The sequence below is a fragment of the Mustela putorius genome, unplaced genomic scaffold (assembly GCF_011764305.1).
Source record: "Mustela putorius furo isolate JIRA1106 unplaced genomic scaffold, ASM1176430v1.1 tig00003932_pilon_pilon_pilon:0A:0A, whole genome shotgun sequence".
NCBI lineage: Eukaryota > Metazoa > Chordata > Mammalia > Carnivora > Mustelidae > Mustela > Mustela putorius.
This window is the reverse complement of record NW_025422077.1, coordinates 7,395,158-7,616,963: the sequence shown is the minus strand read 5'-3', so window position 1 is coordinate 7,616,963 and position 221,806 is coordinate 7,395,158. Positions and strand designations below refer to the sequence as shown.

General features: G+C 41.2%; 3 protein-coding genes and 3 long non-coding RNA genes across 14 annotated transcripts; 3 read left to right on the top strand and 3 right to left on the bottom strand.

Annotated features, from left to right (window-relative positions):
- Nucleotides 1-10,602: 10,602 nt before the first annotated feature.
- On the top strand, nucleotides 10,603-45,998 carry CENPU (centromere protein U). 2 transcript variants are annotated; one of them, XM_004757725.3, is made up of 13 exons: nucleotides 10,603-11,075; nucleotides 14,116-14,164; nucleotides 15,906-16,023; nucleotides 19,451-19,556; nucleotides 22,627-22,687; nucleotides 23,149-23,376; nucleotides 28,831-28,894; nucleotides 29,953-30,061; nucleotides 40,330-40,408; nucleotides 40,630-40,677; nucleotides 41,705-41,766; nucleotides 43,607-43,763; nucleotides 45,781-45,998. In XM_004757725.3, exons 1-13 carry the CDS (start codon nucleotides 11,035-11,037, stop codon nucleotides 45,913-45,915), a joined length of 1,257 nt encoding a protein of 418 aa, XP_004757782.1. In that variant the 5' UTR covers nucleotides 10,603-11,034; the 3' UTR covers nucleotides 45,916-45,998. The 2 variants fall into 2 exon arrangements, with proteins under 2 accessions (XP_004757782.1, XP_004757781.1); XM_004757724.3 differs by lacking the exon at nucleotides 10,603-11,075 and adding an exon at nucleotides 13,544-13,799.
- On the bottom strand, nucleotides 40,783-43,612 carry LOC123388969. Of its 2 annotated transcripts, none has more exons than XR_006603482.1 (3): nucleotides 43,173-43,612; nucleotides 41,806-43,052; nucleotides 40,783-41,431 (listed from the first exon to the last, which is right to left on the bottom strand). It is a non-coding gene; the product is annotated as an uncharacterized LOC123388969 (long non-coding RNA). The 2 variants fall into 2 exon arrangements; XR_006603481.1 differs by having other exon boundaries at nucleotides 41,806-42,734.
- Nucleotides 45,999-49,919: 3,921 nt separating the features above from the next.
- On the bottom strand, nucleotides 49,920-101,986 carry PRIMPOL (primase and DNA directed polymerase). Of its 3 annotated transcripts, none has more exons than XM_004757723.3 (16): nucleotides 101,717-101,986; nucleotides 100,717-100,793; nucleotides 100,304-100,372; nucleotides 97,676-97,805; nucleotides 95,537-95,777; nucleotides 87,568-87,665; nucleotides 86,542-86,671; nucleotides 79,873-80,020; nucleotides 71,793-72,080; nucleotides 61,972-62,134; nucleotides 59,806-59,894; nucleotides 57,775-57,861; nucleotides 57,589-57,697; nucleotides 53,107-53,189; nucleotides 52,981-53,027; nucleotides 49,920-50,262 (listed from the first exon to the last, which is right to left on the bottom strand). In XM_004757723.3, exons 5-16 carry the CDS (start codon nucleotides 95,714-95,716, stop codon nucleotides 50,014-50,016), a joined length of 1,671 nt encoding a protein of 556 aa, XP_004757780.1. In that variant the 5' UTR covers nucleotides 95,717-95,777; nucleotides 97,676-97,805; nucleotides 100,304-100,372; nucleotides 100,717-100,793; nucleotides 101,717-101,986; the 3' UTR covers nucleotides 49,920-50,013. The 3 variants fall into 3 exon arrangements, with proteins under 3 accessions (XP_004757780.1, XP_004757779.1, XP_012914436.1); XM_004757722.3 differs by having other exon boundaries at nucleotides 57,775-57,864; nucleotides 101,717-101,985; XM_013058982.2 differs by lacking the exon at nucleotides 71,793-72,080 and having other exon boundaries at nucleotides 57,775-57,864.
- Nucleotides 101,987-102,116: 130 nt separating this feature from the next.
- On the top strand, nucleotides 102,117-125,032 carry CASP3 (caspase 3). The gene is made up of 7 exons (XM_004757721.3): nucleotides 102,117-102,253; nucleotides 114,134-114,198; nucleotides 116,870-116,994; nucleotides 120,208-120,336; nucleotides 120,679-120,854; nucleotides 121,264-121,384; nucleotides 123,135-125,032. Exons 2-7 carry the CDS (start codon nucleotides 114,146-114,148, stop codon nucleotides 123,362-123,364), a joined length of 834 nt encoding a protein of 277 aa, XP_004757778.1. The 5' UTR covers nucleotides 102,117-102,253; nucleotides 114,134-114,145; the 3' UTR covers nucleotides 123,365-125,032.
- LOC106006322 lies at nucleotides 118,081-167,593 on the bottom strand. The gene is made up of 3 exons (XR_001180303.2): nucleotides 167,387-167,593; nucleotides 137,641-137,768; nucleotides 118,081-118,298 (listed from the first exon to the last, which is right to left on the bottom strand). It is a non-coding gene; the product is annotated as an uncharacterized LOC106006322 (long non-coding RNA).
- Nucleotides 167,594-176,740: 9,147 nt separating this feature from the next.
- Nucleotides 176,741-191,366, top strand: LOC101690657. Of its 5 annotated transcripts, none has more exons than XR_001180301.2 (4): nucleotides 176,741-176,839; nucleotides 186,346-186,457; nucleotides 188,972-189,165; nucleotides 189,484-191,366. It is a non-coding gene; the product is annotated as an uncharacterized LOC101690657 (long non-coding RNA). The 5 variants fall into 5 exon arrangements; XR_006603492.1 differs by lacking the exon at nucleotides 176,741-176,839 and adding an exon at nucleotides 176,848-177,011; XR_001180299.2 differs by lacking the exon at nucleotides 176,741-176,839 and adding an exon at nucleotides 176,849-177,060.
- Nucleotides 191,367-221,806: the final 30,440 nt, after the last annotated feature.

Below are 221,806 nucleotides of genomic sequence, written 5' to 3'. Positions count from 1 at the left end.
CCCAGGGGTGTCTCTGCCCTCAGAGCACCTCCGGCCCCTTCCTGCAGCGCTCCCCCCACCCCGGTGACACACCCCCATTCTAGATCTAAACTCAGAAAGGCTGTTTGTTGTCAAGTATATTTAGCATTTGGTAAATATTTTTGCCTCTCATTTCTTCGATTCCTTGGAAAAAGGAAAAACTAAAATGCATCCGATGTTGCCACACGCCAGACGCTATTCTTAGCATTTTACCCAGATGACCCACTTTACGTTACAACCCTTGGAGCCAAATGCTGCCGCTGTCCCCGTTTTCCAATGGGGAAATCTAGGCACACGGGGGACGTGATCAGTGTCACACACCAAGCAGAATGGAAGCTGGAGCTGAGCTTCCAACCTCACGCTGTGGATGTTTCTTCTTGTTCAGCTTCGGCCGTGAACTTCTGACCAAACACGTCGGTAGGTCATTCTCGGCCCTGCCCGTTCTGCGTCCAAGCGTCAGTACGAATGGCTTTGATTCCTATCCTACTATTGCTCTTTGTCGTAGCAGGGCCTGATACCACTCCCTGGAGTTTTGTTCTGGTTTTATGGCTAATCCCAAATTAAATCTGGTTGCTCTTTTCGATGTTGGTCACCCCAGATCTGTCAAGGACTCCAAGTCTGGTAGAGCCAGCCGCTCTGTTTTAGAGGAGAATGTGTGTGAGGCTGTGTCACAGGCATATCGCTGGTTCATGAGATCCCTCAGAAGTTCTAGAAATCCTCACTGATGGGGTCATAGCAGCTGCGGGTTGTACTAGGAAGTACTGTGTGCTACACTCCTGTACGATGCTGTTTCATTCCTAACTTATGTCTCCGTAGAGGACTCTAGGGACCCGTTAGGGGTGAGTCCACAATTAGCCACCAGCTGCGCACCAGGCATGGCTCTGTGCAGTAGGATCACAGCAACGAGAGCAGCAGACTAGACCCTTGCCTGGAACAGGCTCACCTTGTAACACAGAGAGAGGGACAGACCCTCCACAAAAAAGCAATCGAATGAGTTCAGATTGTGATGGGCGCTCGGAGAAGAACTGAGAGTGTATTGGGGAGGGGACCACAGGGCCTGGTTTAAGTGTTGGGTCAAAGTAGGTCCCTTTGAGAAGGTGACACTTACGGTCATGACATGAAGAATGAGGAAGGGGAACTGCCCTTGCAGGGTTTGGGGAAAGAGTGCCCAAAGCAGACTCGTGAGTGCAAAAGTGAGAAAGCATGGGGTGTATCCTAGGATCTGAAAGAAAGGGAGGCCAGAGCATCGTTAAGTGAGGGCAAGTGTCGCATTGGAAACAGTTACAGAAGGCGGCTCAGGTTACCAGAAAGGAATCTGGAAGTGACTCTGGGTTCAGGAGGAGACCACTGAGGGGTTTCAAGGCAAGGAGTAACATTCCCCGAATTACCCTTTTCAAAGGCTGCTCCTGGCTGCCACAGAGGGATCAGAGAAGAAGCAGAGAGACCACCCAAGGACGGCGTGGGGCATGATGGCGCTTGAGCCAGGTTGGTGGCCGCAGAGATAGGAAAGGGGTTGGATGTCGGGGTGTGAGCACAGTTGGGGAGACGCGCATCTGCACTCACTGAACTGGGAAGACTCGATGGGCTTTGGGGGAGGGAATCCAGAGGTTGAATATGGACAGTTTCTACTGAGGGGCCTACAAGACAAGCCGGTGAAGACGGATGGGGGTCGTGGACTCCGAAGACCATCGGGCTGGCGATAACATACTGGCAAGTCAGCAGCAAAAAGAAGGTGTCAGAGACTTCGCCAGGTAACCCCGGGGAACCAGAAAATCTGGATGGGAAATAGAGACTTCCCAAGCCAGAACCAGCCTTGCATGTCGGGAAGGGCATTAAGGAGCCGGCCCTGGGGACGGTGGGAGGTGGGAAGCCAAGCACGTGGTGTCCCGGAAGCCGAGAGAGGAACGTTCCGGGGAACGTTCCGGGGATCGGTGACGTCACATGATGTTGAAAGGTACAGTATGGTGGGGACAGAGGACCATCCGCTGGATTCTGCCACGGTGACAACCCTGGACAGAAGCGTTCCAGCAGAGCAGCGAGGACAGAAGCCTGCCGGGAGCGAGCGTGGGCATGGGCTCCTGGAAAGTCAGGAGCATGAGCGAACGAGTCCTGAATTTTGCCGCTGCACGACTTCTGGGGCCTGGGTCACCTTTTTTTTGTCCCTTCGCCTCCACAGTGTGATGTCATCACCGTGTCGGACAAGCTTCCTTCCTTAGCCAGTCCCCAGGCGCCCCCAGTCTCTCCACTGTAAATGCACCTGTTTGCAGCTATGTCACAGGGTGGAGGTGCTAAATGCTGTGGACTCCGGAATTGTTAGCCCTATTTTTGGCACAAAAGGAAAGCCACATTTTACCTTTTTGACTTTTAATTCCTTTGCCCTGTTGACTTGCTCAAATGGTAGAAGTCTTGCTGGATGAATTCTACTTGTTTCCAAAGGCACAGAGATGGACCGATCTTAGCCAGAAGCAGGGGTTTTCCACAAACACGTGCTGAACGTAAGTTCTTAGCCACTCACTTTTGCTGAGATTTTTAATGAGGGAACGGAGAATGGTTTTGACTGTCAAATTTCCCTTACAGAAATTGTCCTTGCTAACTACTGAGGCTACTGGATTCCCGCCCCCCGCCCCCAGCCCCACCAGGAACTCTAGGCAGACTTCCTGCTTTGCATGTTAAAATGGGAGGGTGAGTCATGAGAGTGACAGCTGGCAGGGGTGCGGGGCAGTGGGGAAGGGGCGGGGGTGGGGGGGCTTCCACAGAGGGCCTAAGCATCAGGCACTGAATGGGACACGTGTGAAGCATGCGTGAAACCGGTTTGCTCACATTCTGCATTAAGCAACAGGGGCAGATGCAGAGGGACTCTCCCTTAAGAGCCCTGTGCTTTCCCACACCCACTGATACGGGCCCCACCCCGCTGAGCTCGGGCCAGCTCCCCCCGCCACACCCAGCCGGGCTGGCGGGCAGTGGGCCCTGCACCCGGCGGGAATTCCGCCCACCACGCAGTCTTTGGTTGTGTTCTTCCACAGCCTCTCAGCGGCGTCCAACCCCCCCCCCCTTCTTCTGTCCCTCGTGCCTGGTCAGGGTGGCACCCGTCTCCTGCTGGGACAACTGGCACCAGCCTCTGAACTGGCCTCCCTATGTCTCTGTGGGTCTCTACTGACTCACCCTCTGTTCCTCCACTCCGCAGCCAGGATGACGTTTCTAAACCCCCAGCCCATCATGTGGTGCCCCTGTGTTCACCTTCAGAAAGCTCCACTTGCTCCCAAGTGGAGCACAGCTTCCTACGCTTAGAGGAGCACTTCTCAGTTGTGCATCAGGTCCCCTGGGGAGCTTAAAATGTCGATCTGGATTTGGATTCAATACATTTGGCATTGGACCTGAAATTGTACATTTTGAATAGGTTTCTCGGGGGATGCCCATGCTGTTGGTCTGTGCACGACACCTTGAAGAGCAAAGAACTGGGGGACCCCTGCTTGGATCTCTAGCTTCATCTTTTGCCACCTCCCCAACTCTGTGCCAGCCACACTGAATGTATTCTAACTCCCAGAATGCATCCCACTCTTGCTCACCACTGGGCCTTTGCACATGCCCTCTCCCTAGAGCACTCTCTTACCCTGGCCTCATAGACTCCTATACCTTTATTCCAATTAGAGTGTCAATGCCACTTCCTCTAGGAAGTCTTCTCCTATTCTCCAAGCCCAGGAAATAAAGAGTCAGGCATGTCTGCGTCCTGGCAGTGGTGTGACGTGGAGGAGTAGGGTAGCTGGTAATGATTTTCTTTATGCTAAGTGACAAGGTTAAATAAAGAGGTGAATAAGTTGGCTTGTGAGACATAGGGCGGCAGCCAAAGGGAGTGTGCTGGGGGGGATCTGTTTACTCCTACAAAAGGTTCCAAAAAGAAGGTTTTTGTGTCACCTGGGGGCTTGAGAGGGAAGCCTGTCGACCTGCCCGGAGGTGGTCTGGCTGATGGCACCTTGATTCTTTTGCTATTTTGTTCTCAGCTGAGCAGAAAAGGACCCCTGAGGTAAGGGCACCAGCTGCCTCCTTGACCTCCCGGGACAAAGTCAGCCACACCACTCTGAGTGCTGTCAGGCTGCCCAAAAGTCATGGCAGAGTGAGCAAGGTCATTACAAGGATGAAAACTGTTTTTAGAAACTTTTTTTTGGACCACAGCTTGAGAGCGAATCATGGAGACAAATCTCTACTGTAGAAATTTTATGTCTCTTATTTTCTTACAAAAATCTCTTCCTGGGGGCGCCTGGGTGGCTCAGTGGGTTAAAGCCTCTGCCTTCGGCTCAGGTCATGATCCCGGGGTCCTGGGATCGAGCCCCCCATCGGGCTCTCTGCTCAGCGGGGAGCCTGCTTCCTCCTCTCTCTCCACCTGCCTCTCTGCCTACTGTGATTTCTGTCTGTCAAATAAATAAATAAAACCTTTAAAAAAAAAAATCTCTTCCTGGCGGGTGTGCTTTTTTTCTCTTTCTCTGCTTAGGTGCTCATGGGTCCCTCTTACAAGTCTGAGTTATAAAATGAATTCCTCTGCAGGTCGGAATCAGTGATGGCTGGGCTGGAGAAACCCTGGATTTTGCCAGAATGCTCCTGCCCCAGACCCAAGCCTGCAGGGAGCCGGGAATGGAATCCGAAACATGTGACATGGCAGGTCCTGATGCAGGGGTCAGAACTACTAGCCATGTGATCTCAGCTGGGCTAGGAGTGGTGCCAGTTCGGTCTGGAAAAAGTAGGACGTTGGTGGCAGAGCAAGTAAGTTCAGCAGTGGGATCAGAGCCAGGGAAATGCCAGAGAGCTTGTGACACACGGAGGGATCTAACGTCATTGCAGTTTGCCACAACGGAAAATCTTTCTGCCTTCCAACTTTAAAATACACCGAATAAAACTTCCTCTCTGAGTTTTATTTCCTCATTTTTCTGAAAGGGAATATCTAAGCAGAGGTCTCCTGCTTCCTTGCCCTCCTGGGACGTTTTCGGTTAGTTTCCAGCATCATAGTCACAGATGTGGAGCAGTTGGTCTGTTTAAAACAGATAACGACTTGAGTTTCTTCCTGAAGAGAACGGCCAAGTGTAGTGGGTTAATCTGTGCACCCAGTCATTCACAGGAAGTTAAAAAACACAGAAGGAAAATTTGAGAAAGAAATTATTTTCCGTGTTTTCTTTTCCATAATAGAAAATCATACCCTTTGCCGTAAGGGAAACTTACGGGAGTGACAGTGGGGCGAGGAAAAAAGGAGTTGAGCAACAGGTAGTAAAGATGTGTAGTCTTGGGGTGCCTGGGTGGCTCAGCTGGTTGAGCATCTGCCATTGGTTCAGGTCATGATCCCAGGGTCCTGAGATCGAATCCTTCCCTTCTCCCAAACTCGTGCTTGCTCACTTTCTCTCTGTCTCAAAAAAAAAAAAAAAGAAAGAAAGAAAGAAAGGAAGAAAGAAAGAAAAAAAATCTATGTAGTCCTCTCACTAATCTTGAACTGACTTATCTTTAATTTTAAAAATTTTTTTAAATTTAAATTCAATTTAGTTAAAATACAGTGTATTATTAGTTTCAGTGGTAGAATTTAGTGATTAATCAGTTGCATATAAGCACATGATGAAATGAGCATTGGGTATATAACACCAATTGGGTGTATATACCTAATGCTCAAACCATCACGTGCCCTCCTTAATGCTCATCCGCCAGGTACCCCATCCCCCACCACCCCTCCAGCAACCCTCAGTTTGTTTTCTAAACTTAAGAGTCTCTTTCAGTGGGGCACCTGGGTGGCTCTGTTGTTAAGCATCTGCCTTTGGCTTGGGTCATGATCCTACATGATTCTGCATGATCCTGGGGTCCTGGGATCGAGCCCAGTATCAGGCTCCTTGCTCTGCCGGAAGCCTGCTTCTCCCTCTCCCACTCCCACTGCTTGTGTTCCCTCTCTTGCTGTCTCTCTCTCTGTGTCAGATAAATAAATAAAATCTTAAAAAATAAAAAGAGAGAGAGAGAGAAGAGTCTCTTATAGTTTGTCCCTGTCTCTGTTTTTATCTTATTCTATTTTTCCTTCCATCCCCTGTGTTTACCTATTTTGTTTCCTACAACATCTGAATACGAGAGCTCAGGTCTCTAATCACATTTTCAAACCTCCCAGCCCAGTTTTTGTCTGCCCTCCGGTGGCCACATCTCTGTACTCGAAGTTCGACAGAAAAGCTAACTTGAAAAAAGAGCAGAGGCCCTATAAGAAAGGGTAGGTTGGAGGTTTTTTGTTTTTGTTTTTTTATTCCAGAAGTGGAATATCCATTTGTAATTTGTTTTGTAAGAGTCCAGATTTTTGCCAGAAGTTTTAGGAATTGCTCCAACATTGCTTTGGTTTTTGCTTTTTTAATTTAAATTCAGCTTAGGTACCATACCTCGAAGCATTCCTGGAAATCTACCTGGAACATTATTAGGTTCCTGGTAGATTTCGATGATTTGTCAGTTGCATAAAACACCCAGTGCTCATTCCATCAAGTGCCCTCCTCAGTGTCGATCACTCAGTTACTCCATCCCCCTCCCCGACCCCCCTCCCCTCCAGCAGCCCTCAGTTTGTTTCCTGAGATTAAGAGTCTCTTATGGTTTGTCTCCCTCTCTGAATTTGTCTTGTTTTATTTTTTCTTCCCTTCCCCTATGGTCATCTGTTTTGTTGCTTAAATTCCACATGTGAGTGAAATCATATGGTATCTGTCTTTCTCTGACTTATTTCACTTAGTATAATACCCTCTAGTTCCACCCACATCATTGCAAACGGCAAGATTTCATTCCTTTAGATGGACAAGTAATATTCCATTGTTCTATATACCACATCATCTTTATCCATTCATCTGTTGATGGACATCCGGGCTCTCTTCATATCATGGATATTGCTGTTATGAACATTGGGGTGCACGGACCCCTTCAAATCAGTATATTTGTATCCTTTGGATAAATACCTAGTAATGCAATTGCTATATATTAACTAACTTGAATTTAAATTAAAAAAACAAAAACAAAAAACCAAAGCTATGTTGGGGCAATTCCTTAAACTCCTGGTGAAAATTTGTATTCTTACAAAACCAATTACAAAATCCATTACAAATGGCTGTTTATATATATCTATATATGTGTATGTATATATATACACATATATATGTATATGTACGTATATATACAGACTTCATTTTTTACTGTATTCTTTAAATATTATCTTTATGACAAACCTGTAAGATAAATAATAATACTTCCATTTATATTCTTGTTTAGAAATCAAACTAATAATCCTAAAACATTAAACTAATACATCCTAAAACATAAAGCTAATATGTATCACCCAAATCCACAGGGAAGATATATGATTTCCACAGGGGGTGTTCATGCCCAGCCGCTCCATTCATCCCGGGGTCCAAGATGTTTTCTACGTCTTCATGTTCTGCATGTATATTATAAAAGCAATACTTGCTGGGCTTTTTTTTTTTTTTTTTCATTTTCCAAACATGCAAGTATGTTCTAGAACCAAGGGCCCCCGCCCACCTGCCCACCCACCCATGAGGATGTCCTCCAGCTTCTCCACCATCACTTTTCCTCCTCTGGTTGCTCACACTGCCCCAGGCTACCTGCACTCTCCACTCCTGCGTGTTCGGGCCCCCTTCCAACCCACCCTATCTTGGCCCCTGGCCCTAATCCTTCGCAACCTCCCTAGGTACATGGAGACAAAGTTGTTGATTTTAACAAACATGCACAAAAGGTTAACGGTGTTGGGGGAGAGCATCCATCGGGGACCATCTGAAAACAGAAAATATAGGCTGTGGCTTCCTTGAAAAGTAATCTGCCATTGTCTGCACAGAGTTTCCCAGGAACCCGATCTGTCCTTGGCTGCAGCTTCTCTGATCTGCTGGGCTTCTCCTCTTCCCTTGACTGACCCTTCTCCCCTCCCCAGCTGCCAGCCTCCAGTCCCCACCCCCATGTTTCACTTACTTTCTTATGAGCCTCCGTGTTTCCCTCCCCCTAGGCTGGGCTCCGCACTTGGCTTTCTATGTTCAGGCACTCGTGCAAGTTCTGATCTTTGCCCCAGCAGTACAAATAACCATGGAGGCTTTGAAATTGTCATTGGACACTAAAGTCTTAGGCACGGCTCCCACCCACCTTTTTTTTTTTTTTTTTTAGATTTTATCTGTCAGATAGAGTATGCACACAAGGAGGGGGAGTGGCAGGCAGAGGGAGAAGCAGGCTCCCCACTGAGCAGGGATCTTGAAGAAGATTCGATTCCAGGACCCTGAGATCGTGACCTGATGGCAAGGCAGACGCTTCGCCGACTGAGCCACCCTGGCGTCCCTCCCACTCACCCTTTGACCAGAACAACTGAGAGTCTTCTTCATGTTACGGTGTTATTGCTTTATCACGCTACACAAGCCTGGGAGATCCGGCAACTGCCCCCTTTCCTCTCACCTTCCCTCACACACTTTGAGAATCACTGCTCTAACCTAACAGTTAGTAACTGAGAAGGCAGCATGTGAATTTGGCTTCAGTACGACCAGGTTGGAATCCTGCCTTCCCTGTGACTGGCTCTGCTGGCCTAGGCAGGTTTCTGCAGAGGATTTCAGTTGTCTGTGTCCACACCATCCATTTTCCACATTCTCAATTTCCAACCCCTGTCAACCACCGCTGTTCTAGCAGGAATCCGTGAGCTTCCTGGACGCTAATGAGTGTATTCCAGTTCTTTGGCTGCAGGAATTGGTTCAGGGGTCATGTGTTTGGCCAAACAGCAGTCTAGATGTTGCTGTGAAGGTATCTTTTAGATGTAATTAATCTTTAAATTAGAAGACTTTGAGTAGGGCAAATTATTCGCCATTCTGCTTTGAGTAGAGCAGAGTGAGGTGGGCCTTGCCCAATCGGTTGAAGTCCTTAAACGCAAAGACTGGGATTTTGTCCATGATAACAAAATATTCTGCCTCAAGATTGTGGCCTAGAAATCCTGCCTGAGTTTCCGGCCTGTTGCCCTGCAGAATTCAGACTTAAGGCTGCAACCTCAACTCTTAACCTGAACTTCTAGGCCGCTGGCCTTCTCATTGCCAACTCGCCAGCCTCCACAATTGAATATGTGAGATAAGTCCTTAAAATGAATCTCTCTGTTGTGTAGATGTATATAAATACACCATCCAGAGTGCTGAACTTCTTCCTGTCTTAACAGTTGGGTATTTTCTTTTCTATATGCATATACATGAAAGAGAGATTTATTTTATCTCTATAAATATACATATACACATTTATAGGAGATATGTGTGTGTTTGGGTACTTCCTATTGGTTCTGTTTCCCTGGAGAACTCTGACTCACCCAGGTAGGTATGTCACCAAAGCTGGATCAATTAGAGTAAAGCGGAGGCCTTTTTCTGGCAATGCTGGGTATAGCCACTCTCTTTCTTTGAATGGTGGACTTGGAACAGCTGCCATGTGCCGGCTCTGGACCCAAATCCCAAGACCTAATGCAGGGACCACCACTTCCCCCCCTATGGGGCTGCTCCTTCATTTTCTTATATGTAAGGTGGGATTATAGTATTTACCACATAGGGTTATTGTGAGGTTCTAGTAAATACTAAACACTTAGAACAATGCTTGGATCATAGTAAATGCTCAATAAATCCAAGCGATGATGATGGTGATGATGATGATGATGGTAGTGGTGGTGATGATGGTGATGATGATATACCCAGCCCAAGGAAAAAGCTGATGTACCAGGAGAGTGAGAAAATGGATTCAGAGCCCTGATGGCTTGTCAGATCTCCAGGTCAAACTGAGCTCGACAGCCAGCCTACCTCTGGACACAAGCTCATAAATTCCTTTTATTTTTTAAACCTACTTGGGTGGAGTTTTTATTTCATCCAGAGCACTCAACAATTTCCTGTCCTGTTATAACTTTTTATTGTGATAAAATATACATAACACGAAACTCAGCATTTTAATCATTTTTAACTCCACACTGTAGCGCTAGTTAAGTACATTCAGGTTAGGCAACCAACGACCACTCTCCGTCTGCAGAATTTGTTCATCATCCCAACTGTGTTTCTGACACGTATCGGAGAAATCATTGCCCAATTCTATGTCATGAAGTTTTTGCTGTGCTTTCTTCTAAGAGGTGTATTGTTTTCAAGTTTAGGTCTTTGATCCATTTTAAGTTCATTTTTATTTACTGTGTGGTAAGGGCCCAACGTTCATTTGCAGGATAATACATTTTTTTAAAAAAGATTTTATTTATTTGACAGAGACCACAGGTATGCAGGCAGAGAGAGAGAGAGAGAGAGAGGAAGCAGGCTCCCCGCCAAGCAGAGAGCCCGATGCGGGGCTCCAACCCCGGACCCTGAGACCATGACCCCAGCCGAAGGCAGAGGCTTTAACCCACTGAGCCACCCAGGCGCCCCAGGATAATACATTTTTAAACGAAGAAAAGAATAGAAGAGAATATTAGCTCCAGAAGGGGCCCTTCCCATTTGCACTGAGGAAACCGAAAAAAAAGTAAAATAATACGCGGAGCTCATACAGCTGGTTGAGGGCAGCAGCGGGGCCATACCCTGCTTTTCAGGCAATGCCGCGCTCTAACTGCCCAGGAGCCTAAGCCCCAGGAGCTCCTGCGGGAAATTGGATCCAGCACCCAGGGCGCGCGCACCACCTCTTTTCCGCTCCGGCTCCTCCCCTTCCCCGCCCCAAGGGCGGGCCCACGAGGCTCAGGAACCGCGGAGCTTTAGAAAACTGGCGCGGCGCACGGGTGGGAGGAAAAGCCCGGCAAACTGGTGTCTTACCAGAGACCATCAGCAATGGGTTGTAAGACGCAGACTCCAGCTTTCCCAGAATTCCAGACCGGGTTTTCCCTCGAGCTCCAGGACGGGGAGGAGCCGCGGGCCCCCGGCTTTTTGGGGTCCGGGGAGTGACGTGGGGGCGGGGCGAGCGTGCGCGGCTGCGATTGGCTGTTCGGAGCGGCGCGGGGTTTGGCGGGAGCCTTCTGGGCCGCGTCTGCGGCGAGCTCGGTGGACTAGGATGGCCCCGTCGCGGCGGATGCGGTACCCGGGGCGGGGCGGGTGAGTTGTGCGGCCCGTGAAGACCCGGACCCAGGGACAGGCTTGATCTCTTTCCTCTGCGGCGGCGTTTGTGCCTCTCGGAGCTGTTCGTGCTGCTTCGCGAGGCTCCATGGCTCTGCCGCCGCGGTGCTCGCTCAGGCCTCGGTTTCCACCCGTGAAACGGGAATGACAATCCCGACTACGCGGGGTTGCCGCCAGACAGAGGAGTTAACCGCTGAGCACTCTGCCTGGAGGGTGCCCAGGGACGTTTGCTAAGGTTCGCTTTGCGTGGGTGGGTGTGGTCTAAAGTAGACTCAAAATATTCTGAAACAAAATACCCAACCATAGCTTGCCGCCGAGTGCCACCTGCTTGCCAGACTTGACCTTCTAGAAACGTTTGCGCTGTGGCTGGTCAGTAAGTCAGGATCTTATTTTCAAGACCCTGGAGGTTTTATAAGAGGCCTTAAAAGCTGAACCTCACCTTCGGCTGGGGGACCAAGCTGCTGCTTGTTATTTTAAAAAGGGCACTGCAAAATGGGTCAAGCAGTTGGTTTTTGTTTGTTTCTCAAAAAGGGCATGCATGTAAATACAGGCTGCCAAACCACTCTCCAAAATATTATTTTTTAGTGGGTTCATTGACAACTATCTGGCTGGCTGTGTCTTGAGAGCATCCAAAGGCCCGGAGTGGCCCTGGCTAAAGGGGTCTCGGCTTGCTGCAGTGGGTACACAAGGTCCTACATAGGGGCAGGAGGTCCTGGGTGGTGGGAGGACTGCCTGGAGAAGGTGGCGTTTGTAGATGCACGTTGACTGTGGAAGGTGAGCGGAGCAGGACAGCAGGCATAAACTGGGATTAAACTCCTGCAGCTGGGGAAGAACCGAGGACTCTCCCAATAGAGGGGAGGATCGGGAAAGAATATGGGCCTTTACATCAGCTGCGGAAAGTTAAACTCATTCTGATAGGCCAGGTAGTTTTTGTTTTTCTCACCCCACTTCCCCTCTTCTCTCTCCGTGTGTGTACATCAAACATTCTTGCCTTTGAGACTCCTGAAATCCACCAGAAATCTCACATATGGTATCACAGACGTTTCCGTCTTTGGGAAACCTCACCTTGCTCCTACCGTAAGGTAAGGAGGAAACCTGACTTTTTTTCTGAAGCACCGAGGAGGCAGGAGCCAGTGGAGCGGAGGATAAGAAGTTAGGCGATCTGGGTTTTAATCCTATTTCTGTTACTTAGTTGTATGAGCATTGATAAGTCACTTTTCTGAATCCTAGAATCATAGATGCCGTAAAATGAATACCGGTTCTACCTTCTTCTTGGGAGCTGAAAATCCAATAAAGTAGAGGTTTTTAAAGTGTGGTTCCTTGCATTTGTTAGAAGTGCAAACTCTCAGATCCCATCCTGGGCTTGCGGAATCCGAAACTCGGGGGTTGGGGCCAAGCAGTCTGTTCAAAACCCTCCAGGTGATTCTGATGCTAGGAAGTTTGAGAGCTGGGAAGTTTGAGAACCACTGCTCTACGGAGTTTAGCCCTTTCGTTTGTGATTCACAGTACTGATATTTTACATCACTGTACATAAATGTGCTCTCCATACATGCAGAACAACAAAGTTTATGAAAATACAATCCCCAATGTAATCTTATATTTTATATTTTTTAATTTCCTTTTTGAAAACGCAGAAAAAATTTTGAAGGATATGATGAAGCAATGGCTGAAATTTGGATAGAGACTGTAGATTATATAATCCTATCAGTGTTTCTTTTCTTAATTTGGAAATTGTACGGTGAGGATGCAGTAGAACACTCTCTTTCTTAGAGACACACTGAATTATTTGGAGGTAAAAGTGCATGCTGTCTCTAGTTTACATATACACACACACAGAAAGCGTAGGAGACAGAATGTAAACCATTGGTGAACCTGGGTGAAGGACAGGAATGTTCTTATACTTGTGATTTTTCTGTAAGTTCGAAATTATATCACATACAACAGTACTCAAATGTGGATTCAGGCACACTAAGCTGATTTTGTGACCCACAGACTGGTGTCTGCGTGGCATGTTGTAAAGTAAGAGACTGGGTATGGAATTTTCCAGAGCAGCCCCGGTGCCCTACTACAGTGCCTGGTGTGCAAAGGATACTTGATACCCATTCACTGGCGGCGGTATTTCCCATGACTCTTATTTTCAGTTCGTGTTTTAGTCCCTGTTTTTCCATCTTGTTTACTTTAAGCTTGAAGATCTCCAGCTGTATCCTTTTATGCTAAAGCCCGGTGGAGGGGCCTGAGGCAGTGGAAGAGGGAAGCTGGATTTGAACCGAGGGAAGCTGGAAAGAATGTTTTTTTTTTTTTTTTTTTTTTTTTTTTTAAAGATTTTGTTTATTTATTTGACAGACAGAGATCACAAGTAGGCAGAGAGGCAGGCAGAGAGAGAGGAGGAAGCAGGCTCTCCGCCGAGCAGAGAGCCCGATGCGGGGCTCAATCCCAGGACCCTGGGACCACGACCTGAGCCGAAGGCAGAGGCTTTAATCCACTGAGCCACCCAGGCGGCCCTGGAAAGAATGTTTTAATGCCGGCTTCTCCTCCTTGGTCCTGTGCTGCTTTGGGCGAAGCTACATCTGCAATGGGATTCACTTCTGCTTTATAGGACTGTTAGAGCCAAATGAGAAAATATATACCCAAGAGCCAGCCGCGGGGTGGAACAGGTGTCAGGTGCTTCGCCGCTGGACCTCCCTTTTTAGTGCTCCAGAAACGGTCAGTCCCTGCTATTGACTTGTCCTCAGGGGCAAGGATAGCAGCAGGATGGAGAATGTCTGTGTCCCTGAGGCAGACGGGTGTGCGACTTTCTATACCAGTGATAGGATTTGACCTGTAAAAAATACCTGTGAGATACGGGTTCTGTTTTCTGGAAGGATTTGGCCATAACCTGACTTTCACTGGGTATGCACTATTTGTGCAACTAGCAAGAAATGTAATTTGGGGAGAAAAAAAATGCTTAGAAAGGGTTGCAAGTTAGGGTGCTTCCCAGTTATTTTAAATATTTCCTGTTTGTGTTTTTGCTGTTTAATAGTGTGAGATCTTCAAAGAACACTGCAGGAAGAACGCATTCTGCAAAAGATGTAAGTTATGTTCCTATTTTAATGTGATTCTCCTGTAACCGATGATATGAAATGACGTGTTTCGAGGGAAGCTTTGACTCTTCTAGATTTCACTGGGTAAACTCAGTTTTATTGTGATAAAAAGCATATTCCTTTTCCTTCCACTTTTACCAGTATATTGGAAGAAATAACCACTGTTAACCTTTTGAATCTTTTTTTCTGAGCCTTGTTTTTTTTTTGTTTTTTTTCCAATTTGGATAATTAATATCCTACAAAAATGTGCTCAACTGTCCGTATTTTGCTTTTTTCACTCAATCACTTCTCCATTTGTTTCCTACAGTTGTTTGTGATTTCCTGCTGTTGATTTAGTCCATATTATAGTTTCTGTTTAGGGTCTTAAAATAAATGTATGTTAAAAGCGGGTACATTTTCTTCAGCACTCTGCAAAGCTCATTTCATATTATTTTCCAATGGCTTATCTACTTGGCAGTAGAAACCCACATCAACGACATTGAGAGTGGCTGCTTTCTGCGTGCAGGGAGTTGGGGGCTTCTCTACTCTCTGCCCTGCTCTCCTGTCTTTTTTTTTTTAGATTTTATTTATTTGACACAGAGAGAGAGAGAGAGAGCGAGATCACAAGTAGGCAGAGAGGCAGGCAGAGAGAGAGGGGGAAGCAGGCTCCCTGCTAGGCAGAGAGCCCCACGCGGGGCTCGATCCCAGGACCCTGAGATCATGACCTGAGCGGAAGGCAGAGGCTTTAACGCACTGAGCCACCCAGGGGCCCCTGTCTTTTGAGCTCTCTCTCCACCTGCTGCCCTAGCCCCAGCCTTCGGGGGTGGCTCTTGTCTGACCTCTTTCTTCCCTCGAAGGCAGCTGTGTGCTGGGAGCCAGTTTGCCGGAAGGAGGATGGAGGGTCTGTAAGTGGGAACGTTGTGTTTGTTGTTGTTGTTGTTGTTGTTTGGTCAGTTTATTCCATCTTCTTTCTGTCTTCCAGAATTTTCTTATGCTTTCTCATCTGTTAATGGCACCTTCCACATTTTCCAGAGTTGAGATGGAAGTTTTTCTCGTTTTCTGTATGTTTTGGTCCATTCATGAGGATTTGGGATAGCAAACTTTGTGGGGCTTGTTAGTATATTGAACCATAAACCCTTGGTTGGCAATTTCCAGCCCTGTGGGTCCTTGTGAACTCTCAGGTATATGGGCATATTTCTGGAGCGGGGGCCCAGAGCTCTGCCAAGATCCAGAGTCGGCAAACTGTGGCCCATGGGCCAAATCTTTGCCTGCTCCCTGTGTTTTGGACAGCCCTATGAGCAGAGAATGATCTTTATATTTTTAAATGGTTGAAATAAAATCAGAAGAAGAACATCTCATGATAGGGGAAAATGACGCGAAATTCAGTTTTCCGCATTCATAAATAAAGTTACTGCAACACAGCCCTGTTTACTCTCTCTGCATTGTCGCCGTCTGCAACACAGCCCTGTTTACTCTCTCTGCATTGTCGCCGTCTGTTTTCAGACCACAGCGGCAGAGCTGAGTAGTTGCAACAGGTGCAGAGCCTAATGTGTTTACCGTCTGGTCCCCTACAGAAAAGTTTGCCAGCCCCTGCCCCTGTTTATAAAAGGGGTCTGTGTCTCTCCCCGCAACAGGTGTTAAGGATCACTCCATTCGGCAGCGTGATAGCAGAATTATCCCCTCTGGATAAATCAGCTCATAATGGTCCTGGTAGAGCTCATTCAATGACTTTGCTTTTGTCTACTTTTAGAAAGCTGTCCCAACGCAGAAGCCCACTGATGTGTTTGATTTCCCCGATAATTCTGTTATCTCCAGCATCGACAGGCTGGGTGAAAATGAGAAAGATGAAGAACCTTACGAAATCTTTGGTCAGTATTTTAAGACTTTATCCTAAAGTTTTATAAAGTAGTGTATCCTCAAACCTTTAGGCCAGTTACTGGTAAAAATATGGGAATATCTTCAGATCTAAAAATCGGCTGTCTGCGTAGGACTGTAGTGTTGGGGGGAGTACTTGATAATTTGAGTTAGTTTTCCTCACTTCTCGGTACGTTGGGACTACGAACTCCATTAAACATTTATCAGGATGGAACTCTCCTGGTAGCATCCGTCAAGCCAGTCCTATTGGGACACCCATCGTAGCATTCTGTAACGAGGAGAATGTGAACTGTTTCTTACTCCATACCACCAACGGAGTCATTCAGAAAGGGGCCTGAATTTAGGGAGGAGGAGAGGGGTAATTTTCCCTTTTCCTTGATACACCGAGGCAGAAGTTTCCTTCAGGAGAGCCAGGGGAGAGCTTCGCCTGTGTTCCCGGGAGTGTGAGGAGAACAGGGCTGTACTGGGTTGACCAGGGGCACGTGAGTTGTCCGGCTGGGACTGCTTCTGGCTGTGCCCTCTGTGGCCACTCCACAGGCCAAAACATGGCAGAAAGTGCCAGGTGCCCCCCCACGGGGATCAGCAGTGATCAGACATTATTGCTGGAAAAAATCTTAAGGGCATTTTGAAAACTTGTACTCTGAGTTATTTTTAATTTGGTCTCTAATATCTTCTAGTCTGTTCTTAATAAAAGAATAGTATATGTTTTATAAGCATTGTCAGAATACATCTTCTGTTATGGCTTGATTGAAGTGTTTTAATTAAGGAAATTGAAATGTAAAATATCCAAATCCAAAGGAAACCACATAAGTTTTTTATTTTTCATTTTTATTATTATTTAGAGAGGGGGCATGGGGAAAGGGCAGAGGGAGAAGGAGAGAGAGAATCGTAAGCAGGCTCCAGCCCAGCACGGAGCTTGATTTCACCACCCTGAGATCTTGACCTGAGCAAAAATCATAAGCCCCGATGCTTAACTGACTAAGCCCGCTGGGGCGCCCTCACAGAATTTTTTAAATTGAGATGTAATTCACTTACCCAGATTCCCCATTTTCAAGTACAATTCAGTGGGACTCTGGTGTAGTTACAGAATTGTACAACCCCTGCCCCTGTGTATTCCAGAACCTTTCATCACCCCAGCAGGAAAGTGTACCCATTCGCAGTCCCTCCCCGCCCCCTTCCCCCGGCCCATAGCAGCCCTCCACCTCCTTCCTGGCTCTGGGTGTGCCTCCTCCTGTAAACGGGGTCCTACCCTGTTCATTTGTGACTGGCTTCCTTCATTCTGCCTAGTATTTTCAGGGTCCCTATGTCCTGTAGCAAGAATCAATACTTTGTTCCTTTTAAAAACATTTTCGTTCAATAATCCATGGCTTGGATACTCCTCACTTCGTTCTCCACCTGGCTGGTTTCCCCTGTGGGGCCACTGAGTTATCCTGCCGGGAACATTCATGCACAGGCTGATGCACGGACCTGTGCTTCCCTTTCTCCCGACTTTCTGATTCTGGCCGTGACTGTCCAGTGCTGTCTCACTGTGTTTTTGTAGTAACCTATACAGACCATAAAACTGACGGTTTTCACCATTTTTAAGGGTATGGTTCTGTGGCATCAGCGCTGTCCTCACCGTCCACCTCCAGAACCTTCCCACTTCCCCCTGAGGGTCCGTGCCCGCTGGACCAGCAGCTCCTGACTGTCCACGCCTCCCAGCCCAACTTGTTGCTTCTAGAAATTCGACTACTCTAGATATGAGAGGATTTCTACAGTATTTTTCCTTTCATTCCTTTTATTTCCCTCCATTTAACAGTATGTCTTCAAGGCCCACCTGTGTTGTAGCATGAGTCTGAATTTCCTTTTTTTTTTAATATATTTTTAAAAGATTTTATTTATTTATTTGACAGAGATCACAAGTAGGCAGAGAGTCAGGCAGAGAGAGAGGAGGAAGCAGGCTCCCTGCTGAGCAGAGAGCCCGATGTGGGGCTCGATCCCAGGACCTTGGGATCATGACCTGAGCCGAAGGCAGCGGCTTAGCCCATTGAGCCACACAGGTGCCCCTTGAATTTCCTTTTGAAAACTGAATCCTGTTCCACTCTCTGTGTACCGCCATTCGGCTGTCTGTGGACACTCGGGTCGCTTTTATGTTGTGATGACTGTGAATCCAACCTCTGTTAGAGTCCCTGCTTTCACTCTGGAGTGTAGACGCCGAAGTAGGGTTGCCAGATCCTGTGGTCACTTTGTTGAGGCCTCGCGCTGCCGTCTTCACGGAGGCAGCAGCATCCCCGGTACACAAACGCCGCGGTCCGCCAGGGCCCCGGTCCCCCGCGGCCTCACTTGGGTTTTGTTTTGGCGGTGGGCGTGAAAGGGACCCCTCGCGGTGGTTTTGATTTGTGTCTCCCCAGTGGCTAATGATCTTGAACATCCTTTTACGTGCTTGTTGGCCATTGGTGTGTCTCTTTTAAGAGTTGTCTCTTCAGATAATTTCTCCATTTTTATTTTTGTTTTTAAAGATTTTTTTTTAAGATTTTTAACGATTTTATTTATTTATTTGACAGAGAGATCACAAGTAGGTTGGGGGGGGAAGCAGCCTCCCCACTGAGCAGGGAGCCCGATGCGGGGCTCTATCCCAGGACCCTGGGGTCATGACCTGATCCGGAGGCAGAGGCTTAACCCACTGAGCCACCCAGGCACCCCCATTTATCAATTTTTAAGCTGGATTATTTATCTTATTAAAATTGGGTTCTCTTTCTCTGTGTGAGAGTCCAGCATGGGTGACTGGCTGCATACGGAGATTCAGGATTGGTTTCTTTCTTTTTTATTCTTTGTTACTTGCAGCATCAGCAAATCCCTTTGTCTGAGGGCAGCGCAGAGCCTATCCCTACCTTTAAAATCATGCATGGATAGTGTTCCTCGCTTGAGCAGCTGTTTGGTGGAACACCTGTCCAGAGTCTACACCACGAGCTAAGATTTGAGCATGGAGCAGTGGTCACTTGGCTCTTACCAGGCACCCTGGGCTACCCCCGGCCGCCTCCCTCCCCCCCCCAAGCCCCCCTGCCTGAGGAGGGAGGAGTGTCCTCCCTTACTCGGAGCCATTGGCTGGCCTTTCCCAGCGTGGGGTCCCACATAGAGCCCTGACGCTCCTCCCAGTGAGGACGGAGGACCCCAGGCTTCCCACTCACATTTCTTTCAGCTCATTGAGAAACTCCCCCAGAGCGTGTCAGTACAGTAACACAGGTGAACACTGATAAACGTCCACGTGTTTGCTAGTGAAACGGTTTAGAATGCTTAGCGTTGAGGTGCGAGCCCAAAGACCTTTGGGGAGTCCGTCGCCTGTGTGGTGGGAATGTTCACACTGAGGTTTGGAACATTGAGAAACGCTGCTCAAGCTGCCAGACTTTTAAAGTTCTGCTTTAAAAAAAAAATCTCTTGTAGACCCTCCTCTACACAGCACTGCGATATATGCTGATGAAGACGAATTCTCCAAGCACTGCGGGTCCTCCGTGCCCTCGACTCCTCAAGGAAAAGAGGCAGAGAAAAGGTAGGATTCTGTTTCAAGTGCTCGTCGAGCCGTGGTCAGTGGGATCTCCCTGAGAAGCTCTCTGAGACAGGCGCTTAATGACTACAGCTTTTCGGAGATCTCTGGAGCCAACTTGGGTTTTTCCTCCAGAGAACCGGTGCACAAAAACTTGTTCTCAGAAATTAACGTGACTTGTAGTAACTAACTGTAGGCACATATTTCCGGTCACAGGAAACAGGCCTGGGGATGTAGTTACAGCAGCGGAACTACAGCTAATACCTTGTACATTGGAAAGTTGCTGGGAGAGTAGATCTTAGCAGTTCTTCTCACAAGAAAAACAAATTCTGTAGCTCTCTGTGGTGACAGATGTTAACTAGAGTTACTGAGAACATTTTGCTGTGTGTACAAGTAGCAAAGCATCGTGTTGTACACCTGAAGCTAATATGTCAATGATACCTCAATTTTAAAAGTCAAATTTATTTTATTTTTATTTCTTATGTTTTTATAAAGATTTTATTTATTTATTCGACAGAGGGAACGATCACAAGCAGGCAGAGAGGCAGGCAGAGAGAGGAGGAAGCAGGCTCCCTGCCGAGCAGAGAGCTCAATACGGGGCTCGATCCCAGGACCCTGGGATCATGACCCAAGCCAAAGGCAGAGACTTTAACCCACTGAGCCACCCAGGCGCCCCTAAAAGTCGGATTTAATGTAAAGAGCCCCATAGTCATTATAATGGACACCGGCCTATCCTACAGAACATGCTTATGAAGGGGGTTTTAGCTTTGAGGTAAAACAAGGAGGGAAGGGGGGAGCCTTTTTTATTTTTTATTTTTTTAAGTTTTTATTTTAGTTCCAGTCGCCAAGTTCTCCTCACAGGGGGGGCACTGCTGATCCCATCACCCATTTCACCCAGCCTGGCACCCTGCTCCCCTCTGGTCACTGTCAGTTTGTTCTCTGTAGTTAACAGTCTGTTTCTTGGTTTGCCTCCTACTCTCTCTTTTTTTTTTCCCTGCGCTCCTTTGTTTCTTAAATTCCGCATGTGGGTGAAATCAGACGGTGTTTGTCTCTCTCTGACTGACTTCACTCAGCACGATACACTCCAGCTCCATCCACGTCCTTGAGAAAGGCAAGATTTTGGTTTTCTGATGGCTGAGTAACATACACTGGATGTGTTTCCCGCTTGATCCATTCACCAGTCGACGGCCCCTTGGGCTGTTTCCACAGTTTAGCTATTGTAAATAACACTGCTATAAGCATCAGGATGCATGTATCCCTTTGAATCCATGTTTTTGTATTTAGGGGGTCAATACCCAGTAGTGCGGTTTGCTGTTTAATTTTTGGGGGAAGCTCCATACTGTTCTGCACAGTGGCTGCTTCTGCATTCCCACCAACGGGGCACAAGGCCCTTTCTCCACAGCCTCGCCAACACCTGTTGTTTCTTACAGCCTCGATTTTAGCTGTTCTGAACCTAGGTGTAAGGTGACAGCTCACTGAGTTTTGATTTGCATGTCCCTGATGGTGAGTGATTTTATCTATTTGACAGAGATCACAAGCAGGCAGAGCAACAGGCAGAGAAAGGGGGAAGCAAGTTCCCCACTGAGCAGAGAGCCCGATGTGGGACTCCATCCCAGGACCCCAGGATCATGACCTGAGCCGAAGGCAGACGCTTAACCCACTGAGCCACCCAGGCGCCCCTTGCAAGTTCCTTACGTACTTAGGATACTAACCCTTTATCATTTGCAAATATCTTCTCCCATTCATTAGGTTGTCTTTTAGTTTGGTTGATTATTTCCCTTGCTGTGCATAAGCTTTTCTCGGCCTGGTGAAGTCCCAGTAGTTTATTTTTGCTTTTGTTTCCCTTCCCTCAGGAGAAGTAGCTAGTAAGAAGTTGCTACTGCCAATGTCAAAGAGGTTGCTACCTCTAGGCTTTCTACGGTTTCCGGTCTCACAGTTAGGTCTTTCATTCATTTATATGGACACGAAGGGGAGTCAGGGCATCACGGACGCACCGGGGAGAGAGTGGCGGTTAGCAGGACTCGTGGAGGCCTCAACCTCTAGGCCCCAGATCCTCACCAGGGACATTTGGGTCTTTGTTCCTTGATCTCTCCCTCGCCTCTTCGTGTGCACGGGTGAGGCTGCTCTCTCCACCCGCCCGCAGTGTTACTCTCCTGGTTTTAGCTACCCAGATGCCACTGCGCTCCTTGTGTCTGTCTGTCTTGCCCAGCCTTTCTCTGGGGCCTGCCATGTCCTGCAGATTGGCCATATGTCCCTAGATGCCCACGGGCACCTTGGATTCAACAAAGGCAAAGCCAAGCTCAGTCCTTTCCTCTCTCACCCAGTGTCAGCAAGCTCCTTTGACATTCTCTAGGTTAATGGTCCTGCTGTCACCTGAGAGTCATCCCGGCAGCCTCTGTTCTCTGACCAGTCTTATTTGTCCTCTCCGTACCCCAGCCCTGGCCTAGGCACTTGGCTCCTCTCGCCAGCGTCCCCTGCCTGCTGTCCCTTGTCTCCAGAACTGCTCTCTCCCCTCCCGTCCACCTGCCCCACAGCTTCCAGTGCCGTCTTTCTGAACGGCCAGTCTTCTCTCCCTGGTATGCCTGCTGGCTCCGGGGGGCCCCCCATGTTCTGTCTGCGTGGCGTGGAAGTTGGCATTAAATGAATGTTGAGTTGAGTGACAAAATGAATTCTCATCTCTCTTTGGAAATTTAGGGTTTTGTTTTGTTTTGTTTTCCTTTTTAAAGGGAAAAAGAAGGTCTTCCCTTTTATATCCCCTATGATGGGCCTGGTGTCTGTGGACTTCGCTTTCAGGCCATCAGATGATGGCCCGTGTAGTTCCCCGGGAGTGGGAACACGGGGAAGGTGCAGTTCTGGGGCATGACCACAAGGTGGTGCAGTTATGGCGCTTACTTGCGCACCCAGAATAAACTGACGGGGCCTGGGCGTGGGACGTCCGGAAGGTGGCAGACCCGCCCAGGACAAGCGGAAATCTCCTCATGGAACTGAGCTTGTTTTAAAATTGGACGAGCAACTTGTACAAGACATGTGAAAAAAAAAGTATAAGATACTACTGATGTTTTGTTCTCTGGTACAGGTCAGACACTTACAGAATCGAAGCAGGTGAAAACATGTCTACAGAGATGAGGGCCAAAAAGGTATGTAGGAGTGTATCTTGCGGCAGATTTCCCATTTCGATGGGATGCAGAGAAAATGTGCTATAACCACATTTTACCTACAGAATGTTACATTGCAGAAGATACTTTTACTGTAAAAAGGGAGTATATTTTCATATATCTTAGATGCTTTTATTTATAGAGGCTCGAATGTCTCTGTCCCTAGTTGATTTTCATAGTGTTCATGTCCTGTGTTTAGATCACGATCCACAAAGGCCGCGTGAATTGTGGGGAGCGTTTCTTGGGACTCTTGGGTCTGGGTCGTCCGCACCCTTCCCTGCCCCCGGCCACCGACCCGGTCATCCCGCTGCCACCTTCCTGTTCTGTTCGAGCTGGAAGGTGGCGAACGAGCAATGTGGACTTGACCAGGGCTGGCCACTATGCCGGAAGGAGGGTAAAGCGTTTGTATTTTCTGAGCCAGTAATGCTGCTTTCTCGCCATAGCCAGGAAGGAGAGTCGGGCCCATTAGCGATGACCCTGAAAGCACTGAAGAAGAGACTGTAAGAAGGAAAGTTCAACCAGCAGAGAAAATAAGGACACAGCCAGATACACCCCATACATCCTCGGAGCTTCCAGAGAAACCGGCTGAGTCGGTCACTCCTAAACACATCAGAGCCCATAGCGCCAAGTCCGCTGTTGAAAAAGAGCCCGGGACAGAACCACGTCATTCGGTAAGAGCGTGTCCGCCATTGCCCTAGAGGGAGGAGGAGGGTTGACGGAAAAATGTTTAGGAGGAAAACAGCATTTCCTCTCTTTTCCTTTGTTTCTTTAAAAAAGATAAGTTTTATGTTTTTGTTATAAAAAAATATTTGAGAACATTCAGAAGGTATGGAAAGGAAGATAAAATCACCCACAGTCCCGTCTCCTGAAAGGGGCCACCCTGCTCCTTGGCCCAGGCTCCTCAGCGCCTTTCCTGCACGTTCCTCAGCCCCGGGTGACCAGCCTCGGGCACCTGTGTTCTAGGCTGTGCTCTTAGCGCTCGCCGTTTCGCTCACGAGTGTGCCGTGGTTAATCTCTTACTAATGAATGGTTGCAGTTAAAAAAAAATTGAAGCGCTTTCATGAATTTCTTTCTAGCTAAATCTTGGTATACGTCCTCCATCATTTCCTTAGGAAAAAAGTGGCTAAGATAAGATGTCTGGGTCATAATCACTCTGTTTTAAATTCTTGACATTTAGTATCTTTTGGTCAAGTTCTCAGTATGTCCTTTTATTCATTTGCCTTAATGTTTTGAATAATTCATCCTCCTGTTCAAAAAAAAAATATTTTTAAAAGATTTTATTTATTTGACAGAGATCACAAGTAGACAGAGAGAGGGGAAGGGAAGCAGGCTCCCTGCAGAGCAGAGGACCCTGGGATCATGACCTGAGCCGAAGGCAGAGGCTTAACCCACTGAGCCACCCAGGCGCCCCTCAAAAAAAAATGTCAAGTTTAATGTGTTCGTGCTGCATCATGGTCCACTTACCGTCTTCCTCACCCAGGAAATATAGATGCAAGTGACATTCTATATAGGTTCTTCTGTGTTCTTCCAGAGTTTCCTTCTGCCCATATAAATAAATATGGATGTATTTTCTTTCAGTTTCCCCTTTCTACACAAATAGAAGCATATTATACATGTTGTTTTGCCTCTGATTGGTCTATCTTGGTCAACATCCCATATAAACTTGAATTTGCAGATGTTTGAGGTATTCTGGGAATGTGCTCTCAGGTCAAAGCGACTGACCTACATTCAGATATTATGTCCCCTTATAGGCCTTTAATGGTGGGGGAATAGTCTCCTTTTGACAAAGCAGGGTGTTTGTTTTTAAGGTTTTATTTGAGAGAGAATGAGCAGGGGGAGGGATGGAGGAAGAGGGGGAAGCAAGCTGGCCACTGAGCAGGACCCTGCGATCATGACCTGAGCTGAAGGCAGACGCTTAACCAGCTGAGCCACCCAGGTGGTTTTTAATACCCCAATTTTGTGGATTCGCTTTAGTTCTCTAGAGTTTTGCATCGTGAATTTTGTAGCTTTGTTGTTTTCTTAATTTTAGACTTAGAAGTTACAGAAATAGTGCAGGAATTTCCCACGTGTTTTTTACCCAAATTCATCTAACTCTTAAAAAAATTTGTAAAACGATTTTATTTATTCATGTGGGAGACAGAGAATGAGCAGTGGGGAGGGGAAGAGGGAGAGAGAGAGAGAAGTAGATTCCCTGCTTGAACAGGGAGCCTGGTGCAGAGCTGGATCCCAGGACCCCAGGACCGTGACCTGAGCCAAAGGCTTAACGACTGAGCTACCCAGGCGCCCTGATTCCGACTTTTTACATGATCAAAGCACAGTGAGTAAAACCAGGACTTTAGGGCACCTGGGTGGCTCAGTCCGTTCATCGTGTTCTGTTTTCGCTTTCTTACGGTTTTGGCGGCTCTGGCATTCCTCAGCTCGTGGTCACATCACCACAGTATCTGCCTTCGGTCTTCACGTCATCTTCTCCTTCGTGTCTCATCTCCCTCTGCCTCTCGAAGGGGCCTTGTGGTGACTCTCACGGGCACGGACGTGTCTTACGGGGCACCGGTCCCTGCATACGGGCTTCGCGAAATGACCGACTTCCCTTCTTCCTTCCGCTTTCCTTCCCTTTCCCCCTCCTTCCCTCTCCCGTTATTTATGGGCGCTGGTGCAGAGGGAGAGAGCGAGAATCCCAAGCACGGTCCACGCCCAGCACGGAGCCCTGCTACTGCGACCTGAGCCCAGATCAAGAATTCGCCAGTGGAGCCACCTGGCCACACCCCCCTTCTCTGCACATTTGAAATGGCAAATTGGTCAGTGACACTGAAAACAAAGCAATAAAAGTTTGTCCAATTTGCAAATCAGAGAGAAAAATTTTGGGGGGAAAATATCAGAGTCACAGAAAACTGTGACAATACCAAAGGATCTACAATATATATAATAAGAGTACCGAAAGAAGAGTCAGAATGGGCTAGCAAAATTAAAAACATGACTGGAATTTTCCAACTTACAGATCCAAGAAGCTCAGTAAACCCTTAAGCAAGATAAAGCCATACGTAAGCATATCAGAGTTAAAATGCCAAAAAAACAAAGAGAGGCAGAAAACCTTGACAGCAGCCGGAGAAAAGAGACAGAATAAATACAGGGGGAGCAAAGACAAGTCTCACAGCAGCTCACAGAAACAAGAGAGACCAGAAAACAACAAGAGCTGAGGGGAAAAAGTCACCCCAGAATTCTACGTCAGTGAATATATCCTTTAAAAAAGGGTGAATAAACATACTTTCAGATAAAGAAAATTTTAGAGAATTTGTTGCCAGCCGATCTTTGTTAAAAGGATGCTACAGGATGTTCTTTAGGCTAAGAAAAAAGGTATCAGAAGGAAATGCAGATCTATAGGAAGGAGAAAAAGACAACTGGAAAAGAAAAGTCAATCAAAGGATTACAAAGTGGGGTGTTTGGAGGGGGTGCCTGCTGGCTCAGTCGGCAGAGCAGGAGACCTCAGGATCGTGAGTTCGAGCCCATGTTGGGCTTGGAGCCTACTTGAAGAGACTAAATTCTAAAAAAATGAGTGGGTAACAGAAACTATTTTTTTTCTTCTCGTAATTTCCTTAAGAAACAGTTGTTTCAAGCAAAAATGACAACACTGTAAGGTTGGGTTACAATGAATGTAGAAGTAAAACCTGTGACCAGAGCAGCACAGAGGGTGACAGATAAAGGGAAGAATGCGGTCATGTCATGAGGTTCATGTGGTGGGAAGTAGTTGACTCTCAGGAAGCAGAATGTATGACGTGTTCACATACTGATTCTAAGTAGCCTTTGTTAACTCAAGGATGCACATTTTTAACCCAGAAGCAACCATTCTTTAAAATTCAGAGGCATAGCTGAGAAGCCAATTGAGCAAGGAAAATGGAAAACCAAAATATGTTCAGTTAATCCAAAATTAGCAACAGAAGGAAAACAAAAGGCCGGAGGATGGTAGACTTGAACCTAATGATACTTAAAATTACATCAAAAGCAAATGGGCTTCTGGAGAGTGTGTAAGAGTGGGGTGAAATAGGTGAACGGAAGACAAAGATCAATATGGCCGACTTACACCCAACCACAGTAACAGTTGTACATCAAAAGGAAGTGCACTAAACATTCCAACTACGGGGCAGAGACTGGCTAACTGTAGGCTGCTCTGCAAGAGACAGCTTTAAAGACAGAAGCAAGAGCGTCATGGCTTAGTGAGACGGCCTTAGTGTCGTCCCCCTGCCCACCACATCAGTGTCAGTGGGGCATCCAGCCTCAGAGAACGGTGTCTGTGTGGGAGCTGTGGGATTCCACACAATACGCCCAGGGACCTAAGTCCCTGGAGGGAACCGTGTCTTGCCAACACCTGTATTTTGGCCCACTGAAGCTGATTTCAGACTTCTGCCCCCCAGAACTGTTGGAGAATTTCTGTTTCTGTTTTAAGCCACTGAGTTGTGGTAACTATAGCAGCCACGGGAAACTGAAACACGACCCAGTGACTCCTCAGTTCTGTGCTCTTTGGTTCTAGAATTTCCATTTAGTTTTGTTTTCTAAATATAGTTTCTCTGCTAAGGTATCCTGGGTTTCTGTAGTCATTTAGACCACCATTTCCTTTTACTTCTTTGGGACATATCTGTGACATCTGCTTCAATGTCTTTGCTCTGGGCTGACTTGGTGTTCATTTCTCTTGAGTATTTTTGTTTTGTTTTGACTGTGGGTCACATTTTTTGTATAACATTATTAATTTAGTACTTTCGGATTGTGTATTGGATACTGTTGACAGGTTGTTGAGACTCTGAATTCTGTCGTTGTCTTAGGAATGTTGACTTTTTATCTTTATCTTTTGTTAGGGTCAATTTGTGGAAGGCCGAACATATTTTCCAAGCAGCTCAAACTTTCTGCGACTCAACCTCTGCTATAATTGTTGCATGATAAATTACCACAAACTTTGTGACTTAAAACGACACAGTTACGACTCACAATTTCTGTAGGTCACAGGTCCAGGCCACCTTAGCCAGATTCTCCACTCAGGGTCCTACGAGTCTGAAATCAAGGTACTGGGTAGAACAGAAATCTTATGTGAGACTCCTGGTCCTCACATCAGATCATTCAGATTGTTGGTAGAATTTAGTTGGTTGCCTTTGCAGTACTGAGGTCCTTGTGTTCTCTCTGGTTGAAGCTGGGGGTCACTGTTAGGTCTTGGTCTCATGACCCTAACATGGCAGCTACCATCTAAAAAAGCCAAAGAATCTCTCCAGTCAGCTACAGCGGAGTCTTCTATACGGTGACCTAAGAGGAAGAATGAGCGCCCCATCTTATTCACAGCAGCCACCCACACGCAAGGGGAGGGAGTTCTACAGATCCCTGGGGGGTCATCGTTGAATTCTGTTTACAACCTCAAGGCTCTTTCTAGTGAATCTGGTCTGAGATTGGTTTTAGGGTTTGTTAGGGTGGGTCTAGGGTAGGCCTTACTCAGGGTAGTGTTTCTCAATCCTGTTGAATTACAGTGCTGCCTAAAAAGCCTTTTTAGTTTATTTCTTAAACATTTTTATTTATTTAAGAGAAAGAGTGCAAGCCAGAGGATAGGGGAGAGGCAGAGGGAGAAGCAGACTCCTCGCTGAGCAGGGAGCCTGAGGCAGGACTGGATCCCAGGACCCCAGGATCATGACCTGAGCCCAAGGCAGACACCTAACCAACTGAGCTACCCAGGTGCCTGCAAGGCAACCGTAGTTAAAAGCCAACTGGAAGTTTTATTTACTTTTTGAGACCATTTAATTTTTCAGTGTCTCTTTGTATTAGATTGTATACATAATAATTTAGAACTAAATGAGGAGGGTTGCTGGGGTGGGGGGAGCATGGGAGGGATGGGGTGGCTGGGTGATGGCCATTGGGGAGGGTATGTGCTATGGTGAGTGCTGTGAAGTGTGTAAACCTGGAGATTCACAGACCTGTACCGGGGCAGGTAATACATTATATGATAATAAAAAAATAATTTAGAACTAAATGAGAGTAACAGCCAGAATTAAGTGATTAAGTGTTTGATAATACTGTTCTCAGAATACTTAAGTTTTAAGAGAAGGAAGACTTTTCTTAAACATCTTTGCAATTTTTTTTTTTTTTTTTTTTTGTAGAAAACTCAGAAAAAGGTGTTTTGTGGCAGAAAGAAGAAATCAAGAAGTGAAGCCAGAGACTCAGGTACAGAATAGTGTTTTATACCTTATCAAGCATTCAAGAATTTTGTTTTAAAAACTTTGTTAAAGTAGTAAATTGTAAGTATATAAAATTGCTACTTTAAAAAGCTAAAAAAATGTGTATTTATAGTAACTGACTTTTTTCTGACATCTGTCATGAAAATTTTCAACCTACAACAAAGTTGAAGGACTCTTACAATATGTATTTATAGTGTTAGATTTTACTGTTACACCTGCTTTATCACCTTAATTTTTCATCACAGTGTTGACCTTGCTGAACACATAACGTGGTTTCACCCTTCTGAATAAGGTTTTTTTTTTTCCACTTGGCATAACTTCTTTGAGATTCATCTGCATTGTTCTGCATTTTTATTGATACAAGTCAAAATTTATTGAAAAATGGGAGGAAAATAAAGCATTTTCTCTCCTTCATTTCTTTTAAAAGATAAGTCATATATGTTTAGAAAATTTGGAAAGTGTAGAAAGGAAGAAAAAATCACCTACAATCCCATCATCCAAAAAGAGCCCCCTTGCTTTCTGGTGTATACTCTTCAATCCTTTTACCTCAACTGCCCACCCCAGATGGGATCTTATCCTTATCATTAAGTATCATACAACCCAATTTTACTCAGTGCTTGACCTTTTGTCCACATTACTAAAACCAGATCAGCGCACTGAGGAATCTCTGTGTGTTCCAGAAGTGATCTATGAGGTAGATTAAAATTACGGAACTGTAATTAACAAAGAAGAGCTCTGTGACCAGTGTGTTGGGTGGCAGCGGACCAAGTAAAGGGGGGACAGGGAGCTCTGAGTCAGCAGTGCGTTAGGCTCTTTTGGCAGAAATGGGAGAACCAAGGAGAGGGCAGTTAGTGACCTCTGGAGAGGCGATTTTTGAGCTTACACTGGCTTAGGGAGAAGTGAGTTGGCTCCTTCCATGTGCCTCTCCAACCGCGGCTCTTTTTGGCAATTTGGTGGGACAGTTTTTGTTGTAGGCTTTCAGAACCCTGGGCCTAGAGCCAAAATATGTTCAGTATGTTAAATGGACTTCTCTTAATATTCCAGATCGTTCCGACTGTGAACCTATTTGGTGTCTGAAAGGAAAGAAAGCCAGTGACATCTCAGAGTTAGATGTCGTTTTGTCTGCCTTTGAGAAGACCATCCTGGAGTATGAGTAAGTCTTCCAATGTGATATACGTGCCCAGTGAACGTTCCTTGAAGAATCACTTTGCTCATCCCATGGCTTCTGATGTGTTTTCATCCCCTAGTTGATGAATTTTTACATTTCCATTATAATTTTTTCTTTAATCCTGAGAATTATTTAGTAGTATGTTTTGGTATGTCCAAATATGTGACTTCTTAATTTATATTTTTATATTAACCTTGTGTCTTAAAACATATCATGATCAAATTTGAGAGACTGGTGATATTTTTTTGTAATTTTGAGGCTTGCTTTATGGCTTAGCACATAATCTATGGGGAATCTAATTATTGGATCTGTGTCGAATCAGTATTGTTTTTCCTGATTCTTTTATCAGTTTATGCTATATATATTTAGAGACTATTCTGTTAGGACATCACATTTAATTGCTCTGTCTTGTAGTCTGAACATTTTATCCTTCTGTAGTACCCTCTCCATTCCTAAAAGTGTTGGGGTCTTAAAATCTGTTTTATCTGATACCAGTATCGTGTCACCAGGTTTCTTTTGCTAAGATTTGCTAGAACTTATATTCTTTTTACTTCCTTTTATTTCCAGCCTTTGTCTGACCTTAAAATAATTTTTATAAGAAATAGTAAAGTTCAGGGGTACCTGGGTGGCTCAGTCAGTTAAGCGTCTGCTTTTGGCTCAGGTCCTGATCTCAGGGTCTTGGGGTCCAGCCCTGCATTGGGCTCCGTGCAGTGGGGAGCCACTTCTTCTCTCCCTCTGCCCCTTTCCCACTGCTCCTGCTCTCTTTCACACATGCACTTGCGTGTACTCTCTCTCAAATAAATAAAATCTTTAAAAAAAACAGTAAAGTTGAAATCCAATGTGTCCATCTTTCTTGACTTCAGTCCATTTACATACAATTACCAATATATTTGGAAGAATGTGTTGATGTGTTGTTTTTACTTTATTTTTTTTGGTTCTCCTTTGATGTTTTTAGTTATAACTTTAAAAAAAAAATAGAATCTATAACTCTCCACTAGTAAGATTAGAACTCTGGCAAGCTCTCTTAACTCTTGGTCACCTCTCCCATTCCCCTGCCCCAGAGATTTTTAATTCTGGGGTAAGATACATTGTTTTCTCTTCTCTATTTTTATGACCGCAGCAAACTTATTAAGGCATTTATTTGCTCACCTTTATTTCATACATTTCTTATGACAACCTTTGGTAATGTCTCTTTTCTTATTTAAGTGTTTATCCCAACATTTTTGAGTGTGGCTCTTTGTGCTGTAAAAATGTCTAAATCCTTTGGATTATTTTAGTCATGACATTGAATTTGAAGGACAGTTTAGCTCAATATAGTATTCTAGGTTCCAAATCATTTCCTTAAATACTTTCGAGTCACTGTTCCTTTGTCTTCTTTTGCATCTAGTGTTGATTTGGAAAATTTGGTGTCTGTCAGTCTTGTTTATATGTAATCTGCTATTTTTCTCTAAGCTTTTAGAATATTTTATGTGTGATATTCTTTAATTTCACTCTGTTGGGTCTCACTTTTCCAGTCGAAGGTGGTTCTTTTTTACTCCAAAATTAAAAATATTTTTGTTCTCTCTAATGCTATATCCTTGTCCTCTGCTTTTTCTAGATTTCCTCAGTCTAGAAACAAGAACTTTGCTAACTTGCTATTTCTCTGGTATTTCCAAAATGCCATTTATCGCATCTACCCAGTCCTGTAATGTAGCCTTAGGACTTTCTGTCTAACATTTCTATTTGGTTCCCTTTATGTCATGTTATATGTTGCTACTGTCCTCCATAGAATATTTATTAGGCTAATTTCAAAATACTGTGTTACCTATTTTGAAATACCTCCTGCTCTTAGAATTTCTGATCTAATAATTTGTTTTCTCTTTTTTTTTTTTTTTAAAGATTTTTATTTATTTGTTAGAGAGAGAGATACAGAGCGCAAGCACAGGCAGACAGAGTGGCAGGCTAGAGGCAGAGGGAGAAGCAGGCTCCCTGCCAAGCAAGGAGCCTGATGTGGGACTCGATCCCAGAACGCTGGGATCATGACCTGAGCCGAAGGCAGCCGCTTAACCAACTGAGCCACCCAGGCGTCCCTGTTTTCTCTTTAATATAGTTGTGTTCCTCTGTTGTTCCTCTAGCCGGTGAGCTTAGGTACCTCAGTCTGTCAGCTTTTCTGTCACACAGACAGTGTATATAAGGGAAGACCAAGCTGTGATTCCTGTCCATTCCCAGGAGTGCCAGGGAGGGGGCTGGCTAAGGCCTAGGGAGGAAAGCCTCACTTACCCCACCTGGTAACCTGTCCGGTCCGGGCTTACGCTTGGCCCTCCGGCTCCAGTAGTGTTAGGAGCTGCTACAATCCTTAGATTATCATTCTCCAGCCCTGGGGGTTTGGCAGGGGAACGGGGAGGAGACAACCGGCCCCAGGTAGTCTCCACGTTGCTTTCCAGGCCCCGTAGTCGCAGCCCAGGTTTGACTCTCGAAGGCACAGGGATAGAGACAGACATTGGCTGTGGCTCTTCGGTGCAGCTTGTGAGAATCATGCTTTGGAAGAAGCGGAGGCCAACCTCGACATCTCCCTTCTGGTGCTGGGCCACAGCCCCTGTCCCTCTCACCGGTTCGCCCATTCTAAATACCTCCTCCTCTCACAGCGTTTTTCACAGCTTCCCCCATTTTGAGGGAGTTTTCCCTCTTTGGTTCTTCTGGGGTTGATCTTGGGGAAAGGAGCCAGCCTCTCATGCTAACTTAGCATCTTTGTGGGAATTGTCTGTTTTATTCTTCCGTAGTGTATGTTCTCTTTGGTACTGTACGCTCTAAAGCCAGTGTGCAGTTACAGTTGGTACAGGTCTCTGACTATAGACCAGCTCTTGACTGTGTCACTCTTCCCACTCATAAATCTCTTCAAAGGAAGAAAAGACTTAAAGATTTCTGATATTTTAACAAAATGGCAATATCTTACCTTTTAGCATAGTGTTCTTGATGTAAGAAATGATTTAGAAGAGTTGTAGTTTTTTTGTTAGCCCTTTTTTTTTTTTTTTAAATAGGCTCCATGCCCAGTGTGGGACTTGAACTCATGACCCTGAGATCAAGAGTCGCATACACTAGCGACTAAGCCAGCCAGGCACTTGATGGACTTTTTTTTTTTACTTGAGTAACATATAATGTATAATTTGTTTCAGGGGTACAGGTCCGTGATTCGTCAGTCTTATACACATACCCTTGTGTTTTTGTCATACCGCATGATTCTGGTAGAATCACTGGTCTTGTTTTATTTTCTTAACCTAAAGTATTCTCAACCACATGAAAAGTTTTATTCAAAATCAAGTTAAATATTTGAGGGTGTACTGTTTTTAATACCCTATATCTGGAACTCACACCTGAATAATTCGCTAAGTTTACAGATTGTAAGCAATTTACCAAAGTATATATAATTAGGGAAATAGGCCATGAAGTGCAGACATGACAAACATAGGCTATTTTATAACTGATTCAATTAGTTATTGTAGGGAAGTGACCAGATTTTTAAGGTACTAGAATTTGAAAAAGTTGGGTCCGGCTATTGTATGTAGACCACCACCATTTCAGTTGGTATAGTCTACTAAATTTATTATCATTGTAAGCCATATGCAGAAAGATCTCACCAGTTTTCCTAATTTTTTATATGTTTTTAACATCTTAAAGTCATGATTTCATATTTATATTAGAAATACCTTTTTTAGGGCGCCTGGGTGGCTCAGTGGGTTAAGCCGCTGCCTTCGGCTCAGGTCATGATCTCAGAGTCCTGGGATCGAGTCCCGCATCGGGCTCTCTGCTCAGCGGAGAGCCTGCTTCCCTCTCTCTCTCTCTGCCTGCCTCTCCATCTACTTGTGATTTCTCTCTGTCAAATAAATAAATAAAATATTAAAAAAAAAAAAAAAAAAAAAAAAAAAATACCTTTTTTAAAGGTAGAGCTGATGAACTTTTTAATTGTGAATTTTTACTTTTAAAAATTTTATTTAGGGGTGCCTGGGTGGCTCAGTGGGTTAAGCCGCTGCCTTCGGCTCAGGTCATGATCTCAGGGTCCTGGGATCGAGTCCCGTATCGGGCTCTCTGCTCAGCGGGGAGCCTGCTTCCTCCTCTCTCTATCTCTCTGCCTACTTGTGATCTCTCTCTGTCAAATAAATAAATAAAATCTTTAAAAAAAAATTTTATTTAAATGTGCATTTATGTACCATAAAATTTACCATCTTAACCGTTTTTAAGTATACAATTCAGTGTATTGTATTCAGTACTACTATTAGTAGTAGTTCAGTAGTATTCAGTACTACTATTCAGTAGTGTTAAGTACTTGGTTTGCTTTCTCAAGATTGTTTTGACTATTTGGTGTCCTTTCAGATTCCATATGAAGTTTAGGATTTTTATTTTCTGTTTCTGCAAAAAAGCCATTGGAAGTTTAGTAGTTACTGTATTGAATCTATGGATTGCTTTGGGTAGTATGAACATTTTAATAGTATTAGGGCTTCCAGTCCATGAGCATGGGATGTTTTTCCTTTTATTTGTATCCCCAATTTCTTTCAACAATGTTTTTATAGTTTTCGGTGTATAAATATTTTACCTCCTTGGTTAAATTTATTTCTAAGTATTTTGTTCTTTTTTTTTTTTTTTTTAAGATTTTATTTATTTATTTGACAGAGATCACAAGTAGGCAGAGAGGCAGGCAGAGAGAGAGAGGGGAGGAAGCAGGCTCCCCGCTGAGCAGAGAGCCCGATACGGGACTCGATCCCAGGACCCTGAGATCATGACCTGAGCCGAAGGCAGCGGCTTAACCCACTGAGCCACCCAGGCGCCCAGTATTTTGTTCTTTTTGATGCTATTGTAAGTGGGATTGTTTTCCTAATTACCTTTTTGGACTATTCATTGTTAGTATATAGAAATGCAACTGTTTTCTGTATGTTCATTTTTGTATCCTGCAATCTTGCTGAATTTGTTTATTCTAACAGTTTCTGTTTGTGTATGGGATCTTCAGGATTTTCTACATATAAAATCATGTCCTCTGTGACAGAGGTAATGTTACTTCTTTTCCAGTTGGATACCAGTTGGTTCTTTTTCTTACTTAATTGCTTTGGCTAATATTCCCAGTACTGTGTTGAATAGTAATGGCAGGTGAGGCATCCCCAATTTGTTCCTGGTCTGAGAGCAATAGCTTTTAACTTTCACCACTGAGTATGATGTTAGCTATAGCCTTTTCATGTATGGCTTTTATATTGATGTAATTTCCTTCTATTCATAGTTTGTTGAGAGTTTTTATTATGAAAGGGTGTTGGATTTTGTCGGGTGTTTTTCCTCTATCAGTTGAAATGCTCATATGGCTTTTGTCCTTCTGTTCTGTTATTGTGTGTTGCATTGATTGTATTTCTTATGTTGAACTATCCTTGCATTCCAGAAATCCACTTCATGATGTATAATCATTTAAATGTGTTGTTGAATTCCCTTTATAAGTATTTTGTTGGGGAGTCTTGCATTAATAAGGATATTGGTCTTTCATTTTTTCTTTTAGTATCTTTGTCTGATTTTGGTGTCAGGGTAATGCCAGGCTCATAAAATAAGTTTGGAAGTGTTTCCTTCCCCCACTTAAATTTCTTGTAAGAGTTTGAGAGGGATTGTTAATTCTTTTTCAAATATGTGGTAGAATTCTCTAGTGAAGCCACCTGGTTTGGGGGTCTTAGATAGGAGGTTTTTGATTAGTGAGCCAGTCTCCTTTACCAGCCATGTTTGAACATATTTTTTATTTCTTCCTGATTCAATCTTAGCAGGTTTTATGTTCTTAGAATTTCTGCATTTCTTCAAGGTTACCCAGTTTGTGGGCTTTTTACGTCTGTGGCATCAGTTGTAATGCCTGCTCTTTCATTTTCTGAGTCTTTTTTTTCTTAGTTTAAGGATTGGTCCGTTCTGTTAATCTCTTCAAAAAACTATTAGGTAAATTATTTTTCCTGTTTTTCATTATATTTATTTCTGCTCTAATTTTTACTGTTCTTCATTATGCTAGTGCTAACTTTGATCTTTTTCTAGTTTCTTGAGGTGTAAAGTTAGGTTGTTGATTTGAAGTATTTCTTCTTTTTAATGTACGTGTTTATTGGTATTAGCTTCTTAGTACTGCTTTTGCTGCATCCCATAAGTGTTGGTAATTGTTTTTGTTCTCATTTGTTCCAAGATATTTTCTGATTTCCCTTGTTATTATTTGAACAATTGGTAGTTCAAGAATGTATTGTTTAATTTCCACATATTTGTGAGTTTTCTGGGTTTCCTTTTGCTGTTGATTTCTAGTTTTGTCCCACTGTGGTCCCATAAGACACTCAGTATGATTTCAGTTGAATTAAATTGGTTAAGACGTATTTTGTCACCTAACATGTGATCTGTCTTGGAGAATGTTCTGTGTGCTTGTCAGAAGAATGTGGATTCTGTTACTGGATGGAATGTTCTATGTAGGGGATTTAGATCCATTTGGTTTATAGTTTTGTTCAAATCTCCTTTTTCTTTATCTTCCTGTTTTATCTTCTGTCTGGTTGATGTATTGTTCAAAGTGAAGTATTGAAATAACGTACTATTCCTGTGTTACTACCTGTTTCCCCCTTCAGTTCTGTTAATTCAGAATTGTTGAATTGCTCCAGTGTTGGGTGCACATGTAGCTTTTATATTTTCCTGGTGAACTGACCCTTTATTCATTACATAATTTTCTTCTTTTGTGACTATTTTTGACTTTGTCTGTTTTGTCCAATGTAAGTATGGTCACCACTGCTGTCTTTTGGTTACCATTTGATGGAGTATTTTTGCCTTTAGCCTATATATTTCCTTACCTAACTAAAAAGTGAGTCTCTTGTAGACAGCATGCAGTTGGATCTTTTTTTTTTTCTTTTTAAAATCTAGTCAGCCACTTGATTTCTTTTGATTGGGGAATTCCTGATAATGACAGACTTACTACTGAATTCTTTTGTTTTCTCTAAGTCTTATAGTTGTTTAGTTCTTTTCTTCTCTCCTCACCTTCCTTTGTGTTTCACTGATTTTTTTTTTTTTTTGTAATGATATGTCTTGATTCACTGTTCTTTTGTGTTTCTGTAGATTTTGTGTGTAAATGTGTGTGCATACATTGGGGGTGACATAAATGATATAAATGATTTTAATAGCAGTCTGCTTCAAAATGATAACCTCAGTCACCTACAAAAGTTCTTTATGTCTCCCTCCTTCACTCTATGGGGATAAATAACACTTTGTTATTGATAGCACAGATTTCACCTTTTTGGTTTTTTACCATTAGACACAGTTTCATAGTTTTTTATGCTTTTATCTTTTAAATTCTATATCAGTATTAAAAGTGATCTGTGCATTACTATCACAGTTTTATGGGGTCTATATCCATCTGTATATTTACCTTTACCAGAGACCTTTATATTTTCATATACTTTTGTGTTATTGTCTGTTGTCCTTTTTTTTCAACTCGAAGAACTTCCTTTAGTAATTCTTAAAAGGCAGGTCTAGTGATGATGAACCCAGCCTTTGCTTATCTGGCAAAGTCTTTATTTCTCCTTGATTTCTGTAGGATAATTCTGCCAGGTATAGTATTCTTAGATGGCACTTTTTTCTTTCCGTGCTTTGTACACGCCATCCCATCCTCTGCTGAGAAATTCACCGACAGTGTTATGGGGGTTCCTTTGTACATGACAGTTTGCTTTTCTCTTGCTACCTTCAGGATTCTATTTTTGCCTTTGAATTTTGACAGTTTGAATATCATGTGTGTCAGTGTGGGCCTCTTTGGGTTCCTCTTAGCTGAGGTCTTTTGAGCTTTCTGAATTTGGGTGTCCATTTCCATCCTCAGATTTGGGAATTTTGGAGCATTTCTTCAAACATGTTCTCTGCTCCTTTCTGTTCCTCCTTTTCGGGGTTACTTGTAACACACATAATGGTGTATTGAATGGTTCCCGTAAATCTCAAAAGTTCTCCACTTCATTCTTCTTTTTGTTCTTCCACCTTGATAGTTTCAAATGACTTGGTAATTTTCAAATGCCATTTCTTTCCTCTGCTTGATCAAATCTACTGTGAACCCATCTCGTGACTTTTTCATTGTATTATTCAGCTCCAGAATTTGATTCTTTTTATAAGTTTTCTTTGTTGACATTCTCATTTTGTTTATGCACCATTTTCCTGATGTATTTTATTCATGTGTTTTCTTATAGCACATTGAGCTTCATTAAGATTACTATTTTTGAGTTATGAATTTGCTTATGAATGTTATGTATTTGTTATGAATTTGCTAATTTCCATTTCTTTATTTAAAGTCTATTTCTCGGGATTTTCCCCCCACTTGATTGGGTTATGTTTTGTTTCTTTTCGTGCCTTGTTATTTTTTGCAGTGTTTTGTACATATAAAAAGCAGCCACCTCTCCCGGTCTTTACGTACTGGATTTGTACAGGGGAAGGCCTTTGCCAGTCAGCCTGGGTGATCCCTTAATCCTTTCTGGGGGTGTATCTTCTTTGGGCTTGGGCATGCAATTTTCCAACTAGAGAGGTTTTGCTTCTTTTTTTAGGGATTTGTAATCTCTGAAGACTAGAGCTCCCTCTGGTGTCTCTCGGTGATACTGTAGGTTCTGTCGTGCTGCAACAAGGTGCTGAGCTCCTTTGTGGTTTCTCCGACCAGAGGCATCCAAAATATTTCAGTTATCACCACTGCTCTACTTCAGGTGACACAGAAACCATTCCAAATGTTGGATAACCTTCTTCTCTTCTCTTTCCCTGCCAAGGGAGAAGGTATGAGCTGGGCCATTTGTCCTGCTATCCTGTGAGTGGCATTGCTGCTTCTCTTACTACAGTAGCCGCTGAGCTCTCTTCTCCACGGCAGCCAGGCATTCCCAAGTATGCTGCTTCCGTTAGCCTCTGGGATTGGGAATGATGGAAGGGAGGCCCTTGGGCAGCCTCCGAAAAGCCAGAACCTTAGACCTACGTTCCATTCTTTTCTTTACCACGCACGGAGCTTCTCGATCGAACCAAGCTGTGCTGGCTTGGAAGGTGGGCTGTCCAAGTTGATATGAAGCCACCTTTCTTACCTGTTTCAGTAGGATTGTTCCTGACTTTGAACTTGCCTGCAACTTCATTGGTTTCTCATAAGGTCTTTTGGGCTATATATAGTTGTTAAATTGGTATCCCTATGTGGGGAATCTGGCCTGGGGCTTTCTATTCCACTATCTTGCTGATGTCACTAGAAACACACTTCTAACACTTTTTTAATGAGACCTTTTACAAAGATCTGTATTTGAAAGTACAGGCCTTCTCTTGTGTCACGCTTTGCTTAGCCCCCTTCTCCTGAGTATCTTTTCCTTCTCATGGATCTCCCCCAAGAGAGAAACCATTTTCTAATCACCTGTCATTTATACAGAATATTTGTTACTTTCGATTCAAAGGATCCTTTCTAGTACCCTACGGGGCTGAGGCAGAGTAGGGGGTTCACGGCTGTCCTGGAAGATGGCTGCCACTGCTGCACACCGGGGATGTGTCATGCAGCTGTGAGCACACCAGACTGGGAGCCTTGGGCCCTCTTCTGAGGACGGGGACCAGAACCAGTTTGTTAGGGTGAGCTCTGCACGGTTTTGAAGAACTGTACGTTCAGCTGTGTCAGTGCCGCTGACTTTTCCCTACTTACTTCTTGGGCAGTCCAGATGTGTCACACAATTATTCCTCCAGTTGTTGGCAGTCAGGGAGGGGCTGAAGTCTCCCGCTCATTGGATCCAGTGCAGGAAAGGACGGGGACTGGCTGTACACCTTTCTGCGTCACTTGCCTTCACCTGTGGACATAGCCAGTATCAGGGAGTGAAGCTAACCACATACTCCAAGGCTTAGGGAAAAAGATTTCCTGTTCCTTCTCTTCTGTTGAGGCTGTTTGTAGTGTTTTGGGTTTTTTTAAGATTTTATTTATTTGAAAGAAACAGCATGAGCTGGGAAGGTGGGGGTGTAGAAGGGGCATTGGGAGTGGTATACTCTATGCTGAGCAGGGAACCCACCACTGGGCTCGATCCAAAGACATCAGGATCATGACCTGAGCCTAAGGCAAACACTTAACCGACTTAGCCACCCAGGAACACCTTTAGTTTTTTTTTTTTTTTTTAAGCCTGAGAAATGTCTCTAGCCATCCCATTTTAGATCTTCAAAATGGAGTACGTCTAATTGTGGTTTGTTGATGTGCTAAGAAAATGAAACACACCTTTCAAAGTCCTTTATATAATACCTAGTCTGATCTTTTTTTTCCCCTGCTATAGACAAAAAGTAGAATCTAAAATTTTTAAGGAAGCCATCAGAAAATTTCATTCTAATATGAAAGAAGAACTCATCAAAACGGTACGTTCGTTGACATCAATTTGTCGGTCTCCGTGTGTATGCTCATCCTGCGGCAGCGGACGGTTGTCCTAGAAAAGATCTCATATGCTGGTGACGTGGTAAAGAGCTCATTAGAACTGTTCCTGTTTCACAGGTTGTTTTTAAACTAAATGCAATAGATCTTAAGTTAATAAACATTTTAATTTTGGAAAATGCACACAAATACTTTTTCTTTTGTGCAGCTTAAAGAAGTCCAGATGTCAAAAACTCTGAAAAGGAAGAACACGAAGGTAAGTCACGTGCGTGTGATTAGCTGCAGACAGTCACGTGGGCCACTGAGCCATGCAGCGCTAAGTAACGCCCTTGACTCTGGCTTTCAGGACCTTTGCTTTGTGGAAGTTTTTTTTTTTTTTTTAAGTCAGGATTTTATCTGGTTGGTCTTGCGGTTGTGTACTATTAATACCAATGCACGCGAAGGGATGGGGATCCCAGCCAGCCTAAGGCAGCCTTCAAGGCCCAAATAACGACTTCCATGGTATTAACTGTTACTAATTATTAAGTAATACATATTTATTGCTTTTGTGGCTGTCAGAGAATAAAACCTTTTAGCATACAAGAACTGTTCCAGTCTCAAGTCAAGGGACAGCCTGGGAAGAATTCTGTGGTAAGGGTTCAGCGACCTCATTTCTTGTCCTGGTTCTTCTACTTCAGTGTTGTCCCACCTTCTTAGAAACTCTACCACGAGGATATTGAGGAGAAACAAGTCAGGGAGCCCCGGGCCTTACTTGCCCATCGGTGTGTGTGTGTGACCAGAGGACCTCTGAGCTCCACGCTTCCATGAATCCAGGATTGGAAGAGTGGCTCCCCCTTCACATTTATAATAGAAATGGAGTTGAAGCGCATATATTTTTGTTTCCACGATTTATAGACCTTTGCTGGGTTTTTCTCCTTCCGTTTCATTGTCCTGCTGGTCAGCTCTGCATTCCTTGCAAGGGAACAGTCCGAGTGTCCAGTGTCCCTAAAAGGGACGGCTGAAATAATAATCTGTAATATATAAATAATCTCTTTAAAACACAGATTGGATTAGGGCAGTCTCCTGCATCAGCATTTTCCTGGTGTACCTACATAAAATCCCAGCTCCTTACTGGATGGCTCGTGGGGTCTGAAAGGTCTGGCCCCTGCTTCCCCTTTAGAGTTGTCTTGGAGTAAATGCCCCTGCGGTCTCTTTCCCCCTCCATCTCTAACACCTGGTACAGGGTCACTAGCAGTGCTGGAATATTTAGGGAGTCATTTTAACAAATTGTTGTCTTGCTTTAGATTATTTCAGATATTGAAAAGAAAAGGCAGCGTTTGCTTGAACTCCAGGATGAACTGCTTCGGTAAGATAATGTCTTATCTAAGCTCCTCTAAGAACTTACCTGAAGGGATGTGATTACAGTACAGTGGGGGTGGGGGGCCCCCACCACTGAGGTCTGTATTGTCCTGCGATCCCAGGTGTTCTTGGGTGTCTGGAAGCTCAGTGAAGGTGGTCGTGCTTCGGAGCTGGAGCTTTTGGCAAAAGAGTCGTGCTGCGGAGCTGGAGCTTTTGGATCTGTCTGCGGTCAGATCTGACCCCAGCCCATGAGGCAGACCATGTAGAGATTTAGTGTGCAGACTCTGGGACTGGATACCTGGGTTCAAACCCAGGTTCAACTATTTACTGGCTGTGCCCCCTTGGGTCAGGCTGCTGACCCTTCCAGGGCTAGTTCCTCTTCAGTAAAGGAGCACGATACCCACCCCTCCCAGGGCGCTGGGAGGGCGAAATGACTAAACATGCAGAGTGCTTCGCGGTGACGCCAGTCAGCTGGTGCCGTGTGTGTTACCGGTTCTTGTTACTGTGATCGCTGGCGTGGTGCTTGTGTGATGTGAACAGGCCCCCGTGTGCGGGGTCTAGGACCCTGGGACCCCGCGGTGGGTTCGCCTGTACGCAGGGCTCAGGAGGCCTTCCGTGCGGCCAGGACAACTGGCTGAATGGGTCCTAGAGCAGCAGAAGGAGCAGCAGTCAGGTCCACTCTGTGCTCCGAAGAGTGTTGCAAAACAGGGCGAGAAAGTGGCACGATCAGAAAAGAACACCTGTAATTCCATTGCTGAGTCTGAGACAGGAATGCCAGAGAGGTTTGGGAGAGGGTCCAGCGTGTTGGCTCCCCTGTCCCGCCTGGGCCGGTGCCGGACTGGGGAAAAGTTTCCAGGGGCTCAGGCCCAAAGGAAACCACATTTGAACAAGCTTCCTTGGTGCGCTGGGCACTGACCTGCAGGCTTCAGATATTTGCTTGTTAACCCATCTCCCAGGATTATGGGGATATGATGTCTGTTTAATAAGAAAAAGACATTTTAGTTAAAGACCAGCCTCTTGGTTCCTTTTTTAGATATACTTTTCAATGTCTAGAATTATATCTTGAAAAGGCCTAGAAAGAAAAACGCAGTGTCTGGTTATTCTGAATTGACAGGTGGAAAGGCTCAGTCCCGCCCGAGGAAGTGGGGGGCCAGGATCTCATGTCGCAGACTGAGTGCCAGCCCTGTGCCCCTGACCACAGCCCTTGTCTTTCCATAATGCTGCATTTGTCAACAGACACAACTGTTAAAAGGACTCTTCTAAAAATTGTATTAGAGGACAGCTGCTTTTTGTCTTTAAGAGAATAAAAAATTGGTAGCCTGTCCCTTTTTTTGTCCATAAAATTCAAGCCATCCCTTTTTATTTTATAGGTAAGAAACTAAGACAGAGAGAAAGTAGTTGAAAGTAGTTTACCTGTGCATTTTTCATCCAGGCACTCGGATAATTTTTCCACGGGTTGTACTTGACCGTGGCAGATGGGCAGAGGGAAGGCCTTTGGTCTGCGCTTTCACTGTTGCCCTGTAGCATGAGAGCCCCTGGCCGAGGCCAGGAGTAAACCACAGCTCCCTCAGAGGGACCGGAGGGGCTGTGGGATGTACAAGGCATCTTCTTCTGTGGGTTTCATTTCCAATTCCTCACTGTGCATCGTATTTCAGGGTTTTGTCTATATTTAAATTGAAACCTAGACCCTGTCACACACAATTTCAGAACTGAAGATTCTTTAAAGACCTAGTCCCCCACCCCTGCGTGGTCCTGCCTCAGTGGACCTGGCCCTCAGCCTCCTACCCCCTTGGCTGATCCACTTGGCCGCGGGCGCTCATTTGGGGGAAACGGTCTCGTTGTCGCAGGTTAGAGCCACAGCGGAAACAACTACAAGTCAGACATGACGAACTTAAGGAGAGAAAATCTTCCCTGAGGAATGCGGCGTGTTTCTTATCTAACCTAAGACAGCTTCATCAAGATTACTCAGATATTCGAGAAAAAGAACCTCATGTAAAAGAAACGGTAACTTCAATTTTTATTTTTCACTGTGATTCAGAAGATCAGGGCACCAGCACAGTGGAGTACTTCAGCAGGAGCTTGGGGGAGAGGGAAATGGGGGTGCATTACAGTCCCCCAAACAGCATCCCTGTGATCATCACCTCTTTGGCTACGTCAGGCTAGAGGAATAGAGAACAATCTAGAAATGCTGATTTCATCAAAGAGAAATGGCTGCACATAAGCCATCATCCCCCATGCATGGTAGGTCTAATTTTAGAAGTCGGGAAACATGAGAGGGACCTAGAGTAGGGAAAGGCGTATGTTATTTTTATAAAACTTGTTGCTTCTGGATTTTTGCTGCAGATGTTGCTGCTGTTACAAGGACAAGCTCAGATCAATAGAAATTTAAATTACAGGGAAAAAAATCCAAATATAATTTTATATAAAATGTAAATACATATCTTATGATCATACTTGTGTTCTTCACTTCCAAGTTCAATTTTAAGTTTTTACACTGATTTAAAAGCCTTCAGTTTGTATATTAGATCTGAAAGTAAAATGCTTTTAATGTTTTCTGTGACAGTACCCAGTAGTCTACAGTTTGCTTGAGTTGGGGATTTGGATACTCACTTGGAGATGATCATAGTGCTGCTTGAATTTGAACATAACTTTGGTGGAAACAGAGACGTGAGGACTTGACTTTGTTCAGAATACCCTAGTCTTTCTAACGTGTCCTTCGCGTGCCCGTAGGCCTTCTGTGCTCACTTGTAGTGTCTCTTTTCCTTTGTGGAAAGAAGGTATTTGGGTATCTGTCTGCTTTCCTAAACTAGACCTCTAACCCCAAATGTCAGTCCTACCCCTCACACCTCCCTGAGAGCGCATGTCCCATGGCAGATTGAATACATTAGACTCTCAAATATCTGTTTGAAATTCATGGTACTAGGGTAGGGTATAGTATAGAAGAATTAATTATGTGGATGGAAGTCACAGTTGCACAGCTTTTCCATGCAAAGCTGTTCTTTTCATGACTAAAGAAAACACCTTGAAAAAATGAAATTAAACAGTTAACCTAAGTATGAGCAAATTCTGTAGGGGGAATGTAGTCCATCATCCCCGGATCTAGTTTATGACATGAAGCTTGGCTTTGTTATTTCAAAATCATGAGTTGGGTTTTGATTTCTATTTTATGTTGGGTTTGTATTCTAATTTTGTCTTTAGTCTTCCCCATACATTTTTCCTCGTGAACTTAGATGGGCCTGGTTTTCGTCTTCCATTAGTTCTTCCGGTAAAAGTTAATCTGCCTTACAGTTTTCTGGGTTTAAAAGAGGCATGAGGTCGGCAGACTTGCCCAAACCAAGTCTCAATCTGTATGAGGAATGATTTTGTTTTAAATAATTTAAATGCCACAGTTCTTGGAACCAACTGGTCGTCTGGGAGGAGATCAGCCTCAGCTTTCTAGAGCAGTTTCCTTGTAACCTTTTTTTTTTTCAAGATTTTATTTATTTATTTGACAGACAGAGATCTCAAGTGGGCAGAGAGGCAGGCAGAGAGAGAGGAGGAAGCAGGCTCCCTGCTGAGCAGAGAGCCTGATGCGGGACTTGATCCCAGGACCCTGAGATCATGACCTGAGCCGAAGGCAGCGGCCTAACCCACTGAGCCACCCACGCGCCCCTCCTTATAACCTTTTTAATTGTGCCCTAAGGAAAAGGGTTAAACCAATTTTTAAAAATGATCCTAATTTAAAAAATGAAAGTTTAGGGGCACCTGGGTGGCTCAGTGGGTTAAGCCTCTGCTTTGGGCTCAGGTCATAATCTCAGGGTCCTGGGATCAAGCCCCGCATCGGGCTCTCTGCTCAGCGGGGAGCCTGCTTCCCCCCCCCCTCTCTGCCTACCTGTGATCTTTCTATCAAATAAATAAAAATCTTTAAAAAAAAAAAAAATGAAAGTTTATGAAAAGCTCCATTTAGCAGTGAGCTGTATAACAGATATGGTTAAAGAAGTTTTTTAGGCATGTTAATCAAAATACGATTTTCCTTCAACAGTATGATTCATCCAGCCTTCCAGCTCTGTTAGTCAAAGCGAGAACCCTTCTGGGAGCTGAAAACCACCTACAAAATATCAACCATCAATTAGAGAAGCTCCTTGACCAGAAAGGTGACCAATCTACTGAAATGTGACTCTGTAAAGACTAGTCCCCTGCGCTTGCCTGTTCCCTTCTGATATTATACTTTTGTAAATAAAAATTCTTTGAGAAGTGAAATTTGTCTACTTGTTCAGGCTGGCGTTTCACCAGAATTTAGTATTACTTTGTTCATAGTTATTTGGTTTGAATGACCATGTTAGGTGGCAAGTTTGAGTGTATAAGTGGTTTTAGAGGCCAGATTCCAGACACCAGCCAATCAGACTCTGACCTAGAGGAGCTCGAACCGGAAGTGGCGGAGGGAGGAGTTCCAAGACGGGACAGAAGGCCCCGAACTCACCGCATCTCCAGACACCCATGGAGCAGTTCCTCCTGAAGAACACCGAGGCCTGACAAACCGCTGCTCACTGATGCTAGGAGCCCGACCCGGCCCCAAGGAGAGAGAGAGGTAAGAGGCAGACACGGGGTGACAATGGGAACCCCAGTCCTGAAGCGCTGGCCCATGAGTCGCCAGCCCTGGGGCACAGCAACTCCCCCGCCCCCGAAACAAAACATCAGTTTGAAGGACAGAGAGACTTGTAAGTGAAGGAAACCCATGCACTAACCTTAGAACATCCACCATGCTGTAGGGAACTGGTGGAACCCTCTGGGGCTCAAGAGGCTGAAGAGCACTGTTGTTCATTTACCCCTCCGCCAAGAGCCTGGCTGGAGCAGGGTCTGGGTCCCCTAACCACTTCTCTAGGCCTGGCCCCTTGAGCCCTGGGCCTCTAGGCCATGGCATCTGCAGGGTGAGAGAGGTCCAGCTGTCCTCCCAGCACTGACACTCCCCAACCCGTGTGCACCCCAGCTCCAGCCATGCCACAGAGCGGTGTTAGTGCAGAGCACAACAGGACCCTCTGGCCTGGGCCCACTGCAGCCGTCTGGCCCCGGCACCCCGTCTCCAGCAGAGAGGGCCCTGGGACTGCCGGGGCCCACGCTAACCCCAGCTATCCCACCAAGGACTAGAAGGGATTATCATTTTAAAATAGACTGTTACATAGGTCAGTACATATGAACCTCGTGATAACCAAAACCCTAAAACAGACAAAGTGAAAGGAACCCAAACACTACAGAAAACCATCAAACCACAAGGGAAGAGACCAAGAGAAGAAAGGTACAGAGAACAACAAAAGCAACCAGAAAATGGTTAACAAAATAGCATTTTGATATGCTTCAATCATATGACACAGCGTAGCTAAATGGATTTAAAAACTGACGCATCTATATGCTGCCTACAACATAGACTTCAGACTAGACACAGTCAGTGAAGAAAGGGGAAAAGATACTCCATGCAAGTGGGATGGAAAAAAAAGCTGGAGTAGCCATACTTAGACTAACAAAGGACAGAGAAGAGCATTACATTATGGTCAGGGGTCACTACAAGAAGAGGACAGAGCATTAGTAAATACCTATGTACCCAACACAGGAACACCTACACACAAAGCAGATATTAACAGACATAAGGGGAGAAACTAACAATACAATAATAACATGGAACTTTAATACCCCCACTAAATCAGTGTTATCCAGACAAAAAATCAGTAAGGGAAACTTGACCTTAAACAACACATTAAACCAGAGGGACTTAACATATACAGACCATTCCATCCCCAACTATAGAATACACATTAATTTCAAGGGCACATGGAGTATTCTCCAAGAAAGAGCACATGTCTGAAATTCAGGCAAACTGGAAAAAATACAAACGTGCAAAAGCAGCAGCACGCTATTGAACAACCAATGGGTCAATGAAGAAACCAAAGATGAAACTGAAAAATACTGAGAGAAAATGGAAACAATTTTCCAGACTCTAGGGGACACCGCAACAACAGTTCTCAGAGGGAAGTTCATAGTGATATAGGCTTACCTCAAGAAGCAAGAAAATAAAAAATCTTTATGCTTAAAGGAGCTGGGAAAAGAAGACTGAACAAAGCCCAAAGTTAGCAGAAGGAAGGAATTAATAAACAGAGGGTAAATGAGTGGAGAATTAAAAAAAAAAAAAAAAAAAACCCTGAAACTAAAAGCTGGTTCTTTGAAAAGACAAAATCGGTAAATCTCTAACCAGATTCATTAAGAAAAAGAGAAGGGCACCAATAAAGTCAGCAATGGCTGACACCACAGAAATTCAAACAACCATGAGATTACTGCGAACAATTATACATTAACAAAATGGTCAACCTAGAAGAAATGGATAAATACATTATACATAGATATGGATAATGGATAAATACAAATATATAGCCTAAGACTGAATCACTAATAGAAAATCTGAATAGACTAATTACGAGTAATGAAAAAGTCCAAGAGCAGGTGGTCTCACAGGTAAATTGTACCCAACATTTAAAGAAGAGGTAGTATCTATTCTCAAATTATTCCAAAATACTGAAGAAGAAAGAATGCTTCCAAATTCATTTTACAAGGCCAGCATAACTGATAACCAACACCAGACAGACATCACAAAATTACAGGGCCGTGAGCATAAGCCCAGTGTTGAGCTCCATGCTGGGCGTGGAGCCTGCTTAAGATTCTCTCTCCCTCTCCCTCAGCCCTTACCCCTGCCCATATATATGCTTTTTTTTTTTTTAAGAGGACCAATCTCTTTAGCAAGGGCAATAAAAGCTGAAGTAAACAAATGGGATTATATCAAATTTAAAATGCTTCAGCACAGTAAAGGAAACAATGAAATGAAAAGGCAACCTATGGAAAGGGAAAAGATATCTGTAAATCATACATCCAATAAGAGGTTAATAACAATATATAAAAACTTATACAATATAAAAAAAAATTTTTAAATGGGCAGAGAGAACTTGAATAGACATTTTTCCAAAGAAGATAAACACAGACAAAAGGCGTATGAAAAGATGGCTCAGGACCACTAGTCACCAGAGAAACGCCAACCAAAACCATAATGAAGGGGCACCTGCCTTCAGCTCAGGTCATGATCCCAGAGTCCTGGGATCGAGCCCTGAGTCTGTTTCTCCCTCTCCCTCTGGCCCTCCACCCCACTCATGTGCATGCTCTCCTTTTCTCTCTCTCAAATAAATAAAATCTTTAAGAAGAAAAAAAGTATCACACCTCACACCCATCAGATTGCTATTATCAAAAAGATAAGAAATAACCAGTGTTGGTGAGGAGAGAGAGAGAAGGCAACCTCGTGCACTGTAAGTTGGTGCAGCCACCATGGAAAACAGTATGGAGGTTCCTCAAAAACTCAGAAACACCCTACGATCCAGTAACTTCACTTCCTCTGAATTTATCTGAAGAAAATGAACACAGTAATTCAAAGGAATGTACCATACCTATGTTTATTGCAGCATTATTATTCCTTGAAGCAGCCAAGATATGGAAGCAACCTAAGTGTCCACTGATAATGAATAAAGAAAATGAGGAGTATTATACAAACACACAGGAATATTTCTTAGCTGTAAAAAAAATTAAAACCTGGCGTCTGTAACCACATGGATGGAACTAGAGTGTATTATGCTGAGTGAAATAAGTCAAAGACAAATGCCGTATGATTATACTTAGATGTGGAATCTAGAAAACCAAACACAGACAGACTCCAAAATATAAGAAATTATTGGTTACCAGAGGGAGAAGCGGTTCAGGGGGGTAAAATAGGTAAAGATGAGTAAGAGGTACAAAGTTCCAGTTATAAATAAATAAATATAGTAAGGATGTAATATACGGTATAGGGAATATGCAGTCAGTAATATGTAATAACTTTGTGTGAGGACAGATGGTAACTAGAGTTATGGGAATCATTTTGTAATGTATAAAGATGCCGAATCAGGATATACACCTGAATAGGATACTGTATGTCAATTACAATTCAGGTAAAAATTTTTAAATAAGATTAAGAGTTTTAACCCATCAACAGACCTGCAAAATGAAGCTGATATGAACATAGACCAACTCTGGTCAATTAGTAAGATTTCTAATTTTGAAGAAAACTGGCTTACTTCAGTAAAAAATAGGAACTGAGAAGCAAAGTGATAAAACTTGGTTTTCATTAACAGGTTTAATAAGGCTTAGGTCACTAAATCGTCACCAGGGCCCATCACGGCCCGTTACCTAAGAGCCCACGGTTAATGAGCTACTCTCGTAATACCTGCACGATGAGCTCATCGGGAATGTCCTCCTCCCCACCGCAGTAACCGAAGAGCCCGCTCTCTGCGGCTTCGGCTAGTTCAGCATCTTCAGTAGCTTCCACAAAGTCAGTCTCGTCAAGGCCATCGTCCCAGTCGGCGTCGGAAACGGCACCTTCTGACGACAGGCCCGATGGTGGCTTCTGAGCACTTCCGGTGTCACTGTTCATTGTTTCAGCTGCTGTGAACTCTTCTTCCTTCAGTTTGAAAGGGGAAGGTAGTGGAGAGTGCGAGAGGGAGAGGACACAGGTCAGTCACGGAGACACTGCGATGCTCTCACTCTACGGCCAGTCTAGGTTAAGCTAAGGTATTAGGCAGAAGACCAGTTCTTGAACGGACTCTAAAATAAATATGCTGGATGACAGTGTCTCCAGTACAGTCGCCGTGGGAATGAGTGAATTCAAATGTAGCTGCCGCTGTAGCTCAGACACTCGAAACTCTAAATTTGGAACCGCTTCCTCCCACCCCCCAGCCTGGTTCCTCTGGTACATTCTTTTCAGTATACACAGATGGGGCTAGAGAGATGGCAGACTGAATTTTTTAACAAGCAGACAGTCCAGCTGAAGGTGAACTGGAAAATCTATCTGCTATCTTAAAAGACTGATTTTCCTATTTATAAAGTATTTTAAGAATTAACATGAATTTAAAAAACTGTTAAAAACAGTTGAAACAAATGTCAAGACAGGAGTATGGATGTGTGTATTAGATAACAGTAGTGTACAACATTAAATTTCCTGAATTTAGGAATTTTACCGCACTCATTTAAGAATATCCTTAACCTAAATATCTCTAGTTACAAGCTTAAACATGAAGAGACGTAGGGTTGATGGCTGCAAATTCCTCTCAAGAGATTTGGTATGGACTGAATGTGTTACCCTCAATTCCTAAGCTGAAATGCTAACCCCCAACGTCATGGTATTAGGAGGGAGGCCTTTGGGAGGTGACTAGGTCTTGAGGATGTGGCCCTCATGACTGGAATTAGTAACCTTATAAAAGGGACCCCAGAGTGCTCCTTCATCCCTGTGACAGGGAGGGCCTGGCAAGAAGATGGCTACGACCCGGAGAGCCGACCAGACGCCCAATCGGCCAGTGCCCTCAGCTCAGACTTCCAGCCTCCAGAACTGTGAGAAAGCACCTTCTTGGTTTACAAGCCGCCCCACCTGCAGTGCTGCGTTATAGCAGCCTGAATGGACTAAGGCAAAAAGTCCTCCAAAATAACAACGTGCGCCCGAACAGCAGAGGGAGAACACAAATGTGGCCAAGTGCTAGTGACGGCAAATCAGGGTGAAGGGGGAGCTCCCTGTCGTTGGGCAACATTGCTACAGGGGGAAAAAAAAGAAATGTTTAAAAAACTGAGAGGATGAATGCAACAGAAAACCAGGTGACTAACACGGATCGGTAATTCATTTTAAAATACTAAAAGCAAAAAAGCCAGGCGAAGCAGAAAGGACAGAATATAAACCGTTAAAATGATGTGATAGGTACTTGGGTATTCAGTAAGCTGTTCTTTTATTAATTAATTATTAATTTTCGATTTCAAATAATAATAAAAAAAATTCTGTCCAAGCAGTGGTAATACGATGTACCAAAGCTACTTTCAACTTGGCATTTTTGAGGTATTACTGGATAAGCAGAAAAGTAATTTTTAAAAATCCACTGAAACCACAAACGTTCCTCAAAATAAGTCTCCGAACATAAGGATGACATACTCCTCCTCCCCTTGGAGGCAAAGTTTATTTTTACAAATTAATTTTCTCTTGGTTATTTCAAGAACACTTTTTAACCTAACAGTTTACCAGGGAATCTGGCTATCAGCTATGTTGGTCCTGCTCCTACCATGTCTATGTTAGTTGTATGAATTTGTGCTGGAGACATTTTTTAGTCAAACTGAATAGGCAGCAGATCATTACTCAGAATGTCAACTGAGCTCACTTAATCTGCGTGTAGCAGGTAACTTTTATTCTAACCAGAACACCAGAAAGGAAAAGGGTGATAGAGGGGGGAAAAGGAACACTAAAATGTTCAATCTGGAAAATAACATGATCAAAGAGTTAATAAAGAGTTCTCATTAGGGGCGCCTGGGTGGCTCAATGGGTTAAGCCTCTGCCTTCGGCTCAGGTCATGATCTCAGGGTCCTGGGATCGAGCCCCGCATCAGGCTCTCTGCTCAACAGAGAGCCTGCTTCCCTCTCCCTCTGCCTGCCTCTCTGCCTACTTGTGATCTCTGTCAAATAAATAAATAAAATCTATAAAAAAAATTTGTGAAGCCTTATGTCCTACCATTTTTATGGATACCAACTGGTAATATGTACTTATGAAAACAAATTAGGAAAAAAGGTCTATAAAGCAGGGTGCATACTGTGACTCTGAAAATATATATGTGCGCATACATCACTAGAAATTCTGGAAGATATCTGCCAAAGCACATCAGTTATCCCTGACTGGTCAAATTCTAGGCAAGGAGGAGTTTATCCCTGTTGGCTTTTCATGTGTCTTCTAATTTTTTCTCACAATGAGTGTGAATGATTTGGGGAAATAAAAGTTTTTAAAAGGACAAAGTCAATTTGGCCATCTGGTCATTTCTACCAAAATTTAAAATATACACACCCTGTCTAGCAATTCTACCTACAGACAAGAGTTGCTGAAATAAACACAAAGATTAGTATATTTGATCTTCCTAAAGCCAAGAGTGAGAGACTGTCCCTGGCTGGGCGCGGTCCAACAGGTGGGTGTGCACACCGAGCGCAGCAGAGGAAGCCCGCGGGCACGCACGAGTGGGTGCGTGCAGACGCCGGCCCAGTCACTGGGGCACACTCCTCTGTGACAACACGTCCTGAGGACATGGCGCACAGCTCAGTTATACTGTCGTACCGAGAACACATTAGGAATGAGAGAGAAACTCAAACCTGTGCTCACCTCTTTGAGAAGATACAGGAGACTCACTTCAGCAGGTAACGGAAAACCTGGACAAGAAAACAGTTTCACTCTTCCATGTAGCTGTCCACTTCCCACTCAGTACATATGTAAAAATTAGTAACTCACAGTCCGATCTGAAGTTTTCTGCTTTACAGACAGGGTCATGACATTTCTGATACCAAACTTCATTTTTCAGATCAACCAAAATCCTTTACGTTGGGGAAAAAGAAAGGGGAGAAAAAGTTATTACTTAATCCCCAGGCTGGATGGACAACAAAGTTCATCTACATGCTGCTTACCAAAGACGTGCCTACGCCTTCAAGATGGAGACCAGGTAAGAAGTAAAAGGATGGAAATAAATACAAACCAACCCAAAGAAAACTCTGGATGTTAAAAATAACACCCCAAGTGGACTTTAGGGCAAAATAACACACATCGACGAAAGTTCTTCCCAAGAAGACCTAGTTCCCAACTTGTTCCCGCCACGTACGACGGCTTCAAAATGAATGAGCAGAACTGACAGGACTCCAAGGATAAACTGTGTACCATAAATCAAGATTTTAAAAAACATTCTTTTAGTAATTGATACAAATAATCACAAAAAATTCAGTAAGGGTACAGAAAATGTGAATGACCTAAAAAGCATTTTTTAATAAAATTAAAAGCAATTAACACGTTTGCTATAATAGGCTTATAGGAACACTGCCTCAGATCATGAGAAGTTCTTTACAATCACATATAAAACAATTATAAAAACTGAGTGTGCTAGGGTACCAGGTCCGTCTCATTAAATTCAAAAGTATTCACACAACACATCTCTGACCACAAAGCAAATTGTTTAGAAATAAGTAACAGTGGGGCACCTGGCTGGCTCAATCAGCTAAGTGTCAGGCTCTTGGTATTAGCCTGGATCATGATCTCAGGGTCCCGGGATCAAGCCCTGCACCGGGCTCCGTTCTGCACAGGTTGCGTGTCCCTCTCCTCTGCCATGTCCCCACCCTCTCGTGCAACCCCTTGTGCACTCACCTTCTCTTTCTCGCAAATAAATAAAATCTTTTTTAAAAAGTAACAAAAATAGCTAGAAAATAGCTAAACCCATAACTTGGAAACTGAAGCATTTCTAAATCATCAATTACTCAAAAATCATGATCGAAATTAGAAAATGAATGGAATTGAAAATACATAGTAAAATATGGGAAACAGAGCTAAAATGAGATTTGGAGAGAAATTTAGAATCCTAAAAGCATGATTCACAAAAAAGAATGGCTAAAGACCAATATGTAACTAATTTGGGAAATGAAAAATAGATCTAATAAAATAAAGGGCGGGAAGTAATAAGCAAGATTTTAAATCAACAAGGCCAAAATGTGAAAACTAATACAATTCTTGCCAAGCTTGATCAAAATTAAATTAGCTAGACACAAATGTTTTCAGAAATTAAGTGCAGATGTAACTACAAATCATAAGATATTAAACATTTAAGAACATTAAGAACAATTTCTGCCAGTAACATTAAAAATTTTGGTAAAATAGACAAAGTACTAGATAAAAAGATACCAAACCAAGCACACCTAACAAGTTTCAGAAAACCTGGACCATCCTCATCAAGACCCCAGGGCTGCAGTCCCCCGGCTGTACACCAGACTGTCTCCAGGCCATGAAGAGTATTTGCATCCTTCTAGGGAAACACAGTGATACTGGACGTCTGTCAGGCACCCCACATTCTGCTTGCCTAGCGTTCCCAGCTTCCATATTGTAACAGCTTTCATGCCTTTCAGTGATGGCCTGTCTTTGCTGAGCTGAGGTTTTTGGTGGTGACTAACGCGCCTGGGTGGCTCAGTCTGTTAAGCATCTGCCTTTGCCTTGGGTCATGATCCCAGAGTCCTGGGATCGAGCTCCGCATCAGGCTCCCTGCTTGGCGAAGAGTCTGCTTCTCCCTCTGTCCCTCCCCCCTGCTTATTCTCTCCCTCTCTTGCTCTCAAATAAATACAATCTTAAAAAAAAAGAAAAAGCAAAAAAAATTCATAGGGCTTTAAGAAAACAAAAAACCAAGGGCCATAACCGTCAATGTGGAATAAGAGAGAACTGGGGTGGCAGCATCCACTAACTCCAAGGTTTGAGAGATTATGCAATGCTCAAAAGGACACACACCCCACTAATAAGTATTTTTATGTAAGAATGAGTTCAAGGACGCAAACCTTACTTACAAACCTTCAGTGATGAGGAAGTCATGGGGATGTGATGGTGACACAGAGCTCATAGCATGGGACCGCCTCTGGATTCCTTGAATCTTACAACGTATTCGTCAGCCCGACCTCGGGTCAGACTGCTGTTTCCTGTGAGTGTGGTTTGATCATCCAATGTCATATTCATTAGGGATCCGGTAAATTCAGATGAAAACCACAGTGTCCTCTTATACAAACAGATCAGCCAAACAGAGATTTTTAAAATATACCTTGGTGAGATTATGGAACAGCAGAAAATATCTGAAAACACTGCTGGCGGGAGAATTAGCTGGCCATTTGGGAAAATTACGTGCGTAGTCATGTGAAATCTGGGCATACTCTATCGCACATCAATTCTGCCTTCAGGCACGGACTTTGAGAAACTCTGGCACATGGGCCACAGGCAGGATGTACCTGAGCACCTGCAGCAGCGTCACTCAAGCCAGTGAGCCAGATGTCCAGAGGAGGGAAACAGACGTGCACGTTCGTATTTCCATAACGGCACACTGCACCACAGTGGAAAAATAAGCAGCGGCCGCACGTTGCTGTATGGACGAACGCCACGAACTCAGTGTTGACCAAAAAGCAATTCTGAGGACGCAGTTTACACAAGATTCAGAAACACGGAAAATAAAACAATCTATTGCTTGGAAATATAAGTATGTATGGGGGGAAAAAACATTTAAAGAAAGCAAGGGCAAGATGAACACAAAACCCAGGACAAGAGTTATTATTATCTCAGGTGGTCGGAGGAAAGCAGGAAACTGGGGTTGGTCCCACAGAGCGCTTCTGAGGTTTGGTCAAGTTCCATTTCTCACGGTGGGTGGCAGACAGGACACGTGATCATTTCAGCGTGCCTTTGAGGCGTACCCACACATGAGAATACATGCTTTTATATGTACGGGGATTTCACAGTTAAGAAAAAGAAGAGATTATGGATACAGAATAGAAGCAGGTAATTTTCCAGAAAGAAATATGTAAAAACCTGAGAATCTCAAAAAGTTAAAGAATGATCATCTTGGGCACCTGGGTGGCTCAGTGGGTTAAAGCCTCTGCCTTCGGCTCAGGTCATGATCCCAGGACCCTGGGATCGAGCCCCACATCGGGCTCTCTGCTCTGCAGGGAGCCTGCTTCCTCCCCTCTCTCTCTTTCTCTCTCTCTCTGCCTGCCTCTCTGCCTACTTGTAATTTCTCTCTCTCTGTCAAATAAATAAAATCTTTAAAAAAAAAAAAAGGATGATCATCTTATGATAATGAATTCCTGGTAAAATACATAGAGTAAAAGACAAAGATACACGAAAACCATAACCACGGTTATCACTGGTTCTGGGCCTACGGGGGAGCTTTTCCTTTGTGTTATTCTAAGTGATAGCTTTTGTGTATTGAGCACATAGTGTTTTTTTTTTTACACTAAGCTAATCTGCATACAGACGTGTGGCACTGAAAGATGCCTCCCACAATGTTTCCAGCTTCTAGCAAAAGCTTTCCGATCTTTCCTCACATCTGGCACACGTGCTGTATACACTTGATATACAGAAGTCTCAGCTTTGATATTAAATACAAAACAGCAAAGTTTCCCATATCATAACTGATACCTACTGGGTTTCTGTCTTATTCCTCTTCTCACCGTATCCTTGAATTATCTAAAATTCCATTTCATCCTTCACTTCCTCTCCTTTTGCCAGGGGGATTTTAAAGAAAACTCCTAACACGGGCCTGGTGTATACAGCAAGCATTCGATAAATACTGGTTCCCTTCAAGATGATTCTCTGTTTTTCTTGTTCATAAGATTTATTTATTTATTTGGGAGAGGCACGGAGAGCACAGAGAGAGCAGCAGACTCCCCGCTGAGAGCCTGACTCAAGCAGCTCCACTCCAGGACCCTGGGATCATGACCTGAGCCGAAGGCAGACGCTTAACTGGGCCGTCCAGTACCATTCTTTGTCTTGACCAAGTTAATGTTAACTCCAACTCTTAACACTGAATAATTTCCTCTTCACCCAAATTTGTTCAATTTCAATTCACACACCACAAAATGTCAAGGACGAGAGAGAGACACTTCCTCGTCCCTTTGCTCACCTGTCTATTGCCTCTAATTTCTTCCTAGCCCTGCTCAGGCCTGTCTTTCTCTTCTCAAGATTATACTACCTAAGGAATTAGACTACCAAATAAAGTACAAATAAAGATGACCTGTGCTATGAAGCAAGGTGATAATTAACATAGCCAAATTCAATATTATAAAACAGAACCCAAATACAATATTTGATACAACTAAATTTGTTGTAGAAACCAAAGTCATTTTTATGTTCAACCGTACAAATTATAAACATTTAAAATAATATTGGTTAAATACACAGAATTCGTTAGTAAACAACATCACTTACATGATATTATTGCTCTTGTGGGCCCTCCCGATGTTTCTGCACCAGCGATATTTACAAATATCATAAACCAGTAATTCCTCTGGGAAAAAGTAGCTCCAGTGTCGAATTCCTAAAATACAAATAATGTTTCTAAAGGTATTAAAGCTCTGTCATATTACAGTGAATACAGAATAAGATTATCTTTACCTCCTTTAATGCCATTTTTATTCACCAAAGAAAGAACAAACTGGTCAATTTCAGGGTAGGGTGAACAATGAAAACCTTCAATGTTTCCTGCTGCAACAGAGAGAAAAATTAATTGTAGTTAGAGCGGCTAAGAGTCAAAGAGTTAAATGTTAAAAGTTGTTCTTTAGGACAATGATAGGTTATGGAGCCCCTGCAACTTTTTTGTTTCTATGATTTCAGGTAGTCATGGGTTCTTGCTCACCCTACAAGCAAGCAGGGGAAAGTCAAACCTGGCAGTTAAGTCAAATGTTAACTACTCCTAAGAAGCACCTGTAATCATTTCAACTGCTTTCTTCATTTTGAGAAAGAGAAAAGCAGCCTACTGCTATCAGCGCAGCCTTCATGTTGCGACACACTAGGCTGGTCCCCGATAGCTCAGCAACGGTGCTTTCCTGCTAATAAGGAATTATCTCACAGAATTTCAACATCAGATAAGGCCGCTCTGTGGCCAAGATGATTCATGAAAAAAATAAGACTACTCACTCCAAAACTGTGTCCGAACACAGACAAAACATGAACATTTTCCAAACCGGAGAAATGACCAACACCTCCCACCTTACCTGATATAAGTAATTGCTTCTTCTTAACCAATTATAGCTTTACACCCACTGTAACCTGCCTTCCTTCTAGATAAAATTTATGAAGATAGTCAGTCATCCAATTGTGTCTTTGAAACAAATCCATGCCTCCTTAGACACTTCTCAAAAGCACCTAACTCAAGCCTGCATCCTGTAATAAATCTTTTCTAATGCCCTTTTCCTGAGATGCCCCACAGGTCCTCAAGGTAGAGCTCTCCACACGGAAGCCAGGACCAAACTCCACTTGTTAGCAATAGGTGTGTTCTCCTATGATCCTCAGCTGTACGATCAGTTCTATTTTGTATCTAAGAATCTACTGGAATAATTTATGATAACTTATTTAAAATGTCATTTAACTTTTAAACACAGAAGTATCTACTTTTCTTAAAATAAAACCTATATTTCACTTAGAGAGGTAATATACATAGTTGGAGAAACTATGGAAAATATACTGAAGTAGAAATGAGAGAAATAAAGTCCAAGGCAATGTCTAGAAATGACTGTTAAACAACCAGAAGAAAATAAACCTAAGAAAATGTTACCCACATTTTTTTCCAAATAATGCTGGAGTCTACTTTTTTCTCTTAATATCATAAATGGAAATTTTCCATTTTATATTAGCTTTACAAATTTAAATTAAATGGCTACAGAGTATGTTATAGTAGTGTCACCAACCCCATTTTGTACATTTAGATTGTTTCCAGTTTTTTGCTCTTGTAAATAATGATGGCCCCAAATATGTGTAAAAATGTTTACTAGAGAGTTAATGTATTGATAGAAAAAGCCCATTTTTCAGTATAAGAATGAAGAACATATGCATTTCATGAAAAAACTCTGTAGCCATTAAAAAAATGAGAGAATACAGGGAAAGCTCCTCTAGGTTCAGTGGAAACACACAGTGGCTGTCCATCGGTGATTGTGGACAGAGGGGAAGAGTACTGTTAGTTTTTCTTTCAATAGGGGTTTCTTTCTACAAACAAAACTACTTTATTTTCTTCTGGGCTTACCCCTAACCCCAAAATCACCATAAAATGAAAATTAGTGAATAAGCTTTAAGAAGTATCTTTTCTTGGGGTGCCTGGGTGGCTCAGTGGGTTAAGCCTTTGCCTTCGGCTCAGGTCATGATCCCAGGGTCCTGGGATTGAGCCCCCAATCAGGCTCTCTGCTCAGCAGAGAACCTGCTTCCCCACCCCTCCTGCCTGCCTCTCTGCCTACTTGTGATCTCTGCCTGTCAAATAAATAAATAAAATCTTAAAAAAAAAAAAAAGTATCTTTTTTTACATTTTCCAATTTGAATACAAACTAAGTTGTTTTAAAGAATCAGTAGATAAGAATCTTGAAGATTTAAGACTTTTAAGGCAAAACAGACTTTGTATCCTTAAATTTTCATAGGAAATTGTTTTCTTAAAATTACCTTTAGTGCTGGTACTGTTAAAATATTCAACTCGCTTCTGTTCATTCTGAGATGTGTCACAGGTCAGAATGCGTAAAGTATCTGAGAATCTGAAGAAAATATTGGAAGAGATAAAGTAAGGTGATCTCAGAATCAAAGAGAGATGGCTACAGAAAGAAAATTGAACTTCACATAGTTCCACGTTAAAATCCTTTATTCAACAGCGGATTCTTCTAGGACAATGAAGTCACACTTGCCTACAAAAACACCAATCCCAACACTAGTCTGGCGATCATTTAAAATACTTTTTTCAACTATAGTGTGAATCAGAGGACTCTAGGAGTGCTGAAGCCACAGAATGAAGTATATAATTCTACTCTTTGAAAGTAGGGCGCCTTTAAAATTTTTTTTTTTATTTTTTAAAGATTTTATTTATTTATTTGACAGAGAGAAATCACAAGTAGATGGAGAGGCAGGCAGAGAGAGAGACAGGGAAGCAGGCTCCCTGCTGAGCAGAGAGCCCGATGCGGGACTCGATCCCAGGACCCTGAGATCATGACCTGAGCCGAAGGCAGCGGCTTAACCCACTGAGCCACCCAGGCGCCCAAGATTTTATTTTATTTATTTGACAGAGAGATCACAAGCAGGCAGAGAGGCAGGCAGAGAGAGAGAGAGAGAGGAGGAAGCAGGCTCCCCGCTGAGCAGAGAGCCCGACGCGGGACTCGATCCCAGGACCCCGAGACCATGACCCGAGCCGAAGGCAGCGGCCCAACCCACTGAGCCACCCAGGCGCCCCCGCCTTTAAAATTTTTGTTACAAGGATTTGAAAAAGTGTGAATAATGTGGGGAGGAGAAGGGAGGAAGGAAGGAGGGGAGAGAGCAAAGGACAAAATAATGAAAATTAACCTAAAGACGCATTTGTAACCCTAAAGAATTTAGCTTTCATTTCAGGAAGAAATGTGCCCAGTATTTACTTGGAACCACAAAAGAAAATTAAGGAAACCCTTATTCAGTAGAAATCCACTTCTGTGGAATTAATGCTGAAACTACAAAGGAAATGGGGTTTAGTAACAGGGAGATGACTTCAGGCAATCTTACAGGCCGCTGTGCTTTTCCCACACAAGACAAAGTAAGAAGCCACTCTTGGGCCAGCAGCAGTGAGCAGCAGCTGTCATACAATTTTTCCAGTGTCTCTACAGTGCTTCCAGAATCGCGGAACTGCTATTGCGAACAACTCACATTTACTGAGAGGCTACCATGTGCCGGGCATGGCTGTCCTTTTGTGTCCAGTTTTAACTCCCTCCATCTTCGCAACTCCCTAAGAGAGGGGGTCACATCATGTCCATTGTAAAGGTAAGGAAACTAAGACTTTGACGTTCCATCTGAAAAATGTTATGAAAGAACCCAAAGTCCAGAAATAATATGAAGAGAAACTGCCCGTCTTCCCACCCTCCCAAGTAACTGCTGGCGAGTGGCTATGCGGACACAACTTCCCCTCCAGCGAAGTATTTTAAGTATTTTATGAACATCCATTTCTACGGGATTTCTCCTGAGAACTACACCTAGAGAAGGTAAAGGAAAAAGAAGTAGAGCAAGTCAACTGAGGAAGGCAATTTAGTTTGATTGTTAAGTGTGGTTTGGACTAACAAAAATTTGCCAACCCAGGTATAGAAATGGAGGCAAACATTTCTGTTGAAAGAGGTCTTTCACACACTTTTTAAAAATGACCAAAAGGTGGTACCTTCAGTGTTCGACAACAAAACTGACAATAAATTAGAGTTCATTAGTATAATGGAAAATTATATAAGCAATAAAAGTTTTAGTTATAACTAACTGTTGCGAGTCATTAACTTGGCAGATAGTCATGATATAACGTTCAGTGGATTAAACAATTGACATAACCACATAAATAATGATCTCAAGAAAATACTCTTTGAATGAAGGAGGTATGTAAATTTTTTACATATGAATGTATATCCATGGAAAGTAGATATTAACAGTAACTCTATTTCCAAATGGAATTCAGTAGTTTTCGTTTTCTTTCTTATAAAAAGAAAGCTAACCTAGAATTTAAGAATTCTTAAGTTAGAATGAATTTACACAATTCACATTTTGGTACTACACAATGTCATTCGCTGTTTAATAAACATTCATGAATGCACAACGGTGTGTTTTGGTACTATATACCTGACATTGCTGACCAAAGAAGACAGGAAATACTGATTTTCTTCAGAAATATTCTTGGACTGTTCAGGAAAAAATCTGTTGTCTTCAGCAATCTCCAAAGCCACCTGCTTCCCTATCTTCGATGACTTATACAGCCGGAAGTTTCTATTTCTTGTATAAACTCCTATTATTAAAAATTAATAAAACAATTATGAATGCATGTTTTCCATGATTTGTTTTTATGGTCAGCAAATATTAATTTTGAATAGCATTATTAGAGAAACAACCGGTTCTGGTTCAAGGTGGTGATATATGAAGAGCTTGAACTCTCCTCCACACGGGAACACACCAAAGCTACACTGGTATTTGGAACGATTTCCTCTGGAAAAAACCTACAACCCGGTAGATTGACTCCTTCACCCAGTGAGACAGAAACCACATGGAAACAGGTGGGAAAGGCCGAGACACAATCTCGCCATAAGCCCCACCCCCAGGGCAACACCCACAACTGGCAGGGAATTCAAAACCTAGAGCTTCTCCCTGAAAGTAAAGGATCATAACTCACATTAGGTACCCCGACTTTTAAGGCCTGCCCCTAAGAGATGAGCTCCAGAAACATCTGGCTTTGAAGACTGGGCTGTGGCTAACTGACGTAGGGCTCTCAAGGGCTCGCCTGCACACTCACTCACCCCAAGGCCTAGTGCGCAAGCAGCCCTTCCGAAAGTGCCCAGACTTTATGTGAAAGGGACTCATTTCCAAACTTGACAGCGCTGGACTGAGGGATACTCTCCAGGGATGGAGGTGGTGGGCACCATCAGCCTCTCCGCCTCTCTAAGCCGGTGGCTGCCATCTTTCTTCTTTTCCTTCCCCCTCCCTTTTCTCAGTGGGGGCCATCTTTGCCTGCCCCCTCAGCCTCACTCCAGCCAGAGGAGCGAGGCTGGCTTTGGCTCCCCCTCTGCTGTGTTCCAGAGCACCAGAAGCTCCTGGAGGAAAGTGTCTATTCCCATCTGGTGCCCAGGTTTTTACACGTGGGAACCCATTTTTCAGACGATCCCTTGATCGCCGGGCTCTGAAGTTCAAGGAGGCTTGGTTCCTGGGTCCCCAGGACTGTACAGCTGGAAGGACAGTGCTTGGGAGACCACCACTCCCAGGGCACCGCACAGAGACACACGGAAACACACCCAGCTTCTGAGCAAGAGGCCTATTTGCTTGATCCACAGCCCCAGCCCAAAGGGCAAGCTTCGGGTCTGGCATACTTATAGGAGCATCCAGAAGGGCCGTCAGGGCATGGAGCTCAGTGGACAAAATTTTCGCACCATTCAGCTCACTGGGATCTTCCAGAACAGGGCTTAGGCCCTTTGTCTGGTGCCCTGATTTTTGCAGTTGCTGCCAGGGGACTCCTCTCCATCACCTGGCTTTGGTGGCCTGTTGGACTGATGCTCACAGGTCCTGCAGAACTAAGACCGACAGAGAAGGAGTTCTTCAACAGCCACAATCCCTAGGGCTCAGCAAGAGGCAACAGGCCCAGGGGCGCATTCTCTCTAAGAAGCCTATTAGCTATCACAATTGGCGCGGCGGATGGGGCTGGTTTCTAATGACATTAACACCCGGTAGGGTCTGCCGGGAAACCTTACCTGAGACCTTGGAGGGCAGGCAGTATTTCTGTCCTCTCTCCTGCTGTGCTTCACAGCACCAGCATCTCTGGGAACTTGAGGGGAACTTGTATAAAGCATCTCGTGCCTCAGTTTTGACATCGGGTACCCTGCATTTTGGAGCTACCTCCTAGGGGATAGCCCTCAGTCACCTGGCTCTGGGGGCTAGGGGGCTTCGGGTCCGGGGGCTCACGAGACTGCATCAGTGAGAGAGAGAGTTCTTAGATGGCTGCCACCCCCTGCGCACTGCACACAGAGAAGACTGGAACATTCTGGGAAAGAGGCCTAACTGCTTGTCCTAAAGCTTTGGCCTGGGGGGCAATCTTCAAGTCTGGCACACATCTAGAAGCTCCAGAGCTGCTCCCAGGGAGCACAGGCCAGGTGATGCTATCTTTGTGTTGTCCCACCTCACCACAGCTCACCAGGACCTCTCAGAAACAAGCTTGTTGCTCAGCAAGTCCTGAGTTTTGCAACTACCACCCACAGGATGCCTCCATGTTCCCCAGCTGGGCGGGTCAGCGGGACTCACATCTGCAGACCCATATGACTGTACATATTTCCATTCTCTTAAAGCTGCTACCTGAGGGTCTAGCTTCCAATCAGCCTGAACCCAGGTGCTGAATGAGATCCTGCCCTTTGGGACATTAACCGGGCCAGGCATATTCTGAAGTCCTGGGAACCATAAAAGCTAAAACAGGCTGCTTGATAATTACAAAAGTTTGGGAAACAACCAAGAGCTAGGACAGGGTTGAAGGAGAAGTTTCATCTCCCACACAAAGGCCAACCCTTCAAGACTGGGAGGAAATGCTCTTTCATCAGGCAAAGAGACTCAAGCAAAATGAAGAACAGAGGACTGCATTCCAAACAAATTAGATGAAACTCTTAAAGGACCTCAACGGAATGGAGAGAAGTAATTTATCTGAAAAAGAGTTCAAAGTAATGGTTCATAAAGATGCTCACCAAACTTGGGAGAGGGACGGATGAACACAGGGAGAACTTCAACAAGGAGACGGAAAACAGAAGGAAGGAGCAAACAGAAATCTCAAAGCTGAAAAAACAACAACTGATCTTGATACACTGTAAGGGTTCAATGGCAAACTAGATGAAGCCGGACCAATGAACCCAAAGACAGGACAGAGGAACTCCCCCAACAGAGCAGCGGAAAGAAAAAAGAAGGAAACAAAGTGAAGATAGCTTAAGGGCCTTCTGAGACAACGCTGGTAAGACTAACATTTACATTATATGAGTCCCAGAAGGAGAAAGGGCCAGAAAACTTATTTGAACAAATAACTGAAAACTTTAATAACCTGGGGAAGGAAAGACGCACAGATCCAGAAGGACAGTGAATTCCAAATGAAATAATGCAGCAGACGGGCCCATGCCAAGACACATTATAATTAAAATGCCATCAGTTTAAAAAAAAGAAAGAGAGAGAGAAGATCTTAAAGGCAGCAAGAAAAAAAAACAAAAAACAACTTGTTACATACAAGGAGACCCCATCGGACTATGAGCACATGTTTTCAGCAGAAATGCTGCAGGCCACAGAGAGTGGCAGAATATATTCCAAGTACTGAAAGAAAAAGACTTCCAACCAAGAATACGCTATTTGGCAAAGTTATCATTCACAACTGAAGGGCAGATAAAGAGCTTTCCAGACAAGCAAGAGATAAAAAAGTTCATTACCACTCAACCGGTCTTACAAGAAATGTTAAACGGACATCTTTAAGCTGGAAAAAAAAACCAAAAGGGGGTGATTGCTAATTAGTAACAAGAAAACGTATAAAAGCATAAATCTCATTGGTAAAGGAAACTATATATTAAAGGAGTATGTGAAACAAGTGTGAAGCTAGTGTAAAGATCTCAAAAAAGGAGTAAAGTAACTGCAACTATAGTAATGAGCTAAGGGACGCACAAGACAAAAAGATATAAAATGTAACCAGCAAAATGTAAAACGGGGAGGGGGGGGAATGGAGTGTAAAAATGTACAGCTTCGAGTGCATTCACACTTAAGTTGTTATAAACCTAAAATAGGTTACTATGAAAGTAAGTCATTATACTTAAGCCTCATGGTAACCACAAAGCAAAAAGCCATAGTAGCTACAAGAGCGATAATGAGAAAGGAAGCATGCCACTAAAGAATTCATCAACCACAAAGGAAGAGAGCAAGAGAAGTAGATAGAAAAAAAAAGAATGAAAAACCAGCCAGAAAATAATGAACAAAATGGCTACAAGTACATACTGATCAATAATTACTATAAATGGATTAAATTCACCAACCAAAAGACACAGAGAAGCTGAAAGGGTAAAAACAAAAGAAGACCCATCTATATGCTCCCAGTAAGAGACCCATTTCAGACATAAGAACACACACAGACTGAAAGTGAAGGGACGGAAAAAAAAGTTCCACACAAATCAAAACCAAAAGAAAGCTGGGGTAGCTCTACTTTCATCAGACAAAATATTTCAACAACAAGACTGCAGTAAGGGACAAAGAAGGCATTGCATAATGACAAAAGGGTCAGTCCAAAAAGAGGATATAGCACTTACAATATTTAGGCACCAACATAGGAGCTCCTAAATATATAAACCAAATATTAAAGAAATAGAAATACGACAGTAGGGGACATCAGTACCCCCAATTACACCAATGGATCGATCATCCAGACAGAAGATTGATAATGAGGAAACATCAACCTTAAACCACACATTGAGCCAGAGGGAAATAACAGACATATACAGAACGTGTGTGTATGTATATGTGTGTGTGTGTGTGTGTGTGTATAAATTCAACATCCACGCATGATCAAAACTCTCAACAAAGTGAGCGCAGAGGAAACACAGCTCAAAATAAAGCTATGTGACACACACATAGCTAACATCATACTCGGTGGTGAAAGCTGAAAGCCTTTCCTCTAAGGTCAGGAACAAGACAAGAACACTGCTGTCATCACTTTTACCAACATGGCACTGGATGTCCTAGCCAAAGCAAGTAGGGAAGAAAAGAAACAAAAGGCATCCAAAATGGAAAGAAGAAGTGAAACTGTCACTATTTGCCGATGTTTATCTACAGAAATTTCTATGTAGAAAACCCCAAAGAGTCCATTCAAAAAACTGTCAGAATAAATGAATTCAGTGAAGTTGCAGGATACAAAATCAACAACACAGAAATCTGTTGCATTTTTCTACAGTAACAAGCCATTAGAAAAAGAAATTAAGAAACAACCCCATTTTTAAAAAGTCCCATTTACAAAGCACTGGAAAGAATAACATACTTATGAATAAACTTAACCAAGGAGGTAAAAGACCTATATATTCAGGAAACTACACAAAACACTGAGGAAAGCAACTGAAGATGACACAAACAAATGGAAAGACAGGCCAACCTCATGGGCTGGAAAAATATTGTTAAAACGTCCATAATACCCAGGGCAAGCTACGATGCAGTGCAATCCCCATCAAAACTCCAGTGGCAAAACATCCAAAGAACAAAGAATTCTAAAATTTATACGAACTACAAAAGATCCAGAATGGCTGAAGCTATCCCAACAAAGAAGGACAAAGCTGGAGGCATCACGGGTCCTGATTTCAAACTACATCACAGCGACGGTAATCGAAACAGTACGGGACTGGCAATGAAAACAGACTCAGATCAACAGAACAGAACAGATGGCAAAGGAATAATTCAAGTCTATATGTTCAACTACTCCGCAACAAAGGAGCCAAGAATATACAATAGGGAAAGAACAGTCTCTTCGGGAGAGTGAGTCAGGAAAACTGGAAAGCCACATGCCAAAGAATAAAACTGCACCACTTTCTCACACCATATACAAAAATTAACTCGAAATGATTCAAAGACCCGAAACCATAAAACTCTTAGAAAACAGGCAATAAGCTCCTTGACCTGGATCTTGGAGATGGGTGTTTTAAATACACCAACAGCAGAGGCAACGAAAGCAAAATAGAGAAGCAGGACATCACTGAAGTCAAAAGCTTCTGCAGAGAATAGAAACCATCAACAAAATGGAAAGGCTGCACGTTGACTGGGAGAAAACATTTGCAAATCATATATCTGATAAGATGTTAATAGCCAAGATATATAAAGAACTCATACAACTCAACAGGAAAAAAAATCTGATTTAAAAATTTGGCAGAGGATCTGAATAGACATTTCTCTGTAGAAGACATGCAGATGGCCAAGAGATGTTCGATATTCCTAATCATCAGGGAAATACAGATCAAAATCACAATGACATCTCACCTCACACCTGTCAGAGTGGATATATCAAAAAGACAAGAAATAACATCGCTGATGAGGATGTGGAGAAAAGGGAACCCTTGTGCACTGTTGGCAGGAAGGCAAATTGGTGCAGTCACCGGGGTAAACAGTATGGAGGGTCCTCAAAAAATTAGAAATAGAACTGCTGCATGACCTAGCAATTCTATTTCTGGGTATTTATCTAAATAAAATAAAAATACTAACTCAAAAAGACAGATGCATCACCATATTCACTGCGGCATTACTTACAATAGCCAAGATATGGAAACAGTCTTGTGGACAGATGAATGAATAAAGAAAATCAAACAAGAAAAAGTATGTATGTATCTCCACAAAATAGAATATCATTTAACCATTAAAAAAAAGAGCGAGAGAAATCCCGCCATTTGTGACAACATAGGTGGACCTTAAGGGCATTATGCTAAGTGAAATAAGACAGGGAAAGACAAATACCATATCACTTATACAAAGAATCTAAAAATTAAAGAAAAAAACAACCCACGCCAATAAATACAGGGAACAGACTGGTGGTTGCTTGAGGTGGGGAGGTGGGGGTGGGCCAATGGGTAAAGGGAGTCAAAAAACACAAACTTCAGTTATAACATAGATAAGTCATGGGGATGTAATGTACAGCATATGACATATAGTTAACGACACTGTATTGCATATTTGAAAGTTGCTAAAAGAGTATTATCTTAGAAATTGTCATCAGAAGAAAAATATTCTGTAACTAAGTACAGAGTTGCTGTGCTGATCATTTTGCAATATATACAAATTCAGATCATTATGTTGACCACCTGAAATTAATGTAATGTGGCATGTCAATTATACCTCAATAAAAAAATGGTGGGAAAAAAACTCATGTTCACATAAACAAAAATAAAAATGAAAAAAATAATTATTTTCTATTAGCTGTAAACAAAAGAAAAGCAATACATAACTTAAGATAAAGTTGAGTTGGTATGGAAGACGCCACACGCAGAAACAGAAAATGAGACAAGATTATGTGGGGGTACCCCTCCTGTTGTAAATAGGAAAGTTTGGCAAATCATTTAGGAAAAAAAGGTTGAGACTATTAAAGAGCTTCCAAGGCAGTGAGTATTTTCGTGTCAAAAATCCCAAAAGGGAGGCATCAAAAAATCAAATATTGTTCTCTCCCCACTATGTGAGCATACAATGAGAAGACCGTGATCTGTAAACCAGGACAGGGATTTCACCAAAACCCACCCATGCTGGCACCCTAACCTTGCAATTCTATCCTCCACAGCTGTGAGAAAGGAATGTTTGTTGTTTAAGCTAAAAAAAACAAAAAACAAAACAAACAAACAAACAAAACAAAAAAACCCTCAAAAACAAAGCTAACAAAAGATGTGTAAGTTCTCTGTTTAGAAAATTATAAAACATTGAGAGAAATTAGAGAACATCTATGTTAATGGAATGACAAAGCATGTTCACAAACTAGAACATTAAATATCATAAAAATGTCAATTCTTCCCAAGTTGATCTCTAGATTCAATGCAAACTAAATCAAAATTCTAGCAACGTGTGTGTGTGTGTAACCTGACAAGTTGATTCTAAAATTTAAATGGAAGTACAAGCGGTCAAGAACAGCCAAGAAATTTCAAAGATCAAAGTATCAAGACTTAAAAAAAAACCTGTATTAAGACAGTAACGGTAATGGCACAAAAACAGATCAATACAACAACGGAATAGAACATAATCCAGAGGGACGCCTGGGTGGCTCAGTTGGTTAAGCGGCTGCCTTCGGCTCAGGTCATGATCCCAGCGTCCTGGGATCGAGTCCCACATCGGGCTCCTTGCTCGGCAGGGAGCCTGCTTCTCCCTCTGCCTCTGCCTGCCTCTCTGTCTGCCTGTGCTTGTTCGCTTTCTCTCCCTCTATCACTGGCAAATAAATAAATAATCTTTAAAAAAAAAAAAAAAAAAAAAAAAAAAAGAACATAATCCAGAAAAAGATAAAACATATATAGACAACTGACTTATGACAAAGATGTCCTTATAGGAAAAGGACTGTTATTTCAATAGTGTTGAGACAAATGGATATATATATATATATATATATGGGAAAAAAATGAATCTTAACTCCTCTTCAAAGAACAGGCAAAAATCCACTCCAAGTGGACTGTAGATCTAAATATAAAAGGTAAAACTAGAAGTCTGATAGATAGGAAAATATCTTCATAATTTGGGAATAATGAAAGATTTAACAAGATACAAGAAACACTAAGAGGAAAATGGACAATCAGACTACTACTATTTAAAGTTACTTTCATTCACCAAAGACACCATTAAGAGAGTAAAAAGGCAAGCTACAAATACATAGGATTCCAAAGATAAAGTTCAGAAATAGGCAAAGACAGTGTTAGAGAATGGATTAGCGGTCACCTGTGGGGAGGAGGAAGAAGACTCACTAGAAGGCACAGGGAGGAGGTTCTGGGGTCCTGGTAATTTCTATTTCTCATCTAGGGTGGCGTGGTGACAAGGGTATGTTCATTTTGTGATAATTCATTGACCTGCACACTCACATATTAGCCACGTTTCTGTTTGAATGTTGTACTTCAATAAAAAGTTTCCTCAAAAAAATTTTCGGGGTGGCTGACTGGCTCAGTCAGTAGAACATGCGACTTTTGATCTCGGGGTTGTGAGTTTGTGCCTCATGCTGGGGATCGAGATAACTTTAAAAAAATAAAGTCTTAAAAAAAAAATGTCAGCATGTACTATTAAATCCCTGTCCTTTTCAAAAGACACCTTAAGGAATGTCCTTTTTGGTGTATAAATAATTCTGGGTATACTCTTGAAATCTTTCTTTCAAGCATATCATGGACATTTCCTTGCTGGTGTGGTAAACTTTTTTTTTTTTTTTTTTAAGATTTTATTTATTTATTCGACAGAGGGAGAGAGATCACAGGAGGCAGAGCAGCAGGCAGAGAGAGGAGGGGAAGCAAGCTCCTTGCCAAGCAGAGAGCCTCATGCAGGGCTTGATCCCAGAAGCCAGAGATCATGACCTGAGCCAAAGGCAGAGGCTTAATCCACTGAGCCACCCAGGTGCCCCAGTAAACTAACTTTTAAGGCTAACCATCATGAATTTCGGGTCTTCAATACAGAGCACAGAGATCAGCTATTTTGCTTCCCCTGAATCACTTCCCATCAGGCCTTCTGCCTAGTTTACTGCATACTCACACAACCTCGAGAGGCTATTCCCCTTAGAGAAAGAACAAAACTGGTCATTTGGAAGAATGCTCCTCTATTCGTAACCCATGCTGGTATACACCCAGACCACTGCACTCCGTGGATCTGACTGTATTTCCAAATTCTGGCACCTGGTTGTCAGGGCAGCTAGCCAGGAAGGTAGAGTGCAGCAGGAACGCTTCCCTACCCTTGGCCTGGCTGGCTGGAGTACCCTGCCTGTAGGTTAAACCTAGCTTTCTCCAGCCTCTAGACTCTGACACCCTCTCAGCTGCTCCAACCCTCAGTGGCAAAATGTGCTCTTAACGGCTTTCAAACCACAAGCTAGAGCCACAGTATAAAAATGAAGTTTAGGGGCGCCTGCATGGCTCTGTCAGTTGGGCGTCCGACTCTTGACTGCAGCTTAGGTCTTGATCTCAAGAGTCGTGAGTTCAAGCCCTGCACTGGGCCCAGCACTGGGCGTGAAGCCTACTTAAAAATTCTTAAAGAATGAGGTTTAGTTGACCAGAATGGAGCCAGTTGAATGAGGGGCCCCGAGTGGCCTATGTGTTACCCAACCAGGCTACATTCTGCTAGTGATTCCATGGTCGCTGTATGGAGCAGTGGTGGCAGCAAGCATCCTCAGCAAAGTGACGGATGGGCACTGATGGGTTGCTCACTCGGGGAGGTACACAAGGACAGTCCAGCAGAGAGCTGGCAATCTCACTTACCGAGGTCTACGAAAAGATGCTTTTCTCCTACGTTATTCTTCACAACTAAAAATGATAGGTCAGGACCTCTCAGCTTAGCTGAGCCCGGGCTCTCCCGTTCCTTTGAATTCCAGGCCCAGCTCTCTCCTCTGTCTGTATCTGAGGACATTTTGCTACAGGAAATTCCTTGTTTAATTGGCGTTTCAGGAAAACGGGAAAATTCATGGCCCGTGGTCTCTGAAGTACTAGCGTCATCTTCCCTGCCAATTAAATGAAAAGCAGGCTGCAAAATTTTTCTCACAAAATTACCTAGAAAAAAAAAATAATATGATTAACCTAATTCTTTTCTACAAACTGTAACTCAAAATCTAGGCACAAATCTACACATGACAATTTTATACAGCAAGGCTTCTTTTTTTGATTTCTGGTTTTAAAACTGAGTTGTTATTACAAACTGTAACATACTTCCGCTGTTACTTCCTTCCTCTTGGGTAATCTTTTACTTTTTCAATTCCCACTGACAGGGTCACTTGGTGTCACTTATAATAAATATCATAAAAGACGTGCCACCAGGGGCCCCTAGGTGGCTCACTCAGTTAAGTGTCCCAACTCCTAATCTCAGCTCAGGTCTTGGTCTCAGAGTTGAGAGTTCAAGCCCCACACTGGGCTCCACACTGGGCATGGAGCCTACTTAAAAAAAAAAAAAAAAAAAGATTCCACCAAAACACTGCTAGAACTAAGACATGAATTCAGCAAAGTCATAGGATATAAAATCAATGTACAAAAATCTGTTGTATTTCTCTACACCAATGAATAAGCAGCAGAAACAGAAATTAAGGAATCCACCCATTTACAATTCCATCAAAGACAGTAAGATACCTAGGAATAAACCTAACTAAAGAGGTAAAAATCTGCATTTTGAAATCTAGGGAATACTTATGAAGGAAATTAAAGAGGACACAAAGAAGTTGAAAAACATTCCATGTTCCTGGATTGGAAGGACAAACATCATTAAAATGTCTGTACTACCCAAAGCAATCTGCACATTTGATGCAATCCCTATCAAAATAACACTAGCATCTTTCACAGAGCTAGAGCAAATAATCCTAAAATTTGCATGGAACCATATAAGACCCCGAATAGCCAAAGTGATCCTGAAAAAGAAAACTAAAGGTGGGGGCTTCATGATTCCAGACTTCCAGCTCTATTACAATGCTGAAATCATCAAGACAGTATGGTCCTGGCACAAAACAGACACGCAGATTAATGGAACAGAACGGAAAACTCAGAAATGGGCCCACAGCTATATGGTCCACTCATCTTTGACAAAGCAGGAAAGATTATCCAATGGAAAAAAGATGGTCTCCTCTACAAATTGTGCTGGGAAAACTGGACAACAACATGCAAAGGAATGAAACCGGACCACTTCCATATGCCATACACAAAAGTTAAGTTCATAAATGAAGGAAGGACCTAATTGTGAGGAAGGAAACCATCCTCGAGGAGAACACAGGCAGCAACCTCTGCGACCTCAGCTGTAGCACATTCTTACTAGACATGTTGCAGGAGGCAAGGAGACAAAAACGAAAATGTTTCTGCACAGTGAAGGAAGTAATCAGCAAAACTAAAGGCAACCTATGGAATGGAAGAAGATATCTGCAAAAGACCTATCTGATAAAGGGTTAGTATCCAAAGTCTATAAAGAACTTATCAAACTCAAATACCCATAAAACAAATAATCCAGGGGCACCTGGATGGCTCAGTTGGTTGAATATCTAGTTCTTGGTTTTTTTATTTTTAAGATTTTTATTTATTTATTTGACAGAGAGAGGTTACAAGTAGGCAGAGAGGCAGGCAGAGAGAGAGAGGAGGAAGCAGGCTCCCTGCTGAGCAGAGAGCCCGATGCGGGACTCGATCCCAGGATCCTGAGATCATGACCTGAGCCGAAGGCAGTGGCTTAACCCACTGAGCCACCCAGGCGCCCATAGTTCTTGGTTTTGACTCAGGTCATGATCTCAGAGTTCTGCGGCTGAGTCCCATGTTGGGCTCTGGGCTCATTGGGGAGTCTGCTTGAGGATTCTCTCCCTCTGCTCCTCCCCCTGATCTCTCTCTCTCATTCTCTCTCAAAACAATAAATAAGTCTTTAAAAAACAAAAAGAAATAATCCACTTAAAACATGGGTAGCAGGGACACCTGGGTGGCTCAGTGGGTTAAAGCCTCTGCCTTCAGCTCAGGTCATGATCCCAGGGTTCTAGGATCGAGCCCCACATCGGGCTCTCTGCTCAGTAGGGAGCCTGCTTCCTCCTCTCCCTGCCTGCCTCTCTGCCTACTTGTGATCTCTGTCTGTGAAATAAATAAATAAAATCTTTAAAAAAAAATGGGTAGCAGACATGAATAGACATTTTGGCAAAGAAGATATCCAGAGGGCTAAAAGATCTATGAAAAGATGCTCCATATGAGTCAGCATGAGGGAAATACAAGTCAAAACTACAGTGAGATACCACCTCACACCATTCGGAATGGCTAAAACTAATAAGGAAAGGAAAGATGCTGGTGAGGATGTGGAGAGAAGGGAACCCTCTTACACTGATGGTGGGAATGCAAACTGGTGTGGTCACTGGGGAAAATAGTATGGAGGTTTCTCAAGTTAAAAATAGAACTATCCTATTGACCCAGCAACTGTACTAGGAAGTTGGGTACAAAAATACAGATTCAAAGGGGCATGTGTACCCCAGTGTTTATAGCAGCATTATCAACAATAGGCAAACTATGGAAAGAGCCCACAACTATGGAAAGAGACAGTGTCCACGGTCTGATGAATGGATAAAGATGTGGCATGTACACACGCGCGCGTACACACACACACACATGTGCGCACGCTGGAATACTACTCAGCCAGTATAAAGAATGAAATCTTGCCATTTGCAATGACTTGGATAGAGCTAGAGTATATTGTGCTAGGCAAAATAAGTCAATCAGAGAAAGACAAATACCATATATTTGACTCATATGTGGAATTTACGAAACAAAATAGATGAACATATGGGAAGGGATTAAAAAAGAGAGAGAGAGAGAGACTAGAAGGAAACCAAACCACAAGAGACTCTTAAAGATAGAGAACAAACTATGAGTTGATGGAGGGAGGTGGGTGGGGGCTGGGCTAAACGGGTGGTGGGTGTTAAAGAGAAGGAGGGGACTAGATGTGACGACACTGGGTATTCTATATGAGTGATGAATCACTAATCTACCCCCTGAAACCAGTGGTACACTATATGGTAACCAACTAGAATTTAAATAAAAATTTAAAAACTGTCCGGTGACCTGACCTGCAAGATTCTCTAATTACTATTATTTTAAAATAAATGTTTTTATTCCAGTGTAGAAGTTAAAAATAAGTAAATAGATCATCTTACAAAGGAAGGTTGGTTTGAGGAGACGTGTCACTGTTACTACCATGAACCTGGGCCTAACATACTGTCACCAAGAGAGCATCACTTTGATTTTTATTTTTAAAGATTTTATTTATTTATTGGAGAGAGAGAGAGAACAGAGCAAGAGAGAGAAAGCACAAGCAGGGGTGGGGTCAAGGGAGAGGGAGAAGCAGACTCCTCCCTGAGCAGGGAGCCCAGCGCCTCAGGGCTTTATCCCAGCACCCTGGGATCATGGTCTGAGTTGAAGGCAGACGCTTAACAACTGAGCCACCCCCCGGGGTGCCCCAAGAGCACCACTTTTATTAATACAAATTGAGTAGACGTGTCTTGACAATTAATGGGTTAAAGAATGAAAGGTGTATATGCATCAACAGTGCTGCCAAGATAACGCACACAAACACCACCATCATCTCCTTGAGTCAGGCTGTCAGATTTCTCAGAGCTGCCTCTCTCTCCTTTTCCTGCCTGGGAACCCCGACATTCCCAGCCATCACTTCCACAACTACTGTTCCTCCTCCTTTTCCTTCTCATTGGCCATGAGATGGGCTGTGGCCCCGTAAATGAAGCCCAGACTGAAAGCAATTAAATATGTGTACGGCATTTCAGCACTTACTCGAAGAGCTCTAACGACTAGCGGGCCTACCTTTACCAAGAAAAGATGGTACGACAATCCAGAACTTGTGGAACTCTCATGTACTATTTATACCACAAATTCAAGTGAGAATTTGGTTAAGTTGCTTCATATATAACAATACTGGAGAAATGCGGTGTGGTAAGAGAAACTTAATTTTAATTTCTAAAACTGCTATTGTCAGGGTTTGTCACTTTATTTAACAGTTTACACTTTTTTTTTTTTTAAGATTTTATTTATTTATTTGACAGAGAGTGAGAGAGCACAAGACGGAGAGGGAGAAGCAGGCTCCCCACTGAGCAGGGAGCCCCACATGGGACTCGAACGCAGGACCCTGAGATCATGACCTGAGCTGAAGGCAGACGCTTAACCAACTGAGCTATCCAGATGCCCACAGCTTAAACTTTTAAATCACAGGTTATACATGCTTTAAATTCAAAATTCTCTTTCTCTAAATTATTCTCTGCTCAACGAAACAAACCCAGTAGTTCATAAAACAGTATACATCAAAATGAAAGCAGAGCATTTGATCCTTGCAATGACATGCAGGCATGATTGTCTCTGGAATGAGGGAACTGAGGGTAAATACTGAGTAAAAATAAATCATGATGTAGCACAAGACAATAAAGCAATACGAACATAAATGGGTAACATTAATGTTCCTGGAAATTACATGTATTTGACGGGAGCAGTGGGAGAAATGAATGCACAGGAAGGGAGCCCTCGCCAGGCAAGCCCTGGCCCTCTGATCTCTGGCAGGGAGCGAAGGTCGCCAGGACACAACAGTGACAGTATCAGCAGCATGAAGGCAGTCCCGCACAGGCTTCCAGGTCTTCCCCAGTCTTATGGCCCTTGCCCTCGCCCTCCTCATCAAGGCAGGGACAGGTGTTTTACTGCTGGGGATAACTCAAAAGAACGTATTCATCCCAGGAATTCCAGATCCTACGGCACGCTGGCAAAAGTGTATTTCAGGCAGAGCAAACTTACAGACTTGGCCAACATTCTCTGATTGCTTATGCTTACTCTAATTCTACTTTCTGGCAGGCTGACAAGGAGAGCTACAAATGTCACCAAGACATACGTGGGGGGACGGGAACTGAAGGGGAAATCTTAGCCTAATTTTATCATCTCTGCATCTCCGGTCTCGGCAGTCCGTAATTCTGGAGGAAAGAAATTTCGGCCCCCCTCTGCCTCCCCACCCCAGGTGAGCCTGAAACTTGTATCTCCATACTTCTGTGTAAGCTGTTCTGCCAGTAAAGCCTTTCTTACTTTGTTTCTCTAAAGAAACCGGATTTCAAGCCAGCTTGAATGTCTTCTGCTTTCAGAAGACATCTGCAGCAGAGACTGCTAATTACCTGACAAATCTCTATTCCCTGCCCTTCCTAGCAACCAGTCTCGATGTTCAGCCTTCCGCTGGGAGCTGCAGAGCAGACTCAAGGAGTGAACAGGATGAAAGACGTGTCTTGCTTAAGACTGTGGCATGGGGATCTCGGAGCTAGAGCCTTCTTGGCAGTCTTCCACTCCCCACATCCTTACCAAATGCCTGCTTGTGTTTCATTGCTGTGGCACTATTATTGATAAAGACATTATTACGCGCTAAGCTCTGGAAATAAAAAGTGAATAAGAAACTGTCCCTGCCCTAAAGAAACATTAAGTGGAACTTAAGTAAAGAATACAAAACAACGACGACAACAGAAAAACTACCTCCGAAGTGCTGAATGCTTGGATGCCGGAAGTCCTGCGCTAGCTACAACCCAGATGAACCACCACCCTGAGTCTTAGGGACGGGACAGAAATGGCTGTTCATCTGATGATCTCCATACTGAGTCTTCACAGACCAGGTAACTGGGGTATGTCTTTTCAGAGAGCAGCACCCAAAAGTCCAAAGGCCCACGGACAATAGAAAATGTGGCCCTGGTGCAAGAAGACCTATTTTGTACCAGGACTGGCCCTTGTGGCTCTCATTTATGACTACAAGAGGCCCTTCAGTAACAATCATCAGGAAATTCTGAAAAACTAAAGGTTTATTACTTATAATACCTGCAAATTACACCGCCTACCTGGGGCCACACAGCACGCTCTCAGGGAGGGAGCGCAAGCACAGGTGGGGGCCTGGGCTCACGTCTTACTGGTGAATTTAAAACATAAGCAGGAATTTAAACCAAGGAAGAGAAAACAAGATGCCCAAAATGTGAGTTACTGAACTCAATCAAGATTTCTGAATCCGGGGTACCTGGGTGGCTCAGTGGGTTAAAGCCTGTGCCTTCAACTTAGGTCATGGTCTCGGGGTCCTGGGATCAAGCCCCGCATCAGCTGAGCCTCTGCTCAGCGGGGATCCTGCTTCCTCCTCTGTCTCTGCCTGCCTCTCTGACTACTTGGGATCTGTGTCTATCAAATAAATACTAAAATCTTTAAAAATATAAATTAAAAAAAAAAAAAAGATTTCTGAATCTGAAGAGCCTCAGTGGGTGGGGTGTGGCAGCCCACGTTTACTGAGACAGCAGTCTTGGAATAGATGCCTCAGCAATCGAAGCTTAAGTCAGGCAGTCGCATTACAACCAAACAAAACACTGGCAGGGTTTACACTACGAGGGTCAGGTGGTGTGAGAGGAGGCTAGCGCACGGCGGGCCTCTGCGCACACTAAGACATCTGGACATTTTCCCGAAGGCGACGAGCAGTCCCGGAAGGCTGTGAGGCACGTCGGCGGCACAATCAGATCTGTCCAGCCAGCTGACTGAATAAGGAGGCTGAGAGAAAACAGAGCTCAGAGAGGACACCAGCATTTCCACTCGGGCAGTTGGGCAGATGATGGATACTACTCACTGATTTACATATCACAGGAGAAAGGGCAAGGTTAGGGAGCAAATGAGGCATGTGGTCTAGGAATGCTGCGTTTGAAGTGTCTGTGTGGGAATGTTTAATAGGCAGTTGGCTGTATGGGTCCAGTACCGCGGACAATCTTGGCTGAAGGTGAAGATTTATGGCTCTGATGACCATCTATGTGTTGACTTGAGAGCGGATGATAATCAAGGTTATGGGGAGAGGGAACAGAGGGACAAGAAGAGATTCTACAATTATCAATATCTAAGGGATGAAAGACGGAAGGAATGTCCAATGATGCAACACAAAATAGGGAGAGAATAGGAGCCCCTCATACATAGCGAACTAGGTCACTGTGACCTAGCATTAGTTTAATTTAGCAATTAGGTTCCTGACTTCTATGCTAGTCCTTTAGTGACTATGTTCATGCCTTTTTCCCTAGGTACCCGCGAAACTATCACACAACTGTAGTTCTGAAATGCATTACCTATCACCTGCACTTTGGTTAGTTATCTGCCATTCAGAGCTAGAAATACTCGCTCTACTGCTGCTCCGATCAATAATCGGGATTGGGGCTTCTATTGAGACCTTGATTTTCAGTGTTTCCCATTCTGCCTACTTGTTCCCCCTCAGACGGACTCCATTTCCACACCGGGGCCTGCATCTCTCCATGTCCAGTACCAGACAAAGACTCTTGGACTTATATATGTGGACATTTTCCCAATCCTGAGGTTCAGTCTGGAGTAATAAACAATAAAAAAGCCTCTCCAGGTGTGGTTTGGAGCCCAAGCCCCAGTCCTCACAGTCTAAAAGCTAAGGCTAAGGCAAGGCTGAAGCGAAGGACAGAAACACGGCTCTGATGCACCACAGATAAGATCTGAACTGGGCCTCTCGTGCATTACCCAGACAACCTCTGCAATGTGTCCAGTTAGAGCAGAAACCCGTACCATGCAATGCGTGACCATCTCACAATCTCTAGCTGTTGGCAATAATGCCAAGGGCATCCTGAGGAGGTTAACAAGTCTAAAATGTGTCTAGAAGAGGAAGGTAGGTCTAGAACTAAAGGCAAATCCTGACGATGTGCAAAATCACATTTCATTACTTAGGATAGGGCAACAAACACAAAACCTGACAAATACTTACAAAACCTTAAGAGGAAAAGGAAAATATGAGGATTTTAACAGAATTCCATGACTTTTTAAAAAACAGTACACTTACCAACATGAATGTTATCTTTAAATGCCACATCACGAAGCTGAAATATTAGATGACGGCTAAATTTTTCATCAGTGCTGGAATCCAAGTTGAAAACATCTTCGGGTGAACAATTAACTCTGTATAGCTCTTGAAGTGCTTTACAAACATGCTAAAGACACAGGTAAAATGTAAGTAATTAGTATTTCAAATGGTTTTAAAATTTTTCCATGAGGAAATTCAAATATCTTGGTACAACTCTAACTCATTATTTATTTATTTATTTTTATTTTTTTTTAAAAAATTTTACTTATTTATTTGACAGACAGAGATCACAAGTAGGCAGAGAGGCAGGCACAGAGAGAGAGAGGGAAGCAGACTTCCTGCTGAGTAGAGAGCCCAATGTGGGGCTCAAACCCATGACACCGAGATCATGACCTGAGCCGAAGGTAGAGGCTTCAACCCACTGAGCCACCCAGGTGCCCCTCATTTTTTAATTTTATTATCTGAATATTTACAATGTAGCAATTTCACCAAATTACTGATACACAGAAATATACATCACATTTAAATTATCCCACATGTTCTGAGAGTCATAGACTCTCAGGAGTAAAGACGTCCTAAAATTCAAACAATTTATCTTATATATTAATCTCTTCCAAAATCACAATAAATATATTCCTTTTTAAGCATAGTAAATATATTTATTTTTAAGCATCATCTCTTCAAATATCATCTACGAGTTAAAAAGTCACTAATTCCATTTTTCATAGTTTTAGTTTTTGGAAGTTTCCTCAGACATACTGAGCCAAAATCTACCTCCAAAAATTCAGCCCTCTGGGGCGAGGTGCTACTGACACTGAAGGCAGTTATGCAGTATAAGAAGGCAGCAAGCCCAGGGGTAAGAGCATAGATTTGGTATCAGAAAGATCTAGGTTTGATTACTGGCTTTGCCACTTACCAGCTCTGTGTGACTTTGGTCAAGTCCAAACCTTACATTCCTTGACCGCAAAATGGGATTATAATCTGACCTAACTTCTGGGATTTAAGGAGTAAAAGACTAGATGAGTGTAAAAAGTTAGCACATTGCTTGGTATACGTCTCTGCTTAAAAGCATTAGCTGTGCAGCCACAAAACAAGTCACTTCTGAAACCTGTTTTCCCACTTGCATAATGAAGTTACTAAGAACTACCGTACATGGTTATCTTGAAATGAGCAAAAGGCTTATAAACTGCCAAGCACTTATACCGAACTTATACTTATTCATGTTATCTTTGTATCATCATAAAAACCCCTCCCACGCTCTCTGTAGTTGTCAATAAATTCTCACTTTCTCAGAAGCCTCCTCAATTTCCCTCTCTACATCCATTCCCCCTTCACACTCTGTCCCGATTATAGTTCTTACAGGGCTACAGTTTTATGTGAATTTGTGTGATTATTTTGACTTGGGTGTTCACTCCATTACAAAGGCCACCCCTCACCATCCATTCTTTACTGCTTCTGTGGAGACAGAATGCCGTCTACCTGGACACAAGGCCACCCAGCATAAAGACTGCACTTCCCAGACTCCCTGGCAGTAAGGTGTGGCCACGCGACCAAGTTCAGGCCAATGGGATATGAACAGAAGGAAAGCAGGTGATTTCCAAGTTAAACTCTTACGGGGGAGAGGCATGCCCGGTGATATGGGGGAAGTCACCATCTTCCACTGACAGGAAAGCAGACATTGTGGTCATGAGCCACTTGGACAGAGTACATAAAGGCAACATCTCAGGAAACAGCAAAGCAACAAGCCTGGTCTCTGGTGTAACGGAGCCATATCCAGATACTACATGAGGGAGAAATTAAGCTCTATCTTGTTTAAGTCCTGTTTTTTTTTTTTTTTAAGATTTTATTTATTTATTTGACAGAGATAACAAGTAGGCAGAGAGACTGGCAGAGAGAGAGGAGGAAGGAGGCTCCCCGCTGAGCAGAGAGCATGATGTGGAGCTTGATCCCAGAACCCTGGGATCATGACCTGAGCTGAAGGCAGAGGCTTTAACCCACTGAACCACCCAAGCGCCCCATAAGCCCCCTTTTTAAATTATGGTAACTAAAGTTACCCTAATTTGTTATTCCCATGAGACTATGAATTCTATGAAGGCAGAAGCTAGGTCTCTGTGGACTAACCCGTGGTCTTCCAAGTGCCTAAACACACTGACACTTACTAGAGGCTGAAACATTTGTGATCGAGGAATAAAGTCTGGTTTTATATTCTGGAGCTATACAGAATAAATGTACTGACTGCCTAGGTTAAACAAACAAACAAAAAGTAATCCTAATCATCTAAGTCAACTTTCCCAAGTTAAACTTTAAATAAAAATGTAGGACTGAGCCTGGGTGGCTCAGTGGGTTAAGCCTCTGCCTTTGGCTCAGGTCATGATCTCAGGGTCCTGGGATCGAGCCCCGCATTAGGTTCTCTGCTCAGCAGGGAGCCGGCTTCCTCCCTCCCTCTCTCTCTGCCTGCCTCTCTGCCTACTTGTGATCTCTCTCTGTCAAAAAGATAAATAAAATCTTAAAAAAAAAAAAAAGTTAGACATTTAAATATTAAAACTATATGATCCACAAGTTAGAAATATGATTATTTGAGCAATGTTACCTGTCAGTATAGTTCTATAAATGCACTAGCATCAGAGTCCATTCCATTTGGCAGAGGGGCTTGTTAAATTTCATCAGTTGTCATTGCCTCAAAGGATGATATGTTACCACTAGCTATTATATATTATCACTAGCTATTATTAGTCAGTTACTTCTTAACCATCTGTTAAGAGTTAATCTAATTTATGCCTCTTCACAGGGGGACTCAAAAGGAAAAGTACTTACTGGATTATACACTTGTTATACAAAGTAACCAATAAATGAAATCAATCTCCATGTAAATATATATGAAGATTATATTACCTAAAATAATCTTGGGGCAGCTGGGTGATACAGTTAATTAAGTGTCCCACTCTTGGTTCAGCTCAGCTCATGATTTCAGGGTCATGGGAAAGAGCACTCAGCTTTGCCTAAGATTCCCTCTCCTTCTGCTCCTCCCCCTGCTCATAGGGGCACACACACTGCTATACCCAGCAGGTAAGCCTAGTTGTGTAGACATTGCTACAAAAGACCACAACTAGATAAAGCAATCTCAAGAAAAAAGAACAGAGCTGGAGGTATCACACTTCCAGATTTCAAACTATACTACAAAGCTACAGTAATCAAAACAGTAAGTACTGACTCAAAAGTACACATATAAATCAAGGAAATAGAATAGAGAGCCCAGAAATAAACCCACAGTTAAATGGTCAGTTATTCTATGACCAAGAAGGAAAGAATATACAATGGATAAAAGACAATGTCTTCAATGAATAGTGCTGGGAAAACTGAACCGCTACATGAAAAACAATTCACTTTCTTACATCACGTACAAAAATAAACTCAAAATGGATTAAAGACCTAAACTGAAGACCTGAAACCATGAAACTCCTTGAAGACAATAAAGACAATAATCTCTTGCACATTTGTCTCAGCATTATTTTTTGGATCTGTCTCCTCAGTAAAGTGTAACAAAAGCAAAAATAAACAACTGGGACTGTATCAAACTAAAAGCTTTTGCACAGTGAAGAAAACCATCAACAAAACAAAAAGACAATCTACTGAGTGGGAAAAGATATTTACAAAAGATTTATCTGATAAGGGGTTGGGATTAATATCCAAAATATATAAAGAACTCCTAAAATTCAACAACAACAACAAAAAAATCTGATTTTTAAAATATGCAGAAAACTTGAATAGACCTTTTCCCAAAGAAGACATACAGATGACCAACAGACACATGAAGAAATGCTTAACATCACTGGTCATCACGGAAATGCAAGTGAAAACCACGACGAGGTATTACCTCACACAAGCCAGAATGGTGAATATCAAAAAGACAAGAAGTAACAAATGTTGGCAAGGATGTAGAGAAAGGGGAATCCTTGTGCGCTGTTGGTGGGAATGCGAGTTGTGTAGCCTCTATGGAAAACAGTCTGGAGATTTCTCAAAAAGTGAAAAACAGAAGTACCAAATGGTCCAACAATTCTATTTCCGGGGATTTACCCAAAGAATAAAACAGCAGTAATTCAAACAGACACATGCATTCCTAGGTTTATTGCAGCATTATTTCCAATAGCCAAGATATGGAAGACACCTGTGTCCACTGACAAATGAATGGAAAAAAAAGATGTGGTATATATACACACACTAAAATTACTCAGCCATGAAAAAGAGTAACATTTTGTCACTTGCCAGCACCGGTATTATGCTAAGTGAAATAAGTCAAACAGGGAAACTCAAATGCCACATGGTTTTACTTACCTGCATAATCTAAACAACAAAATAAACCAAAACAGACTCAAAAATCCAGAGAACAAAATGCAAATGCCAGAGGGGAAGAAGTAGGAGTATGGGCAAAATAGGTGAAGCAGATTAAGAGATACAAACTTGTGGTTATAAAATACATAAGTTACAGGGATGTATGCAAAACAATGTAAGCATTATAGTCATTAATATTATAATTAGCTTATATGGTAGCAAAAGGAAACTAGACTTAACATGATGAATCTTACATAATGTATATTAAGTGTTAAATTACTATGTTATAGCCCTGAAACTAATAAAATATTAAATGTCAACTATACTTCATAGTAAATAAATAAACCTAAGTAAAGGAGGGGGGAAGCCAAGAAAAAGCTAATATTACATGACTTTTTTTTATGTATTTGCATACATTTTTCAAAAAATTTAAAATTTAAAAAAGAGTGATTCAACATAATCAGCAGATACTCTTTATCAAAAACATTTTAAGATATATTCTTAAAGTTATAAAATGTGTCATCTATAGTTAACATCTAAGAGAAAAAAATTCAGGAGCGCCTCAGTGGCTCAGTCATTTGGGCGTCCGACTCTTGATTTTGGCTCAGGTCATGATCCCAGGGATTCTCTCTCTCCCTCTGTCCCTCCCCCAACTCACATGTGCATACACTATCTCTCTAAAAAGAAAAAGAAAAACAAAAATTAAGGGGTGCCTGGGAGGCTCAGTCAGTTAGACATCCAACTTTTGATTTCAGCCCAGGTCGTGATGTCAGAGTCATGGGATCGAGCCCCACATCTGGCTCTGTGCTCAGCGTGGAGTTAACTTGGGATTCTCTCTCTCCCTCTGCCCCTCCCCTGGCTCGCTCATTTTCTCTCTCAAAATAAAAAATAAAATAAAAGAAAAACTTTAATAAGTTTTTAAAAAAGAAAGAAAATAAACTAATCAATAAATGTTAATACTACTTTGAGCCCAAATAATAGCCAATATAAGTTTAATAACACTTAATATAATAAAATCTTAAAAAAGATCTTATAAGAAAACATTAATAGACTTCTGTTGAGCTAGCCCATATTACTCCTTTTGTTAGTAACTTCCCAGTTGACACCGCTAAACCAAAAATACATACTGGAATGACAGTATTTTCTTTTTGTTAAAAACAACAATAACTGTACTTCTAGATCATGTTTTACCAATATTATAGGACCTAGGAGTTTTAAGTTTTTCTAGACCTTAGACTTCTCCTTTATGATGGTGTAAGACAGAATAATTTCCAAAATTCCTCCCAGCACAAAAATTAGGACATAATTTTTAATTCTTGAAAATTCAGCTCAGTAACCAATTTTTACAGTAAAAATTACTTTCCCTAACTTTTATCAGTCAGCTACTTGCAATAGAGATAATATATAATTTAAAAACAAAGTTTCTGAACTGCCACCTTTCTCAAGTGTTTTTTTTTTCTTAAAGATTTTTTAAAAAAATATTTTAATTATTTATTTGACAGAGAGAGACACAGTGAGAGAGGAAACACAAGCAGAGGAGTGGGAGAGGGAGAACAGGTTTCCTCTGAGCAGGGAGCCTGATGCAGGGCTGGATCTCAGGACCCTGGGATCATGACCCAAGCTGAAGGCAGATGCTTAACTGACTGAGCCCCCAGGTGCCCCTCTTTGCTAGGACTTTCTTTTTTTTTCTTTTGTTTTTGTTTTTTTTTTAAAGATTTTATGTATTTATTTGACAGAGAGAGATCATAAGAAGGCAGAGAGGCAGGCAGAGAGCGAGGAGGAAGCAGGCTCCCTGCTGAGCAGAGAGCCCAACTCGGGGTTCGATCTCAGGACTCTGGGATCACGACCTGCGTTGAAGGCAGAGGCTTAACCCACTGAGCCACCCAGATACCCCTTTCTTAAAGATTTTATTTGAAAGAGAGATTGAGAGAGAGAGAGCATGTGAGGGGAGAGGTCAGAGGGAGAAGCAGACGCCCCACAGAACAGGGAGCCTGATGTGGGACTCGATGCCGGGACTCCAGGATCATGACCTGAGCTGAAGGCAGTTGCTTAACCAACTATGCCACCCAGGTGCCCCTCTCAAGTCTATTTTTAATAGATATACTAATATTACAATATATATGGACCTAAATTGAATCTCTGACCATTTTAGAAATTTACTCAGAAAAGTCATATTAAGAAATGAAAATTCAAGAGGAAAAGGAAAAGGAGGTGAAACACAAAACCCAAATATTAAACAGGCTGCATCCACTTAATTAATGAATACGTGAATGAAAAGATATACAGATATAAGGAGAAAAACCTGAGTTTGTAATTTACCTCAATGAGTAATGCAACCATCTTTTTTCCATCAGCTTCTGGATTGGCAAGTTTGTTAAATTCCAAATCAAAATAAAGCTTGCACACAGCATTTTCAGGAATGACTTCATAGCAGTGTAAGAGATTTTTCCTGAATTAAATAGTTCAAGATTGTTAGGTTTCTGTCTTATACCTTTTGAATCATGGTAGTTGATCCTGTATCTCAAGATACTGGACTAACTGTGATTTAATGACAACTATGGCATAATGAAGACATGACAAAATGAACAATTGCTCCCCTGTGGGTTTAAGGATCATCATAATATTAAGAGCTTCTGTCAAAGAAGATGTAACAATCATATTTGGTCACATTATTTGCCTTGAAAATATGGTCAACCTCATGCTGTTATTTATTCACAGATAATTTTGACATTGTATGATCCTTCTTTACTCTTGTGTCATGACAGAACAAATCTTGTCTGAGAAAAAGAACTCTCTTTCTCGAACTGGAATCCCAGGATCACATGTATTCTTGGGATTGGATAAGCTTTTTATGAGAATTCTTAAGTTTTGTATTTTCTTTAGGAAAACAGTATTTGAAAAACTGGCTAGAAACATATTCTGAATCACCTGACTTCAAAAGCTTTCAGTTCTCACATGTGGGTCAAGAGATAGGACTTTAACACAGGTTAATAAAAATAGATACTGCCTCGGTAAATGAATGATGACTTGGGCTAAGTGAAATCCAGATGGCATCCTATGGAAGAAAAAGTTTGTAATTTGAACAAAAAGTGATGGGGGAATTGTGTCATCACATGCACAAGAACTCACAACACACCCACGATTGCCCCTGACTTTTCTCCCAGCACCTGGTAAGATCATTTAGTGCTGCTAGGACACGGAAGCTCCAGGGTTCAATTTTACGGATAAAGGAATAATCAAATGTGGGATGGAGATTCACAACAGTTAATTAAGCCAGCATTAATTTCACCAACATTACTAGATGAAGGAAATGTAACTTTAACATGTTGTCCTTGACAGACTTACCGGGATTTATAATAAAACCAAAGTTGAGCATAGGTTGTCACCAGGTAAATACGCTGTCCATTGCCCACTTTGTATTCCAAAGCAAATACGTGAACATCCTTTATGAGAGCAAAAATAATAGTAGAAAAATTTATAAAAGCAGAAATCGAAAAACAACTGTAGCTAGTCAATATTCATGAATTTTATCAAATTTTGGAAAACTGGAATTTGAGCATCTTTATTTCTAAAAAAAGAAAAATAATTATTGTGACTATGCCAATCAAAATCTAATTATATTTATTTTTATTCACTTAAGTAATACATGTTCAAGGCAGAAACCATTCAAACACCAGACCAAAAAGAGAAAAAAAAAAAGAGAGAAAAATCATTTTTCAATCACTCTAGCTTGACTTCCTATTATAGCTTCACTTTCTAGTTTATGAACTTAAACTTATTTCTTTTAAAGACTTATTTATTGGGGCGCCAGGGTGGCTCTGCCTTCAGATGAGCCTCTGCCTTTGGCTCAGGTTAAGATCTCAGAGTCCTGGGTTCGAGTCCCGCATCAGGCTCTCTGCTCAGCAGGGAGCCTGCTTCTCCCTCTCTCTCTGCCTACCTCTCTACCTACTTGTGATCTCTGTCAAATAAATAAATAAAATCTTAAAAAAAAAAAGACTTATTTATTCATTTTAAAGAGAGAGACAGCACACATGCATTAGGGGGAGAGGCACAGGTAGAGAGAATCTCAAACAGACTCTGTGCTAAGTGAGGTGCCTGACATGGGGCTTGATCTCACAACACCAAGACCTGAGTCAAAACCAAGAGTCTGAGGCTCAGTTGACTGGGCCACACATTTAAAACTTATTTTTTGAAACAACCTAAATGTTACTATAAATGACTAAGGCTAGGGGTACCTGGGTGGCTCAGTTGGTTAAGTAACTGCCTTCAGCTCAGGTCATGATCTTGGAGTCTTGGGATCGAGGCCCACCATCGGGGTCCCTCCTCAGTGGGAAGTCTGCTTCTCCCTCTGACCTCTTCCCTCTCATGTTCCTTCTCTCTCATTCTCTCTCTCTCTCAAATAAATAAATAAAATCCAAAAAAAAATGACTTAGACTAAAATTAATAAGTTCTCTAGTACATATAAAAACATGTGGACAAATTTTTTAAATTTTTAAAATGTTTTAAATACTTGCAAGTTAATATTAAAAGCTTAAGATTTAAAATGTTTACCTTTAACAAGTATAAGACTATAAATAGTCTTTTCTGAGACACTTTTTTTAAGGTTAATGGCTGTGGCACTTGATATAACCATTTGCATTTGTTGCCCCAAAGAGTTTCTTCTATTAAAGGGATACACAAGTTCTTTTCTTTCCACTTAGTTAATGGCAGCTGTTAAGCCTATCAAGGAAATAAAACTTCCATTTTCAGAAATGAGATTTCAATTAGAGACTAAATTACTGACATTAAAACAATCCTCCTGAGATAAATTTTATAGTTGGTAATTGTTAACTTTAGTAATCATACTAGTTCAAATGAACCTGTCAGGATTTTAATTTCCAATACTTGAATTGGGTTTACACAAAATGAATACAAAGGCTGTTATTTCTTAAAACTATTTTTTAACATTTTATTTATTTATCTGAGAGAGGGAAAGAGAGAGAGAAAGAGCATGTTTGTGCATAAGAGCAGGGGGAGGGGCAGAGGGAGTAGACTCCCTGCTGAGCAGGAAGCCTGCCATGGGGTTCAATTCCAGGACCTTGGGATCCAATCACAGAACCCTGCGATCATGACCTGAGCTAAAGGCAGACACTTATCCGACAGAACCACCCAGGTGTCCCTATTTCCTAAACTCTTCTGATGAGATCTGAGTTAGCTTCCCTTTACAAGGGAACAAACGGTCTTCATCCTAAAAAATTTTAAGCACACTGAGTTTTTATATAGTATCAGTGATCAGAATCACAATACATTTATGCTTGACTTCACATATGCACCTTTTCATACTTTATATTCCCCTCAGTGCCAAATAAATGATGTGCAGAACACATTTGTTTATTTCTGAGCATCAGACCATTTGCAAGGGTAGCAACCAGCAACCACTCCTTAATCCCACTTACCTGATAAGTAGGAAATTACTATTATAAATCCACTCTATTATTCCAAAGCACAAAAGGAGAGCATAGAAAGTTAAATACCTGTTTGCTTTGGTGGTATGATTTAAGACCCAGGGTTTATGAACTCTACACTATATTATTTGACACATTTTATTTTCTTATTACTTCAGTTCCATTTTTCTTCCTCATTTCATCCTTCAAATTTTCATACTCCACTCATTCATTTCCTCGCATTTTTGTGGGTATTGTTTTAGTTCTCCACTAAAATCTAGTCATTCTATTATTTTTCAGTCCATGGATGTGGACTCTAAGCATGACTTCTTTTATTCATTCTTTTGTTTTGTTTTTAAATTTATTTATTTGATATATATAGAGATAGTACAAGCAAGGGGAACAGCAGGCAGAGGGAGAGGGAGAAGCAGACTCCCCACTGAGCAGGGAGCCCACCCTGGGCTGGATTCCAGAACCCTGGGATCATGACCTGAGCTAAAGGCAGATGTGTAACTGACTGAGCCACCCAGGCCCCTCAGCATATCTTCTTTTAAATATCATTATGTGGGCGTAGGACAAAAAGGCTGAATAGGAGGATGCTGAGTTCACCTCCCATGGACACACTGAAGTAATTGCCACAAGTAAGGCAACTTGCTCTGAAAGCAGTCAAAGACCAGCAGAATAGATCCTCCACAGCTTAAGACAAAAGACATGAAAACAAGGCCACATCAAGAAAGGTAAGAGGAGGGGCGCCTGGGTGGCACAGTGGATTAAGCTGCTGCCTTCGGCTCAGGTCACGATCTCAGTGTCCTGGGATCGAGCCCCGCATCGGGCTCTTTGCTCAGCGGGAGCCTGCTTCTCTCTCTCTCTCTCTGCCTGACTCTCCGCCGACTTGTGATCTCTCTCTCTGTCAAATAAATAAATAAAATCTTAAAAAAAAAAAAAAAAAGATTTTAAAGAAAGGTAAGAGGAAAAAAAAAAAAAAGAAGGGTAAGAGGAGCTAAAGCAAAAATAGGAATCAAACCTTGGTATGGAGAACCACAAGCAGGACAGTTAGCACAGGCACAGAAGTCCTCCCTGAAGAGAAAAAGGATCAAACCCCACATCAGGCTCCTGCATGGGTGCCTAAAGCAGGAGAACTGAGAACAAGTCCCCATTCCCTATTATGTCTGGTTAAGAAAATCACCAGGTCAAATACACTAGTGTAAACCAGAGCAGATTAGAGGATGCAGATTGTGGAAAGGACCCAAACTGAACACTGAACAGAAAAGGAAATGAATAAAATAACCATAGTTTAAGGAACCTCTGGGACACATCAAGGGCACAAACATTCACATTATAGAAGCCCCAGAAGGAGAAAAGAGAAAGAGGGAGAAAACTTAATTGAAGCAATGATAGCCTAAAACTTCCCTAACCTGGGGAAGGAAAAAAGAAAAAACAGCTCTAAGAAGCAAAGAGAGCCCAAACAAGATGAATCCAAGGAAGTGCACACTCAGAAACATGATAACTAAATGTCAAAATTTAAAGACAGACTATTCAAAGCAGTAAGAGAAAAGCAACCAGGTACATATAAGGGAACACCCACAGATTATAGGCGCATTTTTTTAGCAAAAACTAGGCAGGTCAGAAGAGGATGACATGATTTAAGTACAGAAAGAAACCAACCTATGTCCAAGAATACTTTACCCAATAAGATTACCATTCAGAAATGAAGGAGAGATAGAGTTTCCAGACAAAATTTAAAAGAGTTCATCACCACTAAACTGGCTTTCCAACAACTGTTAAAAGGAATTCTTTATGTGGAAGAGAAAAGAACATAACTAGAAGAAAATTATGACAGGAAAAAAATTTCACTTATCAAAGAAAACATACAGTAAAAGTAGATCAATCACTATAAAGCCAGCATGACGGTCAAAGGACAAAAGTAGTTAAGTATTGACATAAATTAGTTAAGGGATATGTAAAATAAATAGATGTAAAATATAGCATCATATACTTAAACACGGAGGTAGAAAGTAAAAATGTAGCACTTTTATAATGTGTTGGAACATCAGCAACCACCAACTTTATAGACTGCTATATACATAAGATGCTATACATGAACCTCATGGTAACTATACACCAAAAACCTGTAACAGATACACAAAAAATAAAGAGAGAGGAACCCAGATGTAACACTAAAGAAAGTCATCAATCTCTCCCTGATATGAGGAAGTTGATATGAGGAAGGAAAGAATAAATGAAACAAGATGGGATCAGGAGGGAGATAAACCATAAGACTCTTAATCTCACAAAACAAACTGAGGGTTGCTGCGGGGAGAGGGGTAAGGAGAGGGTGGTTGGGTTATGGACATTGGGGAGGGTATGTGCTATGGTGAGTGCTATGAAGTGTGTAAACCTGGCGATTCACAGACCTGTACCCCTGGGGTTAATAATACATTATATGTTAATAATAAATAAATAAATAAATAAAAGAAAGTCATCAATCACAAGGAAAGACAGCAAGAAGGAAAAAAACGAGGACTACACAAACAACCAGAAAACAATAAACAAAATGTCAATAGGTACATATATATCAATAATCACTTTAAATGTAAATGGACTAAACGATCCAATCAAATGACAAAGTGTGACTGAATGGATAAAAAAGCCAACCCCATCTATATGCTGCCCACAAAAGACTTTGGACTGAGACATATAAACTGAAAAAGAAGGGATAGAAAAAGATATTCCATGCAAATGCAAACAAACAACAAAAAAAGGTGGAGTAGCAGTACTTATATCAGATGAAATATATTTAAAATCTGTAAAAAGAGACAAAGAAAGGCATGACATAAGGGCTCCTGGGTGGCTCAATCAGTTGAGCATCAAACACTTGATTTCAGCTCAGGTCATGATCTCAGGGTCCTGGGATCAAGCCCCTTGTTGGACTCTGTACTCAGCAGGAAGTCTGCTTCAGATTCTCTCCCTCTGCCCCTCTCCCACTTTGCATGCTCTCTACTAAATAAATAAATATTTTTTAAAAAAGAAAGAAATAGCATGACATAGTGATGAAGGGATCAATCTAACAAGAGGATAAAACAATTGTAAATGTCTATGTAGCCAACAGAGCAGCACCTAAATATATAAAGCAAGTATTAATAGACAAAGAGGGAGAAAGTGACAGTAATACAATAATAGTAGGGTAATTTAACACCCCACGTACATAAATGGATAGATCCTTCCGACAGAAAATCAATAAAGTGTATTGGCTTTGAAAGACACATTAGACCACATGCATTTAATAGATTATAAAGAACATCTCATCCCCAAACAGAAGAAAATATTCTTTTTCAAGTGCACATGGAAAATTCTCCAAGATAGATCACATGTTAAGCTACCAAACAAGGCTCAATAAATTTAAAAGGACTAAAATCCTATCAAGCATCTGTTCTAACAATATGAAATAAGAAATCAATTACAAGAAAAAAACTGGAAATAACAAACACATGGAGAACAAACAACATGTTACTAACAGTGGGTCAGAGGGGTCAATGGTGTCAATGAGGAAATCAAAGAGGAAGTAAAATACACCTGGACACAAGAGAAAATGGACACGCAATAGCTGGGACACAGCAAAAGCAGTTCTAAGAGGGAAGTTTATAGCAATATAGTCCTACTTCAAGAAACAAGAAAAATCTCCAAAAAAGCAATTTAAACTTCTACGTAAAGGAACTAGCAAAATAAGAACAAACAAAGCCCCAAATTAGAAGGAAGAAAATAGTAAAGATCAGAGTGGAAATAAATGAAATAAAGACTAAAAAGATAATTGAAAAGATCAATGGAATTAGAAGCTGCTTCTTTGAAAAGATAAACAAAATTAATATAGCCAGACTCATCAAGAATAAAAAAGAAAGGGGCACCTGGGTGGCTCAGTGGGTTAACCCTCTGCCTTCGGCTCAGGTAATGGTCCCAGAGTCCTGGGATCGAGCCCTGCATTGGGCTCTCTGCTTGGCAGGGAGCCTGCTTCCTCCTCTCTCTCTGCCTGCCTCTCTGCCTACTTATGATCTTTGTCTGTCAAATAAATAAATAAAATCTTGGGGGGGGGGAAGAATAAAAAAAGGAAGACACAAAAATAAAATCAGAGGGGCACCTGGGTAGCTGAGTGGGTTAAAGCCTCTGCTTTCGGCTCAGGTCATGATCCCAGGGTCCTGGGATCCAGTCCCGCCTCAGGCTCTCTGCTCAGCGGGAAGCCTGCTTCCTCCTCTCTCTCTGCCTGCCTCTGTGCCTACTTGTGATCTCTGTCTGTCAAATAAATAAGTAAAACCCTTAAAAAAAATCAGAAATAAAAGAGAATTTACAACTGACATCCACAAAAATACAAAGATTTATAAGAGACTACTATAAGAAAATATATGCCAACAACTTATACAACCTAGAAGAAATGGATAAAGACTGAATCAGGAAGAAATAGAATGTCTGTACAGATAGATTACTAGTAATGAAAGTGAATCAGTAAACAAAAACTTCCCAAAAAACAAAAGTCCAGGACCAGATGGCTAGACAAATGAATTCTATCAAATATTTAATAAAGAGTTCTCAAACTATTCCAAAATAAGAAGTAGGAACCTTTCCCCCCTACGAATGCTTCTGAATTTGTTTTACAAGGCCACCAGCATTACCCTCAAACCAAAATGGACAAAGACACTACCATTACCCCTGATGAGCACAGATGCAAAAAATCTTCAACAAAATATACGCAAACCTAACACAATACATTAAAAGGATCATTTACCATGATCAAACGGGGTTTATTCCAGGGGTGCAAGAATGGTTCTATATCCACAAATCAGCATCTACAGCACTTTAATAAAATGAAGGATAAAGATCAGATGATCATCTCAATAGATGCAGAAAAAGCATTTGACTCAATTTAACATTCGATAAAACTATCAACAAGGGGAATACAGAGGAAACACGCCTCAACATAGTAAAGACCATGAATGACAAACCCACAGTCAACATCAGACCCCAAAATGGAAAGATGCCCATTCTTCCCACTTTTACTCAATATAGTAGTAGAAATCCTAATCACAGCAATCAGACAAGTAAAAGAAAGAAGAAAAAAAGCCATCCAAATTGGTAAGGAAGAAGTAAAACATACAGATGGCCAACAGACCAACAGACACATCAAGAAATGCTCAACCTTACTAATCATCAGGGAAATGCAAATCAAATCAAATCAAATGATTTTGATGGCTAGTATCACACCAGTCAGAATGGCTAATATCAAAAAAATAAGACATGGGGCACCTAGGTAACTCAGCTGGTTAAGCGTCTGACTCTTGTCAGCTCAGATCATGATCTTGGGGTCCTGGGATCGAGCCTTGTGTCAGACTCAGTGTTCAGTGGGGAGTTGGTTTGAGGATTCTCTCTCTCCCTCTCTCCCTATTCCTCCTCCAGCCCGCTCTCTCTAAAATAAATAAATAAATAAATCTTAAAAAAAGAAAAAAAGAAAAAAATAAGACAGGAAATAACACTGTTGGTAAGGATTTGGAGAAAAGGAAACACTTATGCACCACTGGTGGGAATGTAAGTTGGTATAGCCTTTATGGCAACCAGAATGGAGTTTCCTCAGAAAAAATTAAAAATAGAAACACCCGGGCGCCTGGGTGGCTCAGTGGTTTAAAGCCTCTGCCTTCGGCTCAGGTCATGATCCCAGGGTCCTGGGATTGAGCCCCGAGTCAGGCTCTCTGCTCAGCGGGGAGCCTTCTTCCTCCTCTCTCTCTGCCTGCCTCTCTGCCTGCTTGTGATCTCTGTCTGTCAAATAAATAAATAAAATCTTAAAAAAAAAAATCCTAAGTTATAGTAGCTTCAAAAAAAAAAAAAAGAGGTAGAGATAAGAAAATTACCTCTTTACAGCTTTTAACAAAATTAAAAGCCTGATTTTGCCGATGGAATAGTTTCCAAATGGAGGGTGGTTCTTCTAGCTTGGACAATCTTGGTCTGTATACCGAGGGCAACGGTTTCTTCTCATAACGAGATGCTCGTTCTTCAATTTGCTTCAGTTTTGCTTCCCATTTTCTCTCCATTGGTTTAGAAGTTACAGGGAAATTAAATCCTAACCCATGTAAGATTTCTGTCAATTTAGCACTAAAACAAAGACATAATTTCTTTCTTTAGAATATATTTTTTTGGTAAAATGTCAAAAACCATTTCCTTACACATACACATATACATACACACACACATACATATAGTTATATAGCTATATATAATACACAATTTATATTACATATATTCTATATTATATAGAATATATAATACACAATATATATACTATGTATATAAATGTACTATGTACATATATAGTTTTGCATGAAGTTTTAATGTGAAATAGGAATGGGGCTAGTTACCAGATAGCTTTAGATCTTGGCTCTTCTATCTAATAGTGCTATGATTTTAGAAGTACCCTAAGCCTTAACTGCAAAATGGGGATCAATGTCATCCTGAACACTTTATGTAATTATCATGAGGATAAATGTGACAGGATGTAAGAAAACGTTTTGTAAATTACAAAGCCTCAGGTAAACATAAATGGTTTGTGTATCATTATGGTTTTTATTATAACCAGTTTATTGCATCAAGCATTATCTATCTTGCCCAAGTGGAGCTACTATATTGGCTATCACTTTTGTGCTATTTCTTAGTACAGAGTTTGTTTTCAGACACTACTGTGCAGTTCCCTTTTCTTCTGTTTCTATCCATTGTTCTTCTTTTCTCCCAAAACAGTGGTTAGTTGGGAGAACAATTCAGTGTATAAATGGAACTGCAATATTGGTTAGTCTTGGTTTAGAATGTCCATGTTAATCATAAGCAGGTTTAGAGATAGGACTATACATATTTTTAACCTATGTCTGTTAATTTCATGACTGTATTAAAGTAGCAGTCTTTTAATCCCTGTTTATTAATGACATGTGTTTTTTATTTACACACCATGCTTCCATGTTAGCCATGCCAAGGTAAGGGGGCCAGAAAATACTTTTATGATTTGGGATTATGGTTTACTTACCAAAAAAGGATAGGCTTTTAGAAGGGGGGAAGAGCCTGCATCGTAGGTAAGTAATGGCCACAAAACCTGCCATTCCTCCCTCGAAGAGATGCTATCTAAGCCCACTCACGTACTCTTTACTTGGCCACATGACTTGCTTTGGTCAATGTCACATCAACAAATGTGAAGCAAACTGAGGTATAGTAAGTGCTTGTGCACTGGATTTGTCCTGAGACCAAGACTGTCCTCAGACTGTCATGCTAGAACTCCAGTCTCACAGAAGATAAAAGGACATGTGGACAAGAACCAAGTTACCTCAGCTAACAGCCAACACCAACTACCGATGCATGGAATTCAGACATTCTGGACCATCCAGACATCTGAATTCAATGCCTAAGTAAGCCTGAGTGAGTTCAGGTAAGATCTGCCAAAGACCACCCCAGTCAACCCACAGAACTGAAAGAAAAAATGAATTTTTTTTTAAGATTATTTATTTATTTATTTGACAGGTAGAGATCACAAGTAGGCAGAGAGAGAGAGGAGGAAGCAGGCTCCCCACTGAGCAGAGAGCCCGATGCAGGGCTCGATCCCAGGACCCTGAGATCATGACCTGAGCTAAAGGCAGAGGCTTAACCCACTGAGCCACCCAGGCACCCCAAAATGAACTATTTTTAAGCCAAGAAGTTTTGGTCTGGCTTTTTATACAGAAGTCGGTAACTGTGAGGCACCTGGGTTAAGCCTCTGCCTTCGGCTCAGGTCATGATCTCAGGGCCCTGTCTCTCTCTGCCTGCCTCTCTGCGTACTTGTGATCTCTGTCAAATAAATAAATAAAATCTTAAAAAAAAAAAAAAAAGAAATCGATAACTGAGGTAGTTTCCCTTTTCATTAGTATCATCTTCACTAATAAAATAATTTATCTATGTAGAAAGCACATATATTCATTTTTTAAGGTGAAATAACAACATATACTAAAGCATTCGAGGGAAAAATTCCTATTTACCTCTGGCAATGCCGTTTCAGTACTTGTGCTTATCGAATCAATAAATACTCTCTTGAATTCTTGCAGAAAATTTTGCAACACAAACTCAATGGCAAATGATATATTCCCGGAAAGGAAAAGGAGGTTCATCCTAAAAGATTGAGAGGATACAGTATCATGACACTGTTAGATTTCACATTGGACTTCAAACATGTCAGACCTAAGAAAGATTACTCTCTCAATTATACGTGATCCACATGAAAATTATAAATTATAAACCAAGAAACAAACACAATTCTAAAGGTATCAATATAAACTTCATACCAGACATGCCTAGGAACAGGATATAATTTCACTGGATGGAAGAGCTGGAAAATTTTTAATGAAACGGCTTTTTTCAATGCAAAATGACATAGGACTCCAGACTGCTAGATCCTGAGTATTTGGTTTATTTTAATCTGCTTCGCATACTGATAAAAATCCTCCACATTCTGACAACCTAAGTGAGAAACTGACTTTCTTCTATGAAATGTATTAACTTTTAATAAAGCACAATGATTACTTAATGAAGAAATAAATACGGGGGCACCTGGGTGGTTCAGCGTCTGCCTTCGGCTCAGATCATGACCCCAGGGCCCTGGGATCAAGCCCTACATATTGGGCTCTCTGCTCAGCAGGAAGCCTGCTTCTCCCTCTCCCACTCCCCCTGCTTGTGTTCCCTCTCTCGCTGTCTCTCTCTGTGTCAAATAAATAAAATCTTAAAAAAAAAATTAACACAATGCAATTAGATAGGATTTATAGCTCTAGTATCTTATCAGTATAACTGACAGAATAACCATGTGGATGTTCACACTTAGTGACATGGACATCCAGAAAACTTTTGATTTGGTAAAAATACTGATATACCATGGGAAGGAAGCCATACATGAAAGTCAGGGAGACACAGTGGAAAACCAGTCTGACGCTTCCTGGACCAAAGAAACCACAATGACAACAAAGGAAAAAGAAGAATTCAATATATGTTATGCTCTCATGTTGTCTGAACAGTTCAAAAATGTTAACAGCTGGGGCGCCTGGGTGGCTCAGTGGGTTGGGCCGCTGCCTTCGGCTCGGGTCATGGTCTCGGAATCCTGGGATCGAATCCCACATCGGGCTCTCTGCTCGGCAGGGAGCCTGCTTCCTCCTCTCTCTCTCTGCCTGCCTCTCTGCCTACTTGTGATCTCTGTCAAACAAATAAATAAAATCTTTAAAAAAAAAAAAATGAGAGAGTCCTTCCACTTCTCCCCACTCTCTCCCTTATAAAAAAAAAAAATGTTAACAGCTGGGTTGAGGGTCAGAAGACAGCTGGGGGCTGGACTACTGAAGCAGGAGTGCTGAATGACCTAAGAAAAAGGAAATGGAGACGAGAAAGGCATCTGGCATTCTGGTTTTGGACTATCATATTCCTCATCCCTATCCCTTGGGATGAGAAATATGTCACCATTTTGGAAATGCTTTTAATTCCTGGTGGGGAAGGACTGTTGTCCTTCTTTTATATAACTGTACATCAAAAACCCCTTTGCACACAGGAGCTGTTAACTATTTTTGGTAAATTTCCAAGTTCCAAAGAAAAATATTTGTTGTTAACAAAAAGAAAAGAAAGAAAGAAAAATAGTTGTTGTTTTTTTAAAATAGTAGGTTTAAGAACTCTATTGTTTATTTCTTCACAATGCACCACAATGTTAGTTAATTTCTTTCCTTCCTTTTCTTTTTCTTTTCTCGTTCTTCCTTCCTTACTTTCTTAAATTAAACTCCATGTCCAATGTGGGGCTTGAACTCACACCAAAGGATCAAGAATCATGGGCTCTACCTACTCAGCCAACCAGGTGCCCCCCTTCCCCACCTGCCCACGGTGTTATTTCTTAACACTGCATTCAATCATGGTCCATACTGACTTTACAACTAAAGGTGGTCAGGCTAGAAAAAAGATTGGCTTAGTCCTTTTATAGGAACTGTAGTGGGAGAAGAGGCAGAGAGAAGGAGGTAGAGCGATGACACAGACAGCCAACCTCAGTAGCCCTGGTTTCCCTAGGTTTATGCCTAGATATGCCCAGCTCAGATACCTGATGGCCTGAACCTCAGGAACAGCTGTAGTAGATGGCCCATGCTTCATGATTCCTGGCCTCTAGGGAAAACTTCCTTCCTCTTTTGTCTATCACAAGTCAACCCTTGTTCCCTCTGTCCTGAGAACAGATTTATCAGTATTTTGTGCTTTCTGGAATGTATGTTCCAGTTTCAATATTTAGTTGTGTTCTGGCATTTGACAATAGTTTCTTTTTCTTTTTCTTTTTTTTTTATTTTATTTGAGAGAAAGTGAAAGAGAGGTCACGGAGGAAGAGGGAGAGGCAGACTCTAAGCTGAGCGGAGAGCCAGATGTGGGGCTCGATCCCAGGACCCCAGGATCACAACCTGAGCCGACGGCAGACACTCTACCGACTGAGCCACCCCAGTGCCCCTGGCAATATTTTCTTAACATAATCCTTAATGGCCTCTTGGAATACATTTATACTATTTCTCCCACTGCTGGAATATTCATAATAAAGTATGTGATTAAAATTCACTTATAATAATATTGCTACTTAAGAGTACATTCCAAATTAGTACATTCACCTTTTCCACTTTGGTCATTTTGCCTCTCAATGCTTGAACAGAAGTAACTCATAATTTCCCAAAAATCTCCTGTAAGGGATAAGAAAACATACAATGACCTATTGTTCTTTTCCAGTTCCCCCTTTCTACCATCCCCACAGGATCCCCATCCAAACAGCCTCTCTGCCACACTAGTCACCCTTAAAACCTGACTTGTAACTTTCCATAGCGACCCTAATTAATGATTCAGAAAATCACTCAATTCACACTTCAGTTTACCCCCAAGAAGTCCAAACTCCCTCGAGAATCTAGACCAAATTGTAAGCCACTTTACAGTCTCCCCAGAATCGAAACCACTTAATCATTTTATTTCTTATGGTTCAGCGAGGATCACATCCTGTCCCTGACCCAGTACCACCACCTATTTCTCTTACCTGGAAGGCCTTGCCTGCTTTTCTCAAATTCTTCCTCTTCGAGGCCCAGATCAAAGTCCACCACCTCTGCGACAATTCTGTGAAAAGAAATTACTGACTTCAGTCAGAAGACGCTGCCTCTAGCCAACCCTTTTACTATAATGAAGTCTCAACTAGACTGATTAGTACAATCTACAGGAAAACAGAAAACCGCTGCTGCTGCCTTCACTGAAGTATCGTTTTGGTAAGAGAGCTTAGCACTGGAAGGGGTGTGGGCACCCCAGCGGGGTGACAGGGCGTGTGCGACCACACTCCCTATGAAGAACTGTGCCCGAAACCACTGGTAGGGTTCGGAGAGGGTCCTGGTCTCCAGTTTTACTGCAGCAGAAAAAGCGCCTGCCGAACACTGGTCCTCTCTCAATTTGGGAGGGATGAAGAAAGGCCCAGGTGTTCTCGAGATGCAAATCGAACTCAGGTAATTCTGCTTTCGTTAAGCGCAAATGAGTTAACTCTCTTAAACCCGCGTGGGGATTGGGATTCGGACCTCCAGGAGTTGTTGGAAGGAGAAAAATAAGAAAATGTACTGCGAAAAAGGTACTGAGCACTTCAAAGGGCTGCTGTACATCTATAAGGCATATATATATATATACACACACACACACACGCACACACACGACGTCTATTTATGGGCAGACTACACCCCTGACGTACACCCGGACAGGCAGAAATGCTGGGGGCAGGCTAGCTGCTAACGTGGGGTCCCCGACTTCGAAGGATGTCCTGACCCTCCCGAAGCTGGATGCAGAATTTGGTGCTCGATTGTATTGATAACACTCTGCGAAAACGACGCATTGTTTGCATCAGGGTCTGAACACAGCTCGTGAACCAGAACAGGCGGGGAAATACTGAGCGCAGGGAAGGAGGACTGAGGGGCAGGGAACTGGGGGGTGAGCGAAGGAAAGGCCTCGGCACCACAGGGGAAGTACAGAGGACCAGCGCGGGTCGCGACCTGCTCCCCTACCTCCGGGAGGTCGGAGCGGGCGTCAGGCCCGCCTCTGACTCCCTCCTCTCTGCTCCCTGGGTCTCGCGGAGCGTTCAGGCGTCCCTCCTACTTTCAGAACCCCGCGCCACGAGCGGAAACCCGCCGGTCCTCGGGGGCAGCAGGCGGGACCAGCCTTCAAACCAGGCGCGAGGGCGAGGCCACAGCGCGGGGTGAGCGGGCCGACAGGAAGGAACACTCAGGCCTATGAAGGAGCGGCGTAGGGGCGCCGGGGCCTATGAGGGAGAGGCATATGGCAGGCGGGGGGCCGGGGAGGAGAGTACGCCGGGCCTATGAGGGAGCAGCATGGGTGGGTGGGAGCGGGAGAGCGCAAGGGCTGGAGGAACAAGTCTCCCGAGCGAGAAGGAGGGAGCGGGCCCGGGGCGGGGCCTAGGGGCGGGCCTAGGGGCGGGGCCTCCCAGGAGTACACCTTTTAGGGCTGCGGGCTGAGGCTGCGGTTTAGGAAGCCTAACGAGTGCGAGAGGAATCCGTACGCGGCTGCTGTTTGGAGGCTGTGCGGTGAGTGCTGCCATCGGCCCTTCCCGCCGCGGCCCTTCCCGCCGAGGGAGCCCTGGGCCCGCTCCCTCCATCCTCCCAAGCTCTGCGCCCGCCCCGGCGACTTGCCCCGGCCTGCAGCTGCTCCGGGGAGGAGGACGTGGGCACGGTCGGTGCAGCGGATCCTTTGTTATGGCACCACGACGGGTGCGAGAACGTGCACCGAAGCCTGCTTAGCGAGACACCCGAGGGGGTGGGCGAGGCCAGGGGATGTGGAGGCCGAGAAACGGAGATCTGGCTGGAGATACGGAGCCCGGAGGACTGGAGGATTGAGAGGCCGGGCCGGGAGCGTCGAGGCTGGGTTGCAGAAGAGTCTGGTCCCGGGGGCCTGGGGTGAGGGTGGGGGGCGCCGGGGCCGGGTGGTAGGAGGTTGGAGGTGGAGCCGACGCAGCGGGATGCTTGAGAAGTGAGGGTGGCTGGGACCTTGGGCTGATATTGGGTCGGGAAAAGAGGAGCGGATGACCCGCGCCAAAAAAAACGGAGTCTCGAGAGGGCGGGAGGCGAGCCTGGTGCTGCTGAGAGTCGCGGACTGATCCTCCTATTACTGGAAGAGGGCTTGGTCTCTGCTGCTTTCTCTGTCTCGGGCCTAGATTTTTTCGGGCTGATTGTGTGACTCAGTTTTCCAGAGAAGTAAATTCCAAGCACTGAATTCCATTTCCTTTTCAGACCCGCAGGCTTCCATAATTCCTTGCAGCTCTTCCCTGTGATTATGTATCTGTTGCCAAAGTCACCTGGGAGCTGCTTTAAAGTCCCCTCAGGCCATGTTGAAAAGGCTGCCTTTCCCAACCCTCCTCCCTCTTGATTTCGGTGGGTCTGTTCTAAAGCCATGCAGTCAGTAGTTGCCCCTGTCCCTGTACTCAGTAAGTGGCATCCAAGCCCAAAATGAGCGTTCTCAGCTACCTCTCCCTCCCTGTTCCTTCCCCAATTAGCCATCAAGCCACCAGGACCTCCTAAATATTGATGAGCTCTGTCCACTCTTCTCCATTTTTGAGAACCACCCTAGGCTCTTAGCTAGCTACAGCAGCCTCCTTACTGGCCTCCATAGTTCCAGACCCTTCCCCCTACCCTCCATTCCATTCTTCACAGCGCAAGCTGAATGATCTTTATAAAATAGAATTCTAGAAGGCTGCTCCTTTGGGCATAGGACAAACTCCAACCCTTTAACAAGGCTAACAAAGCCAAGCATAGGTTGGCGCCTTAGTCCCCTCCCTTGTTTTATCTTTCTTTATATCACCATTTCATTTACTGAACAGCCAGGCTGATCTTCAGACCTAGTCTCTGCCTGGAACACTCTGCATTCCCTCTTTCCCTTCATTGCATCACTTTCACTTGAGGAACTCCCACTTATGTTTCTGTTCTCATTAAGTACTTCAAGGTTAAGTCTTCTATTATGAGTTCCTTTTGCATCCTACATTTCATAAAAAGCAAATGGCATGTCCTTTGCAGTTGCTTATCTATTATCTTCCCTAATAGTTTGTAAGCAAATTCCATGAGGGACTATATTTATCTTGTTATCTTGTTGTTTTTCTCCATATATATATATATATATATATATATATGGCCTGGCATAAGTAATACCCACACTACAATATTATGCTTTTTAATAATTATGCCCTATCTAGAAAACATAAACCTATTTTGGGTTTACTTAGCAAATTATAATTAAGAGATGAGAATTAGAAAGAAATGGTAGAAGTGAAATATGGAGTCACTGTGACAATGTGAATTTGCAAGATAGTAACAGGTGCTAAGGAAGGTGGTGCTCAGCCACTTTGTGTTGGAGTTACATGATCTCCAAGAATGACTGTAAAGCTTAAGTCTTCCCTATCACCACCTGATGTTTGAGCTTTGGTTTTGCTTTGCTCTTTTGCAAAAAAAAAAAAAGGCTTTGAAAGTTAGAATGTGTTTTAATGAACAATTACTGGAGTGTGGCAATAAAATCTGTTCACAGTTAAAAGAACCTAATTAAATCAGATTTGCTTTTGCTCTTTAAAAAGGGCCTTGCTTCCTGCCTAAGAAACTGACATGTTACCTGATATAGGCAGTTACAGTATTTCTTTACTGTTTTGCTTTCAAAACCAATTTCACACAATCTACTGCTTCATCCCCCTCCAGAGCTAAAAGGCAGTCTTTATTTTCATGTATGGCTTTAAAACAATTTTGGTGTCTACTATTAGATCTTTAAACTCTGCCTCAAATCGGGGAAGCACTGGTTTTTGCGCCCCAACAAAGAGGTGGGAATTCTTAGACTGTTAGATAATGTTTTGTACACATGTAACAAATGTAGTGGAGGGGAACAGGTAGGTATTTTGTTGTCAGAACACTCAAGGCCAAGTCCCAAGGCTGCCACTTACTAGCTCATTCATAAGTTAGGCATAAATCAGATATACACACCTCACAGGGTTATTGGGATAAAATGAGATGTCTGTTGACTATGCTTTGTAGCTAGATAATGTTACTTCTCTGCCTATTTTGTTCTTGCCTGCATATTGCTTATAGAGCTTCTGAATTAGTGTAGAGTAAGATAAACTTCTCTGATCCCTACTGAGCACTGTCTGGCAGCTGCCTTGTGGAGCTGAATAAGGGAGTCCAGGTGTGAGTCCCACACAGGGACAGGCTCCTTGGCTCCAACCACAACTCCATACACAGGTTTACTGCAGTGCTCTGCACACAGTTCAGTAAATTATGACAGTGCCAGTGACAAATGAATAAATACTACTGACTACCGACTCTGACTTTTCCCAGTTTCAGACCTTCCCTGGCAGGCAGGGTTTCTTTAATCCAGTGGTTGTAAACCGGAATGTGCTTCTGCAGAGGAGTGGTTCTGAGCAGCCAGGGAGGAGACTCTGTAGGTTGTAATTTTTATAAATGGCATCCAAGATCCTTCGTTCTATATTTATTTTATACAATATATGACTTTGAACAGTGGGGAAACAATTCGAGCCTGTCTTCCTGGTCCTGGGGCCCTTCCAGAGAAAAGGAAAGAATGGTTTGATCTGTTTGTCCGGCACAACTGAACTTAGTTTAGTTTACTCTGTTTTATTTTACTTGATGCTCAGTGTGTTTTCACCTTAATTACAAAGTAAATATTAAGAGATTTACTACCAGGTCTAATGGCAATGTCCAATTTGGTGATTCTTAAAATTCCCCAGAGAAATTCAAAGACCAGATGGGAATGAATTTCAATAAAACCTCTAGTACATTACAGCTGAAATCTGTTCTTATCCAAACTATTGTGAGAAGTCCGTTCTTTCTGTTTAAGTTACTAAATCTGGGTATGTTGAGTGCTTTTGAGACTTTGTCCTCTCTAATAGGTCCTTTAAAAAAAAAAAAAGATTTTATTTATTTATTTGACAGACAGAGATCACAAGGAGGCAGAGAGGCAGACAGAGGGAGAGGAGTGATCCTAGGACTCTGGGATCATGACCGGAGCTGAAGGCAGAGGCTTTAACCCACTGAGCCACCCAGGTGCCCCTCTAATAGGTCCCTTCTAATAGGTCATAAATACAATCCTGATGTTTCTCAAACTCTTGGCAAAATTATAGCCTTCCCAGAAGTCATAATGGATAGGCTTCACTTTGACTTTACAGGCATATAGAAAATATCTTAATAACATGAAACCAGATATTTGACTTTTAGAAGATTACCCAATGGTATCAAAAACACCATAACTGTCATTCCTATTTTGTTCATTAATTAGAGTAAGTGCGTTTACTATTTCAGTATCTCTGCTGTCAGTTTCTGTCATGTTCTTTTTGTTCTCTGTCTCATCTTAATGAGAGCTTTTAGGTTATGGATTTTAGTTTCCTTCCTTGAAACTCTGGAGAGGATTACCCTAGTCTTGTGGAAGAGTGGGCGTCTGCCCTCTCAAGGCAGACAGATCCCGGTTTGAGGACTAGCCAGAAAGACCTGAGTAAATAATAAATGTGTACCTAAATAAGTAAAAGTACCTTTTGGCTCAGAGGCTAGCCCAGACGAGCCAGCATCAAGAGGAGCTGTTTGTACATGACACTTGTACACAACCCTCAAATCACATAAGGCATTGTGATTCTTTGGCCATTTCTTTGGCTATGTGTTTTGGTAAATCTTTACTCATAATTTTTTTTTTTTTTTAGATAGTCCCATGATCCATGATAGATGATTCATAAGTGAGCAGTATTCATTCTGATGTCACGTTTGGAGATTTCAAACCAGGCGTTATCCTTTGCCTCAGCTTCCTTTTAGGACTGGCCCTAGGAATAGGCTACTGCTGTGTGACAAGTTAGAAGAGTAGAATCTGGCAAACTTTACTCATCTAAAGTCTTATTTTGAAATCTCTACCATAGGCACACTTTCAAACTGTTCGTTTATAATAACAGGGTTTTGTGGGCTTCTTAATTTTAACACTTTATAACTTGATATCAAAATTTCAGTTTTAGAAATTAATTTTCATTCTGCTGCCTTCACTGTAGATCATTTATCCTGCTTTACTGCATTATTGCAATATACAATGGTCTCTTTAGTCGGCTAACTAGAATATAAATAGGAAAACATGATGACTTTTCACTTGTTTATGAAAACAGCATAAAATGTTTAAATACCTATTTTAGAGTGGCCATACATTTATACCGACAACCTTTTTTTGTTTTTGTTTTTGTTTTTGAAGATCTGACTGTTTGTAGCAGCTTCAGTGGCAAGCATTAAAGGGGTCTAGGAACTAGGAAAGTAAGTCTAAGACCCAAGTTCTAATTGCCATCTAATGCCAGTTGGTCTATTACAATTTCTCCAGGATCTAATATATGTTTGGAAATGTATTTTATTATCAGCAGCATCCTGAGTTGATAGAAAGAATTACATATATCAGTAATGGAGAATCAGTGATAATTTCATTGCTGTGCTAGGATATATTTTTTGGACGCTTTTGGTATGTTTTCCCACTTATGTTTTGTCAAATGAAAGTGTTCTAAGAACTTAAAGTCCTGTGATCACTGAGAGTGTTAAATATTTCCCTTGAGGGATCATTTTTTTATCCTTCTAAGATGAGATCACCATCCCCAGTATAATTTGTATTCAGCCTGGCATTAGCTAATGGAGGTGACGTAATGCTAAGTGTGACAAGTTCTGCAAGAACCAAAGCTCTTTCTCCCAAGAGTGTGGATGTGGTGTTTCCATGTGGAAAAAGCAGATGGTGACAAGAAGAGACTAAATGTGCACATGTCTGATGCAATGGGGATTTTATTTACCACCACGTAAATTTGTGATAATATACGAAGGTCAGCTGGTCCTGTTGCAATATATATGGTTCAGGTACTGATAAAGAAAGCAATGAAATTCATCATAGTGTGTGTTCCTGAGAAGTCCTTATCAAATAGTATAAGACACTTTTTAAATCCCATTCTAAAGAATTCATATTTTTTCCTTCCAGCCACCAACTGCCTTACTGAAACAAAATCGTCCATCTCATGCCTAATATCAAATATCATTAAATTACAATTACTTGTATTAGGCTTGATCTGTATGAAACTTTCTTTAACTATTAAAAGTGACTTGGTTAAAGTTCAGTAAATGTATGAAAAGGAAGTGAGTACTTAAAAATCACCTACTGTTTAGGTGAAATCTTAACATTGATATGAGCCAAAAAGCCAAATATTTTAAAACTCTGGAAAGCAGAGCACTATTTAAATTTAAAGTTTCTATAAGGGTAACATAGTTTCATCCCATAGCTTTATTGTTGGCAAGAGATAAAAGGTTGGTAGAAGTTAGTATTTCCGTCTAAGAATTGTGGCACTGTTTGCAGGAGTGTTTAACGTGAGATCTTAAAGGCCTCAATCATATGTGGGAACCCATCAGCTTTTAGGGGGTCCTGAACACATACTGTGTATCCTAAGTTTGGAAAACCCATTCGCAGGGCCAATTTGAAGCAAACTGGGGCCGGAAAGGACATGGCAGGAGCTCTAGGTTCAGCTGTAGACATTTCCATTTTTATTGTCTTCTTTCCCATTCTGTTTTTTTTTTTTTAAGATTTTATTTTTATTTATTTGATAGAGAGATCACAAGTAGACAGAGAGGCAGGCAGAGAGGGAGGGGGAAGCAGGCTCCCTGCTGAGCAGAGAGCCCAACGTGGGGCTCGATCCCAGGACCCTGAGATCATGACCTGAGCCGAAGGCAGAGGCTTAACCCACTGAGCCACCCATTCCAGATTTACTACAGGCTGGCCATAAAGTCTTGAAACATAGATAATATTATTTTCTTATGGATTGTAATATAATAACAATAAATCACTTACTATGTATTTGCCTCTGGTTTGAAATTGTTAGCCACTCTGTAGCTTTTCTCTCATTTCATCAACTTAACCACAACTTTGTTTTTTCAATCATGGATGGATAATTGTTTTGCATTATAGTCTGCCCAGTTAGAAATGGCATGCATGGGGCAATTGGGCTCTATATTTATGGTTTAAGAATGTTTGAGGTTTCTTGTACTTAATCTATGTTTGTGGTATGTGTGAAACAGAAAAAGAAAGAAAAAGAGGGAGACTAGAACATGGTACAGAGCAGCCAAGAAAAGATTGCTACTTTCATAGTAGTAGCAGTCCCCTGTTTTTGTCATTCTTGAAGCAGGGCTGAAGGTTGAAATTGACCACACAATCCTGGTTGATGCAATCTATCCCTGCCTATAGATATTATTTTATAAGATAAACCTTGTTACTATTTTCTAGGTTAAAAAAAATAGATGTCATAGAAAATACAGGAAAATATCAAGGAGTAAATAATATAGCCAGTAATCCCATCACCCAGAGATAGCCACTGTTGGATGATAGGTTAATGTGTGAAGATGCTGGATAATTACTTTGGGTCTTTTCTTGTATAGAAAATTGAGATTATATTATTTTATAAAACTTTATTTTTTTTTTAAAGATTTATTTATTTGACAGAGAGAAATCACAAGTAGGCAGAGAGGCAGCCAGAGAGAGAGAGGGAAGCAGGCTCCCTGCTGAGCAGAGAGCCCGATTAGGACCCTGAGATATTAACCCACTGAGCATATAAAACTTTATAACCTGCATTTCCTGCATAATTTAGTTCTTTAAAAAAGTTTTCTAGCTGTTTTAACTAATGTATGGATATACCACAACATAATTATTCTCAATTCTCAATGTTCTTCTCTCCCCTCCTTCCCTTGCCCTCCTCTTCCCACTCCCTGGGGTTATTTTTTCTAGGCTATGTTCTTAGAAGTGTAATTTTACCAGATCAAAACTTCTAAGTTTTTTTTGAGGGATAGGAGGACATAGCAAGATGTTCTCAAGAGATAATACCAATGTATGCCCCTTGTAGTAGTGTATGAGAATGCCGATCTCCCACACCCCTGCTAGCATTGTATGTGATTGGTTTTTGGTATTACTTGTTTATAATACATGGGTAAATATACACGAAAGTACACCTTGGACATTTTGGGATTCTTGTCTCAGAGTTTATCTTCTAAATATAGAGAAAATAGAAGCGATCTTATAAGAAGTACCTCATCGTTCTTGCCTCACATTCGCCCTCCTTCCACATGTGCCCCAATACTTTGCCCTCCTTCTGCCTTTGGGGGGATGAACCCTTACTTGTTCTTAGCTGAGACTAAGGCCTCCCCACAGGTGAGAGATCTGCAAATCCTTCACCCCTTCAGGAACTTTCTCTCCTCTTGCCTTATTAATTTCTCACTTTACACAGATCATTCTCATCAGCACGAAAGCAAGCCTTCCATGGCCCGTCTTCAAAACCAAACAAAGCAAGAAATCTCTACCTCTCGTCCCCCTCCAGCTCCTATGCCATTTCTCTTTCCCCCTTCCCTGCACAACTGCTTGCTCACTTGTGTTCTCTTTACTCCTTTTTGTTCTCCCATTTTCTCCCTAACCCAGTGCCAGAACATTGATCCTTTTAAACTATAATGTTTGAAAATTGTGACACTTGGCTGTTGTGTAAATGTAGAATAAATATGTTTCAGGTACTTTATTTAATTAATAATAGAACCAGTAAGAGACTAAGACCAGTTCAAAGGAGAATTAGAAGAGCAAACAGATGGTTAGGTATACTGAGATGAATTTGCTAATAGAGGCAGAACTGGTTAATATCCTACAGGGCAGTGAAACATAATTTGGAAGGGTCATTTTTCTATAGGTCAAAAATCAGTATCATTGAAAGACATAATTCATTTTTGTTGCTATAGGCAAGAACCATTAGCATGGCTATCCATTTTCTATGACTTAATTTCCTACAGAGTTGTAAAATAACCTACTCATTACAAGGTCAGATAAAGAGTTAGTAACCAAAATCTGTAAGGAGCTTATCAAACTCAACAGCCAAAAAACCAAATAATCCACTTAAGAAATGGACCGAAGACATGAATAGACATTTTTCGTAAAAAGACATTCAGATGGCTAACAGACACATGAAAAGATGCTCAACCACAGCCATCAGAGAAATACAAATCAAAACCAAGATGAGGTACCACCTCACACCTGCAGAGTGGCTAAAATTACAATACAGGAAACAACTGGTGTTGACAAGGATTCAGAGAAAGAGGAACCATCTTAACACTGTTGATAGGAATGCAAACTGGTACAGCCACTCTGGAAAACAGTATGGAGGTTCCTCAGAAAGTTAAAAATAGAACTACCCTATGACCCAGCAATTGCACTACTAGATATTTACCCAAAGGATACAAACATACTGATTAGAAGGGGCACCTGCATTATCAACAATAACCAAATTATGGAAAGAGCACAAATGTCCATCAACTGATGAATGGACAAAGAAGATACGCTATGTGTGAACACACACAAACACCCATATATACTCACAATGGAATATTACTCAGCCATCAAAAAGAATAAAATCTTGCCTTTTGCAACGATGTGGATGAGTTACAGTGTATTATGCTAAGCAAAATAAGTCAGAAAGACAAATACCATGATTCCACTCAAACGTGAAATTTAAGAAACAAGATATGGAGGAAGGGTGGAAAAAGAGAGGGAAGCAAATCATAAGAGTCTTAACTATAGAGAACAGAAGGGTTGCTGGTGGGGAGGTGGGGAAGGGGTGGCTAAATGCATATGGGTATTAATGAGGGCACTTGGGATGAGCACAGGGTGTTGTATGTAAGTGATTGATCGCCACATTCTACTGCTGGTACCAATATTACTTTCTATGTTAACTAACTAGAATTTAAATAAGAACTTAAAAAAAAAAAAAGGACAGGCTATAAAGTCAGCGAATCCTCAAGATTCTTCTAGACCATTCCCAGCACCACACTGAAATGCTATACAATAATTACTTTTGCCCATTTCCAGGTGTTAGACAATTTTTTCCTCATAATCCCCACTAAACCCATGACCTTCTTGCCAAAGCCAATGGTCTGTCCTCAACTGACTTGAACTCTTAGCAAAATTTAAAGCATGGAACATTCCTTGAAAGACTTCTGCATGCTTTGGTATACAGCATTCATCTGACTCCTCCCCACTCACCTCCCTCCTCATTTCAGTCATCTTTCTTAGTCTCAGGCTGGCCTTGTAAATAGGAGAGTGCCCTGTGTATCTCCAGTGCTGATCTCTCCCTGAGTTCCAGACTCTTAACTACATATATCCAGTGATCAGCTCTAATCTAAGCCACCATCATCTCTTTCTAGAACTATTCTGTAAGGCTTTCCATTGGCCTGTGTGCCTCTACCCCAATCTTCTACAGTTGATTCTCCACTCAGCAGCCAGAGAGATCTTTTTAAAGCATGCCGTCCCACCTCTGCTTAAAACACACCAATGGTTTTTCCTTGCAACCAGAATAAAACCAAAGCCGCTCTTGGCTCCTGAGGGCCCTATGTGATCTCACCTTCCCTACTTCATCTCTTTTTATGCCTTCCCTTCTTTTACCATGCACTGGTCAAAATGGTCTTTGTTCTGTACCATGAGTACCCCAAACTTTTTCAGGGACTTTGTACTTCTTGGTCCTTCCCAGCAAAGACAACTTCTGTGTCATTTAAGTCTTGATATAAACATTACCCGAGAGATGACTTCCTCAACCAGCTTAGCTAAAGTAGCTTATACTTCCAGTCTCTCCATGAATGGCTCCATTTTCTTTTCTTCATTGTCCCAATTAGTGTCAGAAATCTTACTATGAATCTATAATTATTCTTCCTTTCTAGGATGAAAATTGAAGGTAAGAACTTTGTCTTGTCTTCCACTCTGTCTTGGTGCCTACAGTGATACCTGTTACAAAGCATGTGCTCACTAAGGTTATATTCACCATCCTCCCTTGGTTTTCTAGAAGCCTATAGGAAACAAGATGGTAGAAAAGCAAAGAGTCTTTGTTAGAAAAGCAAAAGAAAGACTGGCTTTGAGAGGAAGTAAAACACTGCTCTCCTCTGTGGTTGAATTGAAATGGTCGCACTTCCTTTCTTCCATATTCTTGTCTCCATCTTTTCTAACCATAGGTTCACACGGTATTTGGGGAGAAGGCAGGAATGAAATTAGCTTTGGAGAACAGAAGAGGTGTCCTTAGCTTTGGGCTTGGAAAAGGGTGGGTTTGGTAGGGATTTTCAGTTTGGGATGATGAAAAAGTAAGTTCTAGAGATGGATGATGGTGATAGCCTACACTAATGTAACTGTACTTAATGTTACTGAGTTATATACTTAAAATAGTTAAGATGGTAGATTTATGTATCATAATTTTTTTTTTTTTTAATTTAAAAGTGGTGAGGAATGCTAGGACTTTCTGTAAAGGCTTTTGTGGTTGGCTGAGACCTATTGATGGGCTTTTATATTATTTTACGATTTCTGATCTTAGTATGCAAGTCAGGTTAAAGTTGTATTTTGATTTGTATTTTTGCGGTTGCCAGGGCTTCTAGAGGCTGGAGAAAGTCAAGAATTTGGGGGTCTGTTTTTCTCTTTTCTTCATTTAGGGAGGCAGATTGCCATGGGAAGTACGTTTACTTCTGGAAGGCCAGAGAAGACATGGGAGAACTCCAGAAGACAAGTAGTAAGGAACTGGCTTCTTCAGAGGCAGCAGAGCAGAGTGGGAAGGAGAGGGCCTGAGTCACTTAGCTCTGTGACTGTGGACAGAGTCATTTAATCACTAGAAATGGGGTTTCCTGACTCTCAGGAGTGGTGGGAAGAGGAAAGATGAGATGCCTAGCACAGTGCCTGCTGTCTAATAAGTCCTCCGTGGGTGCCAGCTGCTCCGATCATAAGGACTCGCTCACCGTGTCAGGTCCACTGGAATTGTCTGATGGAAGATTGAAAGCAGAAACTTTAGTTCTTTATTCTAGGTTTCCCTGGCCATTCTGCCGCCCTAGATGAGTAGGTGGAATTCTCAAGCCCAGTTTCAGAGTAAAGATTACATGGAAGTTTGGACTTCCTGGTGCTGTGTCTTTTGAGAATCTAAAGCTTTGTAGCATAGTAGCATGTGAGCTATATACCATTGTGATGGGAAGTTTCCGGGTTTCGTCTCGACTGTGCTGCCTTGGAAGACTAAATTCTTAGCAATGATTGACCTGATCTGTTGTGAGAGAAACAAATTGCAATCTGTATCTTGATATGGTGGGAGTGGATAAATGTAAATATTTATCAAGCTGTGTGCTTCTTACCTGTGCACTAAATGAAGTTCATAGCTCAGTTTAAAAAAGAGAAGAGAAAGAAATGGACTACATTGCACATACTTTTAGAAAGGATTATAGCCCTCCGGTTTGACCCCCAAAAACCTTTAACAAGAGAGGAGAAGCTGAGCCAGGAGTGGTAATACCAGTGGTAAAATGTCCATATATAGCATTGGAATAATTAATATAATGCCGTGGTCTTCTAATGACAGATTAACTCCTGTCTTTTTTATATTCCAGTTAGAAGTATCCATGGAGAACAGTGAACACACGGTGGATGCAAAATCCATTAAAAATTCAGAAACGTGAGTATTTCTATTGGGTATATTCTATTCTATAATATATTCCTATATATTCTATTATGTTACATATTCGATTATATATTCTATATATACTCTATATTCTATATATATCTATTCTAATCTATTCTATAATATATTTCTAATAGAAAAATATTCTATTTCTATCCTTTATAATGAAGGAAAGATGTGTAGGTGATACAGCAGACTTGAAGGAACGGGGAAGCAGAAAGGGCTTTCAAACTCGAGAGAACCAGCTGACATCTCCCTTGGCAGCTGCGTGGCTTTTGCTCATGTTAACTTATCCTCCATGAATCTCGTCTTTCAAACCAAACTTTCATGATACTGTGGGGAGGGCACAGGGCACGATGAGGTACAGCGCCTGCCCCATAGTCAGAATCCCCAACCTGCAGAAGGATGCCTTAGGAGAGGCAGAGCTTGCAATTCTTCTGTGCCTCCCAAAATCTGTCTATAGGATGACAGCTTTTGTGTTTGGAGGAGATTTTTTGGCTTTCTGTTTATTTATGAGTTGTTCTTTTTCTTTAAAGATTTTATTTATTTATTTGCCAGAGAGAGCCCAAGCAGGGGGAGCAGCAGGCAGAGGGAAAAGCAGGCTCCCTGCTGAGCAAGGAGCCTGACATGGGGCTCGATCCCGGGACCCCAAGATCATGACCTGAGCCGAAGGCAGGCATTTAACCAACTGAGCCACCCAGACATCCCTATTTATGAGTTTTAAAACTAAAATGAAATGCCAGTTCTGAGTCTGGGGAAGAACTGCCTGCTTTTAGATGATCTTGCCCTGTCTGTTTTTCTGTCTTCCTCTTTCTAGTAGTTTGCTTATTAATGCTTCCCATAACCAGAAGATGGAGAAAGGAAAAAGATCAGATGTAAACACCGTTAATGTAATTCATGTCATTATCCACTTGGGATCCCCTGTGGAACTTTGAAATCTGAAAGTTTCTTCTGAGATCCGGTATTATTATTTTGGACAAAAATCACAGGAATTATTTAGTGATCTTCATACTAAACAAAAGTATTACAGAACAATCACCAGGTTACCAATAATGATTTAGCAGTGTCTGCTTAACTGAAGAGATTTATTAGAAACTAAACTTTTTTAAAAATTTTTTTAAAGATTTTATTTATTTGACGACAGAGATCGCAAGTAGGCAGAGAGGCAGGCAGAGAGAGCGAGGAGGAAGCAGGCTCCCCACCAAGCAGAGAGCCCAATGCGGGGATAAATCCCAGGACCCTGAGATCATGAGCTGAGCCGAAGGCAGAGGCTTAACCCACTGAGCCACCCAGGCGCCCCAGAAACTAAACTTTTGAAATACAATCTCATTTTAGAAAGTTTGGGGTCTTTTATTTATTCTTTAAACCTTTTTAAGTGACTTAAAAGGTTTCCTACCTTTTCATATCATACAGAATATAATTTAATAGCAAATTGCACAGGATCCCAAAACAGATTTAGGTCTGTTTCAATCCGATGATAAGTTATGCTCGTGTTCCTCGGCTTTTGAGTCTGCTCTGCGTCAGGCATGTCCCCCTCCCCATGCAGCTATCCTGTTGATGGTAGAGGAGCCCTCCCTCCTAAGGAGGCAGCAGGGGTGGAGGGGAATTACAGTTCTGGGATCCACCATTTATATGATTTTCAACAAGTCACTTGGCTTTCTGAGCATAAATTTTCTCACCCGTAAAATGTGGGGATCTTCACTGTTCGCTAAATATAGTTGTTTCTGACCTCGACTGCTTTAATTTACTATTTTAATCTTTTCCCAACAATGTTTGTAGAAGTGTATATAATCTGAAATACTCTCAGGTTAAATGCATGAGGACGTGGACTTGAGGTGTTGATGTTTGGTGCCCCTAGACCTGATGTGTCCTGATCCTTGGACTAGATCAGAGGTCAGGCCTGCCGTCTATTTTGGTCAAGTTTTATTGGGACATAGCCACACACATTCCTTTACATGTCGTCCTGGGCTACTTTCACCAGTAGAATGGAGTAGCTGCTTCAACAGAGACTGTACGACCTGCAAATCTCAAATACTTAATGTTTGGCTTTTTTGAAAAAAAAGTTTTTTGATCATGGTCTAGATAACAGGTTTTTGGATAAGTGACCTGTAGACAACTATTTCCAATTCTTTACAACAGTGATCTGTGTATTAACTGTTAATTTGTTCAGCTCATAGTGTTTAAAGAACAATTTAGGAATGGTGAAAAATAACATGCTTTGAGATGTATTTGCATTTTTTCAGTTTCTTCTCATTTTCAGGGTATTTTTAAGATCTTACTCTTACCTTGAGACATAAATATCTCACAAGCTATAAGAAATTTAAGAATTTTAAACTATAAAATACATTTGGTGAAATTTTATAAAAATTTAGAGGAAAACTTAAAATGCAGAGAGTAAAAGCCTGAACTCTGAAGTCTGACAGGTGTGCTCACCCTTGGCTCTGACAGTGTCTGTGTCACCGTCAGCACTGAGCCTCGGGGTATGCATTTCCACATCTGTGAAATGGTTTCTCATGAAATTTAAATCAGGAAAGGCCTATAGTACAAAGCCTGACATTCTTTCAACAAATGTGAACTGTTCTTATGTGTTATAAAATTTGTATTACTGTGAACAGCAGCATCGATCATTTCTACCTTTGTTAACTGTTTTTTGATTTCCAAACAGAAAGATCTTACATGGAAGCAAATCAGTGGACTCTGGAATGTCCTTGGACAACAGTTATAAAATGGATTATCCTGAAATGGGTTTATGTATAATAATTAATAATAAGAACTTTCATAGAAGTACTGGTATGTACCCTAACATAATTTTTAGTCCTCTTCAAATATTGTACCATTTACGTTTGGTATAATATAAAAAATAGAACTGATGTTATTCGTTAGTAAATGATAACACAGAATAGCCACAAAGTATACACATAGTCCATCACGAACTCTTGATCTTCCGCCCATTATCAGAATTTCTCCCTCTTCCAACAGCTAGCTTCCCATCTGTATGTTGGCTCTCCTGCCCCAAATTCTGTAGAACTCTTGCTTCTTTATCCTCCTGCTCCCTCTTTCATTCTAACAGAAAGATTGCAACAAATAAGGAGCAGTATATTTTTCTTTCCCAGAACTGTGTGAGGCACCTCATAGGTATTATCTCGTTTAATTTTTGCAACAATTCAGAAAAATAACCACAGTTAGATGCTGAAAGGTTAAAATTCTGACACAGAGTTCACACAGATCGTTTAGTAGCAGAGCTGGGACGTGGCCTTGGTGTGTGCCTGACCACGCCCCAACCCCGCAGTCTGAACTCTGAGTCCACCTCCTTCCAGTGAAGCACTGCTTTACTTCTTTGTATCTTCATTTGCTCTATTGACTTTTTCCTTTCCCCCCACAAAAATGACAGAACCCCATCTTAAAGAGACCTTTCTTTCACCTTGCTTCCTTTTAAGCTATGATCTGATTTTTATCTCTTCTAAATTTTTGAAAATATGGGCTGTAAGCTTGCCATCTTCACTTCTCTCCATCCCTCTTGAATCTCTTTTCTGTTTTCTACCTCTGCAGAAACTGCTTTCTTAAGTTCCCCATGGCCTGATCACTAAATCTCTCTTCTCAGTCTCTCTACTGGGTGTGACTCTACTGATATGGTTCAGAATATATATATATATATATATTTAGAGAATATAAACCATCAAATCTCTTATAATCCCAGAAAGTTCATTAAAATCTGGATGTTGATTCTTTTTTTTCCTGAGAGTTTCTTTCAAAGCTTAATTTGATTCATAATACGTAAGCAGAGTTGTATTCTGCTTGTTCCACTTAATGTAATGTAAGCATTTTTCACGTTGCTATATAATTATCAGATCTTTTAATTATTATATAGTATTCCATTTGCTTAATTTGCATAATTTATCCTATGAATGGACATTTGGGCTGTTTCTCCATTTCTTATTTTTTATATTTATATTGATGCTGTGATAATTCTTTGAATCGGCATATCGATCACATTAGACTTAATTTTTAATTAAAGAAATTGGAAGGACCAGATCCAATTTAGGAGGCCTTCTGTTGGGCTGGTGGTGAAAATGGCCAGAAGAATCCAGGTTGCCCTGGAACGATAAGCAGAACTTGGTGTTAGAATAGTTATGAGGAAGGAGTAGTGGGAAAAGTAGGTGTCTGAATCTGAACGAAAGTCTTTGTATTGCTTTTGGCTGTAAGTTGAGATGCCACCTTCAACCATCAGATACTCTACATCACGTTGCTAGTTATAATGCCCACTTCCTGTAGAATTTTACACTGTGGAGCCTATTCTTTAACAGCCATAACCACAAATTACTTAATCCAGGAGTCTAACTTTAGCAATCGAATGAGCTCTTCTTCTGCTTTGAAATGTGACGGTCAGGTACTCACAGTGCTCTCCTGATAGTCTTGTGTTTTCTGTTCTACTGTTAAATGGCTCATGGGGCGCCTGCGTGGCACAGTGAGTTAAAGCCTCTGCCTTCGACTTGGGTCGTGATCCTAGGGTTCTGGGATCGAGCCCCACGTCAGGTGCTCTGCTCAGCGGGGAGCCTGCTTCCCTTCCTCTCTCTCTGCCTGCCTCTCTGCCTACTTGTGATCTCTTTGTCTGTCAAATAAATAAATAAAATCTTTTAAAATAAACAAACAAACAAATAAATAAATGGCTCACAACCCAGGACCAGAATTCAGTCTCTTTGTCACATAGTTGCATGGTGTCGTCATCCTCTCCAAAGTCAAAAGTTTGATGGGCTTATTTTAATTTTACAAAAATTACCTATGGCCATAATACAAATTTCAGAAACTACAGATTAATAAAAGAAAAAGCATTAAAGTCACTCATAGTCACACTACTCAGAGATGCTCTATCAACAGTATTTTGTGGGCATAGGCATTGACTATTTTTTTTGTATTAATACATGTTATAATTTACTCATTTCTAAGGTGTGTCTTCTCTAACACTTTGCCATTTTTAGATCTGAGCACATTGTATAGTCAGTCTGTCCATTTATGTGGAGAGTACTCTAAAGGAGAACCTGAAGCCCAGAACCCCTGGGTACAGGACTGACGCTAGCCTTATTACTTTCAACAAGTTCCTGAACTTCTCTTTGCTCCCTCTCCCACATCTGTCCAAGTGAAGCTGGTCACAGTCACTGTCACACTGGTGTTTGGAAGGGTTGAAGGAAATTACTCATAGCAGGATGCCTGGTGAATAAGATTAATGTGGTAGTGGTTTGTGGTTTTTTTTTTTTTTTTGTTTGTTTGTTTTTTCTGGAAGCATATTAAAGTAGTAATGGATCTTAAAATTGTTGGGAACCTAAAAAAATGCAGTTCCTCTGAATGTGTGAGATGTGTGTATTGTTATATATAGCATTTTTTCTTACACAAAAGTAGGATCCTGTTTTACAGGGTTTTTTAATACAATGACCATTTCCCATGGCAAATTTTGTCTATGGAAATTTTTTTTTAAAGATTTATTTATTTGAGAGACATAGAGAGAGAGAGAGAGGGAGGGAGAGATCAGGGGAGGGGCAGAAGGAGAGAGAGAATCCCAGGTAGACTCTGGGCTGAGCTTGGAACCCACTGCAGTGCTTGATCCCACATCCCTGAGATCATGACATGAGCCAAAATTGAGAGTCAGACACTCAACCGACTGAGCTGTGTCATGTCTACAGAAATGTTAATGGCAACACAGTAGTCCATTATGTAAGTGAATCATAATTTATTTAACCGAACTTCTCTTGTTAAGCATTTCAGTTGTGTTTTTCACTATCTAAGCAGCTGTGAAAGATATCCTTCTGACCATAGCACTGATTCAGCTTATGTTATGAAGTGTCTTATATGCTAAGAAACTAAAGAGACTGTGTGTTAGATCAAAGTCATTGAATTTTCTTAGCAGTTGAAAAGATTTTATTGTGGATTGTGTGACTTGCTGAATAGTTTATTTCAGAGGAATTATTATTTTTTTTAATGCAGTTATAAGTAATCCTTTCTGTTTTCAAGGAATGGCACCTCGGTCTGGTACAGATGTAGATGCAGCAAACCTCCGGGAAACATTCACGAACTTGAAATATGAAGTCAGGAATAAAAATGATCTCACATGCGAAGAAATTTTGGAATTAATGGACAGTGGTAAGAAATAATTAAAAGAATGATGACCCCCCCTTTATTGTCCAGTTTTATATTATGGGATAGCTATAATTATAATAATAAGGCATGAGAACTGGGGCACCATATTCTGTATAATCACACATTTTATATACATAAAGTAAAAGTTACTCATGCTACCTCCCTAACATGGTTTGAAGTATGTCGACTGCCCCAAGGTGGGTTTTGATGATCTCTCAGTTCTGTCCTCAAGTTTCTTCATCTTCCTCCTATACAGTTTAAATACGATGGTATTTAAACTTGATGGGTGAATGAAGTTGAGTTGTTTTTTATGTTTATTTTCCTTACTTGTAAACATTTTTCCAGTCTCTAAAGAAGATCATAGCAAAAGGAGCAGTTTTGTTTGTGTCCTTCTAAGCCATGGGGATGAAGGAATAATTTTTGGAACCAATGGACCTGTTGACCTGAAAAAACTAACAGGTTTCTTCAGAGGGGATTACTGTCGAAGTCTGACTGGAAAACCCAAACTTTTCATTATTCAGGTAATTTATACCGAAACAACTTAGTTATTGAGGATTAATCAGGGATTAATTTGCTCTTTTGTGGATTTGCCAATGGATTTATTTTTTTCCCCTGAAGCTACTGAACTACTTTAACTTTTTTATTCATTTAAACTATCACTTACAAGATAGAGAATAAATATTCCTTTTAGACTTGAATCAAAAAGATTCCTCATTTAACATCCATGTTTACCCAGCATTTACATTTCTTAGAAATAACAATTATATGTATATACACATAATGGTTTTTAATAAATTTTTTTTAAGTAGTCCACACCCAGCATGGGGGCCTGAACTCACGACCTTGAGGACAAGACCTGAGATCAAGAGTCAAAAGCTTAACCAACTGAGCCATGCAGGCGCCCTTAAATGCTTATTTTCTAACTGCTAGGCCTGCCGAGGCACAGACCTGGACTGCGGTATTGAGACGGACAGTGGCGCCGAGGACGACATGGCCTGTCAGAAAATACCAGTTGAAGCAGACTTCCTGTATGCCTATTCCACGGCCCCTGGTAAGACAGTTACCGATAACAGACGTTACCTGGAGAGTCTAAACACAGAGCAAGTGTTCCAAAGGTTTCCAAGGTTTTCACATTCATAAGCAGCTAAGGGGTCTGTATTTTAAGGTAACAGAAGTGTCAGAAAGTCATCTTTAAGCAAAGTTCGGCTGGAAGGTGTGCACTTATAAGAAAGTGGGAGGATGGGGTAACCGGGTGTTGGGCATGACGGAGGGCACGTATTGTGATGGGCACTGGGTGTTACGTTCAACTAATGGATCGTTGAACACTACATCAAAAACTAATGATGTACTGTATATTGTCTAACTGAACGTATTAAAAATAAAATAAGAGGGGCACCTGGGTGGCCCAGTGGGTTGAAGCCTGTCTTTGGCTCAGGTCATGATCCCAGGGTCATGGGATTGAGCCCCCTCCCCACTTTGCTCAGCCGGGAGCCTGCTTCCCGCCCCCCCGCCCCCCCACCTGCCTCTCTGCCTACTTGTGATCTCTGTCTACCAAATAAATAAATCATCTTAAAAAATAAAAAATTAAAATTAAAAAAATAAGAAAGCATAAATCCACAGTGTCCTCCATGAACTTAATGCCAGATATTATAATATACAATACAATATTGTATATTGTAATATAGGGGATGAATTGTAATCTTATGATACGGTATAGTATGTGCTGTATTGTCACATTTTCCAGGAATTCCTCGGAAGATGGGAAATAATAAAAATAAACCTGAATAGTGTGTGAGAGGGTAGAGTGGAATGGGGAGAAAAGAAATCGGTTACTCCATATTATTGCGGTTGTGTTGTACCTGTCCTCCTATAAATAAGTATCGATTGATTGTGCAATTTATTTATTACACAGCTAACTCGGGGTGACACAAAGTTTGGAAACAGAGGACAAATGTATATTTAAAGAATGTTACATTTTTAAATATGCTCAATATGATTTCTTTTTAACCTCAAGACAGTTCCAGGTAAAGCACTTCCAAACTAGAAGCAATAGATCCGAGAGTTAATCTGAGAAAAAGTACAATGGATACATTGTGTTCTCTTTTTTTTTTTTTTTTTAAAGATTTTATTTATTTATCAGAGAGAGATGGGGAGAGAGCGAGCACAGGCAGACAGAATGGCAGGCAGAGGCAGAGGGAGAAGCAGGCTCCCTGCCGAGCAAGGAGCCCGATGCGGGACTCGATCCCAGGATGCTGGGATCATGACCCGAGCCGAAGGCAGCTGCTTAACCAACTGAGCCACCCAGGCGTCCCCATTGTGTTCTCTTTTTTTGGAGTTTTTGAATATTCTGTAATGTCTTTATCATACTTCGTCTGGATGCCTTGTAGACAAATTTAGGACATGCAAATATGTGCATACATAAGCAGTTGATGTCTGGGGTGAATCAGTAATCTGATGGCAACATCATGCCTCTTAAAATAGTGTCTCTTACACATTTGTCCCTGCATCTTTCACATGTTTCCCTCTTCCTCTCTATGAGAAGGGAAGCCCAAACAAGAGAGCTCGCCATGATTCAGCGGGGAAGGTAGTTCACACTCTTTTTTCCTTACCAAAAGGAGAGGTGTATGCACAACGCCAACCCCACCCCCAGCAGCATCTCCCCTGAAACAAGAGGAGGTGTTTATTTCCTTTTTATGGCTGGTAATGCATGTGGATCTTTGTGCTTGTTTTTACCTTTGTGATTATACATAATCTATAAAATCAGATACTCATGGTACTTGGGTTGTTACTCTGCCTCATAGGTTACTATTCCTGGCGAAACTCAAAGGACGGATCCTGGTTCATCCAGTCACTCTGCACGATGCTGAAACTGTATGCTCACAAGCTTGAGTTTATGCACATTCTTACCCGGGTTAACCGAAAGGTAGCCACAGAATTTGAGTCCTTTTCTCTTGACTCTGCTTTTCATGGAAAGAAACAGATTCCATGTATTGTGTCTATGCTCACAAAAGAACTGTATCTTTACCACTAAAGATGGATGGTGTTTTTGGTTTTTTTATTTTATTTTTTATTTTTTATTTTTTTTAGTTCATATGCCAAGTGAGGAAATGGTTTAACTGATCCTGTATTTTCCTCTCATTTTAATCTAATCGAATACTTCACATGGTACTTTGGAACCTGCTACTTTCATAGCAATAAAACTATGAGGCTACCTCACACTCAGAATCAGGTAGTCGAAATTGAATTTAATTAGGAATAAATAAAAATGGGTAGTAGTACAATCGTGAGAGGAAATGTTTCTAAATCAACTGCCCTGAAAATTAACAAGTTTCAGTGATGCTGTTATGAATTTTTAAGTAATCACGAAAGAGGATAAACACTGTAATTATAAATTTCAATGATCTTAACATGCTCCTATATGAGAGTATGTACTCTGATTTTTGTCAAACTACAGACACGCTAATGGGGAATAATATATCCTAGAATATGGGGCTCCGTGGGCAGGGTCAAAGTCCTAAAGACCTACCTTGATTTTAGAATCAGGATTTGGAGACAAGTCAATTGTATTTTTTGGTAATTTGTCTGAGAGCATGGTTTTGTGATGTTGGGCCTGAGCATGTCTTTATTGCAAAAAGTCATGTTTAGTATTGAAAAGGAAACTAATTATTTTGCCAGAGGAATTGTGAGCAAATCTCGTTGACTCTCGCCAGGAATTAAGCTAAATGCAACATCAAGAGGGGGTAGGCAGAGTTAGAACTGCAAGGTGCAGAGATGCAGCTATCCGCCAGCACCCAAATCCTGTCCTTTGTGCCTGAGCCAAATCTGTTGAGCTTCACATGCCAGCAAAATATGTGAAGAGATGTTACGTAAAAACCTCACACTGTCGATCACGCTGCTAGCAGCGTGAATTGAAGAAACTACAGGAATGCACTAAAATACAACTTACATAGTAACCAGTGAAATGCCACGAAAAACAATAAATCAATCAGCTGGGCACTCTGTCATTAGAAGATGGTCTGAGCCTGAGCAGAGACACTGTGGGCACAGCCTGTGTGATGAGGGCAGAGCCCTGGACCGGCTTTGGGAAAAGGCCCGCTAGCTAGTTTTTCCGTATGGACTAGTGTGCGTGGAAGATACCCCCCAACCCAAGGCAGGAATCTCCAAGAGAGCTAACCAACTCGGAAATTTCTGAGGTGGAAATTTTCCAAAGGTGCTAAGAGTCACAGCAGAAACCATAGCACATTTTATGGTACAGTTTTTAAGCGTGTTATTTTCTGTTGAAGTTTACAGTCAAAGGTACAAAAAATGGTAATTATAATGATGTCCCATTCATTGAATGAAAGGCCCTTGGCACGCAGGACCTTAGAAATTACCAGTCTCCCCTCTCCTCTGGTGCCTGGGGAAGCAGCCCCCACCATGGAGGCCAACCCCGCAGGCGGCCTCCCTCAGGCAGGTCCTGAGCCCTTGCTGCATCCCGAGCCTCAGGGGTTTCGCAGTCGTGACATTTAAGGTGAGCTATCTCTTGCTCAAAGAAAGAAACTGACATTTATAAATGACCACTCTTTGTTTTACCTGTGGAACTTTTTCTAAGTAAATAAGGCATGTCCTGGTATCTTGAGATGTGTTCCTGTGTGACTGTTTTGTAAATTTTTGTTATGCATTTTTATTTCAAAATATAAATTTTAACGTAAATCACCAACATGTTCAAGTTTTTGTTGTTCTCATTTCTGATATGGTGCCGCTAACTCTAGTTTAAAAACAGTTTTAACCAAGATCTGGAGCTTGATTTAGAAAGCATGCAGCAGGATTTTGTCATCAAATATTTTGAGGTGGTGGCGAATTACTGAATAGGATAAGCAGAGCTTTCATCTTCCTAAGATGACCAGGATGCCAGGAAGGACAGCAGGTCTGTAGAGACCACAGTCCCTAAATATGACCATGTTTTTGCTTGTTTCCTTGCTTTGCAGAATAGTAACAGCATAAAGGACATTTTCCACCACATGCATTTTAAGTGGGGCTAATAGAAGGGGAAAAAGAACTTGGGAGACATGTATGTCAAACCACAATGTCCCTAGTGGCCACCCTGGGAAAGTGTTCCCTTAAATAACGTACTTAGAAAAGGAGTATAACAAAGTGCAAACGTGAAGTTTTAAATTCCTTCCAGTGTTTCTATAATGAACATGGAATAGTTTTTAAGTCAGAAAACTAAATTAAGGGCGCCTGGGTGGCTCAGTGGGTTAAGCCGCTGCCTTCGGCTCAGGTCATGATCTCAGGGTCCTGGGATCGAGTCCCACATCCTGGAGCAGGGAGCCTACTTGTTCTCTTGTCAAGTAAATAAAATCTTTAAAAAAAAAAAAAAAAAAGAAAACTAAATTAAATGATCCGAACTGGGAATAGGGGATTCCTGTTTTCAGGGAATAGAGGGTGGCATGAATAACTTTTTAAAGACTCTTTAAAGCTATAGTTCTATAATGGGTTGAGAAAATGAGTCCATTCTAATCTCACTACTATCTAAAGAAGTTTGAGATATTAAAAAGGAAAAAGCCAGCGATTCATTAGAAAAATGGACCAAAGGCATGGACACAGTTCACAGAAAAGGAAAGACCAAATGTCCCTAACACTCAGGTAAAGTGCTTAATTTCCATCGTAATAAGAGAAAAAGCAAATTAAAGTAAGGTGTCATCTGTCCTCTGTCAGATCGACAGAAGCCCTGAAGTTAGATACCATTCTGTGGGCAACACAAGGAGATACCTCCTCCCACTGGTTGGTTTGCAAAATGGTGTAATTCCCTGTGGAGGAGAATCTGGCAATATTTAACCAAATTTTATGTTCTTCATTTCAATCTACTTTTTTTGAAATTCAAGCTACCCATACATCTGTCCATGCACAAAATTTTAGGTACAATTACTCATCACAACATTGTTTTCATGGTTTAAAAAAAAAGGCAGCAACCCATTTATAAAGAAGGCAGGTTAAATAGACTGTGATACGTCCACATAATGGAACATGATTTGCTGTAAAAAGTGGGGAGGAGTCTGCTTAACCAATAGGTGAAGATCTCCCCTATGTATGATTAAGTAGAAATGGGTGAAACCGAACACATAGGTAATATGCTCTATTTTGTGTAAAAAGGGAGGACAGAGTTAAGAATGCATTTGCTGGGGCGCCTGGGTGGCTCAGTGGGTTAAACCTTTGCTTTCGGCTTGGGTCATGATCTCAAGGTCCTGGGATCGAGTCCCACATCGGGCTCTCTACTCAGCAGGGAGCCTGCTTCCCAGCCCTCCCCTGCCTGCCTCTCTGCCTACTTGTGATCTCTGTCTGTCAAATAAATAAATAAAATCTTTAAAAAAAAAAAAAAGAATGCATTTGCATAAAGAAACACCAGGAGGGTTTAAAAGAAGAAGAAGAAGAAACTAATAAAAATGTCAAATGGTGGATGGGGTCGGGGATGGAAGTGAGATTTCACATGTGTTCACTTTCCTATAAGACTTCAACTTTCTGGAACCATGTCAGTGTATTACCTGTGTCAACTGAGAGAAGAAGCAGAACTGAATCAAACAAACACATTTATTTTGGGTCTCAGAATTGCAATTTGGGAGTACACGTTAAGGTAGCAACCCAAATTTTGACCCACTAGGAAACAGAAGTCAGGGTTTATTAAAGAGAAAAGGGAATGCTTGTCTATGTTGGCAAAGAATTTGGTTGATGTTGGCAACAGAAAACCAATCTTGGCTAACCATAATTGCTTGCGAAGGCAATCACTGAGCAAAAGTTCATTCCTATACCAGACTGCAGGTGTTCATGCAAAGTCCTGGGAATATTGGCTGTTTGGCCCAGTGTAAAAGTCCATGTTTCCACTCTGGGAGGAGTGTGCATAAGGCCCACCTTAATGGCCTCCCAGCTCCATGTTAAAACCCACTGATATAAATGACTCCTTTTTATTGTACCTTTCAAGCCTTCAAAAATGAAATTTAATCAAGGGGAGGTGAGAGGGGCACAAAACTTTCTCAATGATGAGAACACGGATTGTACATGAGGAGTACAGAGGGGAGGGGTGGAGAAGGCACCATACATTTCCAAAGCCACATTAGATAATTTTGTTTAGCTCACTAACTTCTTTGTCTCAGCCACGAGGTATTAATTGAGACATCATAACATATTAATATTAGAACTTGAGCCCAAGATCATTCTCGGGATTTTGTTGTTGACGGAACAAACAAGTATTAGTTTCCTGGTTGATTTTTCTACTTGTTCCATCCTTATCCTTTGCAATATGATTATAAGTATCCTTTAAAATATGATTATCATTAATTATCACATGGTAAGCAGGCCAAGAAATATTCACAAGACAATTTTCATGCCCAGAATCTCTACCTTTTACCACCCTGATAATGAAAGACCTAACAAGTACCATATGACTTCACTCAAATGTGAAATGTAAGAAACAAAACAAAGGAACAGAAGTGGGGGAAGACAAACCAAAAAACAGACTCTTAACTGCACAACAGACTGGAGGTTAACAGCGGGGAGGTGGGTGGGGTGTGAGAGAAATGGGTGAAGGGGATTAGAGTACACTTAACGGTGAGCACTGGGTAATGCATATACTTGCTGAATCACTATACTATACGCCTGAAACTAATGCAACACTCTATGTTAGTGATCCTGGAATTAAAATTTTTTTTTAAATAATGAAAAGATGGGGCGCCTGGGTGGCTCAGTGGGTTAAAGCCTCTGCCTTTGGCTCAGGTCATGATCTCAGGGTCCTGGGATAGAGCCCCGAATCAGGTTCTCTGCTCAGCAGGGAGCCTGCTTCCTCCTCTCTCTCTGCCTGCCTCTCTGTCTACTTGTGATCTCTGTCTGTCAAATAAATAAATAAAATCTTTAAAAAATAATAATAATGAAAAGACCTGAAGAACTGAGGTGCTTAGGCATCTTCAGGAAAGGCAAGCATCTCCCTTTCAAGAAAACGTTTTTGCCAAGTTTAAGTTTGGTACAAAAAGCTATTAAGGAGTGTGTCTGGGCTGGAAGAGTCCTTGTCTAATCTGCTCCTTATGCTTTGGTTTTATGTGACTTAAATATAAGCCTGGGGACCCGACAGCCCTCCCTTCGATGGGTCCTGAGTGTTGAGTGCTAATTCACTGATTTTACCAAAGAATTTCCAAAAACCCATTTCTGCCTGGAAGGTTGAAGGAGAGCATTCAGAGGGTCACTGTGGCTGGAGGAGAGTCAACAAGAGAGGTGGGTGGGTGGGGGAAGGATGGGGGGGTGGGGGGGTCAAGGAGATCAAGAGTGGCCTTGTAGTTGCTTTGCCTAGAGATGGCACTGGGGGGGAATGCACACCAGAAGAGGAAGCTCCAACTTTGAACAAGGAAAGGAGAAAAAGGACCATTCAAGTCAAAGACGGGAAAACCGTATGGGCTGAGAAAGCTGTGGGAAGAAACTTTCCAGAGGAAATGTGACAAGCCACTGAGAATTCAGAGAAAAGGAAGATTTTAAATATGCATTGGCTTTGTGAGGGCAGGTTTTATAGGTGATCCTGACAAAGGGAACCCTGCAAATACAGAGACGGAATCCAGCTTTGAGTGGACTGATTCATTAGTGGAAAGCAAAGAAGCAAATAACAAGTATAAGAAACTTGAGAAATTGGCTTTGAAGGACAGGGAGAGAGAGAAGGAGTAGCCAGAGCAGTAAATGAGTGAGGGTAAATCAGAGCATAATTGCGGGGAAGAGGAAAGACTTTTTTTTTTTAACGGGGAAAGTGTGAAGCTGGATGCTAATGAAGCCAGGTGTATCGTTTTTTGTGGCAGGAAGTTCCTTTATAACAGCCTCTGTATGTTCTACAAAGTAGACGACAAGGTCTCTGCTCGGAGTTAGGGAGGTGATCAAGGCATCAAGGAAAGTTTGCAACAATCGTTGTCAAGAGCAGGAGAGTGAGTTGACCAGAGAAGCTCGGTAAGGTCGCTGGGCAGTGCCGAGGGTCCCCTTGGCACCGGTGATTATGAATCAGGTCACAGCGGCACCAGCCTGCCCCGTGGTGTGATTTTACTTGGTTACACTCAGCTGTTTGGGTATTGGTGTGTGTTGGCTTTATCCAACTTTGGGCCTTTGCCCACATTTATATGAAAAAAAAAAAAAAAAAATACAGAGGACTTCAGGATGCTGAAAAATGATTTACTGAATGGATGAACCATGGAATCTAAGCTGGCCGGAGAGGGGAGTGAAAACAGAAGGGTGACAAATGCAGGGGGTAAGAACAGTGGTCCAGAGCCTGATGGTCCTGATAAACTTGGATGAAATGATGAGACATTATGGTCAGAGAGTGAGTGGAAGGTGGGGCAAATCTGATCCTGAAAAAGATATGACTGAGTAGAAGGATGAAGTTGCTTAACCCAGAATTTTGGAAATGAGGTCATGGAACTAAGAGGTGAGAATGTCAGGTGTGTCCCCAGGCACGTGAGCACTGATTTGCTGAAATGAGAGTCAATATGAGAGAACATGGTAATAAGGTAATGTTAGATAGTCTAGTTGTGTTTACAACCTTGGATTTTATGGAATTAAAGATATCCAACTTTTGTTCTTGCCAAGTAAGAACGTTCTCTAGAACACAACCTATTATCACCATTATTTGTTTTTAAAAAAAGATGTTTTAACTCCCCCCAACTTCTCATTTTCCACCTCCCCCTCCAAATAAAGAAGGACACAATCTCAGATTAAAGGACCAATACTTTCCCAAGAAAAGGTGGTATGCTCATTATACACACACATATGCACACGTTCTACTATCTTCACTTTTCTCAGTTGGCCAGGATCAAACTTCCTGCACGTTGAAATGGTCCATGTGATACTGTGATTTATAATAAGAAATAGGTGTTTGGTCTTCATCCCTGTTCTGACACAGAGCTCCTAAAAACCTTGGGATTTCCTAAATGATAAGAGCGATAAAGGTGACTTTTATAATGACAATGAGATAACTTTTGGAAAGCCAGGTAACCTAAGCATGGGGGCTGGTTGCCAGAGGAGCCATGTGATAAGAAGCTTGGAATTTTCATCCTCCCTGTCCTTGGTCTGACCCCTGGGGAGGAGAAGGGAGCTGCAGGTTGAGTTCAGTCACCAGTGGCCAATGACTTAATCAATTACGCCTATGTAATAAAGCCTCCATAAAAACTCACAAGAAATGGGTTCAGACAGTTTCCAGGTTGGTGGACACATGGAGACGTGGGGAGAATGGTGCACCCAGAGAGTACAGAAGCTTTGCACCCTTTCCCCATACCTTGTCCTATGCCTCTCTTGTGTCTCTTTCTGAGTTATATCCTCTTATAATAAATTGGTAATCTAGTAAATAAAATGCTTGTCTGGGTTCTGTGAGGCACCCTAGCTAATTAATGGAACCCATTAGAAGGGTATCCCACCAAAGGCACCCATAAGGGAATCATTGGAACCTCTGATTCATAGACTGTCATCAGAAGCACAGGTGACAATCCGAACCCACAATTGGCATGGGGAGACAGTGGCTATCTTTCAGGACTGAGCCCTTACCCTGTGCCGTAGGACACTCTCTCCAGGTAGATAGTGTCAGAATCAAGCTGCATTGGAAGACACCATGAGAGTGTCCAAGAATTGCTTGATGGTGTGGGGGAGAAACCTATACATGTTGAAACTGGTATCAGATCTGAATCTTTGATGTAGCATTTGAGAAGGGCTACTCTTACTCTAGTCCAATAAAGTTCTACTTGCTACCTGAAATAAATCTGTACTCTTAAAAGTGTCCTTCCATGATGAGACTTCAGCAGTGAGACATGGCAGTGACTAGAAATGGCCCAGAATTGTCTTTTAACAGAAATCTTGTGACCAAAGATCCTCCACGTACACTGTTACTATTTCATCATTGTTAGTGATTTGCCAGAACTTTCCATAGATTAAAATAAAAGATTCCAATTTAAGTCTTCATTTCTTTTCCAATCTATCCAACTTATCAGTTAATCCTGAGCAAGAGAAAAAAGTGAATTTTGCTGTGGGAGGATCTCAATCAGTCCGTTTCTTAGATGCAGGGGAAATAATAAATCACAGATGTAAATCATATATGGCTATTAGGAAGGAAGATATCTGGGTCCCAGTCTTAGTAGGCCACTAATAGTAGAGTGATTGTGGCCAAATTACAACCTGTTTCCTAGTGTCCACAGGCGTAAAGTCAAGGGTTTCTAAAGACTCTCGCAGTACTCACATGGTATGTAAAAGTAAGTGGTGCTTTGGCCATGCCTAGAGAGAGCTCATAACCTTTCAAATTTGGTAGGCCTCACAATCACCATGTGAAAAAGAAAATACCACGGTTCCATGCTTGGAGATCCTGCTTCAAGAGGTCAAGGACAATGGGGTCCAGGAATCTCTGTTCAACAGGCACTTTGGGTGATCCCTGGATCTTTATTGGAGAAACTCTGTTGGGGGCCTATTTAATGATCCTTGGTCTTACCCATGAATTAAATGAGAGGAAAATCTTGGCCAACACCTGTTCTGCTATTTCTTCTTTCAACTCAGATTTGGACTTAAGACTGTCATCTCTCTTTCTCTCTTACTCTCAAGATGCATATGGAAGTTCTGTGACTAAGAACTCATCACAGTACCTGTGGGCAGTGTAGGCGGTGATCATTCTCATTAGCTAAAAATGACTGGCCAGAGCAGAAGCAGCCTGGTGAAGAGGGATGGCCGGCAGAAGAAGCCATGGTAGGAGAGGGGAGAGGTGATCTGGGTTTGGAGGCTCAGAAGATGGTGGCAAGCCAGGGAGGAAACAAAACTTAATATTCTATAACCTATCCATATCTAATAGTCTCTAACAATCTTATAAAGAAATAAGTTTCTTATAGTATTTCCAGATCCTATTGTTCATTTATAGTATTTATTTCCAGGCCTTCAAGGTTTTCAAGACCCTTTCCCATTTTTAACGTTTAAAAAAACCTGATTCTGCTCAAAACCTGAGTGTGTGTGTGTGTGTGTGTGCGCGCGCACACACGCACATTTGTTGTTGTTGTTTGTTTCTAATATTTAATCAGAATGTCATACAGTCAAGAAATTATAGCTCCCTATTTAGGCTACATTTAGCCAATTTAGCCAATGCTGCCATGTCTCTATTTTGAACATTTTGCCTCCAGAGCCATTGTTGTCAGTGTAAATTCAGATGGAAGGGTTGAAAAATAAAATTTGTAAGTGGTGCCTATTGAGAGTTTCTACTATTTAAAAATCTGTAAGAATGAGTTGGACTACCACTAGGGAGATGGGTAGAGGCAGTATATGAACTGAAAGCCTGTTCTGCACCTGTGCATTCTCACCCTACCTTCCCCATCTCTTGCTCCCCCACACCCCCCCATAGCTTCCTGTCTCCTGCTATGAACTTGAGACTTTGGAGTGAGGAAAAAAAAGAAATCAGATTTGCCTGGCTTGTGCATATCAGCTGTGGTCTGATTCAATACTTCCTTGAGCCAACCCAGGCTGATACAAAATTTAAAGACTTTAATTAATTAATATTCCATCCTTCTATTTTATTTTCAGTTCTTTATCCCTCTTGATCGACTTGTTAGCCTTCTGAAAACATTTTTTTCAGAAATCTTTAATGTGAGAAATTGAATATGAACTTTCTAAATATCTCTTTCTGATGTTTGATCCAGTCAAATATCACTTAAATTTCATTTGAATTTCTAATATTAGTATATAATCATACACAATTAGGATCTGACTTATCCCTGCTCTCTCCCTCCCCTATCCTGCATTTCCTCATACACCCTCAAGCATAGAGCAGAATTGGAAGGTTGAGACGGTTGAACCAAAACAGTGGTTTGATTTATCCAATGAGAGCCTAAGAAAAAAAGCTATAATACATTCATATCCTTAAGGTTAACCACTAAAACTTTTAAATTATTTGTTAGAGAGTCTCTTTACAAATTTCTCCTTAAAACTCAAGTCGCTGGTGGAAGCTTATTGTGAAAGTTCATCTGTGAGAGCCTTAAGGTCATCTACATTGTGCTGAAGAACTGATTGATGGACATGTCCCTTTAAGTCACTGCATTGAAAGAGCTACCTTAGTTGGAGTGTGGCATAATTTCAAATTGTGTCAAGCAAATTCCAGGAAATGTTAAGTTGACATGTGCACGATCTCTGGAGGTATTATGGTTGGTGGGCAACCCATTTTTTTTTTCCAGCATATGAAACTTATATTGGAACTATGACTAAGAAATATTTTTCGCAGAACATAGTCACAGTTCATTTCAGTTCAGAATTCCCCATCCCCACTCCACCACCCACATCCACACCTTCTCTGTTGGGTTTCATGTATTTAAGCACTGGTTCTATTGAGCTAACAAGCTACTTCTTCCCCAGTCTGAACTACAGTTTCTCCTTCTCTAACATGGGGGCCATAATATCTCCCTACCAGTAGGAGTGATAGGAGAATTTGTTCAAAGATAATGACAGAGGAGTTCCTTGGTGGCTCAGCTGGTTAAGTGTGACTCTTGATTTCTACTCAGGTCATGATCTCAGGGTCATGGGATGGAGCCCCACATTGAGCTCTGTGCTGGGCATGGAGCCTGCTTGGGATTCTCTCTCTCCCTCTCTCCCCAACCCCCAACTTCCAGGCATGTGTATACATGCTCTCTCTTTCTCTCTAAAAACAAAACAAAACAAAACAAAAAAACAGAACAACAAAAAAGATAACGACAGAGAAGTTGTCTGATAAATTAAAGCACAGTAGAACCATGATAGGTTATTTAGATATCCATGAATTTGCTGCCATTGAATATGTCAATAGAACTGGGAAAACTACTTTATTTACTTGTCAACACATACAGCTCTCAACTTTATGCCCTCACTCTTCTAAGTGGTTTTAAATATTAACTCATGTAGTGCTCTTATCAACCTTACAAGACAGCCCCAATTTACAGAGCAGGAAACTAAAGTAACTTGACCAAAGGCACAAAGAACTAAGGAGCATAGCCAAGATTTTGAACCCAGGAGTCTAGTTGTAGGGTCTACCCACTCAACCATGATGCTGAGCTACCTTGAGAGAGATCCTGCCTGCCTGCCTGACTATGGCAGCCACATTAGCAGGTTCAGTCTTGAATTTGCAGACAGTCCCTGGGGAATTTAACATTTTTATTCAACAAATATTTATTGAGTATTTATAATTTCTTTGCCAGGCACCGTGCTAGGTACTAGGACTATAAAGATAAAAGACTCCCTTGTGGAGTTAGTGGTTGTTGAAAAAAACAGGGAACACCTGATAAGAGGCTATTTCCCTTCCTTTCAAGTCAACAAAAGTAAGCTGAGTCAAAGAAAATTCCAGAGCATGTGAAGTCTAACCTCCGCCCATCCTAAGTAGCCTTTGATTAGCTTCCCAATCTCTACCTATTTATCTGTCAAAAAAAGAAAGCAAAGCAAACCTGGATGACTCAATAGTTTAAAAACTGGGATTGCTTCCAGCTGATCCTAGGGCAGGTCAACTGACTGATCTTGGTATAGCCTCCTTCCCCCAGACTGCAGAGAACCAAGGCCAAGCTAAGTCAGAATAGGTCAGCTTTTGAGGGACTGCTTTTACCACCCATGTGAGGTGCATATGGTACACTAGTTCTAGAAAGAATGTTGATTTCCTCACTGGGTTTTACATGGTGAGTGGGTATGGAGGAGAATGAACATCACAACATCGAAACACGTAAGAAAAGAAGAAAAGAAACCAGCCATTTGTCCTCATTGCTAACAAACCAGTGTATAGATGTACAGAAAAGGAGTATATTACTGACTTCATGTTACTGTTTTAAAGGAAAATAGCCATCAAGGTCAAGATAATACAGGCAACATTTATCATATATCTATTCTCAGGAAGTATATGGAAAAACAGCAAATGAACTAACAAGGGTTTAGAATACAGATGGGTGCTCAGAAAGGCCTACTCAAATAGGCACATTTGAAAACTCCTTGGGTGGGGGCGGGTCACAAATCTCTTCCCACTGACATCCAGTTAGGACTTGGGCTGTGGATAAGAAAGTCAAGCTGAGGGGGGAGGAGTGTGACTCCAGGTCACAACACTTTGCGTGATCTCTCAGGCCCCACATTCGCCAATTACAGAGGCTTTACCTAGTGGACCTCATGGGGGGAAGCTCACCTCCTCATAGCCCACTTCATGCAAAGCCAATGCACTGTGTCTGTGTGCAACGCATGGAGTCTCTGGAGGGATCCTTGGGCCCTCCTGGCTGGTGATGCATAGAAATACCTGCATTCCTAGCCCTATCACCACCATTTGGAGGCTTCCTTATGCAGGGGGCTGGGGGGGGGTGGGTCATGGTTGAGGCATTTTTCAGGCACCTCTGCAGAGAGCACCTTCTAGAGTTGGGGGCAGGGGGACCCTGAGCTCTGAGTCACTCTGACTCAGTATTCAGTATTTTCACTCCTACTCTTCCCCAGCTCTCTCCACCCCCTCCACAAACTGGCAGGAGCCTTTTGTCTGGGCTTCCTGTTTGTGCTGGCCCTGTTCCAGGGTGAAAAATAAAACACTGGGAGAGCTAGTGCTTCCCCAGTCTGCCTCTTCCTCCTCCAACCCAATAAGCATTTAAAGGCTCCATGGTTACTCTCACTTTGGCTTGTCCTAATTGATCACCTCGATGCCTTTGGCTCTCTCCAGCTCAGCTCTGGCCAGGCAGGAGGCTCAAACAAGAGGTTATTTTTCAGTTGTAATTGAAAGGTAAGTATTTGGACCGAGGTGACCCTGATGCTGGGGCAGCCCAGAAAGTAGACCCAAACCTAAGCCAACGATGCCTCTAGGCTAAGAAATTCAAATCTAAGGCCAACCAATCACAAACAGCCAACTTTTCCAAATAAGGCAACTGTTCAAGCTAGACCCAATCAAGCAATTTCCGTGCTTTGCTTCTCTGCCTTTTCTATGCAAGTCTTGCCCCGAGGCCCCAAGGGGCTCCTAACCACTTGTGGTTTTCTGCTGCCTGATTCAAATCCATTTCTACTCAAATAAACTCTTAAAAATGTAATATGCCTCAGTTTATCTTTCACCAGAATATCCTACCAAAAGTAGCCAAACCACCTTCAAGAAAAAAGCCTGGTCAACTGCTGCTGCTTTTCTCTGAACTGTCCTCGTGCCTTTGCCATCCTGATAAATTCATCAGTCACATCAGTTTCCGCTGAACTGCATCACTACTTGTCAACCAGAATGTTCTCGATGACATTCAACTGAGGAAATTTTCTAGTGTACAAATAATCAGTATCAGTAATTTTTTCAAAGCACGACGTGTGAGAAGAGTCGGTGAAATTTTGTACCTCTCAAAGTCAGCTGCACCTGGGACCACAGAGGAAGGTTAGTTGGCTGTTTCCTGAATGCTGTTGGGACAGGTAGGGTGTCCATGAGTCTGCTCTTCCTACAGCTACTCTGATGGGGGAGGTATTGTGGGAGTTTTCTCTTTCAGGGTGCCAAGCAGGAAATGGGGAGCACTCTTAAAAATTAACTTCTCCTGGGGCTCAAATTAGCAGCTGATTAGATAGAAAGGCAAATAACCTAGGTGAAAGAGAAAGCTATACCTTCTGGTTCTTAGATGACTTTGACCTAGAACTGTGTATGTTAAAAAAACTAAGCGGCAGGGGTGCCTGGGTAGCTCAGTCAATTGGGGCACCCGACTCTTGGTTTCTGCTCAGGTCTTGCAGTCATGGGGTCGAGCCCCACGTGGGGCTCTGCACTCAGCACAGAGTCTCTCAGATTCTCTCTCCCTCCCTCTTCCTCAGATAGATAAATGAAATCTCAAAGAAAGAAAGAAAAAAGAAAGAAAGCTTTAATAAATACGGGAGTTTGCTTTAAAGTGTCTTTAATCCCAAGTATGAGAATAGTGAGAAAGTCTAGGGTGGCATGGCCCTTGGCGAAAGAGGATATCACTCCCAGGGGCAAGCAGAGCAAGGAAGGATGCCATGGTGATGTGGGTGTGTTTGTGTGTGTGTATGTGTGTGAGCATGAGCACATGCCCATGTGCATGCACACTGGCTCGGAGGTTCAGTTCACTGGGACAGCCTCCATTCTGTGGGTCTACAAACTAACTTCAGCGCTCTGTTAATAAATTGAGTCACTTGAACCTCAGTACTACTTGGCAGTGGAAAACTCATCAATCTAGGGCACACTTGCTCCAGTCAGTGTTAACTCAGCCAATTGGGGGCTCTCTCCTTGCCTGGGAGTTTGCGAAGCATTGTGTCATGGAGGGAGGAAGAGGTTGGATGGTTGGAGGTAGGTGGTCCTCCATTGTCACAGGGGCCTGTGACAGTCCTGCTGAGACTTACATCATTTTGCTAGGTTGTCCTCATCACTTCTGCTCTCTGGCATCCGTGGAGATATCTGCATTCCCAGTGAGCTTCTGCTTTCGTGGTTTATTCTGCTGCTACTCAATGTCCTTGAATCCCTGAGGCCCCTGCAGGGGAAGAAAGATCATTTTCCCTGTAAGCTTCTGAATGCTTGGCTGAGACCCTTGTGATAAAAATCAGATTAAAAGAAGAAAAAAACAAAAAACAAAAAACAGAAGTTTACTAACATGTATACCTCATGTGTAAATGGAAGCTACCCAGGGAAAAGAAGGTGATAACTCCTTGAGATGGCTTAGCCTCTGGCTTAACTACCATCTTCAGCTAAAGAAAAAAGAAAGAAGAGTGAGGTGGGCTGGTTATGTGGGAGGTTATCAGGAAAAACAAGATAAACAAGAGTAAGGTTGTTACACAGATTTAAGTCTGTGCTCCCTCCATCAGTCAGTCTTTTATGATTAAGAGTCATCCTTCATGGAGTGCTGAGTGTGGTGCATAAACAATGAATTCTGGAACACTGAAAAGAAATTAAAAAAAAAATTTTTTTTTAAAAAGAGTCATCCTTCTCTTTTTGGTACAGAGGGGGAGACATCCTTACAAGTGGAGGTTTCCTTTGTAAATCCAAATTTCTCTTGAAAAAGAGTAACTTCTTCTCCCTTTTCAGAGCTTCTCCTGTGTCTCGAAATAATCCTATGTGACTCAAAATAATCCTATGCCAAAGAGGCCCATTTGGGGATGGCATGTTTTGCACCCCTCAAAGGCAACTGCACCTCAGACCACAGAGGAAGGTTAGTTAGCTGTTTCCTGAGTGCTACTGGGACATGCTACATGGGCGTCTGTGAATCTGCTCTTTCTACAGTTACTCTGGTGGGTGTGGGGGGGTTGTTATTGTGGAAGCTTCTCTTTCAGGGTTCCAAGTAGAAAATGGGCAGAACCCACACCAGTGACTCATTCTGATACTCTCCTTGCTAGGTCTCTTCCCTCCTCCAGCTTGGAGGACTTGGACCTAGTGGCAAGGAGGCAGGGGAGGGAAGAAGCAGATCAGTCCTCTCTTTCTGTGTCAGCTTCAGCCATAGACATCAGGACTCGAGAACATAATGCCCTCTTTCTTCTGCTGCGACAATTCTCCTTGGGGACACAAAGATCTCATGTCTAATAGCCAAAATGGGCAGTATGGGAATAGGGAGCATAAGAGAGTAAAAGCAAGTGGGGATGATGAAGATGGGAATGCATCAGTTAATATTGCCTACTATCATTTTGCCACATGTGCATATAATAGTAGCTAGCACTGTTACACAATTTTTCCACGCCAGAGGCTTTACAAGCATCATCTCCTGTAGTTCTCCTATGAATCTGATGAAGGGGGTATTTTTTTTTTTAAGATTTTTATTTATTTGACAGATCACAAGTAGGCAGAGAGGAAGGCAGAGAGAGAGAGGAGGAGGAGGAGGCAGGCTCCCTGCTGAGCAGAGAGCCCGATGTGAGGCTGGATCCCAGGACCCTGGGATCATGACCTAAGCCGAAGGCAGAGGCTTTAACCACTGAGCCACCCAGGCGCCCCGAAGGGGGTATTCTTTTCCTAATTTTGTAACTGAGGAAATGAAAGCTGGGAGGTTGAACAACTTGCCTAAAGTCACACAGTCCGTTGGTGATGATGCCCAAACACAAACCCAGCTATTTCTGACTCTAGATTCTTGACTCTTTCTACTACTTCTCCAAAAGATACAAATCAAAAATCTAGCAGAGAGGAGAATCTAGCAGAGAGGAGGCATCTGCAAAGCAGATTGTGAGAAACCCCTATCCTGATTCTTAGAGCTCTGGCCTCTTGAGATAGCGAAGCAGCACAAGCAAGGAGAATCCGTCCAGTGGATAGAGGCTCAGGAAGGACCAAGCCCTTCCTTGAGAATGGCTGTAGGAAAGCACAGAAACATAGATGATCTCAGATCCTTAAAAACAGTCTGAACAAGTGGCAGAGACTTATTTTCCAGAAACTGCCTTCAAGAGAACCAAGAACTATACGGCATCATTTTAAAAAGCCAAACTAAAGAAGGGTGAACAAATCCCAGAATAGAGTTGGAATGCTACAGATCTGGGGAGTCTACTCTGGCTACAAATGGGAAGATACCTATTCATAGTTTTCTTTTTTATATCCCTGATTTTCTATCCAACTCTACTCTTCTCTCACCTGTCACCAGAGGCTCCAGAAGGCAAAGGAGCAGTGGCTCCTGGCATTGGAGTATCAAAGCCAGGAGCTTCTGTCCATCATGGCACGTGTGAGGAGCAGCAAACATATATGAGCAAGGGGACCAACGAGGAATGTTTTGTCTACAAGGGTTGCTCTAGGCAAGGAGTAAAACTACATGAGCACACCAGAGTCAAGCACTTGGGAGGTGGGGGACCATGTGGCCCTTGGGAACTCAAAAACAGAGTGGAGGTGAAGAATAGGAAGGAGACTGCAAACGATAGCTCGCTGACTTTGGAGTCATCAAGATCTGGCCATGAAGCCTGACCTTTTGCTCATCAATGACATGACCTTGGGCATCTTGGTTAACCTCCATGGACATCAGCTTTCTTATTCATAAAAGGATTCTAACAAATATTATCATCCTTGCACAGTGGTTGTGAAGCACACAGATTAGGACCTCACAGGTGATGGGTCCTATCCTACATCAAGGGTCATGTACTACCACCTAATACATCCTCCATGGTTTCCATCAGATCCTTAGAGCTCATACCAGGTTGGACTCTCTGCCCTGGCATGTGCAAGGCCCTGTGCTAGGGTTGTAAAGTCAAAGGGCACAAAGCTGGGTGGAGGAGATGAGTGCTGAACGGCTCCTGCTCTATTTGCTTTCTGCTGCCGCAGACCCACTTACTACAAGCTTAGCATCTTTAAACAATATGCATTTATTCTCTCAGCTTCTGTGGCCTACAGTCTGAGCACGGTTGAGCTAGATCTATGTTTGGGATCCCACCAGGCTGAAGGCAAAATGTTAGCTGGGCCCCGTATCCCTGCCCGGGCACTTGACTAGGAAATAAACCATCTCCAAGCTCATAAAAGTTATTGGTGGACTTGGTTCCTTATGGCTATAGTACAAAAGTCCCTGTTTGCCTGCTAGCCATTGACCAGAAACCACTCTCCATAGGTACAAGCCTTGGGTCCTTGCCACTTGGCTCCCTCCACAGACAGTTTCTAACATGCTTCAAGGCCAGTAGGAGGATCTCTCTCACTTCAAACAATTCTTCTCTTCAGAGAAGGCCCAGATCCATTTTTGAGGTGTTCACCTGCTCAGGTCAGTCTCACCCCAAATAATCTCCCTCTTGGTGTTGTTACATCTGTAGGATCCCTCCCCATTAGCAGGTAACCCAACCTTATCACAGGATGAAATCCCATTGTATTTCCAGATCTCACCTACACTCAAGGGGAAGAGAATCACATGGAGCGTGGACACCAGGGGGCAGAAACCAGGAGAACATAATAATTCTGCCAGCTAGACCTGCTCAGTCACACTCCACTCCAAAGGAGGACTGAGGGCTGAGTCTTCCCATGGGATGAGTAACACCTCATGGACACGCCTGTGAATCAGCAGTTGATTCACTTGGAAAATTCACAAGGTGATTTTTCTCCCTGTTAGATGGTATATAGAATCACGGCAAACATTTCAGAGATCACACCCTGGAATAATATTGTTCTTCTGGGAAATGTTTCGCCCGGGAAGCATTTCTTACCATCTCAGGTACTCTCCATTCTATCTGTCCTGCAGATAGATATCTTAAGGCTAGAGTGGGGATCCATCTATAAAATGGGCTTCGGATTACAGGTCCTGCGGCCTGAGATCTAATTTTAAAAAATACTCTCAATCTAAATATGGAGAAACTAAGGCTCAGATAGGACCAAACACTTCTGGCCCCCTGCTCTGGGCCTCTTGCAGTACTGTCCTGATCAAAATGTCGAAATGTCCACAGATCGGTCTGCCGTGGCTGTCTGTCCAAGGAGAGAAGTATCCACTAAGTAAGATTTTAGCAAGTTGTTTAATGAGTAGGTAACAATTAGAGAATTAACAAAATACTAGCCCATTTTGGGTGGGTTGAGGGATTTTTCAAGTAAAATTTAATCTCCTGCATGATTATTACTATAAAGAGAAAGAGATTGGTAAAATTTATTTTTTAATTAATTGAAATTGAATTAATGGAATTAATTGGGGAATATTTCTTTTGCATAAAGCCTTTTTTTCCTCATTTTCAATGAAAAAATTATTTTGTATTAATATTAATACGTTCCATGAGACAAGCCCACATTTTGAAAGTAAGTAACCTATAAATCTTCCAAGGTCTATCAGGATTAAAACAACTACAAAAGGATCTTGCTCATTATCTCCTATCAGTTTACTGATTGCTAACTGATCTACTGGGTGTCACCACCCTTGCCTTTCCAGATGGTTTCTTCTCTCTCTCTTTCAGGCTAGGCTTCTTTTTTTTTTTTTTTTTAAGATTTTATTTATTTATTTGACAGACAGAAATCACAAGTAGTCAGAGAGGCAGGCAGAGAGAGAGAGAGAAGGAAGCAGGCTCCCTGCTGAGCAGAGAGCCCGATGCAGGACTCGATCCCAGGACCCTGAGATCATGACCTGAGCTGAAGGCAGCGGCTTAACCCACTGAGCCACCCAGGCACCCTCAGGCTAGGCTTCTTAAGAACCCTGGGCAGTGTGTCAATAAAGAAGTATCAGCTATGCTGACAAATAGTGGGGTTAGGCTTGAGAAAGACTTGCTGGATTTAAAATCCAGAATTCCAAAGTCAAATGGAGATTGTGGTTCTGTGCTTGTATATGAGGGGAAGACCCCAGAATCTGACCTCACTCAACCCTTCAGCTCCAGGGAATTTAAAGAGCTGGCATGGTGGGAGTACCAGTTAGATTTAGTAAGAAGTGCCACTGGCTGAGCCTAGCAATGAAAACACACTGGCTCTGGAGGGATCTTCATCAGTGTTGGTGGCAAGGACCGAAGCCAGAGCCCAAGGAAGTGAAGTAACCAGAATTCTCACGTACTGCTGTTGGTAATGCAAAATTGGACAGCCACTTGTGAAATCAGTTTGGCAGTTGCTTATAGAGTTAAATGTACGTTTACTGAATGAGCCACTCATTCCACTCCCAGGTGTTTATTCAAGAGGAATGAAAATAGATGCCCACGGAAGACTTGCACATGAATGCTCGCAGCACCTTGATGTATAGTGATCTAAATGGAAACAGTAGAAATGTCCATCAAGAGATGAATGGATACACAAATTGAGGGACAGTTGTACCACAGAAGAGTCGTTATTAAGAGTCTCATGCTCTACTGACTGAGCTAGCCGAGAGCTAAAAGAGTTGTTATTAATAAGAAGAAACAAATACCAGTACAGACAACATGGATAAATCTTAGCAGCATCTTGCTGAGTAAAAGAAGCCAAACAAAAGAGTACATATGATGTGATTCCAATTTTCACTTAAATTTTTTTTTTTTTTTTTTTTTTTTAGTGAGGGAAAGAGTAGGGGAAGGGGTAGAGAGAGAATCTTAGGCAGGTTCCTCACAGAGGAACATGATGTGGGGCTCGATCTCACAACACTGAGGTCACGACCTGCATGGAAATCAAGAGTCCGATGTCTAACTGACTGAGCCACCCAGAAGTCCCTATGATTCCATTTAAATAAAGAATTAAAGCAGGCAAAATCAAAGCTGTCTTGAGAGAAATCATATCAATTCTTGCCTGAGACAGGGATTAGGGCTCTGTCAACTGCAAAGGGGGCACAAGGGAGATCTGGGGGGTAAATGAGAATACATCTTAATGGTGGTAATGGCTACACAAGTGTATGTATTTGTCAAACTCAACAAGCTGTAGTCTTAAAATTAGTGCATTCAATTGTATGTAACATTCATTATTGTATGAATATTAACCCAGATAAAGTTGATTTTTTAAACATGACCCAGACCTAGGGTTTCCACTGGAAAAAACTCTGATCTAGATCACTCTGCGTATCTCTAGAGACATCTGAAATTCATGCTATGTTTCTTAATTCCAATGTAATATCTATTTCATTGATACAAAAACACCATAGGGACCAAGATGGAGTAGACGCACTTCTCCCTACTTCTCCTGATAAGTATAGCTTAGAATGCCTAGACATTATAAAGCAAATGTAAGACTTTGACGGTGGACAGAAAAAGGAAGTCTGGGGAACAACCTCAGAACTCAGGGAATGATGTGACAGTGAATTTCCCGTGTTTTGTTTTTGTCTCATGTATCTTGGATCAACTAAGGAGGAAACTAGCCACTCATAAACACCAATGAGTACACACCAAAGAAAGAAAAAAGCTTCCAAAGAAGTCTGCTCTTTCTAGCCAAGGGACCGGGAAAGCATATGCCTAGCAATACAGAAAACTTTTAGACAATAACCACCCTACTCAAGCCAAACACCACAGAGACAACTGAGCCCCCACCCCTACCTGGCCAAAAAAGTCACCCCCCAAGCAGCAGAATTTGATGTTCTTCCTTAAGTGAGTACTGTATCTTCTAAAAACAACAACAAACAAAAAACACAAAACACAAAAAGCTGGTAACATTTTCAGTGGCTTTGGGATAACTATGGCTAATGGTGGTTGTAATACCATAAGGGTGCTTCAATTCTGAAGGAGCTAAGATATCCAGATGGCCCCAGCATCAATGTCTTCTGTGACTATTATACTGTCAGATATCTAATACAAATACGTTATTCCTCATTCTCAAACTGGAACCTTGGTGTACAAGACATAACCAGTGTTCTCTGACAACCTTACATTCCAACTGTCAGGGTGACTTGGTAACCAAATCATCTTTGGCACTTCCTAGACGGCCACTTGGTATTGCCAAAGTATTTACTTCTGCTTCCCACTACTTTGACTTCCCACTGGCACCCATGAACAAAGAAGGAATTCCAACAGTAGTTAGATGGTAGTTACACTCTCCATAATTTTGCCAGTGTAACCTCACTAGTGTCATAAGAATTCCCCATTTTTCAGGCCCACGGTATAAGAAGAACTCTAAAGACAAAGAAGGCAACTTACCCTTTTCCTTGAAGGATCTTCCTAATTATTCATACTTAACCTATTCAAATAAAATGTTATCGTTATAAATGTATGCTTCAGTATTTGTATATTTTCAGGATGGAAATATCTGTCAGCCAATGTTGGAAAAGACCTTATTCCAATGTTTGAAATGCCTTGTTCATTAAGACCTAGTGAGCATTTTTCAGGACACTGTAAACAGTTTGTAAAGCTTTATAACACCAACACTGTCTCACTACCCACATTGTCCAGATCCAGCAGGAACAGTAAAAATCTGAAAATTGCATTTGGAAAAGAAACTTGCCATAATATATGTTTAAAAATGGCCCCGCCCATAGCATGAACATGAAACCTGTAGTTTATAAAAGACTGACAATCTCCTCATAGGAAGTATTAATTTGTAGGACTTTGGGTCTTCCTAGCACTTCTGGCAGACTTTACATTAGTTAAATGGCGCTAGATTGGATTATAACAATATATACAAGATGCAACATTTCATTTGCAAGTAGGAAAGGCTCTACCAATTGATCCAGCTGTTTTCACATTTGGGTTCATCCATTTTCACACTGCTTAAGCCTCACTGGAAGAGGTTTTACCAAGCCCCAGTAACTAATTTGGCTGTCAAGTTCTAAGTTCTTATATCTGAAACTCCTACCTCTCACAATAAGCAAGTATTAGTCCCCCTCATTTTATAGCTGTATGCTATTAATATCTCTTTTTCTCCCTAGACACGGATTAGCAACCTATTCTCCACCATGTTCTAAATTAGTAGTGGCACCATCGTGTTCCCTAGGGTGACCTAAGGCCACAAGGACCAAAGACAGACCCGCTCCTCTAGCCTACACCTGCCAAGGAATAAATTCCAACCTGTGTTCCTGTGGACACTAAGTTCATCCCAATACAATTGGAAAGACTGAAGAAAATGTCCAAGGAAATATTTTTCAACCTACCTGTCATCAACGAGATGATAGGTCTAGTGTCCATTGAAAGTATCAGCAGCACACTACGGTGATCACACACCATGATGTTTGCTATTTTGCTGTATTGTTCCATCTGAACTTTCTGGTTTGGTCAATGAGTCATGACTAAGTGGTAAGGGGGATTCACTCTCAAAGACCAAGACAAACTCTCTCTGCTACCATGCCTTGACCTACTTTACTGTCACTGTGGTCTTCTGTTTAGGAGCTAAAAGATACAATAACATTTTGTTCCTTGAATTTTCAAATTAATATACAAGCTATTTAAATGTTTCTCAATGGTGGGTCTGTTCTCATGTGCCACAAGGCACTAAGGAAGAATCCCTATAGGAAAAGTGTCTTTCATATGACATAGGAAGTGTGACAGTTAGGCAGCAAAAGTTAAAAGACAAAACAAAACAAAACCAAACTCCCTAAATGTTATGAGTAACACAACTAGGCTAACTTCACAGAGTCTGTATTTTCCTTTTCCAACTTAGTGGAAAAACACAAAGATAACTAGCAACTAATAGATTAGTGTGCTAGGTCATTAATGAATCTGTGTTGTTAGAAGCCAGCATCTTGGGGCATCTGGGTGGCTCAGTGGGTTGAGCCTCTGCCTTCAGCTCAGGTCTTGATCTCAGGGTCCTAGGATCAAGCCCCGCACTGGGCTCTCTGCTTGATGGGGAGCCTGCTTCCCCCCCCCCCGCCTGCCTCTCTGCCTGCTTGTGATCTCTGTCTTTCAAATAAATAAATAAAATCTTAAAAAAAAAAAAAAGAAGAAAGAGAGAAGCCAGTATCTCATCCTATCCTAGGCTACATAAAAAATCAACCCCAAGACCTATAGAGTATAATGCCATCTTCTTTCTAGGTGACAATTACAATTAGAAGGGAAATCATGACTTATACTTACAACATGTTGCAGAAGCTGAACCCCTTGAAAAGAATGTATTCTAAATGTTCTCACCTGGATACTAACAGACAGTGAACACTACATATTTAAGAGTAGACTTGGAAAATAAATCTTGACAAACCAAATGTAAGAAATTTTTACAAAAAAATCAAATTTAAAATAAAATATTGCTACAGAGGCAACAAAGGAAATTGTAGAATAAGAAAGTGACAAGAAATGCTACAATGCATTTGTTTAAAATTCTGCTGCTTTTTAAAATGACTTAAAGGGGCGCCTGGGTGGCTCAGTGCGTTAAGCCTCTGCCTTTGGCTCAGGTCATGATCCCGGAGTCCTGGGATCGAGTCCTGCATCGGGTTCTCTGCTCAGCAGGGGGCCTGCTTCCCTCTCTCTCTCTCTCTCTCTCTCTCTGCCTCTCTGCCTACTTGTGATCTCTGTCAAATAAATAAATAAAACCTTTAAAAAAATAAATAAAATGACTTAAAATACACAAAATAGATTAATCATAATTCTTGGTTCATAGGACACGTTGGTTCATAGTTCATCCTGGACTGTGCTTGGGCCTCTATATAAATATATTTGAATAATACTTGAATAATACAATGAATTTGAATAACCCTTGATATCTGAATAATACTTGATATTTGAATAATATTTAAATAATACAATGAATTTGAATAATACTGAATAATACAATGAGCATCTGGCACCACAGCACACAACTCAAGAATTAGAAATCTGGGGGGCCCCTGGGTGGCTCAGTGGGTTAAAACCTCTACCTTCAGCTCAGGTAATGATCCCAGGGTCCTGGGATTGAGCCCCACATCGGGCTCTCTGCTCAGCAGGACGCCTGCTTCCCTTTCTCTCTCTCTGCCTGCCTCTCTGCCCACTTGAGATCTCTGTCTGTCAAATAAATAAATAAAATCTTTTTTTAAAAAAGAAAGTCCTATTGATGTCTTTTACCAATTTTCTACCAGGTTGTCATTTTTTTTTTTTTTTAGTGAATTCACAGGAGCTCCTTATACTGCATTGATATGAAATTAATCCTTGGTAGATTTTATGTACCACAAATATCTCCTTCCAATTTAGAGTCTGTCTTTTCATTTTTTGATGAAAGAAGTTCTTTATTTTGCTACAATAAAAACTTCATTCTCCTTTTATGGCTAAATGTCTTTTCACATCTTATTCTTCCATATTTTCTACTAAACATTTTAAAGTTTGGCTTCTGACACTTAAGTTCTTGATCCATCTGGAATTAATTTTTGTAGATAAAGATAAAAATATATTTTTCTTTTTCCCTTCATAGCCATTTTTTTCTTAGTCCTGTTTATTGAGAAGCCCCTCCTTTCCTTGTTGATTGGCCATGCTACCTATATGTCATATATATATATGATATATATATATATATATCATATACATACATATATATATATACGTGTGTGTGTGTGTGTGTGTGTGTGTGTGTATAATAGACTAAATAAGTGGAGGCCTGTTCAGAGACTCTATTCTACTTTATGGGCCAGTTTCTTTGGTCAGCTGGTTTATCTCTATGGCAAAACCAGGCTATCTTAAGTGCCATAGCTTCGTAGAAGTTCTGATATTTGGCAGGGTAAATCTCCCCTCTTTCTTCTTTAATTGTGTCTTGGATCCTTCTGGCTCTTTTCATTTTTTCTATTTCTAGATCTAATCTTGTCAAGGCTGCTTTTTTCTCTTGGTGCTGTTTGGAACTGGTGTACTTCGACTTGATAATGCTGCTGGTAAACATTAATAATCTAAAGAATATAAAAATAAAATAAAATATTCTCTCTTCTTGGGTACCTGGGTGGCTCAGTTGTTAAGTGGCTGCCATTGGCTCAAGTCATGATCCCAGAGTCCTGGAATCGAGCCCCACACCAGGCTTCCAACTTGGCAGGAAGCCTGCTTCACCCTCTCCCACTCCCCCTGCTTGTGTTCCCTCTCTCTTGCTGTCTCCCACTCTGCCAAATAAATAAATAAAATCTTAAAAAAAAATTCTCCCTTCTCTTTGTATTGCAGAAAAGCAGGAACTCTCATGGATCATCTAGTTAGTTCTGAAAAATTGGTACGTTGAAAGTACTCACAGTCGTATTAATGAAAGATGTTTTAATTTCTGCTTAACTGTGGAGTCTCTTAACATACATAGACTTAAATAGTTATTGCTATGGTCTATGAAATGTAACCTATAACCACTACAATTCTGCAATTCTAGCTTGTTGTCTTACTTGATAATCATTTGCTCTGTTTAATAATATGCATGTTGGCATCAATACCAGTGAGGTTTCTTAGGTCATCTAGAAGCAACTTCGCTTTCATTTACCAATGTGACTGAGGCATAAGAGTAATAAATCTTTCAGCTCCTTTTTTTTCTTTTCATCACAGCATGCACAGGAAATAACATCCCTAAAACAGACAGAGATAAATGGACAACAGAGCTTGTGGCCAAGGTGAATTGCTTAGGGTTTCCAGGGCCCACTGAGCCTTCCTGATGGCTGAAAGCATCGGTCATCTCTATGTACCTAGAACACAAGCTGTCCCAGAATATAGTTCAGGATGCTCTACTTTATTCAAATGAAGAGTTGACTCTATCTCATTTTAATTAAATCAATAGATAAGCATTTACATATACTTAAGGTCTGGTTCAATTTTGTCCCTTTACAAAGCAAGTTGCTTAAACTGAAGCACAGCTCAGGCAAATGCACAGTGAACATAGGTTGAGCACATCTGTTTTCTGTGAGATAGTATTTCAAAATCCAATTAAAATATAATTAGAAATGCTAATAAAATGTTCAAACACTGAACTCATTAATTTCTACATTAATTTACCTTAATGTAGCTACCTTTTTTTTTTAAGATTTTATTTATTTATTTGACAGACAAGATCATAAGTAGGCAGAGAGGCATGCAGAGAGAGAGGAGGAAGCAGGCTTCCTGTTGAGCAGAGAGCCCAATGTGGGGCTCAATCCCAGGGTCCTGGAATCATGACCTGAGCCAAAGGCAGAGGCTTTAACCCACTGAGCCACCCAGGCGCCCCAATGTAGCTACTTCTTTTATTACTTTACTTTTTAAAAAAAATGCTCATATTAAAAAATATAGCAGACTAATACAGCAAAAGACAAAGAAGATGGCAAAGAACCACCTCAGCCCCACAACAAAGAAATAACCATCATTAATATAGGAAAATACCACACCATCCACCTCTCTTGGAACATATACAGATAAATAGGAAGATAAAAAGATAGATGATGGAAGCAAGGATAGAGTAAAATAAGTCTGAATAAATGGGATCATTATAATGCTAATTGGAGTAAAAGTTTTATATTTGCCTTTATTTGAAGCTTTATTGTTTGGCATACACACAATCAGTATCTCTATCAGTATCAGTATCACACAATCAGTATCTTGGTTGATTTTTTAAAATAATTACATAATGCACTTCTTTATTCCATTTAATTTTATCTTTGAAATCTACTTGAACTGTTATCCTTATCTACTATCAATATTAATATTAGCATGATATGTCTTTTATTCATCCTTTAATTTTCAACCTACTCATGTTGTGTTGGAAGTGAGTTTCTTGTACACAGTATGTAATTCAATGTTTTCTTTTTTTTATTTTTAAAATCTATTCTGCTAATCTTTGTCCTTTAGTTAGTATTATTAAACCATTTACCTTTAAAGTAATTCTTAAAACATTGGAGCTTAAGTCTGCTATTTTATTGTTTTCTGTTTGTTTCTTCTGTTTCTCTTTTCTTGCCTTCCAGTGGGATGCTTGATAATTTTCTTAGGATTCCACCTTGTTTAACTTATACTGCTTCTGAGTATGTTGCTTTGTATAGTTTTCTTAGTGGTTGCTCTAGGTATTACAATATACATACATAACTTATCACACTTATCACATGACTTATTGGTATCAGTGTTTAATTACTTCAAGTGAAGTACTGAAAACTTACTTCCATTTAGATGCTTTTACCCTCCCTCCTTTTATAATATAATTATTTCAAGTATTTCTTCTACATATTTTGAACACCAAACAGATGGTGTTATAATTTCAGCATCAACCCTCAAAAATGATCTCAGAAACTCATGCGAAGGAGAGTTCATTATATTTACCCCTATTTTTCTCCATTCCACTGTTCTTTTCTTTGTGAAGTTGCAAACCTTCTATTACCATTTTCTTTCTATCTGGAGAACTTGCTTTTATCATTTGTCAAGGGTAGTTTGCTGGTGCCAAATTCTCTTAGTTTTCTTTCATCTGAGGATACTTTTGTTTTCCCTACCCTTCTTTCCTCAGGGTTGGTTTCTCTGGATACGATTCACAGTTTCCTATTCTTTTCTATCAGCCCTTGAAAAATGTGCCACTTTCTGCTGACCTCCATGGTTTCAGATGAGTAATCTGCTGTTTTGAGTTGATGCTCTCAATTATCTTTCTCTGATTACTTTCAGATTTGCTTGTTTTCAAAAGTTGGATTATGGTGTGTCTTGGCACAGATTTCTTTCATTTGAGATTCATTTAGTTTCATGCATCTATAGGTTTATGTATTTCACCAAAGTTGGGAAGTTTTTAGTCATTATTTCTTCGAATATTTTTCTAGCTCTCTATTCTTTCTCCTCTCATTCTGGGACCAATGATACAAATATAACTTTTGTTATTGTTTTGCAGGATCCTGAGGCCCTGTTCATTTTTTTTCCAATCTATTTTCTGGTTGAGTAATTTCTATTCACTGTTCTTAAGTACACTGCTTTTATCTTTTATCATTTCCACTCTATTGTTGAGCTCATCTGGCCAGTTTTTTTTTTTTTCTTCAGTTGTTGTATTTTCCTGAATTTAACAGAAAAATAGATAACTGAAGTAAAAGTGAAACCAATGCTGGGCTTTAGAGAAATTTTTTTTTCACTCCATGATAGGACAAAGCTATTCCCTCAGTTTCTTTCTCTTGGATATGGGGCATATTAGGAGGGTCATTTAGATGTTATGATATTTAGATATTATGATGGGTTCTGAACACTCATTTTTGGAGATACTCTTGTTCTTTATGATATCAAACATATCAGATCATATATTTTGTTGTTAAAATCATTTTCCTGTAAAATATTTTAAAATTAAAAAATAAAACAGCATGAAATTTTCATTAATTTAAATTATTTTCTCATTTTGATACAATAGCCAACATTCTTAGAGATACTTGTGGTCTTGTAGTCCTAGATGCACCTGCACTACCCAGTGGCTCTGGACTCATTTTGTTGGTGAGACTGGGTCTGACATCTGGCAGAGCCTTGCCAAAGTTTTCTTTCTCTTTCATTAGTCAGCATCTCTTTCTGAAGGCTATAGCCTGACATCACACAATGATCAGTTACTTTAGGGGAACTCCGCTGTTTCTCTTCAGGTAGTTTGTATCATTAGGTATTGAGGGAGGTAGATCCTGTGATCTAACTGCATTCAATCATTTTTACCCAAAAGTTTCACATTTTCTTAAAAAGTAGAAATTTCCATTTTTGGTCCTTTCTCAGTGATAGGTGTCCAAACTAAGATATTGTTAGTTTTTGATATTTTAGAATGTGTCTGTCATTTCTTGGTTGTCATTTATTTAGGTAACATTTATCCCATAGACTACTAATTAAATGTAACTAAATCCTAATTAAATTAAATTAATCCTAAATTTTGGTCCAGTTTAGTTTCAATTACTTTCTTTTTAAATGGCTCAAAATTGCTTCCATCCTTTCAGCCAAGGTCGCTCAGATCTAAGTCTAAAATCTAAAGAATTATTCCTTTTGTTCATCTGCTAAGGATAAATATATTTCAGTCTATTTTTTACTGAAATGTGTTAATAAATTCAGATTGATGCATATTGCCTCTTTTCTACCTTCCATTTTGCATGACAAAAACATCCAAAGCTCAGGTTAGTGCATTTATTTTCTTTTCATAATACTGCTTGCTAAGATTTTTGCTGTTTGCTTCATTACCTACCGTTTTCTATTTAATTTGCAATTTGGCATATTTCAAAAGTTCACACTTTCTATTGCTTTATTCTGGCAACCCTATAGTTGCCAAGTTATTTTTTTCTTCCCTGATATCTCTGATGTTTGATGCTTTTAATAATATTAGTGGAAAAAGCCAATTTGTTGCTATAACGGGTCACATCACACTGAATGTGATGATTTGTTGAGTGTTCATTCCGGGGAAAGAACTGTGAGTTCCTTTAGCTAAAGGCCTCATTTTACTGATTTTTGTATTCTAAGGGCCTAAAACGGTGCCTGACTCATGGCTCATTTCAGTGATGTTTGCTGAATAATACCTGGGATATTTAAAACATTTTATGGCCTTGTATCTGGAGGTCAAAATTTTGATTTTTTCCAGTGCTAGTACATAAAAGGTGTTTACTCATAACTATAGTGATGTCGTTTTCATTTCTGAAGAGAAGGATCAAGCCTATAAGGTTATTGTAACGTTGACGATAAGGATGGGCCGCTGTCTATTCTTAGGTCTGTAATGTCTGTCTCCTGGATGCACCAACACCAGTGCCCACTCCTGGGTGTGCCTTCTTACCTCCACCACTGGGGGTCAGCACAGATAATGAAATCAATCCTTTTGCATCTTGCAGGATCCCTCCCCACCAGTTTACAGTACAAAATTACCCCTTAAAACATTATTAAATTGCAAATGGTTGCATTATGCAACCCCTTAAGGTTTTAGGATTAATTTTACCAAATCTACAGAAGAGCCTAATGTATATACCAGAGGCTATAATCCTACGGCAGAGTCTCATCTATTAAGTGAGGGGTTAGTCCTTCCAGCTCTTGAGACTGATGGTTTACAGGGTTATTCCTCTCTCTCATCCATCCTATTTTTGGTTTGTAAATTGGGCAGGTAAATAGTAGATGGCTGGGTTCACTTTTAGGCCACGAGTGACTCCCTGTCACAGGGGCCAAAGTCTGGGCTCTCCGGTGCCTACTCAGAGCCTGGTAGTGAAAGCTGGTACAGAGCAAGGTCGTCCAGAGGCCAGTAGTACACTGGCCCTAGAGGGGCTTTCTGCAATAGGGTCCCCCTAACAGGGTTAGGTTGTGAAAGAAGTGGTGTTTGTTGGTCTTATTGAAAAGCTCTTTCCCTTAAGCTTCCGGGAACTAGGCACTACGTACTATTGTAGGAAGCCGATCCTAAGGCCTGGCTCTGGACAAGGGACCCAAGCAACAGAAAGCAGCTCCTGGCCTGGTCATGGCTGTGGATGGTCTGTGACCTCATTTTCTGAAACTTAAACCTGAACAACAGTATGACTAGAGGATGTGTTTATGAATCTCATGTCAAAACTTTGAAGCAGGGACTGTCCAGGAAATTCTGGTATATGCGAGCCTCGGCCCGTGGCCAGCTGTTTCAAGGGTCTCTTCGCACTTTGTCTTGCTCATTGTCATCTTTGATGTCAAAATTACTAATAGGTTTTTGTTTCTGGTCTGCTTCCCTTCCTTCTTCATTTTCCATAAGCAGCTGCCTCCATCCTGCCTCCCAATAGGCTCTGGTTGATTTGGCAAAATTTAGCCATGGGAGTAAAGCTTCATAAAAGGACTTTAGATATTCTAGTCCTTTGATTTCTTAGATGTGTCTCTTTATTCTGTGGAGTATCCCAAAAAGCAGAGCCTGAGGCACGGACTTGAGTGGGGGGCATTTATTTGGGAAATGATTCCTGGAAGCAAGAGTGAGAGAGTGAGTTAGGGAGTCAGGGAAGGAAGAGAAGCCAAAGCCAAGATAATGGTGTGTTGTGGAGGTGGCTCTCCTGTTTCTACGAGGATCTCAAAAGGGGCTCAGGGAAAGCTCTCCAGATTCGTCTACCCAAAGCAATGGGAAGCTTGAGCCCTTCCCCAACTGGTCCTGTCCTGTATGAGTTGAGATGGAGCCTCAGAGATGGGTAACTCAGAGATATTTCTGGCCTGCTTTCGTGTGTAGGCAAACTCCTACAATGCTGGGAATGGCTATGGGCCAGAAAGTTGAACTTGAGCTTATGCAGGCAACAAAAGGAAAGTCTGTGCTTCTGTGGAACTGTCCACTGGAGCTGAGCCTGAAATGGGAAGCGGGCTGAGAGGACATGACACAGTCATGTGTCAGTTGAGCAGTTGACTTGGGCAAGAAGGGCCCTGCCTGGACCTGTGCTCTAGGAGGTGCCTCTCTGGTCTTCCCTGACTGTACTCCTTCCTACCTGGAGCTTGCACCCTCTCTTCTAGAACACACTCTGGATAGTCAGGCGCCTGTCCCAATGGCCCTGAGCCTGCAGGCCCTCTTCCCTGCATCCCTCTTCAAAAGACAGACTGTGCTTGCCCAAAGGATACCCAGGTACTACTGTGGGAAGGGAGGAAGGATGTGTGGCTGGAGCTGGAATGGGCCTTAAGGAGTCCACATAGGGGGATACAAGGCCCTTACATAAGGAAAAGGGCTGGGGTAAAAGGGAAGGGGATTGGCCCAGGGCTGGGGCCAGCTTTGCCTCTGTCACCAAGGTCCTATACAGAACACCAAGGAACCTGAAAATTCTAAGTTCAACCTTGGCCTTACATGTCATTACCATGGTATGTTTGTTAAGATTTAACATAGGAGGGGCACCTGGGTGGCTCAGTGGGTTAAGCCTCTGCCTTCGGCTCAGGTCATGATCCCAGGGGCCTGGGATCGAGTCCCGCATTGGGCTCTCTGCTCAGCAGGGAGCCTGCTTCTCCTCATCTCTCTCTCTGTCTGTCTCTCTGCCTATTTGTGATCTCTCTCTCTGTCAAATAAATAAATAAAATCTTAAAAAAAAGATTTAACATAGAATAGAATGTGTTCACTTAACAAATTGTTAGCTTGATTTATAACTCATAATTATCTAGACATAAGGCAAATGTGGGCTGGAAGTCAAGTTCCATCATGTTCCAATTCTTGTGGCCTTGAACTAAGAAAAAGGAACCTTGGAAAATAGGCTTTATATGCTTGGATGATTTCATAGAATTCCCAAGTTCATTAGCTTCTGTAATGACTCACGGTTGTTACTAAAATAAACTTTATATTTAAAAAACTGGGGATATTATTTAGGTCAGCAATTAGAAGGCACTAGACTCAACATTTCGGTGAACCAAAGGATATGAATGACTAAGAGCAGGGGAATTATTACCTGAGGGTTGAATCTCAGAATATTTTAATGTGGGAAGTTTTTCTTGTTGACTCAGTGTTGGCTGCAGGGGGTGTAGGGCAGCACCAGAACCAATGCCTGTCTTAGGTAGTAAGGAATGTGGGAAACACACTGGAGAGAAATGGGCTCTGTTTTAGGCAAAGATGAATCTTACACAAAGAGAAGAATTTTAGAAGAAAAATAAAAAGGTGGATTGTGTGTTTGAAGTCAAGGGGATTGCAGAAACTGAATGGCCACAAGAAAGCACCAATTTAGCAATGTAAAACTCCATACCAGAAATTGGACTCATATTTTACAACAAATACAAAAATCAACTCAAAATAGATAAAACTTAAATGCAAGATCTGAAACTGCAGAACTCCCAGAAAAAAACATAGGGGAAAATCTTCATGACATTAGTCTTAACAATGATGTTTTTTGTTTTGTTTTAAAGATTTTATTTATTTGAGAGAGAATGAGAGCAAGAGTGATCACAGAGGGAGAGGGAGAAGCAGACTTGCCACTGAGCAGGAAGCAAAAAGCAGGGCTCGATCCAGGATCCTGGGATCATGACCTCAGCCAAAGGCAGATGCTTAACTGACTGAGTGGCTGTCCCTGTTTGGTATTTTTTAAAAAGCTGAATATGAAGTAACAATCTCTGGGTTTATTATTATCATCATCATCATTAAATAACAGATTACAGTTACCAAGAGCTCACTATGCAACAAACTCTCTTCAAAGGCCTTTACCTGTATTGTCTCCAACCGTAAGTGTTAGGTATTATTATTACCCTCTTTTACAGATGAATGAACTAGGCCTAGAGAGTCTAAGTCATTTGACCATGGTCCAGTAGCAATAAATGATGGCACCCAGATGCAAATCCAGGTAGTTTTCTTCTAATATACAAAATTCAGTATTTTTCTATGTTCACTCTGTTAAAAATATACCTGTTTCCAAAAGGGTTTTGAAGCTACTTGAAAAAAATTTTTTTTAACTTAAAGATTTCAGAGCTTAGCTGTTAAATAAGGGATAAATTTAACACGCACTCGATGAGGACCACTGTCTGTTAGTACCGTGAGATGCTTAAGGGTGACACAACCATGAGTAGGCACAAGTTAATAATTCATACCCGAGTCACTGAGCAGATTATAACGCAAGGCAGAAAATGGCAAATATTCAAAAAGATGTACAAAGTGCTATGTTATCTCTCTGGGTTGTGGAAAGATCAGAGGGTATCTAGGAAGAAGTCTCTTTCTCCTGGGCTGGGCCTTTAAGGATGGGTAAGGTTTTGACAGTTGGAGACTGAATTTTGAGGTCCTGGCCATCTCTGTAGATTGTACTCATATGTATTTTTCTATGTAGCAAGATTTATTCTTAGCACATTTTAAAAAAAGATTTTATTTATTTATTTGACAGACAGAGATCACAAGTAGGCAGAGAGGCAGGCAGAGAGAGAGGAAGAAGCAGGCTCCCTGCTGAGCAGAGAGCCCCATGTGGGGCTCAATCCCAAGACCCTGAGATCATGACCAAAGCCAAAGGCAGAGGCTCAACCCTCTGAGCCACCCAGGCGCTCCTTCTTAGCACATTTTTAAAAAATCACTTATTGAGCACCTACTGTGTGCTCTCTGATTAGCTAGGCATTAGGGGTACAGGGAATGTATGATACAGCCTCTGCCTTCAAGTAACGTATACTATGGAATAGGAAACCGGTATGTATATAAATGTAATAAAATATGATAGACATATGGAGAAAGTAATCATCATTTCTATTCTATTTTATAGATTATAGAAGTATTTCTTCCCTATTCCTAAAAAAACCCCCACTACATAAACTCAGAAGAAATTTCAATCTGTAATCTTCATAAAAAATGCAGTAGTATCTGCTGGTAAAAATATTGTTTTGTAGCTATTAGAATAGGCCAGACTCTAGGGAGAAAATTATACTATTTGAGAATTATAAAAGATACTGTCCACAAATCTCAGAAAAGGAAAGAAAGTTCCATGTTAAAGGAATAAGATGACATCCAAACTGTTCTCTTGAAGCTCTAAAAGTTCTAAAAATATCTTGTGAGCATAAAGCTCCAAGTATATGACAATAAATCCTTGTGACATAAAATTGGCACTTCTCCATCCCCTTTTTAATAAGAAAAGTTTCCAAATCAGTCTCTTCCAAGAATATTCCTTTTTTTTTTTTTTTTTTTAAGATTTTACTTATTTATTTGACAGAGAGAGGGAGAAAGAGCACTTGTAGGGGGAGAGAAAGGGGGAGAGGAGAGGGAGAAGTAGTAGACCCCCTGCTGACCAGGGAGCCGGATTCGGGACTTGATTCCAGGACTCTGAGATCATGACCCAGAACCGAAGGTAGACGCTTAACCTACTGAGCCACCCAAGAGCCCCTTAAGACTATTCCTGATGGCAGCCCATTTCCAACTTTATAGTATAAGCAAAAAATATAGGTGGGAAGGGGACCAATGTTTCTTGAATGCCACCTGCTTTAAGGACCAGACACTGCCCATGGCATCTGCGTTCATCCTCTTTATCCCCACATAAACCATAGATTTCAATTTCCTTTTTGCAGATATAGAAATTCAAATTCTGGGAGAGTACATAACCTACCCAAAGTCATGCAGTTCATATGTATAAGGGCTAGAATTATAATCTGGTCTGTTTGATTCCTAAGTCCTACTCCATCTAAAGTTCCTATTTTATTTTGCAATCAATGTAACTGAGATATTTCTGCTCTAGAATAATAAGTAGGAATACTGGTCTCTATACCTTAACTTAACATCCATGGATCTGCTTTTAGTATTTATAGGTGTCATTACATTATAACAATTTGCATTTATTTGAATAGCAGGCATTGTACTATCCAATCTAGAGATCTGTGATATTCTCATATCAATTGAATGAAAGCTATTAGGTTCTTTTAGGTTAACCTAGTATATTGTTTTAAAGCAACTGCCAAACATTGTCAATTTCACTGAAAAAAGACAAAAAGATTAGCCCGTGTGGTGTCATACAATAGAAATAAGTTGAATTGCTTTGGAGTTACTACTGCTGAATTTAAAACTAGTCAAAATGAAGCAGATGTTCAGTATGGATGTTCCTCAAAAAGTTAAAAATAGAGCTACCCTAGGACCCAGCAATTGCAGTACTAGGTACTTATCCAAAGAATACAAAAATAGTGATTTGAAGGGGCGCCTCACCCAAATGTTTATAGCAGCAATGTCCACAATAGCCAAACTATGGAAAGAGCCCAGATGTCTATTGACAGATGAATGGATAAAGAAGATGTGGTATATATATACATATAGATGTGGTATATATAGATACCACATCTGTATAAGCTGATTATTTTTAAGAACAGATATATATCTATATCTATAGAAGATGTGGTATATATATGTGTGTAGTATATATAAGAAATAAGCTAAGAAATAAGAATAATAATAAGATATAATAAATATCTTTTATTATAATAATTTATTATAATAATAATTTAATTATAAATAATAATAAAATAAGAAGAAGAATAAATAATAGGTGGTGTATATATATATGGGGTGTGTGTGTGTATAAAAATATATAATAGAATATTATGCATCCATCAAAAGGAATGAAATCTTCCCATTTGCAATGACATGGATGGACCTATAGGGTATTATGCTAAGTGAAATAAGTCAGTCAGAGAATGACAAATATCATATGATTTCACTCATATGTGGAATTTAAGAAACAAAACATAAACATAGCTGACGGGAAGGAAAAATAAAATAAGAAGAAAACAGGGAGACAAACTGTAGAAGACTCTTAACTCTAGGGACAAACTGAGGGTTGCTGGAGGGTAGGTGGTGGATGGGGTAACTGGGTGATGGGCATTAAAGAGGGCACGTGATATAATGAGCACTGGGTGTTGTGTGCAATTGATGAATCACCAAACTCTACTGAAACTAATAATACAGTATATGTTAATTAAATTCAATTTAAATAAAATGTTTTTTAATAAAAGGTAAAACAAAGATTAAGCAGATGTTCAAAAAGATCTCTATAATTTTTACTTGAGTAATACATTTTTTGATCAAACAACACATATGTTTACATATGGGCAAATAAAACTGATCTTAAAATGCTAAGGTCATTTCGTCTGCTGTGTTTTGAAGCAAAACCTCCCCCCCCAAAATAAAAAAAAACCAAAACTGATGCTGGACTACTGACTGTTAGCAACAATGTTTCAAGGAAACCAACTGACTTGAGTAAACAAGATTCTCAAAGATGAGTGATCAGAAACCGGCATAGAGCATGGAAACACATTCTTGTGTTCAAACTCCAGAGGCATCAGAATTTTGACATGAAGACTGAGGCATATATTAAAGTAATTATATATTGGGTGCCTCTGATCTGGAAGTCAGCAGACTACTTCTATGAACAGTGTATGTGTTTGTTTATTCTCCACATTCTTCCAAAAATATCTCAAGTCAAACTAATTAGCTTTTAACAGTATGACTTTGAGGAAAAAAAAAAAATATATATATATATGTGTGTGGGGTGTGTGTGTATATATATATATATGTATATATATATATATATATATATTTTCCTAGGGCCATACTTATTTTTTTCTTTTTCCTAAAAAATACTGTAAAAAGCAGCAAAAGTTCTTGGTGGACCCACTTGCATGTAATATTATTATTCTTTTATCTTTTGTTGTTTGCTTTTTGTTGTAACCACAAGGCTAACCATACTATCCCACATTTCTAATAGCTGCTTTCTTATTGCCTTCCTTCCAGGGGGCCTGACTTTCATGACAGGGGCACCTGGGTGGCTCAGTCGGTTGAGTGTCCAACTCTTGACTTTAGCTCAGGTCATGATCTCAGGGTCATGGGATCGAGCCCCATGTTGGGTTCTGTGTTCAGCAGGGAATCTGCTTCTCCCTCTCCCTCTGCTCCTCCCCATTTGTGCTCTCAGTCTCTCTCTCAAATAAATAATTAAAGTCTAGGAAAAAATAAAGTACAAGCAGACATGAATTGAGTTTTCATAAAGCTCCTGGATAATCTGTAAGAAGGACTCAGGCAGAAGAGACACAGAATCGTGGCGTGGGAGACGTGAGAAGACAGGAGGATAGAGATTTTGCTGGTAACACTATAAAAGACCTGCATAGCTAACTGATGGAAATTTGGCTACAACTTCCAACTAGGAACCTGGATGTCACTAGACTGGCATGTAGAGAAACAAAATCTACTGCCCCAAAATATGTCTATTTGGCATGTGGATTATTTTAAGCTGATTTTTTTAAGACCTTCCCGCTAACTGCCTAAAAATTTTTATTTTTTACTTTATTTATTCATTTATTTGTCTTGCCTAAACATTTTTAGATAGAGGGCTGGCTTTAGGAAGGAAGGTACCACCATAGATAACTACAGTATAATATGAACAAGGTATGGTAGATAGCGAGGAACATAGCAAGGCCAGTTTGATCGAAGTCCTCTCTATGTCCCATTCTTTCTGGATGGCCTAACAAGCATTTGTTTACTAAACATTTGCTCCTTCCATTATTTCTGTGAATTTCCTCCTTCTCTCTGAAGCCTCAGACCACTAACCCCTTCTCCTTAATCCAAAACGACATATATACGTCATTTTGCCTGTCCTTGGATATCTCACATTTATGTGGATTGCTCAAATACACGTGATCAAATTTGATTTTCTCCTGTTAATCTCTCTCTGTCAATTTAAATTCTTAGACCAGTCAGAAGAACCTTATAGGGTATAAGAAAAATTTTCCCACCCAAATAGGCACTAACAACCCCAGTCACAATCATACTAGCTACATAGAAGTTTTGTCAGAAGAAAATATAACTATAGGGAATCAATGCTCTACAACCGACTGATTTTAGTAAATTCCCATCATACGTTTTCCCTGATATCCCTTAAATACCAAAGTAAACACCTTTCATATCAAAGGTCCCACATCCTTCCTGCCCACTTTTTGCCTGTATGGTGGATCACTGCTCCCTCATGATTACATAGAGAGTGACATCCTTCCCTGGTGAAGTCAGCTTCCTCCTGGTTCCAGGCTTTCTTGAGTGGACACATGTCTGTGCTCACCAGTAAGAAGGGGGAGTCTGAGCAAAAGTCCCGTGCCGATCAGGCTGGGGACATAACTAGCAAGTAGGTCACGTCAGGCTGGTTATCTTGTCTTCAATGGAAATATATCTCATCTGCCTAGGAGACTGCAAAGTAATAAAGCCCTGGGAGATTCAAAGCATCTAGAGACCTTCAGAGGCAAGTGATAATCACTATTGACTTTCCTGCCATATCCTATTCAGGTAAAGGTCTGTGTTTGTGAAGCAGTAGAAAGTCTACGTCCCCTGGGAGCAGCTTTCAAGTCTCCAGAAGCAGCACAGCGATGGGGTAGTTTGCTCTTAGTAGAAGTGACTGGAAGATAAGCAGTGAAGGAATGAGACCCTAAAGGGAAATGTGTCTTTGACCGAGTGTCTATCCAGAGCGAATGTCTTGAGGAAGGCAAAGAATATGTCCAGGAGGAAAGATGGTTGATTCAACCCAAAAAGGAGGCCTTGCTCCCGACTGGGCGCCTCAGGAGGGAAAGACTTCTGTCAAATCTCCTGAGGAGTTGGGAGGAAGGTGTGAGCTTCTATCCTTAAACTTTCACACCTAGAGCAGCTTGCCCCCAGTGGCACAGGGTAAACAAATTTGCATGTAAGTTTGAATGTCTTAGGAGAGTGGGTTGTGAAGGGCAATAGAAATCCAGAGGCCAAAGTGTCCTAGAGTCTAAAATGAGCCCACAGCATCTTAACGTTCACATTCCTAATACAGAATTGCCGGAAGAGGTTAAACCCTTCTCTCTCTGTCAGAACAAGCCAGGGTCTTCCACCAGAGGGCGCTGACCACCTTGTATCCCTCAGGAAAGCGAAGCCGCCTCCCCCCTTTTTCAATCTTCCAGACAAAAGCCCGCCTCATATTAATAACCCACCTTATCCTATTTAATCTTATCTCATTCTCATCTTCACACCTTGTCTATTTGGTCCTAAGAGGCCTTTGTGTACTGAATCCTACTCCTGCCTTTGGGAATTCGAAAACAGATTTCTAAGACTGATTAGTAAGCTGCTGGCATACCAAACCTTCTCTGCTTGCATCTGGAACATTAATAATTACCTGAGTTTTCCATTCCAATCCTGAAATTATATGTTCTCCACCTCAAAATGCAGTTACCTCTGACCAAATCTTAGCAATTAAAAGGACCTGGTCTGGTGGTACATATGAGGCAAGAGACATGGTATTTTTCAAAAATTAAGAACTAAAAGTTTGGGGCCACCTGGGTGGCTCAGTGGGTTAAGCTTCTGCCTTCGGCTCAGGTCATGATCTTGGGGTCCTAGGATGGAGCCCCACATCTGGCTCTCTGCTCAGTGGGGAGCCTGCTCTCTCTCTGTCAAATGAATAAAAAATAATCCAAAAAAAAAAAAAAAAAGAACTAAAAATTTTCTGACACCCAAAACACAGGCAGCAAAAGAAAATGTAAAAAAAGGATTTTGTTTATTTATTAGAGAGAGAGAGCACACATGAGCAGGGGGAGGGCAGAGGGAGAAGCAGACTCCCCACTGAGCAGGGAGCCCAATGCTTGATCCCAGGACCCTGAGATCATGACCTGAGCCAAAGGCAGCCACTTAACCAACAAAGCCGCCCAAGAGCCCCAAAATAAGAAACTTCTGTGTATCAGGGATCAGTTAAGCATCGACTCTTGATCTTGACTCAGGTCTCAGTCTCAAGGTCATGAACTAAAGCCCCACAATGGGCTCCATGGTGGGCATGGAGCTTACTTAAAACAAAAACAATGATAACAACAACAACAAAACATACAAAAACCTTCTGTGCATCAAAGGACATTATCAACAGAGTGAAAAGAGAGTTCATGGAACTTGAGAAATTATTTGCAAATCACCTCTTGGATTAGGGATTAATATCCAGAACATATAAAGAACTTGAACAACTCAACAACCACCACCAAACAATTAGAAATGGGCAAAACATTGAGTAGACATGTCTCCAAAGAAGATACGCAAATGTCCAAGAAGCACATGAAAAGATGCTTAACATCACTAGCTACTAGGGAAATGCAAATCAAAACCATAATGAGATACAACTTCACACCCATTAGGACAGCTATTATAAAGACACCAAACAAACAGAATATAAGTGTTGGAGAGGGTGTGGTGAAATTGGAACTCATTATACATTGCTGGTAGTGATGTGAATTGGTATAGCCACTGTGGAAAATGATAGGGCAGTCCCTCTAAAAAATGAACGAATGAGGAAGGAAGGAAGGAAGGAAGGAAGGGACATAGAATTATTGTATGAGCCAGCAATTTCACTTCTGAGTATACACATAATGGAACTGAAAGCAAGGACTCAAATGGATGTTTGTCAAACCACATTCATTGCAGCATTATTACTAATAGCCAAAAGGTGGAAACACTGAAGTTTCCATTGACAGATGAATGATTTTTTTTTAAAAAACATGTGGTATCTACATACAATAGAATCTTACTTAGCCTTAAAAAGGAAAAAAGTTTTGATACATGCTATAATATGTATGAACCTGGACATTATGCCAAATGAAAGAAGCCATACACAAAAGGACAAATCTTGTATGATTTATTCCGATGAGATACCTAGAGTAGCCAAATTTAGAGACAGAAAGTGGAATGGTGTCTCAGGCAAGGGGCAGCGGAGGCAGGGTACTAGGAGGTTATTTGATGGGTATAGAGTTTCATTTTGGGAAGATGAAAAAGTTCTGTAGGCGGTTGTTGGTGATGGTTATACAACAATATGAATGTTTTTAATGCCTCTAAACTGTAGACTTCAGAATGGCTAAACTGGTATGTGTTGTATCTACTGTATCACAATAAAAAACTAAAAGATTTTTAAAACTTAAAAGCTTTAAAAAATTAATTAGAACCAAAATTAATTAAAAAAAAATTAAACTTAAAAGTAAAATGAATTCCTCAGGCCCCATATCTATGTGCCAAGTGTGCTATTTCTGCTATTCTGATCATCTCTCTGACTGCAAGTACCCATCTGTGGCCTTTTGGCTGATTCATTAACATCGCCTTGGATGAGCATCCTTTCTTCTCATTCTCTTCCTCTAGCCCACCAGTTGCCTCCTACATCCTGCAGACCACACCTGCCAGCTATTAATTATTGCTCTGCCCCTCCCCCCTTTTCCGCTGGTTCCCGTGTTCTCATACACCACCTCCCGCTGCTCTAGGTTCCATCTCTGTGCAGTTGGATATGTGGATATTGGTACCTACTGACCTGGATAAGCAAGAAACACAATTAAATCGATGTTTTCTTTTTTGCACATGATCCTGGAATAGGAGAACCTTTGGGTGGCCCATCCAAGTCCATTTATTCTTATTAGCATTGCAAGGAATGTTTTTTTGGCTTAGGATTTCAAAGAAAGGGAGTTTTATTAATTTATCCGCTGAGCTAGCATTACAACAGCTTATGAAGAGTTTGCAATTGTTTATGTTTAAAGCACGGACAACACGAAACAGTTAATGAAAAACTTTTGCAAAACTTTGACTATTTCCAGCAGTTTCCATTGTGAGGATAACTTTTATATGATGACACCGCTGAAAATAAAATCAGTCTTTTCTTAAAACAGTTCTTCTAGTTGCTGTTTTAAACTTTATCCCAAGAACAGAAATACTACTCAATAAAATGCAACAGCAGCCTGCTCAACAATAAGGTTCACTAACTGCCATGTTTTCTGGTGATGATTTTTTTTATTTGTGAAAGTAATATATAATAGTATAGTAATATATAGTAGTATAGTAATATACTAGTATTATATATACTAGTATATATACTATATATATACTATACTTATATATATACTATATATATACACTATATATAATACTAGTACATTACTATATAATATATTAATATATAGTAATATACTAAGTATATTAATATTAATATTAATTAATATTAATATTAATATATTATATAGTAATATACTAGTATTATATATAGTATTAATACTATAATACTATAATATAATATATAGTAGTATATAATATACTACTATATTACTATACCTAGTATATTACTATATACTATATAATATATTAGTATATAGTATAATATATAATATAGTATAATATATAATTACTATATAATATATTAGTATATAGTAATATACTAGGTATAGTAATATAGTAGTATATTAATAAAAATCTTTCTATTAGAAAGTAATATATTACTTTCTAATAGAATGATTTTTATCTTTAAGGTTAGTGCTATAATATTTGTTAGTAGAATTTATTCTGTGCTCTGTAGTGAAACCAGTAAACTATATTCTCAGCAACATTTTTCAATGTTTCAGATTATCAACAAAATTATCTGTGTTTTAAAACTAAGGCTTAAAGTACCCTTAATAATACCATTATAATGTTCAGGTCTTTAAAACTTGACCATCTACTAGCTGAGTAGCTCAGGCCAAGTTCTTTACCTTCTGTGAACCGTAGCTTCCTCATTTGCAAAATAAGTGGGATGACAATAATTGCTAATAATAGGTAAAACCGAGTCATTTCTAGAATCAGTAGAAATGAAGCATTTGAAAAAAGACTTGTAAACTGCCAACAGCTTTAGAAATTGGTGGTTTTCATTAAATAGTATTTAAACATTTATGTTAAAGCACTGGGGACACAACAAGAAACTCAAAATCACCTCTAAGTTTGAGAGGCTTATCTCTCCTGGAGAGGAGAAATAGAAATGATTATAATAAAAACTGATAAATGTTACAATGGAGGTAATGACCAAGTATAGCGGAAGCCGGGAAGAAGGTCCTCCTGAGAGGGTCAGGAAGACCATGCAGAAGGGACAGGGCTCCAGGTCTGACTCAAAGGGTGAGTAGATAATGGATGGGAGAGGAAGAGTAGGCCACAGAGTGGGAACAGACTAGAGCAATGAGAGAGGTGAAGGATTAGACTGCCTCCTGGATGGCATAGCATTCCATGGGGCTAGAGGGAGAAGGACGGGAAACAGGAGATGGGACATTAAGTGGGTGAATTGGAGCTTGGTCATTCAGGTCCTGGTATTCCTTCCAAAGGAGTGGACATTTCCCTGAAAATCTGGTGCAGTGCGCAGCTCGGTCTCCCGACCTCCATCTCAGAAGAAGGCTCTGTAAATCTCCCCCGTTTTAAAGCTGACAGTCATACCTTAAGTTATTGGAAAGTGGGTTTCATTTTCTTTGTGACCATTTAATTCTGCCTCACATACTGTCACTAACTGAATGTCATCTTCCTGTCCTGTCAAATTCACCAAGACGTTAAGGACGCTTTGGTGACAATGCCCATCTTCTCTAAAGCCGATCAGGAGGCGCAACTGCACCCTTCCTCACTGTGCGCTGGCGGAAAAAGCATTTTATTACGGAATTCGTGACCAAGGGGACCTCAACTCTGGGTTGGTTCCCTCAAAATGCGTCACGACACACGTTGTGTGTGTCTCAGGACCACAATGTGACAAGTAGCGACATCATCACAACCCAGAATGGAGATGGAGTCAGGTTCTGGGGAGCTGTCTTTGCTGAATATCCAGAAGGCCCTGGGGTCCTACTTGGGGGGCAGACTGACCTTTGAGACGTCTGGCTCTTTCCTCCAGAAGCAAAGGGGCTCTGTGGTGGTCCCGGGCTCCCGGGTGGAGCCTCCCGGAAGCAGATGCTCCTCTGGCCGACAGAGCGTCAGGACGTCAGCAGCAGCCGCGCTGCGTGTCCAGTGCGCATGCGTCACTCACCTGCCGGCCTCTGCACGCGCGGGCCTTTTATCATCTCACCTGGTCACAAGAAGGCCCGGTACAGTTCAACACGGTATTTGGAGACACAGAAAGACCATATCCATATAGCTTTATTACAGCATAGTGTCGTAATAGTTGTGGTTTATTACTACTTAAGGTTAATTAGGAAAACACATCATGTGTATAAGGTTCAGTACCATCCACGGTTTCAGGCATTCTCTCCTGGGTTTCAGGGCCTGCCAAGACAGAGGTCTCCACCGACTTTTTTTTTTTTTTTTTAAGATTTTATTTATTTATTTGACAGAGAGTGATCACAAGTAGGCAGAGAGGCAGGCAGAGAGAGAGAGAGGAGGAAGCAGGCTCCCCGCTGAGCAGAGAGCCCGATGCGGGACTCGATCCCAGTACCCTGAGATCATGACCTGAGCCGAAAGCAGTGGCCCAACCCACTGAGCCACCCAGGCGTCCCTCCACCGACTTTTTAAAGAGATGCCGGCTTGTGCTGGTCTTGATCGTCCACGGTTGTCGCTTCCTCTCAACCGTTTTGGCGAGGAGTGACTAAACCGTGGGTGGATTCAGACCTCAAGAACCTGGGAAGGAGGCAGGCTTCAAACCGAACCGAGAGGGGCAGGTGTTTCCCTAGTTCAAGGCACCCCTGGCCGAGCATGTGGGGCACATGGACCCTCGCTCCCTCCTACGGTGCCGTCAGACCTGATCAACAAGCCTCTGTGGCTCAACTCTGGGAACTGAGCTGCTCGACCTCCTGGATTAAGGACTCCTGCATCAGGGAGTTGCTGCCACAGTTTAATTATTATTTACTCACTGTTTATTATTATTATATACCAGGTGTTGCATTAAATGTTAATCCTCATAATTGACCTCTGCATTAAGTTCTAGTATCACTTTTGAATTAAGTTATACTATTACCATTTTACAGATAAGGAAAGGAAACTGAAGTTTGTAGAAGCTAAAGAGTTTCTTCCAAGCCAAAGAGGCTGTAAGCAGCAGAGCTGGAATTTGAACTCAGGTCTGACCGACTCCAAAGCCCCAGGTCCTCACTGGAGGGATGGGAACAAGAAGAGAGGTTCTGCAGGAAGACTCCAGTGTCCTGACATTCTTGTACGTGTCCAGTATCACTGTGGTTGTGTTTGACTCTCTCCATCCAGGATATCTATCAGTGCTGAGTGGTTTCTAAACTCCTAACTGAAACAGTCAGAATATACACAGGAATTATCTCAACCCAGGAACTTGACCTACATTCCCTCATGTCGTCATTGATATTTGAATGATTATCAGGTACTTTCACATTTCATGACAGCACTTGCTTCTCTAGAACTGATATAGCCTAAGGTGCTTCTTGAAACCAACACAGAGATTTAGAAAAGTTAGACAACATAATACAATGTCCACTAATGATACCTCTGTGCTGAAAGTTCTTGGTCAAACCTCGGACAGATTCTTCTCTGACAAACTTGGAACTCTCTATGGCTTCGAAGTCAGCTCTTTGGGGATGTGCTGGAGCTGGCTTATACTGGCTCATGAGAACCAGCCCTGTACACCCCTTCGAAACTTTGCACTCAATGAAGTTATATCAAATGGCCGTGACAGAAGTACTTATACCTGTCTCTTAGTTTCCTGGGGTTGCCTTAGCAAAGTACCACAAAGTACCATAATTGAGATTTAATTATTACCATGTTATGTATTATTTATTATGCAGCATTATTTTCCTAACCATTGTAATGATGTAACTAATTGTATTATAAAAGTAGTATCAATGATATACCTGTACTGTATTCTCTTATAGTTCTGAAGGTCAGAGGTCAAAGTGCCAACAGGGCTATGCTTCTTCTGACATTCTGTGTAGAACCTTCCTTGCCTTTTTTTAGCTTCTGTTGGTGGCCATCAACCCTTTGCATTCCTTGGCTTATAGGTCCATCCCTCCAAACTCCACCTGTGTGAGCCCTATCCCTCCACTTGTGGGCCCTGACTTTTTCCTGTGTGTCTCTCTGTGTCACTTTTTTTCTTCTTACAAGGCCATCAGTAATATTGGTTTAACTGCACACCCGGCTCCAGTTTGACTTAATTTTAACTAATTACATCTAGAATGACCTTATTTCCAAATAAGGCCACATTTGGAGGTACACAGGGTTAGGACTTGAACATATATTTCTGGGGAGGCCCAATTCAACCCATAACCATGAAATCGGAAAATGCTACAAATCTGGGCTTTTTTTTTTTTTTTTTTCAGTTGGTTTGCAGTGTATCAGTGTGTTGGTCTGTCACATGACATCAGGAGAAGGCCATTCACCACAACTTTTCCATGGGAGTTTTCATCAGAAATGTCCACATACTCCAAATAGACTAAATTACCCTCCCTGGCAGAGTAAGAATTAAAAATGGAAGCATGCTGGGGCACCTGGGTGGCTCAGTGGGTTAAGCCGCTGCCTTCAGCTAGGGTCATGATCTCAGGGTCCTGGGATCGAGTTCTGCATCGGGCTCTCTGCTCAGCAGGGAGCCTGCTTCCCTCTCTCTCTCTCTGCCTGCCTCTCTGTCTACTGTGATCTCTCTCTGTCAAATAAATAAAATCTTTAAAAAAAAAAAAAGTGGAAGCATGCTAGTTGGGATTTACCAGCCATTTCTTAGTCCTTTAAAAATTTCTGGTATATATTTCCATTATTTAAAAAATTGAAAAATAGAGAAAAATAGAAAGAGAAGTTAAAAATAAATCATTCATAGCTTCATCATCCAAAAAGAGCCATCATTAATTCTTGATACATTTTCAAAATATTTTTGGAATTTTTTTTTTTTTTGCTATTGGTATTGGTTTTTTGGTGACTAGCCTGTTTGAATGCCTTGTCCTCTCTTCTGCATGCCTTTTATTTGATAAATTTTGAAGATGTATGAGTAACAATACCTGAAAATGGCATTCCAGTTATAAAAATCACACTATGAGATTAAGCAAAATCCTGTCACCCCCAATCCTAATCCTCTGGAAGAAGTGCACTCTTCCAGAACTTTTTTTTTTTTTAAGATTTATTTGTTTATTTATTTGACAGAGATCACAAGTAGGCGGAGAGGCAGGCAGAGAGAGAGAGAGAGAGAGGAAGGGAAGCAGGCTCCCTGTCGAGCAAAGAGCCTGACGAGGTGCTTGATCCCACGACTCTGGGATCATGACCTGAGCCGAAGGCAGAGGCTTTAACCCACTGAGCCACCCAGGCACCCCTCTTCCTGACCTTTTAAAATGCATTTTTATGCATACATTTCTTGTTCATATACGTGATATATTTTTCTTCACAGACATAGACCATAGCACACTATGTATTTTATCCCACAGCTTACTTCTCCCCTCCCATTCTCCCACAACATTGTCTGTCCTTAAGAATTTCTTTTATGTCAGACTTCACTTGTTCCCTTTGATTGCTGCAATATATTTTTACTCTATAGATGTGCCATAATTTAGTTACTGTCCCAATGCTGATTTTTAGGTTGTTTTCAGTTGTTCATGATCATAACGAAGCAAGGAAAGGAAGCAAGGAGAATCCTTATACCCACCTCTTTGTGCACATACACAAGTATTTCTTTTCTTATATAACACATTTTTAAAATTTAAATTCAATTAATCAACATGGAATGTACTATTGGTTTCAGATGTAGAGGTCGGTGATTCATCAGTCTTATAAAATACCCAGTGCTCATTACATCACGTGCCCTCCTTAATGCCCATAACAACAGACTCTTAATTACAGGAAGTACACTGAAGGTTGCTGGTGGCGGGGGGCATGGATAACTGGGAGATGGACATGTACAAGTGTTTCTTTAGGATAGATAACAAGAAGCAAAATTTCTGAGTTGAAGAATATTTAAAATATTAATATCATGCCAACTTTCATGAAAGCAATGCCAATATACCCTTCCACCAAAAGTGTAGAAGAGGATCCATTTCTCCACATTCTAACCCACAGGGGATAGTCTGTTCTTCTAAAAGCTTGTCTAGGCAACTGGAAACATGATCACAGCTGCTGCTGAGCAGGAGGGATTCATAGTTCTCAGTGATTTGAGAACTACTTCCCGCCCTTGATAAAGATAAGTGTGAGTTTAACTATTACTATTTTACGTATTCAGTAGTTATTTACCATGTTGTATTATTTTTGTAACCCATATAATAATGCAACTAACTGAAATTATATAGACAGCATCAATACTACCAATGATGAACTATTAAATAATTGAAGAAATAAAAATCACAAGTCAGAGGCTCTATGTGGGACTGTATATTTGTTTGTTTATATCTAAATTAAAAAAAAAAAACCCACCCCCAACTTTGTCTTTTCTGAACTTCCTAGGTTTCATCCAGTTTCTCTGAATAACAGTCTTATCCTTTAGCTCCAACTATATATTCTTTGATTGTAGGTTCAAATTCCCAGGTGGTCATCTTACCAGAAATCAGTCATCCCTTTCCCCTGGCAGGAGATTATTAATTAGGTTAAAGCACAGTCCCAATAAGACTAATTTTACTATGAGTCATTTAAGTCTTAAGTAAGTCTTCTGTCTTGTGATATCCTTTTATTAATGTCAAGAAATAAAGACCTTCCTGTCAAAATTCATTAAGATGTTTACATCTACACTGTAATCTTCAACCTCCCAACGGAGGAGAATTGTCTGGAGACATGATGCAAGTTTTTGTAAGAAACTGTACCAGCTTATGAAATGCATGGCTGATATTTTTCTCTGAAGGGGTAAATGGTGACACCAAATATTTTTTTTTTCTTCTTTGTTTTCTTAAAGTTATAAAACTGAGAATGGTTTTTGTTTTTTTGGGATGCATGTTGTGATTGGTTATCTTACTTTTGCAAACAAGTAATGAAACAATTTAAAATAATGTACATTTGGAGGCTGGCTCGCCCGAAATTTGTGGGATGGGCCAGGGCTAGAGACTCACGTAGTCTGCTACCAGAATTCCCTTTTTTCAGGGTGGTTGCTCTTTTTTCTAATAAGGCATTCAACTTATTAGATGAGGCCCAACCACATTGTGGGTCTGTTTATTAAAAGTCTACTCAGTTAAATGTTAGTCTCATCTGAAAAATACCTTTGCAGAAACATCTAGAATAATCTTTGACCAAATATCTTGTTGCCATGGCCTAGTCAAATTGGACAGATAATATTAACTATCAGAGATGGCTTCACTGGTGAAATATAATGCTAGTTCTACACCAAGTTTCTTCGAAAAGGTAGTAAGAGGAGAGAAGAGTCCTAATTCATTTTATAAGAATAACACTGCCCTGATGTCAAAACCAGAACAAGGCTTTACCAAAAAAGAAACCTACAGACCAACATCCCTCATGAACACAAACACAATGATATTCTACAGAATATTAGCAAGTGAAATCCAGCAATTAATAAAAGGAGTAAAACATCATGATCAAATAGAATTTATCCTGAGGATATAAGGCCAGTCTGACATCTGAAAATCAAGCATTGTGATTCACCATAACAAGGAACTGAAGAAGAAAAACCACATGATCATTTCAATAGCTGCAAAACAGCATTTGCTAAAATCTAACACTCATTTATGATAACAATTCTTAGAAGACAATGAATAGACTGGAAGATCCTCAAGCTGATAAAGGCATCTAAAAAATCCTTAACTATCATCTGATTTGATGGTGAAAAACTCAATGCTTTCCCCTAGTAACACAGGAACAAATCAAGGACGTCTGTCTCATCACTCCTATTGAACAATAATACTGATGGCCTTAGCTATTGCAAAAAGGCAGGAAAGATAAAGCACAGGGGTGCCTGGGTGGCTCAGTCTGTTAAGCATCTGCCTTCAGCTCAGGTCATGATCCCAGGGTCCTGGGATCCAGTCCCGCATCGGGTTCCCTGCTCTATAGTGAGATCGAGCTGAGCACAGAGCCTGCTTGAGATTCTTCCTCCTTCCCCCTCTCCCCCCTCAGCTTGTGCATGTGCAGGCTCTTTCTCTCTCTAAAAAGGTAAATAAATAAGTAAACAAAATCTTAAAAAAAAGACAGTTATGAATGGCAAATAAACACAGGAAAAAATGCTTATCATCTTTAGTCATTGGGACAATGCAAATTAAAACCATAATGAGGAATCGGTACACATAGTTAGAGTGGGGGAGGAAAAAGACCACCACCAGGCGCTGTCAAACACAATGGTGGGAATAAAAATAATACAGGCACTTTGGCAACAGTTTGGCAATTTTCATATAAACACTTTTAAATAAGACATACCAAACCCACTCCTTTGTAATTACCTAAGAAAAATGAAAGCGAACCTTCACCCAAAAACCTGTATGCAAATGGTGATAGCAGTTTTGTGTATATTTTCCCCAAACTGGAAAACACCACAAATCTCCTTCAGCTGATGGATCCTGGAACAAATTGCCATACATCTATGTATTGGTATACTACTTGGCAAAAAAAAAAAAAAAAAAAAAAAAACTACTGACACACACAACATGGTTGACTCTTAAATGCATTTTACTCAGCCTCAAAAGGCTATATATGATTTTACTTATACCACTGCTATGAACTGAAACTATGTGTCTCTCACCCCGCTGAGTCCTATGTTGAAGGCCTAACTCCAAATGCAATGGTATTTGCAAATGAGGCCTTTGAGAGGAAATCTAGTTTAAATGAGGTCATAGAGGGGCCCCCCCCCCCCCCCAGTATGAGATTAGTGTCTTTCTAAGAAGAAAGAAGAGGACAAGAAACCAGAACTCTGTGTCCATGTGAGGACATAGTGAGAAGGTAGACAATGTGCAGGCCAGGAGGCAGGCTCTCACCAGGAACAAAATTTGCTGGCGCCTTGGTTCTGGACTTCCCAGCCTCCCGAACTATGAGAAAGAAATGTCTGTTACTGAAACCACCCAGTCCATAATAATTTGTTATAGCAACCAGAACAGACTAACATAATCACAGTCTCAAAAGAACGAAAGCATAGGAACAGAAAATGATATGTGGTTGCCAGGGCATCAGATTGGAAGAGTTGTTTACAAAGGAGCATGAGGGAACATTCTGGGCAGGATGGGTCTGTTCTCTATCTCAATTTTGGTAGTGGATACATCATTACGTATGCTTGTCAAAACTTCTGGAATTGCACACTAAAAAGGGTGAACTGTACTATGTGCCGATTTTATCTCAATACACCTGATTCCTAAAAATGTCTTATGGTTGACAGCAAGATACAGAGTATGCCTGAAAAAAAAAATAGGATAAAGAATGAACTGATTTAGATGGAAATGGGCAAAGCCAAGAGATCAAAGCCAAATAATCAGAAATGCTGAAAGTAAACTGAAATAGGAATAGAAAATTTCTGGTGAAAAGCTTTTCAGGAGAAAAAGGTTGAGGCCTACAGGTTCAATATGTACACATACTCTGAGTACAGAGTACATAATACACAATACTGTTTGTTGCCATACTGGCTAAAAAGTTAAGGCAGCCTTAGACAGAACTCACTAGAAATACAGTGTTCTCTACATAAGCAAGGAAGTGTTGCTTAGTCCTTGACATACATAAAGAAAGATAGCGAAAAGTAGTGTAATAAAATTAAAAATAATTATACAAGTAATGTAAAATAGTACAAAAAACTTACAATACAGAGAAAAAGACACCATTATCAAAATGCAATCTAAATCCAAAATAAATTATTCTATTATATAAATATAAATGTTTCTTGTAGAAAAAAGAGAAAAAAGTCCCGTTTTTAAAATTTAAAAATTCTGACAAAGTCAAGTAAATGTAAGTTAAAATAGTAGATACTATTTTAAGTAAATGAAGTAGTAAGTAAATAGTAGATACTATTTTAAGTAAATGAAGCTAGCAATAATGAGAAAGTTATAGAAACATTCAGTGATGGCAAGAATGTGTGTCACAGGGAATTCACAATCAATTTTGATAGAATGAAAGAGGTTCAGCTACTCTGTAAAGCAACTTGGCAGCAGTTTGTGAAACTGAAAACAGGTATAATCCCAAGACCTGGCAACTCCAGTCACAGGTAATTGCCTTAGAGAAACTCATGCACCTATTTAAAAATGTACATAGCAATATTTTTTTTAGAAGCAAAATATTTAAAAGAGTAAATATTCCTTGCCAGATTAGATAATTAAATGTCATTGTCATAGAATGCAATGATATACAGAAGGAAGTATTACAACTACATGCATTGTGCTTGATAAATCTCAAAAACAGGATGCAGAGTAGTAAAAGCCAATTACAGAAAAAAAAAGCCAATTAAAGAATTATACAACAGTATGACACCATCATCTGAAAAACACATAATACACAAACATTTATATGTATATCCACACACAGACACGTACATACTTTGCAGAATAGATACGTTGTGTACTGTCTGAGTGTGTGCGAACAAGTGTGTGTATTTCTCTGCAGAGGAGAAAGGGCTACATAAAGGACATCTCTATTTGTAAAGTTATTTTTTCTGTAGTTTTTTTCCCTCTTAGAATGAAGGAAAGAAAGAGGGAGGAATGAAGGGAAGAAGGAAGGATACCAAGATGTTTAAAAAATTGCTCTGTATACTTTTTTTTATACTTGAGGTATCTTTTACCAGAAAGGAATACTTAGCCCTTGTAAACAACTCAAAATACACATAAAAGTGTAAAAAAAGGTAATCCCAAAGAAAAATCTTAACGGTTTGCGGCATATTCTTCCAGACTGTGCCATACTTTCATTAGACTGCATGTCATATACGTAATTTTTCTGTATCCTTTTTGAAGAAGCCAAAATTTCTGAAAAAATACTCTGATTCATGAAGTGAATACTGAGGTCGGTCCTTTTTCTGAGTCTCTGGGGCGTCTTCCTTCCCTTACTCCACTGTATCCTCTCGTCGTTCCATAGTCCCGTTTGCAAATTATGGGGTCTGTCCTTCGCCCCACTCTCTCCATTTGGGGGCTATCTCAATTCATCTCAGATTTACAGCCGAACGGAGGACGACCCTCATCGTTCCCAAACCAAGTCTCCCTGACCCACAGGCATCCATTCCGGATCCCTTTACCTTCTGAAATGAAAAGTCTTGGAACCGCGTCTGATTTTCGGACGCCTTTAATGTGCGTAATTCATGAAAAACTACAATCCCCGTGGGGCTCTGCTCCTGGGTGCGCTCCCCTCCGCCCCATCTCCCGCCTCCACGGCTGCGCCTGCGCATTCTGAGCGCGGACCACAACTCCCAGGAGGCATCGTGATGTTGCCCGCGCAGCCTTACTTCCTGCCAGGCCGTTTCCTGGGTAACAGCGGCTCGGCCTGTCTGGGAAGTTTAAGGTAGGAGGAGCTTGTGGGCTGCCTGGAGAGCTTTGGGAGTAGCTTATTTTAACCCGTCGCAAGAACGCGGCAGGGCTGCAGCAGAGAAACCGCTGCCTAGTTGTGCCCAGACTCTGCTTTTCTGAACGGGGAGATGGTTCTTTGCACCTCACTTCAGGCAGGACCAGCACAGGTGCTTCGCGGCTTGCTCTTGTTTATTGTCTTTCGGCCCCTTCTGGAATGTAAGCTCCACCCGGCGGGGGTTTGGTCTGTGTTGTTCACTGATGTGTCCTCAGCACCTAGAACAGTACCCAGCACGCAGTAGGCTCTCAATGCATATGAACACCCAGTACAATATCCGTGGAATGAATGGTGAGATAGGAGCCTGGTGGAAGGGCGGAAGGAGAGCAGATTGTTGGAAAGAAGGGAGGAATTTCAGTCGGATACGTTGAAGGTGGAAGTAGTGCAGAGGCAGCATAGAAAGACTCGGGTGAACATACCCTATATCCTCCTACTTAGCTCTGTGGCTTTGGACAGGTTCTCTAATGGCTCCGAGCCTCAGTTTCTTCATCTATAAACTGAGAATAATCATATTTAATACATAGGCTTGTTCCAGTTACAAAGAGCTGATGTATAACGTAGGTTCAGCCTAGGGCCTGGCATGTAATAAGCATTTCTTGAGAGGTGGCTGTTATCATTCTGATCAGTATTTAGTATCAAAGGTGGGACATTGATAAGAATCACTGAAGTAGGGGGCGCCTGGGTGGCTCAGTCTACTTAAGCGACTGCCTTCAGCTCAGGTCATGATCCTGGCTCCCTGATCAGTGGGGAACCCGCTTCCCCCTTTGGTTCCCCAGTTGTTCCCCCTTCCCGTGCTGGTGCTTGCTGTGTCTCATGATCGCTCTCCTTCTCTCTCTTATAAATAAATAAATATTTAAAAAAAAAATCATTGAAATAGACTAAAAGTAAAACTATTGGAATTGAACAGATAAAAGACTTGTGAGGTTTGGATGCAAAAGTTAGAATTGTTATTAATACAGGAGTTTGGGGGCCATAGGCAGTTTGGTTCAAGGTCTTTTTATTCAGTTGCAAAACAGAATGAAAATCTCTCAGCAGATGCAGCCCAGAGAACATATTGGCAACAAATCTTTCGATTTGCCCCAAGCTGCCATTTTATTTTATTTTAATTTATTTGTTTATTTATTTTTAAAGATTGTATTTATTTGAGAGAGAGAACATGAGCAGGGGGAGAGGAAGAAGCAGACTCCCCACTGAGAAAGGAGCCCAATGCTGGACTTGATCCCTGAGATCATGACCGGAGCTGAAAGCCGAGGTTTAACTGACTGCGCCTCGCAGGTGCCCCCACAAGCTGCCATTTTAAGTGCAGGGGTAGTTGGTTCTAGGTCAGAGGCCCCATTCATTTGCTTTCCACTGATACATGAGAGAAAATGTGCACTCTTTGCTGCTGCTGTTCTACCCACCAGCCTTCTTTTGTTTTCTCCTGAGGTTGTTGATCAGGACAACAAAAGAGATGTTAGTTTTCAACAAAGCTTTATAAATAACCCTGACCCAGCTCCACTATAATTACTACCATAAATAGCTAACAGGCATTTAAGAAAATATCCAAAGGAATGGACCCTCATATTGAACCCCGTCCATGCCTTGTTCCTGACATAGTGATACAAACAAAATTTTTAGTTTTGGTCACCTCTGATAAAACATAATTTTTTTCCGATCTGTGAGTTGTGTGCTTTTCAGCCAAATACTAATTTCAAGAAAGGTTGTGTGGACCTAGCCATTCTATGACATCATGTCTGATTTTACCTTTCTGTAAGGCAACATTTATAGTCATAAAGCAAAGTAGATTTCATGTAGAAGAAGGATAAAGGCCGGATGTCTGAGGTTTTTCTTCTGGCCTTGCTGTTTCCTGTAGTATCTGACTGTAGCTAGTTATAATGTTTCATGTTTATTTAAGGTGTGGGCAGAATGTGAAAAAAAAATAGACAGTTGGCTGCAGCATTTGAGCTATGTTTTTGCTGCTTCATTTCTGCTTTGTTCTGTTGTTATAAGAAATAGATGGGAGAGAAAGCCATGTTTCAGAACAATAAATTCTTGTTTTCACCCAACACCGTTTATTTCTTCACATAGATAGGACTGTAAGTAAAACTTGCAGGGACATATTCTGAGTGTCCTCCAATTCAGGATGGCTGGCCTTTGGTGGGTCACAGTGGTCCCATGGACCTTACTTCAAGATTACAAGATAACTTTGTATCTAAATGCTAGGTGTGGTCATAAAAGGATCACTGTTTTGTGCTCTGTTTCCGAAGTGGAAAGAAAACACACTGATTTAAACAGAGTTACTCTTTGCTCTCCTGTGAATTTTGTTGTAGACATGTTTATAACGAATTAAAACAGTAATAAATAAATAAACTTTCAAGTTTATTATTTTTAAATTAAGGGTAATTGAATGTCAATGTAATTCAATGTCAGATTAAGACTAATTGATGTCCTAGCCAAAACAATAGACTATCTTAATAAATCCTTTCTTAATAAGGATAGCCTAGAATAAAATTGAGTAAGACTCCAGCCCTTGACTTTGTTTTCGCAGTGGGATGGCCCATCTTCATCCTCCCTGATAATGGAAACATTTAACAGAATTGGAAACCTACTTTCTGTTATGGACATTGCTGCGCTGCCTCCCACCTTTCCCTGCAGGACCCCAGGGGGCTCCGTTCACATCAAATTGTTGTTGCTGTTGTTTTCCAAAGAGGACATCTCGATTATTTGTTTCCATCCGTTTCTTAAAAGGTAGAAAGGAGGTTAATGAAGGTTGTATTTATACATTGCTCCTCCCATTCCAGAGATGTGACAGTCTTAGTCACTTTTGAGTAAAACTGGGGTCAAGTTCCCAAGATTCCTGTCACTTTCCAGGGACGGCCTGGCTCTGAGTTCTTGTTATCACCGATCTTCTCTCTCTCTTAACCTCCATGGAGAGACTCTCTGCTTTCTCTCTCCAGTTTCTTACCAGACATCTTACTCTCCAACTCTTTCCTCCTCCCACAACTTTTTCCTCCTCCCCTTATCTTTCCCATTTATGTGGAGCCCCGTTTTTATTTCTTGGGCCTCTCCCTTCAGACTCTCCAAGGAAATAATATTTTTATTCTTTGTTATACAGAGCGGTTTAGCCTTGTGTACCCATCTCAGCTTTAAACTTTACCTTTGCATAAAAAAAATTATATTAATGTGACCTGCTAACCAAGGGTCCTATATTAGGTCATCTACCCCTTAGCACTGACAAGGGTTTTATTTGTTTAGTTTAGATTCAATTAGCCAAAATATAGTACATCATTAGTTTCAGATGTTGCATTCAGTAATTCATCATTTGCGTGTAACACACAGTGCTTGTCACATCACATGCCCTCCTTAATGCCCATCACCCAATTACCCCACCCCCACCTCCCCTCTAGCAACCCTCAGTTTGTTTCCTATAGTTAAGAGACTCTCATTGTTTTTCTCCTTCTCTGATTTCTTCCCTTTCAATTTTCCCTCTATTCCCCATGATCCTCTGTGCTGTTTCTTATATTCTACACAGGAGTCAAACCACATGACAGTTGTCTTTCTCTGATTGACTTATTTCATTCAGCGTAATATCTTCCAGTTCCATTCACATCGATGTAAATGGTAAGTATTCATCCTTTCTGACGGCTGAGTAATATTCCACTGTATACATATACCACATCTTTATCCATTCATCTGTCTATGGACATCTGGGCTCTTTCCATAGTTTGGCTGTTGTGGACATTGCTGCTAGAAACATTCCTGTGCACGTGCCCCTTCAGATCACTACATTTGTATCTTTAGTAAATACCCAGTAGTGCGATTAGGGGGTTTTAGGGTAGCTCTATTTTCAGCTTTTTGAGGAACCTCAATACTGTTTTCCAGAGTGGCTGCACCAGCTTGCATTTCCACCAACAATAGAGGAGGGTTGCCTCTTCTCCCCATCCTTGCCAACACCTGTTTTTTCCCCCGACTTGTTAATTTAGGCCTTCTGACTGGTGTGAGGTGGTATCTCATTGTGGTTTTGATTTGCATTTCCCTGTTGCTGAGTGATGTTGAGCACTTTTTCATGTGTCTGTTGCCCATTTAGATGTCTTCTTTGTAGAAATGTCTGTTTATATCTTCTGCCCATTTCTTGATTGGATTATTTGTTCTTCAGGTGTTGAGTTTAATAAGTTCCTTATAGATTTTAGATACTAGCCCTCTATCTGATATGTCATTTGCAGATATCTTCTCCCTCTCTGTTGTCTTTTAGTTTTGTTGACTATTTCCTTTAATGTGCAAAAGGTTTTTCTTGACGAGGTCCCAATAGTTCATTTTTGCCCTTGCTTCCCTTGCCCTTGGAGATGTGTCTAGCAAGAAGTTGCTGCAGCCAAGGTCACATAGATTTCTGCCTGTGTTCTCTAGGATTTTGATGGATTCCTGTCTCATATTGGGCTTTTTATCCATTTTGAGATTATCTTTGTGTGTGGTATAGGAAAATTGTCCAGTTTCATTCTTCTGCACGTGGCTATCCAATTTTCCCAGCACCATTTGTTGAAGAGATTGTCCTTTTTCCATTGGATATTCTTTCCTGCTATGTAAAGATTAGTTGACCATAGAGTTGAGGGTCCATTTCTGGACTCTCTATTCTGTTCCATTGATCTATGTGTCTGCTTTTGTGCCAGTACTGTACTGTCTTGATGATTATAGATGTCCAATAGAGCTTAAAAAGGAGCTAATTAAAAGGAGCTAATTCTCCTTTTAAAGTCCAGAATTGTGATGCCACCAGCTTTGGTTTTCTTTTTCAACATTCCTCTGACTATTCAGGGTCTTTTCTGCTTCCATACAAATTTTAGGATTATTTATTCTATTTCATTGAAAAAAATTGATGGTATTTTGATAGGGATTCCATTAAATTTGAAGATTGTTGTGGGTAGCATAGACATTTTAACAATATTTATTCTTCTAATCCATAAGCATGGAATGTTTCTCCATTCCTTTCTTTCTTTTTTTTTTTTTTTTTAAATTTGAGAGTGAGAGAGAGAGTACAAATCAGGGGGAGAGGCTGAGGGAGAAGCAAACTCCCTGCCAAGCGTGGAGCCTGACACAGGGCTTGATCCCAGGACCCAGAATCATGACCTGAGCTGAGGGCAGTTGCTTAACTGACTGAGCCCCCCAGGCAACCCTGTTTCTCCATTTCTTTGTGTCTTCCTCAGTTTCTTTCATAAGTGTTCTGTAGCTTTCAGAGTACACATACTTTACTACTTTGGTCAGGTTTATTCCTAGGTATTAAGATACCTAGGTTTTTGGTGCAATTGTAAATGGGATTGATTCCCTAATTCTCTTTCTTTGTCTCATTGTTAGTGTATAGAAATGCAACTGATTTTGTGCAGTGATTTTATATCCTGCCATGTTGTAGGATTTTACATCCTGCCATGATTTCTTATATGAGTTCTAGCAACTCTGGGGTGGAGTCTTTTCAGTTTTCCACATAAACTATCATGTCATCTGCGAAGAGAGAGAATTTGACTTCTTCTTTGCCTTCTTGGATGCCTTTTATTTCTTTTTGTTGTCCGATTGCTGAGGCTAGGACTTCTAGTAGTATGTTGAGTAACAGTGGTGAGAGTGGGCCTCATTGTCATGTTCCTGACCTTAGGGGGAAAACTCTCAGTTTTTCCCCATTGAGAACGATATTCACTGTGGGCTTACCATGTATGGCTTTAATGATATTGAGGTATGTTCCTTCTTTCCCTACACTGTGGAGAGTTTTAATCAAGAAAGAATGCTGTATTTTGTCAAATGCTTTTTTCTGCATCAGTTGAGAGGATCATATGCTTCTTGTCCTTTTATTAATGTAATGTATCACATTGTTTGATTTGCAAACGTTGAACTGCCCTTGCAGCCCAGGAATAAATCCCACTTGGTCATGGTGAATAATCTTTTTAATGTACTGTTGGATCTTACTGTCTAGTATGTTGGTGAGAATTTTGGCATCTGTGTTCATCATGGATATTGATTTGTAATTCTCCTTTTTGGTGGAGTCTTTGTCTGGTTTTGGAACCAAAGTATTACCTCACTGAATGAGTTTGAAAGTTTTCTTTCCATTTCTGTTTTTTGAAACAGAGTATAAAAGGTATGAATTCTTCTTTAAATGTTTAATAGAATTCCCCTAGAAGCCATCTTGCTCTGGACTCTTTTTTGTTGGGAGATTTTGGATTACTGCTTCAGTTTCTTTGCTGGTTATGGGTCTGTTCAGGTTTTCTATTTCTTCCTGGTTCAGTTTTGGTAGTTTATGATTTTCCAGGAATGCATCCATTTCTTCCAGATTACCTAATTTGTTGTCATATAGTTGTTCATAATATGTTCTTAAAATTGTATTTCCTTGGTGTTGGTCATGATCTCTCCTCTCACTCATGATTTTATTAATTTGATGTTCTTTATCTTTTCTTTTTGATAAGTCTGGTTAGGGGTTTATCGATCTTATTAATTCTTTCAAAGATCCAACTCCCACTTTCATTGATCCGTTATACTCTTCTTTGGTTTCTAGTTCATTGATTTCTGTTCTAATATTTATTACTTATCTTCCCCTGCTTGGTTTAAGCTTTATTTGCTGTTCTTTCTCCAGCTCCGTTAGGAGTAAGGGTAGCTTGTGTATTTGAGACTTCTCTAATTTTTTGAGAAAGGCTTATATTGCTATATACTTCCCTCCTAGGACCATGTTTGCTGTATCCCAAAGGTTTTGAACAGTTGTGTTTTCATTTTCATTTGTTTCCATGAATTTTTAAAATTCTTCTTTAATTTTCTGGTTGACCCATTCATTCTTTAGTAGGATGCTCTTTAATCTCCAAGTGTTTGTGTTGCTTCTAAATTACCTCTTGTGATTGAGTTCAAGTTTCAAAGCTTTGTGATATGAAAATATGCAGGGAAAAATTCCAGTATTTTGGTACCATTTGAGATCTGATTTGTGACCCAGTATGTGATCTATTCTGGAGAATGTTCCACGTGCACTCAAGAAGAATGTGTATTCCGTTGCTTTAGGATTGAATGCTCTGTATACATATGGGAAGTCCATCTTGTCCAGTGTGTCATTCAGCACCTTTGTTTCCTTGTTGATCATCTGCTTAGATGATCTGTCCATTGCTGTAAGTGGGGTCCTGAAGTCCCCTACTACTATTGTATTGTTATCAATGTGCTTCTTTAATTTTGTTATTAATTGGTTTATATAATTGGCTGCACCGAAGTTAGGAGCATAATATTTTTAATTGTTAGATCTTGTTGGATTGACCCGTTAAGTATGATATACTGTCAGGCTTATAGCTCAGTGGGGAGTCTGCTTCTCCCTTGACCCTCCCCAATCCTGTGCCCTCTCTCTCTCTTCCTCTCTCAGTTAAATAAATGCAATCTTTAAAAAAAAAAAAAAAAGAATTGATTTTGGACATGCTAAGTTTTAGATATCTGTTAAAAATTCTTATGAAATTGTCAAGTTAAAGTAAGTCTGAAAGAGATTAGAGTTGAAATAAAAGTGAATGTACAGATGATATTCAACATCTTGGGACTGAATGAAATGAAATAAGGAAGGAGTGTGAATAGACAAAAGATAAGTACTAAAGACTGATTTGGGGGTGCTCCAATCTTTAAAGGCGGGAAAATGGAAGAGGATCCAACAAAAGAGAGGCTGACAGCAGCAAAACCAAGAGAGTGTATGTTGCGGTATCATGGATATAAAAGGGAAAAAGGTGTTTCAAGATGGAGGGCGTGATTAACTGGTTACAAGCTGATGGTGAGTGGAAGGGGGACTGAGAATCATCCTTTGTGGGTCATTGAAGAGCATGGTTTCCATAATTTGGGGGACAAGAGATTGCAGTGGATTTGAGAAAGCATGGGAAGGAATAAAGTGGAAACAGAGAAGACTCTCTTTTGCAGAGTTTTTTTTTTTTCTTTCCTTTTTTTTTTTTTCTTAATTTGTTTTATTTGTGGACATTTTCATGAATAAATATAGCAAGAATAGAGACTTTCACTTCCAGCCAAGATTGAATAACAGGCACTGTATTTACTTTCCCACATGAAACATTTTTTTAAATGGACAAAATACGTGAAACAGTGATTTAAAAGACTTTGGGTGACAAAAGACAGTTATTCTTGAAAGAGAAGAAACAAATGAGTGAGCCACATGACTGCTGCAGCTTACTGCTTTGAGTGAGTTTCTGGGCCTCAGCACAGGAAAGGGGACAGAGCCTGGTGGGATCCTTGAATTGAGGATGTGGAGCTGAGAGTCTAGGGAGACTAAGTGACTAACATCACAGAATAAAATACTGTAGAGGAGAGAGCCACAGAGCGAGAACTTCAAAGATCTGGAGAAGGTCTCCCTTTATTATTAACTGAATACACACTAGCACATGATTCCTTTAAAAGGATTAGCAGAAATATTGTCTGGTATTCACACAGTGCTGGGAATGGTGTCTTTTTCCTCCAGCCACAATGGAACTCAAGATTCACGTAACATTTGTTATAGTGCTTAGAAGCTTTTGCGGCAGTAGTGAGACTAATTAGCCACAGACACTGCATTTTTGGCTAACATATATTAAAAATGAGATAGAAAAATGTCAAATCATTGTAATTTAACCTCTTAAGATAAAGCTCAAGACTCATTATAGGAATACAAAAATACCCAGCATCCTTCAAGGAAAAATACATCATAATGTCTGATATCCAATAAAAGTTAATCAGGCAAGAAAATACTCCACATAATAACGAGATAAATCAGTTGGTCCAAAATCAGCTTAGAAGTGACACAGATGTTAGAATTAGCAAACAAAGACTTGACCATGATTATTATATCTTTATTGTATATGTTCAAAAATTTAAACAGAGATATGGAAGATATTAATATATCCAAATATGTATAAAGATGAAAACTATAATATCACAGATGAAAATATACAGGATGGAATCAATAGCAGATTAGACATTGTAAAGGAAAAGATTAATGAAATTGAAATAACAATAATGAAACACTAATGAATTAATCAGAAAAAATAATAAACAGCATAGCAGTGAGGTGTGGAAGAGTGTTGAATGGCCTCATACATATGTAATTGGGAGAGAAGCTTGGACAGAAAAAATTTTGTAAGAAGTAATAATAAGGAAATTTTTTGAATTTTAATGAAAACTATAAACTCATATATTCACAGCCCTCAACAAGCCCAAGTTCAAGAAATGATGAAAATCACACCAAAGCACATCATGACTAGACAGCTCAAAACTACTGATAAAGAGATAATTTTAAAAACACATCTCAAAAGAGACATATTACATACAGTAGAACAAAGCTAAGGGTGACAGTAGATTTCTTGCCAGAAATAATGCAGATGATAAGACATTGGAGCAACATCTTTAAAGCATATAAAATAATTTAAAAGACTGCTGAGAATTGTGTACCTGGCAAAACTGTCTTTGAAAGATAAAAGTGTGACAAAGATTTTTTTCAGATATATGAAAGCTGAAGGAATTCATCACCAGCAGACTCACACTACGAGAAATAGTGTGGAAAGGTGGATCTAAGCAAAGAAAGGAAGAACACCAAAGATGAAAACTACATAGGTAAAAATATAAGATTTTGAAAGTATTTAAATCTTGTTAAAAGATAATTGATGGTTTAAACAAAAATAATAACTGTAATATAGGACTACAACATATATAAAGCTGAACCACATGATAATAATAGCAAAAAGTTTAAGTAACATCAAGTAACATACTTTTAGGTTGTTATATATAAAGTGGCATAATATCATTTCAAGACCGATTGTGGTAAGGTAAAATGTCTACAGCAACCACAAAAAATAACAAAACAGTTATAGCTGATAAACTAACAAAGTAGATCAAATGATATCATAAAAAATACTCAAATGAAAAGAAGATTAAATCAGAAAAGATTAAATCAGAAAAAGATGAAAGAGAGGAAAAACTGATGGGACAAGTTGACAGCAAATAGAAAAATGATAAATGTGAACCTAATCATATCAGTAATCACATTAAATGTAAATGGTCTACATTTTATACAGAGATTTTCAAAATAGATAAAATAGAATTTGTTTTGGGGCATCCTAATTTTGACCCATTATATGCTACCTATAAGAATCACACTTCAGGGATACCCATGGGGTGCAGTTATTTAAACTCTTGGTTTCAGCTTGGGTGGTGACCTCAGGGTTGTGAGATCAAGCCCTACATCAGGTTTTGCACTCAGTGTGGAGTCTGCTTGAGATTCTCTCTCCCTCTCCCTCTGCACCTACCACTTATATTCTCTCTCTCTCTCATATAAATAAATCTTCAAAAAAAAAAAAAAAGAATCACACTTCAAATGCAGATACAAAGAGATTAACAATAAAATAATGATAAATATTTACCATGTTAATACTAATCTAAAGATAGAGTAGCTAAAAAAAAAAAGAAAAATAATGACTATATTAATATCAGATCATGGATAAAAATATCATTCCACAATGATTTATCATTGTGAAGACATTCATCAAGACCTCAAAAGCTCTAAGATAATATGTAATTTGAACACTATCAATCAAATTAACCTACTTGTTAGTCATAGAATAGTTAGCTTGCATATGACACAATACACATTTTTCTAAAATGTGCATGGAACATATACCAACTTGGTAATATCCTGGCCCACAAAATAATTCTGAATAAATTCTTAAGGATTGAATTCATACAATGTGTTTTCTCTATAATAAAATTAAATTAGAAACCAATGACAGAAAGGTCACTAGAAAATCCTCAAATATTTGTAATTTAAATAACAAATGGTTAAAGAATAAATCAAAAGGAAAGTGAGAGGGGCACCTGGATGGCTCAGTGGGTTAAGCCTCTACCTTCAGCTCAGATCATGATCTCAGGGTCCTGGGATTGAGCCCAGCATCAGGTTTCTGCTCAGTGGAGAGCCCGCTTCTCCCTCTTTCTCTGCCTGCCTCTCTGTCTACTTGTGATCTCTCTATTTGTCAAATAAATAAATAAATAAAATCTTTTTAAAAAAAGAAAAATGAGTAAGTATTTTAAAAGAGATAAAATAAAAGGGCATATGAAATGCACAGTATGACAATAAAATAGTACTTAGGAAGTTTATCGAATTGAATGGATGTATTAGAAAGATCTTAAGTTATCAATCTCAGCTTCCACTTTAAGAAACTAGGGAAAAAAAGAGCAAATTAAACCCAAAGCTGAGTTAAAAAAAAATTATAGCACAAATCAATACAGTAGAAAACAAAAACAATAGACGAAATCGATGGAAACAATAAAATTGACATTTTTATCTGAAAGGATGAAGGAAAAAGAAAGATAACACTGATTTTCAACATCAGGAACAAAGTGGTGGCATCACTATATTGTCCCCTGATGGTAAAAGGATGATAAGGAATATCGTGGACAATATTATGCCAGTAAACCCAACAAATTAGATGAAATGTGCAGTTCTTGAAAGGCACAACAAATTACAAAAGCCCAAGCAGGAAGAGATACCCTAATTTCTCTATTTGTACTAAAGAATTTAATTTGTGGTTAAATTTTTTCACAAGAAAACTTCACGTTCAGATGACTTCATTAGTGAATTTTATCAAACATTGAATAAGGAAATGATACTGATCTATACAAATGCTTCCAGAATGCCAGAAACATGGAATCACTTTTAAGCTGGCATTACCCTGACACCAAAACCAAAGACACTGTAGGTAAAGAAAACTACAGAATTAGATTCCTAAGATTTTAAAAACTATGATAATTTTAATAGAAATAGAAAAAAGTATTTGACAGAATCCCACATCCATTCATGATTAAAAGCTCAGCAAACTAGTTATGGAAGGGCCTTTACAAACAATCAATATTAACATCTTACTTAATAGTGAAAGACTAAATGTTTTTTCTCTAAGGTCAAGAACAAGACAAGGATGTTTGCTTTCATCGCTTTTATTCAGCTTTGTGCTAAAAGTTATAGAAACAAAACTATTTGCAGATAGTCTGGTCTTCATTGTAATTACTCAGTCTTGCCACTTTAGTGCAAAAGCAGCCATAGGCAATTTATCACCAATGAGTATTTATGTGTTTCAGGAAAACCTTACCTACAAATCAAGCATCAGATCCCATTTGGCCCATGGGCCATTGTTTCCTAACCCTTGATCTATGTAGAAGATCGTTTGGAATCTACAAAAAATTTCTAAAACTACTGAGGTTACAAATGTTACAGGACGCAAGACCAATATACAAAAAATTTTGGTTTTATATAATAACAATGAATAATCAGGGTAAGTGCATATATTATTATTAAATTATATGTATGAAATATGTAGTTATTGATTATTGTATACTACTAAAACTCGTACAGTATTAAACTGTACATGTGACACATATACAATTTACTGTGTTTCAATTATAGCTCAATAAACTTTTGTTCAAAAATATAGCAAGAATAATGCAACATACGTACTCCCATCACTGTGCTTTCATAAATTTTAGCATTCTTCTGTTCTTTTCCAAAGACTTTTGCTGTAAAGGGGAGCAGAGAAATGGCCGTACCTAGAAGGGATTATGGAATAAAGTGAGGATTTTTGTTTTTTATTAAGGTGCTACAGCATGTCCATATGGGGATGAGAAGAGAGGACAAATGGAGGCATAAGGAAGTGGAACTGGCTCCTTGAGTGGGCTTGTGTGTCCTGTGCTCAAGGGAGACATGGCCCTGGGAGAAGAGCATAGCTCCTCCGGAACAGACAAAGACGGATAGGACTTGCTTAATATGCCACAGTGGCTCTTTGTTAGTGATGATGATAATACTAACAATTACAGCAATGAAAATAGTTGGGAGGCCTTTGTATTCATTCATAAAATGAGTCACACAAATTCAGCAGTCCTTGATTTTCTTTGATGAAGTTTCCAACCAGCACATTGAAGAGTACCTTACAGGTACAGAATTTTTGAGGTCTCCAGCGAAGAAAGAGTAATGACCTCAACCCCAACTTTCCCTGGAAGCAAGGTCCAGTTGGTCTAAATTGGAGGAATCCTTTGATAAGGATGATGGAAAATCCTCTACCTGTTTATTCACTGTAAAGTCGTATTGCCATTCAAAGTTTGCAGTACTAGTAGTATTTTCATGAACAAAAACCTCTGTCCCCTTCTCTCTGTTCCCTTGTCAGTCCCACTACCATGAGTCCCATCACTGTTACTCATGCAAGAAAAAAATAGCAGTAACTTCCGTTTATGAAGTGGTAGTAGGCGCTGTCCCTCAAATCTTTCACAATAGCCCTATGCAGTAGATAGTATCAGCTCCTGTTAATCGTGGAAAATGAGGCTTATAGAGCTTAGGTCAGGGTCTGAAGTCACATCTCAGAAGTATCAGAGCCAGAATTAAAATCCAAGTCTGTGTGACTCCAAAGTCTTTGCTTTTTTTTTTTTTTTTAAAGATTTTATTTATTTATCAGAGAGAGAGAGAGGGAGAGAGAGCGAGCACAGGCAGACAGAATGGCAGGCAGAGGCAGAGGGAGAAGCAGACTCCCTGCTGAGCAAGGAGCCCGATGTGGGACTCAATCCCAGGATGCTGGGATCATGACTTGAGCCGAAAGCAGCTGCTTAATCAACTGAGCCACCCAAGCATCCCAAGTCTTTGCTCTTGATGAGAATTTCATGTCATGCCACCTGCCCTTCTGAATGAAAAGTTTCACTGGTGTAGATATATGCATGTTTCCCTCCAATTCTCATTTATTGCAAGGACCACATTTTGACATAATAAAGGAACTCAGAAGGATAAAAATAATTCAGGGTTCCAACACCCTGTTGTAGCAACTGTTTCATTTTTATCCATTTCCTTTTGATCTTTATCCATATGTACATGTTTTACGTAGTTGTAGATATAATTTTGTATTCTGCCGCTATGGTTAATATGATACCAGGCATTTTCCTTCCTGCTATTTGGTTTTTAATGGACGCGTAATACTCCATTTTCTTAAAGTGCCATGATTTCATTAACCATTCCCCACAATGGACCAAGTTCTTTCCATGTTTTGAGTTGTAGAAACTCTACTGTAGCAAACAATTTGATTTCTGCCCCCTCCTCCCATCTTTTCTAATTTTTTTAAGAGAACCAGTTCCTAGGAGTGACATTACAAAACAAGAATTTGAACACGTTTATGGCTTTGATACTTTAAAAACGAGTCAAATTAATAAAGTTTGTACCTCTGATGATAGTAAACAGATAGTCTAATCCACAATAATAGATTAATTACATTAATTATTGTTTAGGGGAACCAAATTAATGACAAATGTAGAGTAATTGCTTGTGAGTACAGGGTTTCTTTTCGGGGTGGTGAAATGTTCTGGAAGTAGGTGGTGGTGATGGTTGTATAGCTTTGTGACAATACTAGAAACACTGAATTGTGTTTATACTTGAAAAAGGTCAATGGTATGTTATGTGAATTATATCTCAATAAAGCCACTATAAAGAATTAAAAACAAAGTTTCTGATATTCCAAGTAATGGTTTCAACCATTGCTATCAATGTTCTGTGTTTCTGTATTTATATATGGAAACATCAGACTGCCTGGGTTTGACTCATGATATCATCACTTAGCTGCTGTGTGACCCCTGGCCAGCGCTATGTAAGTTGGGTCCTACAGAAGTCCATGCTGAGACAGAGTTTGGGGTACAGGATATGTGTTGAGGATCAGCACTTACGAAAGCAGGGCAGAAGCGGGGCTAGGTGGAAGGGGTAGGAACAACACCCAAGTCTGACAGCCTCAGTCAACCCTGCAGGGAGCTTTGGGCGGTCATTGTCCTTCACTGAGCTGAAATGGCCCGACCTTTCCACACTGACCTTGGATGGGACCTCACTTGTGTTGCCAGGAAGGGGAGGATCTCGGGCCAGGCATGATCTGCATCTGTGACCAGCCCTGGGGAGCACAGGGCAAGGGGCTGGCTGTTCTGCTCTACCCCCACCACAGGGGAGCCCCAGGACCAGGCCTCCGGGTGGCATACCCCCATGTCTGTCATAAGAGGTCACCTGGCTCTGGCCTTTTGCCTCAATTCCCTCACCTGTAAAATTGAGACAATAATAGCACCTAAATCTTGGGATTGTTAGGAAATTAAATGAGAACCCATATGCGAAACACTTAGAACAGAACGTCATAGGTTAACTTCAGAAAATTCTAGCTGTTTCTATTTTATTATTACTCTATTGAGTAATAAAGTCCATTTTTCCCAGACTAGCTGAAGAATTGCCATATAGCATATATACTGAAAAGGCTCTGAAGACTTCTTTTTTTTAATAGACATCATTTTTTTAAGAGCATTTTCACTTTTACAGCAAAATTGAGCAGAAGGTACAGAGTTCCCATGTACTTCTGCCCCCCACCCCACACAGCCTCCCCCACTGTTCTGAAGACTTTTAAAGAAGGAATAACATTGGGGCACCTGGGTGGCTCAGTGGGTTAAAGCCTCTGCCTTCGGCTCAGGTCATGATCCCAGGGTCCTGGGATCGAGCCCCGCATCGGTCTCTCTGCTCAGCGGGGAGCCTGCTTCCCTTCCTCTCTGCCTGCTTGTGATCTCTGTCTGTCAAATAAATAAAATCTTAAAAAGAAAAAAAAAAAGGAATAACATCTTTCTGGGAAGGGTTGTTTATATTTTGAGGCCATAATGGGCAGGACCTACAAGAAATGAGTGGAATGAGGTTGTGAAAGTTTCCCTGCCCCCCCCCCATCTGCCCATTGTCCGTCTACTCCTGACTAACATTTCCATCCTGTTCGATCATTCTTGGTTAGGAATACCTCCCTTTGGTGAGCAAGGGTTCAGTAGACCCTTCCTGCTATGACAACCAGCGGAGAGCAGAACCTCATGTCAAAGAAATTACTTTTGATACATAGATTAGGGCTATAGTTGTCAAAGGCACAGAGCTCCCCAGGACAGGAATCCCAGGGCAGTGGGCCGGATGTTACTAGTAGCAGATCCTGTGCACGTGGGAGGAGGGCAGCAGGAGCCCGCGGCGCCCCTGCTTGCAGGGCTGCAGGAGAGGGCCAGGCAAGGAGTGCGGGTGCTCAGAAAAGGAGGTGGAAGGTAAAAAGGAGCCTTTGCTTAGTCACAACTTGACCCTAGGTATGGTTTTCCTAGAGAGGAAAGACAGCCTAGGCTTTTTAGTTTCTGATTTTGGGGTCAATTTCAGTTTTTTATCCATATTGGATGGGAGAAATTTTGTACAACAGCTTTGCTTTTTCATCTTCTTCTTCCTCTTCTTCCTCTCCTCCTCCTCCTCCTCCTCTTTCGTTATCATTATCACAGACTGAAATGGAATTTTGGGTGGAATACATTCTGTGAATTTTAACATGTATAAATTTAGGTAACCATCATCACAATCAGGATACTGAACGACTGTACTAACACACAAAACTTCCTGTGCTATGTCTTTGTAGTCACACTAATCTCTGGCAGCCACTGGTCTATACTCTATTATTATCCTTTGAGACAGCTCAGCTTTAAGTAATCTAGTGTCTTATCCTCATGGAGTTTGCAAAGATTGTGGGGTTTGGAGTTGGAGAGAAATGTTACCTCCTCCATTACTAAGCATTAAGTTAACCTCTTAACTGGGGAGGTTAACTTATTGAGACATGGAAAGAAAGGTAACATATTTATAGGGTCTCCTCTCCCACCCAATGAGGGTAAGCCTATCTTTGCCATCTTGATAACTGGGCCCCACTTGACAGATTAGGGTAAAATTAAGAGGAGGGGAGGGTCCAGCCTAAATGAGATGATATACATAAAATACTCAGAACAGGGCTTGTCATATGGGAAATGTCCAAAAAATGCTAGCTGTTATTTTCCTCCTCAACTGAATAACTCAGTCAGTGTTATGCAGACTACCAGAAAACTGTGACACAGCCTATAAACCAAGAAAGCTCCAAAGACTTTTAAAAATACAGACTTTACTTTTTAGAGTTGTTTTAGGTTCACAGCCAAATTGATTTACAGTGGAAAGGGCAGAAAGTTATTTGGGGGAAAGAATGGATTTGGCAGGGGAAATGAGAGAGACAAAAAGAAGAAAGAAAAAAAGAAAGCCAGCACAGGCTGTGTTTGAAGAGAGAGTTTTGTTTGGTTTTCTTTTGGGGTGGGGAGAGGGTCAGACATAGGCAGAAAAAGATGGAAAGTAGACGCATGCTTTGATCAGTAGGGCTTTGGGCAGTTTCATGCTAGATGAGAAAGATATTACAGATATTTGATTGTGTGGTATGGAGGAAATCCTCTTTGGCATTTTCAAAGAATGATATAATGATTTGAGTTGCTTTTAAATTACTTGTGGATGTAATTTATTTACATCTCCTGTTAATTGAGACAAACCATGAAGCAATACAATAGTCTCTTCTATATTATTATGTTATAATTATTATGACACATATATGTATACATGCATTTTAAAATGTGATATAGACATAGACTTAATATATGTATACATACCCTGTTCAGGTAGCCTTATTAACACTATCTCATTTAACCCTCAAAACAACCCAAAGAAGTAGGTATTGCTGCTGTTATTCCATTTTACAGAAGAGGAAACCTAGATTTAGAGAGGTTGATTAACCCACTCAGAGCCAGTAAGTGGATTTGAATATAGGCTTATTTTTTTTAAGATTTATTTATTTATTTTAGGGAGACAGAGTGAGCGCATGGGTTAGGGGATGGGCAGATGGAGAAGGAGACAAGCAGACCCTGCCAGGTGCGGGGAGCAGGAGGCAGGACTTGATCCCAGGGCCCTGAAGAACATGACCTGAGCTGAAAACCGAGAGTCAGACACTCAACCAACTTAACCCCACCCAGGCACCCCTTAAATATAAGCTTTTTGAAGGCAGAATCTGTTCTTCTAACTATTATGGTAGATGGCGACTACTCCAAGCCTCAAATTTCTCATCTATAAGCTAGAAAATAATTCCTGACTCATAAAAGCATTCTGAGGATTAAATGAGATCATTACAGGCTACCTAAAGGGATTTATTTTTATTCTTCTTTGCTCCCAACTGTCTGCTACCCTGCCTTGCTCACAGGAGGGATTCAATAAAAGCTCTACCATTTTATGACTAAGCATATTCCACGCTGACTCTAGGTTTCATGCAAGACAATTTTGAGTTAATGACCACTGTGCTAGCACTGGAGGTACAAGGATGAATAAAACATTCTTTGCCCTCGGGAACTCATAATCCTCTGGGTTAAAAGCATACAAAGACATCATTTCTGTAGACTATGGGTAGGTGCGGCTACAGAAGTACAGATGTATGGTCTGCACGCAAGCTGAAGGGCTCATTTGGAGTTGAGAGGACAGGCGAGAAGAAAAGGATAGGCATAGGAAGGCAAGACACAGTTTGGAGGATGGAAAACCGCTGTGATTCCATGTTTGTTACTGACGCATACATAAAATGCTGGGCAAGAAGTGGCAAGAAAGGAGGTGGAGAGAGAAGACCTTGCGTGCTACGTGAACTTCACCTTGTTAGCTGCTGATTCCAAAACAACTTATCCCCCCACGCTTTACCAACTTTTCGCCATATCCCTGTTGTCTCTGTAATATTTGTTGGATATTCCCATCAGCTCACTTTTTAACTTAAACTTGCTTAGCGTAATGTCCCTGAAATCAGTCTTGTTATGCTAGTTTTTTCTAATACACTTTACAGTAAGAACATTACAGTTAAAAATTTAGAAAATACTTGTCCACAGGTGACTTAAAATCATCTCAGATACTATCAAGGGTATGGGTATCACATTTGTTCACGTAAACAGTGGGGAGTCCTTGAGGTTTTTTTTAGTAGAAGAATAAGATAGTTAGATTTACTTTCTTCATAAAAAACCAGAAATTTAAAATGTTTACTCAGGAAAAGAATGAGCAAATAGGTATTTCTCATTACAAAATTTCCTCTTTAAGATTTGGGGTTTATATTTCCCTCTTTATACTCTGGCTCCCAGACAAAAACTAGTTGATCAAGTTTAACCACAATACTTCTTTTAAGAAGGTTTAAACGGACCATTTGTTTATTTTTGTAAGCAAATACAAAGCATTGTGGAAAAACCATTTTATTTGTCTGTATGATTTCATGATCATATTGTTTTTTTAAGAATTTCTTTTCCCCTCTTATTCCAATTCAGTCTTGTATTATAATCATGCTTCTAAAGTAAAATCTACAAAACAAAAAGTATATTTGAAGAATCTAATCTCTACTATTCTCTTCTAAATGGTTCTTTCAATTCACTCTGTAGGGAATCATTTTGTTTATTAATTTTGTGGTTTATCCTTCCATTTAAAAAACATATATAAATTGTAATTCTACCTTGCTTTTTTCACACTGTTTTCTGGGGATCACTCCATGGCAATGTAGAGAGATACTCTTCATTTAGAGTGTAGCTTTGAGGAGAAAAGTATGGAATGCAGAAATTAATACAAGGTAAATTTTCTTATCACAAAAAATTAAACTATAAATCAATAACAGGAAGATATCCAGAAAAACTTGAAATATTTGAATACTAATCAACACCTGTCTAAATAACTTACATTAAGGAAGAAATCACAAAGATGAGGAAATATTATAATTTAATCAATTATAATTATGACATAATTATAATATGAATGATTGATATGGTGTATATATATAAAATTTCCTTAATACAGTTAAGTGGAGCTTACAGGAGAATTTATACCATTAAAAGCTTATATTGGAAAGAACTCAAATTATTAACCTGAACTTGCACCTTAAGATAAAGCCTATAAATCAAGAAAAAATTAAATCCAAAGCAAGCAGAAGAAAAGAAATAATAAAAAATAAAAATAAGACAGAAATCAATGTGCTAAAAAAATAAGGGGGCAAATAGAGAAAATAAATAAGATAAAAAACTATTTCTTTGAAAAGATCAATAAAATTGATAAACCTCTAGCCAAACTGATAAGGAAGAGGAACAACAACATACAAATGAACAATATTGGGAATAAAAGAGGGACATCACTACAAATCCTACAGATATGAGAAGGCTAAAAAATAAGTATTGCGGTCATCTTTATGCCAATAATGTTGATAGTTAAATATAACGGACATATTTATAAAACATACACACACACTATTAAAGTTCATTCAAGAAGAAACAGATAACCTGAATAGCCCTCTTTTAAGGAATTGAACTTATAGTTAAAAATTTCCACAATAAAATTCCAGACCAGATGACTTCAGTGATGAATTTTACTGAATGTTTAAGAAAGGGATAGTATGAATTCCACGCAAATTTTTCCAGAAAATGGTCCAACATTGCACTCATACCAAAATAGGAAAAAGACATAAAAAAACCTAGAGACTAATATTTTTCATCAATACAGATGTAAAGATCCTTAACAAAACATTAGGAAATACAATCCAGCAATATGTAAAAGGAATAATATATCATGGCTAAATAGGGCTTATCTGAGGAATGCAAGACTCTTTTTTAAAAATCTATCTATTTATTTTTTAGTACTCTGTACACCCAACATGGGAACCCATGATCCCCAAGATAAAGTCATGCTCTTCCAGGGCCCTCTGCGAGGCTCTTTAAATGGTTGAAAATCAATCCATGTAATTCATTCTACCAACAGATGGTAAAAGTTAAGCCATATGATAATATGAATAGATCCAGAAAACACATTTTATAACATTTAGCATCAATTTATAATAAAATAAAATTCTCAGGAAACAATGAATAGATTATAATCTCCTTCATCTGATAAGGGGTACCTGAAGGTAACATCATACTTAGGGGTCAAAGTCTTTATGTTTTACTTCCCCAAACGAGGACAAAACAAGGATGTCAGATCTGACCACTCTGCTCAAAATTATTACAGATCCTGCCCAGTGTGCTAAGAAAAGAAAATGATATTAAGTGCATATCAGTTTTAAATGAAGAAGAAATAATGTCTTTGTTCACAGGTTATATGATCACTTGCGTAGAAAAAACCAAATAACCTACAAAATCTTCTAGAATAAATAAGTGAGTTTATCAAGGTCACGATTGCAAGGTTATTAACAATTGGATATTTAAATAGAAAAACCATTTCCCATGCTTTTAATAAATGAAATACTTGAAATAAATTTAAGAAAAAATTAAGACATACACAGAAAGCTACAAAATGTTGCTGAGATTAAGGAAGGCTTATGTTCATGGATTAGAAAACTCAGTATTGTTAAGATGCCAATTCTGTCTAAATTGATCAATAGATCAATACAATCCAAATAAAAAAATTCCAGCAAGCTATTTGTCAAAATCAACAGGCTGATTTTGTATCAGATGCAAAATACCTAGACTAGCCAAAATAATTTAGAAATGGAGAAATCATACTACCTGATAGAGACTTACTGTAAGTTACAGTATATAAGACAATATGGTGCTGGCATAAAAATAAGATATAGATCAGTGGAACAGAGTAAAGAGACCTGAAATAGACCTATACATATATGGTTGATTGATTTTGATAAGGGTACTAAGATGATTTAATGGGAAAAGCGTGGTCTTTTCAAAAATGGTGTTCAAACTATTGGACATCCATAGGCAAAGAAATAAACCTTGGCCCTTTCCTTGCATCATATGCAAGTTAACTCAAAAATAGATCAGAGTCCTAAATATAAGAGGTAAAGCTATAAAACATCCAGAAGAAAATGTAGGAGAAAATTTCTGTGACCCTGGCTTAGGCAAAGATTTCTTAGTAAGAAAAAAAAAGCAGGAATCATAAAAGAAAATAAATGAATAAATTGTACTAATCAGAACTGGGAACTAATCAGAATTAAGTGTTTTTGAAAGACACTGTGAAGAAAATGACAAGTCAAATCATAAAATTTGGAGAAAATATTTGCAAACATGTATCTAATAAATTATACATAAAATATAAAACTCTCAAAACTCAATAATCAAAAGACAAACTACCCAGTTTTAAAAAAATGAGATAAAGATTGGCAGATACTTCACTAAAGAAGACAAATGGATAGGATATAAGTACATTAAGTAGATTTTCAATGTCACTATTCATTAAGGAAATGCAAATAGAAACCATAATGAGATACCACTATATACATACTAGCATGGCTAAAATTTAGAAGACTGGCAATACTAAGTGCTGGTAAGGATGGAGGGCAAATTTAACTCTCATTCATTGTTGGTTGGTATGCAAGTTTATATATCCTTTTTTGAAAACAGTGTGAGATATTCTTAGAAACTCAAACACACACACATTTTCTTTTTGACCCATAACCCCATTCCTATATATTTATTGAACCAAAAGAAAGGAAGACATATATTTATACCAAGACCTACATGCAAATATTTCTAGAAGCTTAGTCATAGTAGTTCCCAAACTAGAAACAATTCACATGTCCTTTATCTGGGAAATGGCTAAGCAAACAGTGGTCCATCCATGCAAAGGAAAATACTCAGCCATTAAAAGGACCAAACTATTCATACCCACAACAACATGGATGAAATCAAAAGCTTTATGTTAAGTGAAGGTCGCCAGATGCTAAAGGTTATACACTATATTATTCCATTTACGTTATATTCTTTAAAAGGCAAAATGACAGAGGGAAGAATCAGACTAATAATCATCAAGGTCTGGAACCAGAGAAAGGGCTTGACTGTTAAAAGTCCAAGAAGAACTCTTTGGGGTGCTGGAAACAACCATACAATTTGTTAAAACTCATCAAACTGTAGTGAAAAGGGGTGAATTTTATTTTCACATATTATACCTTTATACACTTGACTGTAAAAAATAAAATAAAGGTAAAAAATGAACAAAGGAAAGAAAAGAGTAAGGGCAGGGAGATAATAACAGGACAGAGTGAGGGACGAAGCTTAAACCAGGGCAGTGACTGTTAAGTTAGAGGCGCAGGGTTTATAACCGCTGGGCTTTGGAATTGGAGAAACTTGCGTGAATATTGGCTTTGCTGTTTATTAGTGTGTGAACTTAGGCAAGTTACTTTACCTCTGTAGTCCTACTTGCTCATCTGTAAAATGGGATGATGATAGATCCCATCTACGAATGCCCAGTACTATATCTACAGAAGAGATCACATATTTTTTGAATAGTGCTTAAAGCATTAAAGTGATGTGATGGGACGACTAATCAGATCTTGCAAGTGAAAGAGTAGAAGGAGGTAAGGCTTGGATTCGGGCAATTGACTGCCATCAGCTGACCTACAGATGTGGAGGGCAGAAAATGAGTTTAGGTTTAAAGGCGATTACAGAGCCGCTCTGACAGACATCTCGGTGAGCCTTCCGCTGAGAGTTGCGTATAGGCATCCAGACCTCAGTGAAAGTGAAAGGTTATAGTCTGTGTGGATCTCATTTCAAAGCAAAGACATTAAAAAAAAAAATTCATAACACAGAAAACGAGTTGTATTTTTAATTTGGACTCATGCTGAATATGTATCTTTGGGGTTCCCACTAATAGTCCAGGGGTTCAATTTTGGGGGGCTGATTCCCACACCAGCTATTGTGATCGTAACTCATTGTGTCTCTGTGCTGAAACACAGTAGGCACTCAACAAATACTCGCTGAATGAATCTGCTGAATATTTCCTCTTTGCAAAGTATTATAGGCTCCTGGAATCCCTGGACACTGACCACGTATAGGCAGCTAAGACCCCTTTAAATTCATGGAGTCAAATGGAAGAATGGGACAAAATGGTGCTACTTGCTACTTGGAGACTTTGCACCAAACTGATGGTTTCTTTTTGTCATTTCTTCTCCCAATGTTCTCTTAAATGCAGCTGCAATTCTGCTTTATGCATTCATTGAATTTTTTTTTTTTTTTAATTGCACTGGCAGTTGGACCCATGCAGGAAAAGACCAGAACCTTCTCTGGAAAAACATTTTTTAAAAACATTCCTCTTGTGACATTGGCCACAGGTCCCAGAAGTGTTCACAGGGAGAATAAGTTTGAGCATCACAACTTTATGGCCAAAAACCATTTCAACTCATTGTTAACCAGCTCAGTCTGCCTTGGGCACAAAGTCTTCTGTTCTTAATCCCGTAGGAGCCTGTAAATTCAATTAAAATCTGGAGTGACTTCCTGAAAATCACCAGTTAGGATGACTGCATTCCCTTAACTGGGCAGGATGGTGCATGTCCTAAAACTTGCTGCTGAATCCCATTTGTAACTATGTCTTACCACCCAGCATCCAAGAAAAAAAAAAGTCTTCCCTCTGCGGTCAGCATTTCTTCTGTGCCCCCTCAGGTCTCACTGCGTGTTTTCTCAGTACCTTGTGCATGGACAGGTTGCCTTTGAATGTCATAGTTATTGAGCAAATTTGAAAATAAGTGGGTTTGTAGGAGTCAGAGTGAGAAGTTAACGGACTGTAGGAGGCATGAGTCATAGCCGTTCTGAATTTCAGAAACAGCTCAGCCTGGCCAGCTGGGGGCACTTGCCTTGCCTTTTTAGCAGGTGAATCTATCCGTACTCCCCCAAAAGAGGTGGGAGAGGAATGAGTTGGGAAGTCCTGAATAGGAAAGTGCACGTTCAAAAACTGTACCTTAGTGTCTCAGTTTCACTCAAGGACCGTCATTAGGGGCAGGTCATCGGTCTGAGCTCACAGGAGTGACCGGAAGCAGGAACTACAGAAGTGACAGAGGTTGGAATACACAGAGTCTCACTTTTTCTGGTAGAGGTGCCCTGAAGGGTCTGCTGATACCGCATAAGCAAAACTGGGACATCCTTAAAGCTTCCTCCTCCTCCTCAATTCCGACATCAAAAAATTCACATGTACGTTTACATACCACGCCCTCAAATGTGTTAGAAGGAAAAAGTTTGCCATAGAAAGAAGCAGAAGAAAGAGGCATAGCAATGTGGTTAGGTTCCCTGTGTGCCATAGTGATCGCACTAGAAAGCAGCTCAGACATGTCAGAGATGCAGAGAGAAGAAAAGCAAGCCTTTCCAGGTTGGATCCCCCATTCAGCATAACATGGGCCTCTTCAAATAGGAGTTGTCCCAAGAGACTCCAGGATTTCATAGCTCCCTGAAGCATGCTGTGATGCTGGTGGAGCTCTGACGCTCGGTATAGAGCAGGGGAGTAGATGGAGAAATGTTCTTTTGTTTTCCTGCTTCATTTCTCTCCTTCTTTTCTGTGTCCTTTTTGTGTACCATACGAGGATCGCAAATCGTCACTCCGTTTATGGTTGAAGGACTCTACTATAAAAGGCCCTTCAGCTCTTGGGCAAATGCAGTTATTTGAAGACACGGTACGCATGCATCCGAGTCATAGTGCTGAGTTAAGATATTTGTTCTTGGGATCCCAGTGTCTACCTCTGGGGAACTCCGCGGGCTCTTCTAGTTCTGGGTCTAGGCTGCTTGGCACTAAAGGAACATAGATAGATACTAGCTAACACTCTGATGAGAAAACCCAACAAGGCTGGTTTTATCAGGCCCATATCTAGTTTCCTGTGAACTTTACAGTACAAGAAATCCCAGGGTTTCTTCTTCTGAATAAGATCCTCAGAGTTGGGACAAAGAAAGAGAAGGAGTCAGCTGTAGCATCTCTGTGCACCAAATCTTTGTGCACAACCATGCATCCCAGCCCCCAAAGTCACCTTTGTCAAGGACATCTTTCTTCAGTGGAAAGTAAATATTTTTCTGAAAGTCACCACTTGCCACCTGGGTCTCATTTAGGAGGAGAAAAATCAAATTGATACATGTGACAGCCCAGTGACCAAAATAAAACCTTGACATTTTGTTTCTGGTCTATCTTCATGGCAGAAACAAAAACAAGAGGGTGGCTTTGAAGAGGTAATAGGAGACCATGACAGTCATGCCCATTGTGTCTTTTTTCTAATCCTAGAATCTCTAACCGTCACTCAAATATTCCTCCAAAACACAACTAAATACCATTGGTTTATACTTCTTGTTAAAGATATTTGGTGTAAGTATTTGGAATGTGACCAGCTCCAGTGTGGTCAATCCTAAACAATTTGAAAAGAAAAACGAGTGTTAGCCTAGCAATAATCCAGGGTCTAATGGCCGCTGGAATGGAAATGCATTGATAGAAAAGGACACAGGGTATAAGTGATATCTGCTGAGATTGCTGTCATCCCCTTGGTTCCACTAATCTAGTTTGCCAAGTCAGGGTTGGTTCAACTAATCTAGCTTGCCAGGAGCATACACCCTTCCCCAATCTGTGGGTGTCCCTCCCAGAGTGGTGTTACAACCTTGCAACCATGTATTTTTGTCTTATTTTATTTTTTTATTTATATATGTATTTATCTATTTATTTATTTGTCAGAGTGAGAGTGAGAGAGAGAGAGAGAGAGAGAGCGAGCGCACAAGCAGTGGGAGCAGCAGCCAAGGGAGTAGTCTGACCAAGTAGTCTGATGTGGGACTCGATCCTAAGACCCTAGGATCATGACCTGAGTGGAAGGCAGACTCTTAACCGACTGAGCCACCCAGGCATCTCGCAATCACGTATTTTTAGAATTTGAAGGAAAAACTTGAACTCGGTTGGAAGAAATTTTATAAAGGAAATCCTCCCTAAAGTTACAGTTTTCACTAATTACTAATTCAACCAACAGCTTATTGTCTGTCCTCCGTGCACACTACTTGTTAGTCAGGCATTCACTTACAGGTGTTGAGCATTCAACAACAGCCCAGAAAAATCCACAAACTTTTCCCTTTCATTTCGCCTGGAGGGAATGAGGGTTTTGTATTTCCCCTGCACGCAGGTGTTTCCTTATTCAGAAGGAGGGCTGAAGGCTGCTCCAAATAGCGAGCTTTTTCATCTCAAGAACAGCCTTCTTTAGAGCAACTCGACTAACTCCTTGTCCCTTTCTTCTCACATTCAAAACTGACTCTATAGGTCTGGGGCTTAATTGGAGAAATATTTTAAATTCCACTAATAGGTGGCCCTTCACTGGTTCTCGGAAGTGGAAAATATTTTGCTTTGGTTTTGAAGTAGCTCTGGGGACAATGCACAACATTCAACCTCTTGCGGCCAGTGGTCAAACAGCTGCAGGTTATTACAGAAGCTGGAGAATATTCTGCGTTTCAAATGAAATCTCTACACCTTACAGCAGCTGCAAAAGCCTGTATGCGGCAGGGGAAAAGGGCTCCCAGGAGCAAGGGCCTTGGAAACGCTATGCACCAGGACAAAGCCCTCCTACTGTAAGGCAGGGTGAAATTTGCCTGCATCCCGCAATCATTCCATGTGAAATCTCTAATTAAATTTACTTATTTGGGTCTCCAAATTTTCTTCTCCAAGCAAGCACAAGGGTTGGCTTGCTATCTGCCTACTCTTGCTTTTGAAAAAAGCCAGTCACGTGATGAACCATAACTATTAATGAAGATACTCATTAAACAAAGTAATATATATTTAGAATATTCATCCCTGCTGAACTTTCCTACATTAGCATCAAAATGGTTGGGAAAGATAAAAAGCCATAAGGATTCCAGATAGGGCTTTAATCCTAAAGCACAGAAAACCAAGTTGATTCTATTTCCAAGGCACTTGAGGGCATATTTCTCTTGTCCTGGAAGAATATAATCCTGTTCCCTTAGAATCTTACACCTGACATTTCTCTTGATTTAATTAGATACAGGAAAGGAACAAAGCCACATTTAAATGAATGAACATGAATGCCTAATTATTTGTGTTGCAAATGACTGCATGTTTTCCTTACATTTGTGTGGCTTGCCAAGCCTCTCCTACTATTTTTAGCTATATTATCTTATTTGAATTTCGCAACAATCCTGAGAAGAAGACAGGTGACAAAAGGGACTGTCACCATTTTGCAGTTGAGGAAATTGAGGCCCCCCGAGTAGTCTCCTGGCTGAGAATTGGCAGTGGAGCACCGAAGGCCAGGATTTCATCTCTGCTTCTCTCCAGAGGAAGTGAGGCGGTTGGTCAGTGCAGCTAATGGTTGTGCCATGCTACAAATATGCAGGAGCAAAGGAGGCAAAAGATTCAAAAAGAAGAAAACAAATGGAAAGTGGACCAAGGGAGGGGTAAGTGGAGAAGTCACACTAAAGGGTATTTCAGTGACACAAAATCAGCCCCTCTGTGCCACTGGGTGGAAAAAAATCCCAAGTGAGCAACTCTAATGTGTGTTAACCTTCCTGATTTCCCAAAATCGGGTCAGTGAGAATTCATTGGGTGGCTCCCGAACTAGTCACTAGGCATTGCTTCTAGAAACATCTGTAGTCAGTGCATGCGGCAACAAGAAGGCACAGCTTTGAGATAAAGTTCACCTCTGGGACTAAGTGAGGACGTATCAAAAGATAGTGAGGGAAGTCAGACTAAGGATAGTCAGTCAATTATTGACTAAGGAAATAGAGATGACCCCCACTAATCATTGTGTTATATCAGGACATCTATAGAAGCCTATCTGAGACTGAACGTCATTATTCTCACAGAGGACCAGGAATCAATCGTGTTTGCTCTACATAGGGAAGGACGAGTGTTACTAGGAGTGGGATGGCCGACGCCCTCTCAGGCGAGGAGCCAGACAGCCGAATTCAACAGCAGGTGGGATGGGTGTGGAGGAAGAAGCAGTAGTCATAGATCCCCTATTATGAGCGAGATTTTTGTCAGGTCTCATGGAGGCTGGGGTGCTCTGATTTTGTGCTCCTCAGCTTAGCCCCTAAGGGACCTGGATAACCAGAAGGAGTGACTGAAGATGGCAGAAATAGTCCTTGGGAGGACCTAGTCCCCCTTATCAAGGAATACACTGGTTTGTATTTCAGGTCTTTGGGGACAGCAGGTATGAGTCTGTCCTCCCATGATGCAACGAGTTCTGGGGTTTCTGGATCAACAAAGCAGAACTCTGATCTTTAAATGTGAGGAGTAGGTCAAGGCCCTTCGCCCATTATGAACTTCCTGCCTGGTGGCCAGCCAGTCCTCTTGAACCATAGTCCTGCTGATTTCCCTATGTGACATGGTGGGTTTTTTCTTTTTTTCTTTAAATGACTAATTTACTCATGGCAGGCAGGGCAGGAGTCTGGTTCAAGTGCGGGGGCAGCCTCATACTGGCACTGGAGAGAACAGGGGTTGTATTCTTGGTGTTACCCCTACCCATAGCTTTGATCTTTCAAACCATTTAACCTCAGTCTGGGCTCCTCATGGATACAGTGAAGGGATTTCATTAGATGATATTTGTAATTTGCCCAAGGTCACTTAGCTGGTCAGTAAACTCCATTACCCTTCCCCTACCTTAGTCTACTTCTCCCCACATAAATTTGGGTGTAAAGCCCAGATTGGAGAAAGGGTTCCAAGCAGATAGCAAAGTAGTTTGAAGTGGATTTCCCTTCTCCTTAACCAGGATGGAATCAGGGTAGATTACGCACAGACTTGTTACTTACAAGAAGGTCTTGCCAATAAATGATCAACTCAACTACAACTCTGTTTTCTCTACCTCACTGGAGACACATAGAAAATAATAATGATAGATAATATTTGTGTATTGCATGCAGGGGCAAATGCATGGGGCTGCACATGGCCTCTCCCAGGGATGAGGGATTCAATAGTTTGGCCCACCTGTGTCACATTTGCTCAAGCACCCTGGCTATGTCCCATCAAATGCCCTTTCAAACCAGGGTGCTATGAGAAGTAAAGCCAGATTATTTTACCTTCTCTGTCTCAGATTCATAGGATAATTTTTTTCTCATTCAGGGCTATAGGGAGGAAAGAACATGCTTCTTTGGTTTGGGGTCCTTCAGTAAAGTGGAGCCACGTTCTATAGACTCTTGCTTTCTACCATATCGCTTATTTTGTTATTGCTTTTCTTGACCTCTGTCATGGCTCTCATCTTCTTACAGCATAATTTATTTAATGGTAGAGCACACTTTGTTCCTTAAATGATTAACATCCCAACAGATGTCGGGAAGCCAACGCCCATCCTTCAGTATGCTCTGTCAACGTTGTAGGCACCGTTGAAAGCAGAGTGATCCTTGTCAGATCTCTTCCTTTAAGACCCTCAAAATTTTAGGCATCATCTCCAAAGCTCATAGTTTTGCATTATTATTAGATATATAACTGACTTGAATGTTACTGTTCTGACAGCAGAGGCAGAAGATAGGTATACATTAGTCCAGTTAGGGCTTTTTTTCTTTCTTTCTTTCTTTCTTCTTGTTCACTTTCTCGATGAAGTATAGATTACATATGGTAGAGTGCTAGCGCATTCCTTGCACAACGCCATGGCTGTCTCGGAGCTCCACACACGTGTGTATGACTCAGCAGATCTTTTAGGCTACCTCTCAAGCATTAGGCACTGGTCCTGGGTTTCTGCCCTCATTTTCCATTTCTTACCTCCTGATTGTATCTCTTCCCCTCTATTTCTCAGAAGCCTGTGTCTATTTTTCTCATGTTCTTGACATGTCCCTTTCATTTCCTCTTTTCTCTCCTGATTTTTTCTTTCTTCCCTTTAGGACTTACTCTGTATTTTTGACAACATTTCTCTAGATTTCTGTAGTGTGATAATTACAATAATTATACCCGTTACTCACTCTCACTTTCACAAGGGGCTACTAAGCTTCTCTCTACACTTATGATCCCCAAGTCATGAAAAGTCCTCCTTCCTGCTCTGCTGGTCCCACATCTGAAGGGAAAAGCTTGAGGATGGATCTTAGAGGCAATTCCTAGTGTAGGTGTCTGGGCTGCAGGGTTTCCCAGTCAATAAGGATCAAGATGAGAAGTGTAAACCACAGTGTGAGAACAACAAGGTGGGAACGCTTTGGCAATCAATATGCAGGGCTGGCTGTTCCAGGTGGGAGGTAGGAGAATAGATTTGGAGAAAATCCAAAGAGCTATTGAGCAAGAAATTAGAACAGCTGTTTTTTATGGTTCCCATTCTAGTGACCTATCACCATGTAACAAACCACCCCAACTTCAGTGGCATAATACAACAATAAATGTTTATTATTATTATCTCTTATAATTGTAGGCGTTGATTTGGGTTTGGTAGGCTGTTCTTGCTGGGTTGAAATCTGGGGGTGGCTGGGGTTGGAATCCAAGGTTATCGCTTCCAGTCAGCAGGGATTTCAGCTGGGGCCGCGGGGAAACACTCATGCCTGGCTTCCCCATGTACTGTGGGCTTCTACACAGCATGGCAGCTGGCCTCCAAAAACACATGTCCAAAGAATAAGCCAGGAGCTAACTGCATCGCCTTTTATGATCGAGCCTTGGAAGTTCCATTAGTATCACTTTTGCATGAGGTAGTCACAAAGCTTCACACGGATTCAAAGGGGAAGAGATACAGACTTCATCTCTTAGCAGAGATGATAAGATCGTATTTTCAGAAGAGTAGGTGGGACAGGAGATACTCTTATGGTTGTCTTCAGGTGATATAGTGAGCTATAGTCTACCCTCTGGCCCCAATGACTCACACCCCTCCCACAAGCAAAATACACTCGTCCCCTCCCCAAGACCCCTAAGTCTCAATGCTTTATGGAATCAGGACAGGTCAGAAAGAAACAAAATTGAGAATTTCCCTAATGACTGTGTTCCCCTTTCTATTCTCTCTCTCTCTCTTTTTGAGAGCGAGAGCCCATGGGAGAGAGGGGTGAGGAGCAGAGGGAGGGAATCCTAAGCAGAGTCCCTGCTGAGTAAGGAGCCCTATGAGGGGCTCCATCTCAAAACCCTGAGATCATGACCTGAGCCAAAATCAGGAGTCAGATCCTCAACGGACTCAGCCACCTGGGCACCCTACCCTCCCTATTCTTTTGATCAGAAAGAAAGGGTTTCTCTGAGATATTTTCCTGTCTTTGCAACTTAAGCTGTTCCAAGTTTCAGGTTGTGAGTTTATGCCAAGAGTTGGGGAAGAAAAAACACCCCAAACTTCTCACCACCTTATTGGCCTTTGGAGTTTTGATTTCCCTCCCCAACCCTCCCAGTACTCTTACCTTTCAGAGTTCTCCCAGTATTATTACCTTTCATGTTCTGTTTAGTGTTTTTAGATGTAACCGGTGGGAGAGAGACTATGGAATCTGCTTGCTCCATTTTTACTGGAACCAGATCCAGAAGCCACCTCTTAATTTTAGATTTGTTTGCCATCTGGGAACGAGAAGCCATTTTGTTTTCAGACTCAGCAAGTCCTGTCACCTTTATAATTAATTGTTTGTTCTTTAGCTTATCTTTATAACTCCCTCATTTTATTGTAGGCAGCTGGAAGAGGCCAGGTGGCACTTTCAACACTGTGCCTGGAAATTTCCTCCGCCAGATCGCACAGTTCATTGGTGCGTTTTCTACTTTCCAAGTTACCGTGGGTGTCAATGTTGCTAAACTTCCCTAAGCCACTCCATAAAAATGTCTCCTTTCTTTCAGATTCCAATAATATTTTCCTCATGTTTATTTAAGTCTTTGCTGACAGACTTTTCAAGGCCAGTCCCAAAGCCAGTGCATATGTTTTAGGTTTTTATTACAGCAGCCCTCACTCTGGTTCCAAAATCTGTATCAATTAAAGTTTGATTGGAGAAGCAAACCACTTTGAGTGAAACAAGGAGTTTATTGTAGGGATTAGAATGTACATGATTATGGGAGCTGGTTAAGCAGTCTGTGCAATCTGCTGTCCCCGCGTCAAGACGCGGGTCTGAAGTCAGCAGGCTGGGCTAGCTTCAGGAGGGGAAGACGGATGCGAAGTGGAGCCACGAAGAGCGCAGGAGAGGACCGGAACCTGCGCAGAAGAGAAGGGACCTGTAGGTCCCAAACTGGGCTTTGATGCCTTTCCTGAGACTTCCACGATGAAGCAGACCTGCAGAAGAGCTGGTGCACTTCATCATGGAGTTATTTACAGACCTAGCCAGGATTCAGAGAAACTGGAGAAGCGGAGAGCCAGCAGAGGCACCGCATGGTGCGCGAGCTGCCACCCACACTGACCTTCTGCTTCAATCATGGCCGCCGCGTCACTTCCGCCTTCCAAAGGTTGCTGCCTGATTTCCGGGAAACATGGTTCCGGCTTAGCCATATTGGTACAAAGCTAACACGGTCCCATAGGCCTCGGCTAGGGATTAGGAGCACAGCCCGAGAACGGACTGAGTTTGTCTGTAATGGCAGAGTCTACCCCATGGGGCATTTGCGCAGGTCCAGTGCAAAGAACTCACACAAAGGCTAAGTTAGTGCTTATAAACCAGGGCTACTAGGTAACTGATGCATAAAAATGAATAAATATCCACCATAAATTTTAATAAAATCATATTGAAATGATTATTCATCTATTCCAGCATATCCCAAACTGGGCATTAAGATATTAATGGGTTTTCTGCCTTAATTTGCTAGGGCTACCACAGCCAAGTACCACATTGGGGGTGGGTTCAACAACAGAAATGTATTTTCTCACAGCTCTGGAGGCTGGAAGTCTGAGGCCAAGGTGTCGGCAAGGTTGGTCTCTTCTGAGGCCTCTCTCCTTGGCTTTTAACTACCTTCTTGCTGTGTGTTCACACGGTCATCTCTCTGTGCCTGGACCTGTTTGGTATCTCTGTCTATGTCCTAATGTCCTCTTTTATATAAAGACATTGTGTTAGGGCCCACTCTGATGACTCCATTTGAACTTAATTGCCCCTTTGAAGGTGCTGTCTCCAAATATGGTCACATTCTGGGGTACTGGCAGCTCAGGCTTCAACATATGAATTGGGAAGCCCATAACATTTTTCTATTAGTACAATAAAGTTTGATACATGCTACATGCTAGATTTTCTTGAAAATTCACGAAGTACATTTGTAACGAAAGATTACACAAGGTCCAGTAATCATCTTTTGTACACGCCATTGTTTTATACATTATGGGTAATCCTAAATTGTCTTTCATCTTCTATACATTGACTGGGAATATTGAACTACTGCGTGGTGATCTCATCTGCCAGCTGAGGCTGGTGGTCAGGAAGGGAAGCTGGACATGAGGTGGAGGAGAGGCCACCCACCCTGGACCCCAGGTCTATAAGGTGGTCTGTCACCACCTCCACGTCTTCAAAGGCGATTGGTGAGTTTCTGTAGAGATCTTTGCTGAGGGATTTGGGTCTGTAGGTGGGCAAGGAGATTGGCCTTTGATGCATGGAAATGCTCCTTCCATCTGTACCAAGGAGACCTTCCAGACTGCTACGGGCCTGGAGTTTCCTTGCTCACCTACACTTGCTGGCCAGCATTAGTAACCTCTCACCTGGACCAATCTCTGTTCCCTGCTCTGTTCTCTTGTTCTTTACGGGTGAGAGAACAAGAGCAGAGCTGGGGAAGCTGCTAGGGTATGACAGACAGCTGGGCAAGGGTCCATCCCAGAAGCTGTGGCAGTTCAGCTAGCTCCCCAGTGGCATGGAAAAAAGAGCCCCCTGCCACAACCTAGCATGGACATCCCATGTCAACCATGCACATGTACGCCATGCTCAGGACTCTCCTGGGTCCTGACCTACTTTCTGCTTCCTATTCTTACTTATCCAAACTGGTGCTCTGTTCAGCTTTTCTGGCTCAGGCTTTGGCTTTCCTTCTCAATGACAGTAAGGGTTGCTTCTCTAGGTCTGTGGCTTTGGCCTCATTTGATCTGTCACATCCTGGACTCTAGACTCTTGAGTCACGTGAAGATCTGCATTGTGACGTTGGCCCCTGGGTTCTGTCTATTCCTGCAGGGCTCTTACCGTGAATCATCTCCAGGACCCCAGGTACGACTTGTCAGCTTCTAGTGTTGGCTATGCTCTGACATTGGTATCTTTTGCAAACCGGTGAAGATGGGGCAGTTTGAACAAAGCATAGTTACAGACCTGGCCGGATTGAACGGCCCCAACAGCTTCCCTTTGCGCAGCATACAGTGCAAGCGGCTTTGCACGCTTATCTCTACCCACAACCACCCTGAAAGATACAGCATACTGTCCCAATTTCGCAGATGAGAAAGCTGGCTCCCAGAGAGCAACTTCATATGGCCAGCAGGCACTAGAGCGTTCACTTGGACCCGCGTCTCTGGACACCAGGGATGGGGTCCTCTTTCAGGTTGTAATAGACATACGGGTTGATGTTAAAACCAGCTCTTGGCCCAGAGCTGTCCCCACTGACTACAGATTTATTGCATGTTCCTCTATTTTCCAATTCACACTTTCCCTCAGAGGGCTCCACCAGAATGCCCCCCGTGGCACTGTGTATGCTCACTTACACGGCAACACTTCCTGAAGCACATCCCATTCACCCAATTGCTTTGAGAAATATATTGGGATTTAGTTTGTTTTTTAACTATTTAATTTATTTATTTGACAGACAGATCACAAGTAGGCAGAGAGGGGGAGAGAGAGAGAGGAGGAAGCGGGTTCCCTGCTGATCAGAGAGCCTGATGTGGGGCTCGATCCCAGAACCCTGAGATCATGACCTGAGCCGAAGGCAGAGGCTTAACCCACTGAGCCACCCAGGCACCCTGAGAAATATATTGTTTTTAAATTAAAACTGCCACATGAATGCAAGAGGAGGCACCGTACATTTCTCCCTCTCACTTGACCTTGATCTGTTATCTCTGTGGCTTTCTTTTTCAGAATCTCCTGTCCTCGCCTCACCTCAGACAGGCTGCCTCCTGCATCTCACTGAATGTACTTGCATTTTAAGCTGACAACCCCTAGAATCTTATATGTATCTTTTCTTTATCTATTTTTAGAAAGATTCATTTATTTATTTGAGAGAGAGAGAAAGCATGAATGGGGGTGGGGGGAGGCGGAAGGAGTGGGGGAGAGGGGATCTCATGCAGACTCCGAACTGAGCATGGAGCCCGACATGGGGCTTGATCTCACCACCCGGAGATCATGAGCCGAAATCAAGAATCAGATACTCGGCTGATTGCACCACGCAGGTGCCCCTTCTTTACCTATTTTGAGAACAAAATAACATTTAAGCACTTACCAATTTAATTAAAAAGTCTTAAAATATGCACAAAATTGTGGGAGTTGTCACAGTGGGCTTTATTAAGCCGACTATGTTTCTCTTGTTTTATAGCATTACAAGAGGGCTCGTGAAATACTTTTTCTTTAAGACTTAGTTTGCAGAAGCACTTCTACAAATGTTTTCCCATTTGATCCTTAGGAATCTGAAAGAGGATTAAGAAGTTGGTATTTTACAGAACAGGAAGCTGACTCAGTGGGTCAACAAATGGCATGATCCTGTCGCTGATAGGGGGAGAGGCGGTCTCCTGATCCAAGATCTGTGCACTTGGACGACACCGCAGACCGAATGTATTTACCTTTTATACTGAGGGCTACTGTCTTCCGTGTACCAGTGTGCTATAATCATAGAAACCTCATCCTCCTTTGCATCCCCATGTTCGCAGATTACACTAAGAATTCTGGGCTGTGCACCTGCTATGCTGGCTCTAATGGGACTGAGTTGTGGCTGAAACAGCATGAGAAGAGTGTCTGAAGCTTTCTTTGTTCCCTCGAGTCTGGAAGATGGGACACGCAGTCTCTCCTCCAGCTTCTTAGAGTACTGAGTGCAACTGGCAAGGGACATCCATTCCCACCGGTTGCAGAGGGAATCACCAGGTCAGGGCAGTTCAGAGCCAACCTTGGCCTCCAAAAAGCTTGTTTCCTTGCTGCTGCCAGATAGGAAAGGAAGAATTTGAAATCCAATCCTTTATCCGGGGATCGGAGTCTGACCCTTTCATAGGAGAGAGATAGAATCTCACAGTACGTGACTTTCTGCTAGTTTTGTCCATGATAACGAGACCCTAGGAGAATACACTAACCACTCGGAGAGCTGGAGAACATTCCAGGAGGAGGGAACAGGAAATAGAAAGCCCCGCGGAAAGAATGCACGGGGTGAGTCTCAGAAACAGAAAGGAGACCAGTGTGAGTAAAGCAGGGTCCAGCAAACTTCTCTTGCCAAGGGACCACCTAGTAGAAATTTCAAGCTTTTGTGAGCTACTCAGTCTTTGTTCCAACTACTCAGCTCTTTGTAGCACAAAGCCCTCCCTGAATAATGGATACACGAATGAGCATGGCTGGGTTCCAATAAAACTTTATTTATGGCCCCTCATGTTTGAATTGCTTGTCATTTCCCCCGGTCACCAAATCATGTTCTTTCTCTGGTTCTTTCCAACTTTTTACAAATGTGAAAAACCATTCTGAGCTCAGGGACCTCTCAGAGACTGGTGGTCAGCTCTTTGCCTGTGGGCTGCACTGTACTGACTGAGCCCTGAGCTGAGGCTTCGGGAGTGAGTGGGGAAGAGAGTTGTCCCAGATGAAGTGAGACAGAGCTAAGTAAGTAGGGTGCAGGCCAGACCACAAGCCGAGGTTTTGTAGGCCATTGAAAGGAGTGTGGATTTCATCCTAATTGCTATGGCAAGTGCCTGAAGGGGCTTAGGCAGGAAAGCGATGCGATCTATTTTAATCACACTCTGGTGCATCCGAGTCCAGAATGGGCTGTCAGGAAACCAAAGTAGAAGCCTCCTCCAGCCGACCAGGCAGAGATGATAAAACATTGAAATGGAATTAGAGCCTGAACCTCAAAGGGAATGAGCTCTCAGGGTGATAGTGTGGGTAATCATCTAGAAGAGAGCCTGTCACGGAACATCCACTCGGTAAATGTTAGTTCTGTCCGCTTCCTTCCTTCTTTGGTGGTCCCAAACCTGGGAATATTGGTTTGGTCTAAGTCTTTTAGAAAAATGGGTCATTCTATGAAAAATAGGTCAGATAATATCATTAAAGTGAGTGTTTAAGTTTTGTTAATGAGTCTGCGATAGGATACCTGTGTGTGTGGCGGGGGCGTTCAAGGTTGTGCATTCATTATTCTTACTGAGCCCTGTGAAATAGCTAAAATGTGTGCACTGACTAGGGTTTATCAAGATCACTGGCCTTATTGTTCCTCTGAAAACACATTTAATCTATTTAGTTGTCTTCACTGGAGGTATTAACATAGCAAAAAGATTTTTAAAAATTATTTGTAAGCATAGAGAGAAAAAAAAAAAAAACAAAGCAAAAACTAATCTTTATGTGCCATTCCATTTTCTCCCAATCGCTTGATCTCTCCTGGCGTTGAATAGGAATAAAGATGGAAAAAAACACTAAGGTCAGACATTTGTCTGAGAGTGACAACTGATCGACTTGGAAAGGGGACAAAGCACCCAGAAGCCCATATGGGACCACATGGGCCCGTGAAATTGAGATGTGGTATGATGAAATTCTATGCAACCCACAGAATCTGGGTGTTCAGCGAAATAATGTGGACATATATTGTAGGGTTAAGGATCTATTTGATTTTGTGGACTTTGAAAGGTAGGGGTGGTTAATCAGTAGTTAGTAACGTTATACATATAGCAGAAACATAAAAACGACCACAGTTCTTGACCTCCAAAGGTTCTGGAGGACAATTCTTCCTTTTTCTTTTTTCTGTTTCTGGAGCTACAAGTATCCCCAGTGCAGTCTCTCTCTCTGCCTTTGTCTTCCTGACACTTTCTGTTCTATCAGTGTGTCTTCTCCTCTTCTGTCTCTCCTAAGGACACCTGCCTTTAGATTTAGGCCCCCCAGAATAATCCTGAATGATCTTATTTCAATTTCCTGAACTTAACCATGTCCGCAAAGGCCCAGTCTCCGATAAGATCATATTCACACATTCTGGGTGTCAGGACATGAACATGTCTTTGGGGGGCGGCACTATTTAACCCATGACAGTGGTGGACTCTGTACTAAAAAGTTACTTTGGGGGATCAGCAGCATAATTTGTCTACGTACAAGGTGCAAGCGGATACATTGCCCTAGGATTATTTTCTAATTGATTCCAGTATGTAAGTCTTGTCTTTTTTTTTTTTTTTTAAGATTTTTATTTATTTGACACACACAGAGAAATCACAAGTAGGCAGAGAGGCAGGCAGAGAGAGAGAGGAGGAAGCAGGGTCCCTGCTGAGCAGAGAGCCTGATGCGGAATTCGATCCCAGGACCCGGAAACCACAACCCGAGCAGAAGGCAGAGACCCCACCAAGTCACCCACGCGCCCCAAATCTTGTCTTTTAAACTAAATTCTAAGTTTTGAGTCCACTACAGAGTTTCTTATTTGTAAAGTTTTGGATTACTTACACATTTTTATAAGAACAACAGTGCTGCAATGAGTACCAAGTGCCTAAGCGTATATCTACTAAGCTAGCAAAACAATGAATATCCAGAAACGCTGGGTTAAAGGGCATGGGAAGTTTACATTAAGATACGTATTGTCAAGTTGACCTCCCAAAGGGTTGCACCCATTTTCTGTCCTACAACAGGTGTATGAGAGCATCTCTTTCCCTTGAACTTGCAGAAAATTATTTCCTATCAGGCTTTTTGATCTTTGCCAGAAATCATTTATTAAAAATTCTTATTTGGGGCTCCTGGGTGGCTCAGTGGGTTAAAGCCTCTGCCTTTGGCTCAGGTCATGATCCCAGGGTCCTGGGATCGAGCCCCATGTGGCTGGGCGGGGGGGGGGGGGGCTTTGCTCAGCGGGAAGCCTGCTTCCTTCTCTCTCTCTGCCTGCCTCTCTGCCTACTTGTGATCTCTGTCTGTCAAATACGTGAATAAAATCTTTAAAAAAAATTCTTATTTTAAGGATCACTTATTTCATAATAGCTTCCATCAAATATCTTCATAAAATGTCTAGTACCCATTTTTTTTCTATGAAATATCTCCCTTTGTTTATGTACTTGTCCTTTTTCTATTGGAGTTTTGGTCTTTTCCTAAGTAGACTTAGGAAGAAATCTTATTTATTTTTTTATTTCATAGAAATCATGACCTTGTTACATATGTTGCAAATATTTGTTTTCAGTTTGCTATTTGTCTTATTACTTTGTTTTTTCATGTTGAATGTAAAAATATTTATATGTAGTTAAATTTAATTTTTTCTTCAGTGACTTCCAAGACTTTGATTTTATCTACTCCAAGATATTTTCTTCTTGTCGTTTTACAATATCATTTAAAAAAAACTTTAATTTCCATTTTCTGGTTTTTAAAATGTCCACTTATTGGGGCACGTGAGTGGCTCAGTCGTTAAGCATCTGCCTTTGGCTCAGGTCACGATCCCAGGGTGCTGGGATGGAGCCCCGCATTGGGCTCCCTGCTCAGTGGCAAGCCTGCTTCTCCCTTTCCCATTCCCCCTGGTTGTGTTCCCTGTCTCACCATCTCTTTCTCTCTGTCAAACAAATAAATAAAACCTTAAAAAAGAATAAAATACAAAGTCCATTTATTTAAACAAGAAAACAAAGAACAGTTCACCTCTGTCTTCCAATGCTCATGCCTAGCCTCTGGCTATCACCAATTTGTTCTGTTATCTATGAGCTTGTCTTGTTTTGTTTGGTTTTGCTTTGGACTCCACATATGGAGAGATCATGCAGTATTTCTTCTTCTCTGTCTGACTTACTTCACTTAAGATAATGCCCTTGAAGTCCATCCATAGATTTGCAGATAGCAGGATTTCATTCTCTTTTATGGATAAATAGCATTCCATTGTATATATACCATAATTTTCTTATCCAACCATTGAAAAAACACTTAGGTTGTTTCCATATCTTGGCTAGTATGCATAATGCTGCAATGAGCATGAGGGTGCACATATCTTTTTGAGTTTAGTGTTTTAATTTTTTTCAGATAAATTCCCAGAAGTGGAATTCCAGCATCTTATAATAGTTCTATTTTTAATTTTTTGAGACATCTCTATACTGTTTTGTATAACAGCTGTATCATTTTCCATTCCCAGCAGTGCACAAGGGTTCCCTTTTCTCCATATCCTTGCCAACACTTGTTATCTCTTGTTTTTTTGATACTAGCCATCCTCACAGGTATGAGGTGATATCTCATTGTGGTTTTGATTTGCATTTCCCTGATGATTAATAATGTAGAGAAATTTTTTCATGTGTCTGATGGCCATCTGCATATTTTCTTTGGAAAAGTATGCATTTAGATCTTCTGCCGATTTTTTAATCTGATTGTTTGATTTTTTTTCTTTTGAGTTACAGGAGTTCTTTATATATTTTATATATTAGCCCCTTACAGGATACAAGATTGGCAATTATTTTCTCCCATTTCAATAGGTTGCCTTTTGATTTTGTTGATGATTTCTTTTGCTGTGCAGAAGTTTTTATAGTTCCACTTGTTTAATTATGCTTTTTTGCATTGTGCTGCTTTTTAAATTGAATTCATCAATCAGGTTATTAATTAGTACCATTCCATTGTCTTCTGGGCTTGCAAAATTCTGATGAGAAGTCTGCTGTCTTCTTTGTTTTTGTTCTTCTCTACATGATATTTTTTCCTTTATTCTTAAGTCTTTACATTACCATGGTGCCTTTGTTACAAATAATGAACCGTCAATTCATTATTATTAACTAAAGTCCATACTTCATTCACATTTCCTTAGTTTTTACCCAACATCCTTTTTCCCCATCTAGGATACCACATTATATGTAGTCATCATGTCTCCCTAGGTTCCTCTAGGTTGTGAGTTTTTCAGACTTTGTTTTCTGATGATCTTGACAGTTTTGGGGAGATATCTTGTGGGATGTCTTTCAGTGTAGGTTTGTCTGATTTTTTTTCATGATTAGACTTATTTTTCCTTGCTGAGGTAACAAATTACTCCAAACTTAGTGGCTTAAATAGCACACATTTATTTCTTATGAATCTGTATGTCAGAAGTCTGACATGAGTCTCACTGGGCCAAAATCAAGGTGTCAACGTGGCTGTGATCCTTTCTGGCAGCTCTCAGGAGATTCTGTGTCCTTGACTTTTGTAGCTAGAGGCCATCTACAGTTTCTTGGCTGGTAGTTTTATTCTCCATCTACAAACCTAGGAGTTCTCTCTGACCTTTTCATCTCTCTGATGCTTTTTCCACTGTCACATCTTTCTCACTCTCTCCCTCTACTGACCACAAAGCCAGTAGAGGGTCTCTACTTTTAAGGACTCATGCAATTTGATTGTGTTTAGTCAGATAATGCAGGATTATCTCTCCATCTCAAAGACTATATCCTTAATCTCATCTGTAAAGTCTGTTTTGCCATAGGTAACATATTCAGAGGCTCTGGGCTTTGAAAGGTGAACATTTTGGGGGACTTTCTTTTTGTCTGCCACATGGAGTTATGGGTTTGGGGGAGGAAGATCACAGAGGTAAAGTGACATTCTCATCACATCATATTAAGGATATATGCTATCCACATGACTTATGAGCAATGATAGTAATTTTGATCACCAAGGAGCCTTAGTGATCTCCTACTGGAGAAGCCAAGCTCTAGGTGTGGTTTCATCTAGTTAAACTTTCTTTTCAGATGGTGTACTTCTGTATCTTAGAAATTTCACTATTTGGTTCTTTTGATATCTTCCATGTATTTCCTCATTGAGTTCTTATTTTCCTTTCAATGTGTCCACAGTTCTAATAGCTTTAAAAAAACCCTTGTCTGCTAGTCCATCATCTGTGGCTTTTGTTTGTGTCTGTTCCTATTGCTTGACCCCGCCCCCTTAATTATGGGTCACATTTTCTTAACTTCTTGTCATATTTAGTAATTTTTTATTAGATTTTAGGCACTGTGTATTTTATGTTGTTGAATGTCTGGATTTTGTTTGATTTTTGTCTTACCGTAATGAGTTTTTGGCTTTGTTTGAGCAGGTAGTTTTACTTCCATATCAGCTTTATCCCTTTAAGATCTGTTTTTAAGCTTTGCTAAGACATACTGAAAGTAGCCTTTACTCCCAGGATTGTTCAGCCCTACCTGAGAGGCATAAATGCCTTGGATGATCAGTAAGTCCTCTTCATTCTGCCTGTTGGGGGTTGAGTGCACAATTTCAAGGTCTGTGTGAGCTCTGGGAACATTTAATTTGCCAGGCATTCTTTGTCCAGCATTTTGGAGTACTAGTTTCCACATGCCTGGCTCGGGAGTCAGCAAACACTAAAGGGGACCATACACATTTCTGAATCTTTTTTTCTATATAACTACCTCTTTATTTTTTTTTTTTTAAGATTTTATTTATTTATTTGGCAGACAGAGATCAGAAGTAGGCAGAGAGGCAGGTGGGGGCGGGGTGGGGGGGGCGGAAGCAGGCTCCCTGATGAGCAGAAAGCCCGATGCAGGGCTCAATCCCAGGACCCTGAGACCATGGCCTGAGCCGAAGGCAGAGGCTTTAACCCACTGAGCCACTCAGGTGCCCCTATAACTACCTTTTTTTGAGAGCTCTGCCTCACAACTCCCAGCCCCTCAGCCTCTCTGACCTATCATATTTGTTTCTTTACTTCCTTTCTTGGTTCTGTTTGGTTCCCCTCCTCCCACCCCATCACTGCAACCACAGTGTGGAAATTGCCTCTAACAGAGAGCACAGCGCTGGCTTATTTCTTCCTTTTTTCTCAAGGATTCTAGTCAATGCCTGAAACAAGTTGTTCCATGTTTTGTCCAGGTTTCTAACTGCTTACTGCAGGAGGTCAGGTATAGTCCTTGTTACTTTTTCATTGCCAAACTGTCTTTTTGGTTCTTCATTGTGATGATAATCCTTGTATAGATCATCAAGTATCTTCCTTCCCACACGGTGCTCGTCAAATATACCTTTTATATTTGGAAAATCATGTTCCTCAAAATGTCCTGAGGTATTTTCTTGTGCTTTTACTAATTTTCTCTCCACTGTTATCTTAATTATCATTTTTCTGTAATTTCTTCTAGAGATTGGATGTCTTGGGAGGAATTCATTTTTCCTATTTTCCTTTTCTCTTATTTTATTATTTTATTATACTTTATGTAAGATTTACTTGACTTTGTCTTCCAATTATTCTATAGAATTTTAAACATTCTGTTTTATTTTTGATTTCTAGGAACTTTTTTTTGTTCTCCACTGGTTCCTTTTTATATTTTTTTGTTCCTAATTTATAGATGCAATATCTTTTATCATATCTTTAATGATGTTAATGAACTTTTTTTTTTTATGTTTTCTTTCCTGCATCATCTTTGTTGTGGAAATTCTTTATTCTTTTTGTTTTCACTGTGGTTATGTTAAGGTGTTCACTCTTAAGATTAAGGCACCAAAAAGCTGACCCAACCAGAAGCTCTTTGAACAGGAGCTGGTGATTTTCACTGAGGCAAACTTGGGGGGACCAGTTGGTTTTCTACTGAGGCTCTCCAAATAGTGTTGGCCAGTATCTCCTCTGGGGTAACACCCTCTAATCTCCAATCTAGGAATTTGATTCTGGATGTTGGTGGTGTTCTGGAAGGGAGATGGAGATTTCAATGTTTAGCAAACAGACTACCTTGATTCACTGACTTTGGAAGGAACTCTACCTCTGCCCATTTCAGTATTTGAAGGTAAAAGAGAAGTCAACAAACTGCTTGGGAATTAGAAAAGGTGGAGAACTGTAAGGATCTAACTGTTCCTTAGATAGACTTAATTTAATCCTGTTGCCCCCTTCCCAGTATTTCCTATTCCTGTGTCTTTTCTGGGTCCTCTGTGGAAAATTAGCCCACTTCTCACAGCTATCCCTCCAACTCCCTTCGCAGGTGTTAGGGTTTGACTTTGTTTCTCTTTGCTCAGCCTTTGCCTCTTGCTATTATTCCTCTTTCTAAAATCTACTTCCATATATTGGACATGGAGTATGGACATCATTTAGCTTCCTAATGATTGATATACATTTCTGTTACCTGTTATCCCTGAAATTTCTTGGTTGGTGAATTTTGACAAAAGTTGTTTGGGTGGGTTATGTGATTACTCTGTTATTCTGAACTCAAGAGTCTCTCACATTTTTCATAGCAGAAAACATGGCTCACCATATGTGGATTCTTAGCATTCCTTTGTTTTTTGTTTAATTAAACCATAAACTTGGAGATAAATTGAACTTTAATCTAATCTGGGCTTTATATTGGCTAACAGGAAGAAATAAAGTATATAGTGAAAGGGTCATAGGCACACACCATCAAACATCTGGATGAAATACTAGGTTAGTGCACAGGTGTTTTGCCTACATGACCACAAGCTAAACATCTAGACAAAAGGTATTAAGTTTCCACC

Bases quoted from the DNA above. Each gene is read 5' to 3' on its own strand.
- CASP3 (XM_004757721.3), top strand. From the start codon at position 114,146: ATGGAGAACAGTGAACACACGGTGGATGCAAAATCCATTAAAAATTCA. The intron at 120,855-121,263 runs GTAATTTATACC...TCTAACTGCTAG, and splicing joins CCAAACTTTTCATTATTCAG to GCCTGCCGAGGCACAGACCT. The intron at 121,385-123,134 runs GTAAGACAGTTA...TCTGCCTCATAG, and splicing joins TGCCTATTCCACGGCCCCTG to GTTACTATTCCTGGCGAAAC.
- PRIMPOL (XM_004757722.3), bottom strand. From the start codon at position 95,716: ATGGAGAGAAAATGGGAAGCAAAACTGAAGCAAATTGAAGAACGAGCA. The intron at 80,021-86,541 runs GTAAATTACAAA...CTGTGTCTTTAG, and splicing joins TGGTTGCATTACTCATTGAG to CATGTTTGTAAAGCACTTCA. The intron at 57,865-59,805 runs GTAATTTTAAGA...TCTCTGTTGCAG, and splicing joins TAACAGTACCAGCACTAAAG to CAGGAAACATTGAAGGTTTT.
- CENPU (XM_004757724.3), top strand. From the start codon at position 13,708: ATGAGAAAATATATACCCAAGAGCCAGCCGCGGGGTGGAACAGGTGTC. The intron at 40,678-41,704 runs GTAAGTCACGTG...GTCTTGCTTTAG, and splicing joins TGAAAAGGAAGAACACGAAG to ATTATTTCAGATATTGAAAA. The intron at 43,764-45,780 runs GTAACTTCAATT...TTCCTTCAACAG, and splicing joins AACCTCATGTAAAAGAAACG to TATGATTCATCCAGCCTTCC.